The following is a 287,643-nucleotide window of genomic DNA, read 5'->3' as shown; positions in this document are numbered from 1 at the left end:
TCCAACTCCCATGTCCGAGTGGGTAGCAGACATCTGCCTCCCATGCATATACACTTGTGAGAGTTGAGCTTATGGCCTGTACCTCCACATCCAGCCTGCTGGTACCCTTGGCTTCTAAAAGGCCTAGGCTCGCTGTTTGACGGAAGTGCTGGGAGAGGTAATTGGAATCACCCGGCACACAAGACTAGTGTCTCCAAGCTCAGTTCAGCGATTTCCTAGTAATTCCCGTGGTAGACTGGTGCTACATACTAAGTTCCATACGTGAGAGGGTAGCTGAACGCCTTGTCCAAAAGCATCTTACTTCTGAGAGTTGAGCTCACCCTCAGTCCCTCACAGTTCCACACTGCCTGCAGAGTGAGTTTCGCAGGTTTTCAGCAGAGACGTTTGCCAGAGGCTTCTGAGACGCAGGGTAACAATGCAGACCTGGAGGGTATCCCCAGGTGCAGTCGACTGGTAATCTTGGAACTTCCTGACTCAGAATACTGCTACATTCTCACTGCCATAGGAATGCAGCTAGTTGACAGCTAGCTGGCTTCAAGACATGCTTCCCTGAGAGAGCTGAGGACAGGGCAGAACCCTCCCGCATGCTGCCTGACTGTAGGAGTAGCTGCTAACATCCTAATGTTAGTGGCTGGGAGAGGTTGCGGGAAAAGCATGTGTGAGCACTGGGCCTGAACTCCCGTGTATCTGAGTTGAATACAGCGATTTCCAACGGCTTTCCTCAACCAGAGTGTAGCTAGGTTCCAAATCCCATGTACGAGCGGGTAGCAGACTTCTGCCTCCCATGCATACACACTTCTGAGAGTTGAGCTTATGGCCTGTACCTCCACATCCAGCCTGCTGGTACCCTTGGCTTCTAAAAGGCCTAGGCTCGCTGTTTGACGGAAGTGCTGGGAGAGGTAATTGGAATCACCCGGCACACAAGACTAGTGCCTCCAAGCTCAGTTCAGCGATTTCCTAGTAATTCCTGTGGTAGACTGGTGCTACATACTAAGTTCCATACGTGAGAGGGTAGCTGAACGCCTTGTCCAACACCATCTAACTTCTTTTTTTTTTTTTTAAATTTTTATTTATTTATGATAGGCACACAGTGAGAGAGAGAGAGAGGCAGAGACACAGGCAGAGGGAGAAGCAGGCTCCATGCACCGGGAGCCTGACGTGGGATTCGATCCCGGGTCTCCAGGATCGCGCCCCAGGCCAAAGGCAGGCGCTAAACGGCTGCGCCAGCCAGGGATTCCTAAAACCATCTAACTTCTGATAGTTGAGCTCAGCCTCAGTCCCTCACAGTTCCACACTGCCTGCCGAGTGAGTTTCGCAGGTCTTCAGCAGAGACGTTTGCCAGAGGCTTCTGAGACGCAGGGTAACAATGCAGACCTGGAGGGTATCCCCAGGTGCAGTCGACTGGTAATCTTGGAACCTCCTGACTCAGAATACTGCTACCTTCTCACTGCCATAGGAATGCAGCTAGTTGACAGCTAGCTGGCTTCAAGACATGCTTCCCTGAGAGAGCTGAGGACAGGGCAGAACCCTCCCGCATGCTGCCTGACTGTAGGAGTAGCTGCTAACATCCTAATGTTAGTGGCTGCGAGAGGTTGCGGGAAAAGCATGTGTGAGCACTGGGCCTGAACTCCCGTGTATCTGAGTTGAATACAGCGATTTCCAACGGCTTTCCTCAACCAGAGTGTAGCTAGGTTCCAAATCCCATGTACGAGCGCGTAGCAGACATTTGCCTCCTATGCATACACACTTCTGAGAGTTGAGCTTATGGCCTGTACCTCCACATCCAGCCTGCTGGTACCCTTGGCTTCTAAAAGGCCTAGGCTCGCTGTTTGACGGAAGTGCTGGGAGAGGTAATTGGAATCTCCCGGAACACAAGACGAGTGCCTCCAAGCTCAATTCACGATTTCCCAGTAATTCTGGTGGTAGACAGGTGCTACATACTAAGTTCCATATGTGAGATGGTAGCTGAACACCTTGTCCAAAAGCATCTTACTTCTGAGAGTTGAGCTCAGCCTCAGTCCCTCACAGTTCCACACTGTCTGCAGAGTGAGTTTCACACGTCTTCACCAGAGACGATTGCCAGAGGCTTCTGAGTACAAGTTAACAATGCAGACCTGGAGGGTATCTCCAGGTGCAGTAGAGTGGTAATCTTGGAACCTCCTGACTCAGAGTACTGCTACCTTCTCACTGCCATAGGAATGCAGCTAGTTGACAGCTGGCTTCAAGACATGCTTCCCTGTGAGAGCTGAGGACAGGGCAGAACCCTCCCGCATCCTGCCTGACTGTAGGAGTAGCTGCTAACATCCTAAAGTTAGTGGCTGGGAGAGGTTGCGGGAAAAGCATGTGTGAGCACTGGGCCTGAACTCCCGTGTATCTGAGTTGAATACAGCGATTTCCAATGGCCTTCTTCAATCAAGTATAGCTAGGTTCCAACTCCCATGTCCGAGTGGGTAGCAGACATCTGCCTCCCATGCATACACACTTCTGAGAGTTGAGCTTATGGCCTGTACCTCCACATCCAGCCTGCTGGTACCCTTGGCTTCTAAAAGGCCTAGGCTCGCTGTTTGACGGAAGTGCTGGGAGAGGTAATTGGAATCACCCGGCACACAAGACTAGTGCCTCCAAGCTCAGTTCAGCGATTTCCTAGTAATTCCTGTGGTAGACTGGTGCTACATACTAAGTTCCATACCTGAGAGGGTAGCTGAACGCCTTGTCCAAAACCATCTTACTTCTGAGAGTTGAGCTCAGCCTCAGTCCCTCACAGTTTCACACTGCCTGCAGAGTGAGTTTCGCAGGTCTTCAGCAGAGACGTTTGCCAGAGGCTTCTGAGACGCAGGGTAACAATGCAGACCTGGAGGGTATCCCCAGGTGCAGTCGACTGGTAATCTTGGAACCTCCTGACTCAGAATACTGCTACCTTCTCACTGCCATAGGAATGCAGCTAGTTGACAGCTAGCTGGCTTCAAGACATGCTTCCCTGAGAGAGCTGAGGACAGGGCAGAACCCTCCCGCATGCTGCCTGACTGTAGGAGTAGCTGCTAACATCCTAATGTTAGTGGCTGGGAGTGGTTGCGGGAAAAGCATGTGTGAGCACTGGGCCTGAACTCCCGTGTATCTGAGTTGAATACAGCGATTTCCAATGGCCTTCTTCAATCACAGTGTAGCTAGGTTCCAACTCCCATGTCCGAGTGGGTAGCAGACATCTGCCTCCCATGCATATACACTTCTGAGAGTTGAGCTTATGGCCTGTACCTCCACATCCAGCCTGCTGGTACCCATGGCTTCTAAAAGGCCTAGGCTCGCTGTTTGACGGAAATGCTGGGAGAGGTAATTGGAATCTCCCGGCACACAAGACGAGTGCCTCCAAGCTCAATTCACGATTTCCCAGTAATTCTTGTGGTAGACAGGTGCTACATACTAAGTTCCATATGTGAGATGGTAGCTGAACGCCTTGTCCAAAAGCATCTTACTTCTGAGAGTTGAGCCCACCCTCAGTCCCTCACAGTTCCACACTGCCTGCAGAGTGAGTTTCACACGTCTTCACCAGAGACGATTGCCAGAGGCTTCTGAGTACAAGTTAACAATGCAGACCTGGAGGGTATCTCCAGGTGCAGTAGAATGGTAATCTTGGAACCTCCTGACTCAGAGTACTGCTACCTTCTCACTGCCATAGGAATGCAGCTAGTTGACAGCTGGCTTCAAGACATGCTTCCCTGTGAGAGCTGAGGACAGGGCAGAACCCTCCCGCATCCTGCATGACTGTAGGAGTAGCTGCTAACATCCTAAAGTTAGTGGCTGGGAGAGGTTGCGGGAAAAGCATGTGTGAGCACTGGGCCTGAACTCCCGTGTATCTGAGTTGAATACAGCGATTTCCAATGGCCTTCTTCAATCACAGTGTAGCTAGGTTCCAACTCCCATGTCCGAGTGGGTAGCAGACATCTGCCTCCCATGCATATACACTTCTGAGAGTTGAGCTTATGGCCTGTACCTCCACATCCAGCCTGCTGGTACCCTTGGCTTCTAAAAGGCCTATGCTCGCTGTTTGACGGAAGTGCTGGGAGAGGTAATTGGAATCACCCGGCACACAAGACTAGTGCCTCCAAGCTCAGTTCAGCGATTTCCTAGTAATTCCTGTGGTAGACTGGTGCTACATACTAAGTTCCATACGTGAGAGGGTAGCTGAACGCCTTGTCCAAAAGCATCTTACTTCTGAGAGTTGAGCTCAGCCTCAGTCCCTCACAGTTCCACACTGCCTGCAGAGTGAGTTTCGCAGGTCTTCAGCAGAGACGTTTGCCAGAGGCTTCTGAGACGCAGGGTAACAATGCAGACCTGGAGGGTATCACCAGGTGCAGTAGAGTGGTAATCTTGGAACCTCCTGACTCAGAGTACTGCTACCTTCTCACTGCCATAGGAATGCAGCTAGTTGACAGCTGGCTTCAAGACATGCTTCCCTGTGAGAGCTGAGGACAGGGCAGAACCCTCCCGCATCCTGCCTGACTGTAGGAGTAGCTGCTAACATCCTAAAGTTAGTGGCTGGGAGAGGTTGCGGGAAAAGCATGTGTGAGCACTGGGCCTGAACTCCCGTGTATCTGAGTTGAATACAGCGATTTCCAATGGCCTTCTTCAATCACAGTGTAGCTAGGTTCCAACTCCCATGTCCGAGTGGGTAGCAGACATCTGCCTCCCATGCATATACACTTCTGAGAGTTGAGCTTATGGCCTGTACCTCCACAGCCAGCCTGCTGGTACCCTTGGCTTCTAAAAGGCCTAGGCTCGCTGTTTGACGGAAGTGCTGGGAGAGGTAATTGGAATCACCCGGCACACAAGACTAGTGCCTCCAAGCTCAGTTCAGCGATTTCCTAGTAATTCCTGTGGTAGACTGGTGCTACATACTAAGTTCCATACGTGAGAGGGTAGCTGAACGCCTTGTCCAAAACCATCTTACTTCTGAGAGTTCAGCTCAGCCTCAGTCCCTCACAGTTCCACACTGCCTGCAGAGTGAGTTTCGCAGGTCTTCAGCAGAGACGTTTGCCAGAGGCTTCTGAGACGCAGGGTAACAATGCAGACCTGGAGGGTATCCCCAGGTGCAGTCGACTGGTAATCTTGGAACCTCCTGACTCAGAATATTGCTACCTTCTCACTGCCATAGGAATGCAGCTGGTTGACAGCTAGCTGGCTTCAAGACATGCTTCCCTGAGAGAGCTGAGGACAGGGCAGAACCCTCCCGCATGCTGCCTGACTGTAGGAGTAGCTGCTAACATCCTAATGTTAGTGGCTGGGAGAGGTTGCGGGAAAAGCATGTGTGAGCACTGGGCCTGAACTCCCGTGTATCTGAGTTGAATACAGCGATTTCCAATGGCCTTCTTCAATCACAGTGTAGCTAGGTTCCAACTCCCATGTCCGAGTGGGTAGCAGACATCTGCCTCCCATGCATATACACTTCTGAGAGTTGAGCTTATGGCCTGTACCTCCACATCCAGCCTGCTGGTACCCTTGGCTTCTAAAAGGCCTAGGCTCGCTGTTTGACGGAAGTGCTGGGAGAGGTAATTGGAATCTCCCGGCACACAAGACGAGTGCCTCCAAGCTCAATTCACGATTTCCCAGTAATTCTTGTGGTAGACAGGTGCTACATACTAAGTTCCATATGTGAGATGGTAGCTGAACGCCTTGTCCAAAAGCATCTTACTTCTGAGAGTTGAGCCCACCCTCAGTCCCTCACAGTTCCACACTGCCTGCAGAGTGAGTTTCACACGTCTTCACCAGAGACGATTGCCAGAGGCTTCTGAGTACAAGTTAACAATGCAGACCTGGAGGGTATCTCCAGGTGCAGTAGAATGGTAATCTTGGAACCTCCTGACTCAGAGTACTGCTACCTTCTCACTGCCATAGGAATGCAGCTAGTTGACAGCTGGCTTCAAGACATGCTTCCCTGTGAGAGCTGAGGACAGGGCAGAACCCTCCCGCATCCTGCCTGACTGTAGGAGTAGCTGCTAACATCCTAAAGTTAGTGGCTGGGAGAGGTTGCGGGAAAAGCATGTGTGAGCACTGGGCCTGAACTCCCGTGTATCTGAGTTGAATACAGCGATTTCCAATGGCCTTCTTCAATCACAGTGTAGCTAGGTTCCAACTCCCATGTCCGAGTGGGTAGCAGACATCTGCCTCCCATGCACATACACTTCTGAGAGTTGAGCTTATGGCCTGTACCTCCACATCCAGCCTGCTGGTACCCTTGGCTTCTAAAAGGCCTAGGCTCGCTGTTTGACGGAAGTGCGGGGAGAGGTAATTGGAATCACCCGGCACACAAGACTAGTGCCTCCAAGCTCAGTTCAGCGATTTCCTAGTAATTCCTGTGGTAGACTGGTGCTACATACTAAGTTCCATACGTGAGAGGGTAGCTGAACGCCTTGTCCAAAACCATCTTACTTCTGAGAGTTGAGCTCAGCCTCAGTCCCTCACAGTTCCACACTGCCTGCAGAGTGAGTTTCGCAGGTCTTCAGCAGAGACGTTTGCCAGAGGCTTCTGAGACGCAGGGTAACAATGCAGACCTGGAGGGTATCTCCAGGTGCAGTAGAGTGGTAATCTTGGAACCTCCTGACTCAGAGTACTGCTACCTTCTCACTGCCATAGGAATGCAGCTAGTTGACAGCTGGCTTCAAGACATGCTTCCCTGTGAGAGCTGAGGACAGGGCAGAACCCTCCCGCATCCTGCCTGACTGTAGGAGTAGCTGCTAACATCCTAAAGTTAGTGGCTGGGAGAGGTTGCGGGAAAAGCATGTGTGAGCACTGGGCCTGAACTCCCGTGTATCTGAGTTGAATACAGCGATTTCCAATGGCCTTCTTCAATCACAGTGTAGCTAGGTTCCAACTCCCATGTCCGAGTGGGTAGCAGACATCTGCCTCCCATGCATATACACTTCTGAGAGTTGAGCTTATGGCCTGTACCTCCACATCCAGCCTGCTGGTACCCTTGGCTTCTAAAAGGCCTAGGCTCGCTGTTTGACGGAAGTGCTGGGAGAGGTAATTGGAATCACCCGGCACACAAGACTAGTGCCTCCAAGCTCAGTTCAGCGATTTCCTAGTAATTCCTGTGGTAGACTGGTGCTACATACTAAGTTCCATACGTGAGAGGGTAGCTGAACGCCTTGTCCAAAACCATCTTACTTCTGAGAGTTCAGCTCAGCCTCAGTCCCTCACAGTTCCACACTGCCTGCAGAGTGAGTTTCGCAGGTCTTCAGCAGAGACGTTTGCCAGAGGCTTCTGAGACGCAGGGTAACAATGCAGACCTGGAGGGTATCCCCAGGTGCAGTCGACTGGTAATCTTGGAACCTCCTGACTCAGAATACTGCTACCTTCTCACTGCCATAGGAATGCAGCTAGTTGACAGCTAGCTGGCTTCAAGACATGCTTCCCTGAGAGAGCTGAGGACAGGGCAGAACCCTCCCGCATGCTGCCTGACTGTAGGAGTAGCTGCTAACATCCTAATGTTAGTGGCTGGGAGAGGTTGCGGGAAAAGCATGTGTGAGCACTGGGCCTGAACTCCCGTGTATCTGAGTTGAATACAGCGATTTCCAACGGCTTTCCTCAACCAGAGTGTAGCTAGGTTCCAAATCCCATGTACTAGCGGGTAGCAGACATCTGCCTCCCATGCATACACACTTCTGAGAGTTGAGCTTATGGCCTGTACCTCCACATCCAGCCTGCTGGTACCCTTGGCTTCTAAAAGGCCTAGGCTCGCTGTTTGACGGAAGTGCTGGGAGAGGTAATTGGAATCTCCCGGCACACAAGACGAGTGCCTCCAAGCTCAATTCACGATTTCCCAGTAATTCTTGTGGTAGACAGGTGCTACATACTAAGTTCCATATGTTTGAAGGTAGCTGAACGCCTTGTCCAAAAGCATTTTCCTTCTGAGAGTTGAGCTCAGCCTCAGTCCCTCACAGTTCCACACTGCCTGCAGAGTGTGTTTCACACGTCTTCACCAGAGACGATTGCCAGCGGCTTCTGAGTACAAGGTAACAATGCAGACCTGGAGGGTATCTCCAGGTGCAGTAGACTGGTAATCCTAGAACCTCCTGACTCTGAGTACTGCTAACTTCTCACTGCCATAGGAATGCAGCTAGTTGACAGCTGGCTTCAAGACATGCTTCCCTGTGAGAGCTGAGGACAGGGCAGAACCCTCCCGCATCCTGCCTGACTGTAGGAGTAGCTGCTAACATCCTTATGTGAGTGGCTGGGAGAGGTTGCGGGAAAAGCATGTGTGAGCACTGGGCCTGAACTCCCGTGTATCTGAGTTGAATACAGCGATTTCCAATGGCCTTCTTCAATCACAGTGTAGCTAGGTTCGAACTCCCATGTCCGAGTGGGTAGCAGACATCTGCCTCCCATGCATACACACTTCTTAGAGTTGAGCTTATGGCCTGTACCTCCACAGCCAGCCTGCTGGTACCCTTGACTTCTAAAAGGCCTAGGCTCGCTGTTTGACGGAAGTGTTGGGAGAGGTAATTGGAATCACCCGGCACACAAGACTAGTGCCTCCAAGCTCAGTCCAGCGATTTCCTAGTAATTCCTGTGGTAGACTGGTGCTACATACTAAGTTCCATACGTGAGAGGGTAGCTGAACGCCTTGTCCAAAAGCATCTTACTTCTGAGAGTTGAGCTCAGCCACAGTCCCTCACAGTTCCACACTGCCTGCAGAGTGAGTTTCGCAGGTCTTCAGCAGAGACGTTTGCCAGAGTCTTCTGAGACGCAGGGTAACAATGCAGACCTGGAGGGTATCCCCAGGTGCAGTAGACTGGTAATCTTGGAACCTCCTGACTCAGAATACTGCTACCTTCTCACTGCAATAGGAATGCAGCTAGTTGACAGCTGGCTTCAAGACATGCTTCCCTGTGAGAGCTGAGGACAGGGCAGAACCCTCCCGCATCCTGCCTGACTGTCGGAGTAGCTGCTAACATCCTTATGTTAGAGGCTGGGAGAGTTTGCGGGAAAACATGTGTGAGCACTGGGCCTGAACTCCTGTGTATCTGAGTTGAATACAGCGATTTCCAACGGCTTTCATCAATCAGAGTGTAGCCAGGTTCCAACTCCCATGTCCGAGTGTGTAGCAGACATCTGCCTCCCATGCATACACACTTCTGAGAGTTGAGCTTATGGCCTGTACCTCCACAGCCAGCCTGCTGGTACCCTTGGCTTCTAAAAGGCTTGGCTCGCTGTTTGACGTAAGTGTTGGGAGAGGTAATTGGAATCACCCGGCACACAAGACTAGTGCCTCCAAGCTCAGTCCAGCGATTTCCTAGTAATTCCTGTGGTAGACTGGTGCTACATACTAAGTTCCATACGTGAGAGGGTAGCTGAACGCCTTGTCCAAAAGCATCTTACTTCTGAGAGTTGAGCTCAGCCTCAGTCCCTCACAGTTCCACACTGCCTGCAGAGTGAGTTTCGCAGGTCTTCAGCAGAGACGTTTGCCAGAGGCTTCTGAGACGAAGGGTAACAATGCAGACGTGGAGGGTATCCCCAGGTGCAGTAGACTGGTAATCTTGGAACCTCCTGACTCAGAGTACTGCTACCTTCTCACTGCCATAGTAATGCAGCTAGTTGACAGCTGGCTTCAAGACATGCTTCCCTGTGAGAGCTGAGGACAGGGCAGGACCCTCCCGCATCCTGCCTGACTGTAGGAGTAGCTGCTAACATCCTAATGTTAGTGGCTGGGAGAGGTTGCGGGAAAAGCATGTGTGAGCACTGGGCCTGAACTCCCGTGTATCTGAGTTGAATACAGCGATTTCCAACGGCTTTCCTCAACCAGAGTGTAGCTAGGTTCCAAATCCCATGTACGAGCGGGTAGCAGACTTCTGCCTCCCATGCATACACACTTCTGAGAGTTGAGCTTATGGCCTGTACCTCCACAGCCAGCCTGCTGGTTCGAAAAGGATTGGCTTCTAAAAGGCCTAGGCTCGCTGTTTGACGGAAGTGCTGGGAGAGGTAATTGGAATCTCCCGGCACACAAGACGAGTGCCTCCAAGCTCAATTCACGATTTCCCAGTAATTCTTGTGGTAGACAGGTGCTACATACTAAGTTCCATATGTGAGAAGGTAGCTGAACGCCTTGTCCAAAAGCATCTTACTTCTGAGAGTTGAGCTCAGCCTCAGTCCCTCACAGTTCCACACTGCCTGTAGAGTGAGTTTCACACGTCTTCACCAGAGACCATTGCCAGAGGCTTCTGAGTACAAGTTAACAATGCAGACCTGGAGGGTATCTCCAGGTGCAGTATAGTAGTAATCTTGGAACATCCTGACTCAGAGTACTGCTACCTTCTCACTGCCATAGGAATGCAGCTAGTTGACAGCTGGCTTCAAGACATGCTTCCCTGTGAGAGCTGAGGACAGGGCAGAACCCTCCCGCATCCGGCCTGACTGTAGGAGTAGCTGCTAACATCCTTATGTTAGTGGCTGGGAGAGGTTGCGGGAAAAGCATGTGTGAGCACTGGTCCTGAACTCCCATGTATCTGAGTTGAATACAGCGATTTCCAATGGCCTTCTTCTATCACAGTGTAGCTACGTTCCAACTCCCATGTCCGAGTGGGTAGCAGACATCTGCCTCCCATGCATACACACTTCTGAGAGTTGAGCTTATGGCCTGTACCTCCACAGCCAACCTGCTGGTACCCTTGGCTTCTAAAAGGCCTAGGCTCGCTGTTTGACGGAAGTGTTGGGAGAGGTAATTGGAATCACCCGGCGCACAAGACTAGTGCCTCCAAGCTCAGTCCAGCGATTTCCTAGTAATTCCTGTGGTAGACTGGTGCTACATACTAAGTTCCATACGTGAGAGGGTAGCTGAACGCCTTGTCCAAAAGCATCTTACTTCTGAGAGTTGAGCTCAGCCTCAGTCCCTCACAGTTCCACACTGCCTGCAGAGTGAGTTTCGCAGGTCTTCAGCAGAGACGTTTGCCAGAGGCTTCTGAGTCGCTGGGTAACAATGCAGACCTGGAGGGTATCCCCAGGTGCAGTAGACTGGTAATCTTGGAACCTCCTGACTCAGAATACTGCTACCTTCTCACTGCCATAGGAATGCAGCTAGTTGACAGCTGGCTTCAAGACATGCTTCCCTGTGAGAGCTGAGGACAGGGCAGAACCCTCCCGCATCCTGCCTGACTGTAGGAGTAGCTGCTAACATCCTAAGGTTAGTGGCTGGGAGAGGTTGCGGGAAAACATGTGTGAGCACTGGGCCTGAACTCCTGTGTATCTGAGTTGAATACAGCGATTTCCAACGGCTTTCATCAATCAGAGTGTAGCCAGGTTCCAACTCCCATGTCCGAGTGTGTAGCAGACATCTGCCTCCCATGCATACACACTTCTGAGAGTTGAGCTTATGGCCTGTACCTCCACAGCCAGCCTGCTGGTACCCTTGGCTTCTAAAAGGCTTGGCTCGCTGTTTGACGTAAGTGTTGGGAGAGGTAATTGGAATCACCCGGCACACAAGACTAGTGCCTCCAAGCTCAGTCCAGCGATTTCCTAGTAATTCCTGTGGTAGACTGGTGCTACATACTAAGTTCCATACGTGAGAGGGTAGCTGAACGCCTTGTCCAAAAGCATCTTACTTCTGAGAGTTGAGCTCAGCCTCAGTCCCTCACAGTTCCACACTGCCTGCAGAGTGAGTTTCGCAGGTCTTCAGCAGAGACGTTTGCCAGAGGCTTCTGAGACGAAGGGTAACAATGCAGACCTGGAGGGTATCCCCAGGTGCAGTAGACTGGTAATCTTGGAACCTCCTGACTCAGAGTACTGCTACCTTCTCACTGCCATAGTAATGCAGCTAGTTGACAGCTGGCTTCAAGACATGCTTCCCTGTGAGAGCTGAGGACAGGGCAGGACCCTCCCGCATCCTGCCTGACTGTAGGAGTAGCTGCTAACATCCTAATGTTAGTGGCTGGGAGAGGTTGCGGGAAAAGCATGTGTGAGCACTGGGCCTGAACTCCCGTGTATCTGAGTTGAATACAGCGATTTCCAACGGCTTTCCTCAACCAGAGTGTAGCTAGGTTCCAAATCCCATGTACGAGCGGGTAGCAGACTTCTGCCTCCCATGCATACACACTTCTGAGAGTTGAGCTTATGGCCTGTACCTCCACAGCCAGCCTGCTGGTACCCTTGGCTTCTAAAAGGCCTAGGCTCGCTGTTTGACGGAAGTGCTGGGAGAGGTAATTGGAATCACCCAGCACACAAGACTAGTGCCTCCAAGCTCAGTCCAGCGATTTCCTAGTAATTCCTGTGGTAGACTGGTGCTACATACTAAGTTCCATACGTGAGAGGGTAGCTGAACGCCTTGTCCAAAAGCATCTTAATTCTGAGAGTTGAGCTCAGCCTCAGTCCCTCACAGTTCCACAGTGCCTGCAGAGTGAGTTTCACACGTCTTCACCAGAGACGATTGCCAGAGGCTGCTGAGTATAAGTTAACAATGCAGACCTGGAGGGTGTCTCCAGGTGCAGTAGAGTGGTAATCTTGGAACCTCCTGACTCAGAGTACTGCAACCTGCTCACTGCCATAGGAATGCAGCTAGTTGAGAGCTGGCTTCAAGACATGCTCATCTGTGAGAGCTGAGGACAGGGCAGAACCGTCTCGCATCCTGCCTGACTGTAGGAGTAGCTGCTAACATCCTAATATTAGTGGCTGGGAGAGGTTGCGGGAAAAGCATGTGTGAGCACTGGGCCTGAACTCCCGTGTATCTGAGTTGAATACAGCGATTTCCAACGGCTTTCCTCAATCAGAGTGTAGCTAGGTTCCAAATCCCATGTACGAGCGGGTAGCAGACATCTGCCTCCCATGCATACACACTTCTGAGTGTTGAGCTTATGGCCTGTACCTCCACATCCAGCCTGCTGGTTCGAAAAGGCTTGGCTTCTAAAAGGCCTAGGCTCGCTGTTTGACGGAAGTGCTGGGAGAGGTAATTGGAATCTCCCGGCACACAAGACGAGTGCCTCCAAGCTCAATTCACGATTTCCCAGTAATTCTTGTGGTAGACAGGTGCTACATACTAAGTTCCATATGTGAGAAGGTAGCTGAACGCCTTGTCCAAAAGCATCTTCCTTCTGAGAGTTGAGCTCAGCCTCAGTCCCTCACAGTTCCACACTGCCTGCAGAGTGAGTTTCACACGTCTTCACCAGAGACGATTGCCAGAGGCTTCTGAGTACAAGTTAACAATGCAGACCTGGAGGGTATCTCCAGGTGCAGTAGACTGGTAATCTTGGAACCTCCTGACTCAGAGTACTGCTACCTTCTCACTGCCATAGGAATGCAGCTAGTTGACAGCTGGCTTCAAGACATGCTTCCCTGTGAGAGCTGAGGACAGGGCAGAACCCTCCCGCATCCTGCCTGACTGTAGGAGTAGCTGCTAACATCCTTATGTTAGTGGCTGGGAGAGGTTGCGGGAAAAGCATGTGTGAGCACTGGGCCTGAACTCCCGTGTATCTGAGTTGAATACAGCGATTTCCAATGGCCTTCTTCAATCACAGTGTAGCTAGGTTCGAACTCCCATGTCCGAGTGGGTAGCAGACATCTGCCTCCCATGCATACACACTTCTGAGAGTTGAGCTTATGGCCTGTACCTCCACAGCCAGCCTGCTGGTACCCTTGGCTTTTAAAAGGCCTAGGCTCGCTGTTTGACGGAAGTGTTGGGAGAGGTAATTGGAATCACCCGGCACACAAGACTAGTGCCTCCAAGCTCAGTCCAGCGATTTCCTAGTAATTCCTGTGGTAGACTGGTGCTACATACTAAGTTCCATACGTGAGAGGGTAGCTGAACGCCTTGTCCAAAAGCATCTTACTTCTGAGAGTTGAGCTCAGCCACAGTCCCTCACAGTTCCACACTGCCTGCAGAGTGAGTTTCGCAGGTCTTCAGCAGAGACGTTTGCCAGAGGATTCTGAGACGCAGGGTAACAATGCAGACCTGGAGGGTATCCCCAGGTGCAGTAGACTGGTAATCTTCGAACCTCCTGACTCAGAATACGGCTACCTTCTCACTGCCATAGGAATGCAGCTAGTTGACAGCTGGCTTCAAGACATGCTTCCCTGTGAGAGCTGAGGTCAGGGCAGAACCCTCCCGCATCCTGCCTGACTGTAGGAGTAGCTGCTAACATCCTTATGTTAGTGGCTGGGAGAGGTTGCGGGAAAAGCATGTGTGAGCACTGGGCCTGAACTCCTGTGTATCTGAGTTGAATACAGCGATTTCCAACGGCTTTCCTCAACCAGAGTGTAGCTAGGTTCCAAATCCCATGTACAAGCGGGTAGCAGACATCTGCCTCCCATGCATACACACTTCTGAGAGTTGAGCTTATGGCCTGTACCTCCACATCCAGCCTGCTGGTACCCTTAGCTTGTAAAAGGCCTAGGCTCGCTGTTTGACGTAAGTGCTGGGAGAGGTAATTGGAATCTCCCGGCACACAAGACGAGTGCCTCCAAGCTCAATTCACGATTTCCCAGTAATTCTTGTGGTAGACAGGTGCTACATACTAAGTTCCATATGGGAGAAGGTAGCTGAACGCCTTGTCCAAAAGCATCTTACTTCTGAGAGTTGAGCTCAGCCTCAGTCCCTCACAGTTCCACACTGCCTGCAGAGTGATTTTCGCAGGTCTTCAGCAGAGACGTTTGCCAGAGGCTTCTGAGACGCAGGGTAACAATGCAGACCTGGAGGGTATCCCCAGGTGCAGTAGACTGGTAATCTTGGAACCTCCTGACTCAGAGTACTGCTACCTTCTCACTGCCATAGGAATGCAGCTAGTTGACAGCTGGCTTCAAGACATGCTTCCCTGTGAGAGCTGAGGACAGGGCAGAACCCTCCCGCATCCTGCCTGACTGTAGGAGTAGCTGCTAACATCCTAATGTTAGTGGCTGGTAGAGGTTGCGGGAAAAGCATGTGTGAGCACTGGGCCTGAACTCCCATGTATCTGAGTTGAATACAGCGATTTCCATTGGCCTTCTTCTATCACAGTGTAGCTACGTTCCAACTCCCATGTCCGAGTGGGTAGCAGACATCTGCCTCCCATGCATACACACTTCTGAGAGTTGAGCTTATGGCCTGTACCTCCACATCCAGCCTGCTGGTACCCTTGGCTTCTAAAAGGCCTAGGCTCGCTGTTTGACGGAAGTGCTGGGAGAGGTAATTGCAATCTCCCGGCACACAAGACGAGTGCCTCCAAGCTCAATTCACGATTTCCCAGTAATTCTTGTGGTAGACAGGTGCTACATACTAAGTTCCATATGTGAGAAGGTAGCTGACGCCTTGTCCAAAAGCATCTTACTTCTGAGAGCTGAGCTCAGCCTCAGTCCCTCACAGTTCCACACTGCCTGCAGAGTGAGTTTCACACGTCTTCACCAGAGACGATTGCCAGAGTCTTCTGAGTACAAGTTAACAATGCAGATCTGGAGGGTATCTCCAGGTGCAGTAGAGTGGTAATCTTGGAACCTCCTGACTCCGAGTACTGCTACCTTCTCACTGCCATAGGAATGCAGCTAGTTGACAGCTGGCTTCAAGACATGCTTCCCTGTGAGAGCTGAGGACAGGGCAGAACCCTCCCGCATCCTGCCAGACTGTAGGAGTAGGTGCTAACATCCTTATGTTAGTGGCTGGGAGAGGTTGCGGGAAAAGCATGTGTGAGCACTGGGCCTGAACTCTCGTGTATCTGAGTAAAATACTGCGATTTCCAATGGCCTTCTTCAATCACAGTGTAGCTAGGTTCCAACTCCCATGTCAGAGTGGGTAGCAGACATCTGCCTCCCATGCATACACACTTCTTAGAGTTGAGCTTATGGCCTGTACCTCCACATCCAGCCTGCTGGTACCCTTGGCTTCTAAAAGGCCTAGGCTCTGTGTTTGACGGAAGTGTTGAGAGAGGTAATTGGAATCACCCGGCACACAAGACGAGTGCCTCCAAGCTCAGTCCAGAGATTTCCTAGTAATTCCTGTGGTAGACTGGTGCTACATACTAAGTTCCATACGTGAGAGGGTAGCTGAACGCCTTGTCCAAAAGCATCTTACTTCTGAGAGTTGAGCTCAGCCTCAGTCCCTCACAGTTCCACACTGCCTGCAGAGTGAGTTTCGCAGGTCTTCAGCAGAGACGTTTGCCAGAGGCTTCTGAGATGCAGGGTAACAATGCAGACTTGGAGGGTATCCCCAGGTGCAGTAGACTGGTAATCTTGGAACCTCCTGACTCAGAATACTGCTACCTTCTCACTGCCATAGGAATGCAGCTAGTTGACAGCTGGCTTCAAGACATGCTTCCCTGTGAGAGCTGAGGACAGGGCAGAATCCTCGCGCATCCTCCCTGACTGTCGAGTAGCTGCTAACATCCTAATATAAGTGCCTGGGAGAGGTTGCGGGAAAAGCATGTGTGAGCAATGGCCTGAAATCCCGTGTATCTGAGTTGAATACAGCGATTTCCAACGGCTTTACTCAACCAGAGTGTAGCTAGGTTCCAAATCCCATGTACGAGCGGGTAGCAGACATCTGCCTCCCATGCATACACACTTCTGAGAGTTGAGCTTATGGCCTGTACCTCCACATCCAGCCTGCTGGTAGCCTTGTCTTCTGAAAGGCCTAGGCTCGCTGTTTGACGGAAGTGCTGGGAGAGGTATTTGGAATCTCCCGGCACACAAGACGAGTGCCTCCAAGCTCAATTCACGATTTCCCAGTAATTCTTGTGGTAGACAGGTGCTACATACTAAGTTCCATATGTGAGAATGTAGCTGAACGCCTTGTCCAAAAGCATCTTACTTCTGAGAATTGAGCTCAGCCTCAGTCCATCACAGTTCCACACTGCACGCAGAGTGAGTTTCAAACATCTTCACCAGAGACGATTGCCAGAGGCTTCTGAGTACAAGGTAACAATGCAGACCTGGAGGGTATCTCCAGGTGCAGTAGAGTGGTAATCTTGGAACCTCCTCACTCAGAGTACTGCTACCTTCTCACTGCCATAGGAATGCAGCTAGTTGACAGCTGGCTTCAAGACATGCTTCCCTGTGAGAGCTGAGGACAGGGCAGAACCCTCCCGCATCCTGCCTGACTGTAGGAGTAGCTGCTAACATCCTAATGTTAGTGGCTGGGAGAGGTTGCGGGAAAAGCATGTGTGAGCACTGGGCCTGAACTCCCGTGTATCTGAGTTGAATACAGCGATTTCCAATGGCCTTCTTCAATCACAGTGTAGCTAGATTCCAACTTCCATGTCCGAGTGGGTAGCAGACATCTGCCTCCCATGCATACACACTTCTGAGAGTTGAGCTTATGGCCTGTACCTCCACAGACAGCCTGCTGGTACCCTTGGCTTCTAAAAGGCTTAGGCTCGCTCTTTGACGGAAGTGTTGGGAGAGGTAATTGGAATCACCCAGCTCACAAGACTAGTGCCTCCAAGCTCAATCAAGCGATTTCCTAGTAATTCCTGTTGTAGACTGGTGCTACATACTAAGTTCCATACGTGAGAGGGTAGCTGAACGCCTTGTCCAAAAGCATCTTACTTCTGAGAGTTGAGCTCAGCCTCAGTCCCTCACAGTTCCACACTGCCTGCAGAGTGAGATTCGCAGGTCTTCACCAGAGAGGTTTGCCATAGGGTTCTGAGACGCCGGGTAACAATGCAGACCTGGAGGGTATCCCCAGGTGCAGTTGACTGGTAATCTTGGAACGTCCTGACTCAGAATACAGCTACATTCTCACTGCCATAGGATTGCAGCTAGTTGACAGCTCGCTTCAAGACATCCTTCCCTGTGAGAGCTGAGGACAGGGCAGAACCCTCCCGCATCCTGTCTGACTGTAGGAGTAGCTGCTAACAACCTTATGTTAGTGGCTGTGAGGGGTTGCGGGAAAAGCATGTGTGAGCACTGGGCCTGAACTCCCGTGTATCTGAGTTGAATACAGCGATTCCCAACGGCTTTCATCAATCAGAGTGTAGCCAAGTTTCATATCCCATGTCCGAGTGGGTAGCAGACATCTGCCTCCCATGCATACACACTTCTGAGAGTTGAGCTTATGGCCTGTACCTCCACAGCCAGCCTGCTGGTACGCTTGGCTTCTAAAAGGCCTAGGCTCGCTGTTTGACGGAAGTGTTGGGAGAGGTAATTGGAATCACCCGGCACACAAGACTAGTGCCTCCAAGCTCAGTCCAGCGATTTCCTAGTAATTCCTGTGGTAGACTGGTGCTACATACTAAGTTCCATACGTGAGAGGGTAGCTGAACGCCTTGTCCAAAAGCATCTTACTTCTGAGAGTTGAGCTCAGCCTCTGTCCTTCACAGTTCCACACTGCCTGCAGAGTGAGTTTCGCAGGTCTTCAGCAGAGACGTTTGCCAGAGGCTTCTGAGACGCAGGGTAACAATGCAGACCTGGAGGGTATCCCCAGGTGCAGTAGACTGGTAATCTTAGAACCTCCAGACTCAGAGTACTGCTACCTTCTCACTGCCATAGGAATGCAGGTAGTTGACAGCTGGATTCAAGACATGCTTCCCTGTGAGAGCTTAGGACAGGGCAGAACCCTGCCGCATCCTGCCTGACTGTAGGAGTAGCTGCTAACATCCTAATGTTAGTGGCTGGGAGAGGTTGCGGGAAAAGCATGTGTGAGCACTGGGCCTGAACTCCCGTGTATCTGAGTTGAATACAGCGATTTCCAATGGCCTTCTTCAATCACAGTGTAGCTAGGTTCCAACTCCCATGTCCGAGTGGGTAGCAGACATCTGCCTCCCATGCATATACACTTCTGAGAGTTGAGCTTATGGCCTGTACCTCCACATCCAGCCTGCTGGTACCCTTGGCTTCTAAAAGGCCTAGGCTCGCTGTTTGACGGAAGTGCTGGGAGAGGTAATTGGAATCTCCCGGCACACAAGACGAGTGCCTCCAAGCTCAATTCACGATTTCCCAGTAATTCTTGTGGTAGACAGGTGCTACATACTAAGTTCCATATGTGAGATGGTAGCTGAACGCCTTGTCCAAAAGCATCTTACTTCTGAGAGTTGAGCCCACCCTCAGTCCCTCACAGTTCCACACTGTCTGCAGAGTGAGTTTCACACGTCTTCACCAGAGACGATTGCCAGAGGCTTCTGAGTACAAGTTAACAATGCAGACCTGGAGGGTATCTCCAGGTGCAGTAGAATGGTAATCTTGGAACCTCCTGACTCACAGTACTGCTACCTTCTCACTGCCATAGGAATGCAGCTAGTTGACAGCTGGCTTCAAGACATGCTTCCCTGTGAGAGCTGAGGACAGGGCAGAACCCTCCCGCATCCTGCATGACTGTAGGAGTAGCTGCTAACATCCTAAAGTTAGTGGCTGGGAGAGGTTGCGGGAAAAGCATGTGTGAGCACTGGGCCTGAACTCCCGTGTATCTGAGTTGAATACAGCGATTTCCAATGGCCTTCTTCAATCACAGTGTAGCTAGGTTCCAACTCCCATGTCCGAGTGGGTAGCAGACATCTGCCTCCCATGCATATACACTTCTGAGAGTTGAGCTTATGGCCTGTACCTCCACATCCAGCCTGCTGGTACCCTTGGCTTCTAAAAGGCCTAGGCTCGCTGTTTGACGGAAGTGCTGGGAGAGGTAATTGGAATCACCCGGCACACAAGACTAGTGCCTCCAAGCTCAGTTCAGCGATTTCCTAGTAATTCCTGTGGTAGACTGGTGCTACATACTAAGTTCCATACGTGAGAGGGTAGCTGAACGCCTTGTCCAAAAGCATCTTACTTCTGAGAGTTGAGCCCATCCTCAGTCCCTCACAGTTCCACACTGCCTGCAGAGTGAGTTTCACACGTCTTCACCAGAGACGATTGCCAGAGGCTTCTGAGTACAAGTTAACAATGCAGACCTGGAGGGTATCTCCAGGTGCAGTAGAATGGTAATCTTGGAACCTCCTGACTCAGAGTACTGCTACCTTCTCACTGCCATAGGAATGCAGCTAGTTGACAGCTGGCTTCAAGACATGCTTCCCTGTGAGAGCTGAGGACAGGGCAGAACCCTCCCGCATCCTGCATGACTGTAGGAGTAGCTGCTAACATCCTAAAGTTAGTGGCTGGGAGAGGTTGCGGGAAAAGCATGTGTGAGCACTGGGCCTGAACTCCCGTGTATCTGAGTTGAATACAGCGATTTCCAATGGCCTTCTTCAATCACAGTGTATCTAGGTTCCAACTCCCATGTCCGAGTGGGTAGCAGACATCTGCCTCCCATGCATATACACTTATGAGAGTTGAGCTTATGGCCTGTACCTCCACATCCAGCCTGCTGGTACCCTTGGCTTCTAAAAGGCCTAGGCTCGCTGTTTGACGGAAGTGCTGGGAGAGGTAATTGGAATCACCCGGCACACAAGACTAGTGCCTCCAAGCTCAGTTCAGCGATTTCCTAGTAATTCCTGTGGTAGACTGGTGCTACATACTAAGTTCCATACGTGAGAGGGTAGCTGAACGCCTTGTCCAAAACCATCTTACTTCTGAGAGTTGAGCTCACCCTCAGTCCCTCACAGTTCCACACTGCCTGCAGAGTGAGTTTCGCAGGTCTTCAGCAGAGACGTTTGCCAGAGGCTTCTGAGACGCAGGGTAACAATGCAGACCTGGAGGGTATCTCCAGGTGCAGTAGAGTGGTAATCTTGGAACCTCCTGACTCAGAGTACTGCTACCTTCTCACTGCCATAGGAATGCAGCTAGTTGACAGCTGGCTTCAAGACATGCTTCCCTGTGAGAGCTGAGGACAGGGCAGAACCCTCCCGCATCCTGCCTGACTGTAGGAGTAGCTGCTAACATCCTAAAGTTAGTGGCTGGGAGAGGTTGCGGGAAAAGCATGTGTGAGCACTGGGCCTGAACTCCCGTGTATCTGAGTTGAATACAGCGATTTCCAATGGCCTTCTTCAATCACAGTGTAGCTAGGTTCCAACTCCCATGTCCGAGTGGGTAGCAGACATCTGCCTCCCATGCATATACACTTCTGAGAGTTGAGCTTATGGCCTGTACCTCCACATCCAGCCTGCTGGTACCCTTGGCTTCTAAAAGGCCTAGGCTCGCTGTTTGACGGAAGTGCTGGGAGAGGTAATTGGAATCACCCGGCACACAAGACTAGTGCCTCCAAGCTCAGTTCAGCGATTTCCTAGTAATTCCTGTGGTAGACTGGTGCTACATACTAAGTTCCATACGTGAGAGGGTAGCTGAACGCCTTGTCCAAAACCATCTTACTTCTGAGAGTTCAGCTCAGCCTCAGTCCCTCACAGTTCCACACTGCCTGCAGAGTGATTTTCGCAGGTCTTCAGCAGAGACGTTTGCCAGAGGCTTCTGAGACGCAGGGTAACAATGCAGACCTGGAGGGTATCCCCAGGTGCAGTCGACTGGTAATCTTGGAACCTCCTGACTCAGAATACTGCTACCTTCTCACTGCCATAGGAATGCAGCTAGTTGACAGCTGGCTTCAAGACATGCTTCCCTGTGAGAGCTGAGGACAGGGCAGAACCCTCCCGCATCCTGCCTGACTGTAGGAGTAGCTGCTAACATCCTTATGTTAGTGGCTGGGAGAGGTTGCGGGAAAAGCATGTGTGAGCACTGGGCCTGAACTCCCGTGTATCTGAGTTGAATACAGCGATTTCCAACGGCTCTCATCAATCAGAGTGTAGCCAGGTTCCATATCTCATGTCCGAGTGGGTAGCAGACATCTGCCTCCCATGCATACACACTTCTGAGAGTTGAGCTTATGGCCTGTACCTCCACATCCAGCCTGCTGGTACCCTTGGCTTCTAAAAGGCCTAGGCTCGCTGTTTGACGGAAGTGCTGGGAGAGGTAATTGGAATCACCCGGCACACAAGACTAGTGCCTCCAAGCTCAGTCCAGGGATTTCCTAGTAATTCCTGTGGGAGACTGGTGCTACATAATAATGTCCATACGTGAGAGGGTAGCTGAACGCCTTGTCCAAAAGCATCTTACTTCTGAGAGTTGAGCTCAGGCTCAGTCCCTCACAGGTCTACACTGCCTGCAGAGTGAGTTTCACAGGTCTTCACCAGAGACGTTTGCCAGAGGATTCTGAGACGCAGGGTAACAATGCAGACCTGGAGGGTATCCCCAGGTGCAGTAGACTGGTAATCTTGGAACCTCCTGACTCAGAGTACTGCTACCTTCTCACTGCCATAGGAATGCAGCTAGTTGACTGCTGGCTTCAAGACATGCTTCCCTGTGAGAGCTGAGGACAGGGCAGAACCCTCCCGCACCCTGCCTGACTGTAGGAGTAGCTGCTAACATCCTTATGTTAGTGGCTGGGAGAGTTTGCGGGAAAAGCATGTGTGAGCACTGGGCCTGAACTCCCGTGTATCTGAGTTGAATACAGCGATTTCCAACGGCTTTCATCAATCAGAGTGTAGCCAGGTTCCATATCTCATGTCCGAGTGGGTAGCAGACATCTGCCTCCCATGCATACACACTTCTAAGAGTTGAGCTTATGGCCTGTACCTCCACATCCAGCCTGCTGGTACCCTTGGCTTCTAAAATGCTAGGCTCGCTGTTTGACGGAAGTGCTGGGAGAGGTAATTGGAATCTCCCGGCACACAAGACGAGTGCCTCCAAGCTCAATTCACGATTTCCCAGTAATTCTTATGGTAGACAGGTGCTACATACTAAGTTCCATATGTGAGAAGGTAGCTGAACGCCTTGTCCAAAAGCATCTTACTTCTGAGAGTTGAGCTCACCCTCAGTCCCTCACAGTTCCACACTGCCTGCAGAGTGAGTTTCACATGTCTTCACCAGAGACGATTGCCAGAGGCTTCTGAGTACAAGTTAACAATGCAGACCTGGAGGGTATCTCCCGGTGCAGTAGAGTGGTAATCTTGGAACCTCCTGACTCAGAGTACTGCTACCTTCTCACTGCCATAGGAATGCAGCTAGTTGACAGCTGGCTTCAAGACCTGCTTCCCTGTGAGAGCTGAGGACAGGGCAGAACCCTCCCGCATCCTGCCTGACTGTTGGAGTAGCTGCTAACATCCTAATGTTAGTGGCTGGGAGAGGTTGCGGGGAAAGCATGTGTGAGCACTGGGCCTGAACTCCCGTGTATCTGAGTTGAATACAGCGATTTCCAATGGCCTTCTTCAATCACAGTGCAGCTAGGTTCCAACTCCCATGTCCGAGTGGGTAGCAGAGATCTGCCTCCCTAGCATATACACTTCTGAGAGTTGAGCTTATGGCCTGTACCTCCACATCCAGCCTGCTGGTACCCTTGGCTTCTAAAAGGCCTAGGCTCGCTGTTTGACGGAAGTGCTGGGAGAGGTAATTGGAATCACCCGGCACACAAGACTAATGCCTCCAAGCTCAGTTCAGCGATTTCCTAGTAATTCCTGTGGTAGACTGGTGCTACATACTAAGTTCCATACGTGAGAGGGTAGCTGAACGCCTTGTCCAAAACCATCTTACTTCTGAGAGTTCAGCTCACCCACAGTCCCTCACAGTTCCACACTGCCTGCAGAGTGAGTTTCGCAGGTCTTCAGCAGAGACGTTTGCCAGAGGCTTCTGAGACGCAGGGTAACAATGCAGACCTGGAGGGTATCCCCAGGTGCAGTCGACTGGTAATCTTGGAACCTCCTGACTCAGAATACTGCTACCTTTTCACTGCAATAGGAATGCAGCTAGTTGACAGCTGGCTTCAAGACATGCTTCCCTGTGAGAGCTGAGGACAGGACAGAACCCTCCCGCATGCTGCCTGACTCTAGGAGTAGCTGCTAACATCCTAAAGTTAGTGGCTGGGAGAGGTTGCGGGAAAAGCATGTGTGAGCACTGGGCCTGAACTCCCGTGTATCTGAGTTGAATACAGCGATTTCCAACGGCTTTCCTCAACCAGAGTGTAGCTAGGTTCCAAATCCCATGTACGAGCGTGTAGCAGACATCTGCCTCCCATGCATACACACTTCTGAGAGTTGAGCTTATGTCCTGTACCTCCACATCCAGCCTGCTGGTACCCGTGGCTTCTAAAAGGCCTAGGCTCGCTGTTTGACGGAAGTGCTGGGAGAGGTAATTGGAATCTCCCGGCACACAAGACGAGTGCCTCCAAGCTCAATTCACGATTTCCCAGTAATTCTTGTGGTAGACAGGTGCTACATACTAAGTTCCATATGTGAGATGGTAGCTGAACGCCTTGTCCAAAAGCATCTTACTTCTGAGAGTTGAGCCCACCCTCAGTCCCTCACAGTTCCACACTGCCTGCAGAGTGAGTTTCACACGTCTTCACCAGAGACGATTGCCAGAGGCTTCTGAGTACAAGTTAACAATGCAGACCTGGAGGGTATCTCCAGGTGCAGTAGAGTGGTAATCTTGGAACCTCCTGACTCAGAGTCCTGCTACCTTCTCACTGCCATAGGAGTGCAGCTAGTTGACAGCTGGCTTCAAGACATGCTTCCCTGTGAGAGCTGAGGACAGGGCAGAACCCTCCCGCATCCTGCCTGACTGTAGGAGTAGCTGCTAACATCCTAAAGTTAGTGGCTTGGAGAGGTTGCGGGAAAAGCATGTGTGAGCACTGGGCCTGAACTCCCGTGTATCTGAGTTGAATGCAGCGATTTCCAATGGCCTTCTTCAATGACAGTGTAGCTAGGTTCCAACTCCCATGTCCGAGTGGGTAGCAGACATCTGCCTCCCATGCATATACACTTGTGAGAGTTGAGCTTATGGCCTGTACCTCCACATCCAGCCTGCTGGTACCCTTGGCTTCTAAAAGGCCTAGGCTCGCTGTTTGACGGAAGTGCTGGGAGAGGTAATTGGAATCACCCGGCACACAAGACTAGTGTCTCCAAGCTCAGTTCAGCGATTTCCTAGTAATTCCCGTGGTAGACTGGTGCTACATACTAAGTTCCATACGTGAGAGGGTAGCTGAACGCCTTGTCCAAAAGCATCTTACTTCTGAGAGTTGAGCTCACCCTCAGTCCCTCACAGTTCCACACTGCCTGCAGAGTGAGTTTCGCAGGTTTTCAGCAGAGACGTTTGCCAGAGGCTTCTGAGACGCAGGGTAACAATGCAGACCTGGAGGGTATCCCCAGGTGCAGTCGACTGGTAATCTTGGAACTTCCTGACTCAGAATACTGCTACATTCTCACTGCCATAGGAATGCAGCTAGTTGACAGCTAGCTGGCTTCAAGACATGCTTCCCTGAGAGAGCTGAGGACAGGGCAGAACCCTCCCGCATGCTGCCTGACTGTAGGAGTAGCTGCTAACATCCTAATGTTAGTGGCTGGGAGAGGTTGCGGGAAAAGCATGTGTGAGCACTGGGCCTGAACTCCCGTGTATCTGAGTTGAATACAGCGATTTCCAACGGCTTTCCTCAACCAGAGTGTAGCTAGGTTCCAAATCCCATGTACGAGCGGGTAGCAGACTTCTGCCTCCCATGCATACACACTTCTGAGAGTTGAGCTTATGGCCTGTACCTCCACATCCAGCCTGCTGGTACCCTTGGCTTCTAAAAGGCCTAGGCTCGCTGTTTGACGGAAGTGCTGGGAGAGGTAATTGGAATCACCCGGCACACAAGACTAGTGCCTCCAAGCTCAGTTCAGCGATTTCCTAGTAATTCCTGTGGTAGACTGGTGCTACATACTAAGTTCCATACGTGAGAGGGTAGCTGAACGCCTTGTCCAACACCATCTAACTTCTTTTTTTTTTTTTTAAATTTTTATTTATTTATGATAGGCACACAGTGAGAGAGAGAGAGAGGCAGAGACACAGGCAGAGGGAGAAGCAGGCTCCATGCACCGGGAGCCTGACGTGGGATTCGATCCCGGGTCTCCAGGATCGCGCCCCAGGCCAAAGGCAGGCGCTAAACGGCTGCGCCAGCCAGGGATTCCTAAAACCATCTAACTTCTGATAGTTGAGCTCAGCCTCAGTCCCTCACAGTTCCACACTGCCTGCCGAGTGAGTTTCGCAGGTCTTCAGCAGAGACGTTTGCCAGAGGCTTCTGAGACGCAGGGTAACAATGCAGACCTGGAGGGTATCCCCAGGTGCAGTCGACTGGTAATCTTGGAACCTCCTGACTCAGAATACTGCTACCTTCTCACTGCCATAGGAATGCAGCTAGTTGACAGCTAGCTGGCTTCAAGACATGCTTCCCTGAGAGAGCTGAGGACAGGGCAGAACCCTCCCGCATGCTGCCTGACTGTAGGAGTAGCTGCTAACATCCTAATGTTAGTGGCTGCGAGAGGTTGCGGGAAAAGCATGTGTGAGCACTGGGCCTGAACTCCCGTGTATCTGAGTTGAATACAGCGATTTCCAACGGCTTTCCTCAACCAGAGTGTAGCTAGGTTCCAAATCCCATGTACGAGCGCGTAGCAGACATTTGCCTCCTATGCATACACACTTCTGAGAGTTGAGCTTATGGCCTGTACCTCCACATCCAGCCTGCTGGTACCCTTAGCTTCTAAAAGGCCTAGGCTCGCTGTTTGACGGAAGTGCTGGGAGAGGTAATTGGAATCTCCCGGCACACAAGACGAGTGCCTCCAAGCTCAATTCACGATTTCCCAGTAATTCTGGTGGTAGACAGGTGCTACATACTAAGTTCCATATGTGAGATGGTAGCTGAACACCTTGTCCAAAAGCATCTTACTTCTGAGAGTTGAGCCCACCCTCAGTCCCTCACAGTTCCACACTGTCTGCAGAGTGAGTTTCACACGTCTTCACCAGAGACGATTGCCAGAGGCTTCTGAGTACAAGTTAACAATGCAGACCTGGAGGGTATCTCCAGGTGCAGTAGAGTGGTAATCTTGGAACCTCCTGACTCAGAGTACTGCTACCTTCTCACTGCCATAGGAATGCAGCTAGTTGACAGCTGGCTTCAAGACATGCTTCCCTGTGAGAGCTGAGGACAGGGCAGAACCCTCCCGCATCCTGCCTGACTGTAGGAGTAGCTGCTAACATCCTAAAGTTAGTGGCTGGGAGAGGTTGCGGGAAAAGCATGTGTGAGCACTGGGCCTGAACTCCCGTGTATCTGAGTTGAATACAGCGATTTCCAATGGCCTTCTTCAATCAAGTATAGCTAGGTTCCAACTCCCATGTCCGAGTGGGTAGCAGACATCTGCCTCCCATGCATACACACTTCTGAGAGTTGAGCTTATGGCCTGTACCTCCACATCCAGCCTGCTGGTACCCTTGGCTTCTAAAAGGCCTAGGCTCGCTGTTTGACGGAAGTGCTGGGAGAGGTAATTGGAATCACCCGGCACACAAGACTAGTGCCTCCAAGCTCAGTTCAGCGATTTCCTAGTAATTCCTGTGGTAGACTGGTGCTACATACTAAGTTCCATACCTGAGAGGGTAGCTGAACGCCTTGTCCAAAACCATCTTACTTCTGAGAGTTGAGCTCAGCCTCAGTCCCTCACAGTTTCACACTGCCTGCAGAGTGAGTTTCGCAGGTCTTCAGCAGAGACGTTTGCCAGAGGCTTCTGAGACGCAGGGTAACAATGCAGACCTGGAGGGTATCCCCAGGTGCAGTCGACTGGTAATCTTGGAACCTCCTGACTCAGAATACTGCTACCTTCTCACTGCCATAGGAATGCAGCTAGTTGACAGCTAGCTGGCTTCAAGACATGCTTCCCTGAGAGAGCTGAGGACAGGGCAGAACCCTCCCGCATGCTGCCTGACTGTAGGAGTAGCTGCTAACATCCTAATGTTAGTGGCTGGGAGTGGTTGCGGGAAAAGCATGTGTGAGCACTGGGCCTGAACTCCCGTGTATCTGAGTTGAATACAGCGATTTCCAATGGCCTTCTTCAATCACAGTGTAGCTAGGTTCCAACTCCCATGTCCGAGTGGGTAGCAGACATCTGCCTCCCATGCATATACACTTCTGAGAGTTGAGCTTATGGCCTGTACCTCCACATCCAGCCTGCTGGTACCCATGGCTTCTAAAAGGCCTAGGCTCGCTGTTTGACGGAAGTGCTGGGAGAGGTAATTGGAATCTCCCGGCACACAAGACGAGTGCCTCCAAGCTCAATTCACGATTTCCCAGTAATTCTTGTGGTAGACAGGTGCTACATACTAAGTTCCATATGTGAGATGGTAGCTGAACGCCTTGTCCAAAAGCATCTTACTTCTGAGAGTTGAGCCCACCCTCAGTCCCTCACAGTTCCACACTGCCTGCAGAGTGAGTTTCACACGTCTTCACCAGAGACGATTGCCAGAGGCTTCTGAGTACAAGTTAACAATGCAGACCTGGAGGGTATCTCCAGGTGCAGTAGAATGGTAATCTTGGAACCTCCTGACTCAGAGTACTGCTACCTTCTCACTGCCATAGGAATGCAGCTAGTTGACAGCTGGCTTCAAGACATGCTTCCCTGTGAGAGCTGAGGACAGGGCAGAACCCTCCCGCATCCTGCATGACTGTAGGAGTAGCTGCTAACATCCTAAAGTTAGTGGCTGGGAGAGGTTGCGGGAAAAGCATGTGTGAGCACTGGGCCTGAACTCCCGTGTATCTGAGTTGAATACAGCGATTTCCAATGGCCTTCTTCAATCACAGTGTAGCTAGGTTCCAACTCCCATGTCCGAGTGGGTAGCAGACATCTGCCTCCCATGCATATACACTTCTGAGAGTTGAGCTTATGGCCTGTACCTCCACATCCAGCCTGCTGGTACCCTTGGCTTCTAAAAGGCCTATGCTCGCTGTTTGACGGAAGTGCTGGGAGAGGTAATTGGAATCACCCGGCACACAAGACTAGTGCCTCCAAGCTCAGTTCAGCGATTTCCTAGTAATTCCTGTGGTAGACTGGTGCTACATACTAAGTTCCATACGTGAGAGGGTAGCTGAACGCCTTGTCCAAAACCATCTTACTTCTGAGAGTTGAGCTCACCCTCAGTCCCTCACAGTTCCACACTGCCTGCAGAGTGAGTTTCGCAGGTCTTCAGCAGAGACGTTTGCCAGAGGCTTCTGAGACGCAGGGTAACAATGCAGACCTGGAGGGTATCACCAGGTGCAGTAGAGTGGTAATCTTGGAACCTCCTGACTCAGAGTACTGCTACCTTCTCACTGCCATAGGAATGCAGCTAGTTGACAGCTGGCTTCAAGACATGCTTCCCTGTGAGAGCTGAGGACAGGGCAGAACCCTCCCGCATCCTGCCTGACTGTAGGAGTAGCTGCTAACATCCTAAAGTTAGTGGCTGGGAGAGGTTGCGGGAAAAGCATGTGTGAGCACTGGGCCTGAACTCCCGTGTATCTGAGTTGAATACAGCGATTTCCAATGGCCTTCTTCAATCACAGTGTAGCTAGGTTCCAACTCCCATGTCCGAGTGGGTAGCAGACATCTGCCTCCCATGCATATACACTTCTGAGAGTTGAGCTTATGGCCTGTACCTCCACAGCCAGCCTGCTGGTACCCTTGGCTTCTAAAAGGCCTAGGCTCGCTGTTTGACGGAAGTGCTGGGAGAGGTAATTGGAATCACCCGGCACACAAGACTAGTGCCTCCAAGCTCAGTTCAGCGATTTCCTAGTAATTCCTGTGGTAGACTGGTGCTACATACTAAGTTCCATACGTGAGAGGGTAGCTGAACGCCTTGTCCAAAACCATCTTACTTCTGAGAGTTCAGCTCAGCCTCAGTCCCTCACAGTTCCACACTGCCTGCAGAGTGAGTTTCGCAGGTCTTCAGCAGAGACGTTTGCCAGAGGCTTCTGAGACGCAGGGTAACAATGCAGACCTGGAGGGTATCCCCAGGTGCAGTCGACTGGTAATCTTGGAACCTCCTGACTCAGAATACTGCTACCTTCTCACTGCCATAGGAATGCAGCTGGTTGACAGCTAGCTGGCTTCAAGACATGCTTCCCTGAGAGAGCTGAGGACAGGGCAGAACCCTCCCGCATGCTGCCTGACTGTAGGAGTAGCTGCTAACATCCTAATGTTAGTGGCTGGGAGAGGTTGCGGGAAAAGCATGTGTGAGCACTGGGCCTGAACTCCCGTGTATCTGAGTTGAATACAGCGATTTCCAATGGCCTTCTTCAATCACAGTGTAGCTAGGTTCCAACTCCCATGTCCGAGTGGGTAGCAGACATCTGCCTCCCATGCATATACACTTCTGAGAGTTGAGCTTATGGCCTGTACCTCCACATCCAGCCTGCTGGTACCCTTGGCTTCTAAAAGGCCTAGGCTCGCTGTTTGACGGAAGTGCTGGGAGAGGTAATTGGAATCTCCCGGCACACAAGACGAGTGCCTCCAAGCTCAATTCACGATTTCCCAGTAATTCTTGTGGTAGACAGGTGCTACATACTAAGTTCCATATGTGAGATGGTAGCTGAACGCCTTGTCCAAAAGCATCTTACTTCTGAGAGTTGAGCCCACCCTCAGTCCCTCACAGTTCCACACTGCCTGCAGAGTGAGTTTCACACGTCTTCACCAGAGACGATTGCCAGAGGCTTCTGAGTACAAGTTAACAATGCAGACCTGGAGGGTATCTCCAGGTGCAGTAGAATGGTAATCTTGGAACCTCCTGACTCAGAGTACTGCTACCTTCTCACTGCCATAGGAATGCAGCTAGTTGACAGCTGGCTTCAAGACATGCTTCCCTGTGAGAGCTGAGGACAGGGCAGAACCCTCCCGCATCCTGCCTGACTGTAGGAGTAGCTGCTAACATCCTAAAGTTAGTGGCTGGGAGAGGTTGCGGGAAAAGCATGTGTGAGCACTGGGCCTGAACTCCCGTGTATCTGAGTTGAATACAGCGATTTCCAATGGCCTTCTTCAATCACAGTGTAGCTAGGTTCCAACTCCCATGTCCGAGTGGGTAGCAGACATCTGCCTCCCATGCACATACACTTCTGAGAGTTGAGCTTATGGCCTGTACCTCCACATCCAGCCTGCTGGTACCCTTGGCTTCTAAAAGGCCTAGGCTCGCTGTTTGACGGAAGTGCGGGGAGAGGTAATTGGAATCACCCGGCACACAAGACTAGTGCCTCCAAGCTCAGTTCAGCGATTTCCTAGTAATTCCTGTGGTAGACTGGTGCTACATACTAAGTTCCATACGTGAGAGGGTAGCTGAACGCCTTGTCCAAAACCATCTTACTTCTGAGAGTTGAGCTCAGCCTCAGTCCCTCACAGTTCCACACTGCCTGCAGAGTGAGTTTCGCAGGTCTTCAGCAGAGACGTTTGCCAGAGGCTTCTGAGACGCAGGGTAACAATGCAGACCTGGAGGGTATCTCCAGGTGCAGTAGAGTGGTAATCTTGGAACCTCCTGACTCAGAGTACTGCTACCTTCTCACTGCCATAGGAATGCAGCTAGTTGACAGCTGGCTTCAAGACATGCTTCCCTGTGAGAGCTGAGGACAGGGCAGAACCCTCCCGCATCCTGCCTGACTGTAGGAGTAGCTGCTAACATCCTAAAGTTAGTGGCTGGGAGAGGTTGCGGGAAAAGCATGTGTGAGCACTGGGCCTGAACTCCCGTGTATCTGAGTTGAATACAGCGATTTCCAATGGCCTTCTTCAATCACAGTGTAGCTAGGTTCCAACTCCCATGTCCGAGTGGGTAGCAGACATCTGCCTCCCATGCATATACACTTCTGAGAGTTGAGCTTATGGCCTGTACCTCCACATCCAGCCTGCTGGTACCCTTGGCTTCTAAAAGGCCTAGGCTCGCTGTTTGACGGAAGTGCTGGGAGAGGTAATTGGAATCACCCGGCACACAAGACTAGTGCCTCCAAGCTCAGTTCAGCGATTTCCTAGTAATTCCTGTGGTAGACTGGTGCTACATACTAAGTTCCATACGTGAGAGGGTAGCTGAACGCCTTGTCCAAAACCATCTTACTTCTGAGAGTTCAGCTCAGCCTCAGTCCCTCACAGTTCCACACTGCCTGCAGAGTGAGTTTCGCAGGTCTTCAGCAGAGACGTTTGCCAGAGGCTTCTGAGACGCAGGGTAACAATGCAGACCTGGAGGGTATCCCCAGGTGCAGTCGACTGGTAATCTTGGAACCTCCTGACTCAGAATACTGCTACCTTCTCACTGCCATAGGAATGCAGCTAGTTGACAGCTAGCTGGCTTCAAGACATGCTTCCCTGAGAGAGCTGAGGACAGGGCAGAACCCTCCCGCATGCTGCCTGACTGTAGGAGTAGCTGCTAACATCCTAATGTTAGTGGCTGGGAGAGGTTGCGGGAAAAGCATGTGTGAGCACTGGGCCTGAACTCCCGTGTATCTGAGTTGAATACAGCGATTTCCAACGGCTTTCCTCAACCAGAGTGTAGCTAGGTTCCAAATCCCATGTACTAGCGGGTAGCAGACATCTGCCTCCCATGCATACACACTTCTGAGAGTTGAGCTTATGGCCTGTACCTCCACATCCAGCCTGCTGGTACCCTTGGCTTCTAAAAGGCCTAGGCTCGCTGTTTGACGGAAGTGCTGGGAGAGGTAATTGGAATCTCCCGGCACACAAGACGAGTGCCTCCAAGCTCAATTCACGATTTCCCAGTAATTCTTGTGGTAGACAGGTGCTACATACTAAGTTCCATATGTTTGAAGGTAGCTGAACGCCTTGTCCAAAAGCATTTTCCTTCTGAGAGTTGAGCTCAGCCTCAGTCCCTCACAGTTCCACACTGCCTGCAGAGTGTGTTTCACACGTCTTCACCAGAGACGATTGCCAGCGGCTTCTGAGTACAAGGTAACAATGCAGACCTGGAGGGTATCTCCAGGTGCAGTAGACTGGTAATCCTAGAACCTCCTGACTCTGAGTACTGCTAACTTCTCACTGCCATAGGAATGCAGCTAGTTGACAGCTGGCTTCAAGACATGCTTCCCTGTGAGAGCTGAGGACAGGGCAGAACCCTCCCGCATCCTGCCTGACTGTAGGAGTAGCTGCTAACATCCTTATGTGAGTGGCTGGGAGAGGTTGCGGGAAAAGCATGTGTGAGCACTGGGCCTGAACTCCCGTGTATCTGAGTTGAATACAGCGATTTCCAATGGCCTTCTTCAATCACAGTGTAGCTAGGTTCGAACTCCCATGTCCGAGTGGGTAGCAGACATCTGCCTCCCATGCATACACACTTCTTAGACTTGAGCTTATGGCCTGTACCTCCACAGCCAGCCTGCTGGTACCCTTGACTTCTAAAAGGCCTAGGCTCGCTGTTTGACGGAAGTGTTGGGAGAGGTAATTGGAATCTCCCGGCACACAAGACGAGTGCCTCCAAGCTCAATTCACGATTTCCCAGTAATTCTTGTGGTAGACAGGTGCTACATACTAAGTTCCATATGGGAGAAGGTAGCTGAACGCCTTGTCCAAAAGCATCTTACTTCTGAGAGTTGAGCTCAGCCTCAGTCCCTCACAGTTCCACACTGCCTGCAGAGTGATTTTCGCAGGTCTTCAGCAGAGACGTTTGCCAGAGGCTTCTGAGACGCAGGGTAACAATGCAGACCTGGAGGGTATCCCCAGGTGCAGTAGACTGGTAATCTTGGAACCTCCTGACTCAGAGTACTGCTACCTTCTCACTGCCATAGGAATGCAGCTAGTTGACAGCTGGCTTCAAGACATGCTTCCCTGTGAGAGCTGAGGACAGGGCAGAACCCTCCCGCATCCTGCCTGACTGTAGGAGTAGCTGCTAACATCCTAATGTTAGTGGCTGGTAGAGGTTGCGGGAAAAGCATGTGTGAGCACTGGGCCTGAACTCCCATGTATCTGAGTTGAATACAGCGATTTCCATTGGCCTTCTTCTATCACAGTGTAGCTACGTTCCAACTCCCATGTCCGAGTGGGTAGCAGACATCTGCCTCCCATGCATACACACTTCTGAGAGTTGAGCTTATGGCCTGTACCTCCACATCCAGCCTGCTGGTACCCTTGGCTTCTAAAAGGCCTAGGCTCGCTGTTTGACGGAAGTGCTGGGAGAGGTAATTGCAATCTCCCGGCACACAAGACGAGTGCCTCCAAGCTCAATTCACGATTTCCCAGTAATTCTTGTGGTAGACAGGTGCTACATACTAAGTTCCATATGTGAGAAGGTAGCTGACGCCTTGTCCAAAAGCATCTTACTTCTGAGAGCTGAGCTCAGCCTCAGTCCCTCACAGTTCCACACTGCCTGCAGAGTGAGTTTCACACGTCTTCACCAGAGACGATTGCCAGAGTCTTCTGAGTACAAGTTAACAATGCAGATCTGGAGGGTATCTCCAGGTGCAGTAGAGTGGTAATCTTGGAACCTCCTGACTCCGAGTACTGCTACCTTCTCACTGCCATAGGAATGCAGCTAGTTGACAGCTGGCTTCAAGACATGCTTCCCTGTGAGAGCTGAGGACAGGGCAGAACCCTCCCGCATCCTGCCAGACTGTAGGAGTAGGTGCTAACATCCTTATGTTAGTGGCTGGGAGAGGTTGCGGGAAAAGCATGTGTGAGCACTGGGCCTGAACTCTCGTGTATCTGAGTAAAATACTGCGATTTCCAATGGCCTTCTTCAATCACAGTGTAGCTAGGTTCCAACTCCCATGTCAGAGTGGGTAGCAGACATCTGCCTCCCATGCATACACACTTCTTAGAGTTGAGCTTATGGCCTGTACCTCCACATCCAGCCTGCTGGTACCCTTGGCTTCTAAAAGGCCTAGGCTCTGTGTTTGACGGAAGTGTTGAGAGAGGTAATTGGAATCACCCGGCACACAAGACGAGTGCCTCCAAGCTCAGTCCAGAGATTTCCTAGTAATTCCTGTGGTAGACTGGTGCTACATACTAAGTTCCATACGTGAGAGGGTAGCTGAACGCCTTGTCCAAAAGCATCTTACTTCTGAGAGTTGAGCTCAGCCTCAGTCCCTCACAGTTCCACACTGCCTGCAGAGTGAGTTTCGCAGGTCTTCAGCAGAGACGTTTGCCAGAGGCTTCTGAGATGCAGGGTAACAATGCAGACTTGGAGGGTATCCCCAGGTGCAGTAGACTGGTAATCTTGGAACCTCCTGACTCAGAATACTGCTACCTTCTCACTGCCATAGGAATGCAGCTAGTTGACAGCTGGCTTCAAGACATGCTTCCCTGTGAGAGCTGAGGACAGGGCAGAATCCTCGCGCATCCTCCCTGACTGTCGAGTAGCTGCTAACATCCTAATATAAGTGCCTGGGAGAGGTTGCGGGAAAAGCATGTGTGAGCAATGGCCTGAAATCCCGTGTATCTGAGTTGAATACAGCGATTTCCAACGGCTTTACTCAACCAGAGTGTAGCTAGGTTCCAAATCCCATGTACGAGCGGGTAGCAGACATCTGCCTCCCATGCATACACACTTCTGAGAGTTGAGCTTATGGCCTGTACCTCCACATCCAGCCTGCTGGTAGCCTTGTCTTCTGAAAGGCCTAGGCTCGCTGTTTGACGGAAGTGCTGGGAGAGGTATTTGGAATCTCCCGGCACACAAGACGAGTGCCTCCAAGCTCAATTCACGATTTCCCAGTAATTCTTGTGGTAGACAGGTGCTACATACTAAGTTCCATATGTGAGAAGGTAGCTGAACGCCTTGTCCAAAAGCATCTTACTTCTGAGAATTGAGCTCAGCCTCAGTCCATCACAGTTCCACACTGCACGCAGAGTGAGTTTCAAACATCTTCACCAGAGACGATTGCCAGAGGCTTCTGAGTACAAGTTAACAATGCAGACCTGGAGGGTATCTCCAGGTGCAGTAGAGTGGTAATCTTGGAACCTCCTCACTCAGAGTACTGCTACCTTCTCACTGCCATAGGAATGCAGCTAGTTGACAGCTGGCTTCAAGACATGCTTCCCTGTGAGAGCTGAGGACAGGGCAGAACCCTCCCGCATCCTGCCTGACTGTAGGAGTAGCTGCTAACATCCTAATGTTAGTGGCTGGGAGAGGTTGCGGGAAAAGCATGTGTGAGCACTGGGCCTGAACTCCCGTGTATCTGAGTTGAATACAGCGATTTCCAATGGCCTTCTTCAATCACAGTGTAGCTAGATTCCAACTTCCATGTCCGAGTGGGTAGCAGACATCTGCCTCCCATGCATACACACTTCTGAGAGTTGAGCTTATGGCCTGTACCTCCACAGACAGCCTGCTGGTACCCTTGGCTTCTAAAAGGCTTAGGCTCGCTCTTTGACGGAAGTGTTGGGAGAGGTAATTGGAATCACCCAGCTCACAAGACTAGTGCCTCCAAGCTCAATCAAGCGATTTCCTAGTAATTCCTGTTGTAGACTGGTGCTACATACTAAGTTCCATACGTGAGAGGGTAGCTGAACGCCTTGTCCAAAAGCATCTTACTTCTGAGAGTTGAGCTCAGCCTCAGTCCCTCACAGTTCCACACTGCCTGCAGAGTGAGATTCGCAGGTCTTCACCAGAGAGGTTTGCCATAGGGTTCTGAGACGCCGGGTAACAATGCAGACCTGGAGGGTATCCCCAGGTGCAGTTGACTGGTAATCTTGGAACGTCCTGACTCAGAATACAGCTACATTCTCACTGCCATAGGATTGCAGCTAGTTGACAGCTCGCTTCAAGACATCCTTCCCTGTGAGAGCTGAGGACAGGGCAGAACCCTCCCGCATCCTGTCTGACTGTAGGAGTAGCTGCTAACAACCTTATGTTAGTGGCTGTGAGGGGTTGCGGGAAAAGCATGTGTGAGCACTGGGCCTGAACTCCCGTGTATCTGAGTTGAATACAGCGATTCCCAACGGCTTTCATCAATCAGAGTGTAGCCAAGTTTCATATCCCATGTCCGAGTGGGTAGCAGACATCTGCCTCCCATGCATACACACTTCTGAGAGTTGAGCTTATGGCCTGTACCTCCACAGCCAGCCTGCTGGTACGCTTGGCTTCTAAAAGGCCTAGGCTCGCTGTTTGACGGAAGTGTTGGGAGAGGTAATTGGAATCACCCGGCACACAAGACTAGTGCCTCCAAGCTCAGTCCAGCGATTTCCTAGTAATTCCTGTGGTAGACTGGTGCTACATACTAAGTTCCATACGTGAGAGGGTAGCTGAACGCCTTGTCCAAAAGCATCTTACTTCTGAGAGTTGAGCTCAGCCTCTGTCCTTCACAGTTCCACACTGCCTGCAGAGTGAGTTTCGCAGGTCTTCAGCAGAGACGTTTGCCAGAGGCTTCTGAGACGCAGGGTAACAATGCAGACCTGGAGGGTATCCCCAGGTGCAGTAGACTGGTAATCTTAGAACCTCCAGACTCAGAGTACTGCTACCTTCTCACTGCCATAGGAATGCAGGTAGTTGACAGCTGGATTCAAGACATGCTTCCCTGTGAGAGCTTAGGACAGGGCAGAACCCTGCCGCATCCTGCCTGACTGTAGGAGTAGCTGCTAACATCCTAATGTTAGTGGCTGGGAGAGGTTGCGGGAAAAGCATGTGTGAGCACTGGGCCTGAACTCCCGTGTATCTGAGTTGAATACAGCGATTTCCAATGGCCTTCTTCAATCACAGTGTAGCTAGGTTCCAACTCCCATGTCCGAGTGGGTAGCAGACATCTGCCTCCCATGCATACACACTTCTGAGAGTTGAGCTTATGGCCTGTACCTCCACATCCAGCCTGCTGGTTCGAAAAGGCTTGGCTTCTAAAAGGCCTAGGCTCGCTGTTTGACGGAAGTGCTGGGAGAGGTAATTGGAATCTTCCGGCACACAAGACGAGTGCCTCCAAGCTCAATTCACGATTTCCCAGTAATTCTTGTGGTAGACAGGTGCTACACACTAAGTTCCATATGTGAGAAGGTAGCTGAACGCCTTGTCCAAAAGCATCTTTCTTCTGAGAGTTGAGCTCAGCCTCAGTCCCTCACAGTTCCACACTGCCTGCAGAGTGAGTTTCACACGTTTTCACCAGAGACGATTGCCAGAGGCTTCTGAGTACAAGTTAACAATGCAGACCTGGAGGGTAACTCCAGGTGCAGTAGAGTGGTAATCTTGGAACCTCCTGACTCAGAGTACTGCTACCTTCTCACTGCCATAGGAATGCAACTAGTTGACAGCTGGCTTCAAGACATGCTTCCCTGTGAGAGCTGAGGACAGGGCAGAACCCTCCCGCATCCTGCCTGACTGTAGGAGTAGCTGCCTACATCCTAATGTTAGTGGCTGGGAGAGATTGCGGGAAAAGCATGTGTGAGCACTGGGCCTGAACTCCCGTGTATCTGAGTTGAATACAGCGTTTTCCAACGGCTTTCCTCAACCAGAGTGTAGCTAGGTTCCAAATCCCATTTACGAGCGGGTAGCAGACATCTGCCTCCTATGTATACACACTTCTGAGAGTTGAGCTTATGGCCTGTACCTCCACATCCAGCCTGCTGGTACCCTTGGCTTCTAAAAGGCCTTGGCTCGCTGTTTGACGGAAGTGCTGGGAGAGGTAATTGGAATCTCCCGGCACACAAGACGAGTGCCTCCAAGCTCAATTCACGATTTCCCAGTAATTCTTGTGGTAGACAGGTGCTACATACTAAGTTCCATATGTGAGAAGGTAGCTGAACGCCTTGTCCAAAAGCATCTTACTTCTGAGAGTTGAGCTCAGCCTCAGTCCCTCACAGTTTCACACTGCCTGCAGAGTGAGTTTCACACGTCTTCACCAGAGACGATTGCCAGAGTCTTCTGAGTACAAGTTAACAATGCAGACCTGGAGGGTATCCCCAGGTGCAGTAGACTGGTAATCTTGGAACCTCCTGACTCAGAGTACTGCTACCTTCTCACTGCCATAGGAATGCAGCTAGTTGACAGCTGGCTTCAAGACATGCTTCCCTGTGAGAGCTGAGGACAGGGCAGAGCCCTCCCGCATCCTGCCTGACTGTAGGAGTAGCTGCTAACATCCTAATGTTAGTGGCTGGGAGAGGTTGCGGGAAAAGCATGTGTGAGCACTGGGCCTGAACTCCCGTGTGTCTGAGTTGAATACAGCGATTTCCAACGGCTTTCCTCAACCAGAGTGTAGCTAGGTTCCAAATCCCATGTACGAGAGGTAGCAGACATCTGCCTCCCATGCATACACACTTCTGAGAGTTGAGCTTATGGCCTGTACCTCCACATCCAGCCTGCTGGTACCCTTGGCTTCTAAAAGGCCTAGGCTCGCTGTTTGACGGAAGTGCTGGGAGAGGTAATTGTAATCTCCCGGCACACAAGACGAGTGCCTCCAAGCTCAATTCACGATTTCCCAGTAATTCTTGTGGTAGACAGGTGCTACATACTAAGTTCCATATGTTTGAAGGTAGCTGAACGCCTTGTCCAAAAGCATTTTCCTTCTGAGAGTTGAGCTCAGCCTCAGTCCCTCACAGTTCCAAATTGCCTGCAGAGTGAGTTTCACACGTCTTCACCAGAGACGATTGCCAGAGGCTTCTGAGTACAGGTTAACAATGCAGACCTGGAGGGTATCTCCAGGTGCAGTAGACTGGTAATCCTGGAACCTCCTGACTCTGAGTACTGCTACCTTCTCACTGCCATAGGAATGCAGCTAGTTGACAGCTGGCTTCAAGACATGCTTCCCTGTGAGAGCTGAGGACAGGGCAGAACACTCCCGCATCCTGCCTGACTGTAGGAGTAGCTGCTAACATCCTTATGTTAGTGGCTGGGAGAGGTTGCGGGAAAAGCATGTGTGAGCACTGGGCCTGAACTCCCGTGTATCTGAGTTGAATACAGCGATTTCCAATGGCCTTCTTCATCACAGTGTAGCTAGGTTCGAACTCCCATGTCCGAGTGGGTAGCAGACATCTGCCTCCCATGCATACACACTTCTGAGAGTTGAGCTTATGGCCTGTACCTCCACATCCAGCCTGCTGGTTCGAAAAGGCTTGGCTTCTAAAAGGCCTAGGCTCGCTGTTTGACGGAAGTGCTGGGAGAGGTAATTGGAATCTCCCGGCACACAAGACGAGTGCCTCCAAGCTCAATTCACGATTTCCCAGTAATTCTTGTGGTAGACAGGTGCTACATACTAAGTTCCATATGTGAGAAGGTAGCTGAACGCCGTGTCCAAAAGCATCTTACTTCTGAGAGTTGAGCTAAGCCTCAGTCCCTCACAGTTCCACACTGCCTGCAGAGTGAGTTTCACACGTCTTCACCAGAGACGATTGCCAGAGGCTTCTGAGTACAAGTTAACAATGCAGACCTGGAGGGTATCTCCAGGTGCAGTAGACTGGTAATCTTGGAACCTCCTGACTCAGAGTACTGCTACCTTCTCACTGCCATAGGAATGCAGCTAGTTGACAGCTGGCTTCAAGACATGCTTCCCTGTGAGAACTGAGGACAGGGCAGAACCCTCCCGCATCCTGCCTGACTGTAGGAGTAGCTGCCAACATCCTTATGTTAGTGGCTGGGTTAGGTTGCGGGAAAAGCATGTGTGAGCACTGGGCCTGAACTCCCGTGTATCTGAGTTGAATACAGCGATTTCCAACGGCTTTCATCAATCAGAGTGTAGCCAGGTTCCAACTCCCATGTCCGAGAGGGTAACAGACATCTGCCTCCCATGCATACACACTTCTGAGAGTTGAGCTTATGGCCTGTACCTCCACAGCCAGCCTGCTGGTACCCTTGGCTTCTAAAAGGCCTAGGCTCGCTGTTTGACGGAAGTGCTGGGAGAGGTAATTGGAATCACCCGGCACACAAGACTAGTGCCTCCAAACTCAGTCCAGCGATTTCCTAGTAATTCCTGTGGTAGACTGGTGCTACATACTAAGTTCCATACGTGAGAGGGTAGCTGAACGCCTTGTCCAAAAGCATCTTACTTCTGAGAGTTGAGCTCAGCCTCAGTCCCTCACAGTTCCACACTGCCTGCAGAGTGAGTTTCGCAGGTCTTCAGCAGAGACGTTTGCCAGAGGCTTCTGAGACGCAGGGTAACAATGCAGACCTGGAGGGTATCCCCTGGTGCAGTAGACTGGTAATCTTGGAACCTCCTGACTCAGAGTACTGCTACCTTCTCACTGCCATAGGAATGCAGCTAGTTGACAGCTGGCTTCAAAACATGCTTCCCTGTGAGAGCTGAGGACAGGGCAGAACCCTCCCGCATCCTGCCTGACTGTAGGAGTAGCTGCTAACATCCTAATGTTAGTGGCTGGGAGAGGTTGCGGGAAAAGCATGTGTGAGCACTGGGCCTGAACTCCCGTGTATCTGAGTTGAATACAGCGATTTCCAACGGCTTTCCTCAACCAGAGTGTAGCTAGGCTCCAAATCCCATGTACGAGCGGGTAGCAGACATCTGCCTCCCATGCATACACACTTCTGAGAGTTGAGCTTATGGCCTGTACCTCCACATCCAGCCTGCTGGTACCCTTGGCTTCTAAAAGGCCTAGGCTCGCTGTTTGACGGAAGTGCTGGGAGAGGTAATTGTAATCTCCCGGCACACAAGACGAGTGCCTCCAAGCTCAATTCACGATTTCCCAGTAATTCTTGTGGTAGACAGGTGCTACATACTAAGTTCCATATGTTTGAAGGTAGCTGAACGCCTTGTCCAAAAGCATTTTCCTTCTGAGAGTTGAGCTCAGCCTCAGTCCCTCACAGTTCCACACTGCCTGCAGAGTGAGTTTCACACGTCTTCACCAGAGACGATTGCCAGAGGCTTCTGAGTACAAGTTAACAATGCAGACCTGGAGGGTATCTCCAGGTGCAGTAGACTGGTAATCCTGGAACCTCCTGACTCTGAGTACTGCTACCTTCTCACTGCCATAGGAATGCAGCTAGTTGACAGCTGGCTTCAAGACATGCTTCCCTGTGAGAGCTGAGGACAGGGCAGAACACTCCCGCATCCTGCCTGACTGTAGGAGTAGCTGCTAACATCCTTATGTTAGTGGCTGGGAGAGGTTGCGGGAAAAGCATGTGTGAGCACTGGGCCTGAACTCCCGTGTATCTGAGTTGAATACAGCGATTTCCAATGGCCTTCTTCAATCACAGTGTAGCTAGGTTCGAACTCCCATGTCCGAGTGGGTAGCAGACATCTGCCTCCCATGCATACACACTTCTGAGAGTTGAGCTTATGGCCTGTACCTCCACATCCAGCCTGCTGGTACCTTTGGCTTCTAAAGGCCTAGGCTCGCTGTTTGATGGAAGTGCTGGGAGACTTAATTGGAATCTCCCGACACAAAAGACGAGGGCCTCCAAGCTCAATTCACGATTTCCCAGTAAATCTTGTGGTAGACAGGTGCTACATACTAAGTTCCATATGTGAGAAGGTAGCTGAACGCCTTGTCCAAAAGAATCTTACTTCTGAGAGTTGAGCTCACCCTCAGTCCCTCACAGTTCCACACTGCCTGCAGAGTGAGTTTTGCAGGTCTTCAGCAGAGACGTTTGCCAGAGGCTTCTGAGACGCAGGGTAACAATGCAGACCTGGAGGTATCTCCAGGTGCAGTAGACTGGTAATCTTGGAACCTCCTGACTCAGAGTACTGCTACCTTCTCACTGCCATAGGAATGCAGCTAGTTGACAGCTGGCTTCAAGACATGCTTCCCTGTGAGAGCTGAGGACAGGGCAGAACCCTCGCGCATCCTGCCTGACTGTAGGAGTAGCTGCTAACATCCTAATGTTAGTGGCTGGGAGAGGTTGAGGGAAAAGCATGTGTGAGCACTGGGCCTGAACTCCCGTGTATCTGAGTTGAATACAGCGATTTCCAACGGCTTTCATCAATCAGAGTGTCTCAAGGTTCCATATCCCATGTCCGAGTGGGTAGCAGACATCTGCCTCCCATGCATACACACTTCTGAGAGTTGAGCTTATGGCCTGTACCTCCACATCCACCCTGCTGGTACCCTTGGCTTCTAAAAGGCCTAGGATCGCTGTTTGACGGAAGTGTTGGGAGAGGTAATTGGAATCACCCGGCACACAAGACTAGTGCCTCCAAGCTCAGTCCAGCGATTTCCTAGTAATTCTTGTGGTAGACAGGTGCTACATACTAAGTTCCATATGTGAGAAGGTAGCTGAACGCCTTGTCCAAAAGCATCTTACTTCTGAGAGGTGAGCTCAGCCTCAGTCCCTCACAGTTCCACACTGCCTGTAGAGTGAGTTTCACAGTCTTCACCAGGACGATTGCCAGAGGCTTCTGAGTACAAGTTAAGAATGCAGACCTGGAGAGTATCTCCAGGTGCAGTAGAGTGGTAATCTTGGAACCTCCTGACTCAGAGTACTGCTACATTCTCACTGCCATAGGAATGCAGCTAGTTGACAGCTGGCTTCAAGACATGCTTCCCTGTGAGAGCTGAGGACAGGGCGGAACTCTCCCGCATCCTGCCTGACTGTAGGAGTAGCTGCTAACATCCTTATGTTAGTGGCTTGGAGAGGTTGCGGGAAAAGCATGTGTGAGCACTGGTCCTGAACTCCCGTGTATCTGAGCTGAATACAGCGATTTCCAACGGCTTTCCTCAACCAGAGTGTAGCTAGGTTCCAAATCCCATGTACGAGCGGGTAGCAGACATCTGCCTCCCATGCATACACACTTCTGAGAGTTGAGCTTATGGCCTCTACCTCCACATCCAGCCTGCTGGTACCCTTGGCTTCTAAAAGGCCTAGGCTCGCTGTTTGACGGAAGTGCTGGGAGAGGTAATTGGAATCTCCCGGCACACAAGACGAGTGCCTCCAAGCTCAATTCACGATTTCCCAGTAATTCTTGTGGTAGACAGGTGCTACATACTAAGTTCCATATGTGAGAATGTAGCTGAACGCCTTGTCCAAATGCATCTTACTTCTGAGAGTTGAGCTCACCCTCAGTCTCTCACAGTTCCACACTGCCTGCAGAGTGAGTTTCACACGTCTTCACCAGAGACGATTGTCAGAGGCTTCTGAGTACAAGTTAACAATGCAGACCTGGAGGGTATCTCCAGGTGCAGTAGAGTGGTAATCTTGGAACCTCCTGGCTCAGAGTACTGCTACCTTCTCACTGCCATAGGAATGCAGCTAGTTGACAGCTGGCTTCAAGACATGCTTCACTGGGAAGCTGAGGACAGGGCAGAACCCTCCCGCATCCTGCCTGACTGTAGGAGTAGATGCTACAATACTTATGTTAGTGGCTGGGAGAGGTTGCGGGAAAAGCATTTGTGAGCACTGGGCCTGAAATCCCGTGTATCTGAGTTGAATACCGCGATTTCCAACGGCTTTCATCAATCAGAGTGTAGCGAGGTTCCAACTCCCATGTCCGAGTGGGTAGCAGAATTCTGCCTCCCATGCATACACACTTCTGAGAGTTGAGCTTATGGCCTGTACCTCCACAGCCAGCCTGCTGGTACCCTTGGCTTCTAAAAGGCCTAGGCTCGCTGTTTGACGGAAGTGCTGGGAGAGGTAATTGGAATCACCCGGCACACAAGACTAGTGCCTCCAAGCTCAGTCCAGCGATTTCCTAGTAATTCCTGTGGTAGACTGGTGCTACATACTAAGTTCCATCCGTGAGAGGGTAGCTGAACGCCTTGTCCAAAAGCATCTTACTTCTGAGAGTTGAGCTCAGCCTCAGTCCCTCACAGTTCCACACTGCCTGCAGAGTGAGTTTCGCAGGTCTTCACCAGAGACGTTTCACAGAGGCTTCTGAGACGCAGGGTAACAATGCAGACCGGGAGGGTATCTCCAGGTGCAGTAGAGTGGTAATCTTGGAACCTCCTGACTCAGAGTACTGCTACCTTCTCACTGCCATAGGAATGCAGCTAGTTGACAGCTGGCTTCAAGACATGCTTCCATGTGAGAGCTGAGGACAGGGCAGAACCCTCCCGCATCCTCCCTGACTGTAGGAGTAGCTGCTAACATCCTAATGTTAGTGGCTGGAGAGGTTGCGGGAAAAGCATGTGTGAGCACTGGGCCTGAACTCCCGTGTATCTGAGTTGAATACAGCGATTTCCAACGGCTTTCCTCAACAAGAGTGTAGCTAGTTTAAAATCCCATGTACGAGCGGGTAGCAGACATCTGCCTCCCATGCATACACACTTCTGAGAGTTGAGCTTATGACCTGTACCTCCACATCCAGCCTGCTGGTACCCTTGGCTTCTAAAAGGCCTAGGCTCGCTGTTTGACGGAAGTGCTGGGAGAGGTAATTGGAATCTCCCGGCACACAAGACGAGTGCCTCCAAGCTCAATTCACGATTTCCCAGTAATTCTTGTGGTAGACAGGTGCTACATACTAAGTTCCATATGTGAGAATGTAGCTGAACGCCTTGTCCAAATGCATCTTACTTCTGAGAGTTGAGCTCACCCTCAGTCTCTCACAGTTCCACACTGCCTGCAGAGTGAGTTTCACACGTCTTCACCAGAGACGATTGTCAGAGGCTTCTGAGTACAAGTTAACAATGCAGACCTGGAGGGTATCTCCAGGTGCAGGAGAGTGGTAATCTTGGAACCTCCTGACTCAGAGTACTGCTACCTTCTCACTGCCATAGGAATGCAGCTGGTTGACAGGTGGCTTCAAGACATGCTTCCCTGTGAGAACTGAGGACAGGGAAGAAACCTCCCGCATCCTGCCTGACTTTAGGAGTAGCTGCTAACATACTTATGTTAGTGGCTGGGAGAGGTTGCGGGAAAAGCATGTGTGAGCACTGGGCCTGAACTCCCGTGTATCTGAGTTGAATACCGCGATTTCCAACGGCTTTCATCAATCAGAGTGTACCGAGGTTCCAACTCCCATGTCCGAGTGGGTAGCAGAATTCTGCCTCCCATGCATACACACTTCTGAGAGTTGAGCTTATGGCCTGTACCTCCACATCCAGCCTGCTGGTACCCTTGGCTTCTAAAAGGCCTAGGCTCGCTGTTTGACGGAAGTGCTGGGAGAGGTAATTGGAATCACCCGGCACACAAGACTAGTGCCTCCAAGCTCAGTCCAGCGATTTCCTAGTAATTCCTGTGGTAGACTGGTGCTACATACTAAGTTCCATCCGTGAGAGGGTAGCTGAACGCCTTGTCCAAAAGCATCTTACTTCTGAGAGTTGAGCTCAGCCTCAGTCCCTCACAGTTCCACACTGCCTGCAGAGTGAGTTTCGCAGGTCTTCAGCAGAGACGTTTCACAGAGGCTTCTGAGACGCAGGGTAACAATGCAGACTTGGAGGGTATCTCCAGGTGCAGTAGAGTGGTAATCTTGGAACCTCCTGACTCAGAGTACTGCTACCTTCTCACTGCCATAGGAATGCAGCTAGTTGACAGCTGGCTTCAAGACATGCTTCCCTGTGAGAGCTGAGGACAGGGCAGAACCCTCCCGCATCCTGCCTGACTGTAGGAGTAGCTGCTAACATCCTTATGTTAGTGGCTGGGAGAGGTTGCGGGAAAAGCATGTGTGAGAACTGGGCCTGAACTCCCGTGTATCTGAGTTGAATACAGCGATTTCCAAAGGCTTTCTTCAATCAGAGTGTAGCCAGGTTCCATATCCCTTGTCCGAGTGAGTTGCAGACATCTGCCTCCCATGCATACACACTTCTGAGAGTTGAGCTTATGGCCTGTACCTCCACATCCAGGCTGCTGGTACCCTTGTCTTCTAAAAGGCCTAGGCTCGCTGTTTGACGGAAGTGCTAGGAGAGGCAATTGGAATCACCCGGCACACAAGACTAGTGCCTCCAAGCTCAGTCCAGCGATTTCCTAGTAATTCCTGTGGTAGACTGGTGCTACATACTAAGTTCCATACGTGAGAGGGGAGCTGAACGCCTTGTCCAAAAGCATCTTACTTCTGAGAGTTGAGCTCAGCCTCAGTCCCTCACAGTTCCACACTGCCTGCAGAGTGAGTTTTGCAGGTCTTTACCAGAGACGTTTGCCAGAGGCTTCTGAGACGCAGGGTAACAATGCAGACCTGGAGGGTATCCCCAGGTGCAGTAGACTGGTAATCTTGGAACCTCCTGACTCAGAATACAGCTACCTTCTCACTGCCATAGGTACGCAGCTAGTTGACAGCTGTCTTCAAGACATGCTTCCATGTGAGAGCTGAGGACAGGGCAGAACCCTCCCGCATCCTCCCTGACTGTAGGAGTAGCTGCTAACATCCTAATGTTAGTGGCTTGAGAGGTTGCGGGAAAAGCATGTGTGAGCACTGGGCCTGAACTCCCGTGTATCTGAGTTGAATACAGCGATTTCCAACGGCTTTCCTCAACAAGAGTGTAGCTAGTTTAAAATCCCATGTACGAGCGGGTAGCAGACATCTGCCTCCCATGCATACACACTTCTGAGAGTTGAGCTTATGACCTGTACCTCCACATCCAGCCTGCTGGTACCCTTGGCTTCTAAGAGGCCTAGGCTCGCTCTTTGTCGGAAGTGCTGGGAGAGGTAATTGTCATCTCCCGGCACACAAGACGTGTGCCTGCAAGCTCAATTCACGATTTCCCAGTAATTCTTGTGGTGGACAGGTGCTACATACTAAGTTCCATATGTGAGAAGGTAGCTGAACGCCTTGTCCAAAAGCATCTTACTTCTGAGACTTGAGCTCAGCCTCAGTCCCTCACAGTTCCACACTGCCTGCAGGGTGAGTTTCACACGTCTTCACCAGAGACGATTGCCAGAGGCTTCTGAGTACAAGTTAACAATGCAGACCTGGAGGGTATCTCCAGGTGCAGTAGATTGGTAATCTTGGAACCTCCTGACTCAGAGTACTGCTACCTTCTCACTGCCATAGGAATTCAGCTGGTTGACAGGTGGCTTCAAGACATGCTTCCCTGTGAGAGCTGAGGACAGGGAAGAAACCTCCCGCATCCTGCCTGACTTTAGAAGTAGCTGCTAACATACTTATGTTAGTGGCTGGGAGAGGTTGCGGGAAAAGCATGTGTGAGCACTGGGCCTGAACTCCCGTGTATCTGAGTTGAATACCGCGATTTCCAACGGCTTTCATCAATCAGAGTGTAGCGAGGTTCCAACTCCCATGTCCGAGTGGGTAGCAGAATTCTGCCTCCCATGCATACACACTTCTGAGAGTTGAGCTTATGGCCTGTACCTCCACAGCCAGCCTGCTGGTACCCTTGGCTTCTAAAAGGCCTAGGCTCGCTGTTTGACGGAAGTGCTGGGAGAGGTAATTGGAATCACCCGGCACACAAGACTAGTGCCTCCAAGCTCAGTCCAGCGATTTCCTAGTAATTCCTGTGGTAGACTGGTGCTACATACTAAGTTCCATCCGTGAGAGGGTAGCTGAACGCCTTGTCCAAAAGCATCTTACTTCTGAGAGTTGAGCTCAGCCTCAGTCCCTCACAGTTCCACACTGCCTACAGAGTGAGTTTCGCAGGTCTTCACCAGAGACGTTTCACAGAGGCTTCTGAGACGCAGGGTAACAATGCAGACCGGGAGGGTATCTCCAGGTGCAGTAGAGTGGTAATCTTGGAACCTCCTGACTCAGAGTACTGCTACCTTCTCACTGCCATAGGAATGCAGCTAGTTGACAGCTGGCTTCAAGACATGCTTCCATGTGAGAGCTGAGGACAGGGCAGAACCCTCCCGCATCCTCCCTGACTGTAGGAGTAGCTGCTAACATCCTAATGTTAGTGGCTGGAGAGGTTGCGGGAAAAGCATGTGTGAGCACTGGGCCTGAACTCCCGTGTATCTGAGTTGAATACAGCGATTTCCAACGGCTTTCCTCAACAAGAGTGTAGCTAGTTTAAAATCCCATGTACGAGCGGGTAGCAGACATCTGCCTCCCATGCATACACACTTCTGAGAGTTGAGCTTATGGCCTGTACCTCCACATCCAGCCTGCTGGTACCCTTGGCTTCTAAAAGGCCTAGGCTCGCTCTTTGACGGAAGTGCTGGGAGAGGTAATTGTCATCTCCCGGCACACAAGACGTGTGCCTGCAAGCTCAAATCACGATTTCCCAGTAATTCTTGGGGTGGACAGGTGCTACATACTAAGTTCCATATGTGAGAAGGTAGCTGAACGCCTTGTCCAAAAGCATCTTACTTCTGAGACTTGAGCTCAGCCTCAGTCCCTCACAGTTCCACACTGCCTGCAGAGTGAGTTTCACACGTCTTCACCAGAGACGATTGCCAGAGGCTTCTGAGTACAAGTTAACAATGCAGACCTGGAGGGTATCTCCAGGTGCAGGAGAGTGGTAATCTTGGAACCTCCTGACTCAGAGTACTGCTACCTTCTCACTGCCATAGGAATGCAGCTGGTTGACAGGTGGCTTCAAGACATGCTTCCCTGTGAGAACTGAGGACAGGGAAGAAACCTCCCGCATCCTGCCTGACTTTAGGAGTAGCTGCTAACATACTTATGTTAGTGGCTGGGAGAGGTTGCGGGAAAAGCATGTGTGAGCACTGGGCCTGAACTCCCGTGTATCTGAGTTGAATACCGCGATTTCCAACGGCTTTCATCAATCAGAGTGTACCGAGGTTCCAACTCCCATGTCCGAGTGGGTAGCAGAATTCTGCCTCCCATGCATACACACTTCTGAGAGTTGAGCTTATGGCCTGTACCTCCACATCCAGCCTGCTGGTACCCTTGGCTTCTAAAAGGCCTAGGCTCGCTGTTTGACGGAAGTGCTGGGAGAGGTAATTGGAATCACCCGGCACACAAGACTAGTGCCTCCAAGCTCAGTCCAGCGATTTCCTAGTAATTCCTGTGGTAGACTGGTGCTACATACTAAGTTCCATCCGTGAGAGGGTAGCTGAACGCCTTGTCCAAAAGCATCTTACTTCTGAGAGTTGAGCTCACCCTCAGTCCCTCACAGTTCCACACTGCCTGCAGAGTGAGTTTCGCAGGTCTTCACCAGAGACGTTTCACAGAGGCTTCTGAGACGCAGGGTAACAATGCAGACTTGGAGGGTATCTCCAGGTGCAGTAGAGTGGTAATCTTGGAACCTCCTGACTCAGAGTACTGCTACCTTCTCACTGCCATAGGAATGCAGCTAGTTGACAGCTGGCTTCAAGACATGCTTCCCTGTGAGAGCTGAGGACAGGGCAGAACCCTCCCGCATCCTGCCTGACTGTAGGAGTAGCTGCTAACATCCTTATGTTAGTGGCTGGGAGAGGTTGCGGGAAAAGCATGTGTGAGAACTGGGCCTGAACTCCCGTGTATCTGAGTTGAATACAGCGATTTCCAAAGGCTTTCTTCAATCAGAGTGTAGCCAGGTTCCATATCCCTTGTCCGAGTGAGTTGCAGACATCTGCCTCCCATGCATACACACTTCTGAGAGTTGAGCTTATGGCCTGTACCTCCACATCCAGGCTGCTGGTACCCTTGTCTTCTAAAAGGCCTAGGCTCGCTGTTTGACGGAAGTGCTAGGAGAGGCAATTGGAATCACCCGGCACACAAGACTAGTGCCTCCAAGCTCAGTCCAGCGATTTCCTAGTAATTCCTGTGGTAGACTGGTGCTACATACTAAGTTCCATACGTGAGAGGGGAGCTGAACGCCTTGTCCAAAAGCATCTTACTTCTGAGTGTTGAGCTCAGCCTCAGACCCTCACAGTTCCACACTGCCTGCAGAGTGAGTTTCACACGTCTTCACCAGAGACGATTGCCAGAGGCTTCTGAGTACAAGTTAACAATGCAGACCTTGAGGTTATCTCCAGGTGCAATAGAGTGGTAATCTTGGAACCTCCTGACTCAGAGTACTGCTACCTTCTCACTGCCATAGGAATGCAGCTAGGTGACAGCTGGCTTCAAGACATGCTTCCCTGTGAGAGCTGAGGACAGGGCAGAACCGTCCCGCATCCTGCCTGACTGTAGGAGTAGCTGCTAAGATCCTAATATTAGGGGCTGGGAGAGGTTGCGGGAAAAGCATGTGTGAGAACTGGGCCTGAACTCCCGTGTATCTGAGTTGAATACAGCGATTTCCAACGGCTTTCCTCAATCAGAGTGAAGCTAGGTTCCAAATCCCATGTACGAGCGGGTAGCAGACATCTGCCTCCCATGCATACACACTTCTGAGTGTTGAGCTTATGGCCTGTACCTCCACATCCAGCCTGCTGCTTCGAAAAGGCTTGGCTTCTAAAAGGCTTAGGCTCGCTGTTTGACGGAAGTTTCCTGGAGAGGTAATTGGAATCTCCCGGCACACAAGACGAGTGCCTCCAAGCTCAATTCACGATTTCCCAGTAATTCTTGTGGTAGACAGGTGCTACATACTAAGTTCCATATGTGAGAAGGTAGCTGAACGCCTTGTCCAAAAGCATCTTACTTCTGAGAGTTGAGCTCAGCCTCAGTCCCTCACAGTTCCACACTGCCTGCAGAGTGAGTTTCACACGTCTTCACCAGAGACGATTGCCAGAGGCTTCTGAGTACAAGTTAAAAATGCAGACCTGGAGGGTATCTCCAGGTGCAGTAGAGTGGTAATCTTGGAACCTCCTGACTCAGAGTACTGCTACCTTCTAACTGCTATAGGAATGCAGCTAGTTGACAGCTGGCTTCAAGACATGCTTCCCTGTGAGAACTGAGGACAGGGCAGAACCCTCCCGCATCCTGCCTGACTGTAGGAGTAGCTGCTAACATCCTTATGTTAGTGGCTGGGAGAGGTTGCGGGAAAAGCATGTGTGAGCACTGGGCCTGAACTCCCGTGTATCTGAGTTGAATACAGCGATTTCCAACGGCTTTCATCAATCAGAGTGTAGCCAGGTTCCAACTCCCTTGTCCGAGTGGGTAGCAGACATCTGCCTCCCATGCATACACACTTCTGAGAGTTGAGCTTATGGCCTGTACCTCCACAGCCAGCCTGCTGGTACCCTTGGCTTCTAAAAGGCCTAGGCTCGCTGTTTGACCGAAGTGCTGGGAGAGGTAATTGGAATCACCCGGCACACAAGACTAGTGCCTCCAAGCTCAGTCCAGCGATTTCCTAGTAATTCCTGTGGTAGACTGGTACTACATACTAAGTTCCATACGTGAGAGGGTAGCTGAACGCCTTGTCCAAAAGCATCTTACTTCTGAGAGATGAGCTCAGCCTCAGTCCCTCACAGTTCCACACTGCCTGCAGAGTGAGTTTCACAGGTCTTCAGCACAAACGTTTGCCAGAGGCTTCTGAGACGCAGGGTAACAATGCAGACCTGGAGGGTATCCCCAGGTGCAGTAGACTGGTAATCTTGGAACCTCCTGACTCAGAGTACTGCTACCTTCTCACTGCCATAGGAATGCAGCTAGGTGACAGCTGGCTTCAAGACATGCTTCCCTGTGAGAGCTGAGGACAGGGCAGAACCCTCCCGCATCCTGCCTGACTGTAGGAGTAGCTGCTAACATCCTAATGTTAGTGGCTGGGAGAGGTTGCGGGAAAAGCATGTGTGAGCACTGGGCCTGATCTCCTGTATATCTGAGTTGAATACAGCGATTTCCAACGGCTTTCATCAATCAGAGTGTTCCTAGGTTCCAAATCCCATTTACGAGCGGGTAGCAGACATCTGCCTCCCATGCATACACACTTCTGAGAGTTGAGCTTATGGCCTGTACCTCCACATCCAGCCTGCTGGTTGGAAAGGCTTGGCTTCTAAAAGGCCTAGGCTCGCTGTTTGACGGAAGTGCTGGGAGAGGTAATTGGAATCTCCCGGCACACAAGACGAGTGCCTCCAAGCTCAATTCACGATTTCCCTGTAATTCTTGTGGTAGACAGGTGCTACATACTAAGTTCCATATGTGAGAAGGTAGCTGAACGCCTTGTCCAAAAGCATCTTACTTCTGAGAGTTGAGCTCAGCCTCAGTCCCTCACAGTTCCACACTGCCTGCAGAGTGAGTTTCACACGTCTTCACCAGAGACGATTGCCAGAGGCTTCTGATTACAAGTTAACAATGCAGACCTGGAGGGTATCTCCAGGTGCAGTAGAGTGGTAATCTTGGAACCTCCTGACTCAGAGTACTGCTACCTTCTCACTGCCATAGGAATGCAGCTAGTTGACAGCTGGCTTCAAGACATGCTTCCCTGTGAGAGCTGAGGACAGGGCAGACCCCTCCCGCATCCTGCCTGACTGTAGGAGTAGCTGCTAACATCCTTATGTTAGTGGCTGGGAGGTTTGCGGGAAAAGCATGTGTGAGCACTGGGCCTGAACTCCTGTGTATCTGAGTTGAATACAGCGATTTCCAACGGCTTTCATCAATCAGAGTATAGCCAATTTCCAACTCCCATGTCCGAGTGGGTAGCAGACATCTGCCTCCCATGCATACACACTTCTGAGAGTTGAGCTTATGGCCTGTACCTCCACAGCCAGCCTGCTGGTACCCTTGGCTTCAAAAGGCCTAGGCTCGCTGTTTGACGGAAGTGTTGGGAGAGGTAATTGGAATCACCCGGCACACAAGACTAGTGCCTCCAAGCTCAGTCAAGCGATTTCCTAGTAATTCCTGTGGTAGACTGGTGCTACATACTAAGTACCATACGTGAGAGGGTAGCTGAACGCCTTGTCCAAAAGCATCTTACTTCTGAGAGTTGAGCTCAGCCTCAGTCCCTCACAGTTCCACACTGCCTGCAGAGTGAGTTTCGCAGGTCTTCAGCAAAGACGTTTGCCAGAGGCTTCTGAGACGCAGGGTAACAATGCAGACCTGGAGGGTATCCCCAGGTGCAGTAGACTGGTAATCTTGGAACCTCCTGACTCAGAATACTGCTACCTTCTCACTGCCATAGGAATGCAGCTAGTTGACAGCTGGCTTCAAGACATGCTTCCCTGTGAGAGCTGAGGACAGGGCAGAACCCTCCCGCATCCTGCCTGACTGTAGGAGTAGCTGCTAACATCCTAATGTTAGTGGCTGGGAGAGGTTGCGGGAAAAGCATGTGTGAGCACTGGGCCTGAACTCCCATGTATCTGAGTTGAATACAGCGATTTCCAACGGCTTTCCTCAACCAGAGTGTAGCTAGGTTCCAAATCCCATGTACGAGCGGGTAGCAGACATCTGCCTCCCATGCATACACACTTCTGAGAGTTGAGCTTATGGCCTGTACCTCCACATCCAGCCTGCTGGTTCGAAAAGGCTTGGCTTCTAAAAGGCCTAGGCTCGCTGTTTGACGGAAGTGCTGGGAGAGGTAATTGGAATCTCCCGGCACACAAGACGAGTGCCTCCAATCTCAATTCACTATTTCCCAGTAATTCTTGTGGTAGACAGGTGCTACATACTAAGTTCCATATGTGAGAAGGTAGCTGAACGCCTTGTCCAAAAGCATCTTACTTCTGAGAGTTGAGCTCAGCCTCAGTCCCTCACAGTTCCACACTGCCTGCAGAGTGAGTTTCACACGTCTTCACCAGAGACGATTGCCAGAGGCTTCTGAGTACAAGTTAACAATGCAGACCTGGAGGGTATCTCCAGGTGCAGTAGAGTGGTAATCTTGGAACCTCCTGACTCAGAGTACTGCTACCTTCTCACTGCCATAGGAATGAAGCTAGTTGACAGCTGGCTTCAAAACATGTTTCCCTGTGAGAGCTGAGGACAGGGCAGAACCCTCCCGCATCCTTCCTGAATGTAGGAGTAGCTGCTAACATCCTTATGTTAGTGGCTGGGAAAGGTTGCGGGAAAAGCATGTGTGAGCACTGGGCCTGAACTCCCGTGTATCTGAGTTGAATACAGCGATTTCCAACGGCTTTCATCAATCAGAGTGTAGCCAGGTTCCAACTCCCTTGTCCGAGTGGGTAGCAGACATCTGCCTCCCATGCATACACACTTCTGAGAGTTGAGCTTATGGCCTGGACCTCCACAGCCAGCCTGCTGGTACCCTTGGCTTCTAAAAGGCCTAGGCTCGCTGTTTGACGGAAGTGTTGGGAGAGGTAATTGGAATCACCCAGCACACAAGACTAGTGCCTCCAAGCTCAGTCCAGCGATTTCCTAGTAATTCCTGTGGTAGACTGGTGCTACATACTAAGTTCCATACGTGAGAGGGTAGCTGAACGCCTTGCCCAAAAGCATCTTTCTTCTGAGAGTTGAGCTCAGCCTCAGTCCCTCACAGTTCCACACTGCCTGCAGAGTGAGTTTCGCAGGTCTTCAGCAGAGACGTTTGCCAGAGGCTTCTGAGACGCAGGGTAACAATGCAGACCTGGAGGGTATCCCCAGGTGCAGTAGACTGGTAATCTTGGAACCTCCTGACTCAGAGTACTGCTACCTTCTCACTGCCATAGGAATGCAGCTAGTTGACAGCTGGCTTCAAGACATGCTTCCCTGTGAGAGCTGAGGACAGGGCAGAACCCTCCCGCATCCTGCCTGACTGTAGGAGTAGCTGCTAACATCCTAATGTTAGTGGCTGGGAGAGGTTGCGGGAAAAGCATGTGTGAGCACTGGGCCTGAAATCCCGTGTATCTGAGTTGAATACAGCGATTTCCAACGGCTTTCATCAATCAGAGTGTAGCTAGGTTCCAAATCCCATGTACGAGCGGGTAGCAGACATCAGCCTCCCATGCATACACACTTCTGAGAGTTGAGATTATGGCCTGTACCTCCACACCCAGCCTGCTGGTTCGAAAAGGCTTGGCTTCTAAAAGGCCTAGGCTCGCTGTTTGACGGAAGTGCTGGGGAGGTCATTGGAATCTCCTGGCACACAAGACGAGTGCCTCCAAGCTCAATTCACGATTTCCCAGTAATTCTTGTGGTAGACAGGTGCTACATACTAAGTTCCATATGTGAGAAGGTAGCTGAACGCCTTGTCCAAAAGCATCTTACTTCTGAGAGTTGAGCTCAGCCTCAGTCCCTCACAGTTCCACACTGCCTGCAGAGTGAGTTTCACACGTCTTCACCAGAGACGATTCCCAGAGGCTTCTGAGTACAAGTTAACAATGAAGACTTGGAGGGTATCTCCAGGTGCAGTAGACCTGTAATCTTGGAACCTTCTGACTCAGAGTACTGCTACCTTCTCACTGCCATAGGAATGCAGCTAGTTGACAGCTGGCTTCAAGACATGCTTCCCTGTGAGAGCTGAGGACAGGGCAGAACCCTCCCGCATCCTGCCTGACTGTAGGAGTAGCTGCTAACATCCTTATGTTAGTGGCTGGGTTAGGTTGCGGGAAAAGCATGTGTGAGCACTGGGCCTGAACTCCCGTGTATCTGAGTTGAATACAGCGATTTCCAACGGCTTTCATCAATCAGAGTGTAGCCAGGTTCCAACTCCCATGTCCGAGTGGTTAGCAGACATCTGCCTCCCATGCATACACACTTCTGAGAGTTGAGCTTATGGCCTGTACCTCCACAGCCAGCCTGCTGGTACCCTTGGCTTCTAAAAGGCCTAGGCTCGCTGTTTGACGGAAGTGTTGGGAGAGGTAATTGGAATCACCCAGCACACAAGACTAGTGCCTCCAAGCTCAGTCCAGCGATTTCCTAGTAATTCCTGTGGTAGACTGGTGCTACATACTAAGTTCCATATGTGAGAGGGTAGCTGAACGCCTTGCCCAAAAGCATCTTTCTTCTGAGAGTTGAGCTCAGCCTCAGTCCCTCACAGTTCCACACTGCCTGCAGAGTGAGTTTCGCAGGTCTTCAGCAGAGACGTTTGCCAGAGGCTTCTGAGACGCAGGGTAACAATGCAGACCTGGAGGGTATCCCCAGGTGCAGTAGACTGGTAATCTTGGAACCTCCTGACTCAGAGTACTGCTACCTTCTCACTGCCATAGGAATGCAGCTAGTTGACAGCTGGCTTCAAGACATGCTTCCCTGTGAGAGCTGAGGACAGGGCAGAACCCTCCCGCATCCTGCCTGACTGTAGGAGTAGCTGCTAACATCCTAATGTTAGTGGCTGGGAGAGGTTGCGGGAAAAGCATGTGTGAGCACTGGGCCTGAAATCCCGTGTATCTGAGTTGAATACAGCGATTTCCAACGGCTTTCATCAATCAGAGTGTAGCTAGGTTCCAAATCCCATGTACGAGCGGGTAGCAGACATCTGCCTCCCATGCATACACACTTCTGAGAGTTGAGCTTATGGCCTGTACCTCCACACCCAGCCTGCTGGTACGAAAAGGCTTGGCTTCTAAAGGCCTAGGCTCACTGTTTGACGGAAGTGCTGGGGAGGTAATTGGAATCTCCCGGCACACAAGACGAGTGCCTCCAAGCTCAATTCACGATTTCCCAGTAATTCTTGTGGTAGACAGGTGCTACATACTAAGTTCCATATGTGAGAAGGTAGCTGAACGCCTTGTCCAAAAGCATCTTACTTCTGAGAGTTGAGCTCAGCCTCAGTCACTCACAGTTCCACACTGCCTGCAGAGTGAGTTTCACACGTCTTCACCAGAGACGATTGCCAGAGGCTTCTGAGTACAAGTTAACAATGAAGACTTGGAGGGTATCTCCAGGTGCAGTAGACCTGTAATCTTGGAACCTTCTGACTCAGAGTACTGCTACCTTCTCACTGCCATAGGAATGCAGCTAGTTGACAGCTGGCTTCAAGACATGCTTCCCTGTGAGAGCTGAGGACAGGGCAGAACCCTCCCGCATCCTGCCTGACTGTAGGAGTAGCTGCTAACATCCTAATGTTAGTGGCTGGGAGAGGTTGTGGGAAAAGCATGTGTGAGCACTGGGCCTGAAATCCCGTGTATCTGAGTTGAATACAGCGATTTCCAACGGCTTTCATCAATCAGAGTGTACCTAGGTTCCAAATCCCATGTACGTTCGGGTAGCAGACATCTGCCTCCCATGCATACACACTTCTGAGAGTTGAGCTTATGGCCTGTACCTCCACACCCAGCCTGCTGGTTCGAAAAGGCTTGGCTTCTAAAAGGCCTAGGCTCGCTGTTTGACGGAAGTGCTGGGGAGGTAATTGGAATCTCCCGGCACACAAGACGAGTGCCTCCAAGCTCAATTCACGATTTCCCAGTAATTCTTGTGGTAGACAGGTGCTACATACTAAGTTCCATATGTGAGAAGGTAGCTGAACGCCTTGTCCAAAAGCATCTTACTTCTGAGAGTTGAGCTCAGCCTCAGTCCCTCACAGTTCCACACTGCCTGCAGAGTGAGTTTCACACGTCTTCACCAGAGACGATTGCCAGAGGCTTCTGAGTACAAGCTAACAATGCAGACCTGGAGGGTATCTCCAGGTGCAGTAGAGTGGTAATCTTGGAACCTCCTGAGTCAGAGTACTGCTACCTTCTCACTGACATAGGAATGAAGCTAGTTGACAGCTGGCTTCAAAACATGCTTCCCTGTGAGAGCTGAGGACAGGGCAGAACCCTCCCGCATCCTGCCTGACTGTAGGAGTAGCTGCTAACATCCTTATGTTAGTGGCTGGGAAAGGTTGCGGGAAAAGCATGTGTGAGCACTGGGCCTGAACTCCCGTGTATCTGAGTTGAATACAGCGATTTCCAACGGCTTTCATCAATCAGAGTGTAGCCAGGTTCCAACTCCCTTGTCCGAGTGGGTAGCAGACATCTGCCTCCCATGCATACACACTTCTGAGAGTTGAGCTTATGGCCTGTACCTCCACAGCCAGCCTGCTGGTACCCTTGGCTTCTAAAAGGCCTAGGCTCGCTGTTTGACGGAAGTGTTGGGAGAGGTAATTGGAATCACACGGCACACAAGACTAGTGCCTCCAAGCTCAGTCCAGCGATTTCCTAGTAATTCCTGTGGTAGACTGGTGCTACATACTAAGTTCCATACGTGAGAGGGTAGCTGAACGCCTTGCCCAAAAGCATCTTTCTTCTGAGAGTTGAGCTCAGCCTCAGTCCCTCACAGTTCCACACTGCGTGCAGAGTGAGTTTCGCAGGTCTTCAGCAGAGAAGTTTGCCAGAGGCTTCTGAGACGCAGGGTAACAATGCAGACCTGGAGGGTATCCCCAGGTGCAGTAGACTGGTAATCTTGGAACCTCCTGACTCAGAGTACTGCTACCTTCTCACTGCCATAGGAATGCAGCTAGTTGACAGCTGGCTTCAAGACATGCTTCCCTGTGAGAGCTGAGGACAGGGCAGAACCCTCCCGCATCCTGCCTGACTGTAGGAGTAGCTGCTAACATCCTAATGTTAGTGGCTGGGAGAGGTTGTGGGAAAAGCATGTGTGAGCACTGGGCCTGAAATCCCGTGTATCTGAGTTGAATACAGCGATTTCCAACGGCTTTCATCAATCAGAGTGTACCTAGGTTCCAAATCCCATGTACGTTCGGGTAGCAGACATCTGCCTCCCATGCATACACACTTCTGAGAGTTGAGCTTATGGCCTGTACCTCCACACCCAGCCTGCTGGTTCGAAAAGGCTTGGCTTCTAAAAGGCCTAGGCTCGCTGTTTGACGGAAGTGCTGGGGAGGTAATTGGAATCTCCCGGCACACAAGACGAGTGCCTCCAAGCTCAATTCACGATTTCCCAGTAATTCTTGTGGTAGACAGGTGCTACATACTAAGTTCCATATGTGAGAAGGTAGCTGAACGCCTTGTCCAAAAGCATCTTACTTCTGAGAGTTGAGCTCAGCCTCAGTCCCTCACAGTTCCACACTGCCTGCAGAGTGAGTTTCACACGTCTTCACCAGAGACGATTGCCAGAGGCTTCTGAGTACAAGTTAACAATGCAGACCTGGAGGGTATCTCCAGGTGCAGTAGAGTGGTAATCTTGGAACCTCCTGACTCAGAGTACTGCTACCTTCTCACTGACATAGGAATGAAGCTAGTTGACAGCTGGCTTCAAGACATGCTTCCCTGTGAGAGCTGAGGACAGGGCAGAACCCTCCCGCATCCTGCCTGACTGTAGGAGTAGCTGCTAACATCCTTATGTTAGTGGCTGGGAAAGGTTGCGGGAAAAGCATGTGTGAGCACTGGGCCTGAACTCCCGTGTATCTGAGTTGAATACAGCGATTTCCAACGGCTTTCATCAATCAGAGTGTAGCCAGGTTCCAACTCCCTTGTCCGAGTGGGTAGCAGACATCTGCCTCCCATGCATACACACTTCTGAGAGTTGAGCTTATGGCCTGTACCTCCACAGCCAGCCTGCTGGTACCCTTGGCTTCTAAAAGGCCTAGGCTCGCTGTTTGACGGAAGTGTTGGGAGAGGTAATTGGAATCACACGGCACACAAGACTAGTGCCTCCAAGCTCAGTCCAGCGATTTCCTAGTAATTCCTGTGGTAGACTGGTGCTACATACTAAGTTCCATACGTGAGAGGGTAGCTGAACGCCTTGCCCAAAAGCATCTTTCTTCTGAGAGTTGAGCTCAGCCTCAGTCCCTCACAGTTCCACACTGCGTGCAGAGTGAGTTTCGCAGGTCTTCAGCAGAGACGTTTGCCAGAGGCTTCTGAGACGCAGGGTAACAATGCAGACCTGGAGGGTATCCCCAGGTGCAGTAGACTGGTAATCTTGGAACCTCCTGACTCAGAGTACTGCTACCTTCTCACTGCCATAGGAATGCAGCTAGTTGACAGCTGGCTTCAAGACATGCTTCCCTGTGAGAGCTGAGGACAGGGCAGAACCCTCCCGCATCCTGCCTGACTGTAGGAGTAGCTGCTAACATCCTAATGTTAGTGGCTGGGAGAGGTTGCGGGAAAAGCATGTGTGAGCACTGGGCCTGAAATCCCGTGTATCTGAGTTGAATACAGCGATTTCCAACGGCTTTCATCAATCAGAGTGTAGCTAGGTTCCAAATCCCATGTACGAGCGGGTAGCAGACATCTGCCTCCCATGCATACACACTTCTGAGAGTTGAGCTTATGGCCTGTACCTCCACACCCAGCCTGCTGGTTCGAAAAGGCTTGGCTTCTAAAAGGCCTAGGCTCGCTGTTTGACGGAAGTGCTGGGGAGGTAATTGGAATCTCCCGGCACACAAGACGAGTGCCTCCAAGCTCAATTCACGATTTCCCAGTAATTCTTGTGGTAGACAGGTGCTACATACTAAGTTCCATATGTGAGAAGGTAGCTGAACGCCTTGTCCAAAAGCATCTTACTTCTGAGAGTTGAGCTCAGCCTCAGTCCCTCACAGTTCCACACTGCCTGCAGAGTGAGTTTCACACGTCTTCACCAGAGACGATTGCCAGAGGCTTCTGAGTACAAGTTAACAATGAAGAATTGGAGGGTATCTCCAGGTGCAGTAGACCTGTAATCTTGGAACCTTCTGACTCAGAGTACTGCTACCTTCTCACTGCCATAGGAATGCAGCTAGTTGACAGCTGGCTTCAAGACATGCTTCCCTGTGAGAGCTGAGGACAGGGCAGAACCCTCCCGCATCCTGCCTGACTGTAGGAGTAGCTGCTAACATCCTTATGTTAGTGGCTGGGTTAGGTTGCGGGAAAAGCATGTGTGAGCACTGGGCCTGAACTCCCGTGTATCTGAGTTGAATACAGCGATTTCCAACGGCTTTCATCAATCAGAGTGTAGCCAGGTTCCAACTCCCATGTCCCAGTGGGTAGCAGACATCTGCCTCCCATGCATACACACTTCTGAGAGTTGAGCTTATGGCCTGTACCTCCACAGCCAGCCTGCTGGTACCCTTGGCTTCTAAAAGGCCTAGGCTCGCTGTTTGACGGAAGTGTTGGGAGAGGTAATTGGAATCACCCGGCACACAAGACTAGTGCCTCCAAGCTCAGTCCAGCGATTTCCTAGTAATTCCTGTGGTAGACTGGTGCTACATACTAAGTTCCATACGTGAGAGGGTAGCTGAACGCCTTGCCCAAAAGCATCTTTCTTCTGAGAGTTGAGCTCAGCCTCAGTCCCTCACAGTTCCACACTGCCTGCAGAGTGAGTTTCGCAGGTCTTCAGCAGAGACGTTTGCCAGAGGCTTCTGAGACGCAGGGTAACAATGCAGACCTGGAGGGTATCCCCAGGTGCAGTAGACTGGTAATCTTGGAACCTCCTGACTCAGAGTACTGCTACCTACTCACTGCCATAGGAATGCAGCTAGTTGACAGCTGGCTTCAAGACATGCTTCCCTGTGAGAGCTGAGGACAGGGCAGAACCCTCCCGCATCCTGCCTGACTGTAGGAGTAGCTGCTAACATCCTAATGTTAGTGGCTGGGAGAGGTTGCGGGAAAAGCATGTGTGAGCACTGGGCCTGAAATCCCGTGTATCTGAGTTGAATACAGCGATTTCCAACGGCTTTCATCAATCAGAGTGTAGCTAGGTTCCAAATCCCATGTACGAGCGGGTAGCAGACATCTGCCTCCCATGCATACACACTTCTGAGAGTTGAGCTTATGGCCTGTACCTCCACACCCAGCCTGCTGGTTCGAAAAGGCTTGGCTTCTAAAAGGCCTAGGCTCGCTGTTTGACGGAAGTGCTGGGGAGGTAATTGGAATCTCCCGGCACACAAGACGAGTGCCTCCAAGCTCAATTCACGATTTCCCAGTAATTCTTGTGGTAGACAGGTGCTACATACTAAGTTCCATATGTGAGAAGGTAGCTGAACGCCTTGTCCAAAAGCATCGTACTTCTGAGAGTTGAGCTCAGCCTCAGTCACTCACAGTTCCACACTGCCTGCAGAGTGAGTTTCACACGTCTTCACCAGAGACGATTGCCAGAGGCTTCTGAGTACAAGTTAACAATGAAGACTTGGAGGGTATCTCCAGATGCAGTAGACCTGTAATCTTGGAACCTTCTGACTCGGAGTACTGCTACCTTCTCACTGCCATAGGAATGCAGCTAGTTGACAGCTGGATTCAAGACATGCTTCCCTGTGAGAGCTGAGGACAGGGCAGAACCGTCCCGCATCCTGCCTTACTGTAGGAGTAGCTGCTAACATCCTTATGTTAGTGGCTGGGTTAGGTTGCGGGAAAAGCATGTGTGAGCACTGGGCCTGAACTCCCGTGTATCTGAGTTGAATACAGCGATTTCCAACGGCTTTCATCAATCAGAGTGTAGCCAGGTTCCAACTCCCTTGTCCGAGTGGGTAGCAGACATCTGCCTCCCATGCATACACACTTCTGAGAGTTGAGCTTATGGCCTGTACCTCCACAGCCAGCCTGCTGGTACCCTTGGCTTCTAAAAGGCCTAGGCTCGCTGTTTGACGGAAGTGTTGGGAGAGGTAATTGGAATCACACGGCACACAAGACTAGTGCCTCCAAGCTCAGTCCAGCGATTTCCTAGTAATTCCTGTGGTAGACTGGTGCTACATACTAAGTTCCATACGTGAGAGGGTAGCTGAACGCCTTGCCCAAAAGCATCTTTCTTCTGAGAGTTGAGCTCAGCCTCAGTCCCTCACAGTTCCACACTGCCTGCAGAGTGAGTTTCGCAGGTCTTCAGCAGAGACGTTTGCCAGAGGCTTCTGAGACGCAGGGTAACAATGCAGACCTGGAGGGTATCCCCAGGTGCAGTAGACTGGTAATCTTGGAACCTCCTGACTCAGAGTACTGCTACCTTCTCACTGCCATAGGAATGCAGCTAGTTGACAGCTGGCTTCAAGACATGCTTCCCTGTGAGAGCTGAGGACAGGGCAGAACCCTCCCGCATCCTGCCTGACTGTAGGAGTAGCTGCTAACATCCTAATGTTAGTGGCTGGGAGAGGTTGCGGGAAAAGCATGTGTGAGCACTGGGCCTGAAATCCCGTGTATCTGAGTTGAATACAGCGATTTCCAACGGCTTTCATCAATCAGAGTGTACCTAGGATCCAAATCCCATGTACGAGCGGGTAGCAGACATCTGCCTCCCATGCATACACACTTCTGAGAGTTGAGCTTATGGCCTGTACCTCCACACCCAGCCTGCTGGTTCGAAAAGGCTTGGCTTCTAAAAGGCCTAGGCTCGCTGTTTGACGGAAGTGCTGGGGAGGTAATTGGAATCTCCCGGCACACAAGACGAGTGCCTCCAAGCTCAATTCACGATTTCCCAGTAATTCTTGTGGTAGACAGGTGCTACATACTAAGTTCCATATGTGAGAAGGTAGCTGAACGCCTTGTCCAAAAGCATCTTACTTCTGAGAGTTGAGCTCAGCCTCAGTCACTCACAGTTCCACACTGCCTGCAGAGTGAGTTTCACACGTCTTCACCAGAGACGATTGCCAGAGGATTCTGAGTACATGTTAACAATGAAGACTTGGAGGGTATCTCCAGGTGCAGTAGACCTGTAATCTTGGAACCTTCTGACTCAGAGTACTGCTACCTTTTCACTGCCATAGGAATGCAGCTTGTTGACAGCTGGCTTCAAGACATGCTTCCCTGTGAGAGCTGAGGACAGGGCAGAACCCTCCCGCATCCTGCCTGACTGTAGGAGTAGCTGCTAACATCCTTATGTTAGTGGCTGGGTTAGGTTGCGGGAAAAGCATGTGTGAGCACTGGGCCTGAACTCCCGTGTATCTGAGTTGAATACAGCGATTTCCAACGGCTTTCATCAATCAGAGTGTAGCCAGGTTCCAACTCCCATGTCCGAGTGGGTAGCAGACATCTGCCTCCCATGCATACACACTTCTGAGAGTTGAGCTTATGGCCTGTACCTCCACAGCCAGCCTGCTGGTACCCTTGGCTTCTAAAAGGCCTAGGCTCGCTCTTTGACGGAAGTGTTGGGAGAGCTAATTGTAATCACCCGGCACACAAGACTAGTGCCTCCAAGCTCAGTCCAGCGATTTCCTAGTAATTCCTGTGGTAGACTGGTGCTACATACTAAGTTCCATACGTGAGAGGGTAGCTGAACGCCTTGCCCAAAAGCATCTTTCTTCTGAGAGTTGAGCTCAGCCTCAGTCCCTCACAGTTCCACACTGCCTGCAGAGTGAGTTTCGCAGGTCTTCAGCAGAGACGTTTGCCAGAGGCTTCTGAGACGCAGGGTAACAATGCAGACCTGGAGGGTATCCCCAGGTGCAGTAGACTGGTAATCTTGGAACCTCCTGACTCAGAATACTGCTACCTTCTCACTGCCATAGGAATGCAGCTAGTTGACAGCTGGCTTCAAGACATGCTTCCCTGTGAGAGCTGAGGACAGGGCAGAACCCTCCCGCATCCTGCCTGACTGTAGGAGTAGCTGCTAACATCCTAATGTTAGTGGCTGGGAGAGGTTGCGGGAAAAGCATGTGTGAGCACTGGGCCTGAACTCCCGTGTATCTGAGTTGAATACAGCGATTTCCAACGGCTTTCCTCAACCAGAGTGTAGCTAGGTTCCAAATCCCATGTACGAGCGGGTAGCAGACATCTGCCTCCCATGCATACACACTTCTGAGAGTTGAGCTTATGGCCTGTACCTCCACAGCCAGCCTGCTGGTACCCTTGGCTTCTAAAAGGCCTAGGCTCGCTGTTTGACGGAAGTGCTGGGAGAGGTAATTGGAATCTCCCGGCACACAAGACGAGTGCCTCCAAGCTCAATTCACGATTTCCCAGTAATTCTTGTGGTAGACAGGTGCTACATACTAAGTTCCATATGTGAGAAGGTAGCTGAACGCCTTGTCCAAAAGCATCTTACTTCTGAGAGTTGAGCTCAGCCTCAGTCCCTCACAGTTCCACACTGCCTGCAGAGTGAGTTTCACACGTCTTCACCAGAGACGATTGCCAGAGGCTTCTGAGTACAAGTTAACAATGCAGTCCTGGAGGGTATCTCCAGGTGCAGTAGAGTGGTAATCTTGGAACCTCCTGACTCAGAGTACTGCTACCTTCTCACTGGCATAGGAATGCAGCTAGTTGACAGCTGGCTTCAAGACATGCTTCCCTGTGAGAGCTGAGGACAGGGCAGAACCGTCCCGCATCCTGCCTGACTGTAGGAGTAGCTGCTAACATCCTAATGTTAGTGGCTGGGAGAGGTTGCGGGAAAAGCATGTGTGAGCACTGGGCCTGAACTCCCGTGTATCTGAGTTGAATACAGCGATTTCCAACGGCTTTCCTCAACCAGAGTGTAGCTAGGTTCCAAATCCCATGTACGAGCGGGTAGCAGACATCTGCCTCCCATGCATACACACTTCTGAGAGTTCAGCTTATGGCCTGTACCTCACATCCAGCCTGCTGGTACCCTAGGCTTCTAAAAGGCCTAGGCTCGCTGTTTGACGGAAGTGCTGGGAGAGGTAATTGGAATCTCCCGGCACACAAGACGAGTGCCTCCAAGCTCAATTCACGATTTCCCAGTAATTCTTGTGGTAGACAGGTGCTATATACTAAGTTCCATATGTGAGAAGGTAGCTGAACGCCTTGTCCAAAAGCATCTTCCTTCTGAGAGTTGAGCTCAGCCTCAGTCCCTCACAGTTCCACACTGCCTGCAGAGTGACTTTCACACGTCTTCACCAGAGACGATTGCCAGAGGCTTCTGAGTACAAGTTAACAATGCAGACCTGGAGGGTATCTCCAGGTGCAGTAGACTGGTAATCTTGGAACCTCCTGACTCAGAGTACTGCTACCTTCTCACTGCCATAGGAATGCAGCTAGTTGACAGCTGGCTTCTAGACATGCTTCCCTGTGAGAGCTGAGGACAGGGCAGAACCCTCCCGCATCCTGCCTGACTGTAGGAGTAGCTGCTAACATCCTTATGTTAGTGGCTGGGAGAGGTTGCTGGAAAAGCATGTGTGAGCACTGGGCCTGAACTCCCATGTATCTGAGTTGAATACAGCGATTTCCAATGGCCTTCTTTAATCACAGTGTTGCTAGGTTCGAACTCCCATGTCCGAGTGGGTAGCAGACATCTGCCTCCCATGCATACACACTTCTGAGAGTTGAGCTTATGGCCTGTACCTCCACAGCCAGCCTGCTGGTACCCTTGGCTTCTAAAAGGCCAAGGCTCGCTGTTTGACGGAAGTGCTGGGAGAGGTAATTGGAATCTCCCGGCACACAAGACGAGTGCCTCCAAGCTCAATTCACGATTTCCCTGTAATTCTTGTGGTAGACAGTTGCTACATACTAAGTTCCATATGTGAGAAGGTAGCTGAACGCCTTGTCCAAAAGCATCTTACTTCTGAGAGTTGAGCTCAGCCTCAGTCCCTCACAGTTCCACACTGCCTGCAGAGTGAGTTTCACACGTCTTCACCAGAGATGATTGCCAGAGGCTTCTGATTACAAGTTAACAATGCAGACCTGGAGGGTATCTCCAGGTGCAGTAGAGTGGTAATCTTGGAACCTCCTGACTCAGAGTACTGCTACCTTCTCACTGCCATAGGAATGCAGCTAGTTGACAGCTTTCTTCAAGACATGCTTCCCTGTGAGAGCTGAGGACAGGGCAGAACCCTCCCGCATCCTGCCTGACTGTAGGAGTAGCTGCTAACATCCTTATGTTAGTGGCTGGGAGGTTTGCGGGAAAAGCATGTGTGAGCACTGGGCCTGAACTCCCGTGTATCTGAGTTGAATACAGCGATTTCCAATGGCCTTCTTCTATCACAGTGTATCTACGTTCCAACTCCCATGTCCGAGTGGGTAGCAGACATCTGCCTCCCATGCATACACACTTCTGAGAGTTGAGCTTATGGCCTGTACCTCCACAGCCAGCCTGCTGGTACCCTTGGCTTCTAAAAGGCCTAGGCTCGCTGTTTGACGGAAGTGTTGGGAGAGGTAATTGGAATCACCCAGCACACAAGACTAGTGCCTCCAAGCTCAGTCCAGCGATTTCCTAGTAATTCCTGTGGTAGACTGGTGCTACATACTAAGTTCCATACGTGAGAGGGTAGCTGAACGCCTTGCCCAAAAGCATCTTTCTTCTGAGAGTTGAGCTCAGCCTCAGTCCCTCACAGTTCCACACTGCCTGCAGAGTGAGTTTCGCAGGTCTTCAGCAGAGACGTTTGCCAGAGGCTTCTGAGACGCAGGGTAACAATGCAGACCTGGAGGGTATCCCCAGGTGCAGTAGACTGGTAATCTTGGAACCTCCTGACTCAGAGTACTGCTACCTTCTCACTGCCATAGGAATGCAGCTAGTTGACAGCTGGCTTCAAGACATGCTTCCCTGTGAGAGCTGAGGACAGGGCAGAACCCTCCCGCATCCTGCCTGACTGTAGGAGTAGCTGCTAACATCCTAATGTTAGTGGCTGGGAGAGGTTGCGGGAAAAGCATGTGTGAGCACTGGGCCTGAAATCCCGTGTATCTCAGTTGAATACAGCGATTTCCAACGGCTTTCATCAATCAGAGTGTAGCTAGGTTCCAAATCCCATGTACGAGCGGGTAGCAGACATCTGCCTCCCATGCATACACACTTCTGAGAGTTGAGCTTATGGCCTGTACCTCCACACCCAGCCTGCTGGTTCGAAAAGGCTTGGCTTCTAAAAGGCCTAGGCTCGCTGTTTGACGGAAGTGCTGGGGAGGTAATTGGAATCTCCCGGCACACAAGACGAGTGCCTCCAAGCTCAATTCACGATTTCCCAGTAATTCTTGTGGTAGACAGGTGCTACATACTAAGTTCCATATGTGAGAAGATAGCTGAACGCCTTGTCCAAAAGCATCTTCCTTCTGAGAGTTGAGCTCAGCCTCAGTCCCTCACAGTTCCACACTGCCTGCAGAGTGAGTTTCACACGTCTTCACCAGAGACGATTGCCAGAGGCTTCTGAGTACAAGTTAACAATGAAGACTTGGAGGGTATCTCCAGGTGCAGTAGACCTGTAATCTTGGAACCTTCTGACTCAGAGTACTGCTACCTTCTCACTGCCATAGGAATGCAGCTAGTTGACAGCTGGCTTCAAGACATGCTTCCCTGTGAGAGCTGAGGACAGGGCAGAACCCTCCCGCATCCTGCCTGACTGTAGGAGTAGCTGCTAACATCCTAATGTTAGTGGCTGGGTTAGGTTGCGGGAAAAGCATGTGTGAGCACTGGGCCTGAACTCCCGTGTATCTGAGTTGAATACAGCGATTTCCAACGGCTTTCATCAATCAGAGTGTAGCCAGGTTCCAACTCCCATGTCCGAGTGGGTAGCAGACATCTGCCTCCCATGGATACACACTTCTGAGAGTTGAGCTTATGGCCTGTACCTCCACAGCCAGCCTGCTGGTACCCTTGGCTTCTAAAAGGCCTAGGCTCGCTGTTTGACGGAAGTGTTGGGAGAGGTAATTGGAATCACCCGGCACACAAGACTAGTGCCTCCAAGCTCAGTCCAGCGATTTCCTAGTAATTCCTGTGGTAGACTGGTGCTACATACTAAGTTCCATACGTGAGAGGGTAGCTGAACGCCTTGCCCAAAAGCATCTTTCTTCTGAGAGTTGAGCTCACCCTCAGTCCCTCACAGTTCCACACTGCCTGCAGAGTGAGTTTCGCAGGTCTTCAGCAGAGACGTTTGCCAGAGGCTTCTGAGACGCAGGGTAACAATGCAGACCTGGAGGGTATCCCCAGGTGCAGTAGACTGGTAATCTTGGAACCTCCTGACTCAGAGTACTGCTACCTACTCACTGCCATAGGAATGCAGCTAGTTGACAGCTGGCTTCAAGACATGCTTCCCTGTGAGAGCTGAGGACAGGGCAGAACCCTCCCGCATCCTGCCTGACTGTAGGAGTAGCTGCTAACATCCTTATGTTAGTGGCTGGGTTAGGTTGCGGGAAAAGCATGTGTGAGCACTGGGCCTGAACTCCCGTGTATCTGAGTTGAATACAGCGATTTCCAACGGCTTTCATCAATCAGAGTGTAGCCAGGTTCCAACTCCCATGTCCGAGTGGGTAGCAGACATCTGCCTCCCATGCATACACACTTCTGAGAGTTGAGCTTATGGCCTGTACCTCCACAGCCAGCCTGCTGGTACCCTTGGCTTCTAAAAGGCCTAGGCTCGCTGTTTGACGGAAGTGTTGGGAGAGGTAATTGGAATCACCTGGCACACAAGACTAGTGCCTCCAAGCTCAGTCCAGCGATTTCCTAGTAATTCCTGTGGTAGACTGGTGCTACATACTAAGTTCCATAAGTGAGAGGGTATCTGAACGCCTTGTCCAAAAGCATCTTACTTCTGAGAGTTGAGCTCAGCCTCAGTCCCTCACAGTTCCACACTGCCTGCAGAGTGAGTTTCGCAGGTCTTCAGCAGAGACGTTTGCCAGAGGATTCTGAGACGCAGGGTAACAATGCAGACTTGGAGGGTATCCCCAGGTGCAGTAGACTGGTTATCTTGGAACCTCCTGACTCAGAATACTGCTTCCTTCTCACTGCCATAGGAATGCAGCTAGTTGACAGCTGGCTTCAAGACATGCTTCCCTGTGAGAGCTGAGGACAGGGCAGAACCCTCCCGCATCTTCCCTGACTGTAGGAGTAGCTGCTAACATCCTAATGTTAGTGGCTGGGAGAGGTTGCGGGAAAAGCATGTGTGAGCACTGGGCCTGAACTCCCGTGTATCTGAGTTGAATACAGCGATTTCCAACGGCTTTCCTCAACCAGTGTGTATCTAGGTTCCAAATCCCATGTACGACCGGGTAGCAGACATCTGCCTCCCATGCATACACACTTCTGAGAGTTGAGCTTATGGCCTGTACCTCCACAGCCAGCCTGCTGGTACCCTTGGCTTCTAAAAGGCCTAGGCTCGCTGTTTGACGGAAGTGTTGGGAGAGGTAATTGGAATCACCCGGCACACAAGACTAGTGCCTCCAAGCTAAGTCCAGCGATTTCCTAGTAATTCCTGTGGTAGACTGGTGCTACATACTATGTTCCATACGTGAAAGGGTAGCTGAACGCCTTGTCCAAAAGCATCTTACTTCTGAGAGTTGAGCTCAGCCTCAGTCCCTCACAGTTCCACACTGCCTGGAGAGTGAGTTTCGCAGGTCTTCAGCAGAGACGTTTGCTAGAGGCTTCTGAGACGCAGGGTAACAATACAGACATGGAGGGTATCCCCAGGTGCAGTAGACTGGTAATCTTGGAACCTCCTGACTCAGAGTACTGCTACCTTCTCACTGCCATAGGAATGCAGCTAGTTGACAGCTGGCTTCAAGACATGCTTCCCTGTGAGAGCTGAGGACAGGGCAGAACCGTCCCGCATCCTGCCTGACTGTAGGAGTAGCTGCTAAGATCCTAATATTAGGGGCTGGGAGAGGTTGCGGGAAAAGCATGTGTGAGAACTGGGCCTGAACTCCCGTGTATCTGAGTTGAATACAGCGATTTCCAACGGCTTTCATCAATCAGAGTGAAGCTAGGTTCCAAATCCCATGTACGAGCGGGTAGCAGACATCTGCCTCCCATGCATACACACTTCTGAGTGTTGAGCTTATGGCCTGTACCTCCACATCCAGCCTGCTGCTTCTAAAAGGCTTGGCTTCTAAAAGGCTTAGGCTCGCTGTTTGACGGAAGTGCTGGGAGAGGTAATTGGAATCTCCCGGCACACAAGACGAGTGCCTCCAAGCTCAATTCACGATTTCCCAGTAATTCTTGTGGTGGACAGGTGCTACATACTAAGTTCCATATGTGAGAAGGTAGCTGAACGCCTTGTCCAAAAGCATCTTACTTCTGAGACTTGAGCTCAGCCTCAGTCCCTCACAGTTCCACACTGCCTGCAGAGTGAGTTTCACACGTCTTCACCAGAGACGATTGCCAGAGGCTTCTGAGTACAAGTTACAATGCAGACCTGGAGGGTATCTCCAGGTGCAGTAGAGTGGTAATCTTGGAACCTCCTGACTCAGAGTACTGCTACCTTCTCACTGCCATAGGAATGCAGCTGGTTGACAGGTGGCTTCAAGACATGCTTCCCTGTGAGAGCTGAGGACAGGGAAGAAACCTCCCGCATCCTGCCTGACTTTAGGAGTAGCTGCTAACATACTTATGTTAGTGGCTGGGAGAGGTTGCGGGAAAAGCATGTGTGAGCACTGGGCCTGAACTCCCGTGTACCTGAGTTGAATACAGCGATTTCCAACGGCTTTCATCAATCAGAGTGTAGCGAGGTTCCAACTCCCATGTCCGAGTGGGTAGCAGAATTCTGCCTCCCATGCATACACACTTCTGAGAGTTGAGCTTATGGCCTGTACCTCCACATCCAGCCTGCTGGTACCCTTGGCTTCTAAAAGGCCTAGGCTCCCTGTTTGACGGAAGTGCTGGGAGAGGTAATTGGAATCACCCGGCACACAAGACTAGTGCCTCCAAACTCAGTCCAGCGATTTCCTAGTAATTCCTGTGGTAGACTGGTGCTACATACTAAGTTCCATCCGTGAGAGGGTAGCTGAACGCCTTGTCCAAAAGCATCTTACTTCTGAGAGTTGAGCTCAGCCTCAGTCCCTCACAGTTCCACACTGCCGGCAGAGTGAGTTTCGCAGGTCTTCACCAGAGACGTTTCACAGAGGCTTCTGAGACGCAGGGTAACAATGCAGACCTGGAGGGTATCTCCAGGTGCAGTAGAGTGGTAATCTTGGAACCTCCTGACTCAGAGTACTGCTACCTTCTCACTGCCATAGGAATGCAGCTAGTTGACAGCTGGCTTCAAGACATGCTTCCCTGTGAGAGCTGAGGACAGGGCAGAACCCTCCCGCATCCTGCCTGACTGTAGGAGTAGCTGCTAACATCCTTATGTTAGTGGCTGGGAGAGGTTGCGGGAAAAGCATGTGTGAGAACTGGGCCTGAACTCCCGTGTATCTGAGTTGAATACAGCGATTTCCAAAGGCTTTCTTCAATCAGAGTGTAGCCAGGTTCCATATCCCTTGTCCGAGTGAGTTGCAGACATCTGCCTCCCATGCATACACACTTCTGAGAGTTGAGCTTATGGCCTGTACCTCCACATCCAGGCTGCTGGTACCCTTGGCTTCTAAAAGGCCTAGGCTCGCTGTTTGACGGAAGTGCTAGGAGAGGCAATTGGAATCACCCGGCACACAAGACTAGTGCCTCCAAGCTCAGTCCAGCGATTTCCTAGTAATTCCTGTGGTAGACTGGTGCTACATACTAAGTTCCATACGTGAGAGGGGAGCTGAACGCCTTGTCCAAAAACATCTTACTTCTGAGTGTTGAGCTCAGCCTCAGACCCTCACAGTTCCACACTGCCTGCAGAGTGAGTTTCACACGTCTTCACCAGAGACGATTGCCAGAGGCTTCTGAGTACAAGTTAACAATGCAGACATTGAGGTTTTCTCCAGGTGCAATAGAGTGGTAATCTTGGAACCTCCTGACTCAGAGTACTGCTACCTTCTCACTGCCATAGGAATGCAGCTAGTTGGGATCCCTGGGTGGCGCAGAGGTTTGGCGCCTGCCTTTGGCCCAGGGCGCGATCCTGGAGACCCGGGATCGAGTCCCACGTCGGGCTCCCGGTGCATGGAGCCTGCTTCTCCCTCTGCCTGTGTCTCTGCCTCTCTCTCTCTCTCTCTGTGTGACTGTCATAAATAAATAAAAAAAAATATTAAAAAAAAAAAAAAGGAATGCAGCTAGTTGACAGCTGGCTTCAAGACATGCTTCCCTGTGAGAGCTGAGGACAGGGCAGAACCCTCCCGCATCCTGCCTGACTGTAGGAGTAGCTGCTAACATCCTTATGTTAGTGGCTGGGAGAGGTTGCGGGAAAAGCATGTGTGAGCACTGGGCCTGAAATCCAGTGTATCTGAGTTGAATACAGCGATTTCCAACGGCTTCCATCAATCAGAGTGTCTCAAGGTTCCATATACCATATCCGAGTGGGTAGCAGACATCTGCCTCCCAGGCATACACACTTCTGAGAGTTGAGCTTATGGCCTGTACCTCCACATCCAGCCTGCTGGTACCCTTGGCTTCTAAAAGGCCTAGGCTCGCTATTTGACGGAAGTGTTGGGAGAGGTAATTGGAATCACCCGGCACACAAGACTAGTGCCTCCAACCTCAGTCCAGCGATTTCCTAGTAATTCCTGTGGTAGACTGGTGCTACATACTATGTTTCATACGTGAGAGGGTAGCTGAACGCCTTGTCCAAAAGCATCTTACTTCTGAGAGTTGAGCTCACCTCAGTCCCTCACAGTTCCACACTGCCTGCAGAGTAGTTTCGCAGGTCTTCAGCAGAGACGTTTGCCAGAGACTTCTGAGACGCAGGGTAACAATGCAGACCTGGAGGGTATACCCAGGTGCAGTAGACTGGTTATTCTGGAACCTCCTGACTCAGAATACTGCTTCCTTCTCACTGCCATAGGAATGCAGCTAGTTGACAGCTGGCTTCAAGACATGCTTCCCTGTGAGAGCTGAGGATAGGGCAGAACCCTCCCGCATCTTGCCTGACTGTAGGAGTAGCTGCTAACATCCTAATGTTAGTGGCTGGGAGAGGTTGCGGGAAAAGCATGTGTGAGCACTGGGCCTGAACTCCCGTGTATCTGAGTTGAATACAGCGATTTCCAACGGCTTTCCTCAACCAGTGTGTATCTAGGTTCCAAATCCCATGTACGAGGGGGTAGCAGACATCTGCCTCCCATGCATACACACTTCTGAGAGTGAGCTTATGGCCTGTACCTCCACAGCCAGCCTGCTGGTACCCTTGGCTTCTAAAAGGCCTAGGCTCGCTGTTTGACGGAAGTGTTGGGAGAGGTAATTGGAATCACCCGGCACACAAGACTAGTGCCTCCAAGCTCAGTCCAGCGATTTCCTAGTAATTCCTGTGGTAGACTGGTGCTACATACTATGTTCCATACGTGAAAGGGTAGCTGAACGCCTTGTCCAAAAGCATCTTACTTCTGAGAGTTGAGCTCAGCCTCAGTCCCTCACAGTTCCACACTGCCTGCAGAGTGAGTTTCGCAGGTCTTCAGCAGAGACGTTTGCTAGAGGCTTCTGAGACGCAGGGTAACAATGCAGACCTGGAGGGTATCCCCAGGTGCAGTAGACTGGTAATCTTGGAACCTCCTGACTCAGAGTACTGCTACCTTCTCACTGCCATAGGAATGCAGCTAGTTGACAGCTGGCTTCAAGACATGCTTCCCTGTGAGAGCTGAGGACAGGGCAGAATGGTCCCGCATCCTGCCTGACTGTAGGAGTAGCTGCTAAGATCCTAATATTAGGGGCTGGGAGAGGTTGCGGGAAAAGCATGTGTGAGAACTGGGCCTGAACTCCCGTGTATCTGAGTTGAATACAGCGATTTCCAACGGCTTTCCTCAATCAGAGTGAAGCTAGGTTCCAAATCCCATGTACGAGCGGGTAGCAGACATCTGCCTCCCATGCATACACACTTCTGAGTGTTGAGCTTATGGCCTGTACCTCCACATCCAGCCTGCTGCTTCGAAAAGGCTTGGCTTCTAAAAGGCTTAGGCTCGCTGTTTGACGGAAGTTTCCTGGAGAGGTAATTGGAATCTCCCGGCACACAAGACGAGTGCCTCCAAGCTCAATTCACGATTTCCAAGTAATTCTTGTGGTAGACAGGTGCTACATACTAAGTTCCATATGTGAGAAGGTAGCTGAACGCCTTGTCCAAAAGCATCTTACTTCTGAGAGTTGAGCTCAGCCTCAGTCCCTCACAGTTCCACACTGCCTGCAGAGTGAGTTTCACACGTCTTCACCAGAGACGATTGCCAGAGGATTCTGAGTACAAGTTAAAAATGCAGACCTGGAGGGTATCTCCAGGTGCAGTAGAGTGGTAATCTTGGAACCTCCTGACTCAGAGTACTGCTACCTTCTAACTTCTATAGGAATGCAGCTAGTTGACAGCTGGCTTTAAGACATGCTTCCCTGTGAGAACTGAGGACAGGGCAGAACCCTCCCGCATCCTGCCTGACTGTAGGAGTAGCTGCTAACATCCTTATGTTAGTGGCTGGGAGAGGTTGCGTGAAAAGCATGTGTGAGCACTGGGCCTGAACTCCCGTGTATCTGAGTTGAATACAGCGATTTCCAATGGCCTTTTTCAATCACAGTGTAGCTAGGTTCCAACTCCCATGTCCGAGAGGGTAGCAGACATCTGCCTCCCATGCATACACACTTCTGAGAGTTGAGCTTATGGCCTGTACCTCCACAGCCAGCCTGCTGGTACCCTTGGTTTCTAAAAGGCCTAGGCTCGCTGTTTGACGGAAGTGTTGGGAGAGGTAATTGGAATCACCCGGCACAAAAGACTAGTGCCTCCAAGCTCAGTCCATCGATTTCCTAGTAATTCCTGTGGTACACTGGTGCTACATACTAAGTTCCATAAGTGAGAGGGTAGCTGAACGCCTTGTCCAAAAGCATCTTACTTCTGAGAGTTGAGCTCAGCCTCAGTCCCTCACAGTTACACACTGCCTGCAGAGTGTGTTTCGCAGGTCTTCAGCAGAGACGTTTGCCAGAGGCTTCTGAGACGCAGGGTAACAATGCAGACCTGGAGGGTATCCCCAGGTGCAGTAGACTGGTTATCTTGGAACCTCCTGACTCAGAATACTGCTTCCTTCTCACTGCCTTAGGAATGCAGCTAGTTGACAGCTGGCTTCAAGACATGCTTCCCTGTGAGAGCTGAGGACAGGGCAGAACCCTCCCGCATCCTGCCTGACTGTAGGAGTAGCTGCTAACATCCTAATGTTAGTGGCTGGGAGAGGTTGCGGGAAAAGCATGTGTGAGCACTGGGCCTGAACTCCCTTGTATCTGAGTTGAATACAGCGATTTCCAACGGCTTTCCTCAATTAGAGTGTATCTAGGTTCCAAATCCCATGTACGAGGGGGTAGCAGACATCTGCCTCCCATGCATACACACTTCTGAGAGTTGAGCTTATGGCCTGTACCTCCACAGCCAGCCTGCTGGTACCCTTGGCTTCTAAAAGGCCTAGGCTCGCTGTTTGACGGAAGTGTTGGGAGAGGTAATTGGAATCACCCGGCACACAAGACTAGTGCCTCCAAGCTCAGTCCAGCGATTTCCTAGTAATTCCAGTGGTAGACTGGTGCTACATACTATGTTCCATACGTGAAAGGGTAGCTGAACGCCTTGTCCAAAAGCATCTTACTTCTGAGAGTTGAGCTCAGCCTCAGTCCCTCACAGTTCCACACTGCCTGCAGAGTGAGTTTCGCAGGTCTTCAGCAGAGACGTTTGCCAGAGGCTTCTGAGACGCAGGGTAACAATGCAGACCTGGAGGGTATCCCCAGGTGCAGTAGACTGGTAATCTTGGAACCTCCTGAGTCAGAGTACTGCTACCTTCTCACTGCCATAGGAATGCAGCTAGTTGACAGCTGGCTTCAAGACATGCTTCCCTGTGAGAGCTGAGGACAGGGCAGAACCGTCCCGCATCCTGCCTGACTGTAGGAGTAGCTGCTAACATCCTAATATTAGGGGCTGGGAGAGGTTGCGGGAAAAGCATGTGTGAGCACTGGGCCTGAACTCCCGTGTATCTGAGTTGAATACAGCGATTTCCAACGGCTTTCCTCAATCAGAGTGAAGCTAGGTTCCAAATCCCATGTACGAGCGGGTAGCAGACAACTGCCTCCCATGCATACACACTTCTGAGTGTTGAGCTTATGGCCTGTACCTCCACATCCAGCCTGCTGCTTCGAAAAGGCTTGGCTTCTAAAAGGGTTAGGCTCGCTGTTTGACGGAAGTGCTGGGAGAGGTAATTGGAATCTCCCGGCACACAAGACGAGTGCCTCCAAGCTCAATTCACGATTTCCCAGTAATTCTTGTGGTAGACATGTGCTACATACTAAGTTCCATATGTGAGAAGGTAGCTGAACGCCTTGTCCAAAAGCATCTTACTTCTGAGAGTTGAGCTCAGCCTCAGTCCCTCACAGTTCCACACTGCCTGCAGAGTGAGTTTCACACGTCTTCACCAGAGACGATTGCCAGAGGCTTCTGAGTACAAGTTAAAAATGCAGACCTGGAGGGTATCTCCAGGTGCAGTAGAGTGGTAATCTTGGAACCTCCTGACTCAGAGTACTGCTACTTTCTAACTGCTATAGGAATGCAGCTAGTTGACAGCTGGCTTCAAGACATGCTTCCCTGTGAGAGCTGAGGACAGGGCAGAACCCTCCCGCATCCTGTCTGACTGTAGGAGTAGCTGCTAACATCCTTATGTTAGTGGCTGGGAGAAGTTGCGGGAAAAGCATGTGTGAGCTCTGGGACTGAACTCCCGTGTATCTGAGTTGAATACAGCGATTTCCAAAGGCTTCCTCAACCAGAGTGTAGCTAGTTTCCAAATCCCATGTACGAGCGGGTAGCAGACATCTGCCTCCCATGCATACACACTTCTGAGAGTTGAGCTTATGGCCTGTACCTCCACATCCAGCCTGCTGGTACCCTTGGCTTCTAAAAGGCCTAGTCTCGGTGTTTGACGGAAGTGCTGGGAGAGGTAATTGGAATCTCCCGGCACACAAGACGAGTGCCTCCAAGCTCAATTCATGATTTCCCAGTAATTCTTGTGGTAGACAGGTGCTACATACTAAGTTCCATCTGTGAGAAGGTAGCTGAACGCCTTGTCCAAAAGCATCTTACTTCTGAGAGTTGAGCTCAGCCTCAGTCCCTCACAGTTCCACACTGCCTGTAGAGTGAGTTTCACACGTCTTCACCAGAGACGATTGCCAGAGGCTTCTGTGTATAAGTTAAGAATGCAGACCTGGGGGGTATCTCCAGGTGCAGTAGAGTGGTAATCTTGGAACCTCCTGACTCAGAGTACTGCTACCTTCTCACTGCCATTGGAACGCAGCTAGTTGACAGCAGGCTTCAAGACATGCTTCGCTGTGAGACCTGAGGGCAGGGCAGAACCCTCCCGCATCCTGCCTGACTGTAGGAGTAGCTGCTAACATCCTTATGTTAGGGGCTGGGAGAGGTTGCGGGAAAAGCATGTGTGAGCACTGGGCCTGAACTCCCGTGTATCTGAGTTGAATACAGCGATTTCCAACGGCTTTCCTCAACCAGAGAGTAGCTAGGTTCAAAATCCCATTACGAGCGGGTAGCAGACATCTGCCTCCCATGCATACACACTTCTGAGAGTTGAGCTTATGGCCTGTACCTCCACTACCAGCCTGCTGGTACCCTTGCCTTCTAAAAGCCCTAGGCTCGCTGTTTGACGGAAGTGCTGGGAGAAGTAATTGGAATCTCCCGGCACACAAGACGAGTGCCTCCAAGCTCAATTCACGATTTCCCAGTAATTCTTGTGGTAGACAGGTGCAACATACTAAGTTCCATATGTGAGAAGGTAGCTGAATGCCTTGTCCAAAAGCATCTTACTTCTGAGAGTTGAGCTCACACTCGGTACCTCACAGTTCCACACTGCCTGCAGAGTGAGTTTCACACGTCTTCACGAGAGACGATTGCCAGAGGCTTCTGAGTACAAGTTAACAATGCAGACCTGGAGGGTATCTCCAGGTGCAGTAGAGTGGTAATCTTGGAACCTCCTGACTCAGAATACTGCTACTTTCTCACTGACATAGGAATGCAGCTAGTTGACAGCTGGCTTCAAGACATGCTTCCCTGTGAGAGCTGAGGACAGGGCAGAACCCTCCCGCATCCTGCCTGACTGTAGGAGTAGCTCCTAACATCCTTATGTTAGTGGCTGGGAGAGGTTGCGGGAAAAGCATGTGTGAGCACTGGGCCTGAACTCCCGTGTATCTGAGTTGAATACAGCGATTTCCAACGGCTTTCCTCAACAAGAGTGTAGTTAGGTTCCAAATCCCATGTACGAGCGGGTAGCAGACATCTGCCTCCCATGCATACACACTTCTGAGAGTTGAGCTTATGGCCTGTACCTCCACATCCAGCCTGCTGGTACCCTTGGCTTCTAAAAGGCCTAGGCTCGCTGTTTGACGGAAGTGCTGGGAGAGGTAATTGGAATCTCCCGGCACACAAGACGAGTGGGTCCCAGCTCAATTCACGATTTCCCAGTAATTCTTGTGGTAGACAGGTGCTACATACTAAGTTCCATATGTGAGAAGGTAGCTGAACGCCTTGTCCAAAAGCATCTTACTTCTGAGAGTTGAGCTCAGCCTCAGTCCCTCACAGTTCCACACTGCCTGTAGAGTGAGTTTCACACGTCTTCACCAGAGACGGTAGCCAGAGGCTTCTGAGTACAAGTTAACAATGCAGACCTGGAGGGTATATCCAGGTGCAGTAGAGTGGTAATCTTGGAACCTCCTGACTCAGAGTACTGCTACCTTCTCACTGCCATAGGAATGCAGCTAGTTGACAGCTGGCTTCAAGACATGCTTCCCTGTGAGAGCTGAGGACAGGGCAGAACCCTCCCGCATCCTGCCTGACTTGAGGAGTAGCTGCCTACATACGTATGTTAGTGGCTGGGAGAGGTTGCGGAAAAGCATGTGTGAGCACTGGGCCTGAAATCCCGTGTATCTGAGTTGAATAGAGTGATATCCAACGGCTTTCATCAATCAGAGTGTAGCCAGGTTCCAACTCCCATGTCCGAGTAGGTAGCAGACATCTGCCTCCCATGCATACACACCGCTGAGAGTTGAGCTTATGGCCTGTACCTCCACATCCAGCCTGCTGGTACCCTTGGCTTCTAAAAGGCCTAAGCTCGCTGTTTGACGGAAGTGTTGGGAGAGGTAATTGGAATCACCCGGCATACAAGACTAGTGCCTCCAAGCTCAGTCCAGCGATTTCCTAGTAATTCCTGTGGTAGACTGGTGCTACATACTAAGTTCCATACGTGAGAGGGTAGCTGAACGCCTTGTCCAAAAGCATCTTACTTCTGAGAGTTGAGCTCAGCCTCAGTCCCTCACAGTTTCACACTGCCTGCAGAGTGAGTTTCACAGGTCTTCACCAGAGACGTTTGCCAGAGGCTTCTGAGACGCAGGGTAACAATGCAGACCTGGAGAGTATCCCCAGGTGCAGTAGACTGGTAATCTTCGAACCTCCTGACTCAGAATACTGCTACCTTCTCACTGCCATAGGAATGCAGCTAGTTGACAGCTGGCTTCAAGACATGCTTCCCTGTGAGAGCTGATACAGGGCAGAACCCGCCCGCATCCTGCCTGACTGTAGGAGTAGCTGCTAACATCCTAATGTTAGTGGCTGGGAGAGGTTGTGGGAAAAGCATGTGTGAGCACTGGGCCTGAACTCCCGTGTATCTGAATTCAATACAGCGATTTCCAACGGCTTTCATCAATCAGAGTGTAGCCAGGTTCCAACTCCCATGTCCGAGTGGGTAGCAGACATCTGCCTCCCATGCATACACACTTCTGAGTGTTGAGCTTATGGCCTGTACCTCCATATCCAGCCTGCTGGTACCCTTGGCTTCAAAAAGGCCTAGGCTCGCTGTTTAACGGAAGTGCTGGGAGAGGTAATTGGAATCTCCCGGCACACAAGACGAGTGCCTCCAAGCTCAATTCACGATTTCCCAGTAATTCTTGTGGTAGACAGGTGCTACATACTAAGTTCCATATGTGAGAAGGTAGCTGAACGCCTTGTCCAAAAGCATCTTACTTCTGAGAGTTGAGCTCAGCCTCAGTCCCTCACAGTTCCACACTGCGTGCAGATTCAGTTTCGCAGGTCTTCACCAGAGACGTTTGCCAGAGGCTTCTGAGACGCAGGGTAACAATGCACACCTGGAGGGTATCCCCAGGTGCAGTAGACTGGTAATCTTGGAACCTCCTGACTCAGAATACTACTACCTTCTCACTGCCATAGGAATGCAGCTAGTTGACAGCTGGCTTCAAGACATGCTTCCCTGTGACAGCTGAGGACAGGGCAGAACCCTCCCGCATCCTGCCTAACTGTAGGAGTAGCTGCTAACATCCTAATGTTAGTGGCTGGGAGAGGTTGCGCGAAAAGCATGTGTGAGCACTGGGCCTGACCTCCCGTGTATCTGAGTTGAATACAGCGATTTCCAACAGCTTTCCTCAACCAGAGTGTAGCTAGGTTCCAAATCCCATGTACGAGCGGGTAGCAGACATCTACCTCCCATGCATACACACTTCTGAGAGTTGAGCTAATGGCCTGAACCTCCACATCCAGCCTGCTGGTACCCTTGGCTTCTAAAAGGCCTAGGCTCGCTGTTTGACGGAAGTGCTGGGAGAGGTAAATGGAATCACGCGGCACACAAGACTAGTGCCTCCAAGCTCAGTCCAGCGATTTCCTAGTAATTCCTGTGGTAGACTGGTGCTACATACTAAGGTCCATACGTGAGAGGGTGGCTGAACGCCTTGTCCAAAAGCATCTTACTTCTGAGAGTTGAGCTCAGCCTCAGTCCATCACAATTCCACACTGCCTGCAGAGTGAGTTTCACAGGACTTCACCAGAGACGTTTGCCAGAGGCTTCTGAGACGTAGGGTAACAATGCAGACCTGGAGGGTATCCCCAGGTGCAGTAGACTGGTAATCTTGGAACCTCCTGACTCAGAATACTGCTACCTTCTCACTGCCATAGGAATGCAGCTAGTTGACAGCTGGCTTAAAGACATGCTTCTCTGTGAGAGCTGAGGACAGGGCAGAACCCTCCCGCATCCTGCCTGACTGTAGGAGTAGCTGCTAACTTCCTAATGTTAGTGGCTGGGAGAGGTTGCGGGAAAAGCATGTGTGAGCACTGGGCCTGAACTCGCGTGTATCTGAGTTGAATACAGCGATTTCCAACGGCTTTCCTCAACCAGAGTGTAGCTAGGTTCCAAATCCCATGTACGAGCGGATAACAGACATCTGCCTCCGATGCATACACACTTCTGAGAGTTGAGCTTATGGCCTGTACCTCCACATCCAGCCTGCTGGTACCCTTGGCTTCTAAAAGGCCTAGGCTCGCTGTTTGACGGAAGTGCTGGGAGAGGTAATTGGAATCTCCCGGCACACAAGACGAGTGCCTCCAAGCTCAATTCTCGATTTCCCAGTAATTCTTGTGGTAGACAGGTGCTACATACTAAGTTCCATATGTGAGAAGGTAGCTGAACGCCTTGTCCAAAAGCATCTTACTTCTGAGAGTTGAGCTCACCCTCAGTCCCTCACAGTTGCACACTGCCTGCAGAGTGAGTTTCACACGTCTTCACCAGAGACCATTGCCAGAGGCTTCTGAGTACAAGTTAACAATGCAGACCTGGAGGGTATCTCCAGGTGCAGTAGAGTGGTAATCTTGGAACCTCCTGACTCAGAGTACTGCTACCTTCTCACTGCCATAGGAATGCAGCTAGTTGACAGCTGGCTTCAAGACATGCTTCCCTGTGAGAGCTGAGGACAGGGCAGAACCCTCCCGCATCCTGCCTGACTGTAGGAGTAGCTACTAACATCCTTATGTTAGTGGATGGAGAGGTTGCGGGAAAAGCATGTGTGAGCACTGGGCCTGAACTCCCGTGTATCTGAGTTGAATACAGCGATTTCCAACGGCTTTCATCAATCAGAGTGTAGCCAGGTTCCATATCTCATGTCCGAGTGCGTAGGAGACATCTGCATTACATGCATACACACTTCTGAGGGTTGAGCTTATGGCCTCTACCTCCACATCCAGCCTGCTGGTACCCTTGGCTTCTAAAAGGCCTAGGCTCGCTGTTTGACGGAAGTGCTGGGAGAGGTAATTGGAATCACCCGGCACACAAGACTAGTGCCTCCAAGCTCAGTCCAGCGATTTCCTAGTAATTCCTGTGGTAGACTGGTGCTACATACTAAGGTCCATACGTGAGAGGCTATCTGAACGCCTTGTCCAAAAGCATCTTTCTTCTGAGAGTTGAGCTCAGCCTCAGTCCCTCACAGTTCCACACTGCCTGCAGAGTGAGTTTTGCAGGTCTTCACCAGAGACGTTTGCCAGAGGCTTCTGAGACGCAGGGTAACAATGCAGACCAGGAGGGTATCTCCAGGTGCAGTAGACTGGTAATCTTGGAACCTCCTGACTCAGAATACTGCTACTTTCTCACTGCCATAGGAATGCAGCTAGTTGACAGCTGGCTTCAAGACATGCTTCCCTGTGAGAGCTGAGGACAGGGCAGAACCCTCTCGCATCCTGCCTGACTGTAGCAGTAGCTGCTAACATCCTAATGTTAGTGGCTGGGAGAGGTTGCGGGAAAAGCATGTGTGAGCACTGGGCCTGAACTCCCGTGTATCTGAGTTGAATACAGCGATTTCCAACGGCTTTCCTCAACCAGAGTGTAGCTAGGTTCCAAATCCCATGTACGAGCGGGTAGCAGACATCTGCCTCCCATGCATACACACTTCTGAGAGTTGAGCTTATGGCCTGTACCTCCACATCCAGCCTGCTGGTACCCTTGGCTTTAAAAGGCCTAGGCTCGCTGTTTGACGGAAGTGCTGGGAGAGGTAATTGGAATCTCCCGGCACACAAGACGAGTGCCTCCAAGCTCAATTCACGATTTCCCAGTAATTCTTGTGGTAGACAGGTGCTAATACTAAGTTCATTATGTGAGAAGGTAGCTGAACGCCTTGTCCAAAAGCATCATACTTCTGAGAGTTGAGCTCACCCTCAGTCCCTCACAGTTCCACACTGCCTGCAGAGTCAGTTTCACACGTCTTCACCAGAGACCATTACCAGAGGCTTCTGAGTACAAGTTAACAATGCAGACCTGGAGGGTATCTCCAGGTGCAGTAGAGTGGTAATCTTGGAACCTCCTGCCTCAGAGTACTGCTACCTTCTCACTGCCATAGGAATGCAGCTAGTTGACAGCTGGCTTCAAGACATGCTTCCCTGTGAGAGCTGAGGACAGGGCAGAACCCTCCCGCATCCTGCCTGCCTGTAGGAGTAGCTGCTAACATCCTTATGTTAGTGGCTGGGAGAGGTTGCGGGAAAAGCATGTGTGAGCACTGGGCCTGAACTCCCGTGTATCTGAGTTGAATACAGCGATTTCCAACGGCTTTCATCAATCAGAGTGTAGCCAGGTTCCATAGCTCATGTCCGTGTGGGTAGCAGACATCTGCCTCCCATGCATACACACTTCTGAGAGTTGAGCTTATGGCCTGTACCTCCACATCCAGCCTGCTGGTACCCTTGGCTTCTAAAAGGCCTAGGCTCGCTGTTTGACGGAAGTGCTGGGAGAGGTAATTGGAATCACCCGGCACACAAGACTAGTGCCTCCAAGCTCAGTCCAGCGATTTCCTAGTAATTCCTGTGGTAGACTGATGCTACATACTAAGGTCCATACGTGAGAGGGTAGCTGAACGCCTTGTCCAAAAGCATCTTACTTCTGAGAGTTGAGCTCAGCCTCAGTCCCTCACAGTTCCACACTGCCTGCAGAGTGAGTTTCGCAGGTCTTCAGCAGAGACGTTTGCCAGAGGCTTCTGAGACGCAGGGTAACAATACAGACCTGGAGGGTATCCCCAGGTGCAGTAGACTGGTAATCTTGGAACCTCCTGACTCAGAATACTGCTACCTTCTCACTGCCATAGGAATGCAGCTAGTTGACAGCTGGCTTCAAGACATGCTTCCCTGTGAGAGCTGAGGACAGGGCAGAACCCTCCCGCATCCTGCCTGACTGTAGGAGTAGCTGCTAACATCCTTATGTTAGTGGCTGGGAGTGGTTGCGGGAAAAGCATGTGTGAGCACTGGGCCTGAACTCCCGTGTATCTGAGTTGAATACAGCGATTTCCAACGGCTTTCATCAATCAGAGTGTAGCCAGGTTCCACAGCCCATATCCGAGTCGGTAGCAGACATCTGCATCCCAAGCATACACACTTCTGAGAGTTGAGATTATGGCTTGTACCTCCACATCCAGCCTGCTGGTACCCTTGGCTTCTAAAAGGCCTAGGCTCGCTGTGTGACGGAAGTGCTGGGAGAGGTAATTGGAATCACCCGGCACAAAAGACTATTGCCTCCAAGCTCATTCCAGCGATTTCCTAGTAATTCCTGTGGTAGACTGATGCTACATACTAAGGTCCATACGTGAGAGGGTAGCTGAACGCCTTGTCCAAAAGCATCTTACTTCTGAGAGTTGAGCTCAGCCTCAGTCCCTCACATTTCCACACTGCCTGCAGAGGGAGTTTCGCAGGTCTTCACCAGAGACGTTTGCCAGAGGCTTCTGAGATGCAGGGTAACAATGCAGACCTGGAGGGTATCCCCAGGTGCAGTAGACTGGTAATCTTTGAACCTCCTGACTCAGAATACTGCTACCTTCTCACTGCCATAGGAATGCAGCTAGTTGACAGCTGGCTTCAAGACATGCTTCCCTGTGAGAGCTGAGGACAGGGCAGAACCCTCCCGCATCCTGCCTGACTGTAGGAGTAGCTGCTAACATCCTAATGTTAGTGGTTGGGAGAGTTTGCGGGAAAAGCATGTGTGAGCACTGGGCCTGAAATCCCGTGTATCTGAGTTGAATACAGCGATTTCCAACGGCTTTCCTCAACCAGAGTGTAGCTAGGTTCCAAATCCCATGTACGAGCGGGTAGCAGACATCTGCCTCCCATGCATACACAATTCTGAGAGTTGAGCTTATGGCCTGTACCTCCACATCCAGCCTGCTGGTACCCTTGGCTACTAAAAGGCCTAGGCTCGCTGTTTGACGGAAGTGCTGGGAGAGGTAATTGGAATCTCCCGGCACACAAGACGAGTGCCTCCAAGCTCAATTCACGATTTCCCATTAATTCTTGTGGTAGACAGGTGCTACATACTAAGTTCCATATGTGAGAAGGTAGCTGAACGCCTTGTCCAAAAGCATCTTACTTCTGAGAGTTGAGCTCACCCTCAGTCCCTCACAGTTCCACACTGCCTGCAGAGTGAGTTTCACACGTCTTCACCAGAGACGATTGCCAGAGGCTTCTGAGTACAAGTTAACAATGCAGACCTGGAGGGTATCTCCAGGTGCAGTAGAGTGGTAATCTTGGAACCTCCTGACTCAGAGTACAGCTACCTTCTCACTGCCGTAGGAATGCAGCTAGTTGACAGCTGGCTTCAAGACATGCTTCCCTGTGAGAGCTGAGGACAGGGCAGAACCCTCCCGCATCCTGCCTGACTGTAGGAGTAGCTGCTAACATCCTTATGTTAGTGGCTGGGAGAGGTTGCGGGAAAAGCATGTGTGAGCACTGGGCCTGAACTCCCGTGTATCTGAGTTGAATACAGCGATTTCCAACGGCTTTCATCAATCAGAGTGTAGCCAGGTTCCATAGCTCATGTCCGTGTGGGTAGCAGACATCTGCCTCCCATGCATACACACTTCTGAGATTTGAGCTTATGTCCTGTACCTCCACATCCAGCCTGCTGGTACCCTTGGCTTCTAAAAGGCCTAGGCTCGCTGTTTGATGGAAGTGCTGGGAGAGGTAATTGGAATCACCCGGCACACAAGACTAGTGCCTCCAAGCTCAGTCCAGCGATTTCCTAGTAATTCCTGTGGTAGACTGGTGCTACATACTAAGGTCCATACGTGAGAGGGTAGCTGAACGCCTTGTCCAAAAGCATCTTACTTCTGAGAGTTGAGCTCAGCCTCAGTCCCTTACAGTTCCACACTGCCTGCAGACTGAGTTTCGCAGGTCTTCACCAGAGACGTTTGCCAGAGGCTTCTGAGACGCAGGGTAACAATGCAGACCTGGAGGGTATCCCCAGGTGCAGTAGACTGGTAATCTTGGAACCTCCTGACTCAGAATACTGCTACCTTCTCACTGCCATAGGAATGCAGCTAGTTGACAGCTGGCTTCAAGACATGCTTCCCTGTGAGAGCTGAGGACAGGGCAGAACCCTCCCGCATCCTGCCTGACGGTAGGAGTAGCTGCTAACATCCTTATGTTAGTGGCTGGGAGAAGTTTTGGGAAAAGCATGTGTGAGCACTGGGCCTGAACTCCCGTGTATCTGAGTTGAATACAACGATTTCCAACGGCTTTCATCAATCAGAGTGTAGCCAGGTTCCACAGCCCATGTCCGAGTGGGTAGCAGTCATCTGCTCCCATGCATACAGACTTCTGAGAGTTGAGCTTATGGCTTGTACCTCCACATCCAGCCTGCTGGTCCCCTTGGCTTCTAAAAAGCCTAGGCTCGCGGTTTGATGGAAGTGCTGGGAGAGGTAATTGGAATCACCTGGCACACAAGACTAGTGCCTCCAAGCTCAGTCCAGGGATTTCCTAGTAATTCCTGTGGTAGACTGGTGCTACATACTAAGGTCCATACGTGAGAGGGTAGCTGAACGCCTTGTCCAAAAGCATCTTACTTCTGAGAGTTGAGCTCAGCCTCAGTCCCTCACAGTTCCACACTGCCTGCAGACTGAGTTTCGCAGGTCTTCACGAGAGACGTTTGCCAGAGGCTTCTGAGACGGAGGATAACAATGCACACCTGGAGGGAATCCCCAGGTGCAGTAGACTGGTAATCTTGAAACTCCAGACTCAGAGTACTGCTACCTTCTCACTTCCATAGGAATGCAGCTAGTTGACAGCTGGCTTCAAGACATGCTTCCCTGTGAGAGCTGAGGACAGGGCGGAAACCTACCGCATCCTGCCTGACTGTAGGAGTAGCTGCTAACGTCCTAATGTTAGTGGCTGGGAGAGGATGCGGCAAAAGCATGTGTGAGCACTGGGCCTGAACTCCCGTGTATCTGAGTTGAATACAGCGATTTCCAACGGCTTCCTCAAGCAGAGTGTAGCTAGTTTCCAAATCCCATGTACGAGCGGGTAGCAGACATCTGCCTCCCATGCATACACACTTCTGAGAGTTGAGCTTATGGCCTGTACCTCCACATCCAGCCTGCTGGTACCCTTGGCTTCTAAAAGGCCTAGGCTCGCTGTTTGACGGAAGTGCTGGGAGAGGTAATTGGAATCTCCCGGCACACAAGACGAGTGCCTCCAAGCTCAATTCACGATTTCCCAGTAATTCTTGTGGTAGACAGGTGCTACATACTAAGTTCCATATGTGAGAATGTAGCTGAACGCCTTGTCCAAAAGCATCTTACTTCTGAGAGTTGAGCTCACCCTCAGTCCCTCACAGTTCCACACTGCCTGCAGAGTGAGTTTCACACGTCTTCACCAGAGACCATTACCAGAGGCTTCTGAGTACAAGTTAACAATGCAGACCTGGAGGGTATCTCCAGGTGCAGTAGAGGGGTAATCTTGGAACCTCCTGACTCAGAGTACTGCTACCTTCTCACTGCCTTGGAATGCAGCTAGTTGACAGCTGGCTTCAAGACATGCTTCCCTGTGAGAGCTGAGGACAGGGCAGAACCCTCCCGCATTGCCTGACTTTAGGAGTAGCTGCTAACATCCTTATGTTAGTGGCTGGGAAAGGTTGCGGGAAAAGCATGTGTGAGCCCTGGGCCTGAACTCCCGTGTATCTGAGTTGAATACAGCGATTTCCAACGGCTTTCATCAATCAGAGTGTAGCCAGTTTCCATAGCTCATGTCCGAGTGGGTAGGAGACATCTGCCTCCCATGCATACACACTTCTGAGAGTTGAGCTTATGGCCTGTACCTCCACATCTAGCCTGCTCGTACCCTTGGCTTCTAAAAGGCCTAGGCTCGCTGTTTGACGGAAGTGCTGGGAGAGGTAATTGGAATCACCCGGCACACAAGACTAGTGCCTCCAAGCTCAGTCTGGCGATTTCCTAGTAATTCCTGTGGTAGACTGGTGCTACATACTAAGGTCCATACGTGAGAGGGTAGCTGAACGCCTTGTCCAAAAGCATCTTACTTCTGAGAGTTGAGCTCAGCCTCAGTCCCTCACAGTTCCACACTGACTGCAGACTGAGTTTCGCAGGTCTTCACCAGAGACGTTTGCCAGAGGCTTCTGAGACGCAGGGTAACAATGCAGACCTGGAGGGTATCCCCAGGTGCAGTAGACTGGTAATCTTGGAACCTCCTGACTCAGAATACTGCTACCTTCTCACTGCCATAGGAATGCAGCTAGTTCACAGCTGGCTTCAAGACATGCTTCCCTGTGAGAGCTGAGGACAGGGCAGAACCCTCCCGCATCCTGCCTGACTTTAGGAGTAGCTGCTAACATCCTAATGTTAGTGGCTCGGAGAGGTTGCGGGAAAAGCATGTGTGAGTACTGGGCCTGAACTCCCGTGTATCTGAGTTGAATACAACGATTTCCAACGGCTTGCCTCAACCAGAGTGTAGCTAGGTTCCAAATCCCATGTACGAGCGGGTAGCAGACATCTGCCTCCCATGCATACACACTTCTGAGAGTTGAGCTTATGGACTGTACCTCCACATCCAGCCTGCTGGTACCCTTGGCTTCTAAAAGGCCTAGGCTCGCTGTTTGACGGAAGTGCTGGGAGAGGTAATTGGAATCTCCCGGCACACAAGTCGAGTGTCTCCAAGCTCAATTCACGAATTCCCAGTAATTCTTGTGGTACACAGGTGCTACATACTAAGTTCCATATGTGAGAAGGTAGCTGAACGCCTTGTCCAAAGCATCTTACTTCTGAGAGTTGAGCTCACCCTCAGTCCCTCACAGTTCCACACTGCCTGCAGAGTTAGTTTCACACATCTTCACCAGAGACCATTGCCAGAGGCTTCTGAGTACAAGTTAACAATGCAGACCTGGAGGGTATCTCCAGGTGCAGTAGAGTGGTAATCTTGGAAGCTCCTGACTCAGAGTACTGCTACCTTCTCACTGCCATAGGAATGCAGCTAGTTGACAGCTGGCTTCAAGACATGCTTCCCTGTGAGAGCTGAGGACAGGGCAGAACCCTCCCGCATCCTGCCTGACTGTAGGAGTAGCTGCTAACATCCTTATGTTAGTGGCTGGGATAGGTTGCGGGAAAAGCATGTGTGAGCACTGGGCCTGAACTCCCGTGTATCTGAGTTGAATACAGCGATTTCCAACGGCTCTCATCAATCAGAGTGTAGCCACGTTCCATATCTCATGTCCGAGTGGGTAGCAGACATCTGCCTCCCATGCATACACACTTCTGAGAGTTGAGCTTATGGCCTGTACCTCCACATCCAGCCTGCTGGTACCCTTGGCTTCTAAAAGGCCTAGGCTCGCTGTTTGACGGAAGTGCTGGGAGAGGTAATTGGAATCACCCGGCACACAAGACTAGTGCCTCCAAGCTCAGTCCAGGGATTTCCTAGTAATTCCTGTGGTAGACTGGTGCTACATAATAATGTCCATACGTGAGAGGGTAGCTGAACGCCTTGTCCAAAAGCATCTTACTTCTGAGAGTTGAGCTCAGGCTCAGTCCCTCACAGGTCTACACTGCCTGCAGAGTGAGTTTCGCAGGTCTTCACCAGAGACGTTTGCCAGAGGATTCTGAGACGCAGGGTAACAATGCAGACCTGGAGGGTATCCCCAGGTGCAGTAGACTGGTAATCTTGGAACCTCCTGACTCAGAGTACTGCTACCTTCTCACTGCCATAGGAATGCAGCTAGTTGACTGCTGGCTTCAAGACATGCTTCCCTTTGAGAGCTGAGGACAGGGCAGAACCCTCCCGCACCCTGCCTGACTGTAGGAGTAGCTGCTAACATCCTTATGTTAGTGGCTGGGAGAGTTTGCGGGAAAAGCATGTGTGAGCACTGGGCCTGAACTCCCGTGTATCTGAGTTGAATACAGCGATTTCCAACGGCTTTCCTAACCAGAGTGTAGCTAGGTTCCAAATCCCATGTACGAGCGGGTAGCAGACATCTGCCTCCCATGCATACACACTTCTGAGAGTTGAGCTTATGGCCTGTACCTCCACATCCAGCCTGCTGGTACCCTTGGCTTCTAAAAGGCCTAGGCTCGCTGTTTGACGGAAGTGCTGGGAGAGGTAATTGGAATCTCCCGGCACACAAGACGAGTGCCTCCAAGCTCAATTCACGATTTCCCAGTAATTCTTGTGGTAGACAGGTGCTACATACTAAGTTCCATATGTGAGATGGTAGCTGAACGCCATGTCCAAAAGCATCTTACTTCTGAGAGTTGAGCCCACCCTCAGTCCCTCACAGTTCCACACTGCCTGCAGAGTGAGTTTCACAGGTCTTCAACAGAGACGATTGCCAGAGGCTTCTGAGTACAAGTTAACAATGGAGACCTGGAGGGTATCTCCAGGTGCAGTAGAGTGGTAATCTTGGAACCTCCTGACTCAGAGTACTGCTACCTTCTCAGTGCCATAGGAATGCAGCTAGTTGACAGCTGGCTTCAAGACATGCTTCCCTGTGAGAGCTGAGGACAGGGCAGAACCCTCTCGCATCCTGCATGACTGTAGGAGTAGCTGCTAACATCCTAAAGTTAGTGGCTGGGAGAGGTTGCGGGAAAAGCATGTGTGAGCACTGGGCCTGAACTCCCCTGTATCTGAGTTGAATACAGCGATTTCCAATGGCCTTCTTCAATCACAGTGTAGCTAGGTTCCAACTCCCATGTCCGAGTGGGTAGCAGACATCTGCCTCCCATGCATATACACTTCTGAGAGTTGAGCTTATGGCCTGTACCTCCACATCCAGCCTGCTGGTACCCTTGGCTTCTAAAAGGCCTAGGCTCGCTGTTTGACGGAAGTGCTGGGAGAGGTAATTGGAATCACCCGGCAAACAAGACTAGTGCCTCCAAGCTCAGTTCAGCGATTTCCTAGTAATTCCTGTGGTAGACTGGTGCTACATACTAAGTTCCATATGTGAGAGGGTAGCTGAACGCCTTGTCCAAAACCATCTTACTTCTGAGAGTTGAGCTCACCCTCAGTCCCTCACAGTTCCACACTGCCTGCAGAGTGAGTTTCGCAGGTCTTCAGCAGAGACGTTTGCCAGAGGCTTCTGAGACGCAGGGTAACAATGCAGACCTGGAGGGTATCCCCAGGTGCAGTCGACTGGTAATCTTGGAACCTCCTGACTCAGAATACTGCTACCTTCTCACTGCCATAGGAATGCAGCTAGTTGACAGCTAGCTGGCTTCAAGACATGCTTCCCTGAGAGAGCTGAGGACAGGGCAGAACCCTCCCGCATGCTGCCTGACTGTAGGAGTAGCTGCTAACATCCTAATGTAAGTGGCTGGGAGAGGTTGCGGAAAAAGCATGTGTGAACACTGGGCCTGAACTCCCGTGTATCTGAGTTGAATACAGCGATTTCCAACGGCTTTCCTCAACCAGAGTGTAGCTAGGTTCCAAAACCCATGTACGAGCGGGTAGCAGACATCTGCCTCCCATGCATACACACTTCTGAGAGTTGAGCTTATGGCCTGTACCTCCACATCCAGCCTGCTGGTACCCTTGGCTTCTAAAAGGCCTAGGCTCGCTGTTTGACGGAAGTGCTGGGAGAGGTAATTGGAATCTCCCGGCACACAAGACGAGTGCCTCCAAGCTCAATTCACGATTTCCCAGTAATTCTTGTGGTATACAGGTGCTACATACTAAGTTCCATATGTGAGATGGTAGCTGAACGCCTTGTCCAAAAGCATCTTACTTCTGAGAGTTGAGCCCACCCTCAGTCCCTCACAGTTCCACACTGCCTGCAGAGTGAGTTTCACACGTCTTCACCAGAGACGATTGCCAGAGGCTTCTGAGTACAAGTTAACAATGCAGACCTGGAGGGTATCTCCAGGTGCAGTAGAGTGGTAATCTTGGAACCTCCTGACTCAGAGTACTGCTACCTTCTCACTGCCATAGGAATGCAGCTAGTTGACAGCTGGCTTCAAGACATGCTTCCCTGTGAGAGCTGAGGACAGGGCAGAAGCCTCCCGCATCCTGCATGACTGTAGGAGTAGCTGCTAACATCCTAAATTTAGTGGCTGGGAGAGGTTGCAGGAAAAGCATGTGTGAGCACTGGGCCTGAACTCCCGTGTATCTGAGTTGAATACAGCGATTTCCAATGGCCTTCTTCAATCACAGTGTAGCTAGGTTCCAACTCCCATGTCCGAGTGGGTAGCAGACATCTGCCTCCCATGCATATACACTTCTGAGAGTTGAGCTTATGGCCTGTACCTCCACATCCAGCCTGTTGGTACCCTTGGCTTCTAAAAGGCCTAGGCTCGCTGTTTGACGGAAGTGCTGGGAGAGGTATTTGGAATCACGCGGCACACAAGATTAGTGCCTCCAAGCTCAGTTCAGCGATTTCCTAGTAATTCCTGTGGTAGACGGGTGCTACAGACTAAGTTCCATACGTGAGAGGGTAGCTGAACGCCTTGTCCAAAACCATCTTACTTCTGAGAGTTGAGCTCAGCCTCAGTCCCTCACAGTTCCACACTGCCTGTAGAGTGAGTTTCGCAGGTCTTCAGCAGAGACGTTTGCCAGAGGCTTCTGAGACGCAGGGTAACAATGCAGACCTGGAGGGTATCCCCAGGTGCAGTCGACTGGTAATCTTGGAACCTCCTGACTCAGAATACTGCTACCTTCTCACTGGCATAGGAATGCAGCTAGTTGACAGCTGGTTTCAAGACATGCTTCCCTGAGAGAGCTGAGGACAGGGCAGAACCCTCCCGCATGCTGCCTGACTGTAGGAGTAGCTGCTAAAAACCTAATGTTAGTGGCTGGGAGAGGTTGCGGGAAAAGCATGTGTGAGCACTGGGCCAGAACTCCCGTGTATCTGAGTTGAATACAGCGATTTCCAATGGCCTTCTTCAATCACAGTGTAGCTAGGTTCCAACTCCCATGTCCGAGTGGGTAGCAGACATCTGCCTCCCATGCATATACACTTCTGAGAGTTGAGCTTCTGGCCTGTACCTCCACATCCAGCCTGCTGGTACCCTTGGCTTCTAAAAGGCCTAGGCTCGCTGTTTGACGGAAGTGCTGGGAGAGGTAATTGGAATCACCCGGCACACAAGACTAGTGCCTCCAAGCTCAGTTCAGCGATTTCCTAGTAATACCTGTGGTAGGCTGGTGCTACATAGTAAGTTCCATACGTGAGATGGTAGCTGAACGCCTTGTCCAAAATCATCTAACTTCTTTTTTTTTTTTTTTATTTTTATTTATTTATGATAGGCACACAGTGAGAGAGAGAGAGAGGCAGAGACACAGGCAGAGGGAGAAGCAGGCTCCATACACCGGGAGCCTGACGTGGGATTCGATCCCGGGTCTCCAGGATCGCGCCCCAGGCCAAAGGCAGGCGCTAAACCGCTGCGCCACCCAGGGATCCCTAAAACCATCTAACTTCTGAGAGTTGAGCTAAGCCTCAGTCCCTCACAGTTCCACACTTCCTGCCGAGTGAGTTTCACAGGTCTTCAGCAGAGACGTTTGCCAGAGGCTTCTGAGACGCTGGGTAACAATGCAGACCTGGAGGGTATCCCCAGGTGCAGTCGACTGGTAATCTTGGAACCTCCTGACTCAGAATACTGCTACCTTCTCACTGCCATAGGAATGCAGCTAGTTGACAGCTGGCTTCAAGACATGCTTCCCTGTGAGAGCTGAGGACAGGGCAGAACCCTCCCGCATCCTGCCTGACTGTAGGAGTAACTGCTAACATCCTAATGTTAGTGGCTGGGAGAGGTTGCGGGAAAAGCATGTGTGAGCACTGGGCCTGAACTCCCGTGTATCTGAGTTGAATACAGCGATTTCCAATGGCCTTCTTCAATCACAGTGTAGCTAGGTTCCAACTCCCATGTCCGAGTGGGTAGCAGACATCTGCCTCCCATGCATATACACTTCTGAGAGTTGAGCTTATGGCCTGTACCTCCACATCCAGCCTGCTGGTACCCTTGGGTTCTAAAAGGCCTAGGCTCGCTGTTTGACGGAAGTGCTGGGAGAGGTAATTGGAATCTCCCGGCACGCAAGACGAGTGCCTCCAAGCTCAATTCACGATTTCCCAGTAATTCTTGTGGTAGACAGGTGCTACATACTAAGTTCCATATGTGAGAAGGTAGCTGAACGCCTTGTCCAAAAGCATCTTACTTCTGAGAGTTGAGCCCACCCTCAGTCCCTCACAGTTCCACACTGCCTGCAGAGTGAGTTTCACACGTCTTCACCAGAGACGATTGCCAGAGGCTTCTGAGTACAAGTTAACAATGCAGACCTGGAGGGTATCTCCAGGTGCAGTAGAGTGGTAATCTTGGAACCTCCTGACTCAGAGTACTGCTACCTTCTCACTGCCATAGGAATGCAGCTAGTTGACAGCTGGCTTCAAGACATGCTTCCCTGTGAGAGCTGAGGACAGGGCAGAACCCTCCCGCATCCTGCCTGACTGTAGGAGTAGCTGCTAACATCCTAAAGTTAGTGGCTGGGAGAGGTTGCGGGAAAAGCATGTGTGAGCACTGGGCCTGAACTCCCGTGTATCTGAGTTGAATACAGCGATTTCCAACGGCTTTCATCAATCAGAGTGTAGCCAGTTTCCATAGCCCATGTCCGAATGGGTAGCAGACATCTGCCTCCCATGCATACACATTTCTGAGAGTTGAGCTTATGGCCTGTACCTCCACATCCAGCCTGCTGGTACCCTTGGCTTCTAAAAGGCCTAGGCTCGCTGTTTGACGGAAGTGCTGGGAGAGGTAATTGGAATCACCCGGCACACAAGACTAGTGCCTCCAAGCTCAGTCCAGCGATTTCCTAGTAATTCCTGTGGTAGACTGGTGCTACATACTAAGGTCCATACGTGAGAGGGTAGCTGAACGCCTTGTCCAAAAGCATCTTACTTCTGAGAGTTGAGCTCAGCCTCAGTCCCTTACAGTTCCACACTGCCTGCAGAGTGAGTTTCGCAGGTCTTCACCAGAGACGTTTGCCAGAGGCTTCTGAGACGCAGGGTAACAATGCAGACCTGGAGGGTATCCCCAGGTGCAGTAGACTGGTAATCTTGGAACCTCCTGACTCAGAATACTGCTACCTTCTCACTGCCATAGGAATGCAGCTAGTTGACAGCTGGCTTCAAGACATGCTTCCCTGTGAGAGCTGAGGACAGGGCAGAACCCTCCCGCATCCTGCCTGACGGTAGGAGTAGCTGCTAACATCCTTATGTTAGTGGCTGGGAGAGGTTGCGGGAAAAGCATGTGTGAGCACTGGGCCTGAACTCCCGTGTATCTGAGTTGAATACAGCGATTTCCAACGGCTTTCCTCAACCAGAGTGTAGCTAGGTTCCAAATCCCATGTACGAGCGGGTAGCAGACATCTGCCTCCCATGCATACACACTTCTGAGAGTTGAGCTTATGGCCTGTACCTCCACATCCAGCCTGCTGGTACCCTTGGCTTTAAAAGGCCTAGGCTCGCTGTTTGACGGAAGTGCTGGGAGAGGTAATTGGAATCTCCCGGCACACAAGACGAGTGCCTCCAAGCTCAATTCACGATTTCCCAGTAATTCTTGTGGTAGACAGGTGCTAATACTAAGTTCATTATGTGAGAAGTTAGCTGAACGCCTTGTCCAAAAGCATCATACTTCTGAGAGTTGAGCTCACCCTCAGTCCCTCACAGTTCCACACTGCCTGCAGAGTCAGTTTCACACGTCTTCACCAGAGACCATTACCAGAGGCTTCTGAGTACAAGTTAACAATGCAGACCTGGAGGGTATCTCCAGGTGCAGTAGAGTGGTAATCTTGGAACCTCCTGACTCAGAGTACTGCTACCTTCTCACTGCCATAGGAATGCAGCTAGTTGACAGCTGGCTTCAAGACATGCTTCCCTGTGAGAGCTGAGGACAGGGCAGAACCCTCCCGCATCCTGCCTGCCTGTAGGAGTAGCTGCTAACATCCTTATGTTAGTGGCTGGGAGAGGTTGCGGGGAAAGCATGTGTGAGCACTGGGCCTGAACTCCCGTGTATCTGAGTTGAATACAGCGATTTCCAACGGCTTTCATCAATCAGAGTGTAGCCAGGTTCCATAGCCCATGTCCGAGTGGGTAGCAGATATCTGCCTCCCATGCATACACACTTCTGAGAGTTGAGCTTATGGCCTGTACCTCCACATCCAGCCTGCTGGTACCCTTGGCTTCTAAAAGGCCTAGGCTCGCTGTTTGACGGAAGTGCTGGGAGAGGTAATTGGAATCACCCGGCACACAAGACTAGTGCCTCCAAGCTCAGTCCAGCGATTTCCTAGTAATTCCTGTGGTAGACTGATGTTACATACTAAGGTCCATACGTGAGAGGGTAGCTGAACGCCTTGTCCAAAAGCATCTTACTTCTGAGAGTTGAGCTCAGCCTCAGTCCCTCACAGTTCCACACTGCCTGCAGAGTGAGTTTCGCAGGTCTTCAGCAGAGACGTTTGCCAGAGGCTTCTGAGACGCAGGGTAACAATACAGACCTGGAGGGTATCCCCAGGTGCAGTAGACTGGTAATCTTGGAACCTCCTGACTCAGAATACTGCTACCTTCTCACTGCCATAGGAATGCAGCTAGTTGACAGCTGGCTTCAAGACATGCTTCCCTGTGAGAGCTGAGGACAGGGCAGAACCCTCCCGCATCCTGCCTGACTGTAGGAGTAGCTGCTAACATCCTTATGTTAGTGGCTGGGAGTGGTTGCGGGAAAAGCATGTGTGAGCACTGGGCCTGAACTCCCGTGTATCTGAGTTGAATACAGCGATTTCCAACGGCTTTCATCAATCAGAGTGTAGCCAGGTTCCACAGCCCATATCCGAGTCGGTAGCAGACATCTGCATCCCAAGCATACACACTTCTGAGAGTTGAGATTATGGCTTGTACCTCCACATCCAGCCTGCTGGTACCCTTGGCTTCTAAAAGGCCTAGGCTCGCTGTTTGACGGAAGTGCTGGGAGAGGTAATTGGAATCACCCGGCACAAAAGACTATTGCTTCCAAGCTCATTCCAGCGATTTCCTAGTAATTCCTGTGGTAGACTGATGCTACATACTAAGGTCCATACGTGAGAGGGTAGCTGAACGCCTTGTCCAAAAGCATCTTACTTCTGAGAGTTGAGCTCAGCCTCAGTCCCTCACATTTCCACACTGCCTGCAGAGGGAGTTTCGCAGGTCTTCACCAGAGACGTTTGCCAGAGGCTTCTGAGATGCAGGGTAACAATGCAGACCTGGAGGGTATCCCCAGGTGCAGTAGACTGGTAATCTTGGAACCTCCTGACTCAGAATACTGCTACCTTCTCACTGCCATAGGAATGCAGCTAGTTGACAGCTGGCTTCAAGACATGCTTCCCTGTGAGAGCTGAGGACAGGGCAGAACCCTCCCGCATCCTGCCTGACTGTAGGAGTAGCTGCTAACATCCTAATGTTAGTGGTTGGGAGAGTTTGCGGGAAAAGCATGTGTGAGCACTGGGCCTGAAATCCCGTGTATCTGAGTTGAATACAGCGATTTCCAACGGCTTTCCTCAACCAGAGTGTAGCTAGGTTCCAAATCCCATGTACGAGCGGGTAGCAGACATCTGCCTCCCATGCATACACACTTCTGAGAGTTGAGCTTATGGCCTGTACCTCCACATCCAGCCTGCTGGTACCCTTGGCTACTAAAAGGCCTAGGCTCGCTGTTTGACGGAAGTGCTGGGAGAGGTAATTGGAATCTCCCGGCACACAAGACGAGTGCCTCCAAGCTCAATTCACGATTTCCCATTAATTCTTGTGGTAGACAGGTGCTACATACTAAGTTCCATATGTGAGAAGGTAGCTGAACGCCTTGTCCAAAAGCATCTTACTTCTGAGAGTTGAGCTCACCCTCAGTCCCTCACAGTTCCACACTGCCTGCAGAGTGAGTTTCACACGTCTTCACCAGAGACGATTGCCAGAGGCTTCTGAGTACAAGTTAACAATGCAGACCTGGAGGGTATCTCCAGGTGCAGTAGAGTGGTAATCTTGGAACCTCCTGACTCAGAGTACAGCTACCTTCTCACTGCCGTAGGAATGCAGCTAGTTGACAGCTGGCTTCAAGACATGCTTCCCTGTGAGAGCTGAGGACAGGGCAGAACCCTCCCGCATCCTGCCTGACTGTAGGAGTAGCTGCTAACATCCTAAAGTTAGTGGCTGGGAGAGGTTGCGGGAAAAGCATGTGTGAGCACTGGGCCTGAACTCCCGTGTATCTGAGTTGAATACAGCGATTTCCAACGGCTTTCATCAATCAGAGTGTAGCCAGGTTCTATAGCTCATGTCCGTGTGGGTAGCAGACATCTGCCTCCCATGCATACACACTTCTGAGATTTGAGCTTATGTCCTGTACCTCCACATCCAGCCTGCTGGTACCCTTGGCTTCTAAAAGGCCTAGGCTCGCTGTTTGATGGAAGTGCTGGGAGAGGTAATTGGAATCACCCGGCACACAAGACTAGTGCCTCCAAGCTCAGTCCGGCGATTTCCTAGTAATTCCTGTGGTAGACTGGTGCTACATACTAAGGTCCATACGTGAGAGGGTAGCTGAACGCCTTGTCCAAAAGCATCTTACTTCTGAGAGTTGAGCTCAGCCTCAGTCCCTTACAGTTCCACACTGCCTGCAGACTGAGTTTCGCAGGTCTTCACCAGAGACGTTTGCCAGAGGCTTCTGAGACGCAGGGTAACAATGCAGACCTGGAGGGTATCCCCAGGTGCAGTAGACTGGTAATCTTGGAACCTCCTGACTCAGAATACTGCTACCTTCTCACTGCCATAGGAATGCAGCTAGTTGACAGCTGGCTTCAAGACATGCTTCCCTGTGAGAGCTGAGGACAGGGCAGAACCCTCCCGCATCCTGCCTGACGGTAGGAGTAGCTGCTAACATCCTTATGTTAGTGGCTGGGAGAGGTTTTGGGAAAAGCATGTGTGAGCACTGGGCCTGAACTCCCGTGTATCTGAGTTGAATACAACGATTTCCAACGGCTTTCATCAATCAGAGTGTAGCCAGGTTCCACAGCCCATGTCCGAGTGGGTAGCAGTCATCTGCTCCCATGCATACAGACTTCTGAGAGTTGAGCTTATGGCTTGTACCTCCACATCCAGCCTGCTGGTCCCCTTGGCTTCTAAAAAGCCTAGGCTCGCGGTTTGATGGAAGTGCTGGGAGAGGTAATTGGAATCACCTGGCACACAAGACTAGTGCCTCCAAGCTCAGTCCAGGGTTTTCCTAGTAATTCCTGTGGTAGACTGGTGCTACATACTAAGGTCCATACGTGAGAGGGTAGCTGAACGCCTTGTCCAAAAGCATCTTACTTCTGAGAGTTGAGCTCAGCCTCAGTCCCTCACAGTTCCACACTGCCTGCAGAGTGAGTTTTGCAGGTCTTCACCAGAGACGTTTGCCAGAGGCTTCTGAGACGCAGGGTAACAATGCAGACCAGGAGGGTATCTCCAGGTGCAGTAGACTGGTAATCTTGGAACCTCCTGACTCAGAATACTGCTACTTTCTCACTGCCATAGGAATGCTGCTAGTTGACTGCTGGCTTCAAGACATGCTTCCCTGTGAGAGCTGAGGACAGGGCAGAACCCTCTCGCATCCTGCCTGACTGTAGGAGTAGCTGCTAACATCCTAATGTTAGTGGCTGGGAGAGGTTGCGGGAAAAGCATGTGTGAGCACTGGGCCTGAACTCCCGTGTATCTGAGTTGAATACAGCGATTTCCAACGGCTTTCCTCAACCAGAGTGTAGCTAGGTTCCAAATCCCATGTACGAGCGGGTAGCAGACATCTGCCTCCCATGCATACACACTTCTGAGAGTTGAGCTTATGGCCTGTACCTCCACATCCAGCCTGCTGGTACCCTTGGCTTTAAAAGGCCTAGGCTCGCTGTTTGACGGAAGTGCTGGGAGAGGTAATTGGAATCTCCCGGCACACAAGACGAGTGCCTCCAAGCTCAATTCACGATTTCCCAGTAATTCTTGTGGTAGACAGGTGCTGCATAATAAGTTCCATATGTGAGAAGGTAGTTGAACGCCTTGTCCAAAAGCATCTTACTTCTGAGAGTTGAGCTCACCCTCAGTCCCTCAGAGTTCCACACTGCCTGCAGAGTGAGTTTCACACGTCTTCACCAGAGACGATTGCCAGAGGATTCTGAGTACAAGTTAACAATGCAGACCTGGAGGGTATCTCCAGGTACAGTAGAGTGGTAATCTTGGAACCTCCTGACTCAGAGTACTGCTACCTTCTCACAGCCATAGGCATGCAGCTAGTTGACAGCTGGCTTCAAGACATGCTTCCCTGTGAGACCTGAGGACAGGGCAGAAAACTCCCGCATCCTGCCTGACTTTAGGAGTAGCTGCTAACATCCTTATGTTAGTGGCTGGGAGAGGTTGCGGGAAAAGCATGTGTGAGCACTGGGCCTGAACTCCCGTGTATCTGAGTCGAATACAGCGATTTCCAACGGCTTTCATCAATCAGAGTGTAGCCAGGTTCCATAGCCCATGTCCGAGTGGGTAGCAGACATAGCCTCACATGCATACACACTTCTGAGAGTTGAGTTTATGGCCTGAACATACACATCCAGCCTGCTGGTACCCTTGGCTTCTAAAAGGCCTAGGCTCGCTGTTTGACGGAAGTGCTGGGAGAGGTAATTGGAATCACCCGGCACACAAGACTAGTGCCTCCAAGCTCAGTCAGGGATTTCCTAGTAATTCCTGTGGTAGACTGGTGCTACATACTAAGGTCCATACGTGAGAGTGTAGCTGAACGCCTTGTCCAAAAGCACCTTACTTCTGAGAGTGGAGCTCAGCCTCAGTCCCTTACAGTTCCACACTGCCTGCAGACTGAGTTTCGCAGGTCTTCACCAGAGACGCTTGCCAGAGGCTTCTGAGACGCAGGGTAACAATGCAGACCTGGAGGGTATCCCCAGGTGCAGTCGACTGGTAATCTTGGAACCTCCTGACTCAGAATACTGCTACCTTCTCACTGCCATAGGAATGCAGCTAGTTGACAGCTGGCTTCAAGACATGCTTCCCTGTGAGAGCTGAGGACAGGGCAGAACTCTCCCGCATGCTGCCTGACTGTAGGAGTAGCTGCTCACATCCTAATGTTAGTGGCTGGGAGAGGTTGCGGGAAAAGCATGTGTGAGCACTGGGCCTGAACTCCCGTGTATCTGAGTTGAATACAGCGATTTCCAACGGCTTTCCTCAACCAGAGTGTAGCTAGGTGCCAAAACCCATGTACGAGCGGGTAGCAGACATCTGCCTCCCATGCATACACACTTCTGAGAGTTGAGCTTATGGCCTGTACCTCCACATCCAGCCTGCTGGTACCCTTGGCTTCTAAAAGGCCTAGGCTCGCTGTTTGACGGAATTGCTGGGAGAGGTAATTGGAATCTCCCGGCACACAACACGAGTGCCTCCAAGCTCAATTCACGATTTCCCAGTAATTCTTGTGGTACACAGGTGCTACATTCTAAGTTCCATATGTGAGAAGGTAGCTGAACGCCTTGTCCAAAAGCATCTTACTTCTGAGAGTTGAGCTCGCCCTCAGTCCCTCACAGTTCCACACTGCCTGCAGAGTGAGTTTCACAAGTCTTCACCAGAGACCATTGCCAGAGGCTTCTGAGTACAAGTTAACAATGCAGACCTGGAGGGTATCTCCAGGTGCAGTAGAGTGGTAATCTTGGAACCTCCTGACTCAGAGTACTGCTACCTTCCACTGCCATAGGAATGCAGCTAGTTGACAGCTGGCATCAAGACATGCTTCCCTGTGAGAGCTGAGGACAGGGCAGAACCCTCCCGCATCCTGCCTGACTGTAGGAGTAGCTGCTAACATCCTTATGTTAGTGGCTGGGAGAGGATGCGGGAAAAGCATGTGTGAGCACTGGGCCTGAACTCCCGTGTATCTGAGTTGAATAGAGCGATTTCCAACGGCTTTCATCAATCAGAGTGTAGCCAGGTTCCATATCCCATGTCCAAGTGGGTAGCAGACATCTGCCTCCCATGCATACACACTTCTGAGAGTTGAGCTTATGGCCTGTACCTCCACATCCAGCCTGCTGGTACCCTTGGCTTCTAAAAGGCCTAGGCTCGCTGTTTGACGGAAGTGCTGGGAGAGGTAATTGGAATCACCCGGCACACAAGACTAGGGCCTCCAAGCTCAGTCCAGCGATTTCCTAGTAATTACTGTGGTAGACTGGTGCTACATACTAAGGTCCATACGTGAGAGGGTAGCTGAACGCCTTGTCCAAAAGCATCTTACTTCTGAGAGTTGAGCTCAGCCTCAGTCCCTCACAGTTCCACACTGCCTGCAGACTGAGTTTCGCAGGACTTCACCAGAGACGTTTGCCAGAGGCTTCTGAGACGCAGGGTAACAATGCAGACCTGGAGGGTAACCCCAGGTGCAGTAGACTGGTATTCTTGGAACCTCCTGACTCAGAATACTGCTACCTTCTCACTTCCATAGGAATGCAGCTAGTTGACAGCTGGCTTCAAGACATGCTTCCCTGTTAGAGCTGAGGACAGGGCGGAAACCTACCGCATCCTGCCTGACTGTAGGAGTAGCTGCTAACATCCTAATGTTAGTGGCTGGGAGAGGTTGCGGCAAAAGCATGTGTGAGCACTGGGCCTGAACTCCCGTGTATCTGAGTTGAATACAGGGATTTCCAACGGCTTCCTCAACCAGAGTGTAGCTAGTTTCCAAATCCCATGTACGAGCGTGTAGCAGACATCTGCCTCCCATGCATACACACTTCTGAGAGTTGAGCTTATGGCCTGTACCTCCACATCCAGCCTGCTGGTACCCTTGGCTTCTAAAAGGCCTAGGCTCGCTGTTTGACGGAAGTGCTGGGAGAGGTAATTGGAATCGCCCGGCACACAAGACGAGTGCCACCAAGCTCAATTCACGATTTCCCAGTAATTCTTCTGGTAGACAGGTGCTACATACTAAGTTCCATATGTGAGAATGTAGCTGAACGCCTTGTCCAAAAGCATCTTACTTCTGAGAGTTGAGCTCACCCTCAGTCCCTCACAGTTCCACACTGCCTGCAGAGTGAGTTTCACACGTCTTCACCAGAGACGATTGCCAGAGGCTTCTGAGTACAAGTTAACAATGCAGACCTGGAGGGTATCTCCAGGTGCAGTAGAGTGGTAATCTTGGAACCTCCTGACTCAGAGTACTGCTACCTTCTCACTGCCATAGGAATGCAGCTAGTTGACAGCTGGCTTCAAGACATGCTTCCCTGTGAGAGCTGAGGACAGGGCAGATCCCTCCCGCATCCTGCCTGACTGTAGGAGCAGCTGCTAACATCCTAATGTTAGTGGCTGGCAGAGGTTGCGGGAAAAGCATGTTTGAGCACTGGGCCTGAACGCCCGTGTATCTGAGTTGAATACAGCGATATCCAACGGCTTTCCTCAACCAGAGTGTAGCTAGTTTCCAAATCCCATGTACGAGCGGGTAGCAGACATCTGCCCCCCATGTATACACACTTCTGAGAGTTGAGCTCATGGCCTGTACCTCCACATCCAGCCTGCTGGTACCCTTGGCTTCTAAAAGGCCTAGGCTCGCTGTTTGACGGAAGTGCTGGGAGAGGTAATTGGAATCTCCCGGCACACAAGACGAGTGCCTCCAAGCTCAATTCACGATTTCCCAGTAATTCTTGTGGTAGACAGGTGCTACATACTAAGTTCCTTATGTGAGAATGTAGCTGAACGCCTTGTCCAAAAGCATCTTACTTCTGAGAGTTGAGCTCACCCTCAGTCCCTCACAGTTCCACACTGCCTGCAGAGTGAGTTTCACACGTCTTCACCAGAGACCATTACCAGAGGCTTCTGAGTACAAGTTAACAATGCAGACCTGGAGGGTATCTCCAGGTGCAGTAGAGTGGTAATCTTGGAACCTCCTGACTCAGAGTGCTGCTACCTTCTCACTGCCTTGGAATGCAGCTAGTTGACAGCTGGCTTCAAGACATGCTTCCCTGTGAGAGCTGAGGACAGGGCAGAACCCTCCCGCATTGCCTGACTGTAGGAGTAGCTCCTAACATCCTTATGTTAGTGGCTGGGAGAGGTTGCGGGAAAAGCATGTGTGAGCACTGGGCCTGAACTCCCGTGTATCTGAGTTGAATACAGCGATTTCCAACGGCTTTCATCAATCAGAGTGTAGCCAGTTTCCATAGCTCATGTCCGAGTGGGTAGGAGACATCTGCCTCCCATGCATACACACTTCTGAGAGTTGAGCTTATGGCCTGTACCTCCACATCCAGCCTGCTGATACCCTTGGCTTCTAAAAGGCCTAGGCTCGCTGTTTGACGGAAGTGCTGGGAGAGGTAATTGGAATCACCCGGCACATAAGTCTAGTGCCTCCAAGCTCAGTCCAGCGATTTCCTAGTAATTCCTGTGGTAGACTGGTGCTACATACTAAATTTCATACGTGAGAGGGTAGCTGAACGCCTTGTCCTAACGCATCTTACTTCTGAGAGTTGAGCTCAGCCTCAGTCCCTCACAGTTCCACACTGCCTGCAGACTGAGTTTCGCAGGTCTTCACGAGAGACGTTTGCCAGAGGCTTCTGAGACGCAGGGTAACAATGCAGAACTGGAGGGTATCCCCACGTGCACTAGACTGGTAATCTTGGAACCTCCTGACTCAGAATACTGCTACCTTCTCACTGCCAAGGGAATGCAGCTAGTTGACAGCTGGCTTCAAGACATGCTTCTCTGTGAGAGCTGAGGACAGGGCAGAACCCTCCCGCATCCTGCCTGACTGTAGGAGTAGCTGCTAACATCCTAATCTTAGTGGTTGGGAGAGGTTGCGGGAAAAGCATGTGTGAGCACTGGGACTGAACTCCCGTGTATCTGAGTTGAATACAGCGATTTCCAACGGCTTTCCTCAACCATAGTGTAGCTAGGTTCCAAATCCCATGTACGAGCGGGTAGCAGACATCTGCCTTCCATGCATACACGCTTCTGAGAGTTGAGCTTATGGCCTGTACCTCCACATCCAGCCTGCTGGTACCCTTGGCTTCTAAATGGCCTAGGCTCGCTGTTTGACGGAAGTGCTGGGAGAGGTAATTTGAATCTCCCGGCACACAAGACGAGTGCCTCCAAGCTCAATTCACGAATTCCCAGTAATTCTTGTGGTAGACAGGTGCTACATACTAAGTTCCATATGTGAGAAGGTAGCTGAACGCCTTGTACAAAAGCATCTTACTTCTGAGAGTTGAGCTCACCCTCAGTACCTCACAGTTCCACACTGCCTGCAGAGTGAGTTTCACACGTCTTCACCAGAGACCATTGCCAGAGGCTTCTGAGTACAAGTTAACAATGCAGACCTGGAGGGTATCTCCAGGTGCAGTAGAGTGGTAATCTTGGAACCTCCTGACTCAGAGTACTGCTACCTTCTCACTGCCATAGGAATGCAGCTAGTTGACAGCTGGCTTCAAGACATGCTTCCCTGTGAGAGCTGAGGACAGGGCAGAACCCTCCCGCATCCTGCCTGACTGTAGGAGTAGCTGCTAACATCCTTATGTTAGTGGCTGGGAGAGGTTGCGGGAAAAGCATGTGTGAGCACTGGGCCTGAACTCCCGTGTATCTGAGTTGAATACAGCGATTTCCAACGGCTTTCATCAATCAGAGTGTAGCCAGGATCCAACTCCCATGTCCGAGTGGGTAGCAGACATCTGCCTCCCATGCATACACACTTCTGAGAGTTGAGCTTATGGCCTGTACCTCCACATCCAGCATGCTGGTACCCTTGGCTTCTAAAAGGCCTAGTCTCGCTGTTTGACGGAAGTGCTGGGAGAGGTAATTGGAATCACCCGGCACACAAGACTAGTGCCTCCAAGCTCAGTCCAGCGATTTCCTAGTAATTCCTGTGGTAGACTGGTGCTACATACTAAGGTCCATACGTGAGAGGGTAGCTGAACGCCTTGTCCAAAAGCATCTTACTTCTGAGAGTTGAGCTCAGCCTCAGTCCCTCACAGTTCCACACTGCCTGCAGAATCAGTTTCGCAGGTCTTCACCAGAGACTTTTGCCAGAAGCTTCTGAGACGCAGGGTAACAATGCAGACCTGGAGGGTATCCCCAGGTGCAGTAGACTGGTAATCTTGGAACCTCCTGACTCAGAATACTGCTACCTTCTCACTGCCATAGGAATGCAGCTAGTTGACACCTGGCTTCAAGAGATGCTGCCCTGAGAGAGCTGAGGACAGGGCAGAACCCTCCCGCATCCTGCCTGACTGTAGGAGTAGCTGCTAACATCCTAATGTTAGTGGCTGGGAGAGGTTGCGGGAAAAGCATGTGTGAGCACTGGGCCTGAACTCCCGTGTATCTGAGTTGAATACAGCGATATCCAACGGCTTTCCTGAACCAGAGTTTAGCTAGGGTCCAAATCCCATGTACGAGCGGGTAGCAGACATCTGCCTCCCATGCATACACACTTCTGAGAGTTGAGCTTATGGACTGTACCTCCACATCCAGCCTGCTGGTACCCTTGGCTTCTAAAAGGCCTAGGCTCGCTGTTTGACGGAAGTGCTGGGAGAGGTAATTGGAATCTCCCGGCACACAAGACAAGTGCCTCCAAGCTCAATTCACGATTTCCCAGTAATTCTTGTGGTAGACAGGTGCTACATACTAAGTTCCATATGTGAGAAGGTAGCTGAACGCCTCGTCCAAAAGCATCTTACTTCTGAGAGTTGAGCTCAGCCTCAGTCCCTCACAGTTCCACACTGCCTGCAGACTGAGTTTCGCAGGTCTTCACCAGAGACGTTTGCCAGAGGCTTCTGAGACGCAGGGTAACAATGCAGACCTGGAGGGTATCCCCAGGTGCAGTAGACTGGTAATCTTGGAACCTCCTGACTCAGAATACTGCTACCTTCTCACTTCCATAGGAATGCAGTTAGTTCACAGCTGGCTTCAAGACATGCTTCCCTGTGAGAGCTGAGGACAGGGCAGAACCCTCCCGCATCCTGCCTGACTTTAGGAGTAGCTGCTAACATCCTAATATTAGTGGCTCGGAGAGGTTGCGGGAAAAGCATGTGTGAGTACTGGGCCTGAACTCCCGTGTATCTGAGTTGAATACAAGGATTTCCAACGGCTTTCCTCAACCAGAGTGTATCTAGGTTCCAAATCCCATGTACGAGCGGGTAGCAGACATCTGCCTCCCATGCATACACACTTCTGAGAGTTGAGCTTATGGACTGTACCTCCACATCCAGCCTGCTGGTACCCTTGGCTTCTAAAAGGCCTAGGCTCGCTGTTTGACGGAAGTGCTGGGAGAGGTAATTGGAATGTCCCGGCACACAAAACGAGTGCCTCCAAGCTCAATTCACGATTTCCCAGTAATTCTTGTGGTAGAGAGGTGCTACATACTAAGTTCCATATGTGAGAAGGTAGCTGAACGCCTTGTACAAAAGCATCTTACTTCTGAGAGTTGAGCTCACCCTCAGTCCCTCACAGTTCCACACTGCCTGCAGAGTGAGTTTCACACGTCTTCACCAGAGACCATTTCCAGAGGCTTCTGAGTACAAGTTAACAATGCAGACCTGGAGGGTATATCCAGATGCAGTAGAGTGGTAATCTTGGAACCTCCTGACTCAGAGTACTGCTACCTTCTCACTGCAATAGGAATGCAGCTAGTTGACAGGTGGCTTCAAGACACGCTTCCCTGTGAGAGCTGAGGACAGGGCAGAACCCTCCCGCATCCTGCCTGACTGTAGGAGTAGCTGCTAACATCCTTATGTTAGTGGCTGCGAGAGGTTGCGGGAAAAGCATGTGTGAGCACTGGGCCTGAACTCCCGTGTATCTGAGTTGAATACAGCGATTTCCAACGGCTTTCCTCAACCAGAGTGTAGCTAGGATCCAAATCCCATGTACGAGCGGGTAGCAGACATGTGCCTCCCATGCATACACGCTTCTGAGAGTTGAGCTTATGGCCTGTACCTCCACATCCAGCCTGCTGGTACCCTTGGCTTCTAAATGGTCTAGGCTCGCTGTTTGACGGAAGTGCTGGGAGAGGTAATTGGAATCGCCCGGCACACAAGACGAGTGCCTCCAAGCTCAATTCACGAATTCCCAGTAATTCTTGTGGTACACAGGTGCTACATACTAAGTTCCATATGTGAGAAGGTAGCTGAACCCCTTGTCCAAAGCATCTTACTTCTGAGAGTTGAGCTCACCCTCAGTCCCTCACAGTTCCACACTGCCTGCAGAGTGAGTTTCACACGTCTTCACCAGAGACCATTGCCAGAGGCTTCTGAGTACAAGTTAACAATGCAGACCTGGAGGGTATCTCCAGGTGCAGTAGAGTGGTAATCTTGGAACCTCCTGACTCAGAGTACTGCTACCTTCTCACTGCCATAGGAATGCAGCTAGTTGACAGCTGGCTTCAAGACATGCTTCCCTGTGAGAGCTGAGGACAGGGCAGAACCCTCCCGCATCCTCCCTGACTGTAGGAGTAGCTGCTAACATCCTTATGTTAGTGGCTGGGAGAGGTTGCGGGAAAAGCATGTGTGAGCACTGGGCCTGAACTCCCGTGTATCTGAGTTGAATACAGCGATTTCCAACGGCTCTCATCAATCAGAGTGTAGCCAGGTTCCATATCTCATGTCCGAGTGGGTAGCAGACATCTGCCTCCCATGCATACACACTTCTGAGAGTTGAGCTTATGGCCTGTACCTCCACATCCAGCCTGCTGGTACCCTTGGCTTCTAAAAGGCCTAGGCTCGCTGTTTGACGGAAGTGCTGGGAGAGGTAATTGGAATCACCCGGCACACAAGACTAGTGCCTCCAAGCTCAGTCCAGGGATTTCCTAGTAATTCCTGTGGGAGACTGGTGCTACATAATAATGTCCATACGTGAGAGGGTAGCTGAACGCCTTGTCCAAAAGCATCTTACTACTGAGAGTTGAGCTCAGGCTCAGTCCCTCACAGGTCTACACTGCCTGCAGAGTGAGTTTCGCAGGTCTTCACCAGAGACGTTTGCCAGAGGCTTCTGAGACGCAGGGTAACAATGCAGACCTGGAGGGTATCCCCAGGTGCAGTAGACTGGTAATCTTGGAACCTCCTGACTCAGAGTACTGCTACCTTCTCACTGCCATAGGAATGCAGCTAGTTGACTGCTGGCTTCAAGACATGCTTCCCTTTGAGAGCTGAGGACAGGGCAGAACCCTCCCGCACCCTGCCTGACTGTAGGAGTAGCTGCTAACATCCTTATGTTAGTGGCTGGGAGAGTTTGCGGGAAAAGCATGTGTGAGCACTGGGCCTGAACTCCCGTGTATCTGAGTTGAATACAGCGATTTCCAACGGCTTTCATCAATCAGAGTGTAGCCAGGTTCCATATCTCATGTCCGAGTGGGTAGCAGACATCTGCCTCCCATGCATACACACTTCTAAGAGTTGAGCTTATGGCCTGTACCTCCACATCCAGCCTGCTGGTACCCTTGGCTTCTAAAATGCTAGGCTCGCTGTTTGACGGAAGTGCTGGGAGAGGTAATTGGAATCTCCCGGCACACAAGACGAGTGCCTCCAAGCTCAATTCACGATTTCCCAGTAATTCTTATGGTAGACAGGTGCTACATACTAAGTTCCATATGTGAGAAGGTAGCTGAACGCCTTGTCCAAAAGCATCTTACTTCTGAGAGTTGAGCTCACCCTCAGTCCCTCACAGTTCCACACTGCCTGCAGAGTGAGTTTCACATGTCTTCACCAGAGACGATTGCCAGAGGCTTCTGAGTACAAGTTAACAATGCAGACCTGGAGGGTATCTCCAGGTGCAGTAGAGTGGTAATCTTGGAACCTCCTGACTCAGAGTACTGCTACCTTCTCACTGCCATAGGAATGCAGCTAGTTGACAGCTGGCTTCAAGACATGCTTCCCTGTGAGAGCTGAGGACAGGGCAGAACCCTCCCGCATCCTGCCTGACTGTTGGAGTAGCTGCTAACATCCTAATGTTAGTGGCTGGGAGAGGTTGCGGGAAAAGCATGTGTGAGCACTGGGCCTGAACTCCCGTGTATCTGAGTTGAATACAGCGATTTCCAATGGCCTTCTTCAATCACAGTGTAGCTAGGTTCCAACTCCCATGTCCGAGTGGGTAGCAGAGATCTGCCTCCCTAGCATATACACTTCTGAGAGTTGAGCTTATGGCCTGTACCTCCACATCCAGCCTGCTGGTACCCTTGGCTTCTAAAAGGCCTAGGCTCGCTGTTTGACGGAAGTGCTGGGAGAGGTAATTGGAATCACCCGGCACACAAGACTAATGCCTCCAAGCTCAGTTCAGCGATTTCCTAGTAATTCCTGTGGTAGACTGGTGCTACATACTAAGTTCCATACGTGAGAGGGTAGCTGAACGCCTTGTCCAAAACCATCTTACTTCTGAGAGTTGAGCTCACCCACAGTCCCTCACAGTTCCACACTGCCTGCAGAGTGAGTTTCGCAGGTCTTCAGCAGAGACGTTTGCCAGAGGCTTCTGAGACGCAGGGTAACAATGCAGACCTGGAGGGTATCCCCAGGTGCAGTCGACTGGTAATCTTGGAACCTCCTGACTCAGAATACTGCTACCTTTTCACTGCAATAGGAATGCAGCTAGTTGACAGCTGGCTTCAAGACATGCTTCCCTGTGAGAGCTGAGGACAGGACAGAACCCTCCCGCATGCTGCCTGACTCTAGGAGTAGCTGCTAACATCCTAAAGTTAGTGGCTGGGAGAGGTTGCGGGAAAAGCATGTGTGAGCACTGGGCCTGAACTCCCGTGTATCTGAGTTGAATACAGCGATTTCCAACGGCTTTCCTCAACCAGAGTGTAGCTAGGTTCCAAATCCCATGTACGAGCGGGTAGCAGACATCTGCCTCCCATGCATACACACTTCTGAGAGTTGAGCTTATGTCCTGTACCTCCACATCCAGCCTGCTGGTACCCGTGGCTTCTAAAAGGCCTAGGCTCGCTGTTTGACGGAAGTGCTGGGAGAGGTAATTGGAATCTCCCGGCACACAAGACGAGTGCCTCCAAGCTCAATTCACGATTTCCCAGTAATTCTTGTGGTAGACAGGTGCTACATACTAAGTTCCATATGTGAGATGGTAGCTGAACGCCTTGTCCAAAAGCATCTTACTTCTGAGAGTTGAGCCCACCCTCAGTCCCTCACAGTTCCACACTGCCTGCAGAGTGAGTTTCACACGTCTTCACCAGAGACGATTGCCAGAGGCTTCTGAGTACAAGTTAACAATGCAGACCTGGAGGGTATCTCCAGGTGCAGTAGAGTGGTAATCTTGGAACCTCCTGACTCAGAGTCCTGCTACCTTCTCACTGCCATAGGAGTGCAGCTAGTTGACAGCTGGCTTCAAGACATGCTTCCCTGTGAGAGCTGAGGACAGGGCAGAACCCTCCCGCATCCTGCCTGACTGTAGGAGTAGCTGCTAACATCCTAAAGTTAGTGGCTGGGAGAGGTTGCGGGAAAAGCATGTGTGAGCACTGGGCCTGAACTCCCGTGTATCTGAGTTGAATACAGCGATTTCCAATGGACTTCTTCAATCACAGTGTAGCTAGGTTCCAACTCCCATGTCCGAGTGGGTAGCAGACATCTGCCTCCCATGCATATACACTTCTGAGAGTTGAGCTTATGGCCTGTACCTCCACATCCAGCCTGCTGGTACCCTTGGCTTCTAAAAGGCCTAGGCTCGCTGTTTGACGGAAGTGCTGGGAGAGGTAATTGGAATCACCCGGCACACAAGACTAGTGTCTCCAAGCTCAGTTCAGCGATTTCCTAGTAATTCCTGTGGTAGACTGGTGCTACATACTAAGTTCCATACGTGAGAGCGTAGCTGAACGCCTTGTCCAAAAGCATCTTACTTCTGAGAGTTGAGCTCACCCTCAGTCCCTCACAGTTCCACACTGCCTGCAGAGTGAGTTTCGCAGGTTTTCAGCAGAGACGTTTGCCAGAGGCTTCTGAGACGCAGGGTAACAATGCAGACCTGGAGGGTATCCCCAGGTGCAGTCGACTGGTAATCTTGGAACTTCCTGACTCAGAATACTGCTACATTCTCACTGCCATAGGAATGCAGCTAGTTGACAGCTATCTGGCTTCAAGACATGCTTCCCTGAGAGAGCTGAGGACAGGGCAGAACCCTCCCGCATGCTGCCTGACTGTAGGAGTAGCTGCTAACATCCTAATGTTAGTGGCTGGGAGAGGTTGCGGGAAAAGCATGTGTGAGCACTGGGCCTGAACTCCCGTGTATCTGAGTTGAATACAGCGATTTCCAACGGCTTTCCTCAACCAGAGTGTAGCTAGGTTCCAAATCCCATGTACGAGCGGGTAGCAGACTTCTGCCTCCCATGCATACACACTTCTGAGAGTTGAGCTTATGGCCTGTACCTCCACATCCAGCCTGCTGGTACCCTTGGCTTCTAAAAGGCCTAGGCTCGCTGTTTGACGGAAGTGCTGGGAGAGGTAATTGGAATCACCCGGCACACAAGACTAGTGCCTCCAAGCTCAGTTCAGCGATTTCCTAGTAATTCCTGTGGTAGACTGGTGCTACATACTAAGTTCCATACGTGAGAGGGTAGCTGAACGCCTTGTCCAACACCATCTAACTTCTTTTTTTTTTTTTTTTAATTTTTATTTATTTATGATAGGCACACAGTGAGAGAGAGAGAGAGGCAGAGACACAGGCAGAAAGAGAAGCAGGCTCCATGCACCGGGAGCCTGACGTGGGATTCGATCCCGGGTCTCCAGGATCGCGCCCCAGGCCAAAGGCAGGCGCTAAACGGCTGCGCCAGCCAGGGATTCCTAAAACCATCTAACTTCTGATAGTTGAGCTCAGCCTCAGTCCCTCACAGTTCCACACTGCCTGCCGAGTGAGTTTCGCAGGTCTTCAGCAGAGACGTTTGCCAGAGGCTTCTGAGACGCAGGGTAACAATGCAGACCTGGAGGGTATCCCCAGGTGCAGTCGACTGGTAATCTTGGAACCTCCTGACTCAGAATACTGCTACCTTCTCACTGCCATAGGAATGGAGCTAGTTGACAGCTAGCTGGCTTCAAGACATGCTTCCCTGAGAGAGCTGAGGACAGGGCAGAACCCTCCCGCATGCTGCCTGACTGTAGGAGTAGCTGCTAACATCCTAATGTTAGTGGCTGCGAGAGGTTGCGGGAAAAGCATGTGTGAGCACTGGGCCTGAACTCCCGTGTATCTGAGTTGAATACAGCGATTTCCAACGGCTTTCCTCAACCAGAGTGTAGCTAGGTTCCAAATCCCATGTACGAGCGCGTAGCAGACATTTGCCTCCTATGCATACACACTTCTGAGAGTTGAGCTTATGGCCTGTACCTCCACATCCAGCCTGCTGGTACCCTTGGCTTCTAAAAGGCCTAGGCTCGCTGTTTGACGGAAGTACTGGGAGAGGTAATTGGAATCTCCCGGCACACAAGACGAGTGCCTCCAAGCTCAATTCACGATATCCCAGTAATTCTTGTGGTAGACAGGTGCTACATACTAAGTTCCATATGTGAGATGGTAGCTGAACACCTTGTCCAAAAGCATCTTACTTCTGAGAGTTGAGCCCACCCTCAGTCCCTCACAGTTCCACACTGCCTGCAGAGTGAGTTTCACACGTCTTCACCAGAGACGATTGCCAGAGGCTTCTGAGTACAAGTTAACAATGCAGACCTGGAGGGTATCTCCAGGTGCAGTAGAATGGTAATCATGGAACCTCCTGACTCAGAGTACTGCTACCTTCTCACTGCCATAGGAATGCAGCTAGTTGACAGCTGGCTTCAAGACATGCTCCCCTGTGAGAGCTGAGGACAGGGCAGAACCCTCCCGCATCCTGCATGACTGTAGGAGTAGCTGCTAACATCCTAAAGTTAGTGGCTGGGAGAGGTTGCGGGAAAAGCATGTGTGAGCACTGGGCCTGAACTCCCGTGTATCTGAGTTGAATACAGCGATTTCCAATGGCCTTCTTCAATCACAGTGTAGCTAGGTTCCAACTCCCATGTCCGAGTGGGTAGCAGACATCTGCCTCCCATGCATATACACTTCTGAGAGTTGAGCTTATGGCCTGTACCTCCACATCCAGCCTGCTGGTACCCTTGGCTTCTAAAAGGCCTAGGCTCGCTGTTTGACGGAAGTGCTGGGAGAGGTAATTGGAATCACCCGGCACACAAGACTAGTGCCTCCCAGCTCAGTTCAGCGATTTCCTAGTAATTCCTGTGGTAGACTGGTGCTACATACTAAGTTCCATACGTGAGAGGGTAGCTGAACGCCTTGTCCAAAACCATCTTACTTCTGAGAGTTGAGCTCAGCCTCAGTCCCTCACAGTTCCACACTGCCTGCAGAGTGAGTTTCGCAGGTCTTCAGCAGAGACGTTTGCCAGAGGCTTCTGAGACGCAGGGTAACAATGCAGACCTGGAGGGTATCTCCAGGTGCAGTAGAGTGGTAATCTTGGAACCTCCTGACTCAGAGTACTGCTACCTTCTCACTGCCATAGGAATGCAGCTAGTTGACAGCTGGCTTCAAGACATGCTTCCCTGTGAGAGCTGAGGACAGGGCAGAACCCTCCCGCATCCTGCCTGACTGTAGGAGTAGCTGCTAACATCCTAAAGTTAGTGGCTGGGAGAGGTTGCGGGAAAAGCATGTGTGAGCACTGGGCCTGAACTCCCGTGTATCTGAGTTGAATACAGCGATTTCCAATGGCCTTCTTCAATCACAGTGTAGCTAGGTTCCAACTCCCATGTCCGAGTGGGTAGCAGACATCTGCCTCCCATGCATATACACTTCTGAGAGTTGAGCTTATGGCCTGTACCTCCACATCCAGCCTGCTGGTACCCTTGGCTTCTAAAAGGCCTAGGCTCGCTGTTTGACGGAAGTGCTGGGAGAGGTAATTGGAATCACCCGGCACACAAGACTAGTGCCTCCAAGCTCAGTTCAGCGATTTCCTAGTAATTCCTGTGGTAGACTGGTGCTACATACTAAGTTCCATACGTGAGAGGGTAGCTGAACGCCTTGTCCAAAACCATCTTACTTCTGAGAGTTCAGCTCAGCCTCAGTCCCTCACAGTTCCACACTGCCTGCAGAGTGAGTTTCGCAGGTCTTCAGCAGAGACGTTTGCCAGAGGCTTCTGAGACGCAGGGTAACAATGCAGACCTGGAGGGTATCCCCAGGTGCAGTCGACTGGTAATCTTGGAACCTCCTGACTCAGAATACTGCTACCTTCTCACTGCCATAGGAATGCAGCTAGTTGACAGCTAGCTGGCTTCAAGACATGCTTCCCTGAGAGAGCTGAGGACAGGGCAGAACCCTCCCGCATGCTGCCTGACTGTAGGAGTAGCTGCTAACATCCTAATGTTAGTGGCTGGGAGAGGTTGCGGGAAAAGCATGTGTGAGCACTGGGCCTGAACTCCCGTGTATCTGAGTTGAATACAGCGATTTCCAATGGCCTTCTTCAATCACAGTGTAGCTAGGTTCCAACTCCCATGTCCGAGTGGGTAGCAGACATCTGCCTCCCATGCATATACACTTCTGAGAGTTGAGCTTATGGCCTGTACCTCCACATCCAGCCTGCTGGTACCCTTGGCTTCTAAAAGGCCTAGGCTCGCTGTTTGACGGAAGTGCTGGGAGAGGTAATTGGAATCTCCCGGCACACAAGACGAGTGCCTCCAAGCTCAATTCACGATTTCCCAGTAATTCTTGTGGTAGACAGGTGCTACATACTAAGTTCCATATGTGAGATGGTAGCTGAACGCCTTGTCCAAAAGCATCTTACTTCTGAGAGTTGAGCCCACCCTCAGTCCCTCACAGTTCCACACTGCCTGCAGAGTGAGTTTCACACGTCTTCACCAGAGACGATTGCCAGAGGCTTCTGAGTACAAGTTAACAATGCAGACCTGGAGGGTATCTCCAGGTGCAGTAGAATGGTAATCATGGAACCTCCTGACTCAGAGTACTGCTACCTTCTCACTGCCATAGGAATGCAGCTAGTTGACAGCTGGCTTCAAGACATGCTCCCCTGTGAGAGCTGAGGACAGGGCAGAACCCTCCCGCATCCTGCATGACTGTAGGAGTAGCTGCTAACATCCTAAAGTTAGTGGCTGGGAGAGGTTGCGGGAAAAGCATGTGTGAGCACTGGGCCTGAACTCCCGTGTATCTGAGTTGAATACAGCGATTTCCAATGGCCTTCTTCAATCACAGTGTAGCTAGGTTCCAACTCCCATGTCCGAGTGGGTAGCAGACATCTGCCTCCCATGCATATACACTTCTGAGAGTTGAGCTTATGGCCTGTACCTCCACATCCAGCCTGCTGGTACCCTTGGCTTCTAAAAGGCCTAGGCTCGCTGTTTGACGGAAGTGCTGGGAGAGGTAATTGGAATCACCCGGCACACAAGACTAGTGCCTCCAAGCTCAGTTCAGCGATTTCCTAGTAATTCCTGTGGTAGACTGGTGCTACATACTAAGTTCCATACGTGAGAGGGTAGCTGAACGCCTTGTCCAAAACCATCTTACTTCTGAGAGTTGAGCTCACCCTCAGTCCCTCACAGTTCCACACTGCCTGCAGAGTGAGTTTCGCAGGTCTTCAGCAGAGACGTTTGCCAGAGGCTTCTGAGACGCAGGGTAACAATGCAGACCTGGAGGGTATCTCCAGGTGCAGTAGAGTGGTAATCTTGGAACCTCCTGACTCAGAGTACTGCTACCTTCTCACTGCCATAGGAATGCAGCTAGTTGACAGCTGGCTTCAAGACATGCTTCCCTGTGAGAGCTGAGGACAGGGCAGAACCCTCCCGCATCCTGCCTGACTGTAGGAGTAGCTGCTAACATCCTAAAGTTAGTGGCTGGGAGAGGTTGCGGGAAAAGCATGTGTGAGCACTGGGCCTGAACTCCCGTGTATCTGAGTTGAATACAGCGATTTCCAATGGCCTTCTTCAATCACAGTGTAGCTAGGTTCCAACTCCCATGTCCGAGTGGGTAGCAGACATCTGCCTCCCATGCATATACACTTCTGAGAGTTGAGCTTATGGCCTGTACCTCCACATCCAGCCTGCTGGTACCCTTGGCTTCTAAAAGGCCTAGGCTCGCTGTTTGACGGAAGTGCTGGGAGAGGTAATTGGAATCACCCGGCACACAAGACTAGTGCCTCCAAGCTCAGTTCAGCGATTTCCTAGTAATTCCTGTGGTAGACTGGTGCTACATACTAAGTTCCATACGTGAGAGGGTAGCTGAACGCCTTGTCCAAAACCATCTTACTTCTGAGAGTTGAGCTCAGCCTCAGTCCCTCACAGTTCCACACTGCCTGCAGAGTGAGTTTCGCAGGTCTTCAGCAGAGACGTTTGCCAGAGGCTTCTGAGACGCAGGGTAACAATGCAGACCTGGAGGGTATCCCCAGGTGCAGTCGACTGGTAATCTTGGAACCTCCTGACTCAGAATACTGCTACCTTCTCACTGCCATAGGAATGCAGCTAGTTGACAGCTAGCTGGCTTCAAGACATGCTTCCCTGAGAGAGCTGAGGACAGGGCAGAACCCTCCCGCATGCTGCCTGACTGTAGGAGTAGCTGCTAACATCCTAATGTTAGTGGCTGGGAGAGGTTGCGGGAAAAGCATGTGTGAGCACTGGGCCTGAACTCCCGTGTATCTGAGTTGAATACAGCGATTTCCAATGGCCTTCTTCAATCACAGTGTAGCTAGGTTCCAACTCCCATGTCCGAGTGGGTAGCAGACATCTGCCTCCCATGCATATACACTTCTGAGAGTTGAGCTTATGGCCTGTACCTCCACATCCAGCCTGCTGGTACCCTTGGCTTCTAAAAGGCCTAGGCTCGCTGTTTGACGGAAGTGCTGGGAGAGGTAATTGGAATCTCCCGGCACACAAGACGAGTGCCTCCAAGCTCAATTCACGATTTCCCAGTAATTCTTGTGGTAGACAGGTGCTACATACTAAGTTCCATATGTGAGATGGTAGCTGAACGCCTTGTCCAAAAGCATATTACTTCTGAGAGTTGAGCCCACCCTCAGTCCCTCACAGTTCCACACTGCCTGCAGAGTGAGTTTCACACGTCTTCACCAGAGACGATTGCCAGAGGCTTCTGAGTACAAGTTAACAATGCAGACCTGGAGGGTATCTCCAGGTGCAGTAGAATGGTAATCTTGGAACCTCCTGACTCAGAGTACTGCTACCTTCTCACTGCCATAGGAATGCAGCTAGTTGACAGCTGGCTTCAAGACATGCTTCCCTGTGAGAGCTGAGGACAGGGCAGAACCCTCCCGCATCCTGCCTGACTGTAGGAGTAGCTGCTAACATCCTAAAGTTAGTGGCTGGGAGAGGTTGCGGGAAAAGCATGTGTGAGCACTGGGCCTGAACTCCCGTGTATCTGAGTTGAATACAGCGATTTCCAATGGCCTTCTTCAATCACAGTGTAGCTAGGTTCCAACTCCCATGTCCGAGTGGGTAGCAGACATCTGCCTCCCATGCATATACACTTCTGAGAGTTGAGCTTATGGCCTGTACCTCCACATCCAGCCTGCTGGTACCCTTGGCTTCTAAAAGGCCTAGGCTCGCTGTTTGACGGAAGTGCGGGGAGAGGTAATTGGAATCACCCGGCACACAAGACTAGTGCCTCCAAGCTCAGTTCAGCGATTTCCTAGTAATTCCTGTGGTAGACTGGTGCTACATACTAAGTTCCATACGTGAGAGGGTAGCTGAACGCCTTGTCCAAAACCATCTTACTTCTGAGAGTTGAGCTCACCCTCAGTCCCTCACAGTTCCACACTGCCTGCAGAGTGAGTTTCGCAGGTCTTCAGCAGAGACGTTTGCCAGAGGCTTCTGAGACGCAGGGTAACAATGCAGACCTGGAGGGTATCTCCAGGTGCAGTAGAGTGGTAATCTTGGAACCTCCTGACTCAGAGTACTGCTACCTTCTCACTGCCATAGGAATGCAGCTAGTTGACAGCTGGCTTCAAGACATGCTTCCCTGTGAGAGCTGAGGACAGGGCAGAACCCTCCCGCATCCTGCCTGACTGTAGGAGTAGCTGCTAACATCCTAAAGTTAGTGGCTGGGAGAGGTTGCGGGAAAAGCATGTGTGAGCACTGGGCCTGAACTCCCGTGTATCTGAGTTGAATACAGCGATTTCCAATGGCCTTCTTCAATCACAGTGTAGCTAGGTTCCAACTCCCATGTCCGAGTGGGTAGCAGACATCTGCCTCCCATGCATATACACTTCTGAGAGTTGAGCTTATGGCCTGTACCTCCACATCCAGCCTGCTGGTACCCTTGGCTTCTAAAAGGCCTAGGCTCGCTGTTTGACGGAAGTGCTGGGAGAGGTAATTGGAATCACCCGGCACACAAGACTAGTGCCTCCAAGCTCAGTTCAGCGATTTCCTAGTAATTCCTGTGGTAGACTGGTGCTACATACTAAGTTCCATACGTGAGAGGGTAGCTGAACGCCTTGTCCAAAACCATCTTACTTCTGAGAGTTCAGCTCAGCCTCAGTCCCTCACAGTTCCACACTGCCTGCAGAGTGAGTTTCGCAGGTCTTCAGCAGAGACGTTTGCCAGAGGCTTCTGAGACGCAGGGTAACAATGCAGACCTGGAGGGTATCCCCAGGTGCAGTAGACTGGTAATCTTGGAACCTCCTGACTCAGAATACTGCTACCTTCTCACTGCCATAGGAATGCAGCTAGTTGACAGCTAGCTGGCTTCAAGACATGCTTCCCTGAGAGAGCTGAGGACAGGGCAGAACCCTCCCGCATGATGCCTGACTGTAGGAGTAGCTGCTAACATCCTAAATGTTAGTGGCTGCGAGAGGTTGCGGGAAAAGCATGTGTGAGCACTGGGCCTGAACTCCCGTGTATTTGAGTTGAATACAGCGATTTCCAATGGCCTTCTTCAATCACAGTGTAGCTAGGTTCCAAATCCCATGTACGAGCGGGTAGCAGACATCTGCCTCCCATGCATACACACTTCTGAGAGTTGAGCTTATGGCCTGTACCTCCACATCCAGCCTGCTGGTACCCTTGGCTTCTAAAAGGCCTAGGCTCGCTGTTTGACGGAAGTGCTGGGAGAGGTAATTGGAATCTCCCGGCACACAAGACGAGTGCCTCCAAGCTCAATTCACGATTTCCCAGTAATTCTTGTGGTAGACAGGTGCTACATACTAAGTTCCATATGTGAGATGGTAGCTGAACGCCTTGTCCAAAAGCATCTTACTTCTGAGAGGTGAGCTCACTCTCAGTCCCTCACAGTTCCACACTGCCTGCAGAGTGAGTTTCGCAGGTCTTCAGCAGAGACGTTTGCCAGAGGCTTATTAGACGCAGGGTAACAATGCAGACCTGGAGGGTATCTCCAGGTGCAGTAGAGTGGTAATCTTGGAACCTCCTGACTCAGAGTACTGCTACCTTCTCACTGCCATAGGAATGCAGCTAGTTGACATTTGGCTTCAAGACATGCTTCCCTGTGAGAGCTGAGGACAGGGCAGAAGCCTCCCGCATCCTGCATGACTGTAGGAGTAGCTGCTAACATTCTAAAGTTAGTGGCTGGGAGAGGTTGCGGGAAAAGCATGTGTGAGCACTGGGCCTGAACTCCCGTGTATCTGAGTTGAATACAGCGATTTCCAATGGCCTTCTTCAATCACAGTGTAGCTAGGTTCCAACTCCCATGTCCGAGTTGGTAGCAGACATCTGCCTCCCATGCATATACACTTCTGAGAGTTGAGCTTATGGCCTGTACCTCCACATCCAGCCTGCTGGTACCCTTGGCTTCTAAAAGGCCTAGGCTCGCTGTTTGACGGAAGTGCTGGGAGAGGTAATTGGAATCACCCGGCACACAAGACTAGTGCCTCCAAGCTCAGTTCAGCGATTTCCTAGTAATTCCTGTGGTAGACTGGTGCTACATACTAAGTTCCTTACTTGAGAGGGTAGCTGAACGCCTTGTCCAAAACCATCTTACTTCTGAGAGTTGAGCTCAGCCTCAGTCCCTCACAGTTCCACACTGCCTGCAGAGTGAGTTTCGCAGGTCTTCAGCAGAGACGTTTGCCAGAGGCTTCTGAGACGCAGGGTAACAATGCAGACCTGGAGGGTATCCCCAGGTGCAGTCGACTGGTAATCTTGGAACCTCCTGACTCAGAATACTGCTACCTTCTCACTGCCATAGGAATGCAGCTAGTTGACAGCTAGCTGGCTTCAAGACATGCTTCCCTGAGAGAGCTGAGGACAGGGCAGAACCCTCCCGCATCCTGCCTGACTGTAGGAGTAGCTGCTAACATCCTAATGTTAGTGACTGGGAGAGGTTACGGAAAAAGCATGTGTGAGCACTGGGCCTGAACTTCCGTGTATCTGAGTTGAATACAGCGATTTCCAACGGCTTTCCTCAAACAGAGTGTAGCTAGGTTCCAAATCCCATGTACGAGCGGGTAGCAGACATCTGCCTCCCATGCATACACACTTCTGAGAGTTGAGCTTATGGCCTGTACCTCCACATCCAGCCTGCTGGTACCCTTGGGTTCTAAAATGCCTAGGCTCGCTGTTTTACGGAAGTGCTGGGAGAGGTAATTGGAATCTCCCGGCACACAAGACGAGTGCCTCCAAGCTCAATTCACGATTTCCCAGTAATTCTTGTGGTAGACAGGTGCTACATACTAAGTTCCATATGTGAGAAGGTAGCTGAACGCCTTGTCCAAAAGCATCTTACTTCTGAGAGTTGAGCTCAGCCTCAGTCCCTCACAGTTCCACACTGCCTGCAGAGTGAGTTTCACACGTCTTCACCAGAGACGATTGCCAGAGGCTTCTGAGTACAAGTTAACAATGCATACCTGGAGGGTATCTCCAGGTGCAGTAGAGTGGTAATCTTGGAACTTCCTGACTCAGAGTACTGCTACCTTCTCACTGCCATAGGAATGCAGCTAGTTGACAGTTGGCTTCAAGACATGCTTCCCTGTGAGAGCTGAGGACAGGGCAGAACCCTCCCGCATCCTGCATGACTGTAGGAGTAGCTGCTAACATCCTAAAGTTAGTGGCTGGGAGAGGTTGCGGGAAAAGCATGTGTGAGCACTGGGCCTGAACTCCCGTGTATCTGAGTTGAATACAGCGATTTCCAATGGCCTTCTTCAATCACAGTGTAGCTAGGTTCTAACTCCCATGTCCGAGTGGGTAGCAGACATCTGCCTCCCATGCATATACACTTCTGAGAGTTGAGCTTATGGCCTGTACCTCCACATCCAGCCTGCTGGTACCCTTGGCTTCTAAAAGGCCTAGGCTCGCTGTTTGACGGAAGTGCTGGGAGAGGTAATTGGAATCTCCCGGCACACAAGACGAGTGCCTCCAAGCTCAATTCACGATTTCCCAGTAATTCTTGTGGTAGACAGGTGCTACATACTAATATCCATATGTGAGATGGTAGCTGAACGCCTTGTCCAAAAGCATCTTACTTCTGAGAGTTGAGCCCACCCTCAGTCCCTCACATTTCCACACTGCCTGCAGAGTGAGTTTCACACGTCTTCACCAGAGACGATTGCCAGAGGCTACTGAGGACAAGTTAACAATGCAGACCTGGAGGGTATCTCCAGGTGCAGTAGAGTGGTAATCTTGGAGCCTCCTGACTCAGAGTACTGCTACCTTCTCACTGCCATAGGAATGCAGCTAGTTGACAGCTGGCTTCAAGACATGCTTTCCTGTGAGAGCTGAGGACAGGGCAGAACCCTCCCGCATCCTGCCTGACTGTAGGAGTAGCTGCTAACATCCTAAAGTTAGTGGCTGGGAGAGGTTGCGGGAAAAATATGTGTGAGAACTGGGCCTGAACTCCCGTGTATCTGAGTTGAATACAGCGATTTCCAATGGCCTTCTTCAATCACAGTGTAGCTAGGTTCCAACTCCCATGTCCGAGTGGGTAGCAGACATCTGCCTCCCATGCATATACACTTCTGAGAGTTGAGCTTATGGCCTGTACCTCCACATCCAGCCTGCTGGTACCCTTGGCTTCTAAAAGGCCTAGGCTCGCTGTTTGACGGAAGTGCTGGGAGAGGTAATTGGAATCACCCGGCACACAAGACTAGTGCCCCCAAGCTCAGTTCAGCGATTTCCTAGTAATTCCTGTGGTAGACTGGTGCTACATACTAAGTTCCATACGTGAGAGGGTAGCTGAACGCCTTGTCCAAAACCATCTTACTTCTGAGAGTTGAGCTCACCCTCAGTCCCTCACAGTTCCACACTGCCTGCAGAGTGAGTTTCGCATGTCTTCAACAGAGATGTTTGCCAGAGGCTTCTGAGACGCAGGGTAACAATGCAGACCTGGAGGGTATCCCCAGGTGCAGTCGACTGGTAATCTTGGAACCTCCTGACTCAGAATACTGCTACCTTCTCACTGCCATAGGAATGCAGCTAGTTGACAGCTAGCTGGCTTCAAGACATGCTTCCCTGAGAGAGCTGAGGACAGGGCAGAGCCCTCCCGCATGCTGCCTGACTGTAGGAGTAGCTGCTAACATCCTAATGTTAGTGGCTGGGAGAGGTTGCGGGAAAAGCATGTGTGAGCACTTGGCCTGAACTCCCGTGTATCTGAGTTGAATACAGCGATTTCCAACGGCTTTCCTAAACCAGAGTATAGCTAGGTTCCAAATCCCATGTACGAGCGGGTAGCAGACATCTGCCTCCCATGCATACACACTTCTGAGAGTTGAGCTTATGGCCTGTACCTCCACATCCAGCCTGCTGGTACCCTTGGTTTCTAAAAGGCCTAGGCTCGCTGTTTGACGGAAGTGCTGGGAGAGGTAATTTGAATCACCCGGCACACAAGACTAGTGCCTCCAAGCTCAGTTCAGCGATTTCCTAGTAATTCCTGTGGTAGAGTGGTGCTACATACTAAGTTCCATACTTGAGAGGGTAGCTGAACGCCTTGTCCAAAACCATCTTACTTCTGAGAGTTGAGCTCAGCCTCAGTCCCTCACAGTTCCACACTGCCTGCCGAGTGAGTTTCGCAGGTCTTCAGCAGAGACGTTTGCCAGAGGCTTCTGAGACGCAGGGTAACAATGCAGACCTGGAGGGTATCCCCAGGTGCAGTCGACTGGTAATCTTGGAACCTCCTGACTCAGAATACTGCTACCTTCTCACTGCCATAGGAATGCAGCTAGTTGACAGCTGGCTTCAAGACATGCTTCCCTGTGAGAGCTGAGGACAGGGCAGAACCCTCCCGCATGCTGCCTGACTGTAGGAGTAGCTGCTAGCATCCTAATGTTAGTGGCTGGGAGAGGTTGCGGGAAAAGCATGTGTGAGCACTGGGCCTGAACTCCCGTGTATCTGAGTTGAATACAGCCATTTCCAACGACTTTCCTCAACCAGAGTGTAGCTAGGTTCCAAATCCCATGTACGAGCGGTAGCAGACATCTGCCTCCCATGCATACACACTTCTGAGAGTTGAGCTTATGGCCTGTACCTCCACATCCAGCCTCCTGGTACCCTTGGCTTCTAAAAGGCCTAGGCTCGCTGTTTGACGGAAGTGCTGGGAGAGGTAATTGGAATCTGCCGGCACACAAGACGAGTGCCTCCAAGCTCAATTCACGATTTCCCAGTAATTCTTGTGGTAGACAGGTGCTACATACTAAGTTCCATATGTGAGAAGGTAGCTGAACGCCTTGTCCAAAAGCATCTTACTTCTGAGAGTTGAGCACACCCTCAGTCCCTCACACTTCCACACTGCCTGCAGAGTGAGTTTCACACGTCTTCACCAGAGACGATTGCCAGAGGCTTCTGAGTACAAGTTAACAATGCAGACCTGGAGGGTATCTCCAGGTGCAGTAGAGTGGTAATCTTGGAACCTCCTGACTCAGAGTACTGCTACCTTCTCACTGCCATAGGAATGCAGCTAGTTGACAGCTGGCTTCAAGACTTGCTTCCTTGTGAGTGCTGAAGACAGGGCAGAACCCTCCCGCATGCTGCCTGACTGTAGGAGTAGCTGCTAACATCCTTATGTTAGTGGCTGGGAGAGATTGCGGGAAAAGCATGTGTGAGCACTGGGCCTGAACTCCCGTGTATCTGAGTTGAATACAGCAATTTCCAATGGCCTTCTTCAATCACAGTGTAGCTAGGTTCCAACTCCCATGTCCGAGTGGGTAGCAGACATCTGCCTCCCATGCATACACTCTTCTGAGAGTTGAGCTTATGGCCTGTACCTCCACATCCAGCCTGCTGGTACCCTTGGCTTCTAAAAGGCCTAGGCTCGCTGTTTGACGGAAGTGCTGGGAGAGGTAATTGGAATCACCCGGCACACAAGACTAGTGCCTCCAAGCTCAGTTCAGCGATTTCCTAGTAATTCCTGTGGTAGACTGGTGCTACATACTAAGTTCCATACGTCAGAGGGTAGCTGAACGCCTTGTCCAAAACCATCTTACTTCTGAGAGTTGAGCTCAGCCTCAGTCCCTCACAGTTCCACACTGCCTGCCGAGTGAGTTTCGCAGGTCTTCAGCAGAGACGTTTGCCAGAGGCTTCTGAGACGCAGGGTAACAATGCAGACCTGGAGGGTATCCCCAGGTGCAGTAGACTGGTAATCTTGGAACCTCCTGACTCAGAATACTGCTACCTTCTCACTGCCATAGGAATGCAGCTAGTTGACAGCTGGCTTCAAGACATGCTTCCCTGTGAGAGCTGAGGACAGGGCAGAACCCTCCCGCATGCTGCCTGACTGTAGGAGTAGCTGCTAACATCCTAATGTTAGTGGCTGGGAGAGGTTGCGGGAAAAGCATGTGTGAGCACTGGGCCTGAACTCCCGTGTATCTGAGTTGAATACAGCGATTTCCAACGACTTTCCTCAACCAGAGTGTAGCCAGGTTCCAAATCCCATGTACGAGCGGGTAGCAGACATCTGCCTCCCATGCATACACACTTCTGAGAGTTGAGCTTATGGCCTGTACCTCCACATCTAGCCTGCTGGTACCCTTGGCTTCTAAAAGGCCTAGGCTCGCTGTTTGACGGAAGTGCTGGGAGAGGTAATTGGAATCTCCCGGCACACAAGACGAGTGCCTCCAAGCTCAATTCACGATTTCCCAGTAATTCTTGTGGTAGACAGGTGCTATATACTAAGTTCCATATGTGAGATGGTAGCTGAACGCCTTGTCCAAAAGCATCTTACTTCTGAGAGTTGAGCCCACCCTCAGTCCCTCACACTTCCACACTGCCTGCAGAGTGAGTTTCACACGTCTTCACCAGAGACGATTGCCAGAGGCTTCTGAGTACAAGTTAACAATGCAGACCTTGAGGGTATCTCCAGGTGCAGAAGAGTGGTAATCTTGGAACCTCCTGACTCAGAGTACTGCTACCTTCTCACTGCCATAGGAATGCAGCTAGTTGACAGCTGGCTTCAAGACATGCTTCCCTGTGAGAGCTGAGGACAGGGCAGAACCCTCCCGCATGCTGCCTGACTGTAGGAGTAGCTGCTAACATCCTAAAGTTAGTGGCTGGGAGAGGTTGCGGGAAAAGCATGTGTGAGCACTGGGCCTGAACTCCCGTGTACCTGAGTTGAAACAGCGATTTCCAATGGCCTTCTTCAATCACAGTGTAGCTAGGATCCAAATCCCATGTACGAGCGGGTAGCAGACATCTGCCTCCCATGCATACACACTTCTGAGAGTTGAGCTTATGGCCTGTACCTCCACATCCAGCCTGCTGGTACCCTTGGCTTCTAAAAGGCCTAGGCTCGCTGTTTGACGGAAGTGCTGGGAGAGGTAATTGGAATCTCCCGGCACACAAGACGAGTGCCTCCAAGCTCAATTCACGATTTCCCAGTAATTCTTGTGGTAGACAGGTGCTACATACTAAGTTCCATATGTGAGATGGTAGCTGAACGCCTTGTCCAAAAGCATCTTACTTCTGAGAGTTGAGCCCACCCTCAGTCCCTCACAGTTCCACACTGCCTGCAGAGTGAGTTTCACACGTCTTCACCAGAGACGATTGCCAGAGGCTTCTGAGTACAAGTTAACAATGCAGACCTGGAGGGTATCTCCAGGTGCAGTAGAGTGGTAATCTTGGAACCTCCTGACTCAGAGTACTGCTACCTTCTCACTGCCATAGGAATGCAGCTAGTTGACAGCTGTCTTCAAGACATGCTTCCCTGTGAGAGCTGAGGACAGGGCAGAACCCTCCCGCATCCTGCCTGACTGTAGGAGTAGCTGCTAACATCCTTATGTTAGTGGCTGGGAGAGGTTGCGGGAAAAGCATGTGTGAGCACTGGGACTGAACTCCTGTGTATCTGAGTTGAATACAGCGATTTCCAATGGCCTTCTTCAATCACAGTGTAGCTAGGTTCCAACTCCCATGTCCGAGTGGGTAGCAGACATCTGCCTCCCATGCATACACACTTCTGAGAGTTGAGCTTATGGCCTGTACCTCCACATCCAGCCTGCTGGTACCCTTGGCTTCTAAAAGGCCTAGGCTCGCTGTTTGACGGAAGTGCTGGGAGAGGTAATTGGAATCACCCGGCACACAAGACTAGTGCCTCCAAGCTCAGTTCAGCGATTTCCTAGTAATTCCTGTGGTAGACTGGTGCTACATACTAAGTTCCATGCGTGAGAGGGTAGCTGAACGCCTTGTCCAAAACCATCTAACTTCTGAGAGTTGAGTTCAGCCTCAGTCCCTCACAGTTCCACACTGCCTGCCGAGTGAGTTTCTCAGGTGTTCAGCAGAGACGTTTGCCAGAGGCTTCTGAGTCGCAGGGTAACAATGCACACCTGGAGGGTATCCCCAGGTGCAGTCGACTGGTAATCTTGGAACCTCCTGACTCAGAGTACTGCTACCTTCTCACTGCCATAGGAATGCAGCTAGTTGACAGCTAGCTGGCTTCAAGACATGCTTCCCTGAGAGAGCTGAGGACAGGGCAGAACCCTCAGGCATGCTGCCTGAATGTAGGAGTAGCTGCTAACATCCTAATGTTAGTGGCTGGGAGAGGTTGCGGGAAAAGCATCCGTGAGAACTGGGCCTGAACTCCCGTGTATCTGAGTTGAATACAGCGATTTCCAACGGCTTTCCTCAACCAGAGTGTAGCTAGGTTCCAAATCCCATGTACGAGCGGGTAGCAGACATCTGCCTCCCATGCATACACACTTCTGAGAGTTGAGCTTATGGCCTGTACCTCCACATCCAGCCTGCTGGTACCCTTCGTTTGTAAAAGGCCTAGGCTCGCTGTTTGACGGAAGTGCTGGGAGAGGTAATTGGAATCACCCGGCACACAAGACTAGTGCCTCCAAGCTCAGTTCAGCGATTTCCTAGTAATTCCTGTGGTAGACTGGTGCTACATACTAAGTTCCATACGTGAGAGGGTAGCTGAACGCCTTGTCCAAAACCATCTAACTTTTTTTTTTTTTTTAATTTTTATTTATTTATGATAGGCACACAGTGAGAGAGAGAGAGAGAGGCAGAGACACATGCAGAGGGAGAAGCAGGCTCCATGCACCGGGAGCCTGACGTGGGATTCGATCCCGGGTCTCCAGGATCGCGCCCCAGGCCAAAGGCAGGCGCTAAACCGCTGCGCCACGCAGGGATCCCTAAAACCATCTAACTTCTGAGAGTTGAGTTCAGCCTCAATCCCTCACAGTTCCACACTGCCTGCAGACTGACTTTCGCAGGTCTTCACCAGAGATGTTTGCCAGAGGCTTCTGAGACCCAGGGTAACAATGCAGACCTGGAGGGTATCCCCAGGTGCAGTAGACTGGTAATCTTGGAACCTCCTGACTCAGAATACTGCTACCTTCTCACTGCCATAGGAATGCAGCTAGTTGACAGCTGGCTTCAAGACATGCTTCCCTGTGAGAGCTGAGGAGAGGGCAGAACCCTCCCGCATCCTGCCTGACTGTAGGAGTAGCTGCTAACATCCTAATGTTAGTGGCTGGGAGAGGTTGCGGGAAAAGCATGTGTGAGCTTGGGGCCTGAACTCGCGTGTATCTGAGTTGAATACAGCGATTTCCAACGGCTTTCCTCAACTAGAGTGTAGCTAGGTTCCAAATCCCATGTACGAGCGGGTAGCAGACATCTGCCTCCCATGCATACACACTTCTGAGAGTTGAGCTTATGGCCTGTACCTCCACATCCATCCTGCTGGTACCCTTGGCTTCTAAAAGGCCTAGGCTCGCTGTTTGACGGAATTGCTGGGAGAGGTAATTGGAATCTCCCGGCACACAAGACGAGTGCCTCCAAGCTCAATTCACGATTTCCCAGTAATTCTTGTGGTAGACAGGTGCTACATTCTAAGTTCCATATGTGAGAAGGTAGCTGAACGCCTTGTCCAAAAGCATCTTACTTCTGAGAGTTGAGCTCACCCTCAGTCCCTCACAGTTCCACACTGCCTGCAGAGTGAGTTTCACAAGTCTTCACCAGAGATCATTGCCAGAGGCTTCTGAGTACAAGTTAACAATGCAGACCTGGAGGGTATATCCAGATGCAGTAGAGTGGTAATCTTGGAACCTCCTGACTCAGAGTACTGCTACCTTCTCACTGCCATAGGAATGCAGCGAGTTGACAGCTGGCTTCAAGACACGCTTCCCTGTGAGAGCTGAGGACAGGGCAGAACCCTCCCGCATCCTGCCGGACTGTAGGAGTAGCTGCTAACATCCTTATGTTAGTGGCTGGGAGAGGTTGCGGGAAAAGCATGTGTGAGCACTGGGCCTGAACTCCCGTGTATCTGAGTTGAATACAGCGATTTCCAACGGCTCTCATCAATCAGAGTGTAGCCAGGTTCCATATCTCATGTCCGATTGGGTAGCAGACATCTGCCTCCCATGCATACACACTTCTGAGAGTTGAGCTTATGGCCTGTACCTCCACATCCAGCCTGCTGGTACCCTTGGCTTCTAAAAGGCCTAGGCTCGCTGTCTGACGGAAGTGCTGGGAGAGGTAATTGGAATCACCCGGCACACAAGACTAGTGCCTCCAAGCTCAGTCTGGCGATTTCCTAGTAATTCTTGTGGTAGACTGGTGCTACATACTAAGGTCCATACGTGAGAGTGTAGCTGAACGCCTTGTCCAAAAGCATCTTACTTCTGAGAGTTGAGCTCAGCCTCAGTCCCTCACAGTTCCACACTGCCTGCAGACTGAGTTTCGCAGGTCTTCACCAGAGACGTTTGCCAGAGGCTTCTGAGACGCAGGGTAACAATGCAGACCTGGAGGGTATCCCCAGGTGCAGTAGACTGGTAATCTTGGAACCTCCTGACTCAGAATACTGCTACCTTCTCACTGCCATAGGAATGCAGCTAGTTCACAGCTGGCTTCAAGACATGCTTCCCTGTGAGAGCTGAGGACAGGGCAGAACCCTCCCGCATCCTGCCTGACTTTAGGAGTAGCTGCTAACATCCTAATGTTAGTGGCTCGGAGAGGTTGCGGGAAAAGCATGTGTGAGTACTGGGCCTGAACTCCCGTGTATCTGAGTTGAATACAGCGATTTCCAACGGCTTTCCTCAACCAGAGTGTAGCTAGGTTCCAAATCCCATGTACGAGCGGGTAGCAGACATCTGCCTCCCATGCATACACACTTCTGAGAGTTGAGCTTATGGACTGTACCTCCACATCCAGCCTGCTGGTACCCTTGGCTTCTAAAAGGCCTAGGCTCGCTGTTTGACGGAAGTGCTGGGAGAGGTAATTGGAATGTCCCGGCACACAAAACGAGTGCCTCCAAGCTCAATTCACGATTTCCCAGTAATTCTTGTGGTAGAGAGGTGCTACATACTAAGTTCCATATGTGAGAAGGTAGCTGAACGCCTTGTACAAAAGCATCTTACTTCTGAGAGTTGAGCTCACCCTCAGTCCCTCACAGTTCCACACTGCCTGCAGAGTGAGTTTCACACGTCTTCACCAGAGACCATTGCCAGAGGCTTCTGAGTACAAGTTAACAATGCAGACCTGGAGGGTATCTCCAGGTGCAGTAGAGTGGTAATCTTGGAACCTCCTGACTCAGAGTACTGCTACCTTCTCACTGCCATAGGAATGCAGCTAGTTGACAGCTGGCTTCAAGACATGCTTCCCTGTGAGAGCTGAGGACAGGGCAGAACCCTCCCGCATCCTGCCTGACTGTAGGAGTAGCTGCTAACATCCTTATGTTAGTCCTGGGAGAGGTTGCGGGAAAAGCATGTGTGAGCACTGGGCCTGAACTCCCGTGTATCTGAGTTGAATACAGCGATTTCCAACGGCTCTCATCAATCAGAGTGTAGCCAGGTTCCATATCTCATGTCCGAGTTGGTAGCAGACATCTGCCTCCCATGCATACACACTTCTGAGAGTTGAGCTTATGGCCTGTACCTCCACATCCAGCCTGCTGGTACCCTTGGCTTCTAAAAGGCCTAGGCTCGCTGTTTGACGGAAGTGCTGGGAGAGGTAATTGGAATCACCCGGCACACAAGACTAGTGCCTCCAAGCTCAGTCCAGGGATTTCCTAGTAATTCCTGTGGTAGACTGGTGCTACATACTAAGGTCCATACGTCAGAGGGTAGCTGAACGCCTTGTCCAAAACCATCTTACTTCTGAGAGTTGAGCTCAGTCAGCCTCAGTCTCTCACAGTTCCACACTGCCTGCAGAGTTAGTTTCGCAGGTCTTCACCAGAGACGTTTGCCAGAGGCTTCTGAGACGCAGGGTAACAATGCAGACCTGGAGGGTATCCCCAGGTGCAGTAGACTGGTAATCTTGGAACCTCCTGACTCAGAGTACTGCTACCTTCTCACTGCCATAGGAATGCAGCTAGTTGACTGCTGGCTTCAAGACATGCTTCCCTGAGAGAGCTGAGGACAGGGCAGAACCTTCCCGCACCCTGCCTGACTGTAGGAGTAGCTGCTAACCTCCTTATGTTAGTGGCTGGGAGAGTTTGCGGGAAAAGCATGTGTGAGCACTGAGCCTGAACTCCCGTGTATCTGAGTTGAATACAGCGATTTCCAACGGCTTTCATCAATCAGAGTGTAGCCAGGTTCCATATCTCATGTCCGAGTGGGTAGCAGACATCTGCCTCTCATGCATACACACTTCTAAGAGTTGAGCTTATGGCCTGTACCTCCACATCCAGCCTGCTGGTACCCTTGGCTTCTAAAAGGCTAGGCTCGCTGTTTGACGGAAGTGCTGGGAGAGGTAATTGGAATCTCCCGGCACACAAGACGAGTGCCTCCAAGCTCAATTCACGATTTCCCAGTAATTCTTATGGTAGACAGGTGCTACATACTAAGTTCCATATGTGAGATGGTAGCTGAACGCCTTGTCCAAAAGCATCTTACTTCTGAGAGTTGAGCTCAGCCTCAGTCCCTCACAGTTCCACACTGCCTGCAGAGTGAGTTTCACACGTCTTCACCAGAGACCATTACCAGAGGCTTCTGAGTACAAGTTAACAATGCAGACCTGGAGGGTATCTCCAGGTGCAGTAGAGTGGTAATCTTGGAACCTCCTGACTCAGAGTACTGCTACCTTCTCACTGCCATAGGAATGCAGCTAGTTGACAGCTGGCTTCAAGACATGCTTCCCTGTGAGAGCTGAGGACAGGGCAGAACCCTCCCGCATTGCCTGACTGTAGGAGTAGCTGCTAACATCCTTATGTTAGTGGCTGTGAGAGGTTGCGGGAAAAGCATGTGTGAGCACTGGGCCTGAACTCCCGTGTATCTGAGTTGAATACAGCGATTTCCAACGGCTTTCATCAATCAGAGTGTAGCCAGTTTCCATAGATCATGTCCGAGTGGGTAGCAGACATCTGCCTCCCATGCATACACACTTCTGAGAGTTGAGCTTATGGCCTGTACCTCCACATCTAGCCTGCTCGTACCCTTGGCTTCTAAAAGGCCTAGGCTCGCTGTTTGACGGAAGTGCTGGGAGAGGTAATTGGAATCACCCGGCACACAAGACTAGTGCCTCCAAGCTCAGTCTGGCGATTTCCTAGTAATTCTTGTGGTAGACTGGTGCTACATACTAAGGTCCATACGTGAGAGTGTAGCTGAACGCCTTGTCCAAAAGCATCTTACTTCTGAGAGTTGAGCTCAGCCTCAGTCCCTCACAGTTCCACACTGCCTGCAGACTGAGTTTCGCAGGTCTTCACCAGAGACGTTTGCCAGAGGCTTCTGAGACGCAGGGTAACAATGCAGACCTGGAGGGTATCCCCAGGTGCAGTAGACTGGTAATCTTGGAACCTCCTGACTCAGAATACTGCTACCTTCTCACTGCCATAGGAATGCAGCTAGTTCACAGCTGGCTTCAAGACATGCTTCCCTGTGAGAGCTGAGGACAGGGCAGAACCCTCCCGCATCCTGCCTGACTTTAGGAGTAGCTGCTAACATCCTAATGTTAGTGGCTCGGAGAAGTTGCGGGAAAAGCATGTGTGAGTACTGGGCCTGAACTCCCGTGTATCTGAGTTGAATACAGCGATTTCCAACGGCTTTCCTCAACCAGAGTGTAGCTAGGTTCCAAATCCCATGTACGAGCGGGTAGCAGACATCTGCCTCCCATGCATACACACTTCTGAGAGTTGAGCTTATGGACTGTACCTCCACATCCAGCCTGCTGGTACCCTTGGCTTCTAAAAGGCCTAGGCTCGCTGTTTGACGGAAGTGCTGGGAGAGGTAATTGGAATGTCCCGGCACACAAAACGAGTGCCTCCAAGCTCAATTCACGATTTCCCAGTAATTCTTGTGGTAGAGAGGTGCTACATACTAAGTTCCATATGTGAGAAGGTAGCTGAACGCCTTGTACAAAAGCATCTTACTTCTGAGAGTTGAGCTCACCCTCAGTCCCTCACAGTTCCACACTGCCTGCAGAGTGAGTTTCACACGTCTTCACCAGAGACCATTGCCAGAGGCTTCTGAGTACAAGTTAACAATGCAGACCTGGAGGGTATCTCCAGGTGCAGTAGAGTGGTAATCTTGGAACCTCCTGACTCAGAGTACTGCTACCTTCTCACTGCCATAGGAATGCAGCTAGTTGACAGCTGGCTTCAAGACATGCTTCCCTGTGAGAGCTGAGGACAGGGCAGAACCCTCCCGCATCCTGCCTGACTGTAGGAGTAGCTGCTAACATCCTTATGTTAGTCCTGGGAGAGGTTGCGGGAAAAGCATGTGTGAGCACTGGGCCTGAACTCCCGTGTATCTGAGTTGAATACAGCGATTTCCAACGGCTCTCATCAATCAGAGTGTAGCCAGGTTCCATATCTCATGTCCGAGTGGGTAGCAGACATCTGCCTCCCATGCATACACACTTCTGAGAGTTGAGCTTATGGCCTGTACCTCCACATCCAGCCTGCTGGTACCCTTGGCTTCTAAAAGGCCTAGGCTCGCTGTTTGACGGAAGTGCTGGGAGAGGTAATTGGAATCACCCGGCACACAAGACTAGTGCCTCCAAGCTCAGTCCAGGGATTTCCTAGTAATTCCTGTGGTAGACTGGTGCTACATACTAAGGTCCATACGTCAGAGGGTAGCTGAACGCCTTGTCCAAAACCATCTTACTTCTGAGAGTTGAGCTCAGTCAGCCTCAGTCTCTCACAGTTCCACACTGCCTGCAGAGTTAGTTTCGCAGGTCTTCAGCAGAGACGTTTGCCAGAGGCTTCTGAGACGCAGGGTAACAATGCAGACCTGGAGGGTATCCCCAGGTGCAGTAGACTGGTAATCTTGGAACCTCCTGACTCAGAGTAATGCTACCTTCTCACTGCCATAGGAATGCAGCTAGTTGACAGCTGGCTTCAAGACATGCTTCCCTTTGAGAACTGAGGACAGGGCAGAACCCCACCGCATCCTGCCTGACTGTAGGAGTAGCTGCTAACATCCTAATGTTAGTGGCTGTGATATGTTGTAGAAAAGCCTGTGTAAGCATTGGGCCTGAACTCACGTGTATCTTGAGTTGAATACAGCGATTTCTTACGGCCTTCAATCAGAGTGTAGCTAGGTTCCAACTCCGATACCGAGAGGGTAGCAGACATCTGCATCCCATGCATAGACACTTCTGAGAGTTGAGCTTATGGGCTGTACCTCCACATCCAGCCTGTTGGTACATTTCGCTTCTAAAAGGCCTAGGCTCGCTGCTTGACGGAATGTTGGGAGAGCGAATTGGAAACTCCCGGCACACAGGACTACTGTCTCCAAGCTCAATTCAGCGATTTCCCAGTAATTCCTCTGGTAGACTGGTGCTACATACTAAGTTCCATATGTGAGAAGGCAGCTGAACGCCTTGTCCAAAGCATCTTACTTCTGAGAGTTGAGCTCACCATCAGTACCTCACAGTTCCACACGCCTGCAGAGTGAGTTTCGCATGTCTTCACTAGAGACGTTGGCCAGAGGCTTCTGAGACGCAAGTTAACAATGCAGACCTGGACGGTATCTCCAGGTGCAGTAGAGTGGTAATCTTGGAACCTCGTGACTCCGAATACTGCTACCTTCACAACGCCATAATAATGCAGCTAGTTGAGAGCTGGCTTGTAGGCAAGCTTCCCTGTGAGACCTGAGGACAGGGCAAAACCCGACCGCATCCTGCCTGACTATAGACTTAGCTGCTAACATCCTTATGTTAGTGGCTGGGAGAGGTTGCGGGAAAAGCATGTGTAAGCATTGGGCCTGAAATCACGTGTATCTGAGTTGAATACAGCGATTTCCAACGGCCTTCAATCAGAGTGTAGCTAGGTTCCAAATCCCATGTCCGAGTGGGTAGCAGACATCTGCCTCCCATGCAAACACACTTCTGAGAGTTGAGCTTATGGCCTGTACCACCACATCCAGCCTGCTGGTACACTTCGCTTCTAAAAGGCCTAGGCACGCTGCTTGACGGAAGTGTTGGAAGAGGTAATTGGAATCTCCCGGCACAAAAGACTAGTGCATCCAAGCTCAATCCAGCGATTTCCTAGTAATTCCTGTGGTGGACTGGTGCTACATACTAAGTTCCATACGTGAGAAGGTAGTTGAACGCCTTGTCCAGAAGCATCTTACTTCTGAGAGTTGAGCTCAGCCTCAGTCCCTCACAGTTCCACACTGCCTGCAGAGTGATTTTCGCAGGTCTTCACCAGAGACGTTTTCCAGAGGCTTCTGAGACGCAGGGTAACAATGCAGACCTGGAGGGTATCCCCAGGTGCAGTAGACTGGTAATCTTGGAACCTCCTGACTCAGAATACTGCTACCTTCTCACTGCCATAGGAATGCAGCTAGTTGACAGCTGGCTTCAAGGCATGCTTCTCTGTGAGAGCTGAGTTCAGGGCAGAACCCTCCCGCATCCTGCCTGACTGTAGACAGACCTGCTAACATTCTCTAGTTAGTGGCTGTGAAAGGTTGGAGAAAAGCATGTGGAATCGTTGGGCCTGAAATCACGTGTATGTGAGTGGATTACAGCGATTTCTAATGACCTTCTTCAATCAGAGTGTAGCTAGGTACCCCCTATGCTTCGAAAAGGCCTAGGTTCGCTTCTTGATGGGAGCGTTGGGAGAGGAAATTGGAATCTCCCGGCACACAAGTCTAGTGCCTCCAAGCTCAATTCAGCGATTTCCCATAATTCCCGTGGTACACTGGTGCTACATAAAAAGTTCCGTATGTGAGAAGATAGCTGAACGCCTTGTCCAAAAGCAACTTACTTCTGAGAGTTGAGCTAAACCTCAGTCCCTCACAGTTCCACACTGCCTGCAGAGTGTGTTTCGCACGTCTTCACGCGAGACGTTTGCCAGAGGGTTCTGAGAAGCAAGTTAACAATGCAGACCTGGACGGTATCTCCAGGTGCAGTAGAGAGGTAATCTTGCAACCTCCTGACTCACAATACTGCTACCTTCATCCTGCCATAAGAATGCAGCTAGTTGAGAGCTGGCTTCTAGGCAGGCTTCCCTGTGAGAGCTGAGTTCAGGACAGAACCCTCACGAATCCTGCCTGACTGTAGACAGAGCTGCTAACATTCTCAGGTTAGTGGCTGTGAAAGGTTGGAGAAAAGCATGTGGAATCGTTGGGCCTGAACTCACGTGTATGTGAGTTGAATACAGCGATTTCTAATGACCTTCTTCAATCATAGTGTAGCTCGGTACCCCCTTCGCTTTGAAAAGGCCTAGGTTCGCTGCTTGATGGGAACGTTGGTAGAGGAAATTGGAATCTCCCGGCCCACAAGACTAGTGCCTCCAAGCTCAATTCAGCGATTTCCGAGTAATTCCTGTGGTAGACTGGTGCTACATACTAAGTTCCATATGTGAGAAGGTAGCTGAACGCCTTGTCCAAAAGCATCTTACTTCTGAGAGTTTAGCTAAACCTCAGTCGCTCACAGTTCCACACTGTCTGCAGAGTGTGTTTCGCACGTCTACACCTGAGAAGTTTGTCCGGGGCTTCTGAGACGCAAGTTAACAATGCAGACCTGGACGGTGTCTCCAGGTGCAGTAGAGAGGTAATCTTGCAACCTCCTGACTCAGAATACTGCTACCTTCATCCTGCCATAAGAATGAGGCTAGTTGAGAGCTGGCTTCTAGCCATGCTTCCCTGTGAGAGCTGAGTTCAGGACCGAACCCTCCCGCATCGTGCCTGACTGTAGACAGTGCTGCTAACATTCTCATGTTAGTGGCTGTGATATGTTGTAGAAAAGTATGTGTAAGCATTGGGCCTGAACTCATGTGTATCTGAGTTGAATACAGTGATTTCCAACGCCCTTCAATCAGAGTGTAGCTAGGTTCCAACTCCGATACCCGAGTGGGTAGCAGACATCTGCCTCCCATGCATACACACTTCTGAGAGTTGAGCTTATGGGCTGTACCTCCTCATCCAGCCTTCTGGTACACTTCGCTTCTAAAAGGCCTAGGCTCACTGCTTGAAGGAAGTGTTGGGAGAGGTAATTGGAATCTCCCGGCACTCAAGACTACTGCCTCCAATCTCAATTCAGCGATTTCCCAGTAATTCCTGTGGTAGACTGGTGCTACATACTAAGTTCCATATGTGAAAAGGCAGCTGAACGCCTTGTCCAAAAGCATCTTACTTCTGAGAGTTGAGCTTACCTCATTCCCTCACAGTTCCACACTGCCTGCAGAGTGAGTTTCCCATGTCTTCACCAGAGACGTTTGCCAGAGGCTTCTCAGACGCAAGTTAACAATTCAGACCTGGAAGGTATCTCCAGGTGCAGTAAAGTGGTAATCTTGGAACCTCTGACTCCAAATACTGCTACCTTCCAAACGCCATAAGAATGCAGCTAGTTGAGAACTGGCTTGTAGGCAAGCTTACCTGTGAGACCTGAGGACAGGGCAAAACCCGACCGCATACTGCCTGACTGTAGACGTAGCTGCTAACATCCTTATGTTAGTGGCTGGGAGAGGTTGTGAGAAAAGCATGTGGAATCGTTGTGCGTGAACTCACGTGTATCTGAGTTGAATACAGCGTTTTCCAAAGACTTTCTTCAATCGGAGGGTAGCTAGGTTCCAATTCGAATGTACGTGTGCGTAGCACACATCTGCCTCCTATGCATGCACACTTCTGAGAGTTGAGCTTATGGCCTGTACCTCCACATCCAGCCTACTGGTAACTTCGCTTCTAAAAGGCCTAGGCTCGCTGCTTGACGGAAGTGTTGGGAGAGGTAATTGGAAACTCCCGGCACACAAGACTACTGTCTCCAAGCTCAATTCAGCGATTTCCCAGTAATTCCTGTGGTAGACTTGTGCTACCTACTAAGATCCATATGTGAGAAGGCAGCTGAACGCCTTGCCAAAAGCATCTTACTTCTGAGAGTTGAGCTCACCCTCAGTCCCTCACAATTCCTCACTGGCTGCAGGGTGAGTTTCGCACATCTTCACCAGAGACGTTTGCCAGAGGCTTCTTAGCGCAAGTTAACAATGCAGACACGGACGTTATCTCCAGTTGCAGTAGAATGGTAATCTTGGAACCTCCTGACTCAGAATACTGCTACCTTCTCCCTGCCATAAGATGCAGCTAGTTGAGAGCTGGCTCTAGGCATGCCTCCCTGTGAGAGCTGAGTTCAGGGCCTAACCCTCCCGCATCCTGCCTTACTGTAGACAGTGCTTCTAACATTCTCATGTTAGTGGCTTGGAGAGGTTGCGGGAAAAGCATGTGTAAGCATTGGGCCTGAACTCACGTGTATCTGAGTTGAATACAGCGATATCCAACGGCCTTCAATACGAGTGTAGCTAGGTTCCAACTCCGATACCCGAGTGGGTAGTAGACATCTGCCTCCCATGCAAACACATTTCTGAGAGTTGAGCTTATGGCCTGTACCTGCACATCCAGCCTGCTGGTACACTTTGCTTCTAAAAGTCCTAGGCTCGCTGCCTGACGGAAGTGTTGGGAGAGGTAATTGGAATCTCCCGGCACACAAGAATTCTGGCTCCAAACTCAATCCAGCGATTTCCTAGTGATTCCTGTGGTAGAATGGTGCTACATACTGAGTTCCATACGTGAGAAGGTAGTTGAACGCCTTGTCCAAAAGCATCTTACTTCTGAGAGTTGAGCTCAGCCTCAGTCCCTCACAGTTCCACACTGTCTGCAGAGTGAGTTTCCCACGTCTTCACCAGAGACGTTTCCGAGAGGCTTCTGAGACTCAGGGTAACAATGCAGACCTGGAGGGTATCCCCAGGTGCAGTAGACTGGTAATCTTGGAACCTCCTGACTCAGAATACTGCTACCTACTCACTGCCATAGGAATGCAGCTAGTTGACAGCTGGCTTCAAGACATGCTTCCCTGTGAGAGCTGAGGACAGGGCAGAACCCTCCCGCATCCTGCCTGACTGTAGGAGTAGCTGCTAACATCCTTATGTTAGTGGCTGGGAGAGGTTGCGGGAAAAGCATGTGTGAGCACTGGGCCTGAACTCCCGTGTATCTGAGTTGAATACAGCGATCTCCAACGGCTTTCATCAATCAGAGTGTAGCCAGGTTCCAACTCCCATGTCCGAGTGGGTAGCAGATATCTGCCTCCCATGCATACACACTTCTGAGAGTTGAGCTTATGGCCTGTACCTCCACATCCAGCCTGCTGGTACCCTTGGCTTCTAAAAGGCCTAGGCTCGCTGTTTGACGGAAGTGCTGGGAGAGGTAATTGGAATCACCCGGCACACAAGACTAGTGCCTCCAAGCTCAGTTCAGCGATTTCCTAGTAATTCCTGTGGTAGACTGGTGGTACATACTATGTTCCATACGTGAGAGTGTAGCTGAACGCCTTGTCGAAAAGCATCTTACTTCTGAGAGTTGAGCTCACCCTCAGTCCCTCACAGTTCCACACTGCCTGCAGAGTGAGTTTCGCACGTCTTCACCAGAGACGTTTGCCAGGGGCTTCTGAGACGCAGGGTAACAATGCAGACCTGGAGGGTATCCCCAGGTGCAGTAGACTGGTAATCTTGGAACCTCCTGACTCAGAATACTGCTACCTTCTCACTGCCATAGGAATGCAGCTAGTTGACAGCAGGCTTCAAGAAATGATTCCCTGTGAGAACTGAGAACAGGGCAGAACCCTCCTGCATCCTGCCTGACTGTAGGAGTAGCTGCTAACATCCTTATGTTAGTGGCTGGGAGAGGTTGCGGGAAAAGCATGTGTGAGCACTGGGCCTGAAATCCCGTTTATCTGAGTTGAATACAGCGATTTCCAACGGCTTTCATCAATCAGAGTGTAGCCATGTTCCATAGCCCATGTCCGAGTGGGTAGCAGACATCTGCCTCCCATGCATACACACTTCTGAGATTTGAGCTTATGGCCTGTACCTCCACATCAAGCCTGCTGGTACCTTTGGCTTCTAAAAGGCCTAGGCTCGCTGTTTGACGGAAGTGCTGGGAGAGGTAATTGGAATCACCCGGCACACAAGACTAGTGCCTCCAAGCTCAGTCCAGCGATTTCCTAGAAATTCCTATGGTAGACTGGTGCTACATACTAATGTCCATACATGATAGTGTAGCTGAACGCCTTGTCCAAAAGCATCTTACTTCTGAGAGTTGAGGTCAGCCTCAGTCCCTCACAGTTCCACACTGCCTGCAGACTGAGTTACGCAGGTCTTCACCAGAGACGTTTGCCAGAGGATTCTGAGACGCAGGTAACAATGCAGACATGGAGGGTATCCCCAGGTTCAGTAGACTGGTAATCTTGGAACCCCCTAACTCAGAATACTGCTACCTTCTCACTGCCATAGGAATGCAGCTAGTTGACAGCTGGCTTCAAGACATGCTTCCCTGTGAGAGCTGAGGACAGGGCAGAACCCTCCCGCATCATTCCTGACTGTAGGAGTAGCTGCTAACATCCTTATGTTAGTGGCTGGGAGAGGTTGCGGAAAAAGCATGTGTGAGCACTGGGCCTGAACTCCCCTGTATCTGAGTTGAATACAGCGATTTCCAACGGCTTTCCTCAACCAGAGTGTAGCTAGGTTCCAAATCCCATGTAGGAGCGGGTAGCAGACATCTGCCTCCCATGCATACACACTTCTGAGAGTTGAGATATGGCCTGTACCTCCACATCCAGCCTGCTGGTACCCTTGGCTTCTAAAAGGCCTAGGCTCGCTGTTTGACGGAAGTGCTGGGAGAGGTAATTGGAATCTCCCGGCACACAAGACGAGTGCCTCCAAGTTCAATTCACGATTTCCCAGTAATTCTTGTGGTAGACAGGTGCTACATACTAAGTTCCATATGTGAGATGGTAGCTGAACGCATGTCCAAAAGCATCTTACTTCTGAGAGTTGAGCTCACCCTCAGTCCCTCACAGTTCCACACTGCCTGCAGAGTGAGTTTCGCAGGTCTTCAACAGAGACGTTTGCCAGGGGCTTCTGAGACGCAGGGTAACAATGCAGACCTGGAGGGTATCCCCAGGTGCAGTCGACTGGTAATCTTGGAACCTCCTGACTCAGAATACTGCTACCTTCTCACTGCCATAGGAATGCAGCTAGTTGACAGCTAGCTGGCTTCAAGACATGCTTCCCTGAGAGAGCTGAGGACAGGGCAGAACCCTCCCGCATGCTGCCTGTCTGTAGGAGTAGCTGCTAACATCCTAATCTTAGTGGCTGGGAGAGGTTGCGGGAAAAGCATGTGTGAGCACTGGGTCTGAACTCCCGTGTATCTGAGTTGAATACAGCGATTTCCAACGGCTTTCCTCAACCAGAGTGTAGCTAGGTTCCAAATCCCATGTACGAGCGGGTAGCAGACATCAGCCTCCCATGCATACACACTTCTGAGAGTTGAGCTTATGGCCTGTACCTCCACATCCAGCCTGCTGGTACCCTTGGCTTCTAAAAGGCCTAGGCTCGCTGTTTGACGGAAGTGCTGGGAGAGGTAATTGGAATCACCCGGCACACAAGACTAGAGCCTCCAAGCTCAGTTCAGCGATTTCCTAGTAATTCCTGTGGTAGACTGGTGCTACATACTAAGTTCCATACGTGAGAGGGTAGCTGAACGCCTTGTCCAAAACCATCTAACTTCTTTTTTTTTTTTTTTTTAATTTTTATTTATTTATGATAGGCACACAGTGAGAGAGAGAGAGAGGCAGAGACACAGGCAGAGGGAGAAGCAGGCTCCATGCACCGGGAGCCTGACGTGGGATTCGATCCCGGGTCTCCAGGATCGCGCCCCATGCCAAAGGCAGGCGCTAAACGGCTGCGCCAGCCAGGGATTCCTAAAACCATCTAACTTCTGATAGTTGAGCTCAGCCTCAGTCCCTCACAGTTCCACACTGCCTGCCGAGTGAGTTTCGCAGGTCTTCAGCAGAGACGTTTGCCAGAGGCTTCTGAGACGCAGGGTAACAATGCAGACCTGGAGGGTATCCCCAGGTGTAGTCGACTGGTAATCTTGGAACCTCCTGACTCAGAATACTGCTACCTTCTCACTGCCATAGGAATGCAGCTAGTTGACAGCTAGCTGGCTTCAAGACATGCTTCCCTGAGAGAGCTGAGGACAGGGCAGAACCCTCCCGCATGCTGCCTGACTGTAGGAGTAGCTGCTAACATCCTAATGTTAGTGGCTGCGAGAGGTTGCGGGAAAAGCATGTGTGAGCACTGGGCCTGAACTCCCGTGTATCTGAGTTGAATACAGCGATTTCCAACGGCTTTCCTCAACCAGAGTGTAGCTAGGTTCCAAATCCCATGTACGAGCGCGTAGCAGACATCTGCCTCCTATGCATACACACTTCTGAGAGTTGAGCTTATGGCCTGTACCTCCACATCCAGCCTGCTGGTACCCTTGGCTTCTAAAAGGCCTAGGCTCGCTGTTTGACGGAAGTGCTGGGAGAGGTAATTGGAATCTCCCGGCACACAAGACGAGTGCCTCCAAGCTCAATTCACGATTTCCCAGTAATTCTTGTGGTAGACAGGTGCTACATACTAAGTTCCATATGTGAGATGGTAGCTGAACGCCTTGTCCAAAAGCATCTTACTTCTGAGAGTTGAGCCCACCCTCAGTCCCTCACAGTTCCACACTGCCTGCAGAGTGAGTTTCACACGTCTTCACCAGAGACGATTGCCAGAGGCTTCTGAGTACAAGTTAACAATGCAGACCTGGAGCGTATCTCCAGGTGCAGTAGAGTGGTAATCTTGGAACCTCCTGACTCAGAGTACTGCTACCTTCTCACTGCCATAGGAATGCAGCTAGTTGACAGCTGGCTTCAAGACATGCTTCCCTGTGAGAGCTGAGGACAGGGCAGAACCCTCCCGCATCCTGCCTGACTGTTGGAGTAGCTGCTAACATCCTAATGTTAGTGGCTGGGAGAGGTTGCGGGAAAAGCATGTGTGAGCACTGGGCCTGAACTCCCGTGTATCTGAGTTGAATACAGCGATTTCCAATGGCCTTCTTCAATCACAGTGTAGCTAGGTTCCAACTCCCATGTCCGAGTGGGTAGCAGACATCTGCCTCCCATGCATATACACTTCTGAGAGTTGAGCTTATGGCCTGTACCTCCACATCCAGCCTGCTGGTACCCTTGGCTTCTAAAAGGCCTAGGCTCGCTGTTTGACGGAAGTGGTGGGAGAGGTAATCGGAATCACCCGGCACACAAGACTAGTGCCTCCAAGCTCAGTTCAGCGATTTCCTAGTAATTCCTGTGGTAGACTGGTGCTACATACTAAGTTCCATACGTGAGAGGGTAGCTGAACGCCTTGTCCAAAACCATCTTACTTCTGAGAGTTGAGCTCAGCCTCAGTCCCTCACAGTTCCACACTGCCTGCAGAGTGAGTTTCGCAGGTCTTCAGCAGAGACGTTTGCCAGAGGCTTCTGAGACGCAGGGTAACAATGCAGACCTGGAGGGTATCTCCAGGTGCAGTAGAGTGGTAATCTTGGAACCTCCTGACTCAGAGTACTGCTACCTTCTCACTGCCATAGGAATGCAGCTAGTTGACAGCTGGCTTCAAGACATGCTTCCCTGTGAGAGCTGAGGACAGGGCAGAACCCTCCCGCATCCTGCCTGACTGTAGGAGTAGCTGCTAACATCTTAAAGTTAGTGGCTGGGAGAGGTTGCGGGAAAAGCATGTGTGAGCACTGGGCCTGAACTCCCGTGTATCTGAGTTGAATACAGCGATTTCCAATGGCCTTCTTCAATCACAGTGTAGCTAGGTTCCAACTCCCATGTCCGAGTGGGTAGCAGACATCTGCCTCCCATGCATATACACTTCTGAGAGTTGAGCTTCTGGCCTGTACCTCCACATCCAGCCTGCTGGTACCCTTGGCTTCTAAAAGGCCTAGGCTCGCTGTTTGACGGAAGTGCTGGGAGAGGTAATTGGAATCACCCGGCACACAAGACTAGTGCCTCCAAGCTCAGTTCAGCGATTTCCTAGTAATTCCTGTGGTAGACTGGTGCTACATACTAAGTTCCATACGTGAGAGGGTAGCTGAACGCCTTGTCCAAAAGCATCTTACTTCTGAGAGTTGAGCTCAGCCTCAGTCCCTCACACTTTCACACTGCCTGCAGAGTGAGTTTCACAGGTCTTCAGCAGAGACGTTTGCCAGAGGCTTCTGAGACGCAGGGTAACAATGCAGACCTGGAGGGTATCCCCAGGTGCAGTCGACTGGTAATCTTGGAACCTCCTGACTCAGAATACTGCTACTTTCTCACTGCCATAGGAATGCAGCTAGTTGACAACTAGCTGGCTTCAAGACATGCTTCCCTGAGAGAGCTGAGGACAGGGCAGAACCCTCCCGCATGCTGCCTGACTGTAGGAGTAGCTGCTAACATCCTAATGTTAGTGGCTGGGAGAGGTTGCGGGAAAAGCATGTGTGAGCACTGGGCCTGAACTCCCGTGTATCTGAGTTGAATACAGCGATTTCCAATGGCCTTCTTCAATCACAGTGTAGCTAGGTTCCAAATCCCATGTACGAGCGGGTAGCAGACATCTGCCTCCCATGCATACACACTTCTGAGAGTTGAGCTTATGGCCTATACCTCCACATCCAGCCTGCTGGTACCCTTGGCTTCTAAAAGGCCTAGGCTCGCTGTTTGACGGAAGTGCTGGGAGAGGTAATTGGAAAATCCCGGCACACAAGACGAGTGCCTCCAACCTCAATTCACGATTTCCCAGTAATTCTTGTGGTAGACAGGTGCTACATACTAAGTTCCATATGTGAGATGGTAGCTGAACGCCTTGTCCAAAAGCATCTTACTTTTGAGAGTTGAGCCCAACCTCAGTCCCTCACAGTTCCACACTGCCTGCAGATTGAGTTTCACACGTCTTCACCAGAGACGATTGCCAGAGGCTTCTGAGTACAAGTTAACAATGCAGACCTGGAGGGTATCTCCAGGTGCAGTAGAGTGGTAATCTTGGAACCTCCTGACTCAGAGTACTGCTACCTTCTCACTGCCATAGGAATGCAGCTAGTTGACAGCTGGCCTCAAGACATGCTTCCCTGTGAGAGCTGAGGACAGGGCAGAACCCTCCCGCATCCTGCCTGACTGTAGGAGTAGCTGCTAACATCCTTATGTTAGTGGCTGGGAGAGGTTGCGGGAAAAGCATGTGTGAGCACTGGGCCTGAACTCCCGTGTATCTGAGTTGAATACAGCGATTTCCAATGGCCTTCTTCAATCACAGTGTAGCTAGGTTCCAACTCCCATGTCCGAGTGGGTAGCAGACATCTGCCTCCCATGCATATACACTTCTGAGAGTTGAGCTTCTGGCCTGTACCTCCACATCCAGCCTGCTGGTACCCTTGGCTTCTAAAAGGCCTAGGCTCGCTGTTTGACGGAAGTGCTGGGAGAGGTAATTGGAATCACCCGGCACACAAGACTAGTGCCTCCAAGCTCAGTTCAGCGATTTCGTAGTAATTCCTGTGGTAGACTGGTGCTACATACTAAGTTCCATACGTGAGAGGGTAGCTGAACGCCTTGTCCAAAAGCATCTTACTTCTGAGAGTTGAGCTCAGCCTCAGTCCCTCACACTTTCACACTGCCTGCAGAGTGAGTTTCACAGGTCTTCAGCAGAGACGTTTGCCAGAGGCTTCTGAGACGCAGGGTAACAATGCAGACCTGGAGGGTATCCCCAGGTGCAGTCGACTGGTAATCTTGGAACCTCCTGACTCAGAATACTGCTACTTTCTCACTGCCATAGGAATGCAGCTAGTTGACAACTAGCTGGCTTCAAGACATGCTTCCCTGAGAGAGCTGAGGACAGGGCAGAACCCTCCCGCATGCTGCCTGACTGTAGGAGTAGCTGCTAACATCCTAATGTTAGTGGCTGGGAGAGGTTGCGGGAAAAGCATGTGTGAGCACTGGGCCTGAACTCCCGTGTATCTGAGTTGAATACAGCGATTTCCAATGGCCTTCTTCAATCACAGTGTAGCTAGGTTCCAAATCCCATGTACGAGCGGGTAGCAGACATCTGCCTCCCATGCATACACACTTCTGAGAGTTGAGCTTATGGCCTATACCTCCACATCCAGCCTGCTGGTACCCTTGGCTTCTAAAAGGCCTAGGCTCGCTGTTTGACGGAAGTGCTGGGAGAGGTAATTGGAAAATCCCGGCACACAAGACGAGTGCCTCCAACCTCAATTCACGATTTCCCAGTAATTCTTGTGGTAGACAGGTGCTACATACTAAGTTCCATATGTGAGATGGTAGCTGAACGCCTTGTCCAAAAGCATCTTACTTTTGAGAGTTGAGCCCACCCTCAGTCCCTCACAGTTCCACACTGCCTGCAGATTGAGTTTCACACGTCTTCACCAGAGACGATTGCCAGAGGCTTCTGAGTACAAGTTAACAATGCAGACCTGGAGGGTATCTCCAGGTGCAGTAGAGTGGTAATCTTGGAACCTCCTGACTCAGAGTACTGCTACCTTCTCACTGCCATAGGAATGCAGCTAGTTGACAGCTGGCCTCAAGACATGCTTCCCTGTGAGAGCTGAGGACAGGGCAGAACCCTCCCGCATCCTGCCTGACTGTAGGAGTAGCTGCTAACATCCTTATGTTAGTGACTGTGAGAGGTTGCGGGAAAAGCATGTGTGAGCAGTGGGCCTGAACTCCCGTGTATCTGAGTTGAATACAGTGATTTCCAATGGCCTTCTTCAATCACAGTGTAGCTAGGTTCCAACTCCCATGTCCGAGTGGGTAGCAGACATCTGCCTCCCATGCATACACACTTCTGAGAGTTGAGCTTATGGCCTGTACCTCCACATCCAGCCTGCTGGTACCCTTGGCTTCTAAAAGGCCTAGGCTCGCTGTTTGACGGAAGTGCTGGGAGAGGTAATTGGAATCACCCGGCACACAAGACTAGTGCCTCCAAGCTCAGTTCAGCGATTTCCTAGTAATTCCTGTGGTAGACAGGTGCTACATACTAAGTTCCATACGTGAGAGGGTAGCTGAACGCCTTGTCCAAAACCATCTTACTTCTGAGAGTTGAGCTCAGCCTCAGTCCCTCACACTTCCACACTGCCTGCAGAGTGAGTTTCGCAGGTCTTCAGCAGAGACGTTTGCCAGAGGCTTCTGAGACGCAGGGTAACAATGCAGACCTGGAGGGTATCCCCAGGTGCAGTCGACTGGTAATCTTGGAACCTCCTGACTCAGAATACTGCTACCTTCTCACTGACATAGGAATGCAGCTAGTTGACAGCTAGCTGGCTTCAAGACATGCTTCCCTGAGAGAGCTGAGGACAGGGCAGAACCCTCCCGCATGCTGCCTGAGTGTAGGAGTAGCTGCTAACATCCTAATGTTAGTGGCTGGGAGAGGTTGCGGGAAAAGCATGTGTGAGCACTTGGCCTGAACTCCCGTGTATCTGAGTTGAATACAGCGATTTCCAACGGCTTTCCTCAACCAGAGTGTAGCTTGGTTCCAAATCCCATGTACGAGCGGGTAGCAGACATCTGCCTCCCATGCATACACACTTCTGAGAGTTGAGCTTATGGCCTGTACCTCCACATCCAGCCTGCTGGTACCCTTGGCTTCTAAAAGGCCTAGGCTCGCTGTTTGACGGAAGTGCTGGGAAGGTAATTGGAATCTCCCGGCACACAAGACGAGTGCCTCCAAGCTCAATTCACGATTTCCCAGTAATTCTTGTGGTAGACAGGTGCTACATACTAAGTTACATATGTGAGATGGTAGCTGAACGCCTTGTCCAAAAGCATCTTACTTCTGAGAGTTGAGCCCACCCTCAGTCCCTCACAGTTCCACACTGCCTGCAGAGTGAGTTTCACACGTCTTCACCAGAGACGATTGCCAGAGGCTTCTGAGTACAAGTTAACAATGCAGACCTGGAGGGTATCTCCAGGTGCAGTAGAGTGGTAATCTTGGAATCTCCTGACTCAGAGTACTGCTACCTTCTCACTGCCATAGGAATGCAGGTAGTTGACAGCTGGCTTCAAGACATGCTTCCCTGTGAGAGCTGAGGACAGGGCAGAACCCTCCCGCATCCTGCCTGACTGTAGGAGTAGCTGCTAACATCCTAATGTTAGTGCTGGGAGAGGTTGCAGGAAAAGCATGTGTGAGCACTGGGCCTGAACTCCCGTGTATCTGAGTTCAATACAGCGATTTCCAATGGCCTTCTTCAATCACAGTGTAGCTAGGTTCCAACTCCCATGTCCGAGTGGGTAGCAGACATCTGCCTCCCATGCATACACACTTCTGAGAGTTGAGCTTATGGCCTGTACCTCCACATCCAGCCTGCTGGTACCCTTGGCTTCTAAACGGCCTAGGCTCGCTGTTTGACGGAAGTGCTGGGAGAGGTATTTGGAATCACGCGGCACACAAGACTAGTGCCTCCAAGCTCAGTTCAGGGATTTCCTAGTAATTCCTGTGGTAGACTGGTGCTACATACTAAGTTCCATACGTGAGAGGGTAGCTGAACGCCTTGTCCAAAACCATCTTACTTCTGAGAGTTGAGCTCAGCCTCAGTCCCTCACAGTTCCACAATGCCTGCAGAGTGAGTTTCGCAGGTCTTCAGCAGAGACGTTTGCCAGTGGCTTCTGAGACACAGGGTAACAATGCAGACCTGGAGGGTAACCCCAGGTGCAGTCGACTGGTAATCTTGGAACCTCCTGACTCAGAATACTGCTACCTTCTCACTGCCATAGGAATGCAGCTAGTTGACAGCTAGCTGGCTTCAAGACATGCTTCCCTGAGAGAGCTGAGGACAGGGCAGAACCCTCCCGCATGGTGCCTGACTGTAGGAGTAGCTGCTAACATCCTAATGTTAGTGGCTGGGAGAGGTTGCGGGAAAAGCATGTGTGAGCACTGGGCCTGAACTCCCGTGTATCTGAGTTGAATACAGCGATTTCCAATGGCCTTCTTCAATCACAGTGTAGCTAGGTTCCAAATCCCATGTACGAGCGGGTAGCAGACATCTGCCTCCCATGCATACACACTTTTGAGAGTTGAGCTTATGGCCTGTACCTCCACATCCAGCCTGCAGGTACCCTTGGCTTCTAAAAGGCCTAGGCTCGCTGTTTGACGGAAGTGCTGGGAGAGGTAATTGGAATCTCCCGGCACACAAGACGAGTGCCTCCAAGCTCAATTCACGATTTCCCAGTAATTCTTGTGGTAGACAGGTGCTACATACTAAGTTCCATATGTGAGATGGTAGCAAAACCCCTTGTCCAAAAGCATCTTACTTCTGAGAGTTGAGCCCACCCTCAGTCCCTCACAGTTCCACACTGCCTGCAGAGTGAGATTCACACGTCTTCACCAGAGACGATTACCAGAGGCTTCTGAGTACAAGTTAACAATGCAGACCTGGAGGGTATCTCCAGGTGCAGTAGAGTGGTAATCTTGGACCTCCTGACTCAGAGTACTGCTACCTTCTCACTGCCATAGGAATGCAGCTAGTTGACAGCTGGCTTCAAGACATGCTTCCCTGTGAGAGCTGAGGACAGGGCAGAACCCTCCCGCATCCTGCATGACTGTAGGAGTAGCTGCTAACATCCTAAAGTTAGTGGCTGGGAGAGGTTGCGGGAAAAGCATGTGTGAGCACTGGGCCTGAACTCCCGTGTATCTGAGTTGAATACAGCGATTTCCAATGGCCTTCTTCAATCACAGTGTAGCTAGGTTCCAACTCCCATGTCCGAGTGGGTAGCAGACATCTGCCTCCCATGCATATACACTTCTGAGAGTTGAGCTTATGGCCTGTACCTCCACATCCAGCCTGCTGGTACCCTTGGCTTCTAAAAGGCCTAGGCTCGCTGTTTGACGGAAGTGCTGGGAGAGGTAATTGGAATCACACGGCACACAAGACTAGTGACTCCAAGCTCAGTTCAGCGATTTCCTAGTAATTCCTATGGTAGACTGGTGCTACATACTAAGTTCCATACGTGAGAGGGTAGCTGAACGCCTTGTCCAAAACCATCTTACTTCTGAGAGTTGAGCTCAGCCTCAGTCCCTCACAGTTCCACACTGCCTGCAGAGTGAGTTTCGCAGGTCTTCAGCAGAGACGTTTGCCATAGGCTTCTGAGACGCAGGGTAACAATGCAGACCTGGAGGGTATCCCCAGGTGCAGTAGACTGGTAATCTTGGAACCTCCTGACTCAGAATACTGCTACCTTCTCACTGTCATAGGAATGCAGCTAGTTGACAGCTAGCTGGCTTCAAGACATGCTTCCCTGAGAGAGCTGAGGACAGGGCAGAACCCTCCCGCATGCTGCCTGACTGTAGGAGTAGCTGCTAACATCTTAATGTTAGTGGCTGGGAGAGGTTGCGGAAAATCATGTGTGAGCACTGGGCCTGAACTCCCGTGTATCTGAGTTGAATACAGCGATTTCCAACGGCTTTCCTCAACCAGAGTGTAGCTAGGTTCCAATCACATGTACGAGCGGGTAGCAGACATCTGCCTCCCATGCATACACACTTCTGAGAGTTGAGCTTATGGCCTGTACCTCCACATCCAGCCTGCTGGTACCCTTGGCTTCTAAAAGGCCTAGGCTCGCTGTTTGACGGAAGTGCTGGGAGAGGTAATTGGAATCACCCGGCACACAAGACTAGTGCCTCCAAGCTCAGTTCAGCGATTTCCTAGTAATTCCTGTGGTAGACTGGTGCTACATACTAAGTTCCATACGTGAGAGGGTAGCTGAACGCCTTGTCCAAAACCATCTTACTTCTGAGAGTTGAGCTCACCCTCAGTCCCTCACAGTTCCACACTGCCTGCAGAGTGAGTTTCGCAGGTCTTCAGCAGAGACGTTTGCCAGAGGCTTCTGAGACGCAGGGTAACAATGCAGACCTGGAGGGTATCTCCAGGTGCAGTAGAGTGGTAATCTTGGAACCTCCTGACTCAGAGTACTGCTACCTTCTCACTGCCTTAGGAATGCAGCTAGTTGACAGCTGGCTTCAAGACATGCTTCCCTGTGAGAGCTGAGGACAGGGCAGAACCCTCCAGCATCCTGCCTGACTGTAGGAGTAGCTGCTAACATCCTAAAGTTAGTGGCTGGGAGAGGTTGCGGGAAAAGCATGTGTGAGCACTGGGCCTGAACTCCCGTGTATCTGAGTTGAATACAGCGATTTCCAATGGCCTTCTTCAATCACAGTGTAGCTAGGTTCCAAATCCCATGTACGAGCGGGTAGCAGACATCTGCCTCCCATGCATACACACTTCTGAGAGTTGAGCTTATGGCCTGTACCTCCACATCCAGCCTGCTGGTACCCTTGGCTTCTAAAAGGCCTAGGCTCGCTGTTTGACGGAAGTGCTGGGAGAGGTAATTGGAATCACCCGGCACACAAGACTAGTGCCTCCAAGCTCAGTTCAGCGATTTCCTAGTAATTCCTGTGGTAGACTGGTGCTACATACTAAGTTCCATACGTGAGAGGGTAGCTGAACGCCTTGTCCAAAACCATCTTACTTCTGAGAGTTGAGCTCACCCTCATTCCCTCACAGTTCCACACTGCCTGCAGAGTGAGTTTCGCAGGTCTTCAGCAGAGACGTTTGCCAGAGGCTTCTGAGACGCAGGGTAACAATGCAGACCTGGAGGGTATCTCCAGGTGCAGTAGAGTGGTAATCTTGGAACCTCCTGACTCAGAGTACTGCTACCTTCTCACTGCCATAGGAATGCAGCTAGTTGACAGCTGGCTTCAAGACATGCTTCCCTGTGAGAGCTGAGGAGAGGGCAGAACCCTCCCGCATCCTGCCTGACTGTAGGAGTAGCTGCTAACATCCTAAAGTTAGTGGCTGGGAGAGGTTGCGGGAAAAGCATGTGTGAGCACTGGGCCTGAACTCCCGTGTATCTGAGTTGAATACAGCGATTTCCAATGGCCTTCTTCAATCACAGTGTAGCTAGGTTCCAACTCCCATGTCCGAGTGGGTAGCAGACATCTGCCTCCCATGCATATACACTTCTGAGAGTTGAGCTTATGGCCTGTACCTCCACATCCAGCCTGCTGGTACCCTTGGCTTCTAAAAGGCCTAGGCTCGCTGTTTGACGGAAGTGCTGGGAGAGGTAATTGGAATCACCCGGCACACAAGACTAGTGCCTCCAAGCTCAGTTCAGCGATTTCCTAGTAATTCCTGTGGTAGACTGATGCTACATACTAAGTTCCATACGTGAGAGGGTAGCTGAACGCCTTGTCCAAAACCATCTTACTTCTGAGAGTTCAGCTCAGCCTCAGTCCCTCACAGTTCCACACTGCCTGCAGAGTGAGTTTCGCAGGTCTTCAGCAGAGACGTTTGCCAAAGGCTTCTGAGACGCAGGGTAACAATGCAGACCTGGAGGGTATCCCCAGGTGCAGTCGACTGGTAATCTTGGAACCTCCTGACTCAGAATACTGCTACCTTCTCACTGCCATAGGAATGCAGCTAGTTGACAGCTAGCTGGCTTCAAGACATGCTTCCCTGAGAGAGCTGAGGACAGGGCAGAACCCTCCCGCATGCTGCCTGACTGTAGGAGTAACTGCTAACATCCTAATGTTAGTGGCTGGGAGAGGTTGCGGGAAAAGCATGTGTGAGCACTGGGCCTGAACTCCCGTGTATCTGAGTTGAATACAGCGATTTCCAATGGCCTTCTTCAATCACAGTGTAGCTAGATTCCAAATCCCATGTACGAGCGGGTAGCAGACATCTGCCTCCCATGCATACACACTTCTGAGAGTTGAGCTTATGGCCTGTACCTCCACATCCAGCCTGCTGGTACCCTTGGCTTCTAAAAGGCCTAGGCTCGCTGTTTGACGGAAGTGCTGGGAGAGGTAATTGGAATCTCCCGGCACACAAGACGAGTGCCTCCAAGCTCAATTCACGATTTCCCAGTAATTCTTGTGGTAGACAGGTGCTACATACTAAGTTCCATATGTGAGATGGTAGCTGAACGCCTTGTCCAAAAGCATCTTACTTCTGAGAGTTGAGCCCACCCTCAGTCCCTCACAGTTCCACACTGCCTGCAGAGTGAGTTTCACACGTCTTCACCAGAGACGATTGCCAGAGGCTTCTGAATACAAGTTAACAATGCAGACCTGGAGGGTATCTCCAGGTGCAGTAGAGTGGTAATCTTGGAACCTCCTGACTCAGAGTACTGCTACCTTCTCACTGCCATAGGAATGCAGCTAGTTGACAGCTGGCTTCAAGACATGCTTCCCTGTGAGAGCTGAGGACAGGGCAGAACCCTCCCGCATCCTGCATGACTGTAGGAGTAGCTGCTAACATCCTAAAGTTAGTGGCTGGGAGAGGTTGCGGGAAAAGCATGTGTGAGCACTGGGCCTGAACTCCCGTGTATCTGAGTTGAATACAGCGATTTCCAATGGCATTCTTCAATCACAGTGTAGCTAGGTTCCAACTCCCATGTCCGAGTGGGTAGCAGATATCTGCCTCCCATGCATATACACTTCTGAGAGTTGAGCTTATGGCCTGTACCTCCACATCCAGCCTGCTGGTACCCTTGGCTTCTAAAAGGCCTAGGCTCGCTGTTTGACGGAAGTGCTGGGAGAGGTAATTGGAATCACCCGGCACACAAGACTAGTGCCTCCAAGCTCAGTTCAGCGATTTTCTAGTAATTCCTGTGGTAGACTGGTGCTACATACTAAGTTCCATACGTGAGAGGGAAGCTGAACACCTTGTCCAAAACCATCTTACTTCTGAGAGTTGAGCTCACCCTCAGTCCCTCACAGTTCCACACTGCCTGCAGAGTGAGTTTCGCAGGTCTTCAGCAGAGACGTTTGCCAGAGGCTTCTGAGACGCAGGGTAACAATGCAGACCTGGAGGGTATCCCCAGGTGCAGTCGACTGGTAATCTTGGAACCTCCTGACTCAGAATACTGCTACCTTCTCACTGCCATAGGAATGCAGCTAGTTGACAGCTAGCTGGCTTCAAGACATGCTTCCCTGAGAGAGCTGAGGACAGGGCAGAACCCTCCCGCATGCTGCCTGACTGTAGGAGTAGCTGCTAACATCCTAATGTTAGTGGATGGGAGAGGTTGCAGAAAAAGCATGTGTGAGCACTGGGCCTGAACTCCCGTGTATCTGAGTTGAATACAGCGATTTCCAACGGCTTTCCTCAACCAGAGTGTAGCTAGGTTCCAAATCCCATGTACGAGCAGGTAGCAGACATCGACCTCCCATGCATACACACTTCTGAGAGTTGAGCTTATGGCCTGTACCTCCACATCCAGCCTGCTGGTACCCTTGGGTTCTAAAAGGCCTAGGCTCGCTGTTTGACGGAAGTGCTGGGAGAGGTAATTGGAATCTCCCGGCACACAAGACGAGTGCCTCCAAGCTCAATTCACGATTTCCCAGTAATTCTTGTGGTAGACAGGTGCTACATACTAAGTTCCATATGTGAGATGGTAGCTGAACGCCTTGTCCAAAAGCATCTTACTTCTGAGAGTTGAGCCCACCCTCAGTCCCTCACAGTTCCACACTGCCTTCAGAGTGAGTTTCGCAGGTCTTCAGCAGAGACGTTTGCCAGAGGCTTCTGAGACGCAGGGTAACAATGCAGACCTGGAGGGTATCTCCAGGTGCAGTAGAGTGGTAATCTTGGAACCTGCTGACTCAGAGTACTGCTACCTTCTCACTGCCATAGGAATGCAGCTAGTTGACAGCTGGCTTCAAGACATGCTTCCCTGTGAGAGCTGAGGACAGGGCAGAACCCTCCCGCATCCTGCATGACTGTAGGAGTAGCTGCTAACATCCTAAAGTTAGTGGCTGGGAGAGGTTGCGGGAAAAGCATGTGTGAGCACTGGGCCTGAACTCCCGTGTATCTGAGTTGAATACAGCGATTTCCAATGGCCTTCTTCAATCACAGTGTAGCTAGGTTCCAACTCCCATGTCCGAGTGGGTAGCAGACATCTGCCTCCCATGCATATACACTTCTGAGAGTTGAGCTTATGGCCTGTACCTCCACATCCAGCCTGCTGGTACCCTTGGCTTCTAAAAGGCCTAGGCTCGCTGTTTGACGGAAGTGCTGGGAGAGGTAATTGGAATCACCCGGCACACAAGACTAGTGCCTCCAAGCTCAGTTCAGCGATTTCCTAGTAATTCCTGTGGTAGACTGGTGCTACATACTAAGTTCCATACGTGAGAGGGAAGCTGAACACCTTGTCCAAAACCATCTTACTTCTGAGAGTTGAGCTCACCCTCAGTCCCTCACAGTTCCACACTGCCTGCAGAGTGAGTTTCGCAGGTCTTCAGCAGAGACGTTTGCCAGAGGCTTCTGAGACGCAGGGTAACAATGCAGACCTGGAGGGTATCCCCAGGTGCAGTCGACTGGTAATCTTGGAACCTCCTGACTCAGAATACTGCTACCTTCTCACTGCCATAGGAATGCAGCTAGTTGACAGCTAGCTGGCTTCAAGACATGCTTCCCTGAGAGAGCTGAGGACAGGGCAGAACCCTCCCGCATGCTGCCTGACTGTAGGAGTAGCTGCTAACATCCTAATGTTAGTGGATGGTAGAGGTTGCAGAAAAAGCATGTGTGAGCACTGGGCCTGAACTCCCGTGTATCTGAGTTGAATACAGCGATTTCCAACGGCTTTCCTCAACCAGAGTGTAGCTAGGTTCCAAATCCCATGTACGAGCAGGTAGCAGACATCGACCTCCCATGCATACACACTTCTGAGAGTTGAGCTTATGGCCTGTACCTCCACATCCAGCCTGCTGGTACCCTTGGGTTCTAAAAGGCCTAGGCTCGCTGTTTGACGGAAGTGCTGGGAGAGGTAATTGGAATCTCCCGGCACACAAGACGAGTGCCTCCAAGCTCAATTCACGATTTCCCAGTAATTCTTGTGGTAGACAGGTGCTACATACTAAGTTCCATATGTGAGATGGTAGCTGAACGCCTTGTCCAAAAGCATCTTACTTCTGAGAGTTGAGCCCACCCTCAGTCCCTCACAGTTCCACACTGCCTGCAGAGTGAGTTTCGCAGGTCTTCAGCAGAGACGTTTGCCAGAGGCTTCTGAGACGCAGGGTAACAATGCAGACCTGGAGGGTATCTCCAGGTGCAGTAGAGTGGTAATCTTGGAACCTGCTGACTCAGAGTACTGCTACCTTCTCACTGCCATAGGAATGCAGCTAGTTTACAGCTGGCTTCAAGACATGCTTCCCTGTGAGAGCTGAGGACAGGGCAGAACCCTCCCGCATGCTGCCTGACTGTAGGAGTAGCTGCTAACATCCTAATGTTAGTGGCTGGGAGAGGTTGCGGGAAAAGCATGTGTGAGCACTGGGCCTGAACTCCCGTGTATTGAGTTGAATACAGCGATTTCCAACGGCTTTCCTCAACCAGAGTGTAGCTAGGTTCCAAACCCATGTACGAGCGGGTAGCAGACATCTGCCTCCCATGCATACACACTTCTGAGAGTGTAGCTTATGGCCTGTACCTCCACATCCAGCCTGCTGGTACCCTTGGCTTCTAAAAGGCCTAGGGTCGCTGTTTGACGGAAGTGCTGGGAGAGGTAATTGGAATCTCCCGGCACACAAGACGAGTGCCTCCAAGCTCAATTCACGATTTCCCAGTAATTCTTGTAGTAGACAGGTGCTACATACTAAGTTCCATATGTGAGATGGTAGCTGAACGCCTTGTCCAAAAGCATCTTACTTCTGAGAGTTGAGCACACCCTCAGTTCCTCACACTTCCACATTGCCTTCAGAGTGAGTTTCACACGTCTTCACCAGAGACGATTGCCAGAGGCTTCTGAGGACAAGTTAACAATGCAGACCTGGAGGGTATCTCCAGGTGCAGTAGAGTGGTAATCTTGGAACCTCCTGACTCAGAGTACTGCTACCTTCTCACTGCCATAGGAATGCAGCTAGTTGACAGCTGGCTTCAAGACATGCTTCCCTGTGAGAGCTGAGGACAGGGCAGAACCCTCCCGCATCCTGCCTGACTGTAGGAGTAGCTGCTAACATCCTAAAGTTAGTGGCTGGGAGAGGTTGCGGGAAAAGCATATGGAGAACTGGGCCTGAACTCCCGTGTATCTGAGTTGAATACAGCGATTTCCAATGGCCTTCTTCAATCACAGTGTAGCTAGGTTCCAACTCCCATGTCCGAGTGGGTAGCAGACATCTGCCTCCCATGCATATACACTTCTGAGAGTTGAGCTTATGGCCTGTACCTCCACATCCAGCCTGCTGGTACCCTTGGCTTCTAAATGGCGTAGGCTCGCTGTTTGACGGAAGTGCTGGGAGAGGTAATTGGAATCACCCGTCACACAATACTAGTGCCTCCAAACTCAGTTCAGCGATTTCCTAGTAATTCCTGTGGTAGACTGGTGCTACATACTAAGTTCCATACGTGAGAGGGTACCTGAACGCCTTGTCCAAAACCATCTTACTTCTGAGAGTTGAGCTCACCCTCAGTCCCTCACAGTTCCACACTGCCTGCAGAGTGAGTTTCCCAGGTCTTTAGCAGAGACGTTTGCCAGAGGCTTCTGAGACGCAGGGTAACAATGCAGACCTGGAGGGTATCCCCAGGTGCAGTCGACTGGTAATCTTGGAACCTCCTGACTCAGAATACTGCTACCTTCTCACTGCCATAGGAATGCAGCTAGTTGACAGCTCGCTGGCTTCAAGACATGCTTCCCTGAGAGAGCTGAGGACAGGGCAGAACCCTCCCGCATGCTGCCTGACTGTAGGATTAGCTGCTAACATCCTAATGTTAGTGGCTGGGAGAGGTTGCGGGAATTCATGTGTGAGCACTGGGCCTGAACTCCCGTGTATCTGAGTTGAATATAGCGATTTCCAACGACTTTCCTCAACCAGAGTGTAGCTAGGTTCCAAATAACATGTACGAGCGGGTAGCAGACATCTGCCTCCCATGCATACACATTTCTGAGAGTTGAGCTTATGGCCTGTACCTCCACATCCAGCCTGCTGGTACCCTTGGCTTCTAAAAGGCCTAGGCTCGCTGTTTGACGGAAGTGCTGGGAGAGGGAATTGGAATCTCCCGGCACACAAGACGAGTGCCTCCAAGCTCAATTCACGATTTCCCAGTAATTCTTGTAGTAGACAGGTGCTACATACTAAGTTCCATATGTGAGATGGTAGCTGAACGCCTTGTCCAAAAGCATCTTACTTCTGAGAGTTGAGCCCACCCTCAGTCCCTCACAGTTCCACACTGCCTGCAGAGTGAGTTTCACACGTCTTCACCAGAGAGGATTGCCAGAGGCTTCTGAGTACAAGTTAACAATGCAGACCTGGAGGGTATCTCCAGGTGCAGTAGAGTGGTAATCTTGGAACCTCCTGACTCAGAGTACTGCTACCTTCTCACTGCCATAGGAATGCAGCTAGTTGACAGCTGGCTTCAAGACATGCTTCCCTGTGAGAGCTGAGGACAGGGCAGAAGCCTCCCGCATCCTGCCTGACTGTAGGAGTAGCTGCTAACATCCTTAGGTTAGTGGCTGGGAGAGGTTGCGGGAAAAGCATGTGTGAGCACTGGGACTGAACTCCCGTGTATCTGAGTTGAATACAGCGATTTCCAATGGCCTTCTTCAATCACAGTGTAGGTAGGTTCCAACTCCCATGTCCGAGTGGGTAGCAGACATCTGCCTCCCATGCATACACACTTCTGAGAGTTGAGCTTATGGCCTGTACCTCCACATCCAGCCTGCTGGTACCCTTGGCTTCTAAAAGGCCTAGGCTCGCTGTTTGACGGAAGTGCTGGGAGAGGTAATTGGAATCACCCGGCACACAAGACTAGTGCCTCCAAGCTCAGTTCAGCGATTTCCTAGTAATTCCTGTGGTAGACTGGTGCTACATACTAAGTTACATACGAGAGAGGGTAGCTGAACGCCTTGTCCAAAACCATCTTACTTCTGAGAGTTGAGCTCAGCCTCAGTCCCTCACAGTTCCACACTGCCTACCGAGTGAGTTTCGCAGGTCTTCAGCAGAGACGTTTGCCAGAGGCTTCTGAGACGCAGGGTAACAATGCAGACCTGGAGGGTATCCCCAGGTGCAGTCGACTGGTAATCTTGGAAACTCCTGACTCAGAATACTGCTACCTTCTCACTGCCATAGGAATGCAGCTAGTTGACAGCTAGCTGGCTTCAAGACATGCTACCCTGAGAGAGCTGAGGACACGGCAGAACCCTCCCGCATGCTGCCTGACTGTAGGAGTAGCTGCTAACATCCTAATGTTAGTGTCTGGGAGAGGTTGCGGGAAAAGCAAGTGTGAGCGCTGGGCCTGAACTCCCGTGTATCTGAGTTGAATACAGCGATTTCCAACGGCTTTCCTCAACCAGAGTGTAGCTATGTTCCAAATCCCATGTACGAGCGGGTAGCAGACATCTGCCTCCCATGCATACACACTTCTGAGAGTTGAGCTTATGGCCTGTACCTCCACATCCAGCCTGCTGGTACCCTTGGCTTCTAAAAGGCCTAGGCTCGCTGTTTGACGGAAGTGCTGGGAGAGGTAATTGGAATCACCCGGCACACAAGACTAGTGCCTCGAAGCTCAGTACAGCGATTTCCTAGTAATTCCTGTGGTAGACTGGTGCTACATACTAAGTTCCATACGTGAGAGGGTAGCTGAACGCCTTGTCCAAAACCATCTTACTTCTGAGAGTTGAGCTCAGCCTCAGTCCCTCACAGTTCCACACTGCCTGCAGAGTGAGTTTCGCAGGTCTTCAGCAGAGACGTTTGCCAGAGGCTTCTGAGACGCAGGGTAACAATGCAGACCTGGAGGGTATCCCCAGGTGCAGTCGACTGGTAATCTTGGAACCTCCTGACTCAGAATACTGCTACCTTCTCACTGCCATAGGAATGCAGCTAGTTGACAGCTAGCTGGCTTCAAGACATGCTTCCCTGAGAGAGCTGAGGACAGGGCAGAACCCTCACGCATGCTGCCTGACTGTAGGAGTAGCTGCTAACATCCTAAAGTTAGTGGCTGGGAGAGGTTGCGGGAAAAGCATGTGTGAGCACTGGGCCTGAACTCCCGTGTATCTGAGTTGAATACAGCGATTTCCAACGGCTTTCCTCAACTAGAGTGTAGCTAGGTTCCAAATCCCATGTAAGAGCGGGTAGCAGACATCTGCCTCCCATGCATACACACTTCTGAGAGTTGAGCTTATGGCCTGTACCTCCACATCCAGCCTGCTGGTACCCTTGGCTTCTAAAAGGCCTAGGCTCGCTGTTTGACGGAAGTGCTGGGTGAGGTAATTGGAATCTCCCGGCACACAAGACGAGTGCCTCCAAGCTCAATTCACGATTTCCCAGTAATTCTTGTGGTAGACAGGTGCTACATACTAAGTTCCATATGTGAGATGGTAGTTGAACGCCTTGTCCAAAAGCATCTTACTTCTGAGAGTTGAGCCCACCCTCAGTCCCTCACAGTTCCACACTGCCTGCAGAGTGAGTTTCACACGTCTTCACCAGAGACGATTGCCAGAGGCTTCTGAGTACAAGTTAACAATGCAGACCTGGAGGGTATCTCCAGGTGCAGTAGAGTGGTAATCTTGGAACCTCCTGACTCAGAGTACTGCTACCTTCTCACTGCCATAGGAATGCAGCTAGTTGACAGCTGGCTTCAAGACATGCTTCCCTGTGAGAGCTGAGGACAGGGCAGAACCCTCCCGCATCCTGCCTGACTGTAGGAGTAGCTGCTAACATCCTAATGTTAGTGGCTGGGAGAGGTTGCGGGAAAAGCATGTGTGAGAACTGGGCATGAACTCCCGTGTATCTGAGTTGAATACAGCGATTTCCAACGACTTTCCTCAACCAGAGTGTAGCTAGGTTCCAAATCCCATGTACGAGCGGGTAGCAGACATCTGCCTCCCATGCATACACACTTCTGAGAGTTGAGCTTATGGCCTGTACCTCCACATCCAGCCTGCTGGTACCCTTGGCTTCTAAACGGCCTAGGCTCGCTGTTTGATGGAAGTTCTGGGAGAGGTAATTGGAATCACCCGGCACACAAGACTAGTGCCTCCAAGCTCAGTTCAGCGATTTCCTAGTAATTCCTGTGGTAGACTGGTGCTACATACTAACTTCCATACGTGATAGGGTAGCTGAACGCCTAGTCCAAAACCATCTTACTTCTGAGAGTTGAGCTCACCCTCAGTCCCTCACAGTTCCACACTGCCTGCAGAGTGAGTTTCGCAGGTCTTCAGCAGAGACGTTTGCCAGAGGCTTCTGAGACGCAGGGTAACAATGCAGACCTGGAGGGTATCCCCAGGTGCAGTCGACTGGTAATCTTGGAACCTCCTGACTCAGAACACTGCTACCTTCACACTGCCATAGAAATGCAGCTAGTTGACAGCTAGCTGGCTTCAAGACATGCTTCCCTGAGAGATCTGAGGACAGGGCAGATCCCTCTCGCATGCTGCCTAACTGTAGGAGTAGCTGCTAACATCCTAATATTAGTGGCTGGGAGAGGTTGCGGGAAAAGCATGTGTGAGCACTGGGCCTGAACTCCCGTGTATGTGAGTTGAATACAGCGATTTCCAATGGCCTTCTTCAATCACAGTGTAGCTAGGTTCCAACTCCCATGTCCGAGTGGGTAGCAGACATCTGCGTCCCATGCATACACACTTCTGAGAGTTGAGCTTATGGCCTGTACCTCCACATCCAGCCTGCTGGTACCCTTGGCTTCTAAAAGGCCTAGGCTCGCTGTTTGATGGAAGTTCTGGGAGAGGTAATTGGAATCACCCGGCACACAAGACTAGTGCCTCCAAGCTCAGTTCAGCGATTTCCTAGTAATTCCTGTGGTAGACTGGTGCTACATACTAACTTCCATACGTGAGAGGGTAGCTGAACGCCTAGTCAAAACCATCTTACTTCTGAGAGTTGAGCTCAGCCTCAGTCCCTCAGAGTTCCACACTGCCTGCCGAGTGAGTTTCGCAGGTCTTCAGCAGAGACGTTTGCCAGAGGCTTCTGAGACGCAGGGTAACAATGCAGACCTGGAGGGTATCCCCAGGTGCAGTAGACTGGTAATCTTGGAACCTCCTGACTCAGAATACTGCTACCTTCTCACTGCCATAGGAATGCAGCTAGTTGACAGCTGGCTTCAAGACATGCTTCCCTGTGAGAGCTGAGGACAGGGCAGAACCCTTCCGCATGCTGCCTGACTGTAGGAGTAGCTGCTAACATCCTAATGTTAGTGGCTGGGAGAGGTTGCGGGAAAAGCATGTGTGAGCACTGGGCCTGAACTCCCGTGTATCTGAGTTGAATACAGCGATTACCAACGACTTTCCTCAACCAGAGTGTAGCTAGGTTCCAAATCCAATGTACGAGCGGGTAGCAGACATCTGCCTCCCATGCATACACACTTCTGAGAGTTGAGCTTATGGCCTGTACCTCCACATCCAGCCTGCTGGTACCCTTGGCTTCTAAACGGCCTAGGCTCCCTGTTTGACGGAAGTGCTGGGAGAGGTAATTGGAATCTCCCGGCACACAAGACGAGTGCCTCCAAGCTCAATTCACGATTTCCCAGTAATTCTGGTGGTAGACAGGTGCTACATACTAAGTTCCATATGTGAGATGGTAGCTGAACGCCTTGTCCAAAAGCATCTTACTTCTGAGAGTTGAGCCCACCCTCAGTCCCTCACAGTTCCACACTGCCTGCAGAGTGAGTTTCACACGTCTTCACCAGAGACGATTGCCAGAGGCTTCTGAGTACAAGTTAACAATGCAGACCTGGAGGGTATCTCCAGGTGCAGTAGAGTGGTAATCTTGGAACCTCCTGACCCAGAGTACTGCTACCTTCTCACTGCCATAGGAATGCAGCTAGTTGACAGCTGGCCTCAAGACATGCTTCCCTGTGAGAGCTGAGGACAGGGCAGAACCCTCCCGCATCTTGCGTGACTGTAGGAGTAGCTGCTAACATCCTTATGTTAGTGGCTGGGAGAGGTTGCGGGAAAAGCATGTGTGAGCACTGGGCCTGAACTCCCGTGTATCTGAGTTGAATACAGCGATTTCCAATGGCCTTCTTCAATCACAGTGTCGCTAGGTTCCAACTCCCATGTCCGAGTGGGTAGCAGACATCTGCATCCCATGCATACACACTTCTGAGAGTTGAGCTTATGGCCTGTACCTCCACATCCAGCCTGCTGGTACCCTTTGCTTCTAAAAGGCCTAGGCTCGCTGTTTGACGGAAGTGCTGGGAGAGGAAATTGGAATCACCCGGCACACAAGACTAGTGCCTCCAAGCTCAGTTCAGCGATTTCCTAGTAATTCCTGTGGTAGACTGGTGCTACATACTAAGTTCCATACGTGAGAGGGTAGCTGAACGCCTTGTCCAAAACCATCTTACTTCTGAGAGTTGAGCTCAGCCTCAGTCCCTCACAGTTCCACACTGCCTGCAGAGTGAGTTTCGCAGGTCTTCAGCAGAGACGTTTGCCAGAGGCTTCTGAGACGCAGGGTAACAATGCAGACCTGGAGGGTATCCCCAGGTGCAGTCGACTGGTAATCTTGGAACCTCCTGACTCAGAATACTGCTACCTTCTCACTGCCATAGGAATGCAGCTAGTTGACAGCTAGCTGGCTTCAAGACATGCTTCCCTGAGAGAGCTGAGGACAGGGCAGAACCCTCCCGCATGCTGCCTGACTGTAGGAGTAGCTGCTAACATCCTAATGTTAGTGGCTGGGAGAGGTTGCGGGAAAAGCATGTGTGAGCACTGGGCCTGAACTCCCGTGTATCTGAGTTGAATACAGCGATTTCCAACGGCTTTCCTCAACCAGAGTGTAGCTAGGTTCCAAATCCCATGTACGAGCGGGTAGCAGACATCTGCCTCCCATGCATACACACTTCTGAGAGTTGAGCTTATGGCCTGTACCTCCACATCCAGCCTGCTGGTACCCTTGGCTTCTAAAAGGCCTAGGCTCGCTGTTTGACGGAAGTGCTGGGAGAGGTATTTGGAATCACCTGGCACACAAGACTAGTGCCTGCAAGCTCAGTTCAGCGATTTCCTAGTAATTCCTGTTGTAGACTGGTGCTACATACTAAGTTCCATACTTGAGATGGTAGCTGAACGCCTTGTCCAAAACCATCTTACTTCTGAGAGTTGAGCTCAGCCTCAGTCCCTCACAGTTCCACATTGCCTGCAGAGTGAGTTTCGCAGGTCTTCTGCAGAGACGTTTGCCAGAGGCTTCTGAGACGCAGGGTAACAATGCAGACCTGGAGGGTATCCCCAGGTGCAGTAGACTGGTAATCTTGGAACCTCCTGACTCAGAATACTGCTACCTTCTCACTGCCATAGGAATTCAGCTAGTTGACAGCTAGCTGGCTTCAAGACATGCTTCCCTGAGAGAGCTGAGGACATGGCAGAACCCTCCCGCATGCTGCCTGACTGTAGGAGTAGCTGCTAACATCCTAATGTTAGTGGCTGGGAGAGTTTGCGGGAAAAGCATGTGTGAGCACTGGGCCTGAACTCCCGTGTATCTGAGTTGAATACAGCGATTTCCAACGGCTTTCCTCAACCAGAGTGTAGCTAGGTTCCAAATCCCATGTACGAGCGGGTAGCAGACATCTGCCTCCCATGCATACACACTTCAGAGAGTGGAGCTTATGGCCTGTACCTCCACATCCAGCCTGCTGGTACCCTTGGCGTCTAAAAGGCCTAGGTTCGCTGTTTGACGGAAGTGCTGGGAGAGGTAATTGGAATCTCCCGGCACACAAGACGAGTGCCTCCAAGCTCAATTCACGATTTCCCAGTAATTCTTGTGGTAGACAGGTGCTACATACTAAGTTCCATATGTGAGATGGTAGCTGAACGCCTTGTCCAAAAGCATCTTACTTCTGAGAGTTGAGCCCACCCTCAGTCCCTCACAGTTCCACACTGCCTGCAGAGTGAGTTTCACACGTCTTCACCAGAGACGATTGCCAGAGGCTTCTGAGTACAAGTTAACAATGCAGACCTGGAGGGTATCTCCAGGTGCAGTAGAGTGGTAATCTTGGAACCTCCTGACCCAGAGTACTGCTACCTTCTCACTGCCATAGGAATGCAGCTAGTTGACAGCTGGCTTCAAGACATGCTTCCCTGTGAGAGCTGAGGACAGGGCAGAACCCTCCCGCATCCTGCCTGACTGTAGGAGTAGCTGCTAACATCGTTATGTTAGTGGCTGGGAGAGGTTGCGGGAAAAGCATGTGTGAGCACTGGGCCTGAACTCCCGTGTATCTGAGTTGAATACAGCGATTTCCAATGGCCTTCTTCAATCACAGTGTAGCTAGGTTCCAACTCCCATGTCCGAGTCGGTAGCAGACATCTGCCTCCCATGCATACACACTTCTGAGAGTTGAGCTTATGGCCTGTCCCTCCACATCCAGCCTGCTGGTACCCTTGGCTTCTAAAAGGCCTAGGCTCGCTGTTTGACGGAAGTGCTGGGAGAGGTAATTGGAATCTCCCGGCACACAAGACGAGTGCCTCCAAGCTCAATTCACGATTTCCCAGTAATTCTTGTGGTAGACAGGTGCTACATACTAAGTTCCATATGTGAGATGGTAGCTGAACGCCTTGTCCAAAAGCATCTTACTTCTGAGAGTTGAGCCCTCCCTCAGTCCCTCACAGTTCCACACTGCCTGCAGAGTGAGTTTCACACGTCTTCACCAGAGACGATTGCCAGGGGCTTCTGAGTACAAGTTAACAATGCAGACCTGGAGGGTATCTCCAGGTGCAGTAGAGTGGTAATCTTGGAACCTCCTGACCCAGAGTACTGCTACCTTCTCACTGCCATAGGAATGCAGCTAGTTGACAGCTGGCTTCAAGACATGCTTCCCTGTGAGAGCTGAGGACAGGGCAGAACCCTCCCGCATCCTGCATGACTGTAGGAGTAGCTGCTAACATCCTAAAGTTAGTGGCTGGGATAGGTTGCGGGAAAAGCATGTGTGAGCACTGGGCCTGAACTCCCGTGTATCTGAGTTGAATACAGCGATTTCCAATGGCCTTCTTCAATCACAGTGTTGCTAGGTTCCAACTCCCATGTCCGAGTGGGTAGCAGACATCTGCCTCCCATGCATATACACTTCTGAGAGTTGAGCTTATGGCCTGTACCTCCACATCCAGCCTGCTGGTACCCTTGGCTTCTAAAAGGCCTAGGCTCGCTGTTTGACGGAAGTGCTGGGAGAGGTAATTGGAATCACCCGGCACACAAGACTAGTGCCTCCAAGCTCAGTTCAGCGATTTCCTAGTAATTCCTATGGTAGACTGGTGCTACATACTAAGTTCCATACGTGAGACGGTAGCTGAACGCCTTGTCCAAAACCATCTAACTTCTTTTTTTTTTTTTTAATTTTTATTTATTTATGATAGGCACACAGTGAGAGAGAGAGAGAGGCAGAGACACAGGCAGAGGGAGAAGCAGGCTCCATGCACCGGGAGCCTGACGTGGGATTCGATCCCGGGTCTCCAGGATCGCGCCCCAGGCCAAAGGCAGGCGCTAAACCGCTGCGCCACCCAGGGATCCCTAAAACAATCTAACTTCTGAGAGTTGAGCTCAGCCTCAGTCCCTCACAGTTCCACACTGCCTGCCGAGTGAGTTTCGCAGGTCTTCAGCAGAGACGTTTGCCAGAGGCTTCTGAGACGCAGGGTAACAATGCAGACCTGGAGGGTATCCCCAGGTGCAGTCGACTGGTAATCTTGGAACCTCCTGACTCAGAATACTGCTACCTTCTCACTGTCATAGGAATGCAGCTAGTTGACAGCTAGCTGGCTTCAAGACATGCTTCCCTGAGAGAGCTGAGGACAGGGCAGAACCCTCCCGCATGCTGCCTGACTGTAGGAGTAGCTGCTAACATCCTAATGTTAGTGGCTGGGAGAGGTTGCGGAAAATCATGTGTGAGCACTGGGCCTGAACTCCCGTGTATCTGAGTTGAATACAGCGATTTCCAACGGCTTTCCTCAACCAGAGTGTAGCTAGGTTCCAAATCCCATGTACGAGCGGGTAGCAGACATCTGCCTCCCATGCATACAGACTTCTGAGAGTTGAGCTTATGGCCTGTACCTCCACATCCAGCCTGCTGGTACCCTTGGCTTCTAAAAGGCCTAGGCTCGCTGTTTGACGGAAGTGCTGGGAGAGGTAATTGGAATCTCCCGGCACACAAGACGAGTGCCTCCAAGCTCAATTCCCGATTTCCCAGTAATTCTTGTGGTAGACAGGTGCTACATACTAAGTTCCATATGTGAGATGGTAGCTGAACGCCTTGTCCAAAAGCATCTTACTTCTGAGAGTTGAGCCCACCCTCAGTCTCTCACAGTTCCACACTGCCTGCAGAGTGAGTTTCACAGGTCTTCAACAGAGACGATTGCCAGAGGCTTCTGAGTACAAGTTAACAATGCAGACCTGGAGGGTATCTCCAGGTGCAGTAGAGTGGTAATCTTGGAACCTCCTGACTCAGAGTACTGCTACCTTCTCAGTGCCATAGGAATGCATCTAGTTGACAGCTGGCTTCAAGACATGCTTCCCTTTGAGAGCTGAGGACAGGGCAGAACCCTCCCGCATCCTGCATGACTGTAGGAGTAGCTGCTAACATCCTAAAGTTAGTGGCTGGGTGAGGTTGCGGGAAAAGCATGTGTGAGCACTGGGCCTGAACTCCCCTGTATCTGAGTTGAATACAGAGATTTCCAATGGCCTTCTTCAATCACAGTGTAGCTAGGTTCCAACTCCCATGTCCGAGTGGGTAGCAGACATCTGCCTCCCATGCATATACACTTCTGAGAGTTGAGCTTATGGCCTGTACCTCCACATGCAGCCTGCTGGTACCCTTGGCTTCTAAAAGGCCTAGGCTCGCTGTTTGACGGAAGTGCTGGGAGAGGTAATTGGAATCACCCGGCACACAAGACTAGTGCCTCCAAGCTCAGTTCAGCGATTTCCTAGTAATTCCTGTGGTAGACTGGTGCTACATACTAAGTTCCATACGTGAGAGGGTAGCTGAACGCCTTGTCCAAAACCATCTTACTTCTGAGAGTTGAGCTCAGCCTCAGTCCCTCACAGTTCCACACTGCCTGCAGAGTGAGTTTCGCAGGTCTTCAGCAGAGACGTTTGCCAGAGGCTTCTGAGACGCAGGGTAACAATGCAGACCTGGAGGGTATCCCCAGGTGCAGTCGACTGGTAATCTTGGAACCTCCTGACTCAGAATACTGCTACCTTCTCACTGTCATAGGAATTCAGCTAGTTGACAGCTAGCTGGCTTCAAGACATGCTTCCCTGAGAGAGCTGAGGACAGGGCAGAACCCTCCCGCATGCTGCCTGACTGTAGGAGTAGCTGCTAACATCCTAATGTTAGTGGCTGGGAGAGGTTGCGGGAAAAGCATGTGTGAGCACTGGGCCTGAACTCCCGTGTATCTGAGTTGAATACAGCGATTTCCAACGGCTTTCCTCAACCAGAGTGTAGCTAGGTTCCAAATCCCATGTACGAGCGGGTAGCAGACACCTGCCTCCCATGCATACACACTTCTGAGAGTTGAGCTTATGGCCTGTACCTCCACATCCAGCCTGCTGGTACCCTTGGCTTCTAAAAGGCCTAGGCTCGCTGTTTGACGGAAGTGCTGGGAGAGGTAATTGGAATCTCCCGGCACACAAGACGAGTGCCTCCAAGCTCAATTCACGATTTCCCAGTAATTCTTGTGGTAGACAGGTGCTACATACTAAGTTCCATATGTGAGATGGTAGCTGAACGCCTTGTCCAAAAGCATCTTACTTCTGAGAGTTGAGCCCTCCCTCAGTCCCTCACAGTTCCACACTGCCTGCAGAGTGAGTTTCACACGTCTTCACCAGAGACGATTGCCAGAGGCTTCTGAGTACAAGTTAACAATGCAGACCTGGAGGGTATCTCCAGGTGCAGTAGAGTGGTAATCTTGGAGCCTCCTGACCCAGAGTACTGCTACCTTCTCACTGCCATAGGAATGCAGCTAGTTGACAGCTGGCTTCAAGACATGCTTCCCTGTGAGAGCTGAGGACAGGGCAGAACCCTCCCGCATCCTGCATGACTGTAGGAGTAGCTGCTAACATCCTAAAGTTAGTGGCTGGGATAGGTTGCGGGAAAAGCATGTGTGAGCACTGGGCCTGAACTCCCGTGTATCTGAGTTGAATACAGCGATTTCCAATGGCCTTCTTCAATCACAGTGTAGCTAGGTTCCAACTCCCATGTCCGAGTGGGTAGCAGACATCTGCCTCCCATGCATATACACTTCTGAGAGTTGAGCTTATGGCCTGTACCTCCACATCCAGCCTGCTGGTACCCTTGGCTTCTAAAAGGCCTAGGCTCGCTGTTTGACGGAAGTGCTGGGAGAGGTAATTGGAATCACCCGGCACACAAGACTAGTGCCTCCAAGCTCAGTTCAGCGATTTCCTAGTAATTCCTATGGTAGACTGGTGCTACATACTAAGTTCCATACGTGAGACGGTAGCTGAACGCCTTGTCCAAAACCATCTTACTTCTGAGAGTTGAGCTCAGCCTCAGTCCCTCACAGTTCCACACTGCCTGCAGAGTGAGTTTCGCAGGTCTTCACCAGAGAAGTTTGCCAGAGGCTTCTGAGACGCAGGGTAACAATGCAGACCTGGAGGGTATCCCCAGGTGCAGTCGACTGGTAATCTTGGAACCTCCTGACTCAGAATACTGCTACCTTCTCACTGCCATAGGAATGCAGCTAGTTGACAGCTGGCTTCAAGACATGCTTCCCTGAGAGAGCTGAGGACAGGGCAGAACCCTCCCGCATGCTGCCTGACTGTAGGAGTAGCCGCTAACATCCTAATGTTAGTGGCTGGGAGAGGTTGCGGAAAATCATGTGTGAGCACTGGGCCTGAACTCCCGTGTATCTGAGTTGAATACAGCGATTTCCAACGGCTTTCCTCAACCAGAGTGTAGCTATGTTCCAAATCCCATGTACGAGCGGGTAGCAGACATCTGCCTCCCATGCATACACACTTCTGAGAGTTGAGCTTATGGCCTGTACCTCCACATCCAGCCTGCTGGTACCCTTGGCTTCTAAAAGGCCTAGGCTCGCTGTTTGACGGAAGTGCTGGGAGAGGTAATTGGAATCTCCCGGCACACAAGACGAGTGCCTCCAAGCTCAATTCCCGATTTCCCAGTAATTCTTGTGGTAGACAGGTGCTACATACTAAGTTCCATATGTGAGATGGTAGCTGAACGCCTTGTCCAAAAGCATCTTACTTCTGAGAGTTGAGCCCACCCTCAGTCCCTCACAGTTCCACACTGCCTGCAGAGTGAGTTTCACAGGTCTTCAACAGAGAGGATTGCCAGAGGCTTCTGAGTACAAGTTAACAATGCAGACCTGGAGGGTATCTCCAGGTGCAGTAGAGTGGTAATCTTGGAACCTCCTGACTCAGAATACTGCTACTTTCTCACTGCCATAGGAATGCAGCTAGTTGACAGCTGGCTTCAAGACATACTTCCCTGAGAGCGCTGAGGACAGGGCAGAACCCTCCCGCATGCTGCCTGACTGTAGGAGTAGCTGCTAACATCCTAATGTTAGTGGCTGGGAGAGGTTGCGGAAAATCATGTGTGAGCACTGGGCCTGAACTCCCCTGTATCTGAGTTGAATACAGCGATTTCCAATGGCCTTCTTCAATCACAGTGTAGCTAGGTTCCAACTCCCATGTCCGAGTGGGTAGCAGACATCTGCCTCCCATGCATATACACTTCTGAGAGTTGAGCTTATGGCCTGTACCTCCACATCCAGCCTGCTGGTACCCTTGGCTTCTAAAAGGCCTAGACTCGCTGTTTGACGGAAGTGCTGGGAGAGGTATTTGGAATCACGCGGCACACAAGATTAGTGCCTCCAAGCTCAGTTCAGCGATTTCCTAGTAATTCCTGTGGTAGACTGGTGCTACAGACTAAGTTCCATACGTGAGAGGGTAGCTGAACGCCTTGTCCAAAACCATCTTACTTCTGAGAGTTGAGCTCAGCCTCAGTCCCTCACAGTTCCTCACTGCCTGCAGAGTGAGTTTCGCAGGTCTTCAGCAGAGACGTTTGCCAGAGGCTTCTGAGACGCAGGGTAACAATGCAGACCTGGAGGGTATCCCCAGGTGTAGTCGACTGGTAATCTTGGAACCTCCTGACTCAGAATACTGCTACCTTCTCACTGCCATAGGAATGCAGCTAGTTGACAGCTGGCTTCAAGACATGCTTCCCTGAGAGAGCTGAGGACAGGGCAGAACCCTCCCGCATGCTGCCTGACTGTAGGAGTAGCTGCTAAAAACCTAATGTTAGTGGCTGGGAGTGGTTGCGGGAAAAGCATGTGTGAGCACTGGGCCTGAACTCCCGTGTATCTGAGTTGAATACAGCGATTTCCAATGGCCTTCTTCAATCACAGTGTAGCTAGGTTCCAACTCCCATGTCCGAGTGGGTAGCAGACATCTGCCTCCCATGCATATACACTTCTGAGAGTTGAGCTTCTGGCCTGTACCTCCACATCCAGCCTGCTGGTACCCTTGGCTTCTAAAAGGCCTAGGCTCGCTGTTTGACGGAAGTGCTGGGAGAGGTAATTAGAATCACCCGGCACACAAGACTAGTGCCTCCAAGCTCAGTTCAGCGATTTCCTAGTAATACCTGTGGTAGACTGGTGCTACATAGTAAGTTCCATACGTGAGATGGTAGCTGAACGCCTTGTCCAAAACCATCTAACTTCTTTTTTTTTTTTTTTAATTTTTATTTATTTATGATAGGCACACAGTGAGAGAGAGAGAGAGGCAGAGACACAGGCAGAGGGAGAAGCAGGCTCCATGCACCGGGAGCCTGACGTGGGATTCGATCCCGGGTCTCCAGGATCGCGCCCCAGGCCAAAGGCAGGCGCTAAACCGCTGCGCCACCCAGGGATCCCTAAAACAATCTAACTTCTGAGAGTTGAGCTCAGCCTCAGTCCCTCACAGTTCCACACTGCCTGCCCAGTGAGTTTTGCAGGTCTTCAGCAGAGACGTTTGCCAGAGGCTTCTGAGACGCAGGGTAACAATGCAGACCTGGAGGGTATCCCCAGGTGCAGTCGACTGGTAATCTTGGAACCTCCTGACTCAGAATACTGCTACCTTCTCACTGTCATAGGAATGCAGCTAGTTGACAGCTAGCTGGCTTCAAGACATGCTTCCCTGAGAGAGCTGAGGACAGGGCAGAACCCTCCCGCATGCTGCCTGACTGTAGGAGTAGCTGCTAACATCCTAATGTTAGTGGCTGGGAGAGGTTGCGGAAAATCATGTGTGAGCACTGGGCCTGAACTCCCGTGTATCTGAGTTGAATACAGCGATTTCCAACGGCTTTCCTCAACCAGAGTGTAGCTAGGTTCCAAATCCCATGTACGAGCGGGTAGCAGACATCTGCCTCCCATGCATACACACTTCTGAGAGTTGAGCTTATGGCCTGTACCTCCACATCCAGCCTGCTGGTACCCTTGGCTTCTAAAAGGCCTAGGCTCGCTGTTTGACGGAAGTGCTGGGAGAGGTAATTGGAATCTCCCGGCACACAAGACGAGTGCCTCCAAGCTCAATTCCCGATTTCCCAGTAATTCTTGTGGTAGACAGGTGCTACATACTAAGTTCCATATGTGAGATGGTAGCTGAACGCCTTGTCCAAAAGCATCTTACTTCTGAGAGTTGAGCCCACCCTCAGTCTCTCACAGTTCCACACTGCCTGCAGAGTGAGTTTCACAGGTCTTCAACAGAGACGATTGCCAGAGGCTTCTGAGTACAAGTTAACAATGCAGACCTGGAGGGTATCTCCAGGTGCAGTAGAGTGGTAATCTTGGAACCTCCTGACTCAGAGTACTGCTACCTTCTCAGTGCCATAGGAATGCATCTAGTTGACAGCTGGCTTCAAGACATGCTTCCCTTTGAGAGCTGAGGACAGGGCAGAACCCTCCCGCATCCTGCATGACTGTAGGAGTAGCTGCTAACATCCTAAAGTTAGTGGCTGGGAGAGGTTGCGGGAAAAGCATGTGTGAGCACTGGGCCTGAACTCCCCTGTATCTGAGTTGAATACAGCGATTTCCAATGGCCTTCTTCAATCACAGTGTAGCTAGGTTCCAACTCCCATGTCCGAGTGGGTAGCAGACATCTGCCTCCCATGCATATACACTTCTGAGAGTTGAGCTTATGGCCTGTACCTCCACATCCAGCCTGCTGGTACCCTTGGCTTCTAAAAGGCCTAGGCTCGCTGTTTGACGGAAGTGCTGGGAGAGGTAATTGGAATCACCCGGCACACAAGACTAGTGCCTCCAAGCTCAGTTCAGCGATTTCCTAGTAATTCCTGTGGTAGACTGGTGCTACATACTAAGTTCCATACGTGAGAGGGTAGCTGAACGCCTTGTCCAAAACCATCTTACTTCTGAGAGTTGAGCTCAGCCTCAGTCCCTCACAGTTCCACACTGCCTGCAGAGTGAGTTTCGCAGGTCTTCAGCAGAGACGTTTGCCAGAGGCTTCTGAGACGCAGGGTAACAATGGAGACCTGGAGGGTATCCCCAGGTGCAGTCGACTGGTAATCTTGGAACCTCCTGACTCAGAATACTGCTACCTTCTCACTGCCATAGGAATGCAGCTAGTTGACAGCTAGCTGGCTTCAAGACATGCTTCCCTGAGAGAGCTGAGGACAGGGCAGAACCCTCCCGCATGCTGCCTGACTGTAGGAGTAGCTGCTAACATCCTAATGTTAGTGGCTGGGAGAGGTTGCGGAAAAAGCATGTGTGAACACTGGGCCTGAACTCCCGTGTATCTGAGTTGAATACAGCGATTTCCAACGGCTTTCCTCAACCAGAGTGTAGCTAGGTTCCAAATCCCATGTACGAGCGGGTAGCAGACATCTGCCTCCCATGCATACACACTTCTGAGAGTTGAGCTTATGGCCTGTACCTCCACATCCAGCCTGCTGGTACCCTTGGCTTCTAAAAGGCCTAGGCTCGCTGTTTGACGGAAGTGCTGGGAGAGGTAATTGGAATCTCCCGGCACACAAGACGAGTGCCTCCAAGCTCAATTCACGATTTCCCAGTAATTCTTGTGGTAGACAGGTGCTACATACTAAGTTCCATATGTGAGATGGTAGCTGAACGCCTTGTCCAAAAGCATCTTACTTCTGAGAGTTGAGCCCACCCTCAGTCCCTCACAGTTCCACACTGCCTGCAGAGTGAGTTTCACACGTCTTCACCAGAGACGATTGCCAGAGGCTTCTGAGTACAAGTTAACAATGCAGACCTGGAGGGTATCTCCAGGTGCAGTAGAGTGGTATTCTTGGAACCTCCTGACTCAGAGTACTGCTACCTTCTCAGTGCCATATGAATGCAGCTAGTTGACAGCTGGCTTCAAGACATGCTTCCCTGTGAGAGCTGAGGACAGGGCAGAACCCTCCCGCATCCTGCATGACTGTAGGAGTAGCTGCTAACATCCTAAAGTTAGTGGCTGGGAGAGGTTGCGGGAAAAGCATGTGTGAGCACTGGGCCTGAACTCCCCTGTATCTGAGTTGAATACAGCGATTTCCAATGGCCTTCTTCAATCACAGTGTAGCTAGGTTCCAACTCCCATGTCCGAGTGGGTAGCAGACATCTGCCTCCCATGCATATACACTTCTGAGAGTTGAGCTTATGGCCTGTACCTCCACATCCAGCCTGCTGGTACCCTTGGCTTCTAAAAGGCCTAGGCTCGCTGTTTGACGGAAGTGCTGGGAGAGGTAATTGGAATCACCCGGCACACAAGACTAGTGCCTCCAAGCTCAGTTCAGCGATTTCCTAGTAATTCCTGTGGTAGACTGGTGCTACATACTAAGTTCCATACGTGAGAGGGTAGCTGAACGCCTTGTCCAAAACCATCTTACTTCTGAGAGTTGAGCTCAGCCTCAGTCCCTCACAGTTCCACACTGCCTGCAGAGTGAGTTTCGCAGGTCTTCAGCAGAGACGTTTGCCAGAGGCTTCTGAGACGCAGGGTAACAATGGAGACCTGGAGGGTATCCCCAGGTGCAGTCGACTGGTAATCTTGGAACCTCCTGACTCAGAATACTGCTACCTTCTCACTGCCATAGGAATGCAGCTAGTTGACAGCTAGCTGGCTTCAAGACATGCTTCCCTGAGAGAGCTGAGGACAGGGCAGAACCCTCCCGCATGCTGCCTGACTGTAGGAGTAGCTGCTAACATCCTAATGTTAGTGGCTGGGAGAGGTTGCGGAAAAAGCATGTGTGAACACTGGGCCTGAACTCCCGTGTATCTGAGTTGAATACAGCGATTTCCAACGGCTTTCCTCAACCAGAGTGTAGCTAGGTTCCAAATCCCATGTACGAGCGGGTAGCAGACATCTGCCTCCCATGCATACACACTTCTGAGAGTTGAGCTTATGGCCTGTACCTCCACATCCAGCCTGCTGGTACCCTTGGCTTCTAAAAGGCCTAGGCTCGCTGTTTGACGGAAGTGCTGGGAGAGGTAATTGGAATCTCCCGGCACACAAGACGAGTGCCTCCAAGCTCAATTCACGATTTCCCAGTAATTCTTGTGGTAGACAGGTGCTACATACTAAGTTCCATATGTGAGATGGTAGCTGAACGCCTTGTCCAAAAGCATCTTACTTCTGAGAGTTGAGCCCACCCTCAGTCCCTCACAGTTCCACACTGCCTGCAGAGTGAGTTTCACACGTCTTCACCAGAGACGATTGCCAGAGGCTTCTGAGTACAAGTTAACAATGCAGACCTGGAGGGTATCTCCAGGTGCAGTAGAGTGGTAATCTTGGAACCTCCTGACTCAGAGTACTGCTACCTTCTCAGTGCCATATGAATGCAGCTAGTTGACAGCTGGCTTCAAGACATGCTTCCCTGTGAGAGCTGAGGACAGGGCAGAACCCTCCCGCATCCTGCATGACTGTAGGAGTAGCTGCTAACATCCTAAAGTTAGTGGCTGGGAGAGGTTGCGGGAAAAGCATGTGTGAGCACTGGGCCTGAACTCCCCTGTATCTGAGTTGAATACAGCGATTTCCAATGGCCTTCTTCAATCACAGTGTAGCTAGGTTCCAACTCCCATGTCCGAGTGGGTAGCAGACATCTGCCTCCCATGCATATACACTTCTGAGAGTTGAGCTTATGGCCTGTACCTCCACATCCAGCCTGCTGGTACCCTTGGCTTCTAAAAGGCCTAGGCTCGCTGTTTGACGGAAGTGCTGGGAGAGGTAATTGGAATCACCCGGCACACAAGACTAGTGCCTCCAAGCTCAGTTCAGCGATTTCCTAGTAATTCCTGTGGTAGACTGGTGCTACATACTAAGTTCCATACGTGAGAGGGTAGCTGAACGCCTTGTCCAAAACCATCTTACTTCTGAGAGTTGAGCTCAGCCTCAGTCCCTCACAGTTCCACACTGCCTGCAGAGTGAGTTTCGCAGGTCTTCAGCAGAGACGTTTGCCAGAGGCTTCTGAGACGCAGGGTAACAATGGAGACCTGGAGGGTATCCCCAGGTGCAGTCGACTGGTAATCTTGGAACCTCCTGACTCAGAATACTGCTACCTTCTCACTGCCATAGGAATGCAGCTAGTTGACAGCTAGCTGGCTTCAAGACATGCTTCCCTGAGAGAGCTGAGGACAGGGCAGAACCCTCCCGCATGCTGCCTGACTGTAGGAGTAGCTGCTAACATCCTAATGTTAGTGGCTGGGAGAGGTTGCGGAAAAAGCATGTGTGAACACTGGGCCTGAACTCCCGTGTATCTGAGTTGAATACAGCGATTTCCAACGGCTTTCCTCAACCAGAGTGTAGCTAGGTTCCAAATCCCATGTACGAGCGGGTAGCAGACATCTGCCTCCCATGCATACACACTTCTGAGAGTTGAGCTTATGGCCTGTACCTCCACATCCAGCCTGCTGGTACCCTTGGCTTCTAAAAGGCCTAGGCTCGCTGTTTGACGGAAGTGCTGGGAGAGGTAATTGGAATCTCCCGGCACACAAGACGAGTGCCTCCAAGCTCAATTCACGATTTCCCAGTAATTCTTGTGGTAGACAGGTGCTACATACTAAGTTCCATATGTGAGATGGTAGCTGAACGCCTTGTCCAAAAGCATCTTACTTCTGAGAGTTGAGCCCACCCTCAGTCCCTCACAGTTCCACACTGCCTGCAGAGTGAGTTTCACACGTCTTCACCAGAGACGATTGCCAGAGGCTTCTGAGTACAAGTTAACAATGCAGACCTGGAGGGTATCTCCAGGTGCAGTAGAGTGGTAATCTTGGAACCTCCTGACTCAGAGTACTGCTACCTTCTCAGTGCCATATGAATGCAGCTAGTTGACAGCTGGCTTCAAGACATGCTTCCCTGTGAGAGCTGAGGACAGGGCAGAACCCTCCCGCATCCTGCATGACTGTAGGAGTAGCTGCTAACATCCTAAAGTTAGTGGCTGGGAGAGGTTGCGGGAAAAGCATGTGTGAGCACTGGGCCTGAACTCCCCTGTATCTGAGTTGAATACAGCGATTTCCAATGGCCTTCTTCAATCACAGTGTAGCTAGGTTCCAACTCCCATGTCCGAGTGGGTAGCAGACATCTGCCTCCCATGCATATACACTTCTGAGAGTTGAGCTTATGGCCTGTACCTCCACATCCAGCCTGCTGGTACCCTTGGCTTCTAAAAGGCCTAGGCTCGCTGTTTGACGGAAGTGCTGGGAGAGGTAATTGGAATCACCCGGCACACAAGACTAGTGCCTCCAAGCTCAGTTCAGCGATTTCCTAGTAATTCCTGTGGTAGACTGGTGCTACATACTAAGTTCCATACGTGAGAGGGTAGCTGAACGCCTTGTCCAAAACCATCTTACTTCTGAGAGTTGAGCTCAGCCTCAGTCCCTCACAGTTCCACACTGCCTGCAGAGTGAGTTTCGCAGGTCTTCAGCAGAGACGTTTGCCAGAGGCTTCTGAGACGCAGGGTAACAATGGAGACCTGGAGGGTATCCCCAGGTGCAGTCGACTGGTAATCTTGGAACCTCCTGACTCAGAATACTGCTACCTTCTCACTGCCATAGGAATGCAGCTAGTTGACAGCTAGCTGGCTTCAAGACATGCTTCCCTGAGAGAGCTGAGGACAGGGCAGAACCCTCCCGCATGCTGCCTGACTGTAGGAGTAGCTGCTAACATCCTAATGTTAGTGGCTGGGAGAGGTTGCGGAAAAAGCATGTGTGAACACTGGGCCTGAACTCCCGTGTATCTGAGTTGAATACAGCGATTTCCAACGGCTTTCCTCAACCAGAGTGTAGCTAGGTTCCAAATCCCATGTACGAGCGGGTAGCAGACATCTGCCTCCCATGCATACACACTTCTGAGAGTTGAGCTTATGGCCTGTACCTCCACATCCAGCCTGCTGGTACCCTTGGCTTCTAAAAGGCCTAGGCTCGCTGTTTGACGGAAGTGCTGGGAGAGGTAATTGGAATCTCCCGGCACACAAGACGAGTGCCTCCAAGCTCAATTCACGATTTCCCAGTAATTCTTGTGGTAGACAGGTGCTACATACTAAGTTCCATATGTGAGATGGTAGCTGAACGCCTTGTCCAAAAGCATCTTACTTCTGAGAGTTGAGCCCACCCTCAGTCCCTCACAGTTCCACACTGCCTGCAGAGTGAGTTTCACACGTCTTCACCAGAGACGATTGCCAGAGGCTTCTGAGTACAAGTTAACAATGCAGACCTGGAGGGTATCTCCAGGTGCAGTAGAGTGGTAATCTTGGAACCTCCTGACTCAGAGTACTGCTACCTTCTCAGTGCCATATGAATGCAGCTAGTTGACAGCTGGCTTCAAGACATGCTTCCCTGTGAGAGCTGAGGACAGGGCAGAACCCTCCCGCATCCTGCATGACTGTAGGAGTAGCTGCTAACATCCTAAAGTTAGTGGCTGGGAGAGGTTGCGGGAAAAGCATGTGTGAGCACTGGGCCTGAACTCCCCTGTATCTGAGTTGAATACAGCGATTTCCAATGGCCTTCTTCAATCACAGTGTAGCTAGGTTCCAACTCCCATGTCCGAGTGGGTAGCAGACATCTGCCTCCCATGCATATACACTTCTGAGAGTTGAGCTTATGGCCTGTACCTCCACATCCAGCCTGCTGGTACCCTTGGCTTCTAAAAGGCCTAGGCTCGCTGTTTGACGGAAGTGCTGGGAGAGGTAATTGGAATCACCCGGCACACAAGACTAGTGCCTCCAAGCTCAGTTCAGCGATTTCCTAGTAATTCCTGTGGTAGACTGGTGCTACATACTAAGTTCCATACGTGAGAGGGTAGCTGAACGCCTTGTCCAAAACCATCTTACTTCTGAGAGTTGAGCTCAGCCTCAGTCCCTCACAGTTCCACACTGCCTGCAGAGTGAGTTTCGCAGGTCTTCAGCAGAGACGTTTGCCAGAGGCTTCTGAGACGCAGGGTAACAATGGAGACCTGGAGGGTATCCCCAGGTGCAGTCGACTGGTAATCTTGGAACCTCCTGACTCAGAATACTGCTACCTTCTCACTGCCATAGGAATGCAGCTAGTTGACAGCTAGCTGGCTTCAAGACATGCTTCCCTGAGAGAGCTGAGGACAGGGCAGAACCCTCCCGCATGCTGCCTGACTGTAGGAGTAGCTGCTAACATCCTAATGTTAGTGGCTGGGAGAGGTTGCGGAAAAAGCATGTGTGAACACTGGGCCTGAACTCCCGTGTATCTGAGTTGAATACAGCGATTTCCAACGGCTTTCCTCAACCAGAGTGTAGCTAGGTTCCAAATCCCATGTACGAGCGGGTAGCAGACATCTGCCTCCCATGCATACACACTTCTGAGAGTTGAGCTTATGGCCTGTACCTCCACATCCAGCCTGCTGGTACCCTTGGCTTCTAAAAGGCCTAGGCTCGCTGTTTGACGGAAGTGCTGGGAGAGGTAATTGGAATCTCCCGGCACACAAGACGAGTGCCTCCAAGCTCAATTCACGATTTCCCAGTAATTCTTGTGGTAGACAGGTGCTACATACTAAGTTCCATATGTGAGATGGTAGCTGAACGCCTTGTCCAAAAGCATCTTACTTCTGAGAGTTGAGCCCACCCTCAGTCCCTCACAGTTCCACACTGCCTGCAGAGTGAGTTTCACACGTCTTCACCAGAGACGATTGCCAGAGGCTTCTGAGTACAAGTTAACAATGCAGACCTGGAGGGTATCTCCAGGTGCAGTAGAGTGGTAATCTTGGAACCTCCTGACTCAGAGTACTGCTACCTTCTCAGTGCCATATGAATGCAGCTAGTTGACAGCTGGCTTCAAGACATGCTTCCCTGTGAGAGCTGAGGACAGGGCAGAACCCTCCCGCATCCTGCATGACTGTAGGAGTAGCTGCTAACATCCTAAAGTTAGTGGCTGGGAGAGGTTGCGGGAAAAGCATGTGTGAGCACTGGGCCTGAACTCCCCTGTATCTGAGTTGAATACAGCGATTTCCAATGGCCTTCTTCAATCACAGTGTAGCTAGGTTCCAACTCCCATGTCCGAGTGGGTAGCAGACATCTGCCTCCCATGCATATACACTTCTGAGAGTTGAGCTTATGGCCTGTACCTCCACATCCAGCCTGCTGGTACCCTTGGCTTCTAAAAGGCCTAGACTCGCTGTTTGACGGAAGTGCTGGGAGAGGTATTTGGAATCACGCGGCACACAAGATTAGTGCCTCCAATCTCAGTTCAGCGATTTCCTAGTAATTCCTGTGGTAGACTGGTGCTACAGACTAAGTTCCATACGTGAGAGGGTAGCTGAACGCCTTGTCCAAAACCATCTAACTTCTTTTTTTTTTTAATTTTTATTTATTTATGATAGGCACACAGTGAGAGAGAGAGAGAGGCAGAGACACAGGCAGAGGGAGAAGCAGGCTCCATGCACCGGGAGCCTGACGTGGGATTCGATCCCGGGTCTCCAGGATCGCGCCCCAGGCCAAAGGCAGGCGCTAAACCGCTGCGCCACCCAGGGATCCCTAAAACCATCTAACTTCTGAGAGTTGAGCTCAGCCTCAGTCCCTCACAGTTCCACACTGCCTGCCGAGTGAGTTTCGCAGGTCTTCAGCAGAGACGTTTGCCAGAGGCTTCTGAGACGCAGGGTAACAATGCAGACCTGGAGGGTATCCCCAGGTGCAGTCGACTGGTAATCTTGGAACCTCCTGACTCAGAATACTGCTACCTTCTCACTGCCATAGGAATGCAGCTAGTTGACAGCTGGCTTCAAGACATGCTTCCCTGTGAGAGCTGAGGACAGGGCAGAACCCTCCCGCATCCTGCCTGACTGTAGGAGTAGCTGCTAACATCCTTATGTTAGTGGCTGGGAGAGTTTGCGGGAAAAGCATGTTTGAGCACTGGGCCTGAACTCCCGTGTATCTGAGTTGAATACAGCGATTTCCAATGGCCTTCTTCAATCACAGTGTAGCTAGGTTCCAACTCCCATGTCCGAGTGGGTAGCAGACATCTGCCTCCCATGCATATACACTTCTGAGAGTTGAGCTTATGGCCTGTACCTCCACATGCAGCCTGCTGGTACCCTTGGCTTCTAAAAGGCCTAGGCTCGCTGTTTGACGGAAGTGCTGGGAGAGGTAATTGGAATCTCCCGGCACACAAGACAAGTGCCTCCAAGCTCAATTCACGATTTCCCAGTAATTCTTGTGGTAGACAGGTGCTACATACTAAATTCCATACGTGAGAGGGTAGCTGAACGCCTTTTCCAAAACCATCTTACTTCTGAGAGTTGAGCTCAGCCTCAGTCCCTCACAGTTCCACACTGCCTGCAGAGTGAGTTTCGCAGGTCTTCACCAGAGACGTTTGCCAGAGGCTTCTGAGACGCAGGGTAACAATGCAGACCTGGAGGGTATCCCCAGGTGCAGTCGACTGGTAATCTTGGAACCTCCTGACTCAGAATACTGCTACCTTCTCACTGCCATAGGAATGCAGCTAGTTGACAGCTAGCTGGCTTCAAGACATGCTTCCCTGAGAGAGCTGAGGACAGGGCAGAACCCTCCCGCATGCTGCCTGACTGTAGGAGTAGCTGCTAACATCCTAAAGTTAGTGGCTGGGAGAGGTTGCGGGAAAAGCATGTGTGAGCACTCGGCCTGAACTCCCGTGTATCTGAGTTGAATACAGCGATTTCCAATGGCCTTCTTCAATCACAGTGTAGCTAGGTTCCAAATCCCATGTACGAGCGGGTAGCAGACATCTGCCTCCCATGCATACACACTTCTGAGAGTTGAGCTTATGGCCTGTACCTCCACATCCAGCCTGCTGGTACCCTTGGGTTCTAAAAGGCCTAGGCTCGCTGTTTGACGGAAGTGCTGGGAGAGGTAATTGGAATCTCCCGGCACGCAAGACGAGTGCCTCCAAGCTCAATTCACGATTTCCCAGTAATTCTTGTGGTAGACAGGTGCTACATACTAAGTTCCATATGTGAGAAGGTAGCTGAACGCCTTGTCCAAAAGCATCTTACTTCTGAGAGTTGAGCCCACCCTCAGTCCCTCACACTTCCACACTGCCTGCAGAGTGAGTTTCACACGTCTTCACCAGAGACGATTGCCAGAGGCTTCTGAGTACAAGTTAACAATGCAGACCTGGAGGGTATCTCCAGGTGCAGTAGAGTGGTAATCTTGGAACCTCCTGACTCAGAGTACTGCTACCTTCTCACTGCCATAGGAATGCAGCTAGTTGACAGCTGGCTTCAAGACATGCTTCCCTGTGAGAGCTGAGGACAGGGCAGAACCCTCCCGCATCCTGCCTGACTGTAGGAGTAGCTGCTAACATCCTAAAGTTAGTGGCTGGGAGAGGTTGCGGGAAAAGCATGTGTGAGCACTGGGCCTGAACTCCCGTGTATCTGAGTTGAATACAGCGATTTCCAATGGCCTTCTTCAATCACAGTGTAGCTAGGTTCCAACTCCCATGTCCGAGTGGGTAGCAGACATCTGCCTCCCATGCATATACACTTCTGAGAGTTGAGCTTATGGCCTGTACCTCCACATCCAGCCTGCTGGTACCCTTGGCTTCTAAAAGGCCTAGGCTCGCTGTTTGACGGAAGTGTTGGGAGAGGTAATTGGAATCACCCGGCACACAAGACTAGTGCCTCCAAGCTCAGTTCAGCGATTTCCTAGTAATTCCTGTGGTAGACTGGTGCTACATACTAAGTTCCATACGTGAGAGGGTAGCTGAACGCCTTGTCCAAAACCATCTTACTTCTGAGAGTTGAGCTCAGCCTCAGTCCCTCACAGTTCCACACTGCCTGCAGAGTGAGTTTCGCAGGTCTTCAGCAGAGACGTTTGCCAGAGGCTTCTGAGACGCGGGGTAACAATGCAGACCTGGAGGGTATCCCCAGGTGCAGTCGACTGGTAATCTTGGAACCTCCTGACTCAGAATACTGCTACCTTCTCACTGCCATAGGAATGCAGCTAGTTGACAGCTAGCTGGCTTCAAGACATGCTTCCCTGAGAGAGCTGAGGACAGGGCAGAACCCTCCCGCATGCTGCCTGACTGTAGGAGTAGCTGCTAACATCCTAATGTTAGTGGCTGGGAGAGGTTGCGGGAAAAGCATGTGTGAGCACTGGGCCTGAACTCCCGTGTATCTGAGTTGAATACAGCGATTTCCAATGGCCTTCTTCAATCACAGTGTAGCTAGGTTCCAAATCCCATGTACGAGCGGGTAGCAGACATCTGCCTCCCATGCATACACACTTCTGAGAGTTGAGCTTATGGCCTGTACCTCCACATCCAGCCTGCTGGTACCCTTGGCTTCTAAAAGGCCTAGGCTCGCTGTTTGCCGGAAGTGCTGGGAGAGGTAATTGGAATCTCCCGGCACACAAGACGAGTGCCTCCAAGCTCAATTCACGATTTCCCAGTAATTCTTGTGGTAGACAGGTGCTACATACTAAGTTCCATATGTGAGATGGTAGTTGAACACCTTGTCCAAAAGCATCTTACTTCTGAGAGTTGAGCCCACCCTCAGTCCCTCACAGTTCCACACTGCCTGCAGAGTGAGTTTCACACGTCTTCACCAGAGACGATTGCCAGAGGCTTCTGAGTACAAGTTAACAATGCAGACCTGGAGGGTATCTCCAGGTGCAGTAGAGTGGTAATCTTGGAACCTCCTGACTCAGAGTACTGCTACCTTCTCACTGCCATAGGAATGCAGCTAGTTGACAGCTGGCTTCAAGACATGCTTCCCTGTGAGAGCTGAGGACAGGGCAGAACCCTCCCGCATCCTGCCTGACTGTAGGAGTAGCTGCTAACATCCTAATGTTAGTGGCTGGGAGAGGTTGCGGGAAAAGCATGTGTGAGAACTGGGCCTGAACTCCCGTGTATCTGAGTTGAATACAGCGATTTCCAACGACTTTCCTCAACCAGAGTGTAGCTAGGTTCCAAATCCCATGTACGAGCGGGTAGCAGACATCTGCCTCCCATGCATACACACTTCTGAGAGTTGAGCTTATGGCCTGTACCTCCACATCCAGCCTGCTGGTACCCTTGGTTGTAAAAGGCCTAGGCTCGCTGTTTGACGGAAGTGCTGGGAGAGGTAATTGGAATCACCCGGCACATAAGACTAGTGCCTCCAAGCTCAGTTCAGCGATTTCCTAGTAATTCCTGTGGTAGACTTTTGCTACATACTAAGTTGCATACTTGAGAGGGTAGCTGAACGCCTTGTACAAAACCATCTTACTTCTGAGAGTTGAGCTCAGCCTCAGTCCCTCACAGTTCCACACTGCCTGCAGAGTGAGTTTCGCAGGTCTTCAGCAGAGACGTTTGCCAGAGGCTTCTGAGACGCAGGGTAACAATGGAGACCTGGAGGGTATCCCCAGGTGCAGTCGACTGGTAATCTTGGAACCTCCTGACTCAGAATACTGCTACCTTCTCACTGCCATAGGAATGCAGCTAGTTGACAGCTAGCTGGCTTCAAGACATGCTTCCCTGAGAGAGCTGAGGACAGGGCAGAACCCTCCCGCATGCTGCCTGACTGTAGGAGTAGCTGCTAACATCCTAATGTTAGTGGCTGGGAGAGGTTGCGGAAAAAGCATGTGTGAACACTGGGCCTGAACTCCCGTGTATCTGAGTTGAATACAGCGATTTCCAACGGCTTTCCTCAACCAGAGTGTAGCTAGGTTCCAAATCCCATGTACGAGCGGGTAGCAGACATCTGCCTCCCATGCATACACACTTCTGAGAGTTGAGCTTATGGCCTGTACCTCCACATCCAGCCTGCTGGTACCCTTGGCTTCTAAAAGGCCTAGGCTCGCTGTTTGACGGAAGTGCTGGGAGAGGTAATTGGAATCTCCCGGCACACAAGACGAGTGCCTCCAAGCTCAATTCACGATTTCCCAGTAATTCTTGTGGTAGACAGGTGCTACATACTAAGTTCCATATGTGAGATGGTAGCTGAACGCCTTGTCCAAAAGCATCTTACTTCTGAGAGTTGAGCCCACCCTCAGTCCCTCACAGTTCCACACTGCCTGCAGAGTGAGTTTCACACGTCTTCACCAGAGACGATTGCCAGAGGCTTCTGAGTACAAGTTAACAATGCAGACCTGGAGGGTATCTCCAGGTGCAGTAGAGTGGTAATCTTGGAACCTCCTGACTCAGAGTACTGCTACCTTCTCAGTGCCATATGAATGCAGCTAGTTGACAGCTGGCTTCAAGACATGCTTCCCTGTGAGAGCTGAGGACAGGGCAGAACCCTCCCGCATCCTGCATGACTGTAGGAGTAGCTGCTAACATCCTAAAGTTAGTGGCTGGGAGAGGTTGCGGGAAAAGCATGTGTGAGCACTGGGCCTGAACTCCCCTGTATCTGAGTTGAATACAGCGATTTCCAATGGCCTTCTTCAATCACAGTGTAGCTAGGTTCCAACTCCCATGTCCGAGTGGGTAGCAGACATCTGCCTCCCATGCATATACACTTCTGAGAGTTGAGCTTATGGCCTGTACCTCCACATCCAGCCTGCTGGTACCCTTGGCTTCTAAAAGGCCTAGGCTCGCTGTTTGACGGAAGTGCTGGGAGAGGTAATTGGAATCACCCGGCACACAAGACTAGTGCCTCCAAGCTCAGTTCAGCGATTTCCTAGTAATTCCTGTGGTAGACTGGTGCTACATACTAAGTTCCATACGTGAGAGGGTAGCTGAACGCCTTGTCCAAAACCATCTTACTTCTGAGAGTTGAGCTCAGCCTCAGTCCCTCACAGTTCCACACTGCCTGCAGAGTGAGTTTCGCAGGTCTTCAGCAGAGACGTTTGCCAGAGGCTTCTGAGACGCAGGGTAACAATGGAGACCTGGAGGGTATCCCCAGGTGCAGTCGACTGGTAATCTTGGAACCTCCTGACTCAGAATACTGCTACCTTCTCACTGCCATAGGAATGCAGCTAGTTGACAGCTAGCTGGCTTCAAGACATGCTTCCCTGAGAGAGCTGAGGACAGGGCAGAACCCTCCCGCATGCTGCCTGACTGTAGGAGTAGCTGCTAACATCCTAATGTTAGTGGCTGGGAGAGGTTGCGGAAAAAGCATGTGTGAACACTGGGCCTGAACTCCCGTGTATCTGAGTTGAATACAGCGATTTCCAACGGCTTTCCTCAACCAGAGTGTAGCTAGGTTCCAAATCCCATGTACGAGCGGGTAGCAGACATCTGCCTCCCATGCATACACACTTCTGAGAGTTGAGCTTATGGCCTGTACCTCCACATCCAGCCTGCTGGTACCCTTGGCTTCTAAAAGGCCTAGGCTCGCTGTTTGACGGAAGTGCTGGGAGAGGTAATTGGAATCTCCCGGCACACAAGACGAGTGCCTCCAAGCTCAATTCACGATTTCCCAGTAATTCTTGTGGTAGACAGGTGCTACATACTAAGTTCCATATGTGAGATGGTAGCTGAACGCCTTGTCCAAAAGCATCTTACTTCTGAGAGTTGAGCCCACCCTCAGTCCCTCACAGTTCCACACTGCCTGCAGAGTGAGTTTCACACGTCTTCACCAGAGACGATTGCCAGAGGCTTCTGAGTACAAGTTAACAATGCAGACCTGGAGGGTATCTCCAGGTGCAGTAGAGTGGTAATCTTGGAACCTCCTGACTCAGAGTACTGCTACCTTCTCAGTGCCATATGAATGCAGCTAGTTGACAGCTGGCTTCAAGACATGCTTCCCTGTGAGAGCTGAGGACAGGGCAGAACCCTCCCGCATCCTGCATGACTGTAGGAGTAGCTGCTAACATCCTAAAGTTAGTGGCTGGGAGAGGTTGCGGGAAAAGCATGTGTGAGCACTGGGCCTGAACTCCCCTGTATCTGAGTTGAATACAGCGATTTCCAATGGCCTTCTTCAATCACAGTGTAGCTAGGTTCCAACTCCCATGTCCGAGTGGGTAGCAGACATCTGCCTCCCATGCATATACACTTCTGAGAGTTGAGCTTATGGCCTGTACCTCCACATCCAGCCTGCTGGTACCCTTGGCTTCTAAAAGGCCTAGACTCGCTGTTTGACGGAAGTGCTGGGAGAGGTATTTGGAATCACGCGGCACACAAGATTAGTGCCTCCAATCTCAGTTCAGCGATTTCCTAGTAATTCCTGTGGTAGACTGGTGCTACAGACTAAGTTCCATACGTGAGAGGGTAGCTGAACGCCTTGTCCAAAACCATCTAACTTCTTTTTTTTTTTTAATTTTTATTTATTTATGATAGGCACACAGTGAGAGAGAGAGAGAGGCAGAGACACAGGCAGAGGGAGAAGCAGGCTCCATGCACCGGGAGCCTGACGTGGGATTCGATCCCGGGTCTCCAGGATCGCGCCCCAGGCCAAAGGCAGGCGCTAAACCGCTGCGCCACCCAGGGATCCCTAAAACCATCTAACTTCTGAGAGTTGAGCTCAGCCTCAGTCCCTCACAGTTCCACACTGCCTGCCGAGTGAGTTTCGCAGGTCTTCAGCAGAGACGTTTGCCAGAGGCTTCTGAGACGCAGGGTAACAATGCAGACCTGGAGGGTATCCCCAGGTGCAGTCGACTGGTAATCTTGGAACCTCCTGACTCAGAATACTGCTACCTTCTCACTGCCATAGGAATGCAGCTAGTTGACAGCTGGCTTCAAGACATGCTTCCCTGTGAGAGCTGAGGACAGGGCAGAACCCTCCCGCATCCTGCCTGACTGTAGGAGTAGCTGCTAACATCCTTATGTTAGTGGCTGGGAGAGTTTGCGGGAAAAGCATGTTTGAGCACTGGGCCTGAACTCCCGTGTATCTGAGTTGAATACAGCGATTTCCAATGGCCTTCTTCAATCACAGTGTAGCTAGGTTCCAACTCCCATGTCCGAGTGGGTAGCAGACATCTGCCTCCCATGCATATACACTTCTGAGAGTTGAGCTTATGGCCTGTACCTCCACATGCAGCCTGCTGGTACCCTTGGCTTCTAAAAGGCCTAGGCTCGCTGTTTGACGGAAGTGCTGGGAGAGGTAATTGGAATCTCCCGGCACACAAGACAAGTGCCTCCAAGCTCAATTCACGATTTCCCAGTAATTCTTGTGGTAGACAGGTGCTACATACTAAATTCCATACGTGAGAGGGTAGCTGAACGCCTTTTCCAAAACCATCTTACTTCTGAGAGTTGAGCTCAGCCTCAGTCCCTCACAGTTCCACACTGCCTGCAGAGTGAGTTTCGCAGGTCTTCACCAGAGACGTTTGCCAGAGTCTTCTGAGACGCAGGGTAACAATGCAGACCTGGAGGGTATCCCCAGGTGCAGTCGACTGGTAATCTTGGAACCTCCTGACTCAGAATACTGCTACCTTCTCACTGCCATAGGAATGCAGCTAGTTGACAGCTAGCTGGCTTCAAGACATGCTTCCCTGAGAGAGCTGAGGACAGGGCAGAACCCTCCCGCATGCTGCCTGACTGTAGGAGTAGCTGCTAACATCCTAAAGTTAGTGGCTGGGAGAGGTTGCGGGAAAAGCATGTGTGAGCACTCGGCCTGAACTCCCGTGTATCTGAGTTGAATACAGCGATTTCCAATGGCCTTCTTCAATCACAGTGTAGCTAGGTTCCAAATCCCATGTACGAGCGGGTAGCAGACATCTGCCTCCCATGCATACACACTTCTGAGAGTTGAGCTTATGGCCTGTACCTCCACATCCAGCCTGCTGGTACCCTTGGGTTCTAAAAGGCCTAGGCTCGCTGTTTGACGGAAGTGCTGGGAGAGGTAATTGGAATCTCCCGGCACGCAAGACGAGTGCCTCCAAGCTCAATTCACGATTTCCCAGTAATTCTTGTGGTAGACAGGTGCTACATACTAAGTTCCATATGTGAGAAGGTAGCTGAACGCCTTGTCCAAAAGCATCTTACTTCTGAGAGTTGAGCCCACCCTCAGTCCCTCACACTTCCACACTGCCTGCAGAGTGAGTTTCACACGTCTTCACCAGAGACGATTGCCAGAGGCTTCTGAGTACAAGTTAACAATGCAGACCTGGAGGGTATCTCCAGGTGCAGTAGAGTGGTAATCTTGGAACCTCCTGACTCAGAGTACTGCTACCTTCTCACTGCCATAGGAATGCAGCTAGTTGACAGCTGGCTTCAAGACATGCTTCCCTGTGAGAGCTGAGGACAGGGCAGAACCCTCCCGCATCCTGCCTGACTGTAGGAGTAGCTGCTAACATCCTAAAGTTAGTGGCTGGGAGAGGTTGCGGGAAAAGCATGTGTGAGCACTGGGCCTGAACTCCCGTGTATCTGAGTTGAATACAGCGATTTCCAATGGCCTTCTTCAATCACAGTGTAGCTAGGTTCCAACTCCCATGTCCGAGTGGGTAGCAGACATCTGCCTCCCATGCATATACACTTCTGAGAGTTGAGCTTATGGCCTGTACCTCCACATCCAGCCTGCTGGTACCCTTGGCTTCTAAAAGGCCTAGGCTCGCTGTTTGACGGAAGTGTTGGGAGAGGTAATTGGAATCACCCGGCACACAAGACTAGTGCCTCCAAGCTCAGTTCAGCGATTTCCTAGTAATTCCTGTGGTAGACTGGTGCTACATACTAAGTTCCATACGTGAGAGGGTAGCTGAACGCCTTGTCCAAAACCATCTTACTTCTGAGAGTTGAGCTCAGCCTCAGTCCCTCACAGTTCCACACTGCCTGCAGAGTGTGTTTCGCAGGTCTTCAGCAGAGACGTTTGCCAGAGGCTTCTGAGACGCGGGGTAACAATGCAGACCTGGAGGGTATCCCCAGGTGCAGTCGACTGGTAATCTTGGAACCTCCTGACTCAGAATACTGCTACCTTCTCACTGCCATAGGAATGCAGCTAGTTGACAGCTAGCTGGCTTCAAGACATGCTTCCCTGAGAGAGCTGAGGACAGGGCAGAACCCTCCCGCATGCTGCCTGACTGTAGGAGTAGCTGCTAACATCCTAATGTTAGTGGCTGGGAGAGGTTGCGGGAAAAGCATGTGTGAGCACTGGGCCTGAACTCCCGTGTATCTGAGTTGAATACAGCGATTTCCAATGGCCTTCTTCAATCACAGTGTAGCTAGGTTCCAAATCCCATGTACGAGCGGGTAGCAGACATCTGCCTCCCATGCATACACACTTCTGAGAGTTGAGCTTATGGCCTGTACCTCCACATCCAGCCTGCTGGTACCCTTGGCTTCTAAAAGGCCTAGGCTCGCTGTTTGCCGGAAGTGCTGGGAGAGGTAATTGGAATCTCCCGGCACACAAGACGAGTGCCTCCAAGCTCAATTCACGATTTCCCAGTAATTCTTGTGGTAGACAGGTGCTACATACTAAGTTCCATATGTGAGATGGTAGCTGAACGCCTTGTCCAAAAGCATCTTACTTCTGAGAGTTGAGCCCACCCTCAGTCCCTCACAGTTCCACACTGCCTGCAGAGTGAGTTTCACACGTCTTCACCAGAGACGATTGCCAGAGGCTTCTGAGTACAAGTTAACAATGCAGACCTGGAGGGTATCTCCAGGTGCAGTAGAGTGGTAATCTTGGAACCTCCTGACTCAGAGTACTGCTACCTTCTCAGTGCCATATGAATGCAGCTAGTTGACAGCTGGCTTCAAGACATGCTTCCCTGTGAGAGCTGAGGACAGGGCAGAACCCTCCCGCATCCTGCATGACTGTAGGAGTAGCTGCTAACATCCTAAAGTTAGTGGCTGGGAGAGGTTGCGGGAAAAGCATGTGTGAGCACTGGGCCTGAACTCCCCTGTATCTGAGTTGAATACAGCGATTTCCAATGGCCTTCTTCAATCACAGTGTAGCTAGGTTCCAACTCCCATGTCCGAGTGGGTAGCAGACATCTGCCTCCCATGCATATACACTTCTGAGAGTTGAGCTTATGGCCTGTACCTCCACATCCAGCCTGCTGGTACCCTTGGCTTCTAAAAGGCCTAGGCTCGCTGTTTGACGGAAGTGCTGGGAGAGGTAATTGGAATCACCCGGCACACAAGACTAGTGCCTCCAAGCTCAGTTCAGCGATTTCCTAGTAATTCCTGTGGTAGACTGGTGCTACATACTAAGTTCCATACGTGAGAGGGTAGCTGAACGCCTTGTCCAAAACCATCTTACTTCTGAGAGTTGAGCTCAGCCTCAGTCCCTCACAGTTCCACACTGCCTGCAGAGTGAGTTTCGCAGGTCTTCAGCAGAGACGTTTGCCAGAGGCTTCTGAGACGCAGGGTAACAATGGAGACCTGGAGGGTATCCCCAGGTGCAGTCGACTGGTAATCTTGGAACCTCCTGACTCAGAATACTGCTACCTTCTCACTGCCATAGGAATGCAGCTAGTTGACAGCTAGCTGGCTTCAAGACATGCTTCCCTGAGAGAGCTGAGGACAGGGCAGAACCCTCCCGCATGCTGCCTGACTGTAGGAGTAGCTGCTAACATCCTAATGTTAGTGGCTGGGAGAGGTTGCGGAAAAAGCATGTGTGAACACTGGGCCTGAACTCCCGTGTATCTGAGTTGAATACAGCGATTTCCAACGGCTTTCCTCAACCAGAGTGTAGCTAGGTTCCAAATCCCATGTACGAGCGGGTAGCAGACATCTGCCTCCCATGCATACACACTTCTGAGAGTTGAGCTTATGGCCTGTACCTCCACATCCAGCCTGCTGGTACCCTTGGCTTCTAAAAGGCCTAGGCTCGCTGTTTGACGGAAGTGCTGGGAGAGGTAATTGGAATCTCCCGGCACACAAGACGAGTGCCTCCAAGCTCAATTCACGATTTCCCAGTAATTCTTGTGGTAGACAGGTGCTACATACTAAGTTCCATATGTGAGATGGTAGCTGAACGCCTTGTCCAAAAGCATCTTACTTCTGAGAGTTGAGCCCACCCTCAGTCCCTCACAGTTCCACACTGCCTGCAGAGTGAGTTTCACACGTCTTCACCAGAGACGATTGCCAGAGGCTTCTGAGTACAAGTTAACAATGCAGACCTGGAGGGTATCTCCAGGTGCAGTAGAGTGGTAATCTTGGAACCTCCTGACTCAGAGTACTGCTACCTTCTCAGTGCCATATGAATGCAGCTAGTTGACAGCTGGCTTCAAGACATGCTTCCCTGTGAGAGCTGAGGACAGGGCAGAACCCTCCCGCATCCTGCATGACTGTAGGAGTAGCTGCTAACATCCTAAAGTTAGTGGCTGGGAGAGGTTGCGGGAAAAGCATGTGTGAGCACTGGGCCTGAACTCCCCTGTATCTGAGTTGAATACAGCGATTTCCAATGGCCTTCTTCAATCACAGTGTAGCTAGGTTCCAACTCCCATGTCCGAGTGGGTAGCAGACATCTGCCTCCCATGCATATACACTTCTGAGAGTTGAGCTTATGGCCTGTACCTCCACATCCAGCCTGCTGGTACCCTTGGCTTCTAAAAGGCCTAGACTCGCTGTTTGACGGAAGTGCTGGGAGAGGTATTTGGAATCACGCGGCACACAAGATTAGTGCCTCCAATCTCAGTTCAGCGATTTCCTAGTAATTCCTGTGGTAGACTGGTGCTACAGACTAAGTTCCATACGTGAGAGGGTAGCTGAACGCCTTGTCCAAAACCATCTAACTTCTTTTTTTTTTTTAATTTTTATTTATTTATGATAGGCACACAGTGAGAGAGAGAGAGAGGCAGAGACACAGGCAGAGGGAGAAGCAGGCTCCATGCACCGGGAGCCTGACGTGGGATTCGATCCCGGGTCTCCAGGATCGCGCCCCAGGCCAAAGGCAGGCGCTAAACCGCTGCGCCACCCAGGGATCCCTAAAACCATCTAACTTCTGAGAGTTGAGCTCAGCCTCAGTCCCTCACAGTTCCACACTGCCTGCCGAGTGAGTTTCGCAGGTCTTCAGCAGAGACGTTTGCCAGAGGCTTCTGAGACGCAGGGTAACAATGCAGACCTGGAGGGTATCCCCAGGTGCAGTCGACTGGTAATCTTGGAACCTCCTGACTCAGAATACTGCTACCTTCTCACTGCCATAGGAATGCAGCTAGTTGACAGCTGGCTTCAAGACATGCTTCCCTGTGAGAGCTGAGGACAGGGCAGAACCCTCCCGCATCCTGCCTGACTGTAGGAGTAGCTGCTAACATCCTTATGTTAGTGGCTGGGAGAGTTTGCGGGAAAAGCATGTTTGAGCACTGGGCCTGAACTCCCGTGTATCTGAGTTGAATACAGCGATTTCCAATGGCCTTCTTCAATCACAGTGTAGCTAGGTTCCAACTCCCATGTCCGAGTGGGTAGCAGACATCTGCCTCCCATGCATATACACTTCTGAGAGTTGAGCTTATGGCCTGTACCTCCACATGCAGCCTGCTGGTACCCTTGGCTTCTAAAAGGCCTAGGCTCGCTGTTTGACGGAAGTGCTGGGAGAGGTAATTGGAATCTCCCGGCACACAAGACAAGTGCCTCCAAGCTCAATTCACGATTTCCCAGTAATTCTTGTGGTAGACAGGTGCTACATACTAAATTCCATACGTGAGAGGGTAGCTGAACGCCTTTTCCAAAACCATCTTACTTCTGAGAGTTGAGCTCAGCCTCAGTCCCTCACAGTTCCACACTGCCTGCAGAGTGAGTTTCGCAGGTCTTCACCAGAGACGTTTGCCAGAGTCTTCTGAGACGCAGGGTAACAATGCAGACCTGGAGGGTATCCCCAGGTGCAGTCGACTGGTAATCTTGGAACCTCCTGACTCAGAATACTGCTACCTTCTCACTGCCATAGGAATGCAGCTAGTTGACAGCTAGCTGGCTTCAAGACATGCTTCCCTGAGAGAGCTGAGGACAGGGCAGAACCCTCCCGCATGCTGCCTGACTGTAGGAGTAGCTGCTAACATCCTAAAGTTAGTGGCTGGGAGAGGTTGCGGGAAAAGCATGTGTGAGCACTCGGCCTGAACTCCCGTGTATCTGAGTTGAATACAGCGATTTCCAATGGCCTTCTTCAATCACAGTGTAGCTAGGTTCCAAATCCCATGTACGAGCGGGTAGCAGACATCTGCCTCCCATGCATACACACTTCTGAGAGTTGAGCTTATGGCCTGTACCTCCACATCCAGCCTGCTGGTACCCTTGGGTTCTAAAAGGCCTAGGCTCGCTGTTTGACGGAAGTGCTGGGAGAGGTAATTGGAATCTCCCGGCACGCAAGACGAGTGCCTCCAAGCTCAATTCACGATTTCCCAGTAATTCTTGTGGTAGACAGGTGCTACATACTAAGTTCCATATGTGAGAAGGTAGCTGAACGCCTTGTCCAAAAGCATCTTACTTCTGAGAGTTGAGCCCACCCTCAGTCCCTCACACTTCCACACTGCCTGCAGAGTGAGTTTCACACGTCTTCACCAGAGACGATTGCCAGAGGCTTCTGAGTACAAGTTAACAATGCAGACCTGGAGGGTATCTCCAGGTGCAGTAGAGTGGTAATCTTGGAACCTCCTGACTCAGAGTACTGCTACCTTCTCACTGCCATAGGAATGCAGCTAGTTGACAGCTGGCTTCAAGACATGCTTCCCTGTGAGAGCTGAGGACAGGGCAGAACCCTCCCGCATCCTGCCTGACTGTAGGAGTAGCTGCTAACATCCTAAAGTTAGTGGCTGGGAGAGGTTGCGGGAAAAGCATGTGTGAGCACTGGGCCTGAACTCCCGTGTATCTGAGTTGAATACAGCGATTTCCAATGGCCTTCTTCAATCACAGTGTAGCTAGGTTCCAACTCCCATGTCCGAGTGGGTAGCAGACATCTGCCTCCCATGCATATACACTTCTGAGAGTTGAGCTTATGGCCTGTACCTCCACATCCAGCCTGCTGGTACCCTTGGCTTCTAAAAGGCCTAGGCTCGCTGTTTGACGGAAGTGTTGGGAGAGGTAATTGGAATCACCCGGCACACAAGACTAGTGCCTCCAAGCTCAGTTCAGCGATTTCCTAGTAATTCCTGTGGTAGACTGGTGCTACATACTAAGTTCCATACGTGAGAGGGTAGCTGAACGCCTTGTCCAAAACCATCTTACTTCTGAGAGTTGAGCTCAGCCTCAGTCCCTCACAGTTCCACACTGCCTGCAGAGTGTGTTTCGCAGGTCTTCAGCAGAGACGTTTGCCAGAGGCTTCTGAGACGCGGGGTAACAATGCAGACCTGGAGGGTATCCCCAGGTGCAGTCGACTGGTAATCTTGGAACCTCCTGACTCAGAATACTGCTACCTTCTCACTGCCATAGGAATGCAGCTAGTTGACAGCTAGCTGGCTTCAAGACATGCTTCCCTGAGAGAGCTGAGGACAGGGCAGAACCCTCCCGCATGCTGCCTGACTGTAGGAGTAGCTGCTAACATCCTAATGTTAGTGGCTGGGAGAGGTTGCGGGAAAAGCATGTGTGAGCACTGGGCCTGAACTCCCGTGTATCTGAGTTGAATACAGCGATTTCCAATGGCCTTCTTCAATCACAGTGTAGCTAGGTTCCAAATCCCATGTACGAGCGGGTAGCAGACATCTGCCTCCCATGCATACACACTTCTGAGAGTTGAGCTTATGGCCTGTACCTCCACATCCAGCCTGCTGGTACCCTTGGCTTCTAAAAGGCCTAGGCTCGCTGTTTGCCGGAAGTGCTGGGAGAGGTAATTGGAATCTCCCGGCACACAAGACGAGTGCCTCCAAGCTCAATTCACGATTTCCCAGTAATTCTTGTGGTAGACAGGTGCTACATACTAAGTTCCATATGTGAGATGGTAGTTGAACACCTTGTCCAAAAGCATCTTACTTCTGAGAGTTGAGCCCACCCTCAGTCCCTCACAGTTCCACACTGCCTGCAGAGTGAGTTTCACACGTCTTCACCAGAGACGATTGCCAGAGGCTTCTGAGTACAAGTTAACAATGCAGACCTGGAGGGTATCTCCAGGTGCAGTAGAGTGGTAATCTTGGAACCTCCTGACTCAGAGTACTGCTACCTTCTCACTGCCATAGGAATGCAGCTAGTTGACAGCTGGCTTCAAGACATGCTTCCCTGTGAGAGCTGAGGACAGGGCAGAACCCTCCCGCATCCTGCCTGACTGTAGGAGTAGCTGCTAACATCCTAATGTTAGTGGCTGGGAGAGGTTGCGGGAAAAGCATGTGTGAGAACTGGGCCTGAACTCCCGTGTATCTGAGTTGAATACAGCGATTTCCAACGACTTTCCTCAACCAGAGTGTAGCTAGGTTCCAAATCCCATGTACGAGCGGGTAGCAGACATCTGCCTCCCATGCATACACACTTCTGAGAGTTGAGCTTATGGCCTGTACCTCCACATCCAGCCTGCTGGTACCCTTGGTTGTAAAAGGCCTAGGCTCGCTGTTTGACGGAAGTGCTGGGAGAGGTAATTGGAATCACCCGGCACATAAGACTAGTGCCTCCAAGCTCAGTTCAGCGATTTCCTAGTAATTCCTGTGGTAGACTGGTGCTACATACTAAGTTGCATACTTGAGAGGGTAGCTGAACGCCTTGTACAAAACCATCTTACTTCTGAGAGTTGAGCTCACCCTCAGTCCCTCACAGTTCCACACTGCCTGCAGAGTGAGTTTCGCAGGTCTTCAGCAGAGACGTTTGCCAGAGGCTTCTGAGACGCAGGGTAACAATGCAGACCTGGAGGGTATCCCCAGGTGCAGTCGACTGGTAATCTTGGAACCTCCTGACTCAGAACACTGCTACCTTCACACTGCCATAGAAATGCAGCTAGTTGACAGCTAGCTGGCTTCAAGACATGCTTCCCTGAGAGATCTGAGGACAGGGCAGAACCCTCTCGCATGCTGCCTAACTGTAGGAGTAGCTGCTAACATCCTAATATTAGTGGCTGGGAGAGGTTGCGGGAAAAGCATGTGTGAGCACTGGGCCTGAACTCCCGTGTATCTGAGTTGAATACAGCGATTTCCAATGGCCTTCTTCAATCACAGTGTAGCTAGGTTCCAACTCCCATGTCCGAGTGGGTAGCAGACATCTGCGTCCCATGCATACACACTTCTGAGAGTTGAGCTTATGGCCTGTACCTCCACATCCAGCCTGCTGGTACCCTTGGCTTCTAAAAGGCCTAGGCTCGCTGTTTGACGGAAGTGCTGGGAGAGGTAATTGGAATCACCCGGCACACAAGACTAGTGCCTCCAAGCTCAGTTCAGCGATTTCCTAGTAATTCCTGTGGTAGACTGGTGCTACATACTAACTTCCATACGTGAGAGGGTAGCTGAACGCCTAGTCCAAAACCATCTTACTTCTGAGAGTTGAGCTCAGCCTCAGTCCCTCACAGTTCCACACTGCCTGCCGAGTGAGTTTCGCAGGTCTTCAGCAGAGACGTTTGCCAGAGGCTTCTGAGACGCAGGGTAACAATGCAGACCTGGAGGGTATCCCCAGGTGCAGTAGACTGGTAATCTTGGAACCTCCTGACTCAGAATACTGCTACCTTCTCACTGCCATAGGAATGCAGCTAGTTGACAGCTGGCTTCAAGACATGCTTCCCTGTGAGAGCTGAGGACAGGGCAGAACCCTTCCGCATGCTGCCTGACTGTAGGAGTAGCTGCTAACATCCTAATGTTAGTGGCTGGGAGAGGTTGCGGGAAAAGCATGTGTGAGCACTGGGCCTGAACTCCCGTGTATCTGAGTTGAATACAGCGATTACCAACGACTTTCCTCAACCAGAGTGTAGCTAGGTTCCAAATCCAATGTACGAGCGGGTAGCAGACATCTGCCTCCCATGCATACACACTTCTGAGAGTTGAGCTTATGGCCTGTACCTCCACATCCAGCCTGCTGGTACCCTTGGCTTCTAAAAGGCCTAGGCTCGAGGTTTGACGGAAGTGCTGGGAGAGGTATTTGGAATCACCTGGCACACAAGACTAGTGCCTGCAAGCTCAGTTCAGCGATTTCCTAGTAATTCCTGTGGTAGACTGGTGCTACATACTAAGTTCCATACTTGAGATGGTAGCTGAACGCCTTGTCCAAAACCATCTTACTTCTGAGAGTTGATCTCAGCCTCAGTCCCTCACAGTTCCACATTGCCTGCAGAGTGAGTTTCGCAGGTCTTCTGCAGAGACGTTTGCCAGAGGCTTCTGAGACGCAGGGTAACAATGCAGACCTGGAGGGTATCCCCAGGTGCAGTAGACTGGTAATCTTGGAACCTCCTGACTCAGAATACTGCTACCTTCTCACTGCCATAGGAATTCAGCTAGTTGACAGCTAGCTGGCTTCAAGACATGCTTCCCTGAGAGAGCTGAGGACATGGCAGAACCCTCCCGCATGCTGCCTGACTGTAGGAGTAGCTGCTAACATCCTAATGTTAGTGGCTGGGAGAGTTTGCGGGAAAAGCATGTGTGAGCACTGGGCCTGAACTCCTGTGTATCTGAGTTGAATACAGCGATTTCCAACGGCTTTCCTCAACCAGAGTGTAGCTAGGTTCCAAATCCCATGTACGAGCGGGTAGCAGACATCTGCCTCCCATGCATACACACTTCTGAGAGTGGAGCTTATGGCCTGTACCTCCACATCCAGCCTGCTGGTACCCTTGGCTTCTAAAAGGCCTAGGCTCGCTGTTTGACGGAAGTGCTGGGAGAGGTAATTGGAATCTCCCGGCACACAAGACGAGTGCCTCCAAGCTCAATTCACGATTTCCCAGTAATTCTTGTGGTAGACAGGTGCTACATACTAAGTTCCATATGTGAGATGGTAGCTGAACGCCTTGTCCAAAAGCATCTTACTTCTGAGAGTTGAGCCCACCCACAGTCCCTCACAGTTCCACACTGCCTGCAGAGTGAGTTTCACACGTCTTCACCAGAGACGATTGCCAGAGGCTTCTGAGTACAAGTTAACAATGCAGACCTGGAGGGTATCTCCAGGTGCAGTAGAGTGGTAATCTTGGAACCTCCTGACCCAGAGTACTGCTACCTTCTCACTGCCATAGGAATGCAGCTAGTTGACAGCTGGCTTCAAGACATGCTTCCCTGTGAGAGCTGAGGACAGGGCAGAACCCTCCCGCATCCTGCCTGACTGTAGGAGTAGCTGCTAACATCGTTATGTTAGTGGCTGGGAGAGGTTGCGGGAAAAGCATGTGTGAGCACTGGGCCTGAACTCCCGTGTATCTGAGTTGAATACAGCGATTTCCAATGGCCTTCTTCAATCACAGTGTAGCTAAGTTCCAACTCCCATGTCCGAGTCGGTAGCAGACATCTGCCTCCCATGCATACACACTTCTGAGAGTTGAGCTTATGGCCTGTCCCTCCACATCCAGCCTGCTGGTACCCTTGGCTTCTAAAAGGCCTAGGCTCGCTGTTTGACGGAAGTGCTGGGAGAGGTAATTGGAATCACCCGGCACACAAGACTAGTGCCTCCAAGCTCAGTTCAGCGATTTCCTAGTAATTCCTGTTGTAGACTGGTGCTACATACTAAGTTGCATACTTGAGAGTGTAGCTGAATGCCTTGTCCAAAACCATCTTACTTCTGAGAGTTGAGCTCACCCTCAGTCCCTCACAGTTCCACACTGCCTGCAGAGTGAGTTTCGCAGGTCTTCAGCAGAGACGTTTGCCAGAGGCTTCTGAGACGCAGGGTAACAATGCAGACCTGGAGGGTATCCCCAGGTGCAGTCGACTGGTAATCTTGGAACCTCCTGACTCAGAATACTGCTACCTTCACACTGCCATAGGAATGCAGCTAGTTGACAGCTAGCTGGCTTCAAGACCTGCTTCCCTGAGAGAGCTGAGGACAGGGCAGAACCCTCCCGCATGCTGCCTGACTGTAGGAGAAGCTGCTAACATCCTAATGTTAGTGGCTGGGAGAGGTTGCGGGAAAAGCATGTGTGAGCACTGGGCCTGAACTCCCGTGTATCTGAGTTGAATACAGCGATTTCCAACGGCATTCCTCAACCAGAGTGTAGCTAGGTTCCAAATCCCATGTACGAGCGGGTAGCAGACATCTGCCTCCCATGCATACACACTTCTGAGAGTTGAGCTTATGGCCTGTACCTCCACATCCAGCCTGCTGGTACCCTTGGCTTCTAAAAGGCCTAAGCTCGCTGTTTGACGGAAGGGCTGGGAGAGGTAATTGGAATCTTCCGGCACACAAGACGAGTGACTCCAAGCTCAATTCACGATTTCCCTGTAATTCTTGTGGTAGACAGGTGCTACATACTAAGTTCCATATGTGAGATGGTAGCTGAACGCCTTGTCAAAAAGCATCTTACTTCTGAGAGTTGAGCACACCCTCAGTCCCTCACAGTTCCACACTGCCTGCAGAGAGAGTTTCACACGTCTTCACCAGAGACGATTGCCAGAGGCTTCTGAGACGCAGGGTAACAATGCAGACCTGGAGGGTATCTCCAGGTGCAGTAGAGTGGTAGTCTTGGAACCTCCTGAGTCAGAGTACTGCTACCTTCTCACTGCCATAGGAATGCAGCTAGTTGACAGCTGGCTTCAAGACATGCTTCCCTGTGAGAGCTGAGGACAGGGCAGAACCCTCCCGCATCCTGCCTGACTGTAGGAGTAGCTGCTAACATCCTTATGTTAGTGTCTGGGAGAGGTTGCGGGAAAAGCATGTGTGAGCACTGGGCCTGAACTCCCGTGTATCTGAGTTGAATACAGCGATTTCCAATGGCCTACTTCAATCAAAGTGTAGCTAGGTTCAAACTCCCATGTCCGAGTGGGTAGCAGACATCTGCCTCCCATGCATACACACTTCTGAGAGTTGAGCTTATGGCCTGTACCTCCACATCCAGCCTGCTGGTACCCTTGGCTTCTAAAAGGCCTAGGCTCGCTGTTTGACGGAAGTGCTGGGAGAGGTAATTGGAATCACCCGGCACACAAGACTAGTGCCTCCAAGCTCAGTTCAGCGATTTTTAGTAATTCCTGTGGTAGACTGGTGCTACATACTAAGTTCCATACGTGAGAGGGTAGCTGAACGCCTTGTCCAAAACCATCTTACTTCTGAGAGTTGAGCTCAGCCTCAGTCCCTCACAGTTCCACACTGCCTGCAGAGTGAGTTTCGCAGGTCTTCTGCAGAGACGTTTGCCAGAGGCTTCTGAGACGCAGGGTAACAATGCAGACCTGGAGGGTATCCCCAGGTGCAGTAGACTGGTAATCTTGGAACCTCCTGACTCAGAATACTGCTACCTTCTCACTGCCATAGGAATTCAGCTAGTTGACAGCTAGCTGGCTTCAAGACATGCTTCCCTGAGAGAGCTGAGGACAGGGCAGAACCCTCCCGCATGCTGCCTGACTGTAGGAGTAGCTGCTAACATCCTAATGTTAGTGGCTGGGAGAGGTTGCGGGAAAAGCATGTGTGAGCACTGGGCCTGAACTCCCGTGTATCTGAGTTGAATACAGCGATTTCCAACGGCTTTCCTCAACCAGAGTGTAGCTAGGTTCCAAATCCCATGTACGAGCGGGTAGCAGACACCTGCCTCCCATGCATACACACTTCTGAGAGTTGAGCTTATGGCCTGTACCTCCACATCCAGCCTGCTGGTACCCTTGGCTTCTAAAAGGCCTAGGCTCGCTGTTTGACGGAAGTGCTGGGAGAGGTAATTGGAATCTCCCGGCACACAAGACGAGTGCCTCCAAGCTCAATTCACGATTTCCCAGTAATTCTTGTGGTAGACAGGTGCTACATACTAAGTTCCATATGTGAGATGGTAGCTGAACGCCTTGTCCAAAAGCATCTTACTTCTGAGAGTTGAGCCCTCCCTCAGTCCCTCACAGTTCCACACTGCCTGCAGAGTGAGTTTCACACGTCTTCACCAGAGACGATTGCCAGAGGCTTCTGAGTACAAGTTAACAATGCAGACCTGGAGGGTATCTCCAGGTGCAGTAGAGTGGTAATCTTGGAACCTCCTGACCCAGAGTACTGCTACCTTCTCACTGCCATAGGAATGCAGCTAGTTGACAGCTGGCTTCAAGACATGCTTCCCTGTGAGAGCTGAGGACAGGGCAGAACCCTCCCGCATCCTGCATGACTGTAGGAGTAGCTGCTAACATCCTAAAGTTAGTGGCTGGGATAGGTTGCGGGAAAAGCATGTGTGAGCACTGGGCCTGAACTCCCGTGTATCTGAGTTGAATACAGCGATTTCCAATGGCCTTCTTCAATCACAGTGTAGCTAGGTTCCAACTCCCATGTCCGAGTGGGTAGCAGACATCTGCCTCCCATGCATATACACTTCTGAGAGTTGAGCTTATGGCCTGTACCTCCACATCCAGCCTGCTGGTACCCTTGGCTTCTAAAAGGCCTAGGCTCGCTGTTTGACGGAAGTGCTGGGAGAGGTAATTGGAATCACCCGGCACACAAGACTAGTGCCTCCAAGCTCAGTTCAGCGATTTCCTAGTAATTCCTATGGTAGACTTGTGCTACATACTAAGTTCCATACGTGAGACGGTAGCTGAACGCCTTGTCCAAAACCATCTTACTTCTGAGAGTTGAGCTCAGCCTCAGTCCCTCACAGTTCCACACTGCCTGCAGAGTGAGTTTCGCAGGTCTTCACCAGAGAAGTTTGCCAGAGGCTTCTGAGACGCAGGGTAACAATGCAGACCTGGAGGGTATCCCCAGGTGCAGTCGACTGGTAATCTTGGAACCTCCTGACTCAGAATACTGCTACCATCTCACTGCCATAGGAATGCAGCTAGTTGACAGCTGGCTTCAAGACATGCTTCCCTGAGAGAGCTGAGGACAGGGCAGAACCCTCCCGCATGCTGCCTGACTGTAGGAGTAGCTGCTAACATCCTAATGTTAGTGGCTGGGAGAGGTTGCGGAAAATCATGTGTGAGCACTGGGCCTGAACTCCCGTGTATCTGAGTTGAATACAGCGATTTCCAACGGCTTTCCTCAACCAGAGTGTAGCTAGGTTCCAAATCCCATGTACGAGCGGGTAGCAGACATCTGCCTCCCATGCATACACACTTCTGAGAGTGGAGCTTATGGCCTGTACCTCCACATCCAGCCTGCTGGTACCCTTGGCTTCTAAAAGGCCTAGGCTCGCTGTTTGACGGAAGTGGTGGGAGAGGTAATTGGAATCTCCCGGCACACAAGACGAGTGCCTCCAAGCTCAATTCCCGATTTCCCAGTAATTCTTGTGGTAGACAGGTGCTACATACTAAGTTCCATATGTGAGATGGTAGCTGAACGCCTTGTCCAAAAGCATCTTACTTCTGAGAGTTGAGCCCACCCTCAGTCCCTCACAGTTCCACACTGCCTGCAGAGTGAGTTTCACAGGTCTTCAACAGAGACGATTGCCAGAGGCTTCTGAGTACAAGTTAACAATGCAGACCTGGAGGGTATCTCCAGGTGCAGTAGAGTGGTAATCTTGGAACCTCCTGACTCAGAATACTGCTACCTTCTCACTGCCATAGGAATGCAGCTAGTTGACAGCTGGCTTCAAGACATGCTTCCCTGAGAGCGCTGAGGACAGGGCAGAACCCTCCCGCATGCTGCCTGACTGTAGGAGTAGCTGCTATCATCCTAATGTTAGTGGCTGGGAGAGGTTGCGGAAAATCATGTGTGAGCACTGGGCCTGAACTCCCGTGTATCTGAGTTGAATACAGCGATTTCCAACGGCTTTCCTCAACCAGAGTGTAGCTATGTTCCAAATCCCATGTACGAGCGGGTAGCAGACATCTGCCTCCCATGCATACACACTTCTGAGAGTTGAGCTTATGGCCTGTACCTCCACATCCAGCCTGCTGGTACCCTTGGCTTCTAAAAGGCCTAGGCTCGCTGTTTGACGGAAGTGCTGGGAGAGGTAATTGGAATCTCCCGGCACACAAGACGAGTGCCTCCGAGCTCAATTCCCGATTTCCCAGTAATTCTTGTGGTCGACAGGTGCTACATACCAAGTTCCATATGTGAGATGGTAGCTGAACGCCTTGTCCAAAAGCATCTTACTTCTGAGAGTTGAGCCCTCCCTCAGTCCCTCACAGTTCCACACTGCCTGCAGAGTGAGTTTCACAGGTCTTCAACAGAGACGATTGCCAGAGGCTTCTGAGTACAAGTTAACAATGCAGACCTGGAGGGTATCTCCAGGTGCAGTAGAGTGGTAATCTTGGAACCTCCTGACTCAGAGTACTGCTACCTTCTCAGTGCCATATGAATGCAGCTAGTTGACAGCTGGCTTCAAGACATGCTTCCCTGTGAGAGCTGAGGACAGGGCAGAACCCTCCCGCATCCTGCATGACTGTAGGAGTAGCTGCTAACATCCTAAAGTTAGTGGCTGGGAGAGGTTGCGGGAAAAGCATGTGTGAGCACTGGGCCTGAACTCCCGTGTATCTGAGTTGAATACAGCGATTTCCAATGGCCTTCTTCAATCACAGTGTAGCTAGGTTCCAACTCCCATGTCCGAGTGGGTAGCAGACATCTGCCTCCCATGCATATACACTTCTGAGAGTTGAGCTTATGGCCTGTACCTCCACATCCAGCCTGCTGGTACCCTTGGCTTCTAAAAGGCCTAGACTCGCTGTTTGACGGAAGTGCTGGGAGAGGTATTTGGAATCACGCGGCACACAAGATTAGTGCCTCCAAGCTCAGTTCAGCGATTTCCTAGTAATTCCTGTGGTAGACTGGTGCTACAGACTAAGTTCCATACGTGAGAGGGTAGCTGAACGCCTTGTCCAAAACCATCTTACTTCTGAGAGTTGAGCTCAGCCTCAGTCCCTCACAGTTCCTCACTGCCTGCAGAGTGAGTTTCGCAGGTCTTCAGCAGAGACGTTTGCCAGAGGCTTCTGAGACGCAGGGTAACAATGCAGACCTGGAGGGTATCCCCAGGTGTAGTCGCCTGGTAATCTTGGAACCTCCTGACTCAGAATACTGCTACCTTCTCACTGCCATAGGAATGCAGCTAGTTGACAGCTGGCTTCAAGACATGCTTCCCTGAGAGAGCTGAGGACAGGGCAGAACCCTCCCGCATGCTGCCTGACTGTAGGAGTAGCTGCTAAAAACCTAATGTTAGTGGCTGGGAGAGGTTGCGGGAAAAGCATGTGTGAGCACTGGGCCTGAACTCCCGTGTATCTGAGTTGAATACAGCGATTTCCAATGGCCTTCTTCAATCACAGTGTAGCTAGGTTCCAACTCCCATGACCGAGTGGGTAGCAGACATCTGCCTCCCATGCATATACACTTCTGAGAGTTGAGCTTCTGGCCTGTACCTCCACATCCAGCCTGCTGGTACCCTTGGCTTCTAAAAGGCCTAGGCTCGCTGTTTGACGGAAGTGCTGGGAGAGGTAATTGGAATCACCCGGCACACAAGACTAGTGCCTCCAAGCTCAGTTCAGCGATTTCCTAGTAATACCTGTGGTAGACTGGTGCTACATAGTAAGTTCCATACGTGAGATGGTAGCTGAACGCCTTGTCCAAAACCATCTAACTTCTTTTTTTTTTTTAATTTTTATTTATTTATGATAGGCACACAGTGAGAGAGAGAGAGAGGCAGAGACACAGGCAGAGGGAGAAGCAGGCTCCATGCACCGGGAGCCTGACGTGGGATTCGATCCCGGGTCTCCAGGATCGCGCCCCAGGCCAAAGGCAGGCGCTAAACCGCTGCGCCACCCAGGGATCCCTAAAACAATCTAACTTCTGAGAGTTGAGCTCAGCCTCAGTCCCTCACAGTTCCACACTGCCTGCCGAATGAGTTTCGCAGGTCTTCAGCAGAGACGTTTGCCAGAGGCTTCTGAGACGCAGGGTAACAATGCAGACCTGGAGGGTATCCCCAGGTGCAGTCGACTGGTAATCTTGGAACCTCCTGACTCAGAATACTGCTACCTTCTCACTGTCATAGGAATGCAGCTAGTTGACAGCTAGCTGGCTTCAAGACATGCTTCCCTGAGAGAGCTGAGGACAGGGCAGAACCCTCCCGCATGCTGCCTGACTGTAGGAGTAGCTGCTAACATCCTAATGTTAGTGGCTGGGAGAGGTTGCGGAAAATCATGTGTGAGCACTGGGCCTGAACTCCCGTGTATCTGAGTTGAATACAGGGATTTCCAATGGCCTTCTTCAATCACACTGTAGCTAGGTTCCAACTCCCATGTCCGAGTGGGTAGCAGACATCTGCCTCCCATGCATATACACTTCTGAGAGTTGAGCTTATGGCCTGTACCTCCACATGCAGCCTGCTGGTACCCTTGGCTTCTAAAAGGCCTAGGCTCGCTGTTTGACGGAAGTGCTGGGAGAGGTAATTGGAATCACCCGGCACACAAGACTAGTGCCTCCAAGCTCAGTTCAGCGATTTCCTAGTAATTCCTGTGGTAGACTGGTGCTACATACTAAGTTCCATACGTGAGAGGGTAGCTGAACGCCTTGTCCAAAACCATCTTACTTCTGAGAGTTGAGCTCAGCCTCAGTCCCTCACAGTTCCACACTGCCTGCAGAGTGAGTTTCGCAGGTCTTCAGCAGAGACGTTTGCCAGAGGCTTCTGAGACGCAGGGTAACAATGCAGACCTGGAGGGTATCCCCAGGTGCAGTCGACTGGTAATCTTGGAACCTCCTGACTCAGAATACTGCTACCTTCTCACTGCCATAGGAATGCAGCTAGTTGACAGCTAGCTGGCTTCAAGACATGCTTCCCTGAGAGAGCTGAGGACAGGGCAGAACCCTCCCGCATGCTGCCTGACTGTAGGAGTAGCTGCTAACATCCTAATGTTAGTGGCTGGGAGAGGTTGCGGAAAAAGCATGTGTGAACACTGGGCCTGAACTCCCGTGTATCTGAGTTGAATACAGCGATTTCCAACGGCTTTCCTCAACCAGAGTGTAGCTAGGTTCCAAATCCCATGTACGAGCGGGTAGCAGACATCTGCCTCCCATGCATACACACTTCTGAGAGTTGAGCTTATGGCCTGTACCTCCACATCCAGCCTGCTGGTACCCTTGGCTTCTAAAAGGCCTAGGCTCGCTGTTTGCCGGAAGTGCTGGGAGAGGTAATTGGAATCTCCCGGCACACAAGACGAGTGCCTCCAAGCTCAATTCACGATTTCCCAGTAATTCTTGTGGTAGACAGGTGCTACATACTAAGTTCCATATGTGAGATGGTAGCTGAACGCCTTGTCCAAAAGCATCTTACTTCTGAGAGTTGAGCCCACCCTCAGTCCCTCACAGTTCCACACTGCCTGCAGAGTGAGTTTCACACGTCTTCACCAGAGACGATTGCCAGAGGCTTCTGAGTACAAGTTAACAATGCAGACCTGGAGGGTATCTCCAGGTGCAGTAGAGTGGTAATCTTGGAACCTCCTGACTCAGAGTACTGCTACCTTCTCAGTGCCATATGAATGCAGCTAGTTGACAGCTGGCTTCAAGACATGCTTCCCTGTGAGAGCTGAGGACAGGGCAGAACCCTCCCGCATCCTGCATGACTGTAGGAGTAGCTGCTAACATCCTAAAGTTAGTGGCTGGGAGAGGTTGCGGGAAAAGCATGTGTGAGCACTGGGCCTGAACTCCCGTGTATCTGAGTTGAATACAGCGATTTCCAATGGCCTTCTTCAATCACAGTGTAGCTAGGTTCCAACTCCCATGTCCGAGTGGGTAGCAGACATCTGCCTCCCATGCATATACACTTCTGAGAGTTGAGCTTATGGCCTGTACCTCCACATCCAGCCTGCTGGTACCCTTGGCTTCTAAAAGGCCTAGACTCGCTGTTTGACGGAAGTGCTGGGAGAGGTATTTGGAATCACGCGGCACACAAGATTAGTGCCTCCAAGCTCAGTTCAGCGATTTCCTAGTAATTCCTGTGGTAGACTGGTGCTACAGACTAAGTTCCATACGTGAGAGGGTAGCTGAACGCCTTGTCCAAAACCATCTTACTTCTGAGAGTTGAGCTCAGCCTCAGTCCCTCACAGTTCCAAACTGCCTGCAGAGTGAGTTTCGCAGGTCTTCAGCAGAGACGTTTGCCAGAGGCTTCTGAGACGCAGGGTAACAATGCAGACCTGGAGGGTATCCCCAGGTGCAGTCGACTGGTAATCTTGGAACCTCCTGACTCAGAATACTGCTACCTTCTCACTGCCATAGGAATGCAGCTAGTTGACAGCTGGCTTCAAGACATGCTTCCCTGAGAGAGCTGAGGACAGGGCAGAACCCTCCCGCATGCTGCCTGACTGTAGGAGTAGCTGCTAAAAACCTAATGTTAGTGGCTGGGAGAGGTTGCGGGAAAAGCATGTGTGAGCACTGGGCCTGAACTCCCGTGTATCTGAGTTGAATACAGCGATTTCCAATGGCCTTCTTCAATCACAGTGTAGCTAGGTTCCAACTCCCATGTCCGAGTGGGTAGCAGACATCTGCCTCCCATGCATATACACTTCTGAGAGTTGAGCTTATGGCCTGTACCTCCACATCCAGCCTGCTGGTACCCTTGGCTTCTAAAAGGCCTAGACTCGCTGTTTGACGGAAGTGCTGGGAGAGGTATTTGGAATCACGCGGCACACAAGATTAGTGCCTCCAAGCTCAGTTCAGCGATTTCCTAGTAATTCCTGTGGTAGACTGGTGCTACAGACTAAGTTCCATACGTGAGAGGGTAGCTGAACGCCTTGTCCAAAACCATCTTACTTCTGAGAGTTGAGCTCAGCCTCAGTCCCTCACAGTTCCAAACTGCCTGCAGAGTGAGTTTCGCAGGTCTTCAGCAGAGACGTTTGCCAGAGGCTTCTGAGACGCAGGGTAACAATGCAGACCTGGAGGGTATCCCCAGGTGCAGTCGACTGGTAATCTTGGAACCTCCTGACTCAGAATACTGCTACCTTCTCACTGCCATAGGAATGCAGCTAGTTGACAGCTGGCTTCAAGACATGCTTCCCTGAGAGAGCTGAGGACAGGGCAGAACCCTCCCGCATGCTGCCTGACTGTAGGAGTAGCTGCTAAAAACCTAATGTTAGTGGCTGGGAGAGGTTGCGGGAAAAGCATGTGTGAGCACTGGGCCTGAACTCCCGTGTATCTGAGTTGAATACAGCGATTTCCAATGGCCTTCTTCAATCACAGTGTAGCTAGGTTCCAACTCCCATGTCCGAGTGGGTAGCAGACATCTGCCTCCCATGCATATACACTTCTGAGAGTTGAGCTTCTGGCCTGTACCTCCACATTCAGCCTGCTGGTACCCTTGGCTTCTAAAAGGCCTAGGCTCGCTGTTTGACGGAAGTGCTGGGAGAGGTAATTGGAATCACCCGGCACACAAGACTAGTGCCTCCAAGCTCAGTTCAGCGATTTCCTAGTAATACCTGTGGTAGACTGGTGCTACATAGTAAGTTCCATACGTGAGATGGTAGCTGAACGCCTTGTCCAAAACCATCTAACTTCTTTTTTTTTTTTTTTAATTTTTATTTATTTATGATAGGCACACAGTGAGAGAGAGAGAGAGGCAGAGACACAGGCAGAGGGAGAAGCAGGCTCCATGCACCGGGAGCCTGACGTGGGATTCGATCCCGGGTCTCCAGGATCGCGCCCCAGGCCAAAGGCAGGCGCTAAACCGCTGCGCCACCCAGGGATCCCTAAAACCATCTAACTTCTGAGAGTTGAGCTCAGCCTCAGTCCCTCACAGTTCCACACTGCCTGCCGAGTGAGTTTCGCAGGTCTTCAGCAGAGACGTTTGCCAGAGGCTTCTGAGACGCAGGGTAACAATGCAGACCTGGAGGGTATCCCCAGGTGCAGTCGACTGGTAATCTTGGAACCTCCTGACTCAGAATACTGCTACCTTCTCACTGCCATAGGAATGCAGCTAGTTGACAGCTGGCTTCAAGACATGCTTCCCTGTGAGAGCTGAGGACAGGGCAGAACCCTCCCGCATCCTGCCTGACTGTAGGAGTAGCTGCTAACATCCTTATGTTAGTGGCTGGGAGAGTTTGCGGGAAAAGCATGTGTGAGCACTGGGCCTGAACTCCCGTGTATCTGAGTTGAATACAGCGATTTCCAATGGCCTTCTTCAATCACAGTGTAGCTAGGTTCCAACTCCCATGTCCGAGTGGGTAGCAGACATCTGCCTCCCATGCATATACACTTCTGAGAGTTGAGCTTATGGCCTGTACCTCCACATGCAGCCTGTTGGTACCCTTGGCTTCTAAAAGGCCTAGGCTCGCTGTTTGACGGAAGTGCTGGGAGAGGTAATTGGAATCTCCCGGCACACAAGACGAGTGCCTCCAAGCTCAATTCACGATTTCCCAGTAATTCTTGTGGTAGACAGGTGCTACATACTAAATTCCATACGTGAGAGGGTAGCTGAACGCCTTTTCCAAAACCATCTTACTTCTGAGAGTTGAGCTCAGCCTCAGTCCCTCACAGTTCCACACTGCCTGCAGAGTGAGTTTCGCAGGTCTTCACCAGAGACGTTTGCCAGAGGCTTCTGAGACGCAGGGTAACAATGCAGACCTGGAGGGTATCCCCAGGTGCAGTCGACTGGTAATCTTGGAACCTCCTGACTCAGAATACTGCTACCTTCTCACTGCCATAGGAATGCAGCTAGTTGACAGCTAGCTGGCTTCAAGACATGCTTCCCTGAGAGAGCTGAGGACAGGGCAGAACCCTCCCGCATGCTGCCTGACTGTAGGAGTAGCTGCTAACATCCTAAAGTTAGTGGCTGGGAGAGGTTGCGGGAAAAGCATGTGTGAGCACTGGGCCTGAACTCCCCTGTATCTGAGTTAAATACAGCGATTTCCAATGGCCTTCTTCAATCACAGTGTAGCTAGGTTCCAACTCCCATGTCCGAGTGGGTAGCAGACATCTGCCTCCCATGCATATACACTTCTGAGAGTTGAGCTTATGGCCTGTACCTCCACATGCAGCCTGCTGGTACCCTTGGCTTCTAAAAGGCCTAGGCTCGCTGTTTGACGGAAGTGCTGGGAGAGGTAATTGGAATCTCCCGGCACACAAGACGAGTGCCTCCAAGCTCAATTCCCGATTTCCCAGTAATTCTTGTGGTAGACAGGTGCTACATACTAAGTTCCATATGTGAGATGGTAGCTGAACGCCTTGTCCAAAAGCATCTTACTTCTGAGAGTTGAGCCCACCCTCAGTCCCTCACAGTTCCACACTGCCTGCAGAATGAGTTTCACAGGTCTTCAACAGAGACGATTGCCAGAGGCTTCTGAGTACAAGTTAACAATGCAGACCTGGAGGGTATCCCCAGGTGCACTCGACTGGTAATCTTGGAACCTCCTGACTCAGAATACTGCTACCTTCTCACTGCCATAGGAATGCAGCTAGTTGACAGCTAGCTGGCTTCAAGACATGCTTCCCTGAGAGAGCTGAGGACAGGGCAGAACCCTCCCGCATGCTGCCTGACTGTAGGAGTAGCTGCTAACATCCTAATGTTAGCGGCTGGGAGAGGTTGCGGAAAAAGCATGTGTGAACACTGGGCCTGAACTCCCGTGTATCTGAGTTGAATACAGCGATTTCCAACGGCTTTCCTCAACCAGACTGTAGCTAGGTTCCAAATCCCATGTACGAGCGGGTAGCAGACATCTGCCTCCCATGCATACACACTTCTGAGAGTTGAGCTTATGGCCTGTACCTCCACATCCAGCCTCCTGGTACCCTTGGCTTCTAAAAGGCCTAGGCTCGGTGTTTGACGGAAGTGCTGGGAGAGGTAATTGGAATCTCCCGGCACACAAGACGAGTGCCTCCAAGCTCAATTCACGATTTCCCAGTACTTCTTGTGGTAGACAGGTGCTACATACTAAGTTCCATATGTGAGATGGTAGCTGAACGCCTTGTCCAAAAGCATCTTACTTCTGAGAGTTGAGCCCACCCTCAGTCCCTCACAGTTCCACACTGCCTGCAGAGTGAGTTTCGCAGGTGTTCAGCAGAGACGTTTGCCAGAGGCTTCTGAGACGCAGGGTAACAATGCAGACCTGGAGGGTATCCCCAGGTGCAGTCGACTGGTAATCTTGGAACCTCCTGACTCAGAATACTGCTACCTTCTCACTGCCATAGGAATGCAGCTAGTTGACAGCTGGCTTCAAGACATGCTTCCCTGAGAGAGCTGAGGACAGGGCAGAACCCTCCCGCATGCTGCCTGACTGTAGGAGTAGCTGCTAAAAACCTAATGTTAGTGGCTGGGAGAGGTTGCGGGAAAAGCATGTGTGAGCACTGGGCCTGAACTCCCGTGTATCTGAGTTGAATACAGCGATTTCCAATGGCCTTCTTCAATCACAGTGTAGCTAGGTTCCAACTCCCATGTCCGAGTGGGTAGCAGACATCTGCCTCCCATGCATATACACTTCTGAGAGTTGAGCTTATGGCCTGTACCTCCACATCCAGCCTGCTGGTACCCTTGGCCTCTAAAAGGCCTAGGCTCGCTGTTTGACGGAAGTGCTGGGAGAGGTAATTGGAATCACCCGGCACACAAGACTAGTGCCTCCAAGCTCAGTTCAGCGATTTCCCAGTAATTCCTGTGGTAGACTGGTGCTACATACTAAGTTCCATACGTGAGAGGGTAGCTGAACGCCTTGTCCAAAACCATCTTACTTCTGAGAGTTGAGCTCACCCTCATTCCCTCACAGTTCCACACTGCCTGCAGAGTGAGTTTCGCAGGTCTTCAGCAGAGACGTTTGCCAGAGGCTTCTGAGACGCAGGGTAACAATGCAGACCTGGAGGGTATCTCCAGGTGCAGTAGAGTGGTAATCTTGGAACCTCCTGACTCAGAGTACTGCTACCTTCTCACTGCCATAGGAATGCAGCTAGTTGACAGCTGGCTTCAAGACATGCTTCCCTGTGAGAGCTGAGGACAGGGCAGAACCCTCCCGCATCCTGCCTGACTGTAGGAGTAGCTGCTAACATCCTAAAGTTAGTGGCTGGGAGAGGTTGCGGGAAAAGCATGTGTGAGCACTGGGCCTGAACTCCCGTGTATCTGAGTTGAATACAGCGATTTCCAATGGCCTTCTTCAATCACAGTGTAGCTAGGTTCCAACTCCCATGTCCGAGTGGGTAGCAGACATCTGCCTCCCATGCATATACACTTCTGAGAGTTGAGCTTATGGCCTGTACCTCCACATCCAGCCTGCTGGTACCCTTGGCTTCTAAAAGGCCTAGGCTCGCTGTTTGACGGAAGTGCTGGGAGAGGTAATTGGAATCACCCGGCACACAAGACTAGTGCCTCCAAGCTCAGTTCAGCGATTTCCTAGTAATTCCTGTGGTAGACTGGTGCTACATACTAAGTTCCATACGTGAGAGGGTAGCTGAACGCCTTGTCCAAAACCATCTTACTTGTGAGAGTTGAGCTCAGCCTCAGTCCCTCACAGTTCCACACTGCCTGCAGAGTGAGTTTCGCAGGTCTTCAGCAGAGACGTTTGCCAGAGGCTTCTGAGACGCAGGGTAACAATGCAGACCTGGAGGGTATCCCCAGGTGCAGTCGACTGGTAATCTTGGAACCTCCTGACTCCGAATACTGCTACCTTCTCACTGCCATAGGAATGCAGCTAGTTGACAGCTAGCTGGCTTCAAGACATGCTTCCCTGAGAGAGCTGAGGACAGGGCAGAACCCTCCCGCATGCTGCCTGACTGTAGGAGTAGCTGCTAACATCCTAATGTTAGTGGCTGCGAGAGGTTGCGGGAAAAGCATGTGTGAGCACTGGGCCTGAACTCCCGTGTATCTGAGTTGAATACAGCGATTTCCAATGGCCTTCTTCAATCACAGTGTAGCTAGGTTCCAAATCCCATGTACGAGCGGGTAGCAGACATCTGCCTCCCATGCATACACACTTCTGAGAGTTGAGCTTATGGCCTGTACCTCCACATCCAGCCTGCTGGTACCCTTGGCTTCTAAAAGGCCTAGGCTCGCTGTTTGACGGAAGTGCTGGGAGAGGTAATTGGAATCTCCCGGCACACAAGACGAGTGCCTCCAAGCTCAATACACGATTTCCCAGTAATTCTTGTGGTAGACAGGTGCTACATACTAAGTTCCATATGTGAGATGGTAGCTGAACGCCTTGTCCAAAAGCATCTTACTTCTGAGAGTTGAGCACACCCTCAGTCCCTCACAGTTCCACACTGCCTGCAGAGTGAGTTTCACACGTCTTCACCAGAGACGATTGCCAGAGGCTTCTGAGTACAAGTTAACAATGCAGACCTGGAGGGTATCTCCAGGTGCAGTAGAGTGGTAATCTTGGAACCTCCTGACTCAGAGTACTGCTACCTTCTCACTGCCATAGGAATGCAGCTAGTTGACAGCTGGCTTCAAGACATGCTTCCCTGTGAGAGCTGAGGACAGGGCAGAAGCCTCCCGCATCCTGCATGACTGTAGGAGTAGCTGCTAACATCCTAAAGTTAGTGGCTGGGAGAGGTTGCGGGAAAAGCATGTGTGAGCACTGGGCCTGAACTCCCGTGTATCTGAGTTGAATACAGCGATTTCCAATGGCCTTCTTCAATCACAGTGTAGCTAGGTTCCAACTCCCATGTCCGAGTGGGTAGCAGACATCTGCCTCCCATGCATATACACTTCTGAGAGTTGAGCTTATGGCCTGTACCTCCACATCCAGCCTGCTGGTACCCTTGGCTTCTAAAAGGCCTAGGCTCGCTGTTTGACGGAAGTGCTGGGAGAGGTAATTGGAATCACCCGGCACACAAGACTAGTGCCTCCAAGCTCAGTTCAGCGATTTCCTAGTAATTCCTGTGGTAGACTGGTGCTACATACTAAGTTCCATACGTGAGAGGGTAGCTGAACGCCTTGTCCAAAACCATCTTACTTCTGAGAGTTGAGCTCACCCTCAGTCCCTCACAGTTCCACACTGCCTGCAGAGTGAGTTTCGCAGGTCTTCAGCAGAGACGTTTGCCAGAGGCTTCTGAGACGCAGGATAACAATGCAGACCTGGAGGGTATCCCCAGGTGCAGTCGACTGGTAATCTTGGAACCTCCTGACTCCGAATACTGCTACCTTCTCACTGCCATAGGAATGCAGCTAGTTGACAGCTAGCTGGCTCAAGACATGCTTCCCTGAGAGAGCTGAGGACAGGGCAGAACCCTCCCGCATGCTGCCTGACTGTAGGAGTAGCTGCTAACATCCTAATGTTAGTGGATGGGAGAGGTTGCGGAAAAAGCATGTGTGAGCACTGGGCCTGAACTCCCGTGTATCTGAGTTGAATACAGCGATTTCCAACGGCTTTCCTCAACCAGAGTGTAGCTAGGTTCCAAATCACATGTACGAGCAGGTAGCAGACATCGGCTTCCCATGCATACACACTTCTGAGAGTTGAGCTTATGGCCTGTACCTCCACATCCAGCCTGCTGGTACCCTTGGGTTCTAAAAGGCCTAGGCTCGCTGTTTGACGGAAGTGCTGGGAGAGGTAATTGGAATCTCCCGCACACAAGACGAGTGCCTCCAAGGTCAATTCACGATTTCCCAGTACTTCTTGTGGTAGACAGGTGCTACATACTAAGTTCCATATGTGAGATGGTAGCTGAACGCCTTGTCCAAAAGCATCTTACTTCTGAGAGTTGAGCCCACCCTCAGTCCCTCACAGTTCCACACTGCCTGCAGAGTGAGTTTCGCAGGTGTTCAGCAGAGACGTTTGCCAGAGGCTTCTGAGACGCAGGGTAACAATGCAGACCTGGAGGGTATCCCCAGGTGCAGTCGACTGGTAATCTTGGAACCTCCTGACTCAGAATACTGCTACCTTCTCACTGCCATAGGAATGCAGCTAGTTGACAGCTGGCTTCAAGACATGCTTCCCTGAGAGAGCTGAGGACAGGGCAGAACCCTCCCGCATGCTGCCTGACTGTAGGAGTAGCTGCTAAAAACCTAATGTTAGTGGCTGGGAGAGGTTGCGGGAAAAGCATGTGTGAGCACTGGGCCTGAACTCCCGTGTATCTGAGTTGAATACAGCGATTTCCAATGGCCTTCTTCAATCACAGTGTAGCTAGGTTCCAACTCCCATGTCCGAGTGGGTAGCAGACATCTGCCTCCCATGCATATACACTTCTGAGAGTTGAGCTTATGGCCTGTACCTCCACATCCAGCCTGCTGGTACCCTTGGCCTCTAAAAGGCCTAGGCTCGCTGTTTGACGGAAGTGCTGGGAGAGGTAATTGGAATCACCCGGCACACAAGACTAGTGCCTCCAAGCTCAGTTCAGCGATTTCCCAGTAATTCCTGTGGTAGACTGGTGCTACATACTAAGTTCCATACGTGAGAGGGTAGCTGAACGCCTTGTCCAAAACCATCTTACTTCTGAGAGTTGAGCTCACCCTCATTCCCTCACAGTTCCACACTGCCTGCAGAGTGAGTTTCGCAGGTCTTCAGCAGAGACGTTTGCCAGAGGCTTCTGAGACGCAGGGTAACAATGCAGACCTGGAGGGTATCTCCAGGTGCAGTAGAGTGGTAATCTTGGAACCTCCTGACTCAGAGTACTGCTACCTTCTCACTGCCATAGGAATGCAGCTAGTTGACAGCTGGCTTCAAGACATGCTTCCCTGTGAGAGCTGAGGACAGGGCAGAACCCTCCCGCATCCTGCCTGACTGTAGGAGTAGCTGCTAACATCCTAAAGTTAGTGGCTGGGAGAGGTTGCGGGAAAAGCATGTGTGAGCACTGGGCCTGAACTCCCGTGTATCTGAGTTGAATACAGCGATTTCCAATGGCCTTCTTCAATCACAGTGTAGCTAGGTTCCAACTCCCATGTCCGAGTGGGTAGCAGACATCTGCCTCCCATGCATATACACTTCTGAGAGTTGAGCTTATGGCCTGTACCTCCACATCCAGCCTGCTGGTACCCTTGGCTTCTAAAAGGCCTAGGCTCGCTGTTTGACGGAAGTGCTGGGAGAGGTAATTGGAATCACCCGGCACACAAGACTAGTGCCTCCAAGCTCAGTTCAGCGATTTCCTAGTAATTCCTGTGGTAGACTGGTGCTACATACTAAGTTCCATACGTGAGAGGGTAGCTGAACGCCTTGTCCAAAACCATCTTACTTGTGAGAGTTGAGCTCAGCCTCAGTCCCTCACAGTTCCACACTGCCTGCAGAGTGAGTTTCGCAGGTCTTCAGCAGAGACGTTTGCCAGAGGCTTCTGAGACGCAGGGTAACAATGCAGACCTGGAGGGTATCCCCAGGTGCAGTCGACTGGTAATCTTGGAACCTCCTGACTCAGAATACTGCTACCTTCTCACTGCCATAGGAATGCAGCTAGTTGACAGCTAGCTGGCTTCAAGACATGCTTCCCTGAGAGAGCTGAGGACAGGGCAGAACCCTCCCGCATGCTGCCTGACTGTAGGAGTAGCTGCTAACATCCTAATGTTAGTGGCTGCGAGAGGTTGCGGGAAAAGCATGTGTGAGCACTGGGCCTGAACTCCCGTGTATCTGAGTTGAATACAGCGATTTCCAATGGCCTTCTTCAATCACAGTGTAGCTAGGTTCCAAATCCCATGTACGAGCGGGTAGCAGACATCTGCCTCCCATGCATACACACTTCTGAGAGTTGAGCTTATGGCCTGTACCTCCACATCCAGCCTGCTGGTACCCTTGGCTTCTAAAAGGCTTAGGCTCGCTGTTTGACGGAAGTGCTGGGAGAGGTAATTGGAATCTCCCGGCACACAAGACGAGTGCCTCCAAGCTCAATACACGATTTCCCAGTAATTCTTGTGGTAGACAGGTGCTACATACTAAGTTCCATATGTGAGATGGTAGCTGAACGCCTTGTCCAAAAGCATCTTACTTCTGAGAGTTGAGCACACCCTCAGTCCCTCACAGTTCCACACTGCCTGCAGAGTGAGTTTCACACGTCTTCACCAGAGACGATTGCCAGAGGCTTCTGAGTACAAGTTAACAATGCAGACCTGGAGGGTATCTCCAGGTGCAGTAGAGTGGTAATCTTGGAACCTCCTGACTCAGAGTACTGCTACCTTCTCACTGCCATAGGAATGCAGCTAGTTGACAGCTGGCTTCAAGACATGCTTCCCTGTGAGAGCTGAGGACAGGGCAGAAGCCTCCCGCATCCTGCATGACTGTAGGAGTAGCTGCTAACATCCTAAAGTTAGTGGCTGGGAGAGGTTGCGGGAAAAGCATGTGTGAGCACTGGGCCTGAACTCCCGTGTATCTGAGTTGAATACAGCGATTTCCAATGGCCTTCTTCAATCACAGTGTAGCTAGGTTCCAACTCCCATGTCCGAGTGGGTAGCAGACATCTGCCTCCCATGCATATACACTTCTGAGAGTTGAGCTTATGGCCTGTACCTCCACATCCAGCCTGCTGGTACCCTTGGCTTCTAAAAGGCCTAGGCTCGCTGTTTGACGGAAGTGCTGTGAGAGGTAATTGGAATCACCCGGCACACAAGACTAGTGCCTCCAAGCTCAGTTCAGCGATTTCCTAGTAATTCCTGTGGTAGACTGGTGCTACATACTAAGTTCCATACGTGAGAGGGTAGCTGAACGCCTTGTCCAAAACCATCTTACTTCTGAGAGTTGAGCTCACCCTCAGTCCCTCACAGTTCCACACTGCCTGCAGAGTGAGTTTCGCAGGTCTTCAGCAGAGACGTTTGCCAGAGGCTTCTGAGACGCAGGGTAACAATGCAGACCTGGAGGGTATCCCCAGGTGCAGTCGACTGGTAATCTTGGAACCTCCTGACTCCGAATACTGCTACCTTCTCACTGCCATAGGAATGCAGCTAGTTGACAGCTAGCTGGCTCAAGACATGCTTCCCTGAGAGAGCTGAGGACAGGGCAGAACCCTCCCGCGTGCTGCCTGACTGTAGGAGTAGCTGCTAACATCCTAATGTTAGTGGATGGGAGAGGTTGCGGAAAAAGCATGTGTCAGCACTGGGCCTGAACTCCCGTGTATCTGAGTTGAATACAGCGATTTCCAACGGCTTTCCTCAACCAGAGTGTAGCTAGGTTCCAAATCACATGTACGAGCAGGTAGCAGACATCGGCTTCCCATGCATACACACTTCTGAGAGTTGAGCTTATGGCCTGTACCTCCACATCCAGCCTGCTGGTACCCTTGGGTTCTAAAAGGCCTAGGCTCGCTGTTTGACGGAAGTGCTGGGAGAGGTAATTGGAATCTCCCGCACACAAGACGAGTGCCTCCAAGGTCAATTCAAGATTTCCCAGTAATTCTTGTGGTAGACAGGTGCTACATACTAAGTTCCATATGTGAGATGGTAGCTGAACGCCTTGTCCAAAAGCATCTTACTTCTGAGAGTTGAGCCCACCCTCAGTCCCTCACAGTTCCACACTGCCTGCAGAGTGAGTTTCGCAGGTCTTCAGCAGAGACGTTTGCCAGAGGCTTCTGAGACGCAGGGTAACAATGCAGACCTGGAGGGTATCTCCAGGTGCAGTAGAGTGGTAATCTTGGAACCTCCTGACTCAGAGTACTGCTACCTTCTCACTGCCATAGGAATGCAGCTTGTTGACAGCTGGCTTCAAGACATGCTTCCCTGTGAGAGCTGAGGACAGGGCAGAAGCCTCCCGCATCCTGCATGACTGTAGGAGTAGCTGCTAACTTCCTAAAGTTAGTGGCTGGGAGAGGTTGCGGGAAAAGCATGTGTGAGCACTGGGCCTGAACTCCCGTGTATCTGAGTTGAATACAGCGATTTCCAATGGCCTTCTTCAATCACAGTGTAGCTAGCTTCCAACTCCCATGTCCGAGTGGGTAGCAGACATCTGCCTCCCATGCATATACACTTCTGAGAGTTGAGCTTCTGGCCTGTACCTCCACATCCAGCCTGCTGGTACCCTTGGCCTCTAAAAGGCCTAGGCTCGCTGTTTGACGGAAGTGCTGGGAGAGGTAATTGGAATCACCCGGCACACAAGACTAGTGCCTCCAAGCTCAGTTCAGCGATTTCCTAGTAATTCCTGTGGTAGACTGGTGCTACATACTAAGTTCCATACGTGAGAGGGTAGCTGAACGCCTTGTCCAAAACCATCTTACTTGTGAGAGTTGAGCTCAGCCTCAGTCCCTCACAGTTCCACACTGCCTGCAGAGTGAGTTTCGCAGGTCTTCAGCAGAGACGTTTGCCAGAGGCTTCTGAGACGCAGGGTAACAATGCAGACCTGGAGGTATCTCCAGGTGCAGTAGAGTGGTAATCTTGGAACCTCCTGACTCAGAGTACTGCTACCTTCTCACTGCCATAGGAATGCAGCTAGTTGACAGCTGGCTTCAAGACATGCTTCCCTGTGAGAGCTGAGGACAGGGCAGAACCCTCCCGCATCCTGCCTGACTGTAGGAGTAGCTGCTAACATCCTAAAGTTAGTGGCTGGGAGAGGTTGCGGGAAAAGCATGTGTGAGCACTGGGCCTGAACTCCCGTGTATCTGAGTTGAATACAGCGATTTCCAATGGCCTTCTTCAATCACAGTGTAGCTAGGTTCCAACTCCCATGTCCGAGTGGGTAGCAGACATCTGCCTCCCATGCATATACACTTCTGAGAGTTGAGCTTATGGCCTGTACCTCCACATCCAGCCTGCTGGTACCCTTGGCTTCTAAAAGGCCTAGGCTCGCTGTTTGACGGAAGTGCTGGGAGAGGTAATTGGAATCACCCGGCACACAAGACTAGTGCCTCCAAGCTCAGTTCAGCGATTTCCTAGTAATTCCTGTGGTAGACTGGTGCTACATACTAAGTTCCATACGTGAGAGGGTAGCTGAACGCCTTGTCCAAAAACATCTTACTTCTGAGAGTTCAGCTCAGCCTCAACCCTCACAGTTCCACACTGCCTGCAGAGTGAGTTTCGCAGGTCTTCAGCAGAGACGTTTGCCAGAGGCTTCTGAGACGAAGGATAACAATGCTGACCTGGAGGGTATCCCCAGGTGCAGTCGACTGGTAATCTTGGAACCTCCTGACTCAGAATACTGCTACCTTCTCACTGCCATAGGAATGCAGCTAGTTGACAGCTAGCTGGCTTCAAGACATGCTTCCCTGAGAGAGCTGAGGACAGGGCAGAACCCTCCCGCATGCTGCCTGACTGTAGGAGTAGCTGCTAACATCCTAATGTTAGTGGCTGCGAGAGGTTGCGGGAAAAGCATGTGTGAGCACTGGGCCCGAACTCCCGTGTATCTGAGTTGAATACAGCGATTTCCAATGGCCTTCTTCAATCACAGTGTAGCTAGGTTCCAACTCCCATGTCCGAGTGGGTAGCAGACATCTGCCTCCCATGCATATACACTTCTGAGAGTTGAGCTTATGGCCTGTACCTCCACATCCAGCCTGCTGGTACCCTTGGCTTCTAAAAGGCCTAGGCTCGCTGTTTGACGGAAGTGCTGGGAGAGGTAATTGGAATCACCCGGCACACAAGACTAGTGCCTCCAAACTCAGTTCAGCGATTTCCTAGTAATTCCTGTGGTAGACTGGTGCTACATACTAAGTTCCATACGTGAGAGGGTAGCTGAACGCCTTGTCCAAAACCATCTTACTTCTGAGAGTTGAGCTCACCCTCAGTCCCTCACAGTTCCACACTGCCTGCAGAGTGAGTTTCGCAGGTCTTCAGCAGAGACGTTTGCCAGAGGCTTCTGAGACGCAGGGTAACAATGCAGACCTGGAGGGTATCCCCAGGTGCAGTCGACTGGTAATCTTGGAACCTCCTGACTCCGAATACTGCTACCTTCTCACTGCCATAGGAATGCAGCTAGTTGACAGCTAGCTGGCTTCAAGACATGCTTCCCTGAGAGAGCTGAGGACAGGGCAGAACCCTCCCGCATGCTGCCTGACTGTAGGAGTAGCTGCTAACATCCTAATGTTAGTGGATGGGAGAGGTTGCGGAAAAAGCATGTGTGAGCACTGGGCCTGAACTCCCGTGTATCTCAGTTGAATACAGCGATTTCCAACGGCTTTCCTCAACCAGAGTGTAGCTAGGTTCCAAATCACATGTACGAGCAGGTAGCAGACATCGGCCTAGAATGCATACACACTTCTGAGAGTTGAGCTTATGGCCTGTACCTCCACATCCAGCCTGCTGGTACCCTTGGGTTCTAAAAGGCCTAGGCTCGCTGTTTGACGGAAGTGCTGGGAGAGGTAATTGGAATCTCCCGCACACAAGACGAGTGCCTCCAAGGTCATTTCACGATTTCCCAGTAATTCTTGTGGTAGACAGGTGCTACATACTAAGTTCCATATGTGAGATGGTAGCTGAACGCCTTGTCCAAAAGCATCTTACTTCTGAGAGTTGAGCCCACCCTCAGTCCCTCACACTTCCACACTGCCTGCAGAGTGAGTTTCGCAGGTCTTCAGCAGAGACGTTTGCCAGAGGCTTCTGAGACGCAGGGTAACAATGCAGACCTGGAGGGTATCTCCAGGTGCAGTAGAGTGGTAATCTTGGAACCTCCTGACTCAGAGTACTGCTACCTTCTCACTGCCATAGGAATGCAGCTAGTTGACAGCTGGCTTCAAGACATGCTTCCCTGTGAGAGCTGAGGACAGGGCAGAAGCCTCCCGCATCCTGCATGACTGTAGGAGTAGCTGCTAACATCCTAAAGTTAGTGGCTGGGAGAGGTTGCGGGAAAAGCATGTGTGAGCACTGGGCCTGAACTCCCGTGTATCTGAGTTGAATACAGCGATTTCCAATGGCCTTCTTCAATCACAGTGTAGCTAGGTTCCAACTCCCATGTCCGAGTGGGTAGCAGACATCTGCCTCCCATGCATATACACTTCTGAGAGTTGAGCTTCTGGCCTGTACCTCCACATCCAGCCTGCTGGTACCCTTGGCCTCTAAAAGGCCTAGGCTCGCTGTTTGACGGAAGTGCTGGGAGAGGTAATTGGAATCACCCGGCACACAAGACTAGTGCCTCCAAGCTCAGTTCAGCGATTTCCTAGTAATTCCTGTGGTAGACTGGTGCTACATACTAAGTTCCATACGTGAGAGGGTAGCTGAACGCCTTGTCCAAAACCATCTTACTTCTGAGAGTTGAGCTCACCCTCAGTCCCTCACAGTTCTCCACTGCCTGCAGAGTGAGTTTCGCAGGTCTTCAGCAGAGACGTTTGCCAGAGGCTTCTGAGACGCAGGGTAACAATGCAGACCTGGAGGGTATCTCCAGGTGCAGTAGAGTGGTAATCTTGGAACCTCCTGACTCAGAGTACTGCTACATTCTCACTGCCATAGGAATGCAGCTAGTTGACAGCTGGCTTCAAGACATGCTTCCCTGTGAGAGCTGAGGACAGGGCAGAACCCTCCCGCATCCTGCCTGACTGTAGGAGTAGCTGCTAACATCCTAAAGTTAGTGGCTGGGAGAGGTTGCGGGAAAAGCATGTGTGAGCACTGGGCCTGAACTCCCGTGTATCTGAGTTGAATACAGCGATTTCCAATGGCCTTCTTCAATCACAGTGTAGCTAGGTTCCAACTCCCATGTCCGAGTGGGTAGCAGACATCTGCCTCCCATGCATATACACTTCTGAGAGTTGAGCTTATGGCCTGTACCTCCACATCCAGCCTGCTGGTACCCTTGGCTTCTAAAAGGCCTAGGCTCGCTGTTTGACGGAAGTGCTGGGAGAGGTAATTGGAATCACCCGGCACACAAGACTAGTGCCTCCAAGCTCAGTTCAGCGATTTCCTAGTAATTCCTGTGGTAGACTGGTGCTACATACTAAGTTCCATACGTGAGAGGGTAGCTGAACGCCTTGTCCAAAACCATCTTACTTCTGAGAGTTCAGCTCAGCCTCAACCCACACAGTTCCACACTGCCTGCAGAGTGAGTTTCGCAGGTCTTCAGCAGAGACGTTTGCCAGAGGCTTCTGAGACGCAGGGTAACAATGCAGACCTGGAGGGTATCTCCAGGTGCAGTAGAGTGGTAATCTTGGAACCTCCTGACTCAGAGTACTGCTACCTTCTCACTGCCATAGGAATGCAGCTAGTTGACAGCTGGCTTCAAGACATGCTTCCCTGTGAGAGCTGAGGACAGGGCAGAACCCTCCCGCATGCTGCCTGACTGTAGGAGTAGCTGCTAACATCCTAAAGTTAGTGGCTGGTAGAGGTTGCGGGAAAAGCATGTGTGAGCTCTGGGCCTGAACTCCCGTGTATCTGAGTTGAATACAGCGATTTCCAATGGCCTTCTTCAATCACAGTGTAGCTGGTTCCAACTCCCATGTCCGAGTGGGTAGCAGACATCTGCCTCCCATGCATACACACTTCTGAGAGTTGAGCTTATGGCCTGTACCTCCACATCCAGACTGCTGGTACCCTTGGCTTCTAAAAGGCCTAGGCTCGGGATCCCTGGGTGGCGCAGCGGTTTGGCGCCTGCCTTTGGCCCGGGGCGTGATCCTGGAGACCCGGGATCGAATCCCACATCGGGCTCCCGGTGCATGGAGTCTGCTTCTCTCTCTGCCTGTGTCTCTGCCTCTCTGTCTCTCTCTCTGTAACTATCATGAATAAATAAATAAAATCTTTAAAAAAAAATAAAAAAAAAAAAATAAAAGGCCTAGGCTCGCTGTTTGACGGAAGTGCTGGGAGAGGTAATTGGAATCTCCCGCACGCAAGACGAGTGCCTCCAAGCTCAATTCACGATGTCCCAGTAATTCTTGTGGTAGACAGGTGCTACATACTAAGTTCCATATGTGAGATGGTAGCTGAACGCCTTGTCCAAAAGCATCTTACTTCTGAGAGTTGAGCCCACCCTCAGTCCCTCACAGTTCCACACTGCCTGCAGAGTGAGTTTCGCAGGTCTTCAGCAGAGACGTTTGCCAGAGGCTTCTGAGACGCAGGGTAACAATGCAGACCTGGAGGGTATCTCCAGGTGCAGTAGAGTGGTAATCTTGGAACCTCCTGACTCAGAGTACTGCTACCTTCTCACTGCCATAGGAATGCAGCTAGTTGACAGCTGGCTTCAAGACATGCTTCCCTGTGAGAGCTGAGGACAGGGCAGAAGCCTCCCGCATCCTGCATGACTGTAGGAGTAGCTGCTAACATCCTAAAGTTAGTGGCTGGGAGAGGTTGCGGGAAAAGCATGTGTGAGCACTGGGCCTGAACTCCCGTGTATCTGAGTTGAATACAGCGATTTCCAATGGCCTTCTTCAATCACAGTGTAGCTAGGTTCCAACTCCCATGTCCGAGTGGGTAGCAGACATCTGCCTCCCATGCATATACACTTCTGAGAGTTGAGCTTATGGCCTGTACCTCCACATCCAGCCTGCTGGTACCCTTGGCTTCTAAAAGGCCTAGGCTCGCTGTTTGACGGAAGTGCTGGGAGAGGTAATTGGAATCACCCGGCACACAAGACTAGTGCCTCCAAGCTCAGCTCAGCGATTTCCTAGTAATTCCTGTGGTAGACTGGTGCTACATACTAAGTTCCATACGTGACAGGGTAGCTGAACGCCTTGTCCAAAACCATCTTACTTGTGAGAGTTGAGCTCAGCCTCAGTCCCTCACAGTTCCACACTGCCTGCAGAGTGAGTTTCGCAGGTCTTCAGCAGAGACGTTTGCCAGAGGCTTCTGAGACGCAGGGTAACAATGCAGACCTGGAGGGTATCCCCAGGTGCAGTCGACTGGTAATCTTGGAACCTCCTGACTCAGAATACTGCTACCTTCTCACTGCCATAGGAATGCAGCTAGTTGACAGCTAGCTGGCTTCAAGACATGCTTCCCTGAGAGAGCTGAGGACAGGGCAGAACCCTCCCGCATGCTGCCTGACTGTAGGAGTAGCTGCTAACATCCTAATGTTAGTAGCTGCGAGAGGTTGCGGGAAAAGCATGTGTGAGCACTGGGACTGAACTCCCGTGTATCTGAGTTGAATACAGTGATTTCCAACGGCTTTCCTCAACCAGAGTGTAGCTAGGTTCCAAATCCCATGTACGAGCGGGTAGCAGACATCTGCCTCCCATGCATACACACTTCTGAGAGTTGAGCTTATGGCCTGTACCTCCACATCCAGCCTCTGGTACCCTTGGCTTCTAAAAGGCCTAGGCTCGCTGTTTGACGGAAGTGCTGGGAGAGGTAATTGGAATCTCCCGGCACACAAGACGAGTGCCTCCAAGCTCAATTCACGATTTCCCAGTAATTCTTGTGGTAGACAGGTGCTACATCCTGAGTTCCATATGTGAGAAGGTAGCTGAACGCCTTGTCCAAAAGCATCTTACTTCTGAGAGTTGAGCACACCCTCAGTCCCTCACAGTTCCACACTGCCTGCAGAGTGAGTTTCACACGTCTTCACCAGAGACGATTGCCAGAGGCTTCTGAGTACAAGTTAACAATGCAGACCTTGAGGGTATCTCCAGGTGCAGTAGAGTGGTAATCTTGGTACCTCCTGACTCAGAGTACTGCTACCTTCTCACTGCCATAGGAATGCAGCTAGTTGACAGCTGGCTTCAAGACATGCTTCCCTGTGAGAGCTGAGGACAGGGCAGAACCCTCCCGCATGCTGCCTGACTGTAGGAGTAGCTGCTAACATCCTAAAGTTAGTGGCTGGGAGAGGTTGCGGGAAAAGCATGTGTGAGCACTGGGCCTGAACTCCCGTGTATCTGAGTTGAATACAGCGATTTCCAATGGCCTTCTTCAATCACAGTGTAGCTGGTTCCAACTCCCATGTCCGAGTGGGTAGCAGACATCTGCCTCCCATGCATATACACTTCTGAGAGTTGAGCTTATGGCCTGTACCTCCACATCCAGCCTGCTGGTACCCTTGGCTTCTAAAAGGCCTAGGCTCGGGATCCCTGGGTGGCGCAGCGGTTTGGCGCCTGCCTTTGGCCCGGGGCGTGATCCTGGAGACCCGGGATCGAATCCCACATCGGGCTCCCGGTGCATGGAGTCTGCTTCTCTCTCTGCCTGTGTCTCTGCCTCTCTGTCTCTCTCTCTGTAACTATCATGAATAAATAAATAAAATCTTTAAAAAAAAATAAAAAAAAAAAAATAAAAGGCCTAGGCTCGCTGTTTGACGGAAGTGCTGGGAGAGGTAATTGGAATCACCCGGCAAACAAGACTAGTGCCTCCAAGCTCAGTTCAGCGATTTCCTAGTAATTCCTGTGGTAGACTGGTGCTACATACTAAGTTCCATACTTGAGAGGGTAGCTGAACGCCTTGTCCAAAACCATCTTACTTCTGAGAGTTGAGCTCAGCCTCAGTCCCTCACAGTTCCACACTGCCTGCAGAGTGAGTTTCGCAGGTCTTCAGCAGAGACGTTTGCCAGAGGCTTCTGAGACGCAGGGTAACAATGCAGACCTGGAGGGTATCCCCAGGTGCAGTCGACTGGTAATCTTGGAACCTCCTGACTCAGAATACTGCTACCTTCTCACTGCCATAGGAATGCAGCTAGTTGACAGCTGGCCTCAAGACATGCTTCCCTGTGAGAGCTGAGGACAGGGCAGAACCCTCCCGCATGCTGCCTGACTGTAGGAGTAGCTGCTAACATCCTAATGTTAGTGGCTGGGAGAGGTTGCGGGAAAAGCATGTGTGAGCACTGGGCCTGAACTCCCGTGTATCTGAGTTGAATACAGCGATTTCCAAAGGCTTTCCTCAACCAGAGTGTAGCTAGGTTCCAAATCCCATGTACGAGCGGGTAGCAGACATCTGCCTCCCATGCATACACACTTCTGAGAGTTGAGCTTATGGCCTGTACCTCCACATCCAGCCTGCTGGTACCCTTGGCTTCTAAAAGGCCTAGGCTCGCTGTTTGACGGAAGTGCTGGGAGAGGTAATTGGAATCACCCGGCACACAAGACTAGTGCCTCCAAGCTCAGTTCAGCGATTTCCTAGTAATTCCTGTGGTAGACTGGTGCTACATACTAAGTTCCATACTTGAGAGGGTAGCTGAACGCCTTGTCCAAAACCATCTTACTTCTGAGAGTTGAGCTCAGCCTCAGTCCCTCACAGTTCCACACTGCCTGCCGAGTGAGTTTCGCAGGTCTTCACCAGAGACGTTTGCCAGAGGCTTCAGAGACGCAGGGTAACAATGCAGACCTGGAGGGTATCCCCAGGTGAAGTAGACTGGTAATCTTGGAACCTCCTGACTCAGAATACTGCTACCTTCTCACTGCCATAGGAATGCAGCTAGTTGACAGCTGGCTTCAAGACATGCTTCCCTGTGAGAGCTGAGGACAGGGCAGAACCCTCCCGCATGCTGCCTGACTGTAGGAGTAGCTGCTAACATCCTAATGTTAGTGGCTGGGAGAGGTTGCGGGAAAAGCATGTGTGAGCAGTGGGCCTGAACTCCCGTGTATCTGAGTTGAATACAGCGATTTCCAATGGCCTTCTTCAATCACAGTGTAGCTAGGTTCCAACTCCCATGTCCGAGTGGGTAGCAGACATCTGCCTCCCATGCATATACACTTCTGAGAGTTGAGCTTATGGCCTGTACCTCCACATCCAGCCTGCTGGTACCCTTGGCCTCTAAAAGGCCTAGGCTCGCTGTTTGACGGAAGCGCTGGGAGAGGTAAATGGAATCACCCGGCACACAAGACTAGTGCCTCCAAGCTCAGTCCAGCGATTTCCTAGTAATTCCTGTGGTATACTGGTGCTACATACTAAGGTCCATACGTGAGAGGGTAGCTGAACGACTTGTCCAAAAGCATCTTACTTCTGAGAGTTGAGCTCAGCCTCAGGCCCTCACAGTTCCACACTGCCTGCAGACTGAGTTTCGCAGGTCTTCACCAGAGACGTTTGCCAGAGGTTTCTAAGACGCAGGGTAACAATGCACACCTGGAGGATATCCCCAGGTGCAGTCGACTGGTAATCTTGGAACCTCCTGACTCAGAATACTGCTACCTTCTCACTGCCATAGGAATGCAGCTAGTTGACAGCTGGCTTCAAGACATGCTTCCCTGTGAGAACTGAGGACAGGGCAGAACCCTCCCGCATCCTGCCTGACTGTAGGAGTAGCTGCTAACATCCTAATGTTAGTGGTTGGGAGAGGATGCGGGAAAAGCATGTGTGAGCAATGGGCCTGAACTCCCGTGTATCTGAGTTGAATACAGCGATTTCCAACGGCTTTCCTCAACCAGAGTGTAGCTAGGTTACAAATCCCATGTACGAGCGGTGCAGACATCTGCCTCCCATGCATACACACTTCTGAGAGTTGAGCCTATGGCCTGTACCTCCACATCCAGCCTGCTAGTACCCTTGGATTCTAAAAGGCCTAGGCTCGCTGTTTGACGGAATTGCTGGGAGAGGTAATTGGAATCTCCCAGCACACATGACGAGTGCCTCCAAGCACAATTCACGATTTTCCAGTAATTCTTGTGGTAGACAGGTGCTACATACTAAGTTCAATATGTGAGAAGGTAGCTGAACGCCTTGTCCAAAAGCATCTTACTTCTGAGAGTTGAGCTCACACTCAGTCCCTCACAGTTCCACACTGCTTGCAGAGTGAGTTTCACACGTCTTCACCAGAGACCATTACCAGAGGCTTCTGAGTACAAGTTAACAATGCAGACCTGGAGGGTATCTCCAGGTGCAGTAGAGTGGTAATCTTGGAACCTCCTGACTCAGAGTACTGCTACCTTCTCACTGCCATAGGAATGCAGCTAGTTGACAGCTGGCTTCAAGACATGCTTCCCTGTGAGAGCTGAGGACAGGGCAGAACCCTCCCGCATCCTGCCTGACTGTAGGAGTAGCTGCTAACATCCTAATGTTAGTGGCTGGGAGAGGTTGCGGGAAAAGCATGTGTGAGCACTGGGCCTGAACTCCCGTGTATCTGAGTTGAATACAGAGATTTCCAACGGCTTTCATCAATCAGAGTGTAGCCAGGTTCCATATCTCATGTCCGAGTGGGTAGCAGACATCTGCCTCCCATGCATACACACTTCTGAGAGTTGAGCTTATGGCCTGTACCTCCACATCCAGCCTGCTGGTACCCTTGGCTTCTAAAAGGCCTAGGCTCGCTGTTTGACGGAAGTGCTGGGAGAGGTAATTGGAATCACCCGGCACACAAGACTAGTGCCTCCAAGCTCAGTCCACCGATTTCCTAGTAATTCCTGTGGTAGACTGGTGCTACATACTAAGGTCCATACGTGAGAGGGTAGCTGAAAGCCTTGTCCAAAAACATCTTACTTCTGAGAGTTGAGCTCAGCCTCAGTCCCTCAGAGTTCCACACTGCCTGCAGAATGAGTTTCGCAGGACTTCACCAGAGACGTTTGCCAGAGGCTTCTGAGACGCAGGGTAACAATGCAGACCTGGAGTGTATCCCCAGGTGCAGTCGACTGGTAATCTTGGAACCTCCTGACTCTGAATACTGCTACCTTCTCACTGCCATAGGAATGCAGCTCGTTGACAGCTGGCTTCAAGACATGCTTCCCTGTGAGAGCTGAGGACAGGGCAGGACCCTCCCGCATCCTGCCTGACTGTAGGAGTAGCTGCTAACATCCTAATGTTAGTGGCTGGGAGAGGTTGTGGGAAAAGCATGTGTGAGCACTGGGCCTGAACTCCCGTGTATCTGAGTTGAATACAGCGATTTCCAACGGCTTTCCTCAACCAGAGTGTAGCTAGGTGCCAAATCCCATGTACGAGCGGGTAGCAGACATCTGCCTCCCATGCATACACACTTCTGAGAATTGAGCTTATGGCCTGTACCTCCACATCCAGCCTGCTGGTACCCTTGGCTTCTAAAAGGCCTAGGCTCGCTGTTTGACGGAAGTCCTGGGAGAGGTAATTGGAATCTCCCGGCACACAAGACGAGTGCCTCCAAGCTCAATTCACGATTTCCCAGTAATTCTTGTGGTAGACAGGTGCTACATACTAAGTTGCATATGTGAGAAGGTAGCTGAACGCCTTGTCCAAAAGCATCTTACTTCTGAGAGTTGAGCTCAGCCTCAGTCCCTCACAGTTCCACACTGCCTGCAGAGTGAGTTTCACAAGTCTTCACCAGAGACCATTGCCAGAGGCTTCTGAGTACAAGTTAACAATGCAGACCTGGAGGGTATCTCCAGGTGCAGTAGAGTGGTAATCTTGGAACCTCCTGACTCAGAGTACTGCTACCTTCCACTGCCATAGGAATGCAGATAGTTGACAGCTGGCTTCAAGACATGCTTCCCTGTGAGAGCTGAGGACAGGGCAGAACCCTCCCGCATCCTGCCTGACTGTAGGAGTAGCTGCTAACATCCTTATGTTAGTGGCTGGGAGAGGTTTCGGGAAAAGCATGTGTGAGCACTGGGCCTGAACTCCCGTGTATCTGAGTTGAATAGAGCGATTTCCAACGGCTTTCATCAATCAGAGTGTAGCCAGGTTCCATATCCCATGTCCAAGTGGGTAGCAGACATCTGCCTCCCATGCATACACACTTCTGAGAGTTGAGCTTATGGCCTGTACCTCCACATCCAGCCTGCTGGTACCCTTGGCTTCTAAAAGGCCTAGGCTCGCTGTTTGACGGAAGTGCTGGGAGAGGTAATTGGAATCACCCGGCACACAAGACTAGGGCCTCCAAGCTCAGTCCAGCGATTTCCTAGTAATTACTGTGGTAGACTGGTGCTACATACTAAGGTCCATACGTGAGAGGGTAGCTGAACGCCTTGTCCAAAAGCATCTTACTTCTGAGAGTTGAGCTCACCCTCAGTCCCTCACAGGTCTACACTTCCTGCAGACTGAGTTTCGCAGGTCTTCACCAGAGACGTTTGCCAGAGGCTTCTGAGACGCAGGGTAACAATGCAGACCTGGAGGGTATCCCCAGGTGCAGTAGACTGGTAATCTTGGAACCTCCTGACTCAGAGTACTGCTACCTTCTCACTGCCATAGGAATGCAGCTAGTTGACTGCTGGCTTCAAGACATGCTTCCCTGTGAGAGCTGAGGACAGGGCAGAACCTTCCCGCACCCTGCCTGACTGTAGGAGTAGCTGCTAACCTCCTTATGTTAGTGGCTGGGAGAGTTTGCGGGAAAAGCATGTGTGAGCACTGGGCCTGAACTCCCGTGTATCTGAGTTGAATACAGCGATTTCCAACGGCTTTCATCAATCAGAGTGTAGCCAGGTTCCATATCTCATGTCCGAGTGGGTAGCAGACATCTGCCTCCCATGCATACACACTTCTAAGAGTTGAGCTTATGGCCTGTACCTCCACATCCAGCCTGCTGGTACCCTTGGCTTCTAAAAGGCTAGGCTCGCTGTTTGACGGAAGTGCTGGGAGAGGTAATTGGAATCTCCCGGCACACAAGACGAGTGCCTCCAAGCTCAATTCACGATTTCCCAGTAATTCTTATGGTAGACAGGTGCTACATACTAAGTTCCATATGTGAGAAGGTAGCTGAACGCCTTGTCCAAAAGCATCTTACTTCTGAGAGTTGAGCTCACCCTCAGTCCCTCACAGTTCCACACTGCCTGCAGAGTGAGTTTCACACGTCTTCACCAGAGACCATTACCAGAGGCTTCTGAGTACAAGTTAACAATTCAGACCTGGAGGGTATCTCCAGGTGCAGTAGAGTGGTAATCTTGGAACCTCCTGACTCAGAGTACTGCTACCTTCTCACTGCCATAGGAATGCAGCTAGTTGACAGCTGGCTTCAAGACATGCTTCCCTGTGAGAGCTGAGGACAGGGCAGAACCCTCCCGCATGCTGCCTGACTGTAGGAGTAGCTGCTAACATCCTTATGTTAGTGGCTGTGAGAGGTTGCGGGAAAAGCATGTGTGAGCACTGGGCCTGAACTCCCGTGTATCTGAGTTGAATACAGCGATTTCCAACTGCTTTCATCAATCAGAGTGTAGCCAGTTTCCATAGATCATGTCCGAGGGGGTAGCAGACATCTGCCTCCCATGCATACACACTTCTGAGAGTTGAGCTTATGGCCTGTACCTCCACATCCAGCCTGCTGGTACCCTTGGCTTCTAAAAGGCCTAGGCTCGCTGTTTGACGGAAGTGCTGGGAGAGGTAATTGGAATCTCCCGGCACACAAGACGAGTGCCTCCAAGCTCAATTCACGATTTCCCAGTAATTCTTGTGGTAGACAGGTGCTACATACTAAGTTCCATATGTGGGAATGTAGCTGAACGCCTTGTCCAAAAGCATCTTACTTCTGAGAGTTGAGCTCACCCTCAGTCCCTCACAGTTCCACACTGCCTGCAGAGTGAGTTTCACACGTCTTCACCAGAGACCATTACCAGAGGCTTCTGAGTACAAGTTAACAATGCAGACCTGGAGGGTATCTCCAGGTGCAGTAGAGTGGTAATCCTGGAACCTCCTGACTCAGAGTACTGCTACCTTCTCACTGCCTTGGAATGCAGCTAGTTGACAGCTGGCTTCAAGACATGCTTCCCTGTGAGAGCTGAGGACAGGGCAGAACCCTCCCGCATTGCCTGACTGTAGGAGTAGCTCCTAACATCCTTATGTTAGTGGCTGGAAAAGGTTGCGGGAAAAGCATGTGTGAGCACTGGGCCTGAACTCCCGTGTATCTGAGTTGAATACAGCGATTTCCAACGGCTTTCATCAATCAGAGTGTAGCCAGTTTCCATAGCTCATGTCCGAGTGGGTAGCAGACATCTGCCTCCCATGCATACACACTTCTGAGAGTTGAGCTTATGGCCTGTACCTCCACATCCAGCCTGCTGATAGCCTTGGCTTCTAAAAGGCCTAGGCTCGCTGTTTGACGGAAGTGCTGGGAGAGGTAATTGGAATCACCCGGCACATAAGTCTAGTGCCTCCAAGCTCAGTCCAGCGATTTCCTAGTAATTCCTGTGGTAGACTGGTGCTACATACTAAATTTCATACGTGAGAGGGTAGCTGAACTCCTTGTCCTAACGCATCTTACTTCTGAGAGTTGAGCTCAGCCTCAGTCCCTCACAGTTCCACACTGCCTGCAGACTGAGTTTCGCAGGTCTTCACGAGAGACGTTTGCCAGAGGCTTCTGAGACGCAGGGTAACAATGCAGAACTGGAGGGTATCCCCAGGTGCAGTCGACTGGTAATCTTGGAACCTCCTGACTCAGAATACTGCTACCTTCTCACTGCCATAGGAATGCAGCTAGATGACAGCTGGCTTCAAGACATGCTTCCCTGTGAGAGCTGAGGAGAGGGCAGAACCCTCCCGCATCCTGCCTGACTGTAGGAGTAGCTGCTAACATCCTAATGTTAGTGGCTGGGAGAGGTTGCGGGAAAAGCATGTGTGAGCACGGGGCCTGAACTCGCGTGTATCTGAGTTGAATACAGCGCTTTCCAACGGCTTTCCTCAACTAGAGTGTAGCTAGGTTCCAAATCCCATGTCCGAGCGGGTAGCAGACATCTGCCTCCCATGCATACACACTTCTGAGAGTTGAGCTTATGGCCTGTACCTCCACATCCAGCCTGCTGGTACCCTTGGCTTCTAAAAGGCCTAGGCTCGCTGTTTGACGGAATTGCTGGGAGAGGTAATTGGAATCTCCCGGCACACAAGACGAGTGTCTCCAAGCTCAATTCACGATTTCCCAGTAATTCTTGTGGTAGACAGGTGCTACATTCTAAGTTCCATATGTGAGAAGGTAGCTGAACGCCTTGTCCAAAAGCATCTTACTTCTGAGAGTTGAGCTCACCCTCAGTCCCTCACAGTTCCACACTGCCTGCAGAGTGAGTTTCACACGTCTTCACCAGAGACCATTGCCAGAGGCTTCTGAGTACAAGTTAACAATGCAGACCTGGAGGGTATCTCCAGGTGCAGTAGAGTGGTAATCTTGGAACCTCCTGACTCAGAGTACTGCTACCTTCTCACTGCCATAGGAATGCAGCTAGTTGACAGCTGGCTTCAAGACATGCTTCCCTGTGAGAGCTGAGGACAGGGCAGAACCCTCCCGCATCCTGCCTGACTGTAGGAGTAGCCGCTAACATCCTTATGTTAGTGGCTGGGAGAGGTTGCGGGAAAAGCATGTGTGAGCACGGGGCCTGAACTCCCGTGTATCTGAGTTGAATACAGCGATTTCCAACGGCTTTCCTCAACTAGAGTGTAGCTAGGTTCCAAATCCCATATACGAGCGGGTAGCAGACATCTGCCTCCCATGCATACACGCTTCTGAGAGTTGAGCTTATGGCCTGTACCTCCACATCCAGCCTGCTGGTACCCTTGGCTTCTAAAAGGCCTAGGCTCGCTGTTTGACGGAAGTGCTGGGAGAGGTAATTGGAATCTCCCGGCACACAAGACGAGTGTCTCCAAGCTCAATTCACGATTTCCCAGTAATTCTTGTGGTAGACAGGTGCTACATACTAAGTTCCATATGTGAGAAGGTAGCTGACCGCCTTGTCCAAAAGCATCTTACTTCTGAGAGTTGAGCTCACCCTCAGTCCCTCACAGTTCCACACTGCCTGCAGAGTGAGTTTCACACGTCTTCACCAGAGATCATTACCAGAGGCTTCTGAGTACAAGTTAACAATGCAGACCTGGAGGGTATCTCCAGGTGTAGTAGAGTGGTAATCTTGGAACCTCCTGACTCAGAGTACTGCTACCTTCTCACTGTCATAGGAATGCAGCTAGTTGACAGCTGGCTTCAAGACATGCTTCCCTGTGAGAGCTGAGGACAGGGCAGAACCCTCCCGCATCCTGCATGACTGTAGGAGTAGCTGCTAACATCCTAAAGTTAGTGGCTGGGAGAGGTTGCGGGAAAAGCATGTGTGAGCACTGGGCCTGAACTCCCGTGTATCTGAGTTGAATACAGCGATTTCCAATGGCCTTCTTCAATCACAGTGTAGCTAGGTTCCAACTCCCATGTCCGAGTGGGTAGCAGACATCTGCCTCCCATGCATATACACTTCTGAGAGTTGAGCTTATGGCCTGTACCTCCACAGCCAGCCTGCTGGTACCCTTGGCTTCTAAAAGGCCTAGGCTCGCTGTTTTACGGAAGTGCTGGGAGAGGTAATTGGAATCACCCGGCACAAAAGACTAGTGCCTCCAAGCTCAGTTCAGCGATTTCCTAGTAATACCTGTGGTAGACTGGTGCTACATAGTAAGTTCCATACGTGAGATGGTAGCTGAACGCCTTGTCCAAAACCATCTAACTTCTTTTTTTTTTTTAAAATTTTTATTTATTTATGATAGGCACACAGTGAGAGAGAGAGAGAGGCAGAGACACAGGCAGAGGGAGAAGCAGGATCCATGCACCGGGAGCCTGACGTGGGATTCGATCCCGGGTCTCCAGGATCGCGCCCCAGGCCAAAGGCAGGCGCTAAACCGCTGAGCCACCCAGGGATCCCTAAAACCATCTAACTTCTGAGAGTTGAGCTCACCCTCAGTCCCTCACAGTTCCACACTGCCTGCAGAGTGAGTTTCGCAGGTCTTCAGCAGAGACGTTTGCCAGAGGCTTCTGAGACGCAGGGTAACAATGCAGACCTGGAGGGTATCCCCAGGTGCAGTCGACTGGTAATCTTGGAACCTCCTGACTCAGAATACTGCTACCTTCTCACTGCCATAGGAATGCAGCTAGTTGACAGCGAGCTGGCTTCAAGACATGCTTCCCTGAGAGAGCTGAGGACAGAGCAGAACCCTCCCGCATGCTGCCTGACTGTAGGAATAGCTGCTAACATCCTAATGTTAGTGACTGGGAGAGGTTGCGGAAAAAGCTTGTGTGAGCACTGGGCCTGAACTTCCGTGTATCTGAGTTGAATACAGCGATTTCCAACGGCTTTCCTCAAACAGAGTGTAGCTAGGTTCCAAATCCCATGTACGAGCGGGTAGCAGACATCTGCCTCCCATGCATACACACTTCTGAGAGTTGAGCTTATGGCCTGTACCTCCACATCCAGCCTGCTGGTACCCTTGGCTTCTAAAAGGCCTAGGCTCGCTGTTTGACGGAAGTGCTGGGAGAGGTAATTGGAATCTCCCGGCACACAAGACGAGTGCCTCCAAGCTCAATTCACGATTTCCCAGTAATTCTTGTGTTAGACAGGTGCTACATACTAAGTTCCATATGTGAGAAGGTAGCTGAACGCCTTGTCCAAAAGCATCTTACTTCTGAGAGTTGAGCTCAGCCTCAGTCCCTCACAGTTCCACACTGACTGCAGAGTGAGTTTCACACGTCTTCACCAGAGACGATTGCCAGAGGCTTCTGAGTACAAGTTAACAATGCAGACCTGGAGGGTATCTCCAGGTGCAGTAGAGTGGTAATCTTGGAACCTCCTGACTCAGAGTTCTGCTACCTTCTCACTGCCATAGGAATGCAGCTAGTTGACAGCTGGCTTCAAGACATGCTTCCCTGTGAGAGCTGAGGACAGGGCAGAAGCTTCCGCATCCTGCATGACTGTAGGAGTAGCTGCTAACATCCTAAAGTTAGTGGCTGGGAGAGGTTGCGGGAAAAGCATGTGTGAGCACTGGGCCTGAACTCCCGTATATCTGAGTTGAATACAGAGATTTCCAATGGCCTTCTTCAATCACAGTGTAGCTAGGTTCCAACTCCCATGTCCGAGTGGGTAGCAGACATCTGCCTCCCATGCATATACACTTCTGAGAGTTGAGCTTATGGCCTGTACCTCCACATCCAGCCTGCTGGTACCCTTGGCTTCTAAAAGGCCTAGGCTCGCTGTTTGACGGAAGTGCTGGGAGAGGTAATTGGAATCTCCCGGCACACAAGACGAGTGCCTCCAAGCTCAATTCACGATTTCCCAGTAATTCTTGTGGTAGACAGGTGCTACATACTAAATTCCATACGTGAGAGGGTAGCTGAACGCCTTGTCCAAAACCATCTTACTTTTGAGAGTTGAGCTCAGCCTCAGTCCCTCACAGTTCCACACTGCCTGCAGAGTGAGTTTCGCAGGTCTTCAGCAGAGACGTTTGCCAGAGGCTTCTGAGACGCAGGGTAACAATGCAGACCTGGAGGGTATCCCCAGGTGCAGTCGACTGGTAATCTTGGAACCTCCTGACTCAGAATACTGCTACCTTCTCACTGCCATAGGAATGCAGCTAGTTGACAGCTAGCTGGCTTCAAGACATGCTTCCCTGAGAGAGCTGAGGACAGGGCCGAACCCTCCCGCATGCTGCCTGACTGTAGGAGTAGCTGCTAACATCCTAATGTTAGTGACTGGGAGAGGTTGCGGAAAAAGCATGTGTGAGCACTGGGCCTGAACTTCCGTGTATCTGAGTTGAATACAGCGATTTCCAACGGCTTTCCTCAAACAGAGTGTAGCTAGGTTCCAAATCCCATGTACGAGCGGGTAGCAGACATCTGCCTCCCATGCATACACACTTCTGAGAGTTGAGCTTATGGCCTGTACCTCCACATCCAGCCTGCTGGTACCCTTGGCTTCTAAAAGGCCTAGGCTCGCTGTTTGACGGAAGTGCTGGGAGAGGTAATTGGAATCTCCCGGCACACAAGACGAGTGCCTCCAAGCTCAATTCACGATTTCCCAGTAATTCTTGTGGTAGACAGGTGCTACATACTAAGTTCCATATGTGAGAAGGTAGCTGAACGCCTTGTCCAAAAGCATCTTACTTCTGAGAGTTGAGCTCAGCCTCAGTCCCTCACAGTTCCACACTGCCTGCAGAGTGAGTTTCACACGTCTTCACCAGAGACGATTGCCAGAGGCTTCTGAGTACAAGTTAACAATGCAGACCTGGAGGGTATCTCCAGGTGCAGTAGAGTGGTAATCTTGGAACCTCCTGACTCAGAGTACTGCTACCTTCTCACTGCCATAGGAATGCAGCTAGTTGACAGCTGGCTTCAAGACATGCTTCCCTGTGAGAGCTGAGGACAGGGCAGAACCCTCCCGCATCCTGCCTGACTGTAGGAGTAGCTGCTAACATCCTAATGTTAGTGGCTGGGAGAGGTTGCGGGAAAAGCATGTGTGAGCACTGGGCCTGAACTCCCGTGTATCTGAGTTGAATACAGCGATTTCCAATGGCCTTCTTCAATCACAGTGTAGCTAGGTTCCAACTCCCATGTCCGAGTGGGTAGCAGACATCTGCCTCCCATGCATATACACTTCTGAGAGTTGAGCTTATGGCCTGTACCTCCACATCCAGCCTGCTGGTACCCTTGGCTTCTAAAAGGCCTAGGCTCGCTGTTTGACGGAAGTGCTGGGAGAGGTAATTGGAATCTCCCGGCACACAAGACGAGTGCCTCCAAGCTCAGTTCAGCGATTTCCTAGTAATTCCTGTGGTAGACTGGTGCTACATACTAAGTTCCATACGTGAGAGGGTAGCTGAACGCCTTGTCCAAAACCATCTTACTTCTGAGAGTTGAGCTCAGCCTCAGTCCCTCACAGTTCCACACTGCCTGCAGAGTGAGTTTCGCAGGTCTTCAGCAGAGACGTTTGCCAGAGGCTTCTGAGACGCAGGGTAACAATGCAGACCTGGAGGGTATCCCCAGGTGCAGTCGACTGGTAATCTTGGAACCTCCTGACTCAGAATACTGCTACCTTCTCACTGCCATAGGAATGCAGCTAGTTGACAGCTAGCTGGCTTCAAGACATGCTTCCCTGAGAGAGCTGAGGACAGGGCAGAACCCTCCCGCATGCTGCCTGACTGTAGGAGTAGCTGCTAACATCCTAATGTTAGTGACTGGGAGAGGTTGCGGAAAAAGCATGTGTGAGCACTGGGCCTGAACTTCCGTGTATCTGAGTTGAATACAGCGATTTCCAACGGCTTTCCTCAAACAGAGTGTAGCTAGGTTCCAAATCCCATGTACGAGCGGGTAGCAGACATCTGCCTCCCATGCATACACACTTCTGAGAGTTGAGCTTATGGCCTGTACCTCCACATCCAGCCTGCTGGTACCCTTGGCTTCTAAAAGGCCTAGGCTCGCTGTTTGACGGAAGTGCTGGGAGAGGTAATTGGAATCTCCCGGCACACAAGACGAGTGCCTCCAAGCTCAATTCACGATTTCCCAGTAATTCTTGTGGTAGACAGGTGCTACATACTAAGTTCCATATGTGAGAAGGTAGCTGAACGCCTTGTCCAAAAGCATCTTACTTCTGAGAGTTGAGCTCAGCCTCAGTCCCTCACAGTTCCACACTGCCTGCAGAGTGAGTTTCACACGTCTTCACCAGAGACGATTGCCAGAGGCTTCTGAGTACAAGTTAACAATGCAGACCTGGAGGGTATCTCCAGGTGCAGTAGAGTGGTAATCTTGGAACCTCCTGACTCAGAGTACTGCTACCTTCTCACTGCCATAGGAATGCAGCCAGTTGATAGCTGGCTTCAAGACATGCTTCCCTGTGAGAGCTGAGGACAGGGCAGAACCCTCCCGCATCCTGCCTGACTGTAGGAGTAGCTGCTAACATCCTAATGTTAGTGGCTGGGAGAGGTTGCGGGAAAAGCATGTGTGAGCACTGGGCCTGAACTCCCGTGTATCTGAGTTGAATACAGAGATTTCCAATGGCCTTCTTCAATCACAGTGTAGCTAGGTTCCAACTCCCATGTCCGAGTGGGTAGCAGACATCTGCCTCCCATGCATATACACTTCTGAGAGTTGAGCTTATGGCCTGTACCTCCACATCCAGCCTGCTGGTACCCTTGGCTTCTAAAAGGCCTAGGCTCGCTGTTTGACGGAAGTGCTGGGAGAAGTAAATGGAATCTCCCGGCACACAAGACGAGTGCCTCCAAGCTCAATTCACGATTTCCCAGTAATTCTTGTGGTAGACAGGTGCTACATACTAAATTCCATACGTGAGAGGGTAGCTGAACGCCTTGTCCAAAACCATCTTACTTCTGAGAGTTGAGCTCAGCCTCAGTCCCTCACAGTTCCACACTGCCTGCAGAGTGAGTTTCGCAGGTCTTCAGCAGAGACGTTTGCCAGAGGCTTCTGAGACGCAGGGTAACAATGCAGACCTGGAGGGTATCCCCAGGTGCAGTCGACTGGTAATCTTGGAACCTCCTGACTCAGAATACTGCTACCTTCTCACTGCCATAGGAATGCAGCTAGTTGACAGCTAGCTGGCTTCAAGACATGCTTCCCTGAGAGAGCTGAGGACAGGGCAGAACCCTCGCGCATGCTGCCTGACTGTAGGAGTAGCTGCTAACATCCTAATGTTAGTGGCTGGGAGAGGTTGCGGGAAAAGCATGTGTGAGCACTGGGCCTGAACTCCCGTGTATCTGAGTTGAATACAGCGATTTCCAATGGCCTTCTTCAATCACAGTGTAGCTAGGTTCCAAATCCCATGTACGAGCGGGTAGCAGACATCTGCCTCCCATGCATACACACTTCTGAGAGTTGAGCTTATGGCCTGTACCTCCACATCCAGCCTGCTGGTACCCTTGGGTTCTAAAAGGCCTAGGCTCGCTGTTTGACGGAAGTGCTGGGAGAGGTAATTGGAATCTCCCGGCACACAAGACGAGTGCCTCCAAGCTCAATTCACGATTTCCCAGTAATTCTTGTGTTAGACAGGTGCTACATACTAAGTTCCATATGTGAGAAGGTAGCTGAACGCCTTGTCCAAAAGCATCTTACTTCTGAGAGTTGAGCCCACCCTCAGTCCCTCACACTTCCACACTGCCTGCAGAGTGAGTTTCACACGTCTTCACCAGAGACGATTGCCAGAGGCTTCTGAAGACAAGTTAACAATGCAGACCTGGAGGGTATCTCCAGGTGCAGTAGAGTGGTAATCTTGGAACCTCCTGACTCAGAGTACTGCTACCTTCTCACTGCCATAGGAATGCAGCTAGTTGACAGCTGGCTTCAAGACATGCTTCCCTGTGAGAGCTGAGGACAGGGCAGAACCCTCCCGCATCCTGCATGACTGTAGGAGTAGCTGCTAACATCCTAAAGTTAGTGGCTGGGAGAGGTTGCGGGAAAAGCATGTGTGAGCACTGGGCCTGAACTCCCGTGTATCTGAGTTGAATACAGCGATTTCCAATGGCCTTCTTCAATCACAGTGTAGCTAGGTTCCAACTCCCATGTCCGAGTGGGTAGCAGACATCTGCCTCCCATGCATATACACTTCTGAGAGTTGAGCTTATGGCCTGTACCTCCACATCCAGCCTGCTGGTACCCTTGGCTTCTAAGAGGCCTAGGCTCGCTGTTTGACGGAAGTGCTGGGAGAGGTAATTGGAATCACCCGGCACGCAAGACTAGTGCCACCAAGCTCAGTTCAGCGATTTCCTAGTAATTCCTGTGGTAGACTGGTGCTACATACTAAGTTCCATACGTGAGAGGGTAGCTGAACGCCTTGTCCAAAACCATCTAACTTCTTTTTTTTTTTTTTTTTAAATTTTTATTTATTTATGATAGGCACACAGTGAGAGAGAGAGAGAGGCAGAGACACAGGCAGAGGGAGAAGCAGGCTCCATGCACCGGGAGCCTGACGTGGGATTCGATCCCGGGTCTGCAGGATCGCGCCACAGGCCAAAGGCAGGCGCTAAACCGCTGCGCCACGCAGGGATCCCTAAAACCATCTAACTTCTGAGAGTTGAGCTCAGCTTCAGTCCCTCACAGTTCCACACTGCCTGCCGAGTGAGTTTCGCAGGTCTTCAGCAGAGACGTTTGCCAGAGGCTTCTGAGACGCAGGGTAACAATGCAGACCTGGAGGGTATCCCCAGGTGCAGTCGACTGGTAATCTTGGAACCTCCTGACTCAGAATACTGCTACCTTCTCACTGCAATAGGAATGCAGCTAGTTGACAGCTGGCTTCAAGACATGCTTCCCTGTGAGAGCTGAGGACAGGGCAGAACCCTCCCGCATGCTGCCTGACTCTAGGAGTAGCTGCTAACATCCTAATGTTAGTGGCTGGGAGAGGTTGCGGGAAAAGCATGTGTGAGCACTGGGCCTGAACTCCCGTGTAACTGAGTTGAATACAGCGATTTCCAACGGCTTTCCTCAACCAGAGAGTAGCTAGGTTCCAAATCCCATGTACGAGCGGGTAGCAGACATCTGCCTCCCATGCATACACACTCCTGAGAGTTGAGCTTATGGCCTGTACCTCCACATCCAGCCTGCTGGTACCCTTGGCTTCTAAAAGGCCTAGGCTCGCTGTTTGACGGAAGTGCTGGGAGAGGTAATTGGAATCTCCCGGCACACAAGACGAGTGCCTCCAAGCTCAATTCACGATTTCCCAGTAATTCTTGTGGTAGACAGGTGCTACATACTAAGTTCCATATGTGAGATGGTAGCTGAACGCCTTGTCCAAAAGCATCTTACTTCTGAGAGTTGAGCCCACCCTCAGTCCCTCACAGTTCCACACTGCCTGCAGAGTGAGTTTCACACGTCTTCACCAGAGACGATTGCCAGAGGCTTCTGAGTACAAGTTAACAATGCAGACCTGGAGGGTATCTCCAGGTGCAGTAGAGTGGTAATCTTGGAACCTCCTGACTCAGAGTACTGCTACTTTCTCACTGCCATAGGAATACAGCTAGTTGACAGCTGGCTTCAAGACATGCTTCCCTGTGAGAGCTGAGGACAGGGCAGAACCCTTCCGCATCCTGCCTGACTGTAGGAGTAGCTGCTAACATCCTTATGTTAGTGGCTGGGAGAGGTTGCGGGAAAAGCATGTGTGAGCACTGGGCCTGAACTCCCGTGTATCTGAGTTGAATACAGCGATTTCCAATGGCCTTCTTCAATCACAGTGTAGCTAGGTTCCAACTCCCATGTCCGAGTGGGTAGCAGACATCTGCCTCCCATGCATACACACTTCTGAGAGTTGAGCTTATGGCCTGTACCTCCACATCCAGCCTGCTGGTACCCTTGGCTTCTAAAAGGCCTAGGCTCGCTGTTTGACGGAAGTGCTGGGAGAGGTAATTGGAATCACCCGGCACACAAGACTAGTGCCTCCAAGCTCAGTTCAGCGATTTCCTAGTAATTCCTGTGGTAGACTGGTGCTACATACTAAGTTCCATACGTGAGAGGGTAGCTGAACGCCTTGTCCAAAACCATCTTACTTCTGAGAGTTGAGCTAACCCTCAGTCCCTCACAGTTCCACACTGCCTGCAGAGTGAGTTTCGCAGGTCTTCAGCAGAGACGTTTGCAAGAGGCTTCTGAGACGCAGGGTAACAATGCAGACCTGGAGGGTATCCCCAGGTGCAGTCGACTGGTAATCTTGGAACCTCCTGACTCAGAATACTGCTACCTTCTCACTGCCATAGGAATGCAGCTAGTTGACAGCTAGCTGGCTTCAAGACATGCTTCCCTGAGAGAGCTGAGGACAGGGCAAACCCTCCCGCATGCTGCCTGACTGTAGGAGTAGCTGCTAACATCCTAATGTTAGTGGCTGGGAGAGGTTGCGGAAAAAGCATGTGTGAGCACTGGGCCTGAACTCCCGTGTATCTGAGTTGAATACAGCGATTTCCAACGGCTTTCCTCAACCAGAGTGTAGCTAGGTTCCAAATCCCATGTACGAGCGGGTAGCAGACATCTGCCTCCCATGCATACACACTTCTGAGAGTTGAGCTTATGGCCTGTACCTCCACATCCAGCCTGCTGGTACCCTGGGCTTCTAAAAGGCCTAGGCTCGCTGTTTGACGGAAGTGCTGGGAGAGGTAATTGGAATCTCCCGGCACACAAGACGAGTGCCTCCAAGCTCAATTCACGATTTCCCAGTAATTCTTGTGGTAGACAGGTGCTACATACTAAGTTCCATATGTGAGATGGTAGCTGAACGCCTTGTCCAAAAGCATCTTACTTCTGAGAGTTGAGCCCACCCTCAGTCCCTCACAGTTCCACACTGCCTGCAGATTGAGTTTCACACGTCTTCACCAGAGACGATTGCCAGAGGCTTCTGAGTACAAGTTAACAATGCAGACCTGGAGGGTATCTCCAGGTGCAGTAGAGTGGTAATCTTGGAACCTCCTGACTCAGAGTACTGCTACCTTCTCACTGCCATAGGAATGCAGCTAGTTGACAGCTGGCTTCAAGACATGCTTCCCTGTGAGAGCTGAGGACAGGGCAGAACCGTCCCGCATCCTGCATGACTGTAGGAGTAGCTGCTAACATCCTAAAGTTAGTGGCTGGGAGAGGTTGCGGGAAAAGCATGTGTGAGCACTGGGCCTGAACTCCTGTATCTGAGTTGAATACAGCGATTTCCAATGGCCTTCTTCAATCACAGTGTAGCTAGGTTCCAACTCCCATGTCCGAGTGGGTAGCAGACATCTGCCTCCCATGCATATACACTTTTGAGAGTTGAGCTTATGGCCTGTACCTCCACATCCAGCCTGCTGGTACCCTTGGCTTCTAAAAGGCCTAGGCTCGCTGTTTGACGGAAGTGCTGGTAGAGGTATTTGGAATCACGCGGCACACAAGACTAGTGCCTCCAAGCTCAGTTCAGCGATTTCCTAGTAATTCCTGTGGTAGACTGGTGCTACAGACTAAGTTCCATACGTGAGAGGGTAGCTGAACGCCTTGTCCAAAACCATCTTACTTCTGAGAGTTGAGCTCAGCCTCAGTCCCTCACAGTTCCACACTGCCTGCAGAGTGAGTTTCGCAGGTCTTCAGCAGAGACGTTTGCCAGAGGCTTCTGAGACGCAGGGTAACAATGCAGACCTGGAGGGTATCCCCAGGTGCAGTCGACTGGTAATCTTGGAACCTCCTGACTCAGAATACTGCTACATTCTCACTGCCATAGGAATGCAGCTAGTTGACAGCAGGCTTCAAGACATGCTTCCCTGAGAGAGCTGAGGACAGGGCAGAACCCTCCCGCATGCTGCCTGACTGTAGGAGTAGCTGCTAACAACCTAATGTTAGTGGCTGGGAGAGGTTGCGGGAAAAGCATGTGTGAGCACTGGGCCTGAACTCCCGTGTATCTGAGTTGAATACAGCGATTTCCAACGACTTTCCTCAACCAGAGTGTAGCTAGGTTCCAAATCCCATGTACGAGCGGGTAGCAGACATCTGCCTCCCATGCATACACACTTCTGAGAGTTGAGCTTATGGCCTGTACCTCCACATCCAGCCTGCTGGTACCCTTGGCTTCTAAAAGGCCAAGGCTCGCTGTTTGACGGAAGTGCTGGGAGAGGTAATTGGAATCTCCCGGCACACAAGACGAGTGCCTCCAAGCTCAATTCACGATTTCCCAGTAATTCTTGTGGTAGACAGGTGCTACATACTAAGTTCCATATGTGAGAAGGTAGCTGAACGCCTTGTCCAAAAGCATCTTACTTCTGAGAGTTGAGCCCACCCTCACTCCCTCAGACTTCCACACTGCCTGCAGAGTGAGTTTCACACGTCTTCACCAGAGATGATTGCCAGAGGCTTCTGAGTACAAGTTAACAATGCAGACCTGGAGGGTATCTCCAGGTGCAGTAGAGTGGTAATCTTGGAACCTCCTGACTCAGAGTACTGCTACCTTCTCACTGCCATAGGAATGCAGCTAGTTGACAGCTGGCTTCAAGACATGCTTCCCTGTGAGAGCTGAGGACAGGGCAGAACCCTCCCGCATCCTGCCTGACTGTAGGAGTAGCTGCTAACATCCTAAAGTTAGTGGCTGGGAGAGGTTGCGGGAAAAGCATGTGTGAGCACTGGGCCTGAACTCCCGTGTATCTGAGTTGAATACAGCGATTTCCAATGGCCTTCTTCAATCACAGTGTAGCTAGGTTCCAACTCCCATGTCCGAGTGGGTAGCAGACATCTGCCTCCCATGCATATACACTTCTGAGAGTTGAGCTTATGGCCTGTACCTCCACATCCAGCCTGCTGGTACCCTTGTCTTCTAAAAGGCCTAGGCTCGCTGTTTGACGGAAGTGCTGGGAGAGGTAATTGGAATCACCCGGCACACATGTCTAGTGCCTCCAAGCTCAGTTCAGCGATTTCCTAGTAATTCCTGTGGTAGACTGGTGCTACATACTATGTTCCATACGTGAGAGGGTAGCTGAACGCCTTGTCCAAAACCATCTTACTTCTGAGAGTTGAGCTCAGCCTCAGTCCCTCACAGTTCCACACTGCCTGCAGAGTGAGTTTCGCAGGTCTTCAGCAGAGACGTTTGCCAGAGGCTTCTGAGACGCAGGGAAACAATGCAGACCTGGAGGGTATCCCCAGGTGCAGTCGACTGGTAATCTTGGAACCTCCTGACTCAGAATACTGCTACCTTCTCACTGCCATAGGAATGCAGCTAGTTGACAGCTAGCTGGCTTCAAGACATGCTTCCCTGAGAGAGCTGAGGACAGGGCAGAACCCTCGCGCATGCTGCCTGACTCTAGGAGTAGCTGCTAACATCCTAATGTTAGTGGCTGGGAGAGGTTGCGGGAAAAGCATGTGTGAGCACTGGGCCTGAACTCCCGTGTATCTGAGTTGAATACAGCGATTTCCAATGGCCTTCTTCAATCACAGTGTAGCTAGGTTCCAAATCCCATATACGAGCGGGTAGCAGACATCTGCCTCCCATGCATACACACTTCTGAGAGTTGAGCTTATGGCCTGTACCTCCACATCCAGCCTGCTGGTACCCTTGGGTTCTAAAAGGCCTAGGCTCGCTGTTTGACGGAAGTGCTGGGAGAGGTAATTGGAATCTCCCGGCACACAAGACGAGTGCCTCCAAGCTCAATTCACGATTTCCCAGTAATTCTTGTGGTAGAGAGGTGCTACATACTAATTTCCATATGTGAGATGGTAGCTGAATGCCTTGTCCAAAAGCATCTTACTTCTGAGAGTTGAGCCCACCCTCAGTCCCTCACAGTTCCACACTGCCTGCAGAGTGAGTTTCACACGTCTTCACCAGAGATGATTGCCAGAGGCTTCTGAGTACAAGTTAACAATGCAGACCTGGAGGGTATCTCCAGGTGCAGTAGAGTGGTAATCTTGGAACCTCCTGACTCAGAGTACTGCTACCTTCTCACTGCCATAGGAATGCAGCTAGTTGACAGCTGGCTTCAAGACATGCTTCCCTGTGAGAGCTGAGGACAGGGCAGAACCCTCCCGCATGCTGCCTGACTGTAGGAGTAGCTGCTAACATCCTAAAGTTAGTGGCTGGGAGAGGTTGCGGGAAAAGCATGTGTGAGCACTGGGCCTGAACTCCCGTGTATCTGAGTTGAATACAGCGATTTCCAATGGCCTTCTTCAATCACAGTGTAGCTAGGTTCCAACTCCCATGTCCTGGTGGATAGCAGACATCTGCCTCCATGCATACACACTTCTGAGAGTTGAGCTTATGGCCTGTACCTCCACATCCAGCCTGCTGGTACCCTTGGCTTCTAAAAGGCCTAGGCTCGCTGTTTGACGGAAGTGCTGGGAGAGGTATTTGGAATCACCCGGCACAAAATACTAGTGCCTCCAAGCTCAGTTCAGCGATTTCCTAGTAATTCCTGTGGTAGACTGGTGCTACATACTAAGTTCCATACGTGAGAGGGTAGCTGAACGCCTTGTCCAAAACCAGCTTACTTCTGAGAGTTGAGCTCACCCTCAGTCCCTCACAGTTCCACACTGCCTGCAGAGTGAGTTTCGCAGGTCTTCAGCAGAGACGTTTGCCAGAGGCTTCTGAGACGCAGGGTAACAATGCAGACCTGGAGGGTATCCCCAGGTGCAGTCGACTGGTAATCTTGGAACCTCCTGACTCAGAATACTGCTACCTTCTCAGTGCCATAGGAATGCAGCTAGTTGACAGCTAGCTGGCTTCAAGACATGCTTCCCTGTGAGAGCTGAGGACAGGGCAGAACCCTCCCGCATGCTGCCTGACTGTAGGAGTAGATGCTAACAACCTAATGTTAGTGGCTGGGAGAGGTTGCGGGAAAAGCATGTGTGAGCACTGGGCCTGAACTCCCGTGTATCTGAGTTGAATACAGCGATTTCCAAAGACTCCCTCAACCAGAGTGTAGCTAGGTTCCAAATCCCATGAACAAGCGGGTAGCAGACATCTGCCTCCCATGCATACACACTTCTGAGAGTGTAGCTTATGGCCTGTACCTCCACATCCAGCCTGCTGGTACCCTTGGCTTCTAAAAGGCCTAACCTCGCTGTTTGACGGAAGTGCTGGGAGAGGTAATTGGAATCTCCCGGCACACAAGACGAGTGCCTCCAAGCTCAATTCACGATATCCCAGTAATTCTTGTGGTAGACAGGTGCTACATACTAAGTTCCATATGTGAGATGGTAGCTGAACGCCTTGTCCAAAAGCATCTTACTTCTGAGAGTTGAGCCCACCCTCAGTCCCTCACAGTTCCACACTGCCTGCAGAGTGAGTTTCACACGTCTTCACCAGAGACGATTGCCAGAGGCTTCTGAGTACAAGTTAACAATGCAGACCTGGAGGGTATCTCCAGGTGCAGTAGAGTGGTAATCTTGGAACCTCCTGACTCAGAGTACTGCTACCTTCTCACTGCCATAGGAATGCAGCTAGTTGACAGCTGGCTTCAAGACATGCTTCCCTGTGAGAGCTGAGGACAGGGCAGAACCCTTCCGCATCCTGCCTGACTGTAGGAGTAGCTGCTAACATCCTTATGTTAGTGGCTGGGAGAGGTTGCGGGAAAAGCATGTGTGAGAACTGGGCCTGAACTCCCGTGTATCTGAGTTGAATACAGCGATTTCCAATGGCCTTCTTCAATCACAGTGTAGCTAGGTTCCAACTCACATGTCCGAGTGGGTAGCAGACATCTGCCTCCCATGCATATACCCTTCTGTGAGTTGAGCTTATGGCCTGTACCTCCACATCCAGCCTGCTGGTACCCTTGGTTTCTAAATGGCGTAGGCTCGCTGTTTGACGGAAGTGCTGGGAGAGGTAATTGGAATCACCCGGCACACAATACTAGTGCCTCCAAGCTCAGTTCAGCGATTTCCTAGTAATTCCTGTGGTAGACTGGTGCTACATACTAAGTTCCATAAGTGAGAGGGTAGCTGAACGCCTTGTCCAAAACCATCTTACTTCTGAGAGTTGAGCTCAGCCTCAGTCCCTCACATTTCCACACAGCCTGCAGAGTGAGTTTCGCAGGTCTTCAGCAGAGACGTTTGCCAGAGGCTTCTGAGACGCAGGGTAACAATGCAGACCTGGAGGGTATCCCCAGGTGCAGTCGACTGGTAATCTTGGAACCTCCTGACTCAGAATACTGCTACCTTCTCACTGCCATAGGAATGCAGCTAGTTGACAGCTAGCTGGCTTCAAGACATGCTTCCCTGAGAGAGCTGAGGACAGGGCAGAACCCTCCCGCATGCTGCCTGACTGTAGGAGTAGCTGCTAACATCCTAATGTTAGTGGCTGGGAGAGGTTGCGGGAAAAGCATGTGTGAGCACTGGGCCTGAACTCCCGTGTATCTGAGTTGAATACAGCGATTTCCAACGGTTTCCTCAACCAGAGTGTAGCTAGGTTCCAAATCCCATGTACGAGCGGGTAGCAGACATCTGCCTCCCATGCATACACACTTCTGAGAGTTGAGCTTATGGCCTGTACCTCCACATCCAGCCTGCTGGTAACCTTGGCTTCTAAAAGGCCTAGGCTCGCTGTTTGACGGAAGTGCTGGGAGAGGTAATTGGAATCTCCCGGCACACAAGACGAGTGCCTCCAAGCTCAATTCACGATTTCCCAGTAATTCTTGTGGTAGACAGGTGCTACATACTAAGTTCCATATGTGAGATGGTAGCTGAACGCCTTGTCCAAAAGCATCTTACTTCTGAGAGTTGAGCCCACCCTCAGTACCTCACAGTTCCACACTGCCTGCAGAGTGAGTTTCACACTTCTTCACCAGAGACGATTGCCAGAGGCTTCTGAGTACAAGTTAAGAATGCAGACCTGGAGGGTATCTCCAGGTGCAGTAGAGTGGTAATCTTGGAACCTCCTGACTCAGAGTACTGCTACCTTCTCACTGCCATAGGAATGCAGCTAGTTGACAGCTAGCTGGCTTCAAGACATGCTTCCCTGAGAGAGCTGAGGACAGGGCAGAACCCTCCCGCATGCTGTCTGACTGTAGGAGTAGCTGCTAACATCCTAATGTTAGTGGCTGGGAGAGGTTGCGGGAAAAGCATGTGTGAGCACTGGGCCTGAACTCCCGTGTATCTGAGTTGAATACAGCGATTTCCAACGGCTTTCCTCAACCAGAGTGTAGCTAGGTTCCAAATCCCATGTACGAGCGGGTAGCAGACATCTGCCTCCCATGCATACACACTTCTGAGAGTTGAGCTTATGGCCTGTACCTCCACATCCAGCCTGCTGGTACCCTTGGGTTCTAAAAGGCCTAAGCTCGCTGTTTGACGGAAGTGCTGGGAGAGGTAATTGGAATCTCCCGGCACACAAGACGAGTGCCTCCAAGCTCAATTCACGATTTCCCAGTAATTCTTGTGGTAGACAGGTGCTACATACTAAGTTCCATATGTGAGATGGTAGCTGAACGCCTTGTCCAAAAGCATCTTACTTCTGAGAGTTGAGCCCACCCTCAGTCCCTCACAGTTCCACACTGCCTGCAGAGTGAGTTTCGCAGGTCTTTAGCAGAGACGTTTGCCAGAGGCTTATTAGACGGAGGGTAACAATGCAGACCTGGAGGGTATCTCCAGGTGCAGTAGAGTGGTAATCTTGGAACCTCCTGACTCAGAGTACTGCTACCTTCTCACTGCCATAGGAATGCAGCTAGTTGACAGCTGGCTTCAAGACATGCTTCCCTGTGAGAGCTGAGGACAGGGCAGAAGCCTCCCGCATCCTGCATGACTGTAGGAGTAGCTGCTAACATCCTAAAGTTAGTGGCTGGGAGAGGTTGCGGGAAAAGCATGTGTGAGCACTGGGCCTGAACTCCCGTGTATCTGAGTTGAATACAGCGATTTCCAATGTCCTTCTTCAATCACAGTGTAGCTAGGTTCCAACTCCCATGTCCGAGTGGGTAGCAGACATCTGCCTCCCATGCATATACACTTCTGAGAGTTGAGCTTATGGCCTGTACCTCCACATCCAGCCTGCTGGTACCCTTGGCTTCTAAAAGGCCTAGGCTCGCTGTTTGACGGAAGTGCTGGGAGAGGTAATTGGAATCACCCGGCACACAAGACTAGTGCCTCCAAGCTCAGTTCAGCGATTTCCTAGTAATTCCTGTGGTAGACTGGTGCTACATACTAAGTTCCATACGTGAGAGGGTAGATGAACGCCTTGTCCAAAACCATCTTACTTCTGAGAGTTGAGGTCACCCTCAGTCCCTCACAGTTCCACACTGCCTGCAGAGTGAGTTTCGGAGGTCTTCAGCAGAGACGTTTGCCAGAGGCTTCTAAGACGCAGGGTAACAATGCAGACCTGGAGGGTATCCCCAGGTGCAGTCGACTGGTAATCTTGGAACCTCCTGACTCAGAATACTGCTACCTTCTCACTGCCATAGGAATGCAGCTAGTTGACAGCTAGCTGGCTTCAAGACATGCTTCCCTGAGAGAGCTGAGGACAGGGCAGAACCCTCCCGCATGCTGTCTGACTGTAGGAGTAGCTGCTAACATCCTAATGTTAGTGGCTGGGAGAGGTTGCGGAAAAAGCATGTGTGAGCACTGGGCCTGAACTCCCGTGTATCTGAGTTGAATACAGCGATTTCCAACGGCTTTCCTCAACCAGAGTGTAGCTAGGTTCCAAATCCCATGTACGAGCGGGTAGCAGACATCTGCCTCCCATGCATACACACTTCTGAGAGTTGAGCTTATGGCCTGTACCTCCACATCCAGCCTGCTGGTACCCTTGGCTTCTAAAAGGCCTAGGCTCGCTGTTTGACGGAAGTGCTGGGAGAGGTAATTGGAATCTCCCGGCACACAAGACGAGTGCCTCCAAGCTCAATTCACGATTTCCCAGTAATTCTTGTGGTAGACAGGTGCTACATACTAAGTTCCATATGTGAGATGGTAGCTGAACGCCTTGTCCAAAAGCATCTTACTTCTGAGAGTTGAGCCCACCCTCAGTCCCTCACAGTTCCACACTGCCTGCAGAGTGAGTTTCGCAGGTCTTCAGCAGAGACGTTTGCCAGAGGCTTATTAGACGCAGGGTAACAATGCAGACCTGGAGGGTATCTCCAGGTGCAGTCGACTGGTAATCTTGGAACCTCCTGACTCAGAGTACTGCTACCTTCTCACTGCCATAGGAATGCAGCTAGTTGACAGCTGGCTTCAAGACATGCTTCCCTGTGAGAGCTGAGGACAGGGCAGAAGCCTCCCGCATCCTGCATGACTGTAGGAGTAGCTGCTAACATCCTAAAGTTAGTGGCTGGGAGAGGTTGCGGGAAAAGCATGTGTGAGCACTGGGCCTGAACTCCCGTGTATCTGAGTTGAATACAGCGATTTCCAATGGCCTTCTTCAATCACAGTGTAGCTAGGTTCCAACTCCCATGTCCGAGTGGGTAGCAGACATCTGCCTCCCATGCATATACACTTCTGAGAGTTGAGCTTATGGCCTGTACCTCCACATCCAGCCTGCTGGTACCCTTGGCTTCTAAAAGGCCTAGGCTCGCTGTTTGACGGAAGTGCTGGGAGAGGTAATTGGAATCACCCGGCACACAAGACTAGTGCCTCCAAGCTCAGTTCAGCGATTTCCTAGTAATTCCTGTGGTAGACTGGTGCTACATACTAAGTTCCATACGTGAGAGGGTAGATGAACGCCTTGTCCAAAACCATCTTACTTCTGAGAGTTGAGCTCACCCTCAGTCCCTCACAGTTCCACACTGCCTGCAGAGTGAGTTTCGGAGGTCTTCAGCAGAGACGTTTGCCAGAGGCTTCTAAGACGCAGGGTAACAATCCAGACCTGGAGGGTATCCCCAGGTGCAGTCGACTGGTAATCTTGGAACCTCCTGACTCAGAATACTGCTACCTTCTCACTGCCATAGGAATGCAGCTAGTTGACAGCTAGCTGGCTTCAAGACATGCTTCCCTGAGAGAGCTGAGGACAGGGCAGAACCCTCCCGCATGCTGCCTGACTGTAGGAGTAGCTGCTAACATCCTAAAGTTAGTGGCTGGGAGAGGTTGCGGGAAAAGCATGTGTGAGCACTGGGCCTGAACTCCCGTGTATCTGAGTTGAATACAGCGATTTCCAATGGCCTTCTTCAATCACAGTGTAGCTAGGTTCCAAATCCCAATTACGAGCGGGTAGCAGACATCTGCCTCCCATGCATACACACTTCTGAGAGTTGAGCTTATGGCCTGTACCTCCACATCCAGCCTGCTGGTACCCTTGGCTTCTAAAAGGCCTAGGCTCGCTGTTTGACGGAAGTGCTGGGAGAGGTAATTGTAATCTCCCGGCACACAAGACGAGTGCCTCCAAGCTCAATTCACGATTTCCCAGTAATTCTTGTGGTAGACAGGTGCTACATACTAAGTTCCATATGTGAGAAGGTAGCTGAACGCCTTGTCCAAAAGCATCTTACTTCTGAGAGTTGAGCCCACCCTCAGTCCCTCACACTTCCACACTGCCTGCAGAGTGAGTTTCACACGTCTTCACCAGAGACGATTGCCAGAGGCTTCTGAAGACAAGTTAACAATGCAGACCTGGAGGGTATCTCCAGGTGCAGTAGAGTGGTAATCTTGGAACCTCCTAACTCAGAGTACTGCTAACTTCTCACTGCCATAGGAATGCAGCTAATTGACAGCTGGCTTCAAGACATGCTTCCCTGTGAGAGCTGAGGACAGGGCAGAACCCTCCCGCATCCTGCATGACTGTAGGAGTAGCTGCTAACATCCTAAAGTTAGTGGCTGGGAGAGGTTGCGGGAAAAGCATGTGTGAGCACTGGGCCTGAACTCCCGTGTATCTGAGTTGAATACAGCGATTTCCAATGGCCTTCTTCAATCACAGTGTAGCTAGGTTCCAACTCCCATGTCCGAGTGGGTAGCAGACATCTGCCTCCCATGCATACACACTTCTGAGAGTTGAGCTTATGGCCTGTACCTCCACATCCAGCCTGCTGGTACCCTTGGCTTCTAAAAGGCCTAGGCTCGCTGTTTGACGGAAGTGCTGGGAGAGGTAATTGGAATCTCCCGGCACACAAGACGAGTGCCTCCAAGCTCAATTCACGATTTCCCAGTAATTCTTGTCGTTGACAGGTGCTACATACTAAATTCCATACGTGAGAGGGTAGCTGAACGCCTTTTTCAAAACCATCTTACTTCTGAGAGTTGAGCTCAGCCTCAGTCCCTCACAGTTCCACACTGCCTGCAGAGTGAGTTTCGCAGGTCTTCAGCAGAGACGTTTGCCAGAGGCTTCTGAGACGCAGGGTAACAATTCAGACCTGGAGGGTATCCCCAGGTGCAGTCGACTGGTAATCTTGGAACCTCCTGACTCAGAATACTGCTACCTTCTCACTGCCATAGGAATGCAGCTAGTTGACAGCTAGCTGGCTTCAAGACATGCTTCCCTGTGAGAGCTGAGGACAGGGTAGAACCCTCCCGCATGCTGTCTGACTGTAGGAGTAGCTGCTAACATCCTAATGTTAGTGGCTGGGAGAGGTTGCGGGAAAAGCATGTGTGAGCACTGGGCCTGAACTCCCGTGTATCTGAGTTGAATACAGCGATTTCCAACGGCTTTCCTCAACCAGAGTGTAGCTAGGTTCCAAATCCCATGTACGAGCGGGTAGCAGACATCTGCCTCCCATGCATACACACTTCTGAGAGTTGAGCTTATGGCCTGTACCTCCACATCCAGCCTGCTGGTACCCTTGGGTTCTAAAAGGCCTAGGCTCGCTGTTTGACGGAAGTGCTGGGAGAGGTAATTGGAATCTCCCGGCACACAAGACGAGTGCCTCCAAGCTCAATTCACGATTTCCCAGTAATTCTTGTGGTAGACAGGTGCTACATACTAAGTTCCATATGTGAGATGGTAGCTGAACGCCTTGTCCAAAAGCATCTTACTTCTGAGAGTTGAGCCCACCCTCAGTCCCTCACAGTTCCACACTGCCTGCAGAGTGAGTTTCGCAGGTCTTCAGCAGAGACGTTTGCCAGAGGCTTATTAGACGCAGGGTAACAATGCAGACCTGGAGGGTATCTCCAGGTGCAGTAGAGTGGTAATCTTGGAACCTCCTGACTCAGAGTACTGCTACCTTCTCACTGCCATAGGAATGCAGCTAGTTGACAGCTGGCTTCAAGACATGCTTCCCTGTGAGAGCTGATGACAGGGCAGAACCCTCCCGCATGCTGCCTGACTGTAGGAGTAGCTGCTAACATCCTAAAGTTAGTGGCTGGGAGAGGTTGCCGGAAAAGCATGTGTGAGCACTGGGCCTGAACTCCCGTGTATCTGAGTTGAATACAGCGATTTCCAATGGCCTTCTTCAATCACAGTGTAGCTAGGTTCCAAATCCCATGTACGAGCGGGTAGCAGACATCTGCCTCCCATGCATACACACTTCTGAGAGTTGAGCTTATGGCCTGTACCTCCACATCCAGCCTGCTGGTACCCTTGGCTTCTAAAAGGCCTAGGCTCGCTGTTTGACGGCAGTGCTGGGAGAGGTAATTGGAATCTCCCGGCACACAAGACGAGTGCCTCCAAGCTCAATTCACGATTTCCCAGTAATTCTTGTGGTAGACAGGTGCTACATACTAAGTTCCATATGTGAGATGGTAGCTGAACGCCTTGTCCAAAAGCATCTTACTTCTGAGATTTGAGCCCACCCTCAGTCCCTCACAGTTCCACACTGCCTGCAGAGTGAGTTTCACACGTCTTCACCAGAGACGATTGCCAGAGGCTTCTGAAGACAAGTTAACAATGCAGACCTGGAGGGTATCTCCAGGTGCAGTAGAGTGGTAATCTTGGAACCTCCTGACTCAGAGTACTGCTACCTTCTCACTGCCATAGGAATGCAGCTAGTTGACAGCTGGCTTCAAGACATGCTTCCCTGTGAGAGCTGAGGACAGGGCAGAACCCTCCCGCATCCTGCCTGACTGTAGGAGTAGCTGCTAACATCCTAAAGTTAGTGGCTGGGAGAGGTTGCAGGAAAAGCATGTGTGAGCACTGGGCCTGAACTCCCGTGTATCTGAGTTGAATACAACGATTTCCAATGGCCTTCTTCAATCACAGTGTAGCTAGGTTCCAACTCCCATGTCCGAGTGGGTAGCAGACATCTGCCTCCCATGCATATACACTTCTGAGAGTTGAGCTTATGGCCTGTACCTCCACATCCAGCCTGCTGGTACCCTTGGCTTCTAAAAGGCCTAGGCTCGCTGTTTGACGGAATTGCTGGGAGAGGTAATTGGAATCACCCGGCACACAAGACTAGTGCCTCCAAGCTCAGTTCAGCGATTTCCTAGTAATTCCTGTGGTAGACTGGTGCTACATACTAAGTTCCATACGTGAGAGGGTAGCTGAACGCCTTGTGCAAAACCATCTTACTTCTGAGAGTTGAGCTCAGCCTCAGTCCCTCACATTCCACACAGCCTGCAGAGTGAGTTTCGCAGGTCTTCAGCAGAGACGTTTGCCAGAGGCTTCTGAGACGCAGGGTAACAATGCAGACCTGGAGGGTATCCCCAGGTGCAGTCGACTGGTAATCTTGGAACCTCCTGACTCAGAATACTGCTACCTTCTCACTGCCATAGGAATGCAGCTAGTTGACAGCTAGCTGGCTTCAAGACATGCTTCCCTGAGAGAGCTGAGGACAGGGCAGAACCCTCCCGCATGCTGCCTGACTGTAGGAGTAGCTGCTAACATCCTAATGTTAGTGGCTGGGAGAGGTTGCGGGAAAAGCATGTGTGAGCACTGGGCCTGAACTCCCGTGTATCTGAGTTGAATGCAGCGATTTCCAATGGCCTTCTTCAATCACAGTGTAGCTAGGTTCCAAATCCCATGTACGAGCGGGTAGCAGACATCTGCCTCCCATGCATACACACTTCTGAGAGTTGAGCTTATGGCCTGTACCTCCACATCCAGCCTGCTGGTACCCTTGGCTTCTAAAAGGCCTAGGCTCGCTGTTTGACGGAAGTGCTGGGAGAGGTAATTGGAATCTCCCGGCACACAAGACGAGTGCCTCCAAGCTCAATTCACGATTTCCCAGTAATTCTTGTGGTAGACAGGTGCTACATACTAAGTTCCATATGTGAGATGGTAGCTGAACGCCTTGTCCAAAATCATCTTACTTCTGAGAGTTGAGCCCACCCTCAGTCCCTCACAGTTCCACACTGCCTGCAGAGTGAGTTTCGCAGGTCTTCAGCATAGACGTTTGCCAGAGGCTTATTAGACGCAGGGTAACAATGCAGACCTGGAGGGTATCTCCAGGTGCAGTCGACTGGTAATCTTGGAACCTCCTGACTCAGAGTACTGCTACCTTCTCACTGCCATAGGAATGCAGCTAGTTGACAGCTGGCTTCAAGACATGCTTCCCTGTGATAGTTGAGGACAGGGCAGAAGCCTCCCGCATCCTGCATGACTGTAGGAGTAGCTGCTAACATCCTAAAGTTAGTGGCTGGGAAAGGTTGCGGGAAAAGCATGTGTGAGCACTGGGCCTGAACTCCCGTGTATCTGAGTTGATTACAGCGATTTCCAATGGCCTTCTTCAATCACAGTGTAGCTAGGTTCCAACTCCCATGTCCGAGTGGGTAGCAGACATCTGCCTCCCATGCATATACACTTCTGAGAGTTGAGCTTATGGCCTGTACCTCCACATCCAGCCTGCTGGTACCCTTGGCTTCTAAAAGGCCTAGGCTCGCTGTTTGACGGAAGTGCTGGGAGAGGTAATTGGAATCACCCGGCACACAAGACTAGTGCCTCCAAGCTCAGTTCAGCGATTTCCTAGTAATTCCTGTGGTAGACTGGTGCTACATACTAAATTCCATACGTGAGAGGGTAGCTGAACGCCTTGTCCAAAACCATCTTACTTCTGAGAGTTGAGCTCAGCCTCAGTCCCTCACAGTTCCACACTGCCTGCAGAGTGAGTTTCGCAGGTCTTCAGCAGAGACGTTTGCCAGAGGCTTATTAGACGCAGGGTAACACTGCAGACCTGGAGGGTATCCCCAGGTGCAGTCCACTGGTAATCTTGGAACCTCCTGACTCAGAATACTGCTACCTTCTCACTGCCATAGGAATGCAGCTAGTTGACAGCTAGCTGGCTTCAAGACATGCTTCCCTGAGAGAGCTGAGGACAGGGCAGAACCCTCCCGCATGCTGCCTGACTGTAGGAGTAGCTGCTAACATCCTAATGTTAGTGGCTGGGAGAGGTTGCGGGAAAAGCATGTGTGAGCACTGGGCCTGAACTCCCGTGTATCTGAGTTGAATACAGCGATTTCCAATGGCCTTCTTCAATCACAGTGTAGCTAGGTTCCAAATCCCATGTACGAGCGGGTAGCAGACATCTGCCTCCCATGCATACACACTTCTGAGAGTTGAGCTTATGGCCTGTACCTCCACATCCAGCCTGCTGGTACCCTTGGCTTCTAAAAGGCCTAGGCTCGCTGTTTGACGGAAGTGCTGGGAGAGGTAATTGGAATCTCCCGGCACACAAGACGAGTGCCTCCAAGCTCAATTCACGATTTCCCAGTAATTCTTGTGGTAGACAGGTGCTACATACTAAGTTCCATATGTGAGATGGTAGCTGAACGCCTTGTCCAAAAGCATCTTACTTCTGAGAGTTGAGCCCACCCTCAGTCCCTCACAGTTCCACACTGCCTGCAGAGTGAGTTTCGCAGGTCTTCAGCAGAGACGTTTGCCAGAGGCTTATTAGACGCAGGGTAACAATGCAGACCTGGAGGGTATCTCCAGGTGCAGTCGACTGGTAATCTTGGAACCTCCTGACTCAGAGTACTGCTACCTTCTCACTGCCATAGGAATGCAGCTAGTTGACAGCTGGCTTCAAGACATGCTTCCCTGTGAGAGCTGAGGACAGGGCAGAAGCCTCCCGCATCCTGCATGACTGTAGGAGTAGCTGCTAACATCCTAAAGTTAGTGGCTGGGAGAGGTTGCGGGAAAAGCATGTGTGAGCACTGGGCCTGAACTCCCGTGTATCTGAGTTGAATACAGCGATTTCCAATGGCCTTCTTCAATCACAGTGTAGCTAGGTTCCAACTCCCATGTCCGAGTGGGTAGCAGACATTTGCCTCCCATGCATATACACTTCTGAGAGTTGAGCTTATGGCCTGTACCTCCACATCCAGCCTGCTGGTACCCTTGGCTTCTAAAAGGCCTAGGCTCGCTGTTTGACGGAAGTGCTGGGAGAGGTAATTGGAATCACCCGGCACACAAGACTAGTGCCTCCAAGCTCAGTTCAGCGATTTCCTAGTAATTCCTGTGGTAGACTGGTGCTACATACTAAGTTCCATACGTGAGAGGGTAGCTGAACGCCTTGCCCAAAACCATCTTACTTCTGAGAGTTGAGCTCACCCTCAGTCCCTCACAGTTCCACACTGCCTGCAGAGTGAGTTTCGCAGGTCTTCAGCAGAGACGTTTGCCAGAGGCTTCTGAGACGCAGGGTAACAATGCAGACCTGGAGGGTATCCCCAGGTGCAGTCGACTGGTAGTCTTGGAACCTCCTGACTCAGAATACTGCTACCTTCTCACTGCCATAGGAATGCAGCTAGTTGACAGCTAGCTGGCTTCAAGACATGCTTCCCTGAGAGAGCTGAGGACAGGGCAGAACCCTCCCGCATGCTGTCTGACTGTAGGAGTAGCTGCTAACATCCTAATGTTAGTGGCTGGGAGAGGTTGCGGAAAAAGCATGTGTGAGCACTGGGCCTGAACTCCCGTGTATCTGAGTTGAATACAGCGATTTCCAACGGCTTTCCTCAACCAGAGTGTAGATAGGTTCCAAATCCCATGTACGAGCGGGTAGCAGACATCTGCCTCCCATGCATACACACTTCTGAGAGTTGAGCTTATGGCCTGTACCTCCACATCCAGCCTGCTGGTACCCTTGGCTTCTAAAAGGCCTAGGCTCGCTGTTTGACGGAAGTGCTGGGAGAGGTAATTGGAATCTCCCGGCACACAAGACGAGTGCCTCCAAGCTCAATTCACGATTTCCCAGTAATTCTTGTGGTAGACAGGTGCTACATACTAAGTTCCATATGTGAGATGGTAGCTGAACGCCTTGTCCAAAAGCATCTTACTTCTGAGAGTTGAGCCCACCCTCAGTCCCTCACAGTTCCACACTGCCTGCAGAGTGAGTTTCGCAGGTCTTCAGCAGAGACGTTTGCCAGATGCTTATTAGACGCAGGGTAACAATGCAGACCTGGAGGGTATCTCCAGGTGCAGTCGACTGGTAATCTTGGAACCTCCTGACTCAGAGTACTGCTACCTTCTCACTGCCATAGGAATGCAGCTAGTTGACAGCTGGCTTCAAGACATGCTTCCCTGTGAGAGCTGAGGACAGGGCAGAAGCCTCCCGCATCCTGCATGACTGTAGGAGTAGCTGCTAACATCCTAAAGTTAGTGGCTGGGAGAGGTTGCGGGAAAAGCATGTGTGAGCACTGGGCCTGAACTCCCGTGTATCTGAGTTGAATACAGCGATTTCCAATGGCCTTCTTCAATCACAGTGTAGCTAGGTTCCAACTCCCATGTCCGAGTGGGTAGCAGACATCTGCCTCCCATGCATATACACTTCTGAGAGTTGAGCTTATGGCCTGTACCTCCACATCCAGCCTGCTGGTACCCTTGGCTTCTAAAAGGCCTAGGCTCGCTGTTTGACGGAAGTGCTGGGAGAGGTAATTGGAATCACCCGGCACACAAGACTAGTGCCTCCAAGCTCAGTTCAGCGATTTCCTAGTAATTCCTGTGGTAGACTGGTGCTACATACTAAGTTCCATACGTGAGAGGGTAGATGAACGCCTTGTCCAAAACCATCTTACTTCTGAGAGTTGAGCTCACCCTCAGTCCCTCACAGTTCCACACTGCCTGCAGAGTGAGTTTCGGAGGTCTTCAGCAGAGACGTTTGCCAGAGGCTTCTAAGACGCAGGGTAACAATCCAGACCTGGAGGGTATCCCCAGGTGCAGTCGACTGGTAATCTTGGAACCTCCTGACTCAGAATACTGCTACCTTCTCACTGCCATAGGAATGCAGCTAGTTGACAGCTAGCTGGCTTCAAGACATGCTTCCCTGAGAGAGCTGAGGACAGGGCAGAACCCTCCCGCATGCTGCCTGACTGTAGGAGTAGCTGCTAACATCCTAAAGTTAGTGGCTGGGAGAGGTTGCGGGAAAAGCATGTGTGAGCACTGGGCCTGAACTCCCGTGTATCTGAATTGAATACAGCGATTTCCAATGGCCTTCTTCAATCACAGTGTAGCTAGGTTCCAAATCCCATGTACGAGCGGGTAGCAGACATCTGCCTCCCATGCATACACACTTCTGAGAGTTGAGCTTATGGCCTGTACCTCCACATCCAGCCTGCTGGTACCCTTGGCTTCTAAAAGGCCTAGGCTCGCTGTTTGACGGAAGTGCTGGGAGAGGTAATTGTAATCTCCCGGCACACAAGACGAGTGCCTCCAAGCTCAATTCACGATTTCCCAGTAATTCTTGTGGTAGACAGGTGCTACATACTAAGTTCCATATGTGAGAAGGTAGCTGAACGCCTTGTCCAAAAGCATCTTACTTCTGAGAGTTGAGCCCACCCTCAGTCCCTCACACTTCCACACTGCCTGCAGAGTGAGTTTCACACGTCTTCACCAGAGACGATTGCCAGAGGCTTCTGAAGACAAGTTAACAATGCAGACCTGGAGGGTATCTCCAGGTGCAGTAGAGTGGTAATCTTGGAACCTCCTAACTCAGAGTACTGCTAACTTCTCACTGCCATAGGAATGCAGCTAATTGACAGCTGGCTTCAAGACATGCTTCCCTGTGAGAGCTGAGGACAGGGCAGAACCCTCCCGCATCCTGCATGACTGTAGGAGTAGCTGCTAACATCCTAAAGTTAGTGGCTGGGAGAGGTTGCGGGAAAAGCATGTGTGAGCACTGGGCCTGAACTCCCGTGTATCTGAGTTGAATACAGCGATTTCCAATGGCCTTCTTCAATCACAGTGTAGCTAGGTTCCAACTCCCATGTCCGAGTGGGTAGCAGACATCTGCCTCCCATGCATACACACTTCTGAGAGTTGAGCTTATGGCCTGTACCTCCACATCCAGCCTGCTGGTACCCTTGGCTTCTAAAAGGCCTAGGCTCGCTGTTTGACGGAAGTGCTGGGAGAGGTAATTGGAATCTCCCGGCACACAAGACGAGTGCCTCCAAGCTCAATTCACGATTTCCCAGTAATTCTTGTCGTTGACAGGTGCTACATACTAAATTCCATACGTGAGAGGGTAGCTGAACGCCTTTTCCAAAACCATCTTACTTCTGAGAGTTGAGCTCAGCCTCAGTCCCTCACAGTTCCACACTGCCTGCAGAGTGAGTTTCGCAGGTCTTCAGCAGAGACGTTTGCCAGAGGCTTCTGAGACGCAGGGTAAGAATTCAGACCTGGAGGGTATCCCCAGGTGCAGTCGACTGGTAATCTTGGAACCTCCTGACTCAGAATACTGCTACCTTCTCACTGCCATAGGAATGCAGCTAGTTGACAGCTAGCTGGCTTCAAGACATGCTTCCCTGTGAGAGCTGAGGACAGGGCAGAACCCTCCCGCATGCTGTCTGACTGTAGGAGTAGCTGCTAACATCCTAATGTTAGTGGCTGGGAGAGGTTGCGGAAAAAGCATGTGTGAGCACTGGGCCTGAACTCCCGTGTATCTGAGTTGAATACAGCGATTTCCAACGGCTTTCCTCAACCAGAGTGTAGCTAGGTTCCAAATCCCATGTACGAGCGGGTAGCAGACATCTGCCTCCCATGCATACACACTTCTGAGAGTTGAGCTTATGGCCTGTACCTCCACATCCAGCCTGCTGGTACCCTTGGGTTCTAAAAGGCCTAGGCTCGCTGTTTGACGGAAGTGCTGGGAGAGGTAATTGGAATCTCCCGGCACACAAGACGAGTGCCTCCAAGCTCAATTCACGATTTCCCAGTAATTCTTGTGGTAGACAGGTGCTACATACTAAGTTCCATATGTGAGATGGTAGCTGAACGCCTTGTCCAAAAGCATCTTACTTCTGAGAGTTGAGCCCACCCTCAGTCCCTCACAGTTCCACACTGCCTGCAGAGTGAGTTTCGCAGGTCTTCAGCAGAGACGTTTGCCAGAGGCTTATTAGACGCAGGGTAACAATGCAGACCTGGAGGGTATCTCCAGGTGCAGTAGAGTGGTAATCTTGGAACCTCCTGACTCAGAGTACTGCTACCTTCTCACTGCCATAGGAATGCAGCTAGTTGACAGCTGGCTTCAAGACATGCTTCCCTGTGAGAGCTGATGACAGGGCAGAACCCTCCCGCATGCTGCCTGACTGTAGGAGTAGCTGCTAACATCCTATAGTTAGTGGCTGGGAGAGGTTGCCGGAAAAGCATGTGTGAGCACTGGGCCTGAACTCCCGTGTATCTGAGTTGAATACAGCGATTTCCAATGGCCTTCTTCAATCACAGTGTAGCTAGGTTCCAAATCCCATGTACGAGCGGGTAGCAGACATCTGCCTCCCATGCATACACACTTCTGAGAGTTGAGCTTATGGCCTGTACCTCCACATCCAGCCTGCTGGTACCCTTGGCTTCTAAAAGGCCTAGGCTCGCTGTTTGACGGCAGTGCTGGGAGAGGTAATTGGAATCTCCCGGCACACAAGACGAGTGCCTCCAAGCTCAATTCACGATTTCCCAGTAATTCTTGTGGTAGACAGGTGCTACATACTAAGTTCCATATGTGAGATGGTAGCTGAACGCCTTGTCCAAAAGCATCTTACTTCTGAGATTTGAGCCCACCCTCAGTCCCTCACAGTTCCACACTGCCTGCAGAGTGAGTTTCACACGTCTTCACCAGAGACGATTGCCAGAGTCTTCTGAAGACAAGTTAACAATGCAGACCTGGAGGGTATCTCCAGGTGCAGTAGAGTGGTAATCTTGGAACCTCCTGACTCAGAGTACTGCTACCTTCTCACTGCCATAGGAATGCAGCTAGTTGACAGCTGGCTTCAAGACATGCTTCCCTGTGAGAGCTGAGGACAGGGCAGAACCCTCCCGCATCCTGCCTGACTGTAGGAGTAGCTGCTAACATCCTAAAGTTAGTGGCTGGGAGAGGTTGCAGGAAAAGCATGTGTGAGCACTGGGCCTGAACTCCCGTGTATCTGAGTTGAATACAACGATTTCCAATGGCCTTCTTCAATCACAGTGTAGCTAGGTTCCAACTCCCATGTCCGAGTGGGTAGCAGACATCTGCCTCCCATGCATATACACTTCTGAGAGTTGAGCTTATGGCCTGTACCTCCACATCCAGCCTGCTGGTACCCTTGGCTTCTAAAAGGCCTAGGCTCGCTGTTTGACGGAAGTGCTGGGAGAGGTAATTGGAATCACCCGGCACACAAGACTAGTGCCTCCAAGCTCAGTTCAGCGATTTCCTAGTAATTCCTGTGGTAGACTGGTGCTACATACTAAGTTCCATACGTGAGAGGGTAGCTGAACGCCTTGTGCAAAACCATCTTACTTCTGAGAGTTGAGCTCAGCCTCAGTCCCTCACATTTCCACACAGCCTGCAGAGTGAGTTTCGCAGGTCTTCAGCAGAGACGTTTGCCAGAGGCTTCTGAGACGCAGGGTAACAATGCAGACCTGGAGGGTATCCCCAGGTGCAGTCGACTGGTAATCTTGGAACCTCCTGACTCAGAATACTGCTACCTTCTCACTGCCATAGGAATGCAGCTAGTTGACAGCTAGCTGGCTTCAAGACATGCTTCCCTGAGAGAGCTGAGGACAGGGCAGAACCCTCCCGCATGCTGCCTGACTGTAGGAGTAGCTGCTAACATCCTAATGTTAGTGGCTGGGAGAGGTTGCGGGAAAAGCATGTGTGAGCACTGGGCCTGAACTCCCGTGTATCTGAGTTGAATGCAGCGATTTCCAATGGCCTTCTTCAATCACAGTGTAGCTAGGTTCCAAATCCCATGTACGAGCGGGTAGCAGACATCTGCCTCCCATGCATACACACTTCTGAGAGTTGAGCTTATGGCCTGTACCTCCACATCCAGCCTGCTGGTACCCTTGGCTTCTAAAAGGCCTAGGCTCGCTGTTTGACGGAAGTGCTGGGAGAGGTAATTGGAATCTCCCGGCACACAAGACGAGTGCCTCCAAGCTCAATTCACGATTTCCCAGTAATTCTTGTGGTAGACAGGTGCTACATACTAACTTCCATATGTGAGATGGTAGCTGAACGCCTTGTCCAAAAGCATCTTACTTCTGAGAGTTGAGCCCACCCTCAGTCCCTCACAGTTCCACACTGCCTGCAGAGTGAGTTTCGCAGGTCTTCAGCATAGACGTTTGCCAGAGGCTTATTAGACGCAGGGTAACAATGCAGACCTGGAGGGTATCTCCAGGTGCAGTCGACTGGTAATCTTGGAACCTCCTGACTCAGAGTACTGCTACCTTCTCACTGCCATAGGAATGCAGCTAGTTGACAGCTGGCTTCAAGACATGCTTCCCTGTGATAGTTGAGGACAGGGCAGAAGCCTCCCGCATCCTGCATGACTGTAGGAGTAGCTGCTAACATCCTAAAGTTAGTGGCTGGGAAAGGTTGCGGGAAAAGCATGTGTGAGCACTGGGCCTGAACTCCCGTGTATCTGAGTTGATTACAGCGATTTCCAATGGCCTTCTTCAATCACAGTGTAGCTAGGTTCCAACTCCCATGTCCGAGTGGGTAGCAGACATCTGCCTCCCATGCATATACACTTCTGAGAGTTGAGCTTATGGCCTGTACCTCCACATCCAGCCTGCTGGTACCCTTGGCTTCTAAAAGGCCTAGGCTCGCTGTTTGACGGAAGTGCTGGGAGAGGTAATTGGAATCACCCGGCACACAAGACTAGTGCCTCCAAGCTCAGTTCAGCGATTTCCTAGTAATTCCTGTGGTAGACTGGTGCTACATACTAAATTCCATACGTGAGAGGGTAGCTGAACGCCTTGTCCAAAACCATCTTACTTCTGAGAGTTGAGCTCAGCCTCAGTCCCTCACAGTTCCACACTGCCTGCAGAGTGAGTTTCGCAGGTCTTCAGCAGAGACGTTTGCCAGAGGCTTATTAGACGCAGGGTAACACTGCAGACCTGGAGGGTATCCCCAGGTGCAGTCCACTGGTAATCTTGGAACCTCCTGACTCAGAATACTGCTACCTTCTCACTGCCATAGGAATGCAGCTAGTTGACAGCTAGCTGGCTTCAAGACATGCTTCCCTGAGAGAGCTGAGGACAGGGCAGAACCCTCCCGCATGCTGCCTGACTGTAGGAGTAGCTGCTAACATCCTAATGTTAGTGGCTGGGAGAGGTTGCGGGAAAAGCATGTGTGAGCACTGGGCCTGAACTCCCGTGTATCTGAGTTGAATACAGCGATTTCCAATGGCCTTCTTCAATCACAGTGTAGCTAGGTTCCAAATCCCATGTACGAGCGGGTAGCAGACATCTGCCTCCCATGCATACACACTTCTGAGAGTTGAGCTTATGGCCTGTACCTCCACATCCAGCCTGCTGGTACCCTTGGCTTCTAAAAGGCCTAGGCTCGCTGTTTGACGGAAGTGCTGGGAGAGGTAATTGGAATCTCCCGGCACACAAGACGAGTGCCTCCAAGCTCAATTCACGATTTCCCAGTAATTCTTGTGGTAGACAGGTGCTACATACTAAGTTCCATATGTGAGATGGTAGCTGAACGCCTTGTCCAAAAGCATCTTACTTCTGAGAGTTGAGCCCACCCTCAGTCCCTCACAGTTCCACACTGCCTGCAGAGTGAGTTTCGCAGGTCTTCAGCAGAGACGTTTGCCAGAGGCTTATTAGACGCAGGGTAACAATGCAGACCTGGAGGGTATCTCCAGGTGCAGTCGACTGGTAATCTTGGAACCTCCTGACTCAGAGTACTGCTACCTTCTCACTGCCATAGGAATGCAGCTAGTTGACAGCTGGCTTCAAGACATGCTTCCCTGTGAGAGCTGAGGACAGGGCAGAAGCCTCCCGCATCCTGCATGACTGTAGGAGTAGCTGCTAACATCCTAAAGTTAGTGGCTGGGAGAGGTTGCGGGAAAAGCATGTGTGAGCACTGGGCCTGAACTCCCGTGTATCTGAGTTGAATACAGCGATTTCCAATGGCCTTCTTCAATCACAGTGTAGCTAGGTTCCAACTCCCATGTCCGAGTGGGTAGCAGACATCTGCCTCCCATGCATATACACTTCTGAGAGTTGAGCTTATGGCCTGTACCTCCACATCCAGCCTGCTGGTACCCTTGGCTTCTAAAAGGCCTAGGCTCGCTGTTTGACGGAAGTGCTGGGAGAGGTAATTGGAATCACCCGGCACACAAGACTAGTGCCTCCAAGCTCAGTTCAGCGATTTCCTAGTAATTCCTGTGGTAGACTGGTGCTACATACTAAGTTCCATACGTGAGAGGGTAGCTGAACGCCTTGCCCAAAACCATCTTACTTCTGAGAGTTGAGCTCACCCTCAGTCCCTCACAGTTCCACACTGCCTGCAGAGTGAGTTTCGCAGGTCTTCAGCAGAGACGTTTGCCAGAGGCTTCTGAGACGCAGGGTAACAATGCAGACCTGGAGGGTATCCCCAGGTGCAGTCGACTGGTAGTCTTGGAACCTCCTGACTCAGAATACTGCTACCTTCTCACTGCCATAGGAATGCAGCTAGTTGACAGCTAGCTGGCTTCAAGACATGCTTCCCTGAGAGAGCTGAGGACAGGGCAGAACCCTCCCGCATGCTGTCTGACTGTAGGAGTAGCTGCTAACATCCTAATGTTAGTGGCTGGGAGAGGTTGCGGAAAAAGCATGTGTGAGCACTGGGCCTGAACTCCCGTGTATCTGAGTTGAATACAGCGATTTCCAACGGCTTTCCTCAACCAGAGTGTAGATAGGTTCCAAATCCCATGTACGAGCGGGTAGCAGACATCTGCCTCCCATGCATACACACTTCTGAGAGTTGAGCTTATGGCCTGTACCTCCACATCCAGCCTGCTGGTACACTTGGGTTCTAAAAGGCCTAGGCTCGCTGTTTGACGGAAGTGCTGGGAGAGATAATTGAAATCTCCCGGCACACAAGACGAGTGCCTCCAAGCTCAATTCACGATTTCCCAGTAATTCTTGTGGTAGACAGGTGCTACATACTAACTTCCATATGTGAGATGGTAGCTGAACGCCTTGTCCAAAAGCATCTTACTTCTGAGAGTTGAGCCCACCCTCAGTCCCTCACAGTTCCACACTGCCTGCAGAGTGAGTTTCGCAGGTCTTCAGCAGAGACGTTTGCCAGAGGCTTATTAGACGCAGGGTAACAATGCAGACCTGGAGGGTATCTCTAGGTGCAGTAGAGTGGTAATCTTGGAACCTCCTGACTCAGAGTACTGCTACCTTCTCACTGTCATAGGAATGCAGCTAGTTGACAGCTGGCTTCAAGACATGCTTCCCTGTGAGAGCTGAGGACAGGGCAGAAGCCTCCCGCATCCTGCATGACTGTAGGAGTAGCTGCTAACATCCTAAAGTTAGTGGCTGGGAGAGGTTGCGGGAAAAGCATGTGTGAGCACTGGGCCTGAACTCCCGTGTATCTGAGTTGAATACAGCGATTTCCAATGGCCTTCTTCAATCACAGTGTAGCTAGGTTCCAACTCCCATGTCCGAGTGGGTAGCAGACATCTGCCTCCCATGCATATACACTTCTGAGAGTTGAGCTTATGGCCTGTACCTCCACATCCAGCCTGCTGGTACCCTTGGCTTCTAAAAGGCCTAGGCTCGCTGTTTGACGGAAGTGCTGGGAGAGGTAATTGGAATCACCCGGCACACAAGACTAGTGCCTCCAAGCTCAGTTCAGCGATTTCCTAGTAATTCCTGTGGTAGACTGGTGCTACATACTAAGTTCCATACGTGAGAGGGTAGATGAACGCCTTGTCCAAAACCATCTTACTTCTGAGAGTTGAGCTCACCCTCAGTCCCTCACAGTTCCACACTGCCTGCAGAGTGAGTTTCGCAGGTCTTCAGCAGAGACGTTTGCCAGAGGCTTCTGAGACGCAGGGTAACAATGCAGACCTGGAGGGTATCCCCAGGTGCAGTCGACTGGTAGTCTTGGAACCGCCTGACTCAGAATACTGCTACCTTCTCACTGCCATAGGAATGCAGCTAGTTGACAGCTAGCTGGCTTCCAGACATGCTTCCCTGAGAGAGCTGAGGACAGGGCAGAACCCTCCCGCATGCTGCCTGACTGTAGGAGTAGCTGCTAACATCCTAAAGTTAGTGGCTGGGAGAGGTTGCAGGAAAAGCATGTGTGAGCACTGGGCCTGAACTCCCGTGTATCTGAGTTGAATACAGCGATTTCCAATGGCCTTCTTCAATCACAGTGTAGCTAGTTTCCAAATCCCATGTACGAGCGGGTAGCAGACATCTGCCTCCCATGCATACACACTTCTGAGAGTTGAGCTTATGGCCTGTACCTCCACATCCAGCCTGCTGGTACCCTTGGGTTCTAAAAGGCCTAGGCTCGCTGTTTGACGGAAGTGCTGGGAGAGGTAATTGTAATCTCCCGGCACACAAGACGAGTGCCTCCAAGCTCAATTCACGATTTCCCAGTAATTCTTGTGGTAGACAGGTGCTACATACTAAGTTCCATATGTGAGAAGGTAGCTGAACGCCTTGTCCAAAAGCATCTTACTTCTGAGAGTTGAGCCCACCCTCAGTCCCTCACACTTCCACACTGCCTGCAGAGTGAGTTTCACAAGTCTTCACCAGAGACGATTGCCAGAGGCTTCTGAGGACAAGTTAACAATGCAGACCTGGAGGGTATCTCCAGGTGCAGTAGAGTGGCAATCTTGGAACCTCCTGACTCAGAGTACTGCTACCTTCTCACTGCCATAGGAATGCAGCTGGTTGACAGCTGGCTTCAAGACATGATTCCCTGTGAGAGCTGAGGACAGGGCAGAACCCTCCCGCATCCTGCATGACTGTAGGAGTAGCTGCTAACATCCTAAAGTTAGTGGCTGGGAGAGGTTGCGGGAAAAGCATGTGTGAGCACGGGCCTGAACTCCCGTGTATCTGAGTTGAATACAGCGATTTCCAATGGCCTTCTTCAATCACAGTGTAGCTAGGTTCCAACTCCCATGTCCGAGTGTGTAGCAGACACCTGCCTCCCATGCATATACACTTCTGAGAGTTGAGCTTATGGCCTGTACCTCCACATCCAGCCTTCTGGTACCCTTGGCTTCTAAAAGGCCTAGGCTCGCTGTTTGACGGAAGTGCTGGGAGAGGTAATTGGAATCACCCGGCACACAAGACTAGTGCCTCCAAGCTCAGTTCAGCGATTTCCTAGTAATTCCTGTGGTAGACTGGTGCTACATACTAAATTCCATACGTGAGAAGGTAGCTGAACGCCTTGTCCAAAACCATCTTACTTCTGAGAGTTGAGCTCAGCCTCAGTCCCTCACAGTTCCACACTGCCTGCAGACTGAGTTTCGCAGGTCTTCAGCAGAGACGTTTGCCAGAGGCTTCTGAGACGCAGGGTAACAATGCAGACCTGGAGGGTATCCCCAGGTGCAGTCGACTGGTAATCTTGGAACCTCCTGACTCAGAATACTGCTTCCTTCTCACTGCCATAGGAATGCAGCTAGTTGACAGCTAGCTGGTTCAAGCATGCTTCCCTGAGAGAGCTGAGGACAGGGCAGAACCCTCCCGCATGCTGCCTGACTGTAGGAGTAGCTGCTAACATCCTAATGTTAGCGGCTGGGAGAGGTTGCGGGAAAAGCATGTGTGAGCACTGGGCCTGAACTCCCGTGTATTGAGTTGAATACAGCGATTTCCAACGGCTTTCCTCAACCAGAGTGTAGCTATTTTCCAAAACCCATGTACGAGCGGGTAGCAGACATCTGCCTCCCATGCATACACACTTCTGAGAGTTGAGCTTATGGCCTGTACCTCCACATCCAGCCTGCTGGTACCCTTGGCTTCTAAAAGGCCTAGGCTCGCTGTTTGACGGAAGTGCTGGGAGAGGTAATTGGAATCTCCCGGCACACAAGACGAGTGCCTCCAAGCTCAATTCACGATTTCCCAGTAATTCTTGTGGTAGACAGGTGCTACATACTAAGTTCCATATGTGAGAAGGTAGCTGAACGCCTTGTCCAAAAGCATCTTACTTCTGAGAGTTGAGCCCACCCTCAGTCCCTCACACTTCCACACTGCCTGCAGAGTGAGTTTCACACGTCTTCACCAGAGACGATTGCCAGAGACTTCTAAAGACAAGTTAACAATGCAGACCTGGAGGGTATCTCCAGGTGCAGTAGAGTGGTAATCTTGGAACCTCCTAACTCAGAGTACTGCTACCTTCTCACTGCCATAGGAATGCAGCTAGTTGACAGCTGGCTTCAAGACATGCTTCCCTGTGAGAGCTGAGGACAGGGCAGAAGCCTCCCGCATCCTGCATGACTGTAGGAGTAGCTGCTAACATCCTAAAGTTAGTGGCTGGGAGAGGTTGCGGGAAAAGCATGTGTGAGCACTGGGCCTGAACTCCCGTGTATCTGAGTTGAATACAGCGATTTCCAATGGCCTTCTTCAATCACAGTGTAGCCAGGTTCCAACTCCCATGTCCGAGTGGGTAGCAGACATCTGCCTCCCATGCATATACACTTCTGAGAGTTGAGCTTATGGCCTGTACCTCCACATCCAGCCTGCTGGTACCCGTGGCTTCTAAAAGGCCTAGGCTCGCTGTTTGACGGAAGTGCTGGGAGAGGTAATTGGAATCTCCCGGCACACAAGACGAGTGCCACCAAGCTCAATTCACGATTTCCCAGTAATTTTTGTGGTAGACAGGTGCTACATACTAATTTCCATATGTGAGATGGTAGCTGAACGCCTTGTCCAAAAGCATCTTACTTCTGAGAGTTGAGCCCACCCTCAGTCCCTCACAGTTCCACACTGCCTGCAGAGTGAGTTTCACAAGTCTTCACCAGAGACGATTGCCAGAGGCTTCTGAGGACAAGTTAACAATGCAGACCTGGAGGGTATCTCCAGGTGCAGTAGAGTGGCAATCTTGGAACCTCCTGACTCAGAGTACTGCTACCTTCTCACTGCCATAGGAATGCAGCTGGTTGACAGCTGGCTTCAAGACATGCTTCCCTGTGAGAGCTGAGGACAGGGCAGAACCCTCCCGCATCCTGCATGACTGTAGGAGTAGCTGCTAACATCCTAAAGTTAGTGGCTGGGAGAGGTTGCGGGAAAAGCATGTGTGAGCACGGGCCTGAACTCCCGTGTATCTGAGTTGAATACAGCGATTTCCAATGGCCTTCTTCAATCACAGTGTAGCTAGGTTCCAACTCCCATGTCCGAGTGTGTAGCAGACACCTGCCTCCCATGCATATACACTTCTGAGAGTTGAGCTTATGGCCTGTACCTCCACATCCAGCCTTCTGGTACCCTTGGCTTCTAAAAGGCCTAGGCTCGCTGTTTGACGGAAGTGCTGGGAGAGGTAATTGGAATCACCCGGCACACAAGACTAGTGCCTCCAAGCTCAGTTCAGCGATTTCCTAGTAATTCCTGTGGTAGACTGGTGCTACATACTAAATTCCATACGTGAGAAGGTAGCTGAACGCCTTGTCCAAAACCATCTTACTTCTGAGAGTTGAGCTCAGCCTCAGTCCCTCACAGTTCCACACTGCCTGCAGACTGAGTTTCGCAGGTCTTCAGCAGAGACGTTTGCCAGAGGCTTCTGAGACGCAGGGTAACAATGCAGACCTGGAGGGTATCCCCAGGTGCAGTCGACTGGTAATCTTGGAACCTCCTGACTCAGAATACTGCTTCCTTCTCACTGCCATAGGAATGCAGCTAGTTGACAGCTAGCTGGTTCAAGCATGCTTCCCTGAGAGAGCTGAGGACAGGGCAGAACCCTCCCGCATGCTGCCTGACTGTAGGAGTAGCTGCTAACATCCTAATGTTAGCGGCTGGGAGAGGTTGCGGGAAAAGCATGTGTGAGCACTGGGCCTGAACTCCCGTGTATTGAGTTGAATACAGCGATTTCCAACGGCTTTCCTCAACCAGAGTGTAGCTATTTTCCAAAACCCATGTACGAGCGGGTAGCAGACATCTGCCTCCCATGCATACACACTTCTGAGAGTTGAGCTTATGGCCTGTACCTCCACATCCAGCCTGCTGGTACCCTTGGCTTCTAAAAGGCCTAGGCTCGCTGTTTGACGGAAGTGCTGGGAGAGGTAATTGGAATCTCCCGGCACACAAGACGAGTGCCTCCAAGCTCAATTCACGATTTCCCAGTAATTCTTGTGGTAGACAGGTGCTACATACTAAGTTCCATATGTGAGATGGTAGCTCAACGCCTTGTCCAAAAGCATCTTACCTCTGAGAGTTGAGCCCACCCTCAGTCCCTCAAACTTCCACACTGCCTGCAGAGTGAGTTTCACACGTCTTCACCAGAGACGATTGCCAGAGGCTTCTGAGTACAAGTTAACAATGCAGACCTGGAGGGTATCTCCAGGTGCAGTAGAGTGGTAATCTTGGAACCTCCTGACTCAGAGTACTGCTACCTTCTCACTGCCATAGGAATGCAGCTAGTTGACAGCTGGCTTCAAGACATGCTTCCCTGTGAGAGCTGAGGACAGGGCAGAACCCTCCCGCATGCTGCCTGACTGTAGGAGTAGCTGCTAACATCCTAATATTAGTGGCTGGGAGAGGTTGCGGGAAAATCATGTGTGAGCACTGGGCCTGAACTCCCGTGTATCTGAGTTGAATACAGCGATTTCCAACGGCTTTCCTCAACCAGAGTGTAGCTAGGTTCCAAATCCCATGTACGAGCGGGTAGCAGACATCTGCCTCCCATGCATACACACTTCTGAGAGTTGAGCTTATGGCCTGTACCTCCACATCCAGCCTGTTGGTACCCTTGGCTTCTAAAAGGCCTAGGCTCGCTGTTTGACGGAAGTGCTGGGAGAGGTAATTGGAATCACCCGGCACACAAGACTAGTGCCTCCAAGCTCAGTTCAGCGATTTCCTAGTAATTCCTGTGGTAGACTGGTGCTACATACTAAGTTCCATACGTGAGAGGGTAGCTGAACGCCTTGTCCAAAACCATCTTACTTCTGAGAGTTGAGCTCACCCTCAGTCCCTCACAGTTCCACACTGTCTGAAGAGTGAGTTTCGCAGGTCTTCACCAGAGACGTTTGCCAGAGGCTTCTGACACGCAGGGTAACAATGCAGACCTGGAGGGTATCCCCAGATGCAGTCGACTGGTAATCTTGGAACCTCCTGACTCAGAATACTGCTACCTTCTCACTGCCATAGGAATGCAGCTAGTTGACAGCTAGCTGGCTTCAAGACATGCTTCCCTGAGAGAGCTGAGGACAGGGCAGAACCCTCCCGCATGCTGCCTGACTGTAGGAGTAGCTGCTAACATCCTAATGTTAGTGGCTGGGAGAGGTTGCGGGAAAAGCATGTGTGAGCACTGGGCCTGAACTCCCGTGTATCTGAGTTGAATACAGCGATTTCCAACGGCTTTCCTCAACCAGAGTGTAGCTAGGTTCCAAATCCCATGTACGAGCGGGTAGCAGACATCTGCCTCCCATGCATACACACTTCTGAGAGTTGAGCTTATGGCCTGTACCTCCACATCCAGCCTGCTGGTACCCTTGGGTTCTAAAAGGCCTAGGCTCGCTGTTTGACGGATGTGCTGGGAGAGGTAATTGAAATCTCCCGGCACACAAGACGAGTGCCTCCAAGCTCAATTCACGATTTCCCAGTAATTCTTGTGGTAGACAGGTGCTACATACTAAGTTCCATATGTGAGATGGTAGCTGAACGCCTTGTCCAAAAGCATCTTACTTCTGAGAGTTGAGCCCACCCTCAGTCCCTCACAGTTCCACACTGCCTGCAGAGTGAGTTTCACACGTCTTCACCAGAGACGATTGCCAGAGGCTTCTGAGTACAAGTTAACAATGCAGACCTGGAGGGTATCTCCAGGTGCAGTAGAGTGGTAGTCTTTGAACCTCCTGACTCAGAGTACTGCTACCTTCTCACTGCCATAGGAATGCAGCTAGTTGACAGCTGGCTTCAAGACATGCTTCCCTGTGAGAGCTGAGGACAGGGCAGAACCCTCCCGCATCCTGCCTGACTGTAGGAGTAGCTGCTAACATGCTTATGTTAGTGGCTGGGAGAGTTTGCGGGAAAAGCATGTGTGAGCACTGGGCCTGAACTCCCGTGTATCTGAGTTGAATACAGGAATTTCCAATGGCCTTCTTCAACACAGTGTAGCTAGGTTCCAACTCCCATGTACGAGTGTGTAGCAGACATCTGCCTCCCATGCATACACACTTCTGAGAGTTGAGCTTATGGCCTGTACCTCCACATCCAGCCTGCTGGTACCCTTGGCTTCTAAAAGGCCTAGGCTCGCTGTTTGACGGAAGTGCTGGGAGAGGTAATTGGAATCACCCGGCACACAAGACTAGTGCCTCCAAGCTCAGTTCAGCGATTTCCTAGTAATTCCTGTGGTAGACTGGTGCTACATACTAAGTTCCATACGTGAGAGGGTAGCTGAACGCCTTGTCGAAAACAATCTTACTTCTGAGAGTTGAGCTCAGCCTCAGTCCCTCACAGTTCCACATTGCTTGCCGAGTGAGTTTCGCAGGTCTTCAGCAGAGACGTTTGCCAGAGGCTTCTGAGACGCAGGGTAACAATGCAGACCTGGAGGGTATCCCCAGGTGCAGTAGACTGGTAATCTTGGAACCTCCTGACTCAGAATACTGCTACCTTCTCACTGCCATAGGAATGCAGCTAGTTGACAGCTGGCTTCAAGACATGCTTCCCTGTGAGAGCTGAGGACAGGGCAGAACCCTCCCGCATGCTGCCTGACTGTAGGAGTAGCTGCTAACATCCTAATGTTAGTGGCTGGGAGAGGTTGCGGGAAAAGCATGTGTGAGCACTGGGCCTGAACTCCCGTGTATCTGAGTTGAATACAGCGATTTCCAACGACTTTCCTCAACCAGAGTGTAGCTAGGTTCCAAATCCCATGTACGAGCGGGTAGCAGACATCTGCCTCCCATGCATACACACTTCTGAGAGTGTAGCTTATGGCCTGTACCTCCACATCCAGCCTGCTGGTACCCTTGGCTTCTAAAAGGCCTAGGCTCGCTGTTTGACGGAAGTGCTGGGAGAGGTAAATGGAATCTCCCGGCACACAAGACGAGTGCCTCCAAGCTCAATTCACGATTTCCCAGTAATTCTTGTGGTAGACAGGTGCTACATACTAAGTTCCATATGTGAGATGGTAGCTGAACGCCTTGTCCAAAAGCATCTTACTTCTGAGAGTTGAGCCCACCCTCAGTCCCTCACAGTCCCACACTGCCTGCAGAGTGAGTTTCACTCGTCTTCACCAGAGACGATTGCCAGAGGCTTCTGAGTACAAGTTAACAATGCAGACCTGGAGGGTATCTCCAGGTGCAGTAGAGTGGTAATCTTGGAACCTCCTGACTCAGAGTACTGCTACCTTCTCACTGCCATAGGAATGCAGCTAGTTGACAGCTGGCTTCAAGACATGCTTCCCTGTGAGAGCTGAGGACAGGGCAGAACCCTCCCGCATCCTGCCTGACTGTAGGAGTAGCTGCTAACATCCTAAAGTTAGTGGCTGGGAGAGGTTGCGGGAAAAGCATGTGTGAGCACTGGGACTGAACTCCCGTGTATCTGAGTTGAATACAGCGATTTCCAATGGCCTTCTTCATTCACAGTGTAGCTAGGTTCCAACTCCCATGTCCGAGTGGGTAGCAGACATCTGCCTCCCATGCATATACACTTCTGAGAGTTGAGCTTATGGCCTGTACCTCCACATCCAGCCTGCTGGTACCCTTGGCTTCTAAAACGCCTAGGCTCGCTGTTTGACGGAAGTGCTGGGAGAGGTATTTGGAATCACCCGGCACACAAGACTAGTGCCTCCAAGCTCAGTTCAGCGATTTCCTAGTAATTCCTGTGGTAGACTGGTGCTACATACTAAGTTCCATACGTGAGAGGGTAGCTGAACGCCTTGTCCAAAACCATCTTACTTCTGAGAGTTGAGCTCACCCTCAGTCCCTCACAGTTCCACACTGCCTGCAGAGTGAGTTTCGCAGGTCTTCAGCAGAGACGTTTGCCAGAGGCTTCTGAGACGCAGGGTAACAATGCAGACCTGGAGGGTATCCCCAGGTGCAGTCGACTGGTAATCTTGGAACCTCCTGACTCAGAATACTGCTACCTTCTCACTGCCATAGGAATGCAGCTAGTTGACAGCTAGCTGGCTTCAAGACATGCTTCCCTGAGAGAGCTGAGGACAGGGCAGAACCCTCCCGCATGCTGCCTGACTGTAGGAGTAGCTGCTAACATCCTAAAGTTAGTGGCTGGGAGAGGTTGCGGGAAAAGCATGTGTGAGCACTGGGCCTGAACTCCCGTGTATCTGAGTTGAATACAGCGATTTCCAATGGCCTTCTTCAATCACAGTGTAGCTAGGTTCCAAATCCCATGTACGAGCGGGTAACAGACATCTGCCTCCCATGCATACACACTTCTGAGAGTTGAGCTTATGGCCTGTACCTCCACATCCAGCCTGCTGGTACCCTTGGCTTCTAAAAGGCCTAGGCTCGCTGTTTGACGGAAGTGCTGGGAGAGGTAATTGGAATCTCCCGGCACACAAGACGAGTGCCTCCAAGCTCAATTCACGATTTCCCAGTAATTCTTGTGGTAGACAGGTGCTACATAATAAGTTCCATATGTGAGATGGTAGCTGAACGCCTTGTCCAAAAGCATCTTACTTCTGAGAGTTGAGCCCACCCTCAGTCCCTCACAGTTCCACACTGCCTGCAGAGTGAGTTTCACACGTCTTCACCAGAGACGATTGCCAGAGGCTTCTGAGTACAAGTTAACAATGCAGACCTGGAGGGTATCTCCAGGTGCAGTAGAGTGGTAATCTTGGAACCTCCTGACTCAGAGTACTGCTACCTTCTCACTGCCATAGGAATGCAGCTAGTTGACAGCTGGCTTCAAGACATGCTTCCCTGTGAGAGCTGAGGACAGGGCAGAACCCTCCCGCATCCTGCCTGACTGTAGGAGTAGCTGCTAACATCCTTATGTTAGTGGCTGGGAGAGGTTGCGGGAAAAGCATGTGTGAGCACTGGGCCTGAACTCCCGTGTATCTGAGTTGAATACAGCGATTTCCAATGGCCTTCTTCAATCACAGTGTAGCTAGGTTCCAACTCCCATGTCCGAGTGGGTAGCAGACATCTGCCTCCCATGCATACACACTTCTGAGAGTTGAGCTTATGGCCTGGACCTCCACATCCAGCCTGCTGGTACCCTTGGCTTCTAAAAGGCCTAGGCTCGCTGTTTGACGGAAGTGCTGGGAGAGGTAATTGGAATCACCCGGCACACAAGACTAGTGCCTCCAAGCTCAGTTCAGCGATTTCCTAGTAATTCCTGTGGTAGACTGGTGCTACATACTAAGTTCCATACGTGAGAGCGTAGCTGAAAGCCTTGTCCAAAACCATCTTACTTCTGAGAGTTGAGCTCAGCCTCAGTCCCTCACAGTTCCACACTGCCTGCAGAGTGAGTTTCTCAGGTCTTCAGCAGAGACGTTTGCCAGAGGCTTCTGAGACGCAGGGTAACAATGCAGACCTGGAGGGTATCCCCAGGTGCAGGCGACTGGTAATCTTGGAACCTCCTGACTCAGAATACTGCTACCTTCTCACTGCCATAGGAATGCAGCTAGTTGACAGCTAGCTGGCTTCAAGACATGCTTCCCTGAGAGAGCTGAGGACAGGGCAGAACCCTCCCGCATCCTGCATGACTGTAGGAGTAGCTGCTAACATCCTAATGTTAGTGGCTGGGAGAGGTTGCGGGAAAAGCATGTGTGAGCACTGGGCCTGAAGTCCCGTTTATCTGAGTTGAATACAGCGATTTCCAACGGCTTTCCTCAACCAGAGTGTAGCTAGGTTCCAAATCCCATGTACGAGCGGGTAGCAGACATCTGCCTCCCATGCATACACACTTCTGAGAGTTGAGCTTATGGCCTGTACCTCCACATCCAACCTGCTGGTACCCTTGGCTTCTAAAAGGCCTAGGCTCGCTGTTTGACGGAAGTGCTGGGAGAGGTAATTGGAATCTCCCGGCATACAAGACGAGTGCCTCCAAGCTCAATTCACGATTTCCCAGTAATTCTTGTGGTAGACAGGTGCTACATACTAAGTTCCATATGTGAGATGGTAGCTGAACGCCTTGTCCAAAAGCATCTTACTTCTGAGAGTTGAGCCCACCCTCAGTCCCTCACAGTTCCACACTGCCTGCAGAGTGAGTTTCACACATCTTCACCAGAGACGATTGCCAGAGGCTTCTGAGTACAAGTTAACAATGCAGACCTGGAGGGTATCTCCAGGTGCAGTAGAGTGGTAGTCTTTGAACCTCCTGACTCAGAGTACTGCTACCTTCTCACTGCCATAGGAATGCAGCTAGTTGACAGCTGGCTTCAAGACATGCTTCCCTGTGAGAGCTGAGGACAGGGCAGAACCCTCCCGCATCCTGCCTGACTGTAGGAGTAGCTGCTAACATACTTATGTTAGTGGCTGGGAGAGGTTGCGGGAAAAGCATGTGTGAGCACTGGGCCTGAACTCCCGTGTATCTGAGTTGAATACAGGAATTTCCAATGGCCTTCTTCAATCACAGTGTAGCTAGGTTCCAACTCCCATGTACGAGTGTGTAGCAGACATCTGCCTCCCATGCATACACACTTCTGAGAGTTGAGCTTATGGCCTGTACCTCCACATCCAGCCTGCTGGTACCCTTGGCTTCTAAAAGGCCTAGGCTCGCTGTTTGACGGAAGTGCTGGGAGAGGTAATTGGAATCACCCGGCACACAAGACTAGTGCCTCCAAGCTCAGTTCAGCGATTTCCTAGTAATTCCTGTGGTAGACTGGTGCTACATACTAAGTTCCATACGTGAGAGGGTAGCTGAACGCCTTGTCCAAAACAATCTTACTTCTGAGAGTTGAGCTCAGCCTCAGTCCCTCACAGTTCCACACTGCTTGCCGAGTGAGTTTCGCAGGTCTTCAGCAGAGACGTTTGCCAGAGGCTTCTGAGACGCAGGGTAACAATGCAGACCTGGAGGGTATCCCCAGGTGCAGTAGACTGGTAATCTTGGAACCTCCTGACTCAGAATACTGCTACCTTCTCACTGCCATAGGAATGCAGCTAGTTGACAGCTGGCTTCAAGACATGCTTCCCTGTGAGAGCTGAGGACAGGGCAGAACCCTCCCGCATGCTGCCTGACTGTAGGAGTAGCTGCTAACATCCTAATGTTCGTGGCTGGGAGAGGTTGCGGGAAAAGCATGTGTGAGCACTGGGCCTGAACTCCCGTGTATCTGAGTTGAATACAGCGATTTCCAACGACTTTCCTCAACCAGAGTGTAGCTAGGTTCCAAATCCCATGTACGAGCGGGTAGCAGACATCTGCCTCCCATGCATACACACTTCTGAGAGTGTAGCTTATGGCCTGTACCTCCACATCCAGCCTGCTGGTACCCTTGGCTTCTAAAAGGCCTAGGCTCGCTGTTTGACGGAAGTGCTGGGAGAGGTAAATGGAATCTCCCGGCACACAAGACGAGTGCCTCCAAGCTCAATTCACGATTTCCCAGTAATTCTTGTCGTAGACAGGTGCTACATACTAAGTTCCATACGTGAGATGGTAGCTGAACGCCTTGTCCAAAAGCATCTTACTTCTGAGAGTTGAGCCCACCCTCAGTCCCTCACAGTCCCACACTGCCTGCAGAGTGAGTTTCACTCGTCTTCACCAGAGACGATTGCCAGAGGCTTCTGAGTACAAGTTAACAATGCAGACCTGGAGGGTATCTCCAGGTGCAGTAGAGTGGTAATCTTGGAACCTCCTGACTCAGAGTACTGCTACCTTCTCACTGCCATAGGAATGCAGCTAGTTGACAGCTGGCTTCAAGACATGCTTCCCTGTGAGAGCTGAGGACAGGGCAGAACCCTCCCGCATCCTGCCTGACTGTAGGAGTAGCTGCTAACATCCTAAAGTTAGTGGCTGGGAGAGGTTGCGGGAAAAGCATGTGTGAGCACTGGGACTGAACTCCCGTGTATCTGAGTTGAATACAGCGATTTCCAATGGCCTTCTTCAATCACAGTGTAGCTAGGTTCCAACTCCCATGTCCGAGTGGGTAGCAGACATCTGCCTCCCATGAATATACACTTCTGAGACTTCAGCTTATGGCCTGTACCTCCACATCCAGCCTGCTGGTACCCTTGGCTTCTAAAACGCCTAGGCTCGCTGTTTGACGGAAGTGCTGGGAGAGGTAATTGGAATCACCCGGCACACAAGACTAGTGCCTCCAAGCTCAGTTCAGCGATTTCCTAGTAATTCCTGTGGTAGACTGGTGTTACATACTAAGTTCCATAGGTGAGAGGGTAGCTGAACGCCTTGTCCAAAACCATCTTACTTCTGAGAGTTGAGCTCACCCTCAGTCCCTCACAGTTCCACACTTCCTGCAGAGTGAGTTTCGCAGGTCTTCAGCAGAGACGTTTGCCAGAGGCTTCTGAGACGCAGGGTAACAATGCAGACCTGGAGGGTATCCCCAGTTGCAGTCGACTGGTAATCTTGGAACCTCCTGACTCAGAATACTGCTACCTTCTCACTGCCATAGGAATGCAGCTAGTTGACAGCTAGCTGGCTTCAAGACATGCTTCCCTGAGAGAGCTGAGGACAGGGCAGAACCCTCCCGCATGCTGCCTGACTGTAGGAGTAGCTGCTAACATCCTAAAGTTAGTGGCTGGGAGAGGTTGCGGGAAAAGCATGTGTGAGCACTGGGCCTGAACTCCCGTGTATCTGAGTTGAATACAGCGATTTCCAATGGCCTTCTTCAATCACAGTGTAGCTAGGATCCAAATCCCATGTACGACCGGGTAGCAGACATCTGCCTCCCATGCATACACACTTCTGAGAGTTGAGCTTATGGCCTGTACCTCCACATCCAGCCTGCTGGTACCCTTGGCTTCTAAAAGGCCTAGGCTCGCTGTTTGACGGAAGTGCTGGGAGAGGTAATTGGAATCTCCCGGCACACAAGACGAGTGCCTCCAAGCTCAATTCACGATTTCCCAGTAATTCTTGTGGTAGACAGGTGCTACATAATAAGTTCCATATGTGAGATGGTAGCTGAACGCCTTGTCCAAAAGCATCTTACTTCTGAGAGTTGAGCCCACCCTCAGTCCCTCACAGTCCCACACTGCCTGCAGAGTGAGTTTCACTCGTCTTCACCAGAGACGATTGCCAGAGGCTTCTGAGTACAAGTTAACAATGCAGACCTGGAGGGTAACTCCAGGTGCAGTAGAGTGCTAATCTTGGAACCTCCTGACTCAGAGTACTGCTACCTTCTCACTGCCATAGGAATGCAGCTAGTAGACAGCTGGCTTCAAGACATGCTTCCCTGTGAGAGCTGAGGACAGGGCAGAAGCCTCCCGCATCCTGCATGACTGTAGGAGTAGCTGCTAACATCCTAAAGTTAGTGGCTGGGAGAGGTTGCGGGAAAAGCATGTGTGAGCACTGGGCCTGAACTCCCGTGTATCTGAGTTGAATACAGCGATTTCCAATGGCCTTCTTCAATCACAGTGTAGCTAGGTTCCAACTCCCATGTCCGAGTGGGTAGCAGACATCTGCCTCCCATGCATATACACTTCTGAGAGTTGAGCTTATGGCCTGTACCTCCACATCCAGCCTGCTGGTACCCTTGGCTTCTAAAAGGCCTAGGCTCGCTGTTTGACGGAAGTGCTGGGAGAGGTAATTGGAATCACCCGGCACACAAGACTAGTGCCTCCAAGCTCAGTTCAGCGATTTCCTAGTAATTCCTGTGGTAGACTGGTGCTACATACTAAGTTCCATACGTGAGAGGGTAGCTGAACGCCTTGCCCAAAACCATCTTACTTCTGAGAGTTGAGCTCACCCTCAGTCCCTCACAGTTCCACACTGCCTGCAGAGTGAGTTTCGCAGGTCTTCAGCAGAGACGTTTGCCAGAGGCTTCTGAGACGCAGGGTAACAATGCAGACCTGGAGGGTATCTCCAGGTGCAGTCGACTGGTAATCTTGGAACCTCCTGACTCAGAATACTGCTACCTTCTCACTGCCATAGGAATGCAGCTAGTTGACAGCTAGCTGGCTTCAAGACATGCTTCCCTGAGAGAGCTGAGGACAGGGCAGAACCCTCCCGCATGCTGCCTGACTGTAGGAGTAGCTGCTAACATCCTAATGTTAGTGGCTGGGAGAGGTTGCGGGAAAAGCATGTGTGAGCACTGGGCCTGAACTCCCGTGTATCTGAGTTGAATACAGCGATTTCCAACGGCTTTCCTCAACCAGAGTGTAGCTAGGTTCCAAATCCCATGTACGAGCGGGTAGCAGACATCTGCCTCCCATGCATACACACTTCTGAGAGTTGAGCTTATGGCCTGTACCTCCACATCCAGCCTGCTGGTACCCTTGGGTTCTAAAAGGCCTAGGCTCGCTGTTTGACGGAAGTGCTGGGAGGGGTAATTGGAATCTCCCGGCACACAAGACGAGTGCCTCCAAGCTCAATTCACGATTTCCCAGTAATTCTTGTGGTAGACAGGTGCTACATACTAAGTTCCATATGTGAGATGGTAGCTGAACGCCTTGTCCAAAAGCATCTTACTTCTGAGAGTTGAGCCCACCCTCAGTCCCTCACAGTTCCACACTGCCTGCAGAGTGAGTTTCACACGTCTTCACCAGAGACGATTGCCAGAGGCTTCTGAGTACAAGTTAACAATGCAGACCTGGAGGGTATCTCCAGGTGCAGTAGAGTGGTAATCTTGGAACCTCCTGACTCAGAGTACTGCTACCTTCTCACTGCCATAGGAATGCAGCTAGTTGACAGCTGGTTTCAAGACATGCTTCCCTGTGAGAGCTGAGGACAGGGCAGAACCCTCAGCGTCCTGCCTGACTGTAGTAGTAGCTGCTAACATCCTAAAGTTAGTGGCTGGGAGAGGTTGCGGGAAAAGCATGTGTGAGCACTGGGCCTGAACTCCCGTGTATCTGAGTTGAATACAGCGATTTCCAATGGCCTTCTTCAATCACAGTGTAGCTAGGTTCCAACTCCCATGTCCGAGTGGGTAGCAGACATCTGCCTCCCATGCATATACACTTCTGAGAGTTGAGCTTATGGCCTGTACCTCCACATCCAGCCTGCTGGTACCCTTGGCTTCTAAAAGGCCTAGGCTCGCTGTTTGACGGAAGTGCTGGGAGAGGTAATTGGAATCACCCGGCACACAAGACTAGTGCCTCCAAGCTCAGTTCAGCGATTTCCTAGTAATTCCTGTGGTAGACTGGTGCTACATACTAAATTCCATACGTGAGAGGGTAGCTGAACGCCTTGTCCAAAACCATCTTACTTCTGAGAGTTGAGCTCAGCCTCAGTCCCTCACAGTTCCACACTGCCTGCAGAGTGAGTTTCGCAGGTCTTCAGCAGAGACGTTTGCCAGAGGCTTATTAGACGCAGGGTAACACTGCAGACCTGGAGGGTATCCCCAGGTGCAGTCCACTGGTAATCTTGGAACCTCCTGACTCAGAATACTGCTACCTTCTCACTGCCATAGGAATGCAGCTAGTTGACAGCTAGCTGGCTTCAAGACATGCTTCCCTGAGAGAGCTGAGGACAGGGCAGAACCCTCCCGCATGCTGCCTGACTGTAGGAGTAGCTGCTAACATCCTAATGTTAGTGGCTGGGAGAGGTTGCGGGAAAAGCATGTGTGAGCACTGGGCCTGAACTCCCGTGTATCTGAGTTGAATACAGCGATTTCCAATGGCCTTCTTCAATCACAGTGTAGCTAGGTTCCAAATCCCATGTACGAGCGGGTAGCAGACATCTGCCTCCCATGCATACACACTTCTGAGAGTTGAGCTTATGGCCTGTACCTCCACATCCAGCCTGCTGGTACCCTTGGCTTCTAAAAGGCCTAGGCTCGCTGTTTGACGGAAGTGCTGGGAGAGGGAATTGGAATCTCCCGGCACACAAGACGAGTGCCTCCAAGCTCAATTCACGATTTCCCAGTAATTCTTGTGGTAGACAGGTGCTACATACTAAGTTCCATATGTGAGAAGGTAGCTGAACGCTTGTCCAAAAGCATCTTACTTCTGAGAGTTGAGCACACCCTCAGTCCCTCACACTTCCACACTGCCTGCAGAGTGAGTTTCACACGTCTTCACCAGAGACGATTGCCAGAGGCTTCTGAGTACAAGTTAACAATGCAGACCTTGAGGGTATCTCCAGGTGCAGTAGAGTGGTAATCTTGGAACCTCCTGACTCAGAGTACTGCTACCTTCTCACTGCCATAGGAATGCAGCTAGTTGACAGCTGGCTTCAAGACATGCTTCCCTGTGAGAGCTGAGGACAGGGCAGAACCCTCCCGCATCCTGCCTGACTGTAGGAATAGCTGCTAAAATCCTTATGTTAGTGGCTGGGAGAGATTGCGGGAAAAGCATGTGTGAGCACTGGGCCTGAACTC

Source organism: Canis lupus, chromosome 25, assembly GCF_048164855.1.
Source record: "Canis lupus baileyi chromosome 25, mCanLup2.hap1, whole genome shotgun sequence".
Classification (NCBI taxonomy): Eukaryota; Metazoa; Chordata; class Mammalia; order Carnivora; family Canidae; genus Canis; species Canis lupus.
Note: the sequence above shows the minus strand (reverse complement) of the source record.